This window comes from Oncorhynchus mykiss, chromosome 3, assembly GCF_057628025.1.
Source record: "Oncorhynchus mykiss isolate SJ-2025 chromosome 3, ASM5762802v1, whole genome shotgun sequence".
In the NCBI taxonomy this organism is placed as follows: domain Eukaryota; kingdom Metazoa; phylum Chordata; class Actinopteri; order Salmoniformes; family Salmonidae; genus Oncorhynchus; species Oncorhynchus mykiss.
The window spans coordinates 39,575,431-39,822,500 of NC_143024.1; the positions used below are offsets into that span (position 1 = coordinate 39,575,431).

Below are 247,070 nucleotides of genomic sequence, written 5' to 3' on the forward strand. Positions count from 1 at the left end.
AGCCCAAGCTGAGGATTTAAATTATTTTGAGAAATTGATTTATGCAAGGCTGCTGTACTGCCTGCAGAGCTGCAGAGTTCTGCAAACCCCAAGCCAGAAAAATAACAAACATGTATGAAGTTGATTAAATGTTTATAACCATCTTGCTGCCTACTCATTTCCTCTACATGAACGATAAGGGTTGGATTATTATCCCACATGACAATAACGAGCTCTGGAAAGACAATCAATAAACGTGTCTGTCCCAAGAGATCATTTACCTAAGGACCACAGTCTGTTGTAGGGGTTTTACTGTGATATATTATGTTGGTAATCATCACAATTACGGGTTCTCTCAAATAAACGGGTACCTATACATAATAGTTTTGTATTTTGATGAATTTAGGGATTTCTGCAATGTCTTACATCGTATCAACAGTATCTTACAGTGAAACATTGAACAGTGAAAATCAGGTTTTTCATCAAATTGGATGATATTTGGATGAAACCAGTTCAAAGTAGGGTGACACAAGAGATGTAAAATGACTGTAGTTTGTACATTGACCAAGTTTGATCATAAAGTTACTGGTCCCCTCCCACTTGTCAAACACTTGGATTCAGGAGGCAGTTATTACTAAGGATGTAATTCCGGCTTTATGCAACGTCACATAAAGCTGGAAATGTAATGCACCAATGGCAGCGTCTTTTCATCTTGACTGATCACATTTGCGCTTATGCCTTGCTTTGGCTTTATTTACAAACCGTAAATTAGTACTACAGAAGATATCGGTAACCTTTCATCTGTGGTGTGACTGTTAGCTAGCAAGCTACTAACCAGCATGCCGGCTAGAGCAAACTGTGTTGTGACTGGATGCGAGAGTGTAGATTTAACGTTGCACTATTTTCTGAAGAATGAAGACATCTGACATTTCATTCAGGGTGGACAGGCTGCACCAAAAGTTATGATCATGTCATGCGCATGCAGTGCACATTTCAAGCGAAGTTCCTTTATATATTGGGAAGCACATTTGCTTTGTCTTGCCAGGAAGCTAATCCCGAAGATGGATGCTGTACCATCACTGACAGCGGATCTTGCAAGCGGTGACCATAATGTAAGTATCAGAGTTTGATGAGTCTGACACGGTAGCCAACATTTTGGGGGATCGGGGGGAAGAGGGGGGGGGGGGGGGGGGGGACTTCAGATGATACAGCAGTGGCTGTTTTGACTTGTGAACGGGATATTTTCTGTAACACCCCATCCATCAGCCCCCTACATCGAGTCTGAAAACTGCCAGCACACAGGAACGTTGTCCACACAAGGAGTTGCGGTGTGTATAGTGTTTCAAATGTAACCCGTGGGATTATCATTTCACTCTCCATCTCCTTTTGTCCTTCTACTACCATCAGGCAGTAATGTCTATCCGCACATTCTAAAATGTCTATCTGCACAGCTTCCCAGGCAACCACTGTAGCAGGAATGCTGTGATACAAAATCAGCTTTCCCACAGCCAAGAACGAGGGGTTATGCTGTGAAGCCTGTGAAAACATATATGAGTTATAGTCATTCATTTAAAATCTACTGTACATCAGTTGAGCATTTCAGGCAGACACACATTTCCAAATACAAACATTCAAAAGTTTCACAAAAAAGTGCACAACCAAATATTGCATATTTCAAATTGTCCAGTACATCTGCTTTCTGCTGTTTTAATCTACATCCTGTAGCCCATTGTTTACCTTGCTACCTGGCAACGACCACAAGTGCATTTCAGAGCTGTCAATCAAGGCGAGATCATGAAGATAAGCTCTCCGCCCACTCAGCCTGTTCTTTCAGGCTTCCTGATAGTTAAAGACGAGAGAAAGGGTCAAATGTCTTCAATTCTGAGTGTTTTAATGTTGCACAAATATTATGGGTGACGTTTTGGTCATTCAAAGGCTTGAGAAATAGGATGACTGTGGTGTGAACATAGTAAGAAAGGTATAGGAACAGGGCTGGCCAGAAGGACAAATTATTTTTGCAACTTGTGACCACCAGAGAGTTTTGGAAGCTGAACACGATTCAAAAAAAAAAAAAAAAAAAGTGAAGACAAAAACAAGAATAATTCCAAGAAAAGACCACAGAGCATTATCTCCCCCCAGGCTCTTCTTTCCCCGTCCAGCAATAAAACATGAAGCACTGAGTAGGGCCAATGGGCTCGGTTCACTTGGTATGACGATTCTGGATTTCAAAACTGGTGCAGAGATTTTAGGATCAGACATATTAATAAAATCATTATTTTATTGGAGGCTTTCGGACGGACAAGAACATTATTTACAGTCAGTTGCTAGCTAAAGGTTATTTCTTCCCTTCACCCCTTTCTCTCCATGAATTAAACAAAACAGAACAGAGAAAGAGAGGGAAGGAGAGAGAGAGATAGAGGGGGAGGGAAGGAGAGAAAGGTAAATGGAGCAGCAGAAAAAGACAGCTGAGAGGATGGACAGAGAGAGGAAGAGGGAGAGAGAGTATAAGAACGATGAGCATTCATGATGAGCTCTCCTTTCACTTTTTCTTAATACCAAGATCATACTGCCTTGATAGATTCATACACAATATGGTCGCATAGTTTTCAAACCCAGAGGCACATCATAGCGATACTTCCGTCAACGGGTTGAGAAGTGGACTTGACAGACTCGACAGACCAGTTCTGGGGTTTGGCAAGTCAATGGGAGAAGTGAAAAGTATCCTTAGTTGTTAATTGTCTCAAATTCTAAAGGCAAAACCTAGATTTGTGCCAATGTCTTAAGTAGCTAAACGTGTCTTCACTACAATCAATCAAATCAATCAAAACGTATTCATAAAGCCCGTTTTAATTCAGCAGTTGTTACAAAGAGCTTATACAGAAACCCAGCCTAAAACTCCAAAGAGCAAGCAATGTACATGTAGAAGCACGGTGGCTAGGAAAAACTCCCTAGTAAGGCTAGAACTTAGGAAAGAACCTAGAGAAGAACCAGGCTCTGAGGGGTGGCCAGTCCTCTTCTGGCTGTGCCAGGTGGAGATTATAAGAGTACATGGCCATTAAGGACAGTTCGTTCTTCAAGATGTTCAAATGTTCATAGATGACCAGCAGGGTTAAATAATAGGTCCTCTGAGACGAGAGAGAGATGGGAGAATTAGAGGGAGAACTCCTAAGATCACACAGGATACCAGATAAGACAGGGGAATTGCACCAAATATGACAGACTGGGCCTAGCATCCCGGCACATAGACTATTGCACCATAGATGCTGGAGACTGAGACGGCGGGTTGGTGGAAACCGTGGCCCTGTCCAAAGTTACCCCCGGACAGGGCCAACCGGGCAGGATAAAACCCAACCCACCATACCAAAGTACAGCCCACAAAGATCTTTTCGCTAACCCCAACCTAAACCTTTTCCTAACCTAAACCTAATTCTCCTAACCTTCTACATTAATTCCTGTAACCTGCTGCGTAAGTTCTCCCAAACCTGTAACGAAAAGTACTTTTTGACAAAAGCTGTATCCTTTTCAGACATAACCCCGTTAGGCCCGATGACGTGTTTCTGCGCATGAGCTATGTTAGCTAACGTAGCCATCACATCGTCTTCAAGTGAGATCAAGGATTTCTATTGGAGAAGCAGTTTCTACATATCTTCATACTGTACTATCTATGATATGGTCTTGCTGGGAATTCTACTTCCTCCACGGAACATTTACATATTCTATGGTATTATGGTAATATGGTATTCCATGGTACCATGCTATGTTGGCAGGTTAGTGTTTATTGGGAGGACTCATGTGCTGGAGGCAGCTCTGCAGTGGCCACTAGCTGGCACCGCCACAAATTCCTAAAATCAGATTTGAAACCTAACCCTAACCTTAACCACACTGCTATCCCTAATGCATCACCCTAACCTTAAATCAAGACCTAAAAGCAACAACAACAAAAAACATCATGCATTTGTACAATACCAGACCATTTTGATTTTGCACTTGGCACATCAATCTGATAATCGTTCAGTGCTGCCTCCAGGATTAGTGTTAGGCAAATGCTGTAGGCAAATGGTGTCCTGAGACTACAAAATACCTCAACCTCTCGTTTTTCTCATTATTGCAATAAGGATCCACACTCATATTGGACAAAAATGTCTAAAGGCATGCAAGTGTGCGTCAGAGTGGGCAAGCATCGAGAACCCATAATGTCATTTCTTGTGTGTTTATGATCCATAGGCTAAAACGAATACTTTACTTTCATTATTCTGACGACTTATTTATTTAATCCACTAACTATGTTTAATTGTTACCCGATTAAATGAATCATGTAACAATTAACTCGTTGGGATTTGGGCCACCATGGAAGAGGTTGTTTAAACTCTATAAGGTCTTTACCTATTTCATCGATAAACAGTCATCTTATTAATCATTCATTACCTCTTATCATATCATCATTCTGAACAGTCGTAATGTCATGCATCTGCAAAAAACCCAGCTTTGCACATGATTCAGTACTACACCAATTGGTTTAATTACTTATTTACTAGCTAGCTAAAATTAGAAAACAGGATAACAAACACACTAAATATATGAGAAGAAAGTCCCTAGCGGACTGACAATATGACAGCTTATTTTTAACCCCTTTTTCAATTGATAGTTACAGTCTTGTCTCATTGCTGCAACTCCCGTATGGACTCGAGAGAGAGGTGAAGGTCGAGAGCCGTGTGTCCCCCGAAACACAACCCAACCAAGCTGCTTCTTGACACAATGCTCACTTAACCCAGAAGCCAGCCGCACCAACGTGTCAGAGGAAACACTGTACACCTGGCGACCGTGTCAGCGTGCACTGCGCCCGGCCCGCCACAGGAGTCACTAGTGCACTATGGGACAAGGACATCCCTGCCGGCCCAACCCTCCTCTAACTCAGACAACACTGGGCCAATTGTGCACCGCCCCATGGGTCTCCCGGTCACAGACGGCTGCGACAGAGCCTGGACTCTAACCCAGAATCTCTAATGGAACAGCTAAGACTGCGATGCAGTGCCTTAGACCACTGCGCCACTCGGGAGGCCCATGACGACTGATCGATTTCCCTTCCGAGTTCCAGCAAAGAGATAAACCACTAGAGTTGGATGTGGACTTGTCTGGTAAACTGAGATGTTCTCCCTGCTGTTAGATAGCTGCTCTCGAGTCAGATGAGTCATTAGAATTGGCATCCTAGATGAGGACTGCTCATACTGCGCATCACTCTCACATCATTTACACATTCATTCCACCTAGTTTGTATCCCCTGTGTTTGTTGAAAGGATTAGATATTCTAATTGGAATTTCCCATTGGATTTATCAAAGAGATAATTTCCACTGGGAAGGTAAGAGATGGAAGTTAACATAATGAACACACAGAATAAAGCTGTCAGTTGGGGTGTACTTATTGCCATTGGCATAGTTGGCCTTAACTGCTGTAATCTACATAACAAAGCCATTCACTTTTGTACTGTATATTGAGATTTCTTGCCTTCAAGTTTAACTTCATCTACACACTCAAAGTTGTCAGAGGTCTAATAGACGGAAAGATATACACTGTGTGTACAAAACATTAGGAACACCTTCCTAATATTGAATTGCACCCCATGTTGCCCTCAAAACAGCCTCAATTCGTCAGGGCATGGACGGTACAAGGTGTCGAAAGCGTTCCACAGGGATGCTGGCCCATGTTGACTCCAATGCTTCCTACAGTTGTGTCAAACTGGCTGGATATCCTTTGGGTGGTGGATGTTTCTTGATACACACAGGAAACTGTTTAGTGTGAAAAACGCATCAGCGTTGCACTTCTTGACACACTCAAACCGGTGCACCTGGCACCTACTACCATACCCAGCTCAAAGGCACTTAAACATTCACCCTCCGAATGGCACACATACACAGTCTACGTCGCAATTGTCTCAAGGCTTAAAAGTCCTTCTTTAATAACCTGTCTCCCCTTTATCAACACTGAAGTGGATTTAACAAGTGACATCAATAAGGGATTATACTGTAAGATTCACCTGGTCAGCCTATGTCATGAAAAGAGCAGGTGTTCCTCATGTTTTATACACTCAGTGTACAATGTCCTAACTGATGAAAAGGCAATTGAGAAGTGAAGAAGCTCTGAGAAAACAAAATTCCCAAATTCATCCCTAAATTAACATACTTTTGGGACACATCCTCCAGTAAATAAAATAAATTGCACTTGAGTTAGCCACCTGGCACTTTCATCGACACAGTCTTAGGACCCTACAGCTACTCTTAAGCTATGCCTGCTCTCCTCTTCAGTTGTGTTGTTGTGGTTGGGTGACAACCGGGTTTGTTTATGCTAGGGGGACAGCAAGTCCCCAGTAGCCCAGCTTTCAAACACTATGCTGGGTTTGACATCACTGGAGGCCTCCCTGTTAACAGATCACTGACTCTGTAATTTTAAATTACTCCACCACCACTTTATTTTGCAAAACACATGCCCCAAGCCTGCCTGACTTTGTGTGTAGGTGACTTGTGTGTGTGTGTGTGTGTGTGTGTGTGTGTGTGTGTGTGTGTGTGTGTGTGTGTGTGTGTGTGTGTGTGTGTGTGTGTGTGTGCGTGTGCGTGTGTGTGTTTGTGTGTGCGTGTGTGTGCGTGTGCATCTCTCTCTTGCTCTCGTTCTCTATCCCTATCCCTCTCCCACAGAAAGAAGTAGGGAGTGGAAAATATCAAATGGCTGTTGAGATTTAAATATGGTGGGAAAAATCAGACAGATGGTGCTCTAATTAGGTGTCAGTTGGCTGTACTGTAATAACCCTGACCAAAAGGAACAGGGTGAAAGGTGAAAGCAAAGCACTGTTCAAGTGATTTCATTGTGTGTAAGTATTTTAGGGAACTGACATTTAAATCCAGTTCTCCTATTTTTGGAAAGTACCAGAGGAGTTAATAACGACATGAGAGGGCTTAGCTATACCTTTGCAGTTACCATGTGGAAACTGTTAAGGATGGCTTCCCAGACACCGATTAAGCCCAGTCCAAGACTAAAAGGCATTCTCAGTGGCGATTCTCCATTGAAAGAGCATTTAGTCCAGGATTAGGCTTAATCTCTGCCTGGGAAATAGGCACTTATAGTTTTAAAGAGCATTTGATAGGCTTTCATTTTTATGAGTGTGTATTGGTGTGCCTGGGAGGTTTGGCTATGCATCTTTGAAAGGTTGAAACATTTATTTGGACATCATAGGCAATGTTTAAAACATTGAAACTGGTGTATCTGGCCGATACTGAGATTTATGTCCGTATAGATGTTTTTGGAGCAAAGCATTAAATATTTCAGATCATGTCTGAGATATATGTTTCAGTGCGATCCCCTGGTTTCCCATCAGGTCCTGAAACTGTCAGAGTTCAGTAGCATTACAAGATACAGTTGAAGTCAGAAGTTTACATACACCTAAGCCAAATACATTTAAACTCAGTTTTTCCACAATTCCTGACATTTAATCCTAGTAAAAATTCCCTGTCTTAGGTCAGCTAGGATCACACTTTATTTTAAGAACGTGAAATGTCAGAATAATAGTAGAGATAATGATTAATTTTAGCTTTTATTTCTTTCATCACATTCCCAGTGGGTCAGAAGTTTACATACACTCAATTAGTATTTGGTAGCATTGCCTTTAAATTCTTTAACTTGGGTCAAACGTTTCAGGTAGCCTTCTACAAGTTTCCCAGAATAAGTTGGGTGAATTTTGGCCCATTCCTCCTGACAGAGCTGGTGTAACTGAGTCAGGTTTGTAGGCCACCTTGCTCGCACATGCTTTTTCAGTTCTGCCCACAACTTTTCTATGGGATTGAGGTCAGGGCTTTGTGATGGCCACTCCAATACCTTGACTTTGTTGTCCTTAAGCCATTTTGCCACAACTTTGGAAGTACGCTTGGGGTCATTGTCCATTTGGAAGACCCATTTGCTACCAGGCTTTAACTTCCTGACTGATGTCTTGAGATGTTGCTTCAATATATCCACATACTTTTCCTGCCTCATGATGCCATCTATTTTGTGAAGTGGACCAGTCCGTCCTGCAGCAAAGCACCCCCACAGTATGATGCTTTCACCCCCATGAATCATATTCGGGATGGTGTTCTTTGGCTTGCAAGCCCTCCCCTTTTTCCTCCAAACATAACAATGGTCATTATGGCCAAACAGTTCTATTTTTGTTTCATCAGACCAGAGGACATTTCTCCAAAAAGTACGGTCTTTGTCCCCATGTGTTGGAAGTTGTTGCAGTTGGAAACCATTTTTTTATGCGGTTTTGGAGCAGTGGCTTCTTCCTTGATGAGCGGCCTTTCAGGTTACGTCAAAATAAAACTTGTTTTACTAAGAGTATTGATGCTTTTGTACCTGTTTCCTCCAGCATCTTCACAAGGTCCTTTGCTGTTGTTCTGGGATTGATTTGCACTTTTCGCACCAAAGTATGTTCATCTCTAGGAGACAGAATGCGTCTCCTTCATGAGCGGTATGACCGCTGCGTGGTCCCATGGTGTTTATACTTGCTTACTATTGTTTGTACAGATGAACATGGTACCTTCAGGCATTTGTAAATTGCTCCCAAGGATGAACCAGACTTGTGGATGTCTACAATTTTTTTCTGAAGTCTTGGTTGATTTCTTTTGATTTTCCCATGATGTCAAGCAAAGAAACACTGAGTTTGATGGTAGGCCTTGAACTACATCCACAGGTACACCTCCAATTGACTCAAATTATGTCCATTAGCCTATCAGAAGCTTCTAAAGCCATGACATAATTTTCTGGAATTTTCCAAGCTGTTTAAAGGCACAGTCAACTTACTGTATGTAAACTTCTGACCCACTGGAATTGTGATACAGTGAATTATAAGTGAAATAATCTGAGAGTAAACAATTGTTGGAAAAATGACTTGTGTCACGCACAGAGTAGATGTCTTAACCGACTTGCCAAAACTATAGTTTGTTAACCAGAAATTTGAGAAATTAGTTTTAATGACTCCAACCTAAGTGTATGTAACCTTCCGACTTCAACTGTATATAAGGGACAGATCGAAATGGGGAGGGTTGTGTTTTTTTATTGGGGAAGGGGAAGGTAGGGAGTTTTTTCCCTCCTTTACATTCACTCTTTTGCAGATTTTACTATATAATTTCTTCATTCCAAGCCAAATGTCCTCTTCTGCTTTTCTGCGCGTCAACTTTTGTTATAAACTGGGTGGTTTGAGCCCTGAATGCTGATTGGCTGACAGCTGTGGTATGTCAGACCACATACCATGGATATGACAAAACATTTATTTTACTGCTCTAATTACATTGGTAACCAGTTTGTAATAGCAATAAGGCACCTCAGGGGTTTGTGGTATATGGCCAGTATACCATGGCTAAGGGCTGTGTCCAGGCACTCCGCGTTGCGTCGTGTGTAGGAACAGTCCTTAGCTGTTCCTAAGGCTGTGTAGATGAAAGTGCCAGTTGGCTAACTCAAGTGCAATTGCTGTTATTTACTGGAGGCAGTGTCCCAAAAGTATGTTAATTTAGGGATGAATTTGGAAATTTGGTTATCTCAGAGCTTCTTCACTTCTCAATTGCCTTTTCATCAGTTAGTACATTGTACACTGAGTGTACAAAACATTAGGAACACCTGCTCTTTCCATGACATAGACTGACCAGGTGAATGCTACAGTATGACCCCCTCGGGCCTTATTGCTTAACTATACCACAGATCAATCTAGTCTACCAGTCTAACTGTCTATCCTGCCCTTCATCCACCAATCATAGTGACAATAGTGGTAGGTGAATCATTTGTCCAGATCTACGATAGGCTAACTTGCAATCGTACCACACATAAAAGCATTCAAAGCTGCATCAATTTTCAATATGAATCCTCAAGAACAAATAGGAATAGCTGATAGGCAGTGGAGAGGCCAGGTGCCTCATTTAGCATGAAAGACACGAGACACTCTGCTCAAAAAGCTTTTGATCTTGTTCAGGGACAATACAATTATCCTGCCTAGACTATCCTACAACACCATAACGCAATGAATAAAATTGCATTAGTGTTTTTTAAGTGAGTACAAAATTCTAAAATAGGCTACAGTGAACATGTCATTTGAATAAAAGTGTAAAAGCCCTATGATTTGAATGTTTCATTCCATTTGGATCGGTTGTGGGTCTACTCTCAACAGTTTATAAGGTCTAGAAAGGCACAGTAGCAGGCCAGAAGGGCTGCATTTTTACTTCTGACACTGAGATGAACTGTCTGTTGCAGATCATTATTCTCCCAAGTCGTTCTTTAATAATGTGGACCCCTACGCTCCCGGCAGGCCCCGATATTCAGGAAAGCTTAACTTGAGCTCTGCCTCCCCTCCAAACGGAGTGCCTGTTCCTTGCACATCTAGAACCTAATGCTTCGATGAAGCCTAAATATTTATTATTTCACTTTTAAAATGTATTCTCTTGTATATGTGGCATAAACACAACCAGTCCCAATCTTTGAATCTGATTAGGCTCCTTCAAAAATCGCATGTGCACGTTCATCCAAAATGTAACTCCAGAGTCCTGAGAATGTCTTGACATTAACCAGGTTTCCATCCAACCTTTTTATGCAAGTAAAGTACATGTCGGATAAAAAATGTCACGACATCATGGGAAGGCATGCAGTTTATTGGGCTACAGATGAAATCAATGATGATGAACTTCACAGGGTGGTGACAGTGCAGGGTGATGAGCTTGATGCTCCTTTCAATGAATATGGAGGGTCTTATTCTGGTGATACGATGATCAAAGCTCGGCTGTTGTTCGACAAATAGAAATAATCTCACACTTCTGTCCATAGTAATTGTATTATGTAGTAGGCTATACCTGCACTGTACTGTATAAGCGAGCTGTTGACTACAGCGCATGTACATGGTATTGGCAATATTCAGTACATGGGAATTTAATTGCAAAAGTTATTTTTATGTGAACTACGTATTTACGCACATACTTTACAAGTACATTTGATGGAAACACAACTCTGATGGGAACATTTGTATGTTGCTTATATGATATGCAGATTTTAGAATATTCAGTCGTCAATTGGACGGAAACCTAGCTATAGGCACCTTAAAGACTCTAGTGCGCTAGTCCATGTCTCTTTGATTATGCCTCCACATCATGGTTCACCAACAGCCCCAAAACATCTAAACAATGAGCTACAGACCAGCCAAAATAAGCTTGTGAGAATTGTACTTAAACTCCCCATTGATACTCATCTGGAGGTTTAGGATGTTTTTGTCTGTATCTCTGTAGTGTGTCTATCTATGTAATTGTATACGTAGTTATGTTAAAAAAAATGTGACCACAAAGGAAATAAGTCCCTGACTTTATTGTGCAATCCTGGTCACTTTTTTAAAATCTTTGTATTGTGTACATGTCACAGGTTACTAGGAGTGGTGGGTAGGAGTCAGGCGCAGAGAGCAGAGGGTTCGGTGATTTGTAATATTTATTCTCCAGCACAAAACGGTCACGCCAAATTACAGGGCGCATAACACTGACCGGCCCAAACACAGGACAAACGGTCCGGAGAAAACAACAATGAGAACACATCCACAACCCACAGAGAACAAAAATAATCCCGCACAAACTTAAGCGGGCCTAACAGGCTTAAATAGACAAAAATCAAGAAACACAAAAAGGAACAGGTGCAACTAATAAGACTAAACTAACAGAAAAGGAAAAAGGGATCGGTGGCGGCTAGTAGACCGGCGACGACGACCGCCGAGCGCCGCCCGAACAGGCAGGGGAGCCACCTTCGGTGGGAGTCGTGGCAGTACATTGGTGATTTTAGCATTTAAATCTTTGTGGGGCAACAATAAATTATGTGGGATACATGCCAGCAAAGACACACAACACTAAACAATACATTAATTGCACTATAAAGGTGACAAATGGTGCCCAGAAACTACATAAAGTCCCAACAGCAGTCCCAAAACCTTAATACTGCTACACCTGGCTATGAGCGGAGCCTTGTCTGGCAGCGAAACAGTTCATTCAGCTTCATTTACTGCCTTTAAAAAATATATAGCTGATATGGCTGACTTGCTTAAACAAATATGGTTTCTACTGACAATTGAGATGTACAAACTATGGCATAAAGAGAACGATTAATTAATAAGAGAGCTAGGACGGACGTAGTCAATATAACTATTTGTTCAGCGCTTTTGAAATGTACAGCGACAGAATTCAAAACATGGGCCGTTTTTACAGTGTTCTCCCTGTACACCAAGTCAGAACTGTAGGATAAATAAAGGGGGCATACAAGCAGACAATTGAAAGCTCTTACAATATTTAATGATTACATTTCTCAAAAACAGGTTATAGGCTACATGTGCACCACCAAGTCAGTTGGTGAAAGTAGACCAAATTATTAGGGTGATGCACACAGGCTACTAACAGCTTACTACACAACATGCACTTAGTATTACTTTATTAGCTACTATATACATATCTCCCTGGCATATTACATAATTTATGCAGCAGCATGCAAGACGTTTTTGGACTCACCTTGTTGTGTTGTGCTCACTTGAACAGGAAGTGGTGCGGCGGTCCTTCGTGGGCAAATTTTGTCATGAAGTCTGCCATTCTCTGGATTTATGGTGCTTTCAAGACAACTGGGAACTCAAAGAGAGAAAAAAGGTGATCTTCAGGTTGTAGCTCTAGAAAGAGGCCTGAGAATCCGAGTTGGATGAAAGTTCAACACTTATTTTCCCAGTCGTGGTTTATTTTTCACGAGTTCCCAGTTGAACAGATTTTGCAGTTCCGAGTTAACAATTATTTTGAGTGTGGCACAAATCATGCTTAATTGACACCATGGCCAATTTTGAATGTTTCATAATTTATTATAAATGTTTTAATTAAACTAGGAAAAGAGACCCTTAATCTTAGACTTGGGACCACACAGCCACTCCACTGAATAGCAGGTGAATGATTACTTTTCAATGCTTGCAGTTAGCCATGGATTCTTTCCAAACCACTCATTGTTGAATTTGCGATTTCTAACTTGTTGTGTAATCTTTATGTCCAAGATGTCTAAGATTTTTCAAGTATGATGTTGACATAAGTAAAGTTACTCTAGATATAATGTGTAGATATAACGCCTTCTTGGATGGGCACTTCTAATGTAACTATGGCAGCACCCAAGGGCCTAGAATTTTAGAGTCCCCATAAGTGACAGAACACTGAGCCAATCACGAAGCAACACTCCGTACTTTCGGCTGACTTACCCCAACACCACAGAAAGCACTAAGCTAGGCTGAAACACCTGCATTTTGGAGCTGCCTTACTCAAGAAAACAAAAAAAGAGACCACCTGCCCTGAATGACAGGTCGCCACTGATTGTGTATATATGTATTTTTTTTACTGACAAATAAAATCAGCCAATAAATCAATACAAACTGTGTCTCTTTCCATTGATGAATGTAAAGAGACATCTGTTACACAAAAGGTTTTAAGACTTGGAGATTGTCAAGCCAAGCATTCGATAGCAGCAGCCTACATAAAAAAAAAAAAAACATTTTTGTAATTTAGCAAACGCTCTTATCCAGAGCGATTTACTGTTCGTGCATTCATCTCAAGTATGTACATTTTTTCTCAATGAAGTAGCTGTCAGCAAAGTCAGCGCCAGTAAGGAGGGGACAATTCAAGTGCAATTGTTAGTTCATGAAATGCATTTACTTATAATTATTTTTACTTGTGGGGTCGGGGTGAGGATGTGATGCAAGGGCGGGTGCTGTGGTATTATTTAAGATACATGGCAGAATGCAAACCATGACATGGAGGTGCCCGAAGTCGGTATTAACACTATCGTCGTCAAGGAAATGACCGGACCAAGGTGCAGCGTGGTAAGTGTTCATTCTTTTATTTTAAATGTCGCCAACAAAACAATAAACAACAAAACAAATGAAGTGAAGCTCTGTAAGGCTATACATGCCACTAACAAAGACAACAACCCACAAATGAGAAAAGTAAAAAAGGCTACCGAAGTATGATTCTCAATCAGAGACAATGATAGACAACTGTCCCTGATTGAGAATCATACCCGGCCAAAAACAAAGAACCAGAAAGCATAGACTTTCCCACCCGAGTCACACTCTGACCAAACAAACACAGAGAATAAAGGGATCTCTACGGTCAGGGCGTGACAGGTATGCTTTATTTATTGGCTGTGTGGTGCATTGGCACAGAAAGCTGTTGATGAAAAATGTGTTGCATATATTTATATCATTATAAATATTGCATCAAAATGTTGAAAATCTGATTTCCCCCTAGCTGATCATTGTCTACAGCCGGCTCTGATCGTAGTGTAATGAGTCAGGCAGGGAGAGTGAGCTCGTCCATGGAGGGGGTCAAACCCTCAACATTCTGGCCCGTAGCCCTGCGTGGCATCGTCTGTACCACAAAAGCATGTTGAAGTGGCATTATAAACACAGGGTCGCTACAGTTGTTATTTGTGGTCGGTAACATTATTTTGAGTTTATTCTATGAGGGGGGTGCAATTTATTTTACAGTACAAAGGGAGGGTCAGGTGCATTTCTTTAAATGACCAGCAAAAATGGTGAACTGTCCCTAATTAAAATATCCCACAGCAAAAAAGTGTAATGTCCTCTGGTACAGGCCTTGTCTGACGCTTTGTGGAATGTCCCCAATGTAGGAGAGCGGCACTGCACACTAACGCTGACAGTATGGTCCTGTATGCTGCTGCTGACATGTAAGAAGAGCAAAAAAATGCCGACATTGTGAATTCAGAGTCATCTCAGAGAATCCAATAATCAGAATAAATGGACTCTAGGTTTGAAGGACACAGTCATTCAGTGTTTTTTTTCTCTCACTCCTCTTATTCCCCAAGGTGATGCTTGGATGTGTTGAATGTGTGTGGGTACTCACGTGGCCCAAGGCCAGATCTTTAGTATCTAATATATGTCTTTTGATTGTTAATGTTTCATGCCCAAAGGGTCTCTTTCACTCTTTTATAAATGAAGCGGCCTGTCTTTTATCTGTGCATGGAAAGTCCAACATGGCGGCCACACTCTCCCTCACTTTAGTAACACCGACCATGGCTTTGAAGCTTCAAAATTCGCCATTTTTGTGTTGATTTGCACATCTCGGATGATGTGATCATTCTCCATGTGAATAATTTCCTCATCATTCTGTAGATACACTTGCTTCCAACTTGCTCTAATTTGGCCGACCTGCGAGAAGATGTCTAGAGCAGCATCTCAGCGTTGTATATGGCTGCTGTTTGTGGGCTCTGGCGCCTGGCTGGGTATGCTACTGCTCCTGGCAGAATGAAATATTGAATGTAAAGCTAGTCTGCCTGGCCCTATTCATATTGATGTGGGGATCAGCGATAAGAATGTGGTTGTATTGAATTATTCATTTCCTGGAATAATGCAGGTTAAGTACTTGGATAAAGCTACAACAGCAAAAGCGCCATCAAGGATTGGAGCGTAAGAAAGTCTGGTTGCTTAACTCTCATTAGTCATACTACAGTATTTTTCCGCCCACCTAACAACAAAGCAAGACTGTTGGTGTAACGAACAGTATCCAGTTGTTTGCGAAGTTACACATCTTGGTCGTCCACAAATTAAAATGATGGAGGCAAAATTGATTGGTTTTGATAATGCCACACCATTAGCCCAGCTACGTGCCGCATACTTTAATGATAAAATCAAATGTCTTTGCCTGGAGACAAATAGTACATTATTGTCTCGTTATAATAGTTTCTCATTCATGTCGGAAAAAGGCACCTCTTTTGAGAGGGTTATTTTGAGGCCATTGGTGAATGAATTGACACTGATGAACAATCTGACTCCATCCATACTTGCGTTACTGTGACATAAGACATGGCTCACCTTCTCTTCTCGTCCCTCGCCCCAATCAAATAATAGTTTTTCATTGTCACGTTGGCCCATTGTGCCACACACATGACAGTTTATGACTGTGTCGAGAACAAATTCTTTGAGGACATTTAGGAGGCAGTAATACGGTTTGTAATAGATTGTAAATTAGATTCCTGTGAATTCAGGTTGAAATGTGACCCCTTGCTGTGCATGTTGACCTCTCTGCCTTCTTGCATGCCTGCCTGTTTGTCTGCCTGCCTGCCTGCCCTCATGTTCATGTGTCTGTCTGACTGTCAATGTCTCTGTGTACACTCTCTCAGTCCACAAGTCTCTGTGGATCTGCCTTCTGCCCTTCTCTCTGTCTCTCTCTGCCTGAGAGGGATCTGTCAGAGTTGCTCAGGGTACCTGTGAGCTTTCATTAGATTGAGTGGAGGCTTGTCGTGGCCCCCCTCCCGAGCCTCAAAATACCACCGAGACCTTTTCCAGGGAGGCGGTGGGTGATCACTTCTCCCATTCCCGCAGCGAGCTCGATCTCAGACCTGTTTCCAATGGATACGGCCCTGCAGGGAACTAGGGCCTATCGACCGCTGCCGTCAGCAGCCAGTAATTAGCTCCTTTTCCCCAGCAGAGACAGAACACCTTGGTTCCATGCTCTACACACATTCTAAGACGTATCATTTCAATGGGCCCGCATTCTATTTTGTGTTTCTATTTCTCCCTTATGAATCCATTTGTGGTCTGCTCGTGATGTATTACTCTATATGCGAAGGACGGCTGCGATTCAGTATTCAGTCATCTCTGCTTTCTGCCCAGAAAGACATGTGGGATAGTTACACACAAAGTCAGAGACGTACAGACAATCCTTGGCTATGTATGTCAGTTGATGTAGGCGATACATCTTCTAGCGTGACGAGACGCAGCAATGTAAGGTGATGTATGCTTGAACACCCACTTGTCTCACAGAATCCATGTTAGAAAGTCCCTCAGTTGACAGGAAAAATATCTAATATGGCCGCAGTACCGGCTCCCTCTGTTCCTTCTTGCACTGAGCACTGATTGGTCCTAAAGGGGACAGTGTTATCTCAGACCAACATATGTTTCCAAGGCCAGATCAAAGGTACTGACTCATTCCACTACTTCTGTAGACTAGCTAGCTGCAGGTGAAAGGTGTGAGTCATGTTTGACTGGCTGTGATGGCGAACAGGCAGGAAGAATCAGTGTTGATGATGCTCCTGAAGCACAAGGCTTGGTCTGCTCTCACTCTCTCTCTCTCTCTCTTCACTCAGTCTGTGTCCAACTTCAAAGCTGTTTTCTCTCAAGGGTGCCTTGGCTGTGAATTGATTTGGTGACAAGGAGAAAGGAGATAGATTCTCGTATCGAATCCACTCGAGCACATTGTTACAGCAAAGTAGGAATTGGAAACAGCCAGGGATCACAGGAGCGTATAGATTTCTCTGGTGACATGCTGATCAAAAAAACTTGGCGACAGGATGAACTTTGGGCTTCACAAGGGAGTCAGACGACTTTGAGTAGAAGTTGAGGTCAGCATAGTAACACACTGTCCAATATACAGTATTTAACAGAACATCCCCCTTTCAGTTCATTTGTTCTCTTTTTAAATAATAGTCTCATCTTGTGATTGATTTCTTTGTTACTAGGCCCAATAAATGGAGTCAGTAAAATGGGCAGATGTCTCATCTCATGCCTCATGAAAAGTTCAGAATGAACAGACAGACAATTAAAGTTCCCCCAAAATAATCACATTTTCACAAGTCCTGAGGAAAAGGAATACTGGAAAGAACATTAGGGCCTCTCTGCATTGTTAAATAGAGTAGCCCATAAAGCAGTACCTTAAGATGCTGTGGATTTTGAGCTTGATGTTGCTGGGTTGCCAGATCATTTTGTTGCCAGGTTGAGGTGGCTGTTCCATTATCTTTCTGTTAGAACACAGCGTCTTGTAAGTTGGCCAACTCCTCTATCAGCCTGTGGCCAGCTGTCATATTCAGGTGGCAGTGGCTCTGCCACAGTAGTCAAACAGCAGTTAATTAAACTTGGTAATTGGATCGAAGCGCTATCAGCATGTTTGTGTATATTTTACGAGTTTATAGACCATACAAAAAAAGTAAACCATTGAAAATGTAGCTCATGTAGAGTAGTTTTATTAACTTCCATATGTCTGACCAGTGAGGATAGCAAAGAATCATAAAGGGGAGCCAATTTGAAAGAGAACATCATGATGCCTATTGCAATTATGAGCGACAAGTGATTTGTGCTTGGAGCCCATCGATGATTCATTTGCTGAGCTGAATCTGTTCTTTCACAAAAGCAATTATTGAATTTTTGCACAGTTAACTCTGCAGCTGAAGCAAGGACACTCTTCAGAAAGTTTCAATCCCTCTGTTTGCTTTAAGGCCATCTGTTTTGCTATGATTGATCAGTACATTTGTGGCCATAACAGTTTTTGTTTTATTATGTTTTTATTACCAAGATGCACACAGTGTACTGTGGGACTGCATGGCTGGACTGGCAGCAGTATGGCTATGATTATGAGTCATTATAGCAATTCATTTGACGCCAAACAGTTTTCTTTTTCACACTCATTTTCTGAATGCCAAATAAAGGCAGCAGAAGCACTGTTGCACCATGGGACCTTTCATCCATTTTGTACGGTGTAATTTTCCCCGATCCTCTTTGTCTACCTTTGGCTTTTCTCATTTGCATTTGAACAAGGGTGAGATGCGAGCGTGAGTAGTGGGAGGTAAAACGAGTTAATTGTGGAGAGACTAATGAATTTATCATGTAATGATGAGAGGACTGCCAGCAGTGTACGAAACGCGTCGGCTAGGGAGCAGATAAGGCCATGTTTTTTAATCTCTCCAAGGCCTTCCTTGTTTACTTTTTTTATCATTTGCTTTTGAAGAGAATGGAGGAAGAGGTGCGTGGACTCACATAATGAAATATAAAACCTTGCATTTTATTGTATCTATGTGTGCACTTCTCTCCTGAGAATATGGTGACAACTCTGAGACACTTCTCAAAGATAAACTTAATCTCATATCAAAGTTCTCGGCAAACAGCCTTGGATCAAAAGTTCTAAATAAGAAACTGGTCGGATTTATAAATACAATAAACCTCAATAACTTTTTGATAGAGCAATTTATTGGGTGCACACTACACTCTTAGAGAAAAAAGGTATTTCTAGAACCTAATGGTTATTTGGCTGTCCCTGTAAGGGAACCCTTTGAAGAACCCTTTTTGGTTCCAGTTAGAACCCTGTTGGGTTCCATGAAGAACCCTTTCCACAGAGGGTTCTAAATGGAACCCAAAAGGTTTCGATCTGAAACCAAAAAGGGTTCTACCTGGTTCTACGGAAGGCCGATGGTTCGAGACTCTGATATGTTTTACAATCCAAGGGGCAGGGAAGAGAATGGTCGTGGAAAGGCAAAAGATCATAACAAGGTCAGAGTCCAGGAGGTACAGAGTGGCAGGCAGGCAGGCAGGTTCAAGGTCAGGGCAGGCAGTATGGTCAGGCAGGAGGGTTCAGAGTCAAGACGGGCAAGGGTCAAAACCGGGAGGACTAGCAAAAGAGAGAGAAGAAAAAGCAGGAACACGGGAAACCACGCTGGTTGACTTGATTTGACAAGACAAACCCAGGGACTAATGGGGGAAAACGGGTGGTGGGTGGAGACAATCACAAAGACAGGTGAAATAGATCAGGGCGTGACACTTCCTCCTGTTGTAAACTGCTGAGCAACTCTTCACACCAGTGTAGACAATAGATAATAGACACATCATTCAGTGTGTATTATACCCTCTGGATCGAGAATCAAAATGCTTGATGTTCCATGTTATTACCCTATTAAAACAAAGTCTATGTGATATGGTGGTGGATAGCAGGGACTATGCATAGACTCCCGTGGGCAACAATATGGGTTCCATTATAAAATCAGATTTCCATAATTATCCTACAAAGATCCATTGAAGCAATATTTCTTGGAGTCTCCTTCATTCATTCCGATGCAATAATTCATGTTCTGTACACACCATGGTTGTGCACAGAAAGGTGTTCCATTTCTGTGCACACTACTTGTATGTAACATACCATTGTTTGAAAACCATTAAACACAGAAGTAGAACACTGGTGAAACTGAAAACAGGTTAAACAGTATTCTCATGTGGCGGTGAGATGTGTTGACAGATTGCACATTCTATCGCCTTTGTATTTATTTAGGATACATTTTCAGATAAAACCTGAAAGACAAGAACAGGAGAGAGAGAAATAGAAAGAGAAAGAAAAATAGAAAGAGAGAGAGGGACAGAAAGAGAGAGAGAGAGAGGACAACCAACACAGTAGTCGAGACTTTGTGGGAGGGAGGTTGAGCATAGGGAGACAAAAACAGGAACAAAGTTGATAAGACGGTTCCAAAGTTCACCTGCAGCTCACCTGGGGATGGGTGCTCCTTTCCCTAAACTGGTCAGAGAAGGTTCAGGTCGTGGATAGGATATCCTATGAATCCCAGATCTGCTCTCCGATACCCGGTGGATTGGGACTTGGTCTCTCCTTGTGTCTTCATTGATTTTTTTGGCCTGGACCATTACTGTTTTTTTTGTTGTTGACTGGAGTCGTATTTACTACACATCACATGGTGGGTTCTCCCTGAGGAAATCAGGAGAAAGGAGTACAGACTGTGAGAACGGAATTTTAATCTCACTCTTCTGACTCCTCAAGCCCAATGGATCTGTGGCCTAGGAAGGTCGTGGTGCTTCTCCTGTACTGCCATGGTGAGTTTAACGGAGCACTACGGATCTCCTGTTTGATTTGGATGAGCGCACTCCATGTAGGTATAAACCTAGGTTGCGTCCCAAGTGCCACCCTATTTCCTAAACAGTGCACTGGTGCTCTGGACAAAAGCACTGCGCCATATAGGGAATAGGGGGCCCATTTGGGACGCATCACGACAGTCATTGTTTTAATATGAGGTCGTAATGAATTAGATGATGTGAGTCTCTCGAGATTTCCCCACAGTTCTAATCAAGATCCTGGTGGACAAAGAGTAGTGAACCCTATGTGGACTAAATTATAGCGATCAATGGAAAATGGATCCCCAGGGCAAGTTAATTTGAGTGGTCTATTATATTGACTACATTATTATAGGGCATATCAAAATGCTGATGTGGAAGGGAGTCGAGGCTGTGTATCATATTCTGGTGAATCGCGTAACCTGTATTCTGCACGAGACATGACCAGATGCACTGTGACGTAAGTGCTTCTACATACGTAACTGACATTAAAAAAAGGAAAGGTTAATTAAGTATGAATTCTTCCTAGTGTATCTATATTGTAGTGTAGTGAAAATCCCACCTATATGTAGTTGGATGGAAATGATCCAACCGTTATGTAGTTGGATGGAAATGATCCAAACGTTATGTAGTTGGATGGAAATGATCCAAACGTTATGTAGTTGGATGGAAATTATCCAACCGTTATGTAGTTGGATGGAAATGATCCAACCGTTATGTAGTTGGATGGAAATGATCCAAACGTTATGTAGTTGGATGGAAATGATCCAACCGTTATGTAGTTGGATGTAGTTGGATGGAAATGATCCAAACGTTATGTAGTTGGATGGAAATGATCCAACCGTTATGTAGTTGGATGGAAATGATCCAAACGTTATGTAGTTGGATGGAAATGATCCAACCGTTATGTAGTTGGATGGAAATGATCAAACCGTTATGTAGTTGGATGGAAATGATCCAACCGTTATGTAGTTGGATGGAAATGATCCAAACGTTATGTAGTTGGATGGAAATGATCCAACCGTTATGTAGTTGGATGGAAATGATCCAACCGTTATGTAGTTGGATGGAAATGATCCAAACGTTATGTAGTTGGATGGAAATTATCCAAACGTTATGTAGTTGGATGGAAATTATCCAATCGTTATGTAGAAATGATGTTGAGCATAATAATAAACTGCCTTTATCAATCTGACTCCAACATTATGTAAATAAATGCGACAGGCCCTGTAAGTCTCTAGAGGATCTAGCCAAGGTAGTGAGACTTGCATCACCTCTAAGAATGACTATAATGAACATGTCTAACTTGCACCGTTATTCAATTATTAAGAGATACGAATAGCTAATCCTGGCGTCCAATGTACTAGCATTAATTTACTGAAGCAAGCAGATCAGGGATGTCAAGGTGATACTCAGGCATATGCTATGGGTATTGTGTACAGTGGAGCAAAAAAGTATTTAGTCAGCCACCAATTGTGCAAGTTCTCCCACTTAAAAAGATGAGAGAGGCCTGTAATTTTCATCATAGGTACACTTCAACTATGACAGACAAAATGAGAGAAAAAAAATCCAGAAAATCACATTATAGGATTTTAAATTAATTTATTTGCAAATTATGGTGGAAAATAAGTATTTGGTCAATAACACAAATTTATCTCAATACTTCAATGTTATATACCCTTTGTTGGCAATGACAGAGGTCAAACGTTTTCTGTAAGTCTTCACAAGGTTTTCACTCACTGTTGCTGGTATTTTGGCCCATTCCTCCATGCAGATCTCCTCTAGAACAGTGATGTTTTGGGGCTGTTGCTGGGCAACACAGACTTTCAACTCCCTCCAAAGATTTTCTATGGGGTTGAGATAGGCCACTCCAGGACCTTGAAATGCTTCTTACGAAGCCACTCCTTCGTTGCCCGGGCGGTGTGTTTGGGATCATTGTCATGCTGAAAGACCCAGCCACGTTTCATCTTCAATACCCTTGCTGATGGAAGGAGGTTTTCACTCAAAATCTCACGATACATGGCCCCATTCATTCTTTCCTTTACACGGATCAGTCGTCCTGGTCCCTTTGCAGAATAACAGCCCCAAAGCATGATGTTTCCACCCCCATGCTTCACAGTAGGTGTGGTGTTCTTTGGATGCAACTCAGCATTCTTTGTCCTCCAAACAAAGAATTGAGTTGAGTTTTTACCAAAAAGTTATATTTTTATTTTTACCAAAAAGTTATATTTTGGTTTCATCTGACCATATGACATTCTCCCAATCTTCTGGATCATCCAAATGCTCTCTGGCAAACTTCAGACGGGCCTGGACATGTACTGGCTTAAACAGGGGGACACGTCTGGCACTGCAGGATTGGAGTCCCTGGCGGCGTAGTGTGTTACTGATGGTAGGCTTTGTTACTTTGGTCTCAGCTCATTCACTAGGTCCCCCCCCGTGTGGTTCTAGGATTTTTGCTCACCGTTCTTGTGATCATTTTGACCCCACGGGGTGAGATCTTGCCCAGATCGAGGGAGATTATCAGTGGTCTTGTATGTCTTCCATTTCCTAATAATTGCTCCCACAGTTGATTTCTTCAAACCTATTGCAGATCCAGTCTTCCCAGCCTGGTGCATGTCTACAATTTTGTTTCTGGTGTCCTTTGACAGCTCTTTGGTCTTGGCCATAGTGGAGTTTGGAGTGTGACTGTTTGAGGTTGTGGACAGGTGTCTTTTATACTGATAACAAGTTCAAACAGGTGCCATTAATACAGGTGGAGGACAGAGGAGCCTCTTAAAGAAGAAGTTACAGGTCTGTGAGAGCCAGACATCTTGCTTGTTTGTAGGTGACCAAACTATTTGGTTATAGTGACCAAATATATTTCCACTATAATTTGCAAATAAATTCATTAAAAATCCTACAATGTGATTTTCTGGATTTTTTTTCTCATTTTGTCTGTCATAGTTGAAGTGTACCTATGATGAAAATTACAGGCCTCTATCATCTCTTTAAGTGGTAGAACATGCACAATTGGTGGCTGACTAAATACTATTTTGCCCTACTGTATATAACAACTGCCAATAGACCTGCTAAATTGTAAGAGTAGAGTCAATCAAAGATTTACTCTGTAGAAGGAGGAACGCATTTACTTAATTCAACTAGTAGAATGTCCCAGTCATGAAATAATTAACACTCAAACAATTGCAGTGTACGTGACATACATACATTACAGACTAATCAGCGTAAATGAGACTTAACGTGGTTACACTTGCCTTCAATTCATATGAACAAATTTACTGTCCTTTAAACAAATTCAAGCATGAACACACACTCAAGCTGAATGAACATTTCTTTGCACTTTGCTAGTAAAAACAAAAGACAGAAAAACACACCCAGATTCTAATCTAATCAACTCAATTTAGAATATAGCTCCCTCTTTGAACTATCAGCCGTCCGATTGATAGAATGCCGCATTTTCCCTGTAACAATAAATCCATAGCACTTACAGCACAATGAAACATATCAATATCCATTGCTCTTTATGAATTCTTGAAACAATTCAAACATGATAGTTTAACTCCCAACCACATTCATGTAGTCGATTTCACGTTTTCATCTGTCTTCACACCTCCAATGGTCTCTGTACTCGCAGGGTTCTGTGGGAACGTCCCTCCACAGAGAAGTCCACACATAAGGTGTGTTTAAACCCCGTGGTAGCCCCACAGATGGTCAGCCATCATAAATCATGATTCATGTCATCACGCTGGGCCTCAGCGCCTGCAAGTCGCTCATCGCAATTATCACCTTCTATTATTCTTCCACTACAGTTTCTATCTTATTATAGAGTCCTTTGTGGATGGGCCCTACAGACCCAAACTGTGGCTTTTGTTTCATCCTATTCGCACTCAAATCAAACAATTGGCTTGCTTCCACATGTTCAGTTGCTTATATTCCCTCCTTTGTAGCCCTGGAACAATTACACACTTTAGTTCCTGCTGCCAATGAAACAAAGCCCAGCTTACGTAAGCCCTGTTTGAGTTTGGCCCACAGCTGCTATGAGTGAAAACGGAGCAAGTGTGTCCCGAGGGAGGCAGATCCTTTGACAGAGGCTGTTGCTGTGAGCATGTCACATAGGTCGTGACAATGTTGAATAATAGAGCAATGCTTTTTGTGTACTGACTAGAGAGACGTTATGCTACGAATGCTATTGGTGAATGGACAGTCTCAAGTTCACTTTCCCCACCGTCTTTCTCTTTATCTATAGGTTGTTCCGCCATTGGTGAAGGGAAGCCATACTTCATCTCTAGGAATTTCAACACTGTGCTCCACTGGAACAAGGTCGACAGCCCAGATGAAGGGGTCCTTTACAGTGTCCATTACAAAAGGTGAGAGACAGGAAAACAGTGGTCACCTTTTCACCTTTCAACCCAACAACATATTTATGTGCCCAGGCTAGGGTGACCTAGGGCGACATGTGACTTATGTCAACAACATTTTAAAGCTGTGTGCTGAAAGACGGAACCATGCTCCTTTTCAGCATCATTGTCCCCCATCGTTATCCCCATTGTTGTCCCCATTGTTGTCCCCATTGTTGTCCCCATTGTTGTCCTCATTGTTGTCCCCATCATTATCCCCATCGTTGTCCCCACTGTTGTCCCCATCGTTATCCCCATTGTTGTCCCCATCATTGTCCCCATTGTTGTCTCCGTCGTTATCCCCATTGTTGTCCCCATCGTTATCCCCATTGTTGTCCCCATTGTTGTCCTCATTGTTGTCCCGATCGTTATCCCCATCATTGTCCCCATTGTTGTCTCCATCGTTATCCCCATTGTTGTCCCCATTGATGTCCCCATCATTGTCCCCATTGTTGTCCCCATTGTTTTGGATATGGTGGGTTGCTCAATTTGCTGCTCCACCTACTGCCATCAGCCTTGAAACCGTGGTGCTACTGTACTTCTCCATGCTGCAGGTTGAGCTCCACTGGCTGGGGCAAGCCTTAGCAGACAGGCTGTGGTCTGTGCATCACCACAGGGATAAATCTGTAAAAATAATTGCCTGTAAAAATGTAACATTTAACTTTACAAACGGCACTCAGTTCACCTGTGGCTATGCAAGGCCACGTTTTCGTCTCAATCACTTTGTCTTACTGCCTCGTTGAGATATTGCTACAAAGTGGAAACGTCAGCTCATCTAATTGGTCATGACACGGTCTGACGGGCAAATGCCAAGTGCCACACCAATCGCATTGATTTGTTTCTCCGAGACGGTCACCTGGAATGGCTTGCATGTCCTTATTCAATGCCTCATAGCTCCACCATCAAATCAGTTCAGAAAAAGATTGGCCCTGATCATCCCCGCTGAATATCGGTTCCCTGTTTGACACACTATCCTTCAGTTATTTTTCTATGAGGAAGTAAGGGGTTAAATAACACACCTATTTCAGAACTCTGTTGTGCTATTTATGGTCTAGCAGCTAGGCTGCCGCACGCACACCCTGAAAGGCAATACATTTGCAACATGTGATATGTCATGATAAAGGCTCATAAATGCTCATACATGCTTATAATTTTTTTTAAGCATTGTACCTGCAGACATCAAGTAAAGTGTTACTCAATATTTATTACAAAATGCAACATTCAATTTTGGCTAAGGGTTCCTTACATATGGGGTGGCAGGGTAGCCTAGTGGTTAGAGCTTTGGACTAGTAACCGGAAGGTTGCAAGTTCAAACCCCCGAGCTGACAAGGTACAAATCTGTCGTTCTGCCCCTGAACAGGCAGTTAACCCACTGTTTCTAGGCTGTCATTGAAAATAAGAATTTGTTCTTAACTGACTTGCCTGGTTAAGTAAAGGTAAAAAAACATAGTGTGTTTGATCATGTTTTTTGTGTTCATTATAGATACGGAGAGCCATACCAGCTGAATATGGCGTGCCAGAACATCACAACTCTTTCTTGTGACCTCACTGCAGAGACACCATACATCTATCAACATGTATACTGTGCTCAGGTTTTCGCCAACAGTCACTCGCTAGGCCATACAGCACTGTTTAAACCTCTGAGAGACAGTAAGCAATTTCCTCTCTTTATCATACTTTTTCTAGATTGGGATGTTTTTGGAGTACGTGTTGGCTCAGAGGGCAGAATCCGTAGCTGTGATACATACACATCGCTCCAATTGTCTGTTCATTTTCTCTAATGACATCAGAGTATGTTTCCATGAAAGCTTCTGTTACTCACCAATTCGTCCAGTTAGCATTTGGCCCATACTGAATGGGTTTATCCTGTTCTCTTCAGATTGTCACTAATTCGTTATTTTTCCTTAGTCTTATTCTCACCCTTAATTTGTCTTTTACACGTCAGCTGTCCTTGGGCCAGCCAATGTGTCTGTGACACCCACAACGTCATCTTTAAAAGTGACTGTCACCCTACCGTTAGGACCGGATAATAAGACTTCCATTGAGAAGATTTTCAACAGTACCGGCTTTTCCTACCATGACCCTCCAACCTTCTATACCCTCAACATCACTCGTCCTAGCTGGGCAGCACAGGTGATAACCCCCCCACCCCACACACACACGTACTGCTCACACAATATGCATGCAGACACACGCACACCCACCCACACACACACGTTAGATACACAAAACAAGTTCTGACTGCTGACTCTTTTTTTCACAGGTCCACAAAAACACAAATGGAGAGTTTGTCCTCAACAATCTAAAGAACATCAACGTAGAGTACTGTGGCTATGTAGTGTACATCCCAACTAGAGAAATACACCGAAATCCCAGTGAGAGCCATACATTCTGTGTGGCATTACCAGGTGAGGTCATCTGGTGTCCCTCAAGGCTCTGCATGTATGCACAAGCTGGTCTCAGAGCATTTCGTATTATTTTGTATGTAAATCCGAGACGCTCCATGTTACGTTTCGTATTGTATGTATTCATTTGTGGTTGTCCATCACCCATGTCGTACGATATGTTACGAATTGGAATTTGTATTATATGTTCTGAATTAGGTTAAGGGAAGGGGAAGGGTTAGCTAACATGCTAAGTAGTTGCAAAGTAGCTAAAAAGTAGGAAATAGTTGAAAAGTTGCTAATTAGTTAAAATTCTCAAGTTTTTCGTGATGAGATTTGAACTCGCATCCTTTGGTTATACATCCACCCATCCACCCCGACCAACCACCCAACTTTCGTTTTTGCTTTAAGTAACCATCTGTCTTTTGTAACCATACCAAACGGTACATATCATACTAATTTGACTGTCCCGGATTTACATTTACTATGTTACGTCTAGTCTATGAGACCAGGCTGGTAATGCCTTTCCTTTTTGCCTTTGCTAGTTTTGTTGAATGAATCATCTGTGAATGATTTGAGTAACCATACTGTTACCATAAAGAACTTAAAGGCATACTGCAAATGCATTGTACTGTAGTTTCACAATGTTAAGGGTATTACTGCTGCCTTTTCAAAGATTATATAAAGGCTCACTTTCTGGTGACAAGACTGAATGGAGCCTCTTATTTATGCATCCTTGAAACTACTGTACTGACAGACCTCACAGACACGCCCACGCTTGCTCTATAGCGCTGGCAATTTACAATAGGCTCTGAGAGTGAGGCAGCTGTATTGCCATTACTGAGGTGTAATAGAAACAATCTTCCCCCATCTAGGTGACCCCTGGCTGCTGTTCCCCTGGTTCCTCCTCTTAGGGTGTCTGCTACTTGGTTCTCTCCTGCTACCGGTGGTGGTGTGTCGTCACTATGTGAGAAAGAAGAGTAACATGCCAGACGCCTTGGTAAGAAATGTTGATTGGAGATTTGCCCATATATGAAGGAGTGCCAGTTCCTGTTACTGGAAAAACAGGCCTCCAGGCCAAACTTACAGTAACATGTGTATGAGAGGCCTCAATAGGGTGAAACCGAACCTGAGTTTCATCTGGAGCAACACCTAACTTGGAAGAGGGCACAATGTGTAACAGTAGTTACGATAAAATGTTATCTCTTTGCAATTTACAAACGCACTGATTTATGAGGAAATTATTTAACTTTATCATCATTCATTTTCTCTTTAAAGGTTTACCAATCTTTACCAATCTTCCCAAAGTTGTATCTGTTTTATTCCAACTCCTCTCATATGCTGAGAAATCATTCCTGTTTAATCAGTTGTATCACTGTAATTTGCATTTCATGCCAAGAACTGAAAGCAATTATAAAAGATTACAGCAGTGTTGTTTCAGTTGAGCTCATTTCATTCTTGCCATGAAAGTTGTTCAGAATTATAATTGAACAAGTTCATTTTGGTTTGACATACATTGTAACCACTCAGTGATTCCAAGGGTTTGGTGGAATGTAGAAGGGGTCATAGAGGTGTTTTAGTAAGTTACATAAACTAAATCCTCTTTCTCTTCTACACAGAAACTGACAACAAGCAACATCCCACCTCCATCGTGGTACCCTCCAGAAGCCATCACTATCTCCACTGCCAAGCCGTATCATTACCCTGTGGGGTTCTCCTATGGTAACCTGAAGACTGGTAAACTCCAGATGGGGTCAAAGTTCACCAGCAGTGGGTCTGGGTCCTATTCCCCCCAGGACAGACCCTCCTCCATTGCCCAGCCCAGGCACTGTGACACCTGCATGGGCCAGCAGGGTCCACCCCCAGAGTACTCCAACAACAGCACCCAGTCCTCCATCAACTATAGCATGGTCGTAGTGCAGGTATCCAATGAAGGTGTGAAGGAAGAATGCCATCACCATCCAGACAGCAAAGACAACATCAACTCTCCATGGTCATCTGAATCCAGTGACCACAAACCCAGTTGGGTTCAAGGTGGTCCAGTTTTGTTTTCGTGTGGAGCACCACCTGAGCCGAACCAGTGTGTTGGAGACAGGGACTCAACAGGGCACCCCCTGGTACTGCCCACATTGCGGCATATTGATAACCAACTGCCACTCTGTCCACTCTGCTGCTCCAGCCAGAGACAGAGTGCCATGGCCAGCATGGCACTGCCTACAGACACTAAGGGGCAGCTCCTTTTGTGGGACCTAGACAACACTGGGCAAGGGGCATCACTATTGTCTGATCTGGTCACCACGGGGGAGACAGAGTGGTTGGGCCCTGGTACAGGGAGAGAGGAGGAGAGAACAATATACACCCCGATCTCTCCAATGTGTTTCAATAACTCCAATGACTCACCATCTCACTCCATACCTCCCATCAACCTTGCAGACTGCGATACCTCATCAATGACATTCTTGTCTGGTTACAAACAACACTGGGTACCCCTTGCCCCTCAAGGTCTAACAGCAGAGGATAACTTTGTGATTTCCTCATATGCTCCACAACAGACTTGGATTGATCAGGAAGAAGAGGAAGAAGGAGAGGAAGGGGGGGATGAAAGAGGCAGTGAATTCTTTCTGGGAGGTTGGGTGGTACAAATTCTAGGATGATTGGTTTTCGTTTTTTAGATCCCTAAAATAATCTTAAGGGCCTCTGTGCCTGTTCTTCGCTCTGTTTGTGTCTCCAATGTACGCCAGAGACAAGTTCCGTCTCAGCGAGCCTTCACAAAGTGCAGAGAGAAGATGGAAGGAGCAGAGAGAGGGTTTTGGTGGCAGTGCAGAGTGGGGCTTTCACGGGTCCCTCTCCTGCCTGCCATGGAGCTTATGATTCAGAAACAAGAGCAGTACTCCAGTATCCAGGACACATGCCCCCCTCAATGGAATCCTACTGAATTAATGCTAGAATTTTGGCCCTTTTTTACATTATGACAAATGTTGGATGTAGGATCAAGTGCTGTAAAATGTAGGATCAAGAATATAGGATAAAATGCTGTAAAATAGATTCTGTACATTTGATTGTGACGCTCTCTTTCATTTGCATGTTTTGCAACATTTCCAGAAATAGGCTAGTTACACTAACATGTTCATTTAAACCATGACTGTGAAGTTTCTGTATCATTTGAAGAAATTCAATTTACATCCAGGGTTGAATCTGGGTGGCATAAGGTAGTAAACAGCCTGTCCTCTTGTGTCATAATGCCATAGGCACAAAGCTTTCATTTCAGCATATCTGTACTTTTGTCTCTTTCATTTATTGTTTCTCGTTTGTCATATTATCTGTGTTATCGTGCTCCACATTATATGCATCACAATGCTGGAGAAAAAAAAAATGTATCGCAAACAATTGAAATTCATATTAGCATTGAAGGTGATGCATACATTTCTAAAATAGTATTGTCAGAAATACAAAACATGGCAGCATGAGTTACCCAAGAAACGTGTCAAATAACTTTGTTGTGTGTTTTTTGTCTTCAGAGTACGTGACCTCAATAACGTCCTGTCATTGTTTGTTGCTCTTTTGAGGTGATGAAACTACAGTACGGGAGACAAACGGCTTGGGTAATAAGCTGTTAAAACTGTCAGGTGTGATGTGTATCACATATTCAGCATATATGTACAGTATAATACTGATTGGTTTTTATATGGGTCACTTTTATAACTAATATGACTGTGAATTTAATGTTTTCATTAAAAAGGTAACTACTGTGCTACTGAATTGGTTGATCCATCACTGCTGTCAAAAAGTACTTCAGCAAACATGAGCTTCAGTAGCATTAGTAAGCAGGGGAAGTTGAGGGAAGTCTTGATGGGCTGACATATCAAGTGCTTTTTCTATGAATATTCTTTACTTTTACAAATATTATTGATCAGTCTAGATGAGTGCCCGTGTGAATAACAAGACGTTTCACTGCTGTCTCACTGAAAGGCTCCAGCATGTTATTCCTTGTCATGAGGTCTTAACCAAACACATCAGAATCACCTCCCTCACTGCCATGTCAACCCATGATGGGGTTTATGCAAACAAGCCAAAGGGCACAGAAAGAAATGCAGTGTGTCCTCCTCCATCCATATATATTAGATGACTCAAACAAGAAAGTGTCGGCTGGTGGGATATTGAACAAAGGTACCAAGGTACAGTGTGGCTGCCAGTTGCCAGGTTACGGTTTCTGTACAACCAACTGTCGAACTAGGGAAAAGGTAAGATTAGGAGAAGTTCAGGGCCCATATTCATAAAGCATCTCGAATTAGAAGCACTGATCTAGGATCAGGTCCCTCAGTCCATAATATTGTGTTCAGTCTGATCTAAAAGGCAGATCCTAGATCAGCACTCTTACTCTGAGATGCATTATGAATATGGGCCCTGAACTTGTATGATATCATACAGTAGCTGTGCAGCACGTTCCATTCAAACGTGTCATACTGCTAAGAGATGAATTCGCTGGCTGATCTAGGGGAACTTATTTCCAGGAGTTTCCTAACTAAGCTGGAGTCGGAAATCTAATTTGACACCAGCTTTTCTGCAGTGAGAAACTGGAGAGGTTAAACATCACTGGAATAATTGAATGGATTTAATTGCTCATAAGCATAAAGTTGGTGACCGGACTGGAGGGGAACTTTATTCATGTGGTTCTGCTGTCCAGAAGGGGGTTGTAAACGTTCATTGTTGGAAGGATTGGACCAAGGTGCAGCATGGAAAGCGTTCACCATCTTTATTAATGTGAACCAGCAACAAAACAATAAAGAGTAACAAAACGAACGTGCAACTATAAGTATAGTAAAACGTGTACACACACACACACACGCACACACACACGCACACGCACACATACTATAGGCTATAGACTTAGGCTATACGAAGTGCATGCTCGGAGAAGTACAGGGCAAAGTTATATTTCTGAGAAAATGTACTTTCTTCCTGAGGTTTTGCATTGCTGGGATGGTGTATATAAAACTAGGCTTCACTGCAGTACCAGCCTGGTCACCCGTAACACAAGTCAGTATTCGACGTCCATCCATGTCTGAGGATGTCGGGAGATGATGTGGAAACCGGCCACTAGGGGCAACAATGAGTGCTCTTAACTTCAAGCAGTCATAAGCATCTGCCTCTGATTCCAAAGGTTGCATGTTTGAATCCTTTGGATAGAAAGTTGCTTTCAATTTTTTTAAATTAAGCCTATCCCAAACCTTAACCCTTACCTTAACCATTCAGGGGTTAATGCCGAACCTTAAGAATTTGGAGGTAATGCCTGAACTTAACCCTAACCTTAAAAATTCAGAGTTTGAACTTAACTTTAAAGGTTTAGAATAAATAAAAAATGTGATGTTTGAGAAACATAGATTAATGTCTAATTCTGACGTGAGACTGTGAGAGCAGGTAGCATTACACACTACAATGGATAGGCTATCACAATCATGAGCCCTGGCCTGCCCTGCTCTTGCTGATGTAAACACGTTTTGTGCTGCCTAACCAATGGCTGTGCTGTGTATGGGGACACTTCAGGAAGTCAAAGGCTTCTTCCAAAAATGATGCTTTATTTTCCAAAATATTAAAAATCTGTGTGCGCAGACTAGGCCTGTCGATGTCCAGGTCAGTTTGATAGGGAGAGCAGGAAGATGAGAAGGAGGACAGGAGGTAAGCTTGCTACTGTTATAATTGATGTGAATAGAAACAATATGGTTCATTGCCCATAATGAAGCTATTTATCAGAGTTATAGACCTCACAATAAGCCATATTCAAGTAATTTACATTTTCAATTAATTTACAACTTACATTACCATGAAGTGGGAACCACGGAGATGGAAAGCACATAGGTGCTGAAAGTAGGTTAATTTGAGAAGGCCTAATTAATTTAATAAACAAATTAGGCACGTTTGGGCAGACTTGAAACAACATTTTTAACAGAAATGCAATGGTTCATTGGATCAGAATTAAACTTTGCACATACACTGCTGCCTACTAGTGGCCAAAGTCTAAATTGCACCTGGGCTGGAATAATACATTATGGCCTCTCTCTTGCATTTCAAAGATGATGGTACAAAAAATACAAAAGAACGGTTGTTTTTTTCTTTGTATTATCTATTGTGTTATCCTACATTCCTTTCACAAACTTCAAAGTGTTTCCTTTCAAATGGTACCAAGAATATTCATATCCTTGATTCAGGGCCTGAGCTACAGGCAGTTTTATTTGGGTGTGTCATTTTAGGCGATCCTTAAGATTAACGGTCTTCATTATAATTTGACTTTAGGCAACTAACAACGATAGGGCTTTGTGTTGGAGACTATTTCTTCCTATTCAAAACACAAGAGGTAGCCCTACCTGTTTGACAGACAAAATGATAGTCTACTATCCATAGATTTTGTCAGCCAAATCCATCGGTGTCAGTGAAAGGCTTGGTGTGTTAATTAAGAGTCTAATTAACACATTTAAAAAAAAAACATCAAAATCTGTCAGTTTAAGCTAGAGATATCGTTTTTTTTTTGCATAGGCTGAGTCTCAATCCACCACATCCACATCCACAAGACTTCCTGATAATTGGTCTTGTCACAAAAACGTCTGTAGCGTCCGAACGGTTTGGCCTACTAACTAACATGACCACCCTGTGGAAATATGAGACTCAGGAGCATGATGGTGTTCCCCGTTTTGCTCTACGACTCCCCCCCCCCACCCGGTAACCCGGTACCGGTTGAAAAATGTTATTGAAGTTTCGTAGTATTGTGCCAAAAAAAAAGGTTTAAAAATGTGTCAAAACACAAAAATATTTCCAGAGCTTTCTAAAATCTCCTAGATATAGGACACCTTATTCATTATGATACATTTTTTGACTAACTGTTTTGCCATTGATGAATGTGTTATTCAATGTGTTTCTATGGACTAGTAGTAAATGCCTAATTCAATTTATGTATAGTTTTACGTCTACACTGGCCCTAAAATTCCAAATCAAAATGGTAAATGATCCATGGTATGACCATCCTAAAACAATTCCATATGTTAGCTTAGTAGAACCCCCCCCCCCCCCCTCTTATGTTAAAGAAAATGGCTGAAAGCATAGGCCTACCGCTTGTTACTTTAAGATAAAAAATAAATTATGGACCTGATTATATAAACCGATCTATTACTACGCTTTAGTCCGCAATTCTTAATGCTAGAAACAACGTGTAAAATGCAGGGAAAGACTCCGATGCATATGGGATATCTTTGATTTAGCTCTCTGACATTCAGAGGCTGCGCTACAACCTTCTATTGCCGACCACACAAAACATTTACTTTGCATGGGAAGTAATGTGTGATTCTGTCACTATCAATTGATGTTCAACATTTCAATAGGCTATTAAACAACATACTAACTCCAAATCAGTCAGGAGCAAGCCAGGTAGCCTAACAAGGAACGGACGTGTTATTTAGGCTATATTATTATTATTATTATTATTATTTCAAGGCTATAGCCTGCCATTTAAAATATACATTGTGAAACATTTGTGACACGCTAGAGGCTGGCAGGAGTGTTCAGCATTTCAACAACACATCACCAACAGCACTTCAACAGCATGCCTATAAATGTAGCATTTAGGCTCTACAAAATTAAGGGAAAAAGGTGAAAAATACTTAGAGTTAAATAATAATTAAACATAAAAATGCCTTATACAGTACATTGCCTTTGAATTCACTTTTAGAAACACGAGTTTGGCCAGTATCTGGTTTGAGGATCATGCGGTGTGCATACAAGTACATGCAGGCCTACCTGATGATATGCAGCTGCTGTGTTAAAAAAACAAATGGCTTTTTCTTAAATTCGTTGATGATCAGATACTTCAGTTGTAACTGGTTCTGTTGAGCTACATTTTTTTTTTTACAGTTGTTAGAGACCTTTAGCACGGTTCCAAACTTAGACTATCCTCTTTCTTTAAACCACAGCCTGTATACAAATTAAAAATGTAGTGAAAATGTAGTGAAAGAGACTGCAATCATCCTGACAATGCGAGAGGTGGAGTAAGGATATGGGAAACTGTCCAGCCCCTTGGCGGGTATTGCAGACTTTTATTCTTAATTTGACTGTTTCCCTTTGAACAGATGTCAAGACTATTGAAGCTGTGTTCACTTGCAACAACACTCTGACATTGTCACGTTCTGACCTTAGTTCCTTTTTTATGTCTTTGTGTTAGGTTGGTCAGGGCGTGAGTTGGGGTGGGTGGTCTGTGTCCTTTTTTCTATGTTGTATTTCTATGTGTTTGGCCTAGTATGGTTCTCAACCAGAGGCAGGTGTCGTTCGTTGTCTCTGATTGAGAATCATACTTAGGTAGCCTGTTTTCCCCATTTTGGTTGTGGGTGTTTAATTTCTGTTTAGTGTCTGTTCACCTGGCAGAACTGTTTTGTTTTCGCTTCGTTGTTATTTTGTGTAGTGTTCAGTTTCTTCAATTAAATTATGACCCACACTTACCATGCTGCATATTGGTCCGATCCTTCTTACTCCTCCTCAGATGACGAGGGATATCGTTACAGACATAAACTCCACCTTATCTGTCAGACATTCCCTCTACACATCCTCTCCTGCCTTCTTCTCTCCATACCCAAGAAGAAGAGAGAGAGAATTGCAGTGATGACCCTCTGGTCTCATCTAACATACAGTATTCCCGAATCTCCATGAACTTTCTCAGCGGATCCCAAAATTGTTTTTTGAATAAAGTGCAAATTGCATTTCAAACTGAATTGAAAAGTGTCACCGCCTGCTCTCGATCAATTGACGCAGTGAGAGTTTTACTCACTTAGAAATTATTTTCAGGTATTAATAACCTGATGTTAGCTCGTACTGACCCTATCGAAGGATAATGATTACATCAACCTCTCCTCACAAACGAAACAGCCAGGTGGAAAAGCCAGCATTGTATTTTTCAAAAAGTGCAACAAGGAGACGATGGATGGAAAATAAAGAGTTTATCTAAGAGAAATACAGTTCCTAATACTTTTTTTGCTCTTTGGTGTTTCATAACTTCTTACATATTACATAAAGATTACTTAATAGTTCCTTTGGGAGTTGAACTCAAACCTTTTGTTCCAAATTTTGATGGGCTCACTTAGCATATTCTCTGATCTGAGGCAAAAGGCAGCCTCTCAAAGAAGATACAGCTTGACGGGGTGGGCAAACTCAATTTCCTTTGAAGTAATGAAAATCTTATCAGCTAGCGTTTGAAGACTTTGATGGGCCTAAACAAGGGGAACGGGTACATTTTGGTATCTTTTACAACACACTATCACCCCAATAGTCTCTCTTGGTAGTGGCTATCTTTTTTTCTACTTCCGCACATTAGGTTCCGCTCAGATAAGGTGGACCAATTAAAAAAAAATCAAATCAAATTGTATTAGTCACATGCGCCGAATACGACAGGTGTAGACTTTACAGTGAAATGCTTACTTACGAGCCCCTAACCAACAAAGCAGATTCCCCCCAAAATATGGATAAGAAGAAGAGATAAAAGTAACAAGTAATTAAAAGAGCAGCTGTGAAATAATAACAGCGAGACTACATACAGAGGAGTACCGATACAGAGTCAGTGTGCGGGTACACCGGTTAGTTGAGGTGGTGTGAACATGTAGGTAGAGTTATTTCAAGAGAGCAGTGGTGTAAAGAGGGGGAGGTGGCTAGATGTTCATATTTTCTTTGACTAGATGGCTTGGGGGTAGAAGCTGTTTATAAGCCTCTTGGACCTAGACTATGACTATGAACAGTCTATGACAAGGGTGGCTTTAGTCTTTGACAAATTTTAGGGCCTTCCTCTGACACCGCCTGGTATAGAGGTCCTGGATGGCAGGAAGCTTGGCCCCAGTGATGTACTGGGCCGTCCGCATTACCCTCTAAGTGCCTTGTGGTCGGAGACCGAGCAGTTGCCATGCCAGGCAGTGATGCAACCAGTCAGGATGCTCTCAATGGTGCAGCTGTAGAACCTTTTGAGGATCTGAGGACCCATGCCAAATCTTTTCAGTCTCCTGACGGGGAATAGGTTTTGTTGTGCCCTCTTCACGACTGTCTTGGTGTGCTTGGACCATGTTAGTTTGATGGTGATGTGGACACCAAGGAACTTGAAGCTCTCAACATGCTCCACTGCAATCCCATTGCTGAAAATGGGGGCATGCTCAGTCCTCTTTTCCTGTAGTCCACAATCACCTGGCCTTCTCCCTATTGGCTGTCTCATCGCTGGTGGTGATCAGGCCTATCGCTGTTGTGTCATCGGCAGAAAACTTAATGATGGTGATGGAGTCGTGCATGGCCGTGCTGTCATGAGTGAACAGGGAATACAGGAGGGGACTGAGCACGCACCTCTGAGGGGCCCCTGTGTTGAGGATCAGCGTGGCGGATGTGTTGTTACCTACCCTTACCACCTGAGGGCGGTCCGTCAGGAAGTCCAGGATCCAGTTGCAGAGGGAGGTGTTTAGTCCCTTCGTTTATTGATGAGCTTCAAGGGCACTATGGTGTTGAACGCTGAGCTGTAATCAATGAATAGCATTCTCACATAGGTGTTCATTATGTCCTGGTGGGAAAGGGCAGTGTGGAGTGCAATAGAGATTGCATCATCTGTGGATCTGTTAGGGCGGTATGCAAATTGGAGTGTGTCTAGGGTTTCTGGGATGATGATGTTGATGTGAGCCATGGCCAGCCTTTCAAAGCACTCCATGGCTACAGACGTGAGTGCTACGGGTTCGTAGTCATTTAGGCAGGTTACCTTAGTGTTCTTGGGCACAGGCAGTATGGTGGTCTGCTTGAAACATGTTGGTATTACAGACTCAGACAGGGAGAGGTTGAAAATGTCAGTGAAGACACTTGCCAGTTGGTCAGTGCATGCTCGCAGTACACGTCCTGGTAATCCATCTGGCCCTGCGGCCTTGTGAATGTTGACCTGCTTAAAGGTCTGACCTGTTTAAAGGTTACTCACATTGGCTGCGGAGTGCGTGATCACACAGTCTTCCGGAACAGCTGATGCTCTCATGCATGTCTCAGTGTTATTTGCCTCGAGGCGAGCATAGAAGTAGTTTAGCTCGTCTGGTAGGCTTGTGTCACTGGGTAGCTCTCGGCTGTGCTTCCCTTTGTAGTCAGTAATGGTTTGAAAGCCCTGCCACATCCGATGAGCATCAGAGCCGGTGATGTACGATTTGATCTTAGTCCTGTATTGACGCTTGGTCTTTTTGATGGTTCGTCAGAGGGCATAGTGGCATTTCTTATAAGCTTCCGGGTTAGAGTCCCGCTCATTCAATGCGGTGTTAGTGCCAGCCTCTGACTGTGGTGGTATGTAAACAGCTATGAAGAACACAAATGAAAACTCTCTCGGTAGGTGTGCGGTCTAAAGCTTATCATGAGATACTCTACCTCTGGCGAGCAATAGCTCGAGACTTCCTTAGATATCTTGCACCAGCTGTTATTTACAAAAATACATAGTCCGCCGCCCCTTGTCTTACCAGATGCCGCTGTTCAATTTTGCCGGTAGCGGCAACATTATGTTCAAAATAAGTAAAAAAATAAGTTACAAACAACTAAAATAAACAAACAAAAAAACACAATCAGCTGGGGGCACGTAAAACGTCTGCTTTCTTCTCCGGCGCCATCTTACTTACTTTAGCTTTGCACCATTGAAATACAGTGTCTTGCGAAAGTATTCGGCCCCCTTAAACTTTGCGACCTTTTGACCACATTTCAGGCTTCAAACATAAAGATATAAAACTATTTTTTTGTGAAGAATCAACAACAAGTGGGACACAATCATGAAGTGGAACGACATTTATTGGATATTTCAAACTTTTTTAACAAATCAAAAACTGAAAAATTGGGCGTGCAGAATTATTCAGCCCCCTTAAGTTAATACTTTGTAGCGCTACCTTTTGCTGCAATTACAGCTGTAAGTCGCTTGGGGTATGTCTCTATCAGTTTTGCACATCGAGAGACTGGACTTTGACTTGGCCATTCTAACACCTAGATATGTTTATTTTTGAACCATTCCATTGTAGATTTTGCTTTATGTTTTGGATCATTGTCTTGTTGGAAGACAAATCTCCGTCCCAGTCTCAGGTCTTTTGCAGAATCCATCAGGTTTTCTTCCAGAATGGTCCTGTATTTGGCTCCATCCATCTTCCCATCAATTTGAACCATCTTCCCTGTCCCTGCTGAAGAAAAGCAGGCCCAAACCATGATGCTGCCACCACCATGTTTGACAGTGGGGATGGTGTGTTCAGCTGTGTTGCTTTTACGCCAAACATAACGTTTTGCATTGTTGCCAAAAAGTTCAATTTTGGTTTCATCTGACCAGAGCACCTTCTTCCACATGTTTGGTGTGTCTCCCAGGTGGCTTGTGGCAAACTTTAAACGACACTTTTTATGGATATCTTTAAGAAATGGCTTTCTTCTTGCCACTCTTCCATAAAGGCCAGATTTGTGCAATATACGACTGATTGTTGTCCTATGGACAGAGTCTCCCACCTCAGCTGTAGATCTCTGCAGTTCATCCAGAGTGATCATGGGCCTCTTGGCGGCATCTCTGATCAGTCTTCTCCTTGTATGAGCTGAAAGTTTAGAGGGACGGCCAGGTCTTGGTAGATTTGCAGTGGTCTGATACTCCTTCCATTTCAATATTATCGCTTGAACAGTCTTCCTTGGGATGTTTAAAGCTTGGGAAATCTTTTTGTATCCAAATCCGGCTTTAAACTTCTTCACAACAGTATCTCGGACCTGCCTGGTGTGTTCCTTGTTCTTCATGATGCTCTCTGCGCTTTTAACGGACCTCTGAGACTATTACAGTGCAGGTGCATTCATACAGAGACTTGATTACACACAGGTGGATTGTATTTATCATCATTAGTCATTTAGGTCAACATTGGATCATTCAGAGATCCTCACTGAACTTCTGGAGAGAGTTTGCTGCATTGAAAGTAAAGGGGCTGAATAATTTTGCACGCCCAATTTTTCAGTTTTTGATTTGTTAAAAAAGTTTGAAATATCCAATAAATGTCGTTCCACTTCATGATTGTGTCCAACTTGTTGTTGATTCTTCACAAAAAAATACAGTTTTATATCTTTATGTTTGAAGCCTGAAATGTGGCAAAAGGTCGCAAAGTTCAAGGGGGCCGAATACTTTCGCAAGGCACTGTATATGCATGGCTCGTCGCTAATTAAGTTTTGTTCTGATCTGACAGTTTGATTGAGGAGCAAGCTGGACTCTGTTTCTCACACAGTTGCCTGATATGATGGCAAGATGCCAACTTTGCCCATGAAATATAATGCTAATGCTAAATTGATGTCTTTCAACAACTACAAAAACCAACACACAGGATGAGAAGCTTCATGTCTGGTAGCCCATGTTTGGTAAGTTTATTAGGTTGAAGATACAGAGCAATTTTTGGTTTACAAGCGAAAAAGACATGTTCGAGTAATGTTCGTGCACCCTCTCAACTAAAAGCCCCCAAGCAGATAGCTGTAAACGGATGCCGGGATCTTGACAAACGTAGCAGTGAGTGAGTCATGACCATGAAAACACACAAGACTGATGGCTATAGCTATGCTCAACAAGTATATTATTCTTCTGGTTTAAGTAGCTCCATTTGTGATACTTTACCTTGCCTCGTTGGCTTGTTAGCTTGCGAGGTAATCAACCCTCAAAAGACATCTGCGATGTTGTAATGTTGACAATAACCATCTGATTACCCGTTTTCTGACTTCCATGAACTGCATCTGAATTTGGATGTGATCGTATTTACTGCCATGCAAACAAACCGCTTTCTGATTCGGAACTGTGCTTGCAACTTTTCATGACGTAGCGGGGAAATGGGTCTTTGCACTGACAGTCAGTGCCGTTTACGATGAGGGACGACAATAATGTTTTCCATGAGCATGGCCTTATTTCTATTACAGCATGTTGGATAACTGTCATTCATATTCCATTCACCCAGTTCAACGTAACATCGAGAGGTTTAGGCTACTACATGATACTCTAGTTTTCCCTATACCCATCATGAGGTCGCTACAACCTATCCTATGAATTTACAACGTAGGTTCACACAGGTCGATTGAAACAGTTGAGATGACAGACAGTGACACATGGACAGATAGTGACACGTTCAATACCGTCTTTCACACTCTTACCTGCATCTAGCTTATCTAGGGTGTAATCATTAGTCCAACAGTTGCAAACAAGAGTTTCGATTGGACAAATTCAGGTATTTTTATCGCCGTTTCGATTGCTTCCGTTTAAGAAACGTTTTCAACAGAATCAGTGGAATAAATACACCCCTGATCAAAACAGCCACATTGTATTCCTTCTAACTTCTATGCACTCTCCTCCTCTCACCTTTTCCCTTCGTTTGTAGACTTCAGTGAACAACACATCAGCTGTACGTGACCAGGCGGAAAAAAACTTACACAGCCTACATCGTTACACACAGCCTACGTCGTTGTCCCCATGTTAGCTAAAGTAACGTCCTAGTCAACATAGCTAATATAACTAATGTGTTAGTAAACCCGCTACAATCATGCAGTAACGTTACAGTTTATAGTCAGTAAGCAGTTACACCAGCGGGCTTGAGGATGTGGAGTGCCATGTCGACAGCGGGTGGGTGTCATATTGGAGAGAGTTGTAAAAGAGGGGTCTCATTAGAATGTCCAAATAGTGGCATTTAACCATTGTAGCTATACAGCATGCCACTTTAAGCTGACATGTTAGTTAAGTGTCACCTAAATTGATGTGTCACTTGTATGTCACTACAATGGTGTATTTATAACATTACTGACTGACTGATCACTGATTTGTACGGTAAGTGGAGCTAGATTCTCCATTACAACAGGAACTAATAAAGCTGGTCTCTTCAGCTGCTTTGTTCTGGCAGGGGCAGTCCAGTTATTCTTAGTCAGACTGTCACTGGTGGTATATGATGAGAAGAGGGGGCTGGCAAGTCCAGCTTGCATTGTTTACTGATACACCAGAGGCAGGTGTGGACAGTAAATGCTTTAAATAACCCCCCAACCCGGCACACAAAGAGATGGCCTTGGATGAAGCCTCTTAGTGTCTTTTTAAACCCTGTCACACGGCATTGAACTAACACACACACGCATACACTAAAACACATGCAGACGTGCATGCACGCGCAAACACACACACACTAGAGCTGGGATGATAAACCAAAAAATGATCGACACCGACCATAGCGATCACAGGCATTTTGCTGATATCGTTCAGCAGTCAAATGTTATAGCGAAATAGATTTTTTGTCCATATCACCCAGCTGCCGTCTCTCTCTCTCTCTCTCCGGCCAGTCTGAGCTCCATGTTTAATAGTGTAGAACAGTGTGCAATCTTCAAGGACTAATCAGAGATCACTGTAAAAGGATAAAAGGAGACAGAGAAGGGGGGGGGGGGTGAGGGAGGAGGGGAAGAAAGAGAGGAACTTGGATCAGGGGAGAGACAAAAGTGAGTGAGAGGGGAGGGTGAGTGGAGAGGGGAGGGAGATACAGGCAGGAGAGGGGGGTTGATAGAGAAAGAAATCAAGGACAGAAAAGTAGTCTGCGAGATAAAGGGAGAGGTTTGAAAGGAGGAATGGCATGACTGGATCTCAGGTGCGAATACAAAACACTAATAACCCTTGTTCTTTGAGAGGGTGTTCAAAGCCAGTCTTTCAATAGAAGAGACCCAGGCTGTTTTATCTAGGCTCTGTCTTTACCCATCTCGCCCTTGGTCTCAATTATGAGGCAAGGCCATTATGGGGCCAGATGAAGAGGAACACAGAGAATGGACTAGCCCCCACCCCCCATTTTCTGTGAATGTTCAACTACCAATAGGTTTAAGATGATTTTGTTTTATAGACACGTTCACCACATAAAGTCAACCATATATTCACACTCATGCCAACCTGACAGATACTGATCAGACAGTTGGTGGAATACCTTAGGCATCGTTTCCCCTGTGGTCATTCCAGCTGCTGCTTTCAGCTGCCTAGATCATACAGTCCACTCAACCCTCAACCCTATTGTGTTGTTCTATTGTTGCTACTGTGGCATCCTTGGCCGCAGGTCTGCAGTGCTGACTGTAAGTCTATCTGGCTGGATGGCATTGGCCGGTGTGGGTGTGGGTGTGGGTGGGGGTTCGGGGTTTGGTGGTGGGGGCACCGGAGGGGACGTGTCAGTAGTCTATATTTACCACCTTGAGTGCATTGTGTTTGGCCACATTCTCTTCGTGAAGGACACTTTGTGTCCAGGTTCACCTTCACTGCTCATACAGGGAGAGGCAGAACGAGGAGCACCGGAGAGAAAGAATAGAGGTACTGTAAAGACAGGTGAGGCAGGGAGATTAAGAGAGAGAGAGACAGCAATTGAGAGAGACAGACAGTGAAAGGTGGACAGGGGACAGAGAGAGAGAGAGACGTGTGTCCTTCATGCTCATCTTGAGGGCCTGTGGAGTATAACCCTTTCTTCAAAGACAAACGTAAGTGGCTTTTTAATTCACCCTTACGGTACACCGTGATGTCATGATGTAATCACTTCCTATTTTCTTTCCAACGGAGTCTCATCCACAAGGACGTGTTAAGGATACATTGCAAGGGTCATAAACTTCACATGAATATATAGTGAAAACCAGTACTGGGAAAGTAACCCAATGACAATTAGCGTCTGGTGACTTATTGAGTAAGGGAGAATGATGGACTTTTAAATAAGCCAATGGCAGTGGTGCAAAGTACTTTAGTAAAAATGATTTAGAGAACTACTTAAGTTTCTTTTTGGGGTATCTGTACTTTACTTTACTATTCATATTTTGGACAACTTTTACATTTACTTCACTACATTCCTAAAGAAAAGAATGTAAGTTTTACTCCATACAATTTCCCTGCCGCCCAAAAGTACTCATTACATTTTCAATGCTTAGCAGGACTGGAAAATGGTTCAATTCACGTACTTATCAAGAGAACATCCCTGGTCATCCCTATCTCTGATCTGGCGTACTCACTAAACACACATGCTTCTTTTGTAAATGATGTCTGAGTGTTGGAGTGTGCCCCTGGCTATCCATACATTTTAAACAAAACAAGAAAATGGTGCCATCTGGTTTGTTTATTTGAAGGAATTTGAACTTATTTATACTTTTACTTTTCATGCTTAAGTATTTTTAAGTATATTTAAAACCAAATACTTTTAGACTTTTACTCAAGTATTATTTTACTGGGTGACTTTCACTTTTACTTGAGTCATTTTCTATTAAAGTATCTTTACTTTCACTCAAGTGTACTTTTTCCAACACTGGCCAATGGGATGGCATATGTGTTTACAAAAATGTTTGACTATGTTTCAGTGTTTGTATTATTTCTTAATTTTTCCTCAAATTCAGGTGGTTGAAAGTCATCCTCTTCCTCCATGGAGTAGCCTCAACGGCCTCCATATGCAAATAATTCATGTTACTATTATGCTGAGCTTTGCATAGTCTAGGACATTTCCCTTTGTCTCCACAAGAAGTAAGACAAAAAAAAAACAGAAATTGAGAGTGCATAACTATTCACCCAATTTTAGTCTTCTCTGACCAGAGTACCTTCTACCATATGTTTGGAGAGTCTCCCACACGCCTTTTGGTGAACACCAAACGTGTTTGCTTATTTCTTTCTTTAAGCAATGGCTTTTTTTCTGGCCACACTTCTGTAAAGCCCAGCTCTGTGGAGTGTATGGCTTAAAGTGGTCCTATGGACAGATACTCCAATCATATCTCAAGCTGGTTGAGTGTCAAAAGAGTCTCTACGTTTGGCAGCCTTCATGGATATGAGTTGAAATTACTCTCTCAGGACGATTAGGTAAAGCCCACGTGTTGTTCAGACAATCCATGATCTACCAAATAACAAATAATTCATCCCCATGTTACTTTGTCTTTTCTCATCAGAGAGTTGGACTGTGCAGTCTACTCAAGACATAGGGGCAATTGCATTGTGAGCAGAAAGAACATTACTCTCCACTTTCTCCACAGGGGTCCAGGTATCCAGGCACGCACCAGCTAAGACAGATGCATTTTAATACGCTGGAGGTTGACCTTTTTACCACCTGTGCACAAACAACCCTTTAGTTTTGCACAACAATGAGCTGTGAAGGGAAACCAGTGGGGATGCTATCCTGCTGAAGCGTTTGCCATCAGCCGCTTGCTAACGTCAGACCAGCAGGCTCACTGCAATGTCATTCAAAGCATTAAAGCATTAGACACTAGCCACTCGCTAACGTTAGCCCAGGTCGTCCAATGTAATTTGAACAGACCAGAAGGAAAAACAAATGAGGGTGTTTATAATGCTAACGCGCTAACACTGGTGACAGTTGCTTGTGGGGGTGGGTGAAGGAAGTTATCACTCAGGCTCTGGCCTGGTTCTGTTGGTTGGGCGAGCTGCACTGTCGGCCTCCCCCAGAGCAGGGAGTGATTAATGACTGCTTGGGTGGCAGGCAGCGGCATGGTGGCAGACCTGAACTAATGAATTATAACTCGCTCAATGGCCCACAAAGGGCCAGTTCATTTAACAGAGGCCCGAAGCACACCTTTCATAATGCCAGCTGCACCTGTCTTTACTTCAAACACAAAACAACGCATTGGATATGTGTTGTTGTTGTGCTAATACGATATTACAGGTTTTGGATGCATTTCCATTGACACCTGGCTATTTGAGATCCACCATGAGCATAATTACTATGGTCATAAATGTACATATTCCTCACAATGAAAGTGAAAAGAGATCTCTGTAGCGTTCCTTTGCGAGTCTCCGACATGTCAACTCACAGAGTGGTCCTACTGTTTTTTTTATTTTTTTTATTTCACCTTTATTTAACCAGGTAGGCAAGTTGAGAACAAGTTCTCATTTACAATTGCGACCTGGCCAAGATAAAGCAAAGCAGTTCGACAGATACAACGACACAGAGTTACACATGGAGTAAAACAAACATACAGTCAATAATACAGTATAAACAAGTCTTTGTGAGCAAATGAGGTGAGAAGGGAGGTAAAGGCAAAAAAGGCCATGGTGGCAAAGTAAATACAATATAGCAAGTAAAACACTGGAATGGTAGTTTTGCAATGGAAGAATGTGCAAAGTAGAAATAAAAATAATGGGGTGCAAAGGAGCAAAATAAATAAATAAATAAAATACAGTAGGGAAAGAGGTAGTTGTTTGGGCTAAATTATAGGTGGGCTATGTACAGGTGCAGTAATCTGTGAGCTGCTCTGACAGTTGGTGCTTAAAGCTAGTGAGGGAGATAAGTGTTTCCAGTTTCAGAGATTTTTGTAGTTCGTTCCAGTCATTGGCAGCAGAGAACTGGAAGGAGAGGCGGCCAAAGAAAGAATTGGTTTTGGGGGTGACTAGAGCGATATACCTGCTGGAGCGTGTGCTACAGGTGGGAGATGCTATGGTGACCAGCGAGCTGAGATAAGGGGGGACTTTACCTAGCAGGGTCTTGAGATGACATGGAGCCAGTGGGTTTGGCGACGAGTATGAAGCGAGGGCCAGCCAACGAGAGCGTACAGGTCGCAATGGTGGGTAGTATATGGGGCTTTGGTGACAAAACGGATTGCACTGTGATAGACTGCATCCAATTTGTTGAGTAGGGTATTGGAGGCTATTTTGTAAATGACATCGCCAAAGTCGAGGATTGGTAGGATGGTCAGTTTTACAAGGGTATGTTTGGCAGCATGAGTGAAGGATGCTTTGTTGCGAAATAGGAAGCCAATTCTAGATTTAACTTTGGATTGGAGATGTTTGATATGGGTCTGGAAGGAGAGTTTACAGTCTAACCAGACACCTAAGTATTTGTAGTTGTCCACTTATTCTAAGTCAGAGCCGTCCAGAGTAGTGATGTTGGACAGGCGGGTAGGTGCAGGTAGTGATCGGTTGAAGAGCATGCATTTAGTTTTACTTGTATTTAAGAGCAATTGGAGGCCACGGAAGGAGAGTTGTATGGCATTGAAGCTTGCCTGGAGGGTTGTTAACACAGTGTCCAAAGAAGGGCCAGAAGTATACAGAATGGTGTCGTCTGCGTAGAGGTGGATCAGAGACTCAACAGCAGCAAGAGCGACCTCATTGATGTATACAGAGAAGAGAGTCGGTCCAAGAATTGAACCCTGTAGCACCCCCATAGAGACTGCCAGAGGTCCGGACAGCAGACCCTCCGATTTGACACACTGAACTCTATCAGAGAAGTAGTTGGTGAACCAGGCGAGGCAATCATTTGAGAAACCAAGGCTGTCGAGTCTGCCGATGAGGATGTGGTGATTGACAGAGTCGAAAGCCTTGGCCAGATCAATGAATACGGCTGCACAGTAATGTTTCTTATCGATGGCGGCTAAGATATCGTTTAGGACCTTGAGCGTGGCTACTGTGCAATGTTAGATGATACATCCTCCTCCCTTCATCCCTCTCTCATCTCTCCTACCTCCTACCTCCACAGGTGTTGGTCAGGGGTTCACCATGGCAACCAAGACGCTGATGACACGGGTCCAGGAAGAGCAGTCCCACCAAATGTCCCATAGCATGGCACTGGCCTCGCAGATCAAGAAGAAAACCTTCACCTCCAGGTAAAGGCACCCTGGCACACACACCCTGCTTTGTCATCATACCATAGATCATGTTCATCCAATGCTTTTTATAAAAAATTAGATAGAATAAAGAATTTCCAGAAGATATCTAGTTGAATATGGTGCTCTGTATATACACTATATTTTACAAAAGTATGAGGACACCCCTTCACATTAGTGGATTCGACTTTTTCAGCCACACCCGTTGCTGACAGGTGTATAAAATTGAGCACAAGGCCATGCAATCTCCATAGACAAACAATGGCAGTAGAATGGCCTTACTGAAGAGCTCAGTGACTTTCAACATGGCACCGTCATAGGATGCCACCTTTCCAACGAGTCAGGTCAACTGTAAGTGCTGTTACTGTGAAGTGGAAACGTCTAGGAGCAGCAGAACGGCACCAGTATATTTAAGTGCTGAGTGCTGAAGCGCGTGGTGTGTAAAAATCATCTGTCCTCGGTTGCAACACTCTCTACCGAGTTCCAAACTGCCTCTGGAAGAAATGTCAACACATTAACTGTTTGGCGGGAGCTTCATGAAATACGTTTCCATGGCCAAGCAGTCGCACACAAGCCTAAAATTACCATGCACAATGCCAAACGTTGGCTGGAGTGGTGTAAAGCTCTCTGCCATTGGACTCTGAAGCAGTGGAAACGCGTTCTCTGGAGTAATGAATCATGCTTCACCATCTGGCAGTCCGACAGATGAATCTGGGTTTGGAGAACGCTACCTGCCCCAATGCATAGTGCCAACTGTAAAGTTTGGTGGAGGAAGAATTATGGTCCGGGGCTGTGAAGGTAAATCTTAACTCTACAGCATACAATGACATTCTAAACGATTCCGTGGTTCCAAATTTGTGGCAACAGTTTGGGGAAGGTCCTTTCCTGTTTCAGCATGACAATGCGCAAGTGTACAAAGTAAGGTCCATACAGAAAGGATTTGTCAAGATCGGTGTGGAAGAATTTGACTGGCCTGCACAGAGCCCTGACCTGAACCCAGTCGAATACCTTTGGGATGAATTGGAACACCAACTGCGAGCCAGGCCTAATCGCCCAACATCAGTGCCCGACCTCACTGATGCTCTTGTGGCTGAATGGAAGCATGTCCCCGCAGCAATGTTCCAACATCTAGTGGAAAGCCATCCCAGACAAGTGGAGGCTGTTATAGCAGCAAAGGGGGGACCAACTCCATGATATTGGAATGAGATGTACAAAAAGCAGGTGTCCACATACTTTTGGTCATGTAGTGTATCATACACTTACTTTATGGAAAACGGCTTGCATGGGAGTAAAGTACAGTCAATATTGCACCATCCAAGTATTACTGTATGTTACCGGATATGTGCATAGCTAGACAGATGAAAAGTGCTCTGTATATAATGGAGCCCTGTTTTGTTGTGGGTTGTGGGATGACATTAGAGCTTTTAAATAAGGACATGTAGCCAGTCGGGCAGTTATTGTGAGGTCATTGAGACAGCAGAGCAGTGACGCAGTGTGTGTCCGGGAGTGTGTGTGTGTGTGTGTTCGCTTAAGGGCAGTATTAGAGCTACACTCACGTGCACAAACACGCGGTACACACAAGTCCATGTGGAGAAAGTAGCCTTTGCATTACACTAATATACTGTATGCAGGCATACACATTCACATACACATGTCATTGAGACCCTCTCCAGAAAGAGAGACACGTTGCCGCTTCTATTGATTTACCTACGGATGGGCAGTCAACCTTGTCTGCCTCTCCCTGCCAAAGTCAGCCTTCAATCCCCAGAACAGCCCTAACTCACCACAGAGTCACCCATGCTCATATAAACACACACCAACCAACCAACATTGACTCAAAGGCTGCCCACACAAATTCTGCACACACATGTACAGACAGATGACTCACAGACACACACATGCTTTAAATAACCCCCCAAACCGGCACACAAAGAAATGGCCTTGGATGAAGCCTCTTAGTGTCTTTTTAAACCCTGTCACACGGTATTGAACTATCTTAACACACACACGCATACACTGCATACGTGCATGCACGCGCACACACACACACACACTGCATACGTGCATGCACGCGCACACACACACACACACACACACACCAAACCATTATGTGCATGGCGCCGTTAGGCTACCTTTTTACAGACTCCTAAACAATTGTGCTATTGTGTGTTTTTTTGCGTTAATTTAAATGTATTTTTTTGTACATACTGCTTCTGCCACCGTCTCTTATGACCGAAAAGAGCTTTGGGATATCAGTGCAGCGATTACTCACCTCGTAATGGACGAAGATTTTTTTCTTTAACGAGTCGGCCGCGAAGGATGTACTTCAGACACCGGACAAGGCCCAAATCCCCATCATTCGCATAAAGAAGAGACGGAGATATCGGGGGGGTAAGTCAGGGTGCCTTGTAAGGATCCGACGGTGAGTGGGTATTCCACCTCTGACATCAGTCCTATTAGCCAATGTGCAGTCATTGGATAACAAACTGGATGAGCTCTGATCAACACTATCCTACCAACGGGACATTAAAAACTGTAACATCTTATGTTTCACCGAGTCGTGGCTGAACGATAACATGGCTAACATACAGCTGGCTGGGTTCGAGGCACCAGCTGTTCCGGGAAGACTGTGTGATCACGCTCTCCGCAGCCGATGTGAGTAAGACCTTTAAACAGGTCAACATTCACAAGGCCGCAGGGCCAGACAGATTACCAGGATGTGTACTGCGAGCATGCGCTGACCAACTGGAAAGTGTCTTCACTGACATTTTCAACCTCTCCCTGTCTGAGTCTGTAATACCAACATGTTTCAAGCAGACCACCATACTGCCTGTGCCCAAGAACACTAAGGTAACCCGCCTAAATGACTACGGACCCGTAGCACTCACGTCTGTAGCCATGAAGTGCTTTGAAAGGCTGGTCATGGCTCACATCAACACCATCATCCCAGAAACCCTAGACACACTCCAATTTGCATACCGCCCCAACAGATCCACAGATGACGTAATGTATACTGCACTCCACACTGCCCTTTCCCACCTGGACAAAATGAACACGTGAGAATGCTATTCATTGACTACGGCTCAGCGTTCAACACCATAGTGCCCTCAAAGCTAATCACTAAGCTAAGGACCCTGGGACTAAACGCCTCCCTCTGCAACTGGATCCCGGACTTCCTGACGGGCCGCCCCCAGGTGGTAAGGGTAGGTAACAACACATCTGTCACGCTGATCCTCAACACGGGGGGGGGGGGGGGGCTCAGGGGTGCGTGCTCAGTCCCCCCCTGCACTCCTGGTTCACCCATGACTGCATGGCCAAGCATGACTCCAACACCATCATTAAGTTTTCTGACGATGCAACAGTGATAGGCCTGATCATCGGCAATGATGAGACAGCCTATAGGGAGGAGGTCAGAGACCTGGCAATGTTGTGCCAGGATAACAACCTCTCCCTCAACATGATCAAGACTAAGGAGATGATCATGGACTACAGGAAAAGGAGGACCGAGCATACCTCCATTCTCATGGACAGTGCTGTAGTGGAGTAAGTTTAGTCATGGTCCAAACACACCAAGACAGTCGTGAAGAGGGCACGACAACGCCTATTCCCCTTCAGGAGACTGAAAAGGTTTGCGATGGGTCCTCAGATCCTCAAAAAGTTCTACAGCTGCACCATCGAGAGCATCCGACTGCAAGGCACTACAGAGGGTAATGCGTAAGGCCCAGTACATCACTGGGGCCAAGCTTCCTGCCATCCAGAACCTCTATACCAGCCTGTGTCAGAGGAAGGCCCTAAAAATTGCCGAAGACTGCAGCCACCCTAGTCATAGACTGTTCTCTCTGCTACCACACTGCAAGTGGTACCGGAGCACCAAGTCTTGGTCCAAAAGGCTTCTTAACAGCTTCTACACCAAAGCCATAAGACACATGAACATCTAATCAAATGGCTACCTGGACTATGTGCATTGAGCCCCCCACCCCCATTTTTACGCTGCTGCTACTCTTTGTTTATTATCTACGCATTGTCACTCTACCTCTACCTACATGTACATATTACCTCAATTACCTCGACTAACCTGTGTACCCGCACATTGACTCTGCATCGGTACCCCCTGCATAAGGCTACTGTTAATTTATTGTTGCTCTTTAATTATTTGTTATTTTTCTATTTTCTCTTTTTCTTTTTAAATATTTTCTTAACAGTTGTTTTTCTTAAAACTGCATTGTTAGTTAATAAGGCCTTTAAAGTAAGGATTTCACTGCAAGGTGAAATCCTGTTGTATATGTGATCATACTTCGTAACTATTGTGTGGTGTTTTTAACGAAAGGAATAACCAGCCAGTGGTCCCAGTTGATTGGTGTTTACTCTGATGATAGACACAAGAAAGCACATTAGATATGCAGGACAACAGTGTGTTGCGGTGGCAGGTAGCCTAGTGGTTAGAGTGTTGGGCTCGTAACTGGAAGGTTGCTCGATCTAAATCCCTGAGCTGACAAGGTAAAAATCTGTTGTTCAGGTCCCTGAACAAGGCAGTTAACCCACTGTTCTTAGGTTGTCATTGTAAATAAGAATTCATACTTGCCTAGTTAAATGAAGGTAAATAATAATAATAATAATAATAATGTTGATGGTTGTAGATTTGTGATTCAAAGCATGCATGTCAATATCAGACTGGGTATTTTGTTTTCAAACATCATAACAATGACAACCATTTTACACAATACAATAAAACCTGACGATAAACACAAGGAAGCACATTAGATGTGCAGGACAACAGTCTGTTGATGGTTGTAGATTTGTGATTTGTCTGTTAGCATGGAAATAACTGAGTTAGCAGGGAGCTAATGTGACCAATACAATTAGAGCATGCAAGCTAACTCGTTCTCATAGCAATAATATACAGTGCCTTGCGAAAGTATTCGGCCCCCTTGAACTTTGCGACCTTTTGCCACATTTCAGGCTTCAAACAAAGATATAAAACTGTATTTTTTTGTGAAGAATCAACAACAAATGGGACACAATCATGAAGTGGAACGACATTTATTGGATATTTTAAACTTTTTTAACAAATCAAAAACTGAAAAATTGGGCGTGCAAAATTATTCAGCCCCCTTAAGTTAATACTTTGTAGCGCCACCTTTTGCTGCGATTACAGCTGTAAGCCGCTTGGGGTATGTCTCTATTAGTTTTGCACATCGAGAGACTGACATTTTTTCCCATTCCTCCTTGCAAAACAGCTCGAGCTCAGTGAGGTTGGATGGAGAGCATTTGTGAACAGCAGTTTTCAGTTCTTTCCACAGATTCTCGATTGGATTCAGGTCTGGACTTTGACTTGGCCATTCTAACACCTGGATATGTTTATTTTTGAACCATTCCATTGTAGATTTTGCTTTATGTTTTGGATCATTGTCTTGTTGGAAGACAAATCTCCATCCCAGTCTCAGGTCTTTTGCAGACTCCAACAGGTTTTCTTCCAGAATGGTCCTGTATTTGGCTCCATCCATCTTCCCATCAATTTTAACCATCTTCCCTGTCCCTGCTGAAGAAAAGCAGGCCCAAACCATGATGCTGCCACCACCATGTGACAGTGGGGATGGTGTGTTCAGCTGTGTTGCTTTTACGCCAAACATAACGTTTTGCATTGTTGCCAAAAAGTTCAATTTTGGTTTCATCTGACCAGAGCACATTCTTCCACATGTTTGGTGTCTCCCCCAGGTGGCTTGTGGCAAACTTTAAACAACACTTTTTATGGATATCTTTAAGAAATGGCTTTCTTCTTGCCATTCTTCCATAAAGGCCAGATTTGTGCAATATCCATAGGATTGTTGTCCTATGGACAGAGTCTCCCACCTCAGCTGTAGATCTCTGCAGTTCATCCAGAGTGATCATGGGCCTCTTGGCTGCATCTCTGATCAGTCTTCTCCTTGTATGAGCTGAAAGTTTAGAGGGACGGCCAGGTCTTGGTAGATTTGCAGTGGTCTGATACTCCTTCCATTTCAATATTATCGCTTGCACAGTGCTCCTTGGGATGTTTAAAGCTTGGGAAATCTTTTTGTATCCAAATCCGGCTTTAAACTTCTTCACAACAGTATCTCGAACCTGCCTGGTGTGTTCCTTGTTCTTCATGATGCTCTCTGCGCTTTTAACGGACCTCTGAGACTATCACAGTGCAGGTGCATTTATACGGAGACTTGATTACACACAGGTGGATTGTATTTATCATCATTAGTCATTTAGGTCAACATTGGATCATTCAGAGATCCTCACTGAACTTCTGGAGAGAGTTTGCTGCACTGAAAGTAAAGGGGCTGAATAATTTTGCACGCCCAATTTTTCAGTTTTTGATTTGATAAAAGAGTTTGAAATATCCAATAAATGTCGATCCACTTCATGATTGTGTCCCACTTGTTGTTGATTCTTCACAAAAAAATACAGTTTTATATCTTTATGTTTGAAGCCTGAAATGTGGCAAAAGGTCGCAAAGTTCAAGGGGGCCGAATACTTTCGCAAGGCACTGTAGAAAAGTTCCCACTATCTAACAGATACTGTACACATACACAGTATAGTTGTTACGGGATTTTTCCGTCGAAGGAGAGCAGGACCAAAATGCAGCGTGGTTGAAATTCATGTTTGTTTTTAATAAGAAAACTATACATGAATAAACTACAAAAACGTAAACCCGAAACAGTCCCGTGTGGCACTGACACAGGAGACAATCACCCACAAAACCCAACACCAAACAGGCTACCTAAATATGGTTCCCAATCAGAGACAATGACTAACACCTGCCTCTGATTGAGAACCATATCAGGCCAAACACAGAAACAGACAAACTAGACACACAACATAGAATGCCACTCAGATCACACCCTGACCAAACAAAACATAGAAACATACAAAGCAAACTATGGTCAGGGTGTGACAATAGTGGTTAGTGATTTGGGGATCAAATCCCCGAGCTGACAAGGTAAAAATCTGTCGTTCTACCCCTGAGCAAGGCAGTTAACCCACTGTTCCCCGGGTGCCGAAGACGTGGATGTTGATTATGGAAGCCCACCGCACCTCTCTGATTCAGAGGGGTTGGGTTAAATGCAGAAGACACATTTCAGTTGAAGGCATTCAGTTGTACAACTGACTAGGTATCCCCCTTTCCCTATATACACATCCGGAGATATACACTACTGTTCAAAAGTTTGGGGTCACTTAGAAATGTCCTTGTTTTTGAAAGAAAAGCAAAAAAATGTGTCCATTAAAATAACATCAAATTGATCAGAAATACCGTGTAGACATTGTTAATGTTGTAAATGATTATTGTGGCTGTAAACGGCTGATTTTAATGGAATATCTACATAGGCGTACAGAGGCCCATTATCAGCAACCATCCCTCCTGTGTTCTAATGTCACGTTGTGTTAGCTAATCTAAGTTTATCATTAATCCTAATTGATCCTTAGAAAACTATTTTGCAATTATGTTAGCACAGCTGAAAACTGATGTTCTGATTAAAGAAGCAATAAAACTGTCCTTCTTTAGACTAGTTGAGTATCTGGAGCATCAGCATTTGTGGGTTCGATTACAGGCTCAAAATGTCCCGAAACAAAGAACTTTCTACTGAAACCCATCAGTCTATTCTTGTTCTGAGAAATGAGGGCTATTCCATGCGAGAAATTGTCAAGAAACTGAAGATCTCATACAATGCTGTGTACTACTCCCTTCACAGAACAGCGTAAACTGGCTCTAATCAGAATAGAAAGAGTGGCAGGCCCCGGTGCACAACTGAGCAAGAGGACAAGTACATTAGAGTGTCTCGTTTGAGAAACAGACGCCTCACAAGTCCTCAACTGGCAGCTTCACTAAATAGTACCCGCAAAACACCAGTCTCAACGTCAACAGTGAAGAGGCGACTCCGGGATGCTGACCTTCTAGGCAGAGTTCCTCTGTCCAGTGTCGGTTCTTTTGCCCATCTTAATCTTTTCTTTTTATTGGCCAGTCTGAGATATGGCTTTTTCTTTGCAACTCTGCCTAGAAGGCCAGCATCCCGGAGTCGCCTCTTCACTGTTGACGTTGAGACTGGTGCTTAAAGCTGCAATATGTACATTTAGGGCGACCCGACCCGATCTGTTTCTTTGAAAGCAAGTCTAAGAAGCAGCAGATCTGTTCTATGTGCACTATTTCTATGCTTCCATTATGAAGTTTTGTTTTTGAGGCTTTTATTTTTGTTTTTTTACACCAGCTTCAAACCGTGTAAAATACAATATTTTTGCAGTTGAGACACAACATCATCATCATAATAATAATAATAAATTACAATTGTCGAATGCTTTTCATTAACAGATGTAAATCACAAAGTTCTTTGCATTGAGAGCAACCATTAAAATAAAAAAGCTTTAAAAAAGGACTATAAACTTTCAAAGATGGTTTAGTACTATACAAGATACAGAAAATAATGAAGGAATCGACAAGGACAAAACAACAGAACTCTAAGCTAACATATAAGACCAACAACAGACACCAGACAGTGCTCTTGAATATAGGGTGGGTCATTTCAATCGTAGAAATATAATTCATATATCCTGTCCCTTCAGACCACTGCAGTTTAGCTGGTACACCATTGAAATGTAAATTGAATTGAACATTTCACTTCTAATTACTACCACAAATATGGCATCCGGTCCACCCACCATTAAATGTCCATTTCTGTTCTATTATCTATATTTCTATGATTTCAATAGGTTTCTTGTGGAGGATTGACAGTATAATTTAAAACAACAGACATTCCAATTCAAGTCAACATTCTCTGTTAAGTGCCCTCTTATACCCCTATAAACAGTAAGGAGAACACTTGCTGTTTGGGAGGCAAGTCGAGACAATAAAGTTGTAAGGCATCTTAAAGTAATAGGAGAGGTGCTAACTTTTGCTCAACTTTTATCCACAAGGGTCCATTACACTTTAACAAGAGCAACTACCGCTGCATCCAGGAGATATTCTGAGAGATAATGCTTGTATCAGGTCTTAATGTGGGCTGCTTGGCCTATTTTCGGGGTTTTGAATTGCCCCACGCTACAACACATTTCTGAAAGTCTGAGTTTATTTCCCCCACAAAGTGAATACAGCCAGCTAATTTATGTAGCAATATTGCTTCAGGCACTCCTTTCAGAAAGAAAGACTACTTGTGATGACAATGCAAATTGTTGTGACTTCCCGTTTTATTTTGTTTATTTGCTGGGACAGTTCCCCTTTTTCAAAGAGCTCAGAGAGAGCAACTTCTGCTTTTTCTTTTGTTTGGTTCCTGGACTGTTCCGCAGCGTGCAGAGAGAGAGTGATAGGGTGTTGTTGAATAATGTAGCATGGAGCCTAAGGCTGGACAATATCACTCTGGCTCTGGTCCACTAAGCACACACAGTAAATAGAGGCCTGCTCATTCAGAAAAGTGTGTGGTTTCGATATTGATATCATTACTCCCCAAAATGTTGCTGAAAAACAACACGAGGGGGGAGAAAACACACTAGCAAATCTTTACAGAGTTATAGTGTAAATGCATAGATGATATGCTTTCAAAGGGATCAATATTAATGCATCTCTTTCCAATATAGAACAGGATACATGGGCATCCTATGAGATACACTACATGACCAAAAGTATGTGGACACCTACTTGTCCAACATCTCATTCCAAAATCATGTGGTTAATATGGATTTGGTCCCCCCTTTGCTGCTATAACAGCCTCCACTCTTCTGGGAAGGCTTTCCAACAAGAGCATCAGTGAGGTCGGGCACTGATGTTGGGCGATAGGCCTGGCTCGCAGTTGGTGTTCCAATTCATCCCAAAGGTGTTTGATGGGGTTGAGGTCAGGGCTCCGTGCAGGCCAGTCAAATTCTTCCACATCGATCTCAACAAACAATTTCTGTATGGACCTCGCTCTGTTGCCATAAAGTTGGAAGTACAGAATCATCTAGAATGTCATTGTATGCTTTAGTGTTAAGATTTTCCTTCACTGGAACTAAGGGGTCTAGCCCGAACCATGAAAAACAGCCCCAGACCATTATTCCTCCTCCACCAAATTTTACAGTTAGCACTATGGTAGCTATGGTTTTCCTGGCATCCGCCAAACCCAGATTCGTCCGTCAGACTGCCAGAGTCCAACTGACGGCGAGCTTTACACCACTCCAGCCGAGGCTTGGCATTGTGCACGGTGATCTTAGGCTTGTGTGCAGCTGCTTGGCCATGGAAACCCAATTCTTGAAGCTCCCAAAGAACAGTTCTTGTGCTGACGTTGCTTCCAGAGATAGTTTGAAACTCAGTAGCGAGTGTTGCAACCGAGGATAGATGATTGTACGCGCTACGCGCTTCAGCACTTCAGCTGAGACGTTGTTGCTCCTAGACGTTTACCACTTCACAGTAACAGCACTTACAGTTGACCGTGGCAGCTCTAGCAGAGCAGAAAAGGTTGACGAACTGATTTGTTGGAAAGGTGGCATCCTATGACGGTGCCATGTTGAAAGTCACTGAGCTCTTCAGTAAGGCCATTATACTGTCAATGTTTGTCTATGGAGATTGCATGGCTGTGTGCTTGATTTTATACCCCTGTCAGCAAACGGGTGTGGCTGAAATAGCCGAATCCACTCATTTGAAGCGGTGTCCACATACTTTTCTATAAACATAATCATGTAAAAAATACAAGTAAATAGCTGTAGTCAAGTAAGTCTTTCCAACATAGAACAAGCCACAAGAACATCCTATTACGTAAAATATACCAGTAAAAAGATGTAGGATCTTAATTTGAGCCAGTTTGCTACAGAATGAAAACAATCTTGCAGCAACAGGAAATGTGAATTATTTTGTGGATTATAATTAATTTTAAAAAATTGTAGGGGTTGATACATTTTTTTGTTTGGTCAGATTAAGTCAGATTTTTTTGGGTGGACATTATTAACTTTAGAAGCCTTTGTAAACCTCAAAGTACACTACATGTTTACATTTCCTGCCATGCAGGAAAATTCTCAGCAACAAAAGAGTGATCAAATGACGATCCTACTGTATGGATTCATTAGCTGCCCTGTCTTAGAGATCTACCCAATGGCTTTCACTGTTTTTCCCTTCACGCCTCGGAGACATTTAACAATGTCTTGTTGGCTGTACCGAGACAAATACACCCTCTGCACCTGGTTTCACACCTCCCTGTAACAGGGTGAAAATGAGCTATCCAACCAGCCTAAGGCAAGTCTATGGAATAATAGCTTGTTTACACAAGTACCCCAAGGACAAATTTGATCTCAATCTTTTTGTTCGTCCATCCAGATTGCAGACCTGCAGGTTAGTCTAATTTAATAACTCCAGATGAAACAGGAACAGTAGAAATCGGGCCCTGCTAAATATGAAGGCAGATTTGAATCGAGACAATGAGGGTGGCTGGCTGTGATCCCTACTAAACCCTCATTGGTATCTGCTGGGTATTAAGGGCCTTTGTGTGCTCATGTGGAACTGCTACTCCTCTGCCCACTGTTGTGCCACTGCAGTGTCGAATCAAATCAATTTGTCACACGCCTCGTAGACAACAGGTGTAGACTTACTTATCAGTGAATCAGTGAAACGTATACTTACAGTGAGGGGAAAAGTATTTGATCCCCTGCTGATTTTGTACGTTTGCCCACTGACAAAGAAATGATCAGTCTATAATTTTAATGGTAGGTTTATTTGAACAGTGAGAGAATAATAACAACAAAATCCAGAAAAACGCATGTCAAAAATGTTATAAAATGATTTGCATTTTAATGAGGGAAATAAGTATTTGACCCCTCTGCAAAACATGACTTAGTACTTGGTGGCGAAACCCTTGTTGGCAATCACAGAGGTCAGACGTTTCTTGTAGTTGGCCACCAGGTTTGCACACATCTCAGGAGGGATTTTGTCCCACTCCTCTTTGCAGATCTTCTCCAAGTCATTAAGGTTTCGAAGCTGACGTTTGGCAACTCGAACCTTCAGCTCCCTCCACAGATTTTCTATGGGATTAAGGTCTGGAGACTGGCTATGCCACTTCAGGACCTTGATGTGCTTCTTCTTCAGCCACTCCTTTGTTGCCTTGGCTGTGTGTTTTGGGTCATTGTCATGCTGGAATACCCATCCATGACCCATTTTCAATGACCTGGCTGAGGGAAGGAGGTTCTCAACCAAGATTTGACGGTACAAGGCCCCGTCCATCGTCCCTTTGATGCGGTGAAGTTGTCCTGTCCCCTTAGCAGAAAAATATCCCCAAAGCATAATGTTTCCACCTCCAAGTTTGACGGTGGGGATGGTGTTCTTGGGGTCATGGGCAGCATTCCTCCTCCTCCAAACACGACGAGTTGACTTGATGCTAAAGAGCTCCATTTTGGTCTCATCTGACTACAACACTTTCACCCAGTTGTCCTCTGAATCATTCAGATGTTCATTGGCAAACTTCAGACAGACATGTACAGTGGGGCAAAAAAGTATTTAGTCAGCCACCAATTGTGCAAGTTCTTCCACTTAAAAAGATGAGAGAGGCCTGTAATTTTCATCATAGGTACACTTCAACTGTGCCAGACAAAATGAGGGGGAAAAATACAGAAAATCACATTGTAGGATTTTTATGAATTTATTTTCAAATTATGGTGGAAAATAATTATTTGGTCAATAAAAGTTTATCTCAGCCACGTTTCATCTTCAATGCCCTTGCTGATGGAAGGTTTTCACTCAAAATCTCACGATACATGGCCCCATTCATTCTTTCCTTTACACGGATCAGTCATCCTGGTCCCTCTGCAGAATAACAGCCCCAAAGCATGATGTTTCCACCCCCATGCTTCACAGTAGGTGTGGTGTTCTTTGGATGCAACTCAGCATTCTTTGTCCTCCAAACACGACGAGTTATAAGTTATATTTTGGTTTCATCTGACCATATGACATTCTCCCAATCTTCTTCTGGATCATCCAAATGCTCTCTAGCAAACTTCAGACGGGCCTACACATGTACTGGCTTAAACAGGGGGACACGTCTGGCACTGCAGGATTTGAGTCCCTGGCGGCGTAGTGTGTTACTGATGGTAGGCTTTGTTACTTTGGTCTCAGCTCTCTGCAGGTCATTCACTAGGTCCCCCCATGTGGTTCTGGGATTTTTGCTCACCGTTCTTGTGATCATTTTGACCCCACGGGGTGAGATCTTGCGTGGAGCCCCAGATCGAGGGAGATTATCAGTGGTCTTGTGTGTCTTCCATTTCCTAATAATTGCTCCCACAGTTGATTTCTTCAAACCAAGCTGCTTACCTATTGCAGATTCAGTCTTCCCAGCCTGGTGCAGGTCTACAATTTTGATTCTGGTGTCCTTTGACAGCTCTTTGGTCTTGGCCATAGTGGAGTTTGGAGTGTGACTGTTTGAGGTTGTGCACAGGTGTCTTTTATACTGATAACAGGTTCAAACAGGTGCCATTAATACAGGTAACGAGTGGAGGACAGAGGAGCCTCTTAAAGAAGAAGTTACAGGTCTGTGAGAGCCAGAAATCTTGCTTGTTTGTAGGTGACCAAATACTTATTTTCCACCATAATTTGCAAATAAATTCATAAAAAATCCTACAATGTGATTTTCTGGATTTTCTTTCCTCATTTTGTCTGTCATAGTTGAAGTGTACCTATGATGAAAATTACAGGCCTCTCTCATCTTTTTAAGTGGGAGAACTTGCACAATTGGTGGCTGACTAAATACCTTTTTGCCCCACTGTATATGTGCTTTCTTGAGCAGGGGGACCTTGCGGGCGCTGCAGGATTTCAGTCCTTCACGGCGTAGTGTGTTACCAATTGTTTTCTTGGTGACTATGGTCCCAGCTGCCTTGAGATCATTGACAAGATCGTCCCGTGTAGTTCTGGGCTGATTCCTCACCGTTCTCATGATCATTGCAACTCCACGAGGTGAGATCTTGCATGGAGCCCCAGGCCGAGGGAGATTGACAGTTATTTTGTGTTTCTTCCATTTGCGAATAATCACACCAACTGTTGTCATCGTCTCACCAAGCTGCCTGGCGGTGGTCTTGTAGCCCATTCCAGCCTTGTGTAGGTCTACAATCTTGTCCCTGACATCCTTGGAGAGCTCTTTGTTCTTGGCCATGGTGGAGAGTTTGGAATCTGATTGATTGATTGCTTCTGTGGACAGGTGTCTTTTATACAGGTAACAAACTGAGATTAGGAGCACTCACTTTAAGAGTGTGCTCCTAATCTTAGCTCGTTACCTGTATAAAAGACACCTGGGAGCCAGAAATCTTTAAAATGCAAATCAATTTATAACATTTTTGACATGCGTTTTTCTGGATGTTGTTGTTGTTATTATTCTCTCACTGTTCAAATAAACCTACCATTAAAATTATAGACTGATCATTTCTTTGTCAGTGGGCAAACGTACAAAATCAGGAGGGGATCAAATACTTTTTTCCCTCACTGTATTGGTCCTTGTGTGTGTGTGTTTGTGTGTGTGTGTGAGAATGACATTGGCCTAGCTCGAGATAGCTGAGAGGCACAAGAGATGCACTTTTGAATTAGAACCACTACTGCGTGCTTCTGTCACAAACAGGCACAGAGCCATGGCTACTGGTGCGTCCCCTGAAGGTCCATGACACCATTTGTTTTTTAAAGAAAAAATTGTTACATGGGAAATGATGGCATGTGATCATGCAACAGCAAATGAATACAATGCTGCTGCGTCTTAATTAAGCACATGTCTACACAACATGCACTGGATTCATAGCCAGAGGTCAACAAACAATCCTTATGATTAGTGACCCTGTTGCAATTGTTAAGAGCTGGGTTGTATTCATTAGTCCACACCGTATCAAAGTGTTTTGAAACAGAAAACTAAAAAAAAAAAGCTTTTCCTATTGGACAAGTTCTGGTTGTCCCTTCCTGTTTCATTTTTTTATTTTTTTTGTTAATTGCCAAATGAATATGACCCTGGGGTCAAAACATTGGCCGTTCGTTCCTCCTGGCTCTACAACCTCCCCACAACAAAACAACATGGCTTTATGCACCACTGAAAAAGAGGAACAAAGCCGGTTAGAACTAGCAGAACAGAAGGCAGCAGGTGATTATAACATTACTCTCAGTTGAGAGAAAACAGGTCAGCCACAGCATTGCCTGACTAGATTTCAGCTCGGTTAGGACCCCACATGGGAGCACCTATCTCAACCAGATATCACGTCAGCTGCAGTTACTGGCTGGGTGGGTGTTTTGTGGGACTTTTTTAATTCACGATCCATAAAAACAGGATGAACTCGCAGGGATGTTTAAAGATTCAACATAATGCTCATTTGTCATAACTGAAAAGGCCACAGAGAAGATTTATGCACAATTGCTACAGCTGCCATGCTAAATCAAATCAAATCCAATTGTAAGGTCTACACAACAGGTGTAAACCTTACCATTAAATGCTTACTTACAAGCCCTTAACCAACAATGCAGTTTTAAGAAAAATAAGAGTTAAAAAAATATTTACTAAATTAACTAAAGTAAAAAGAAAGTAACACAATAAAATAACAATAACAAAGCTATATACAGGGGGTACCGGTTAATCGAGGTAATTGAGGTATTATGTAATGCACTGCAGGCAGGGGTAAAGTGACTATTACCCCCCAAGAAAATGGGGGATAATTGCAAAAAACGAATATTGTATAATCTCGTTAGAATGTTAACATGGTAATAATTCATCACACAACTGATTTATTGCTCTTATCTTTACACCCGTTTTACATTGGTTTGGAGGTTCCCAGGTGTTGCACTGCTGTGTTCCCTTAAAATTGATATGACGAAAGGCCTTGTACGTGTTACTTAAAAGCAAGAGATAACGACTTCAAATCTTACATTGAACAGACTTACACAATGCATCCGGAGGTGATATCACAAATTATTTTACAAACCATTCAATAGTGACTGCTGACTAGTGAATACAATGCTGCCTCTTAATTCCCTCTCTACCTTTATCCTGTATCTAGTCGCTGATCCAAATAAAGGCCTGTAGTCCACTCTAAGCTGTAGAGCTAGTCAAGTAGTCTTAGTTTGGACAGCGACATTGACATCGTTATTCACAGAGGTTATCCGTCTCTATTATCATGCTGAACTCCAGCTCTATCTCAGCTGTTAATATTGCCTTTGTTTCTATTCAGTTGTTATTCTCAACAGCTTGTTCTGTTGGTAAGTAAATCAGACTCCAGAGCACTTTGACAATTGCTGAGTGTCACAGGAATTGGAAATAATAAAGGCAAATGTAAGCAATGTTTCCGCATTTCATTTGACATTGTCATTTTAAAAGCCAAAGCCATGTCCCCAGTAAAAATGGTTGAATAAAACACTGTGCTTGTAATTTAGTTTTGTTCTTTAAAGGTCACCTATGAGCGGAACTCCCTCAGGTTGTGTGGCCTCCCCTGGTGGTCAGATTCAGAATAGCAGGACAGTTGTAACTACACTTGACTTGGGGCTGAGATTTCCTGTAGATGTCTGACACCCTCGTAGAAATGACACCATCTAGCTTCAGATACACAAGCCCTGTCCCACAACTCTTGTCGGACAAAACAACCTCCTCATGATTAATTGATCATTTATTGAATTATCTGATTTCTACTTTGATTAAAATACCCAATGAATCTAATATGTTGTTGTTTGTTCTATGTCCCTGTGATGCACCAGTGATGAGGAGGCTTCCTACTCTGAGTTCTATCCCATCATTCCCGGTGATGTGATGTCGGTCAAGGAGATCCTGAACATCGGCAAATTCCCACGGCACAGGACATGGTATGTTGAGAAGAGTTACTCAGGTGTTAGGGTGTCTGATATATACAGTAATACAGTAAGCCTTGTCCGAACCAGAATGGCCCATAGGGCATGGTTCTATGTCCTATTTCTGTAGCGTGAGGTAGCTTCATGTACAAGCACACCCCCCCTGCATAGTCAATACAATACGATTGGTACAATTCGTAACTAAATTATGCTTCTAAAATGCATTCACGCACCAGCAACGGCCCGTTGTAACAGGAGCACCCTGAGGTAAGATCAATGAATGTTATTGTGAAACAATGTGTCAAATTGATGGCAAAGTCAGAGTTGAGGCAACGTTCAAACTGAACTGTCTACAATCTGCAACGCCTCAGCGAAGCACAAAGCAAAGACATCTCTGCTGCATCTTCTCCTGACTAATTCATCCCTGCCTGGTAGTGCTTCCAGGCTTATCTCTCCTGTGTAGAGCACACCCAGAGTGAGGCGTGGGGGTAGTCCAGCAGTTTAGGTCACTGCCTTCAGAATACATGTACCGTTGCTCACATGGGTTTGAATCTGACCCACTGCACACTCTTTCATTCGACTTTTCCTGTTGCAATCACTTCTATATTTAAATCCCAGCCCCCATCCCCGCAGGAGGCCTTTTGCCTTTTGGTAGGCCGTCATTGTAAATAAGAATTTGTTCTTAACAGACTTGCCTAGTTAAATAAAGGTTAAATAAAAAAATATACATCCAATCAAATAGAGAATAGACTCAGAACATGACTCTGCAGTCAGCACAGTCTCTGACTCTCTGTGGAGAGCTATCTGTATGAAACATAGCAACGTCAGCAACGTCAGCTATAAATATCAATGGGGACGACATGAAACGCCAAAGCCAAAGCAATCTCTGCATCCTCCCACTCCACCATCCACGACAAGATGAGATCAAGTTCCACTGGTGCTGGCCCTTAGTTCAAGGGCCATCCTTCTGAAGCATCAGAGATTGACGTTAAAACAAAGATTCCATTCATGTCTCTTTTTGGATTTTCACTCTTCTTTTTCACTGTCATTTAAAACTCCAGCTGCTCTATGACCTCATATACTGGCTCAATAAGTTTATATGTGATGCCAATAAACTAAACAGTAATCATTGATGACACAAGCTTATTAACGAGCAAAGACGTTATAGAGGAGGGAGGGAAGAGAAAAGGGCTGCGGAGGAGGTGAATGTGATGAAGTAGGGTGCATCTTTTGTTTAAAGATTATATCACAAGCTTGGGGATTTCATAACCAGCTGTCATTGTAGAGAGTGTTATACATCTCAAAATAAATAGGGCTCCAGACTGGAAGGTTTAGGTCACAGTAAACATGATGGGAAGGGGGAAAAGTGGCATCTCATAACACCCTTATCCAGGGACACCTTGCCCTGTCCCTATTGTTCATGTGGCTGATAATGTGATTCAATGTAGGCCGTCATTGTAAATAGAATTTGTTCTCAACTATTTTACTTCAGCTTGAAGCTGGGGGTTTTGCTAAGCCAATCCAAAAGGAGTTAGATTTGACATCTCCAAGTATAATGTAACTGGAAAAAAATGGTTGAAACAAAACATCAAGACCTTTTCGGTCATTGAGGCACCTCAACCCTAAAAACCAATCAGGTCATGCCTGTCATGACGTTGGCCTGGGGGTAGGTTTATGACGGTCATAAATACCTCTTCCCCCCTTTTTCCTCTCTCTACCCTACTGATGTGAAATTTGAAAACCCCTTGGTTAACATAGAGAGTCTGGGAACATCAGAAGGTGGGGCGAAAATGAACTATATTCTTGTAATCCGACCAATTAAATAACATATGCGGTGTTACTTAATGAATATGATGTCAGTTTGGTTGTCATCTGAGACATTCTCCTCAATGATTGGATGACATAAACTCTACAGTGGAAAGTCTACACATCAGAGTTATCGGATTCACATGGAATTGTTGTTCAATTTAAATGTTTGAATATAAAATTATTGGTGAAGAGATGAAACGTAAGTTTAGCTTCCAAATTTGAGATTTGGGTTTTCATAATGTTAGGGCTCTGCTCAATCAGTGGCCCGCCCCTGTGAAGAGGCATGGGTTATGAAACTTTTCAGACACACCCTTCTCGCTCCACTATATTTTTATTTATTTTTATTTATCTGTTATTTTACCAGGTAAGTTGACTGAGAACACGTTCTCATTTGCAGCAACGACCTGGGGAATAGTTACAGGGGAGAGGAGGGGGATTAATGAGCCAATTGTAAACTGGGGATTATTAGGTGACCGTGATGGTTTGAGGGCCAGATTGGGAATTTAGTCAGGACACCTGGGTTAACACCCCTACTCTTACGATAAGTCCCTTGGGATCTTTAATGACTTCAGAGAGCCAGGACACTTGTGCCGTCTTTCGGGTGCCATCCGAAAGAGGGCACCCTACACAGGGCAGTGTCCCCAATCACTGCCCTGGGGCATTGGGATATTTTTTTAGACCAGAAGAAAGAGTGCCTCCCACTGGCCCTCCAACACCACTTCCAGCAGCATCTGGTCTCCCATCCAGGAACTGACCAGGACCAACCCTGCTTAGCTTCAGAAGCAAGCCAGCAGTGGTATGCAGGGTGGTATGCTTCTGGAAAAAGCCTATATATAGCCCAAAAGCTATATCAAGCCTTGACGAAAATGTATCTTCCTGTTCCAAGTACGTGAGGTCTGCAGCCTCTGCGTTGAAAGGACTAACATGTCAACTACAGAACTAAGCCAACCTCAGCATGAGCTTTGGTTGCGAATGGTATGAACTTTGAAATCTTATTCACTACAGAAGTGATACCTCCTAGCCGTTGAGTTAGCCACAGCAGCTGCAAACGCGGGCTAGGAAAGAACAGACAGAGTATCCCGTCTACCACACAACGACGTTACTACAACGTATCCAATTGACCACCAGAGACATTCTTCAAAGGACAAAGGACTCGGTTTGGCAACACGGTCTTCCATCTACCACCAACCTACCGAAGCGCAGCTTAGAGTAAATATTTATTGCATTTTTCTTTTCCAAATGGGCGGAAATTTAGAATGCAAAAGATACTGTATTTACGATAGCACAGCTTCTCCCTTTGTCCCTCAGTCTTCCCGCTCTTTCACTCAAACCCAGCCCCTTTTCTTTTGTGTAACCAGCTGTCATATCTGTTCCGCCCGCTAGGGACGTTTTCCTTTATGACATAATATGTAATCAAGGTATAATTAATTCTGTGTATATGTAATTCTGTGTGATTAGTTAGGTATTTAGTAAATAAATAATTAAACCCAATCTTGTATTGCTGATTCAACTTGTTAGCCAGGGTTCGGAAGATAACCAAGAGTTTACAACTTTCAGATGAGACTGAATTAAGGTGACGATTAATATTGACTTCTATTGATGTATAATATTACTAGGTCTTTAAGAGTTTATCCGGAAGATAACAGCTCTATAAATATTATTTCGTGGTGCCCCAACTCTCTAGTTAATTACATTTACATGATTAGCTCAATCAGGTAATATTAATTACGGAGGAAGGATTTTATAGAATAGCATGTCATATCACTTAATCCGGCATAGCCAAAGACACAACATGCAATCACAGTACAAAGTTAAGAGTATGAAATAACTGATCTGTGACAACATAAAAATGCTTGTTTGATCTATTCAAAGCATGTCAAAGCAGTACGAACCATGAAAAGTAAACGCACTGAAATGAACTCTTACAATGTGCTATGAACTCTGGTTCCTCTCTAACAGGAAAGCCAAGAAAGATTAAGAAGCAATCTGCCAGTCACTGGCAGTGATGAATAGAGAGATCGAGTGAAGAGGACCTTTTCTCCTTTAGAAAAGAGGACAAGTGTTTGGCAGCAGGAAGATATGCGGACTGAGAGGAAGAGTTAAAAAGAAAGGAAAGTTGTGGATCACTTGAGAGAAAGCCCATGCATCTGACAGCAGTAATAAGCCTCAGCTGTGCAGACGTGCCTGCATCTCGTTGTCATCTGAGTGGCTCTTTCACGCCCTCTTGTCCTCCCATCAACTGGAGTGCCAACCAGACCTCAGCCTGCTAACGTGCTTAGCTCTAATTCCAAGGCCCGGGCTCACCTTTTTATTTCTCTGCCTAGTAATCCCTTTCGCTCATACATTAACAAGGTCTTTCTCCCTTCCGAAGTATATTTGCTGCATGGAAACCTAAAGCCGTTCCACCCAGGAGAGGAGCCGGATAGAAAGGGGATATTTTTGGGAGGAGAGAGTAGAGACTGATGAAATCCTCCTTGAGTGAATTTGGAAGGATATGTGGGATGGATTCTAAACCCCTTCATGGATTCGTTGAGTCTATTTCTGGGACACCTGAACGAACACCCCGGGGATATGGGATTGGCATGACATTTTGTTTTGATTCGATAACAATGTGAACACGATGCTCTCTCTCTCTATCTCTCAGTCTCTAACCCCCAATTAGAGGTGTGAGATTCTTGTTTATTCTTGTTTCACCTCTCTCTATTTCCCTCGCTCCCTCGCTCTTTCCTACAAATCCCACCCTCCTATCAGGGAGGATAGTGTAAATTCAGGACAGTATGCAAATTCACTGGATGACTCATAGGACTTAGCTCTTTTGTGGGGAGCTCAATACACTTCCAACAGTGTGAAATGATCTTGAAATGTCCATTTGAAGCAGAGTAAGCCCAGCCCTGACTGACAACCACACAAAATCATTCCTGCAGCACTGAGTGTGTATGCCACGTGGGTGTGTGGCACGTGGGTGTGTGTGGCACGTGTGGGTGTGTGGCACGTGGGTGTGTGGCACGTGTGTGCACACCGGTTTGTGTCAAGAACTGCAACGCTGCTGGGTTTTTCGCGCTCAACAGTTTCCCGTGTGTATCAAGAAAAGTCCACCACCCAAAGGACATCCACCCAACTGTGGGAAGTATTGGTGTCAACATGGAACAACATCCCTGTGGAATGCTTTCAACACCTTGTAGAGCCCATGCCCTGACAAATTGAGGCTGTCCTGAGGGCAAAATGGTGAGGGGTGCGGGTGCAACTCAATATTAGGAAGGTGTCCTTAATGTTTTGTACACTCAGTGTATATGCATGCATGCATAAATGACCACTTCTCTAATCATGCATGTGAGAATAAGTGAAGTCTAGCAATGTGTGTGTGTGTGTGTTCACACTACCAATTTCAGAGGACTATCACTGTCAGTCAGTCGGCCAGGCAATGGGACACCGGGATGGAAACCCCTCTATAGATCAGAGAGAGCCTAGGAGTGTAATAAAAGGCAGATGGAGACCATGATTGGGGCATGTGTGGGGCGGGATGGGCCACCAATCAAAGAATATCAACATTGCATAAGAACCAGGGCAATGACACAGCAGTTATACAACTGAATGCCTTCATCTGAAATGTGTCTTCCACATTTAACCCAACCCCTCTGAACCGGGGGGGGGATCCACATCTTCGGTACCTGGGGAACAGTGGGTTCACTGCCTTGCTCAGGGGCAGAGTGGCAGATTTTTACCTTGCCAGCACAGGGATTTGATCCCCAAAGCTCTAACCACTATACTGTGCAAGTGTACGGTATCTGTTAGATATTGGGGGCTTTTATATGTTACTTGTCGTCTTGACTGTACTGCAGCACAGCTCAGTAGTGATTTTCTTGAACTAAAGCTATAGACCTAAAGGCTATACACTGAGTGTACAAAACATTAAGAACACCTTCCTAATATTGAGTTGCACCCCTTTTGCCCTCAGAACAGCCTCAATCCGTCGGGGCATGGACTCTACAAGGTGTCAAAAGCATTCCACTGGGATTCTGGCCAATGTTGACTCGAATGCTTCCCACGGTTGTGTCAAGTTGGCTAGATATCCTTTGGGTGGTGGACCGTTCTTGATACACACGGGAAACTGTTGAGCTTGAAAAACATGGCACCGTTGCAGTTCTTGACACTACCTGGTGCGCCTGGCACCTACTGCTATACCCCGTTCAAAGGCACTTAAATATTTTGTCTTGCCCATTCACCCTCTGAATGGCACACGTACACAATCCATGTCTCAATTGCCTCTAGGCTTAAAATCCTTCTTTAACCTGTCTCCTCCCCTTCAACTACAATTACTGAAGTGGATTTAACAATTGACATTAATAAGGGATCATAGCTTTCAACTGGATTCACCTGGTCAGTCTATGTCAAGGAAAGAGCAGCTGTTCATGATGTTTTGTACACTCAGTGTACATCCAGGACGTTGAGCATAATTTTCTTATTGAGCTTGATTTTTAGAGGCCAATCTCTCGCTGAATCTCCAGGATCTGACATATGCTATCTAAAAAAAAACTGATCATAAGCAGAAATAGAGTTTGTCAGATTTTTTTTTATTCAACCCCAGGATATTTTCCCAGGCTACTGTTGAGTCGAAACATGCTTTTGTAGTACTTCTGCAATGATGCATTTATATATGCATTGCTGCTATTGTTTTTGTTTCATGTGTGTTGTGGTTTTCATTGTTGGTCCGTGGTATGTAATGAGGAGCAAACAGACGCTGCACTTGACACATTTATGAAATGTCTTATTCCAGTTACTAATAAGCACGAACCCATTAAGAAAATGACTGTAAAAACAATTCCATCTGTGTGGATTGATGAGAAATGTAAACTTGTATGGTTGAGAGGGATGAGGCAAAAGGAATGGCAAATAAATCTGGGTTGCACAACCGATTGGCAAACGTATTGCAAATTGAGAAATTACGTGACTAAACTGAATAAAAAGAAGAAGCTACACGATGAAACAAAGATAAATGACATGAAGAATGATAGTAAAAGCTTTGGAGCATCTTAAATTACATTTTGGAGAGAGAAAAAAGGCAAACTCAGCTCCATCATTCATTGAATCAGATGGCTCATTCATCACAAACCTGACTGATATTGCCTACTACCTTCGTGATCTTTTCATTGGCAAGATTAGCAAATTTAGGCATGACATGTCAGCAACAAATGCTGACATCACACATCCAAGTATGCCTGACCAAATTATGAAAGACAAGCATTGCAAGTTTGAATTCCATAAAGTGAGTTTGGAAGAGGTGAAAAAAATATTGTTGTCTATCAACAATGACAAGCCACCGGGGTCTGAGAACATGGATGGAAAATTACTGAGGATAATAGTGGATGATATTGCCACTCCTATTTGCCATATTTTCCATTTAATCCTACTAGAAAGTGTGTGCCCACAGGCCAGGAGGAAAGCAAAAGTCATTCCGCAACCTACAGTAAGAATAGTAAAGCCCCCTTTACTGGCTCAAATAGCCGACCAATTACTAATTGTACATTTTGTTACCAACCCTTAGTAAACTTTTGGAAAAAAATTGTGCTTGACCAGATAGAATGCTTTTTTACAGTAAACAAATTGACAACAGACTATCAGCACGCTAATTGGGAAGGACATTCAACAAGCACAGTGCTTACACAAATGACTGATGATTGGCTGAGAGAAATTGATAATAGAAAGATTGGGGTGGCAGGTATCCTAGTGGTTAGAGCGTTGAACTAGTAACTGAAATGATGCAAGATCGAATCCCTGAGCAGACAAGGTAAACATCTGTTGTTCTGCCCATGAACAAGGCAGTTAACCCACTGTTCATAGGCTGTCATTGAAAATAAGAATTTGTTCTTAACTGACTTGCCTAGTTAAATAAAGGTAAAATTGTGGGGGCTGTTTTGTTACAATTCAGTGCGGCTTTTGACATTATCGATCATAGTCTGCTGCTGAAAGCTATGGCTTTACACCCCCTGCTATATTGTGGATAAATAGTTACTTGTCTAACAGAACACACAGTGTGTTCTTTAATGGAAGCCTCTCCAGCAGGCTGGGGAATCAGGAATCCCCCAGGGCAGCTGTCTAGGCCCCTTACTTTTTTCAATCTTTACTAACTACATGCCTAGGTACATACATAGATTATTTACTTTCAGTAAAGCCAGTGTGTCTATGTATGCGGATGACTCAACACTATACACGTCAGCTACTACAGCGAATGAAATGACTGCAACACTTAACAAAGTTTCAGACTGGGTGGCAAGGAATAAGTTAGTCCTAAGTATTTCTAAAACTAAAATAATTGTATTTGGGACAAATCATTCACTAAACTCTTAACCTCAACTAAACCTTGTAATAAATCATGTGGAAATTGAGCAAGTTGAGGTGACTAAACTGCTTGGAGTAACCCTGAATTGTAAACTGTCATGGTAAAAACATATTGGTACAACAGTAGCTAAGATGGTGAGAAGTCTGTCCATAATAAAGCGCTGTTCTGCCTTCTTAACAGCACTATCAACAAGGCAGGTCCTACAGGCCCTAGTTTTGTCGCACCTGGACTACTGTTCAGTTGTTCAGCCACAAAAAGGGACTTGCAAAAAAATTGCAATTGGCTTAGAACAGGGCAGCGCAGCTGGCCCTTGGACGTACAAAGAGAGCTAACATGAATAATATGCATGTCAATCTCTCCTGGCACAAAGTAAAGGAACAATTGACTTCATCACTACTTGTATTTATGAGAGGTATTGACATGTTAAATGCACCGAGCTGTCTGTTTGAACTACTGACACACATGCATACCCTACAAGACATGCCACAAGAGGTCTCTTCACAGTCTCCAAGTCCAGAACAGACTATGGGGTGCGCACAGTACTACATAGAGCCATGACTACATGAAACTCTATTATACATCAAGTAACTAATGCAAGAAGTACAATTAGATTAAACAACTGTTAAAAATAGACCTTATGGAAGAGCGGAGACTGTGAAGCAACACAAACATAGGCACAGACACATGTATACACACACATGTACACATGGTTTTGTATTGTAGACATGTGGTAGTAGTGGAGTAGTTCTTTCAAAAAATTCAAAAAAATAAAAAACAGAAAAGTGTTGCGTGCATATGTATTCACCCCCTTTGCCATGAAGCCCCTAAATAAGATCTGGTGCAACCGATTACCTTCAGAATTACCTTCAGAAGTCACATAATTAGTTAAACAAAGTCCACCTGTGTGCAATCTAAGTGTAACATTATGTCAGTACATATACACCTGTTCCGACAGGCCCCAGAGTCTGCAACACCACTAAGCAAGGGGCACCACCAAGCAAGTGGCACCATGAAGACCAAGGAGCTCTCCAAACAGGTCAGGGACAAAGTTGTGGAGAAGTACAGATCAGTGTTGGGTTATAACAAAAATATTAAAAACGTTGAACATCCCACAGAGCACCATTAAATACATTATTAAAATAAATGGAAAGAATATGGCACCACAACAAACCTGCGAAGAGAGGGCCGCCCACCAAAACTCACGGACCAGGCAAGGAGGACATTAATCAGAGAGAACACCATCCCCACAGTGAAGCATGGTGGTGGCAGCATCGTGCAGTGGAATGTTTTTCATAGGCAGGGACTGGGAAACTGGTCAGAATTGAAGGAATGGTGGATGGTGCTAAATACAGGGAATTCTTGAGGGGAACCTGTTTCAGTCGTCCAGAGATTTGAGACTGGGACGGAGGTTCACCTTCCAGCAGGACAATGACCCTAAGCATACTGCCAAAGCAACACTTGAGTGGTTTAAGGGGAGACATTTAAATGTCTTGGAATGGCCTAGTCAAAGCCCATACCTCTATCCAATTGAGAATCTGTGGTATGACTTAAAGATTGCTGTACACCAGCGGAACCCATCCAACTTGAAAGAGTTGGAGCAGTTTCGCCTTGAAGAATGGGCAACAGTCCCAGTGGCTAGATGTGCCAAGCTTATAGAGACATACCATAATTGCTGCAAAAGGTGGCTCCACAAAGTATTGATTTCGGGGGGTGAATAGTTATGCACGGTCAGGTTTTTTTTAAATTGTCTTATTTCTTGTTTGTTTCACAATAAAAAATATTTTGCATCTTCAAAGTTGTAGGCATGCTGTGTAAGTAAAATGATACAAAATACCCCAAAAATCTATTTTTAGTCCAGGTTGTAAGTCAACAAAATTGGAAAAATGCCAAGCCATGTTAGGACCATAAAAATATCATTATAAACTGGTTGGTTCGAACACTGAATGCTGATTGGTTGAAAGTCGTGCTATATCAGACCATATACCATTGGTATGACAAACCGTTTATTTTTTCTGTTCTAATTACATTGGTAACCAGTTTAAAATAGCTATAAGGCACCTCGGGGTTTTGTGGTATATGGCCAATATACCACGGCTAAAGGCTGTATCCAGGCACTCCGCGTTGCGTCGCGCTTAAGAACAGCCCTTAGCCGTGGTATATTGGCCATATACCACAAACCCCCGGGCCTTATTGCTTAATTCTATTTCTATGATTAGGACAGCCTCAGTGTCACAAGGAGTTGGTGTATGTACTGTATGCACGTTTTCCAATAGGCCTTTTCTCAGTAGCTTTCTAACAGGGAATCTTTTGGTTCTCTGGTCCAATAGGGATGTCCTGAAGGAGACCATGGCAGCGGATGAACAGGGTCTGAGAACTGGAGAGAAGTGGACCCTGTTTGGAAATGAGGCTGAGAAAGTAGAGGTGGAGGTGCTCAGGGAACAGCGCTATGTCCGCCAACGCTGTGACCGCATGGCCTTGCGTAGGCAGGTAAGAGTCTGCTCTGATCTCATCCCACACGGATACACGGACACTCCGGACACTGAATTATAGGCCTACGGTATTGTGAATTCAGTAGGGCCAAATGTATAAAAACAGTTGCCCAGTTGAAAATCAACATGGTCTCATTTAACCATTGAGGTTTTATGTCGCCAACGCTGACATCCCTACATTTCCCCATGGCTTACTGAGAATTAAGTTTCTTTGCCTTATGTCAGTTGACCAGTAATCAAATCAAATCTAACTTTATTTGTCACATGCACAGAATACAACAAGTGTAGACCTTACCGTGAACTGCTTACTTACAAGCCCTTAACCAACAGTGCAGTTCAAGAAGAGTTAAGAAAATATTTTCCAAATAAACTAAAGTAAGGAAAAAAAATGGAATAAAAAGTAACATAATAAAATAACAGTAACGAGGCTATGTACAGGGGGTACCGGTTCCGAGTCAGTGTACAGGTTAGTTGAGGTAATTAGGGGGGGAAGTGACTATGCATAGATAATGAACAGCAAGTAGCAGCAGTGTACAAAACAAATGGAGGGGGGTGCATTTGAATACCAGCTGTAAGTGTATTTGAATACCAGCTGTGTCTATCCGTGTTCCAGGCTGAGCAGAAGGCTTCCATCCATTTGAAGTATCTGGAGGACCTGAGTCAAAAGGCCCCAGACTTCCCTATCCCACTGAGAGCCCACATGGTGTGGGAGGGCATGGGGGTCAAAATCTCCTGCACCATCCAGGGATGCCCACCTCCTAGGGCCACCTGGTAAGCACTCACACTTAAGGCTAATGACCTCCATTGAAAATCTCTGAAGACGGATAGGTTACAGTATGCTTATTATGTAGCTACACAGGTTTTGCCATGTCAACCTTTGATTCCTGAATTGGAATATCACTCTCATATTTGTGGGTGAAATTACCTAATTTGCCTCGATATTAGCCTTGGCAATGTGTGTAACCGTCACCCTTGATAAGCAGATGCACTAAAAGACTAGCGGATGAAAAGAATATGTGTTCAGTATTCATGCCTGAGCACAGTCAGAGCTGTGGACCAGATGACCAGCGGCTTATGAGTTGAACAATCCCAGATGGGACGCATGCATCCCAATGAGCTCCGAGAGTCTTGACTCGACTGAGACGGAGCTCAAGAAGAAATGTGAGATCAAAAGCCATCTATATGCTAAAGGAGTCATGTTAACTGTTGCGTAGCATAGATTAGCATAATTAGCACCGGGCATGAACATTGAAAGCATAACAGTGGTCATGTTTACATTTAATTGGGATTTTTGTTAGTTTATACCTAGACATTTGGACTGTTATTAACTCTCTCCTTCCCAGGTATAAGGACGGGGTACCCCTGAGTGCCTTTGGCCAGGCTTGGAACCACAGTCTGAAGCAGAAGTTTGGCCTCAACACGCTGGAAATCAGAAGGTAACCGAAAGGATTTTCATATGTGTGCCTTTAGCACCCTGCTGTTCAAGACGTTGTAGTTACTTCCACTCCCCTCTTCCATTTCCTCCTCCTTCCTTCTGAGTGAATATGAGAGTGAACTACAGTGTCCTCAGAAAGTATTCACACCCCTTGACTTAGTCCACATTTTGTTGTGTTACAGCCTGAATTTAACATGGATTAAATATGTTTTTTTTTTCTCACCCATCTACACACAATACCTTGTATTTTAGTGCCTTGCTGCAAACAGGATGCATGTTGTGGAATATTGTTTATTATGTACAGGCTTCCTTATTTTCACTCTGTAAATTAGGTTAGTGTTGTGGAGTAACTACAATGTTGTTGATCCATCCTCAGTTTTCTCCTATCACAGCCATTAAACTCTGTAACTGCTTTAAAGTCACAATTGGCCTCATGGTGAAATTCCTGAGCGGTTTCCTTCCTCTCCAGCAACTGAGTTTGGAAGGACACCTGTATCTTTGTAGTGACTGGGTGTATTGATACACCATTCAAAGTGTAATTAATAACTTCACCATGCTCAAAGGGTTATTCAATGTCTGTTTTTTATTTTTACCCATCTACCAATAGGTGCCCTTCATTGCAAGGCACTGGAAAACCTCCCTGGACTTTGTGGTTGAATCTGTGTTTGAAATGCATTGCTCAACTGAGGGACCGTACAGATAATTGTATGGGTGGTGTACAGAGATGAAGTAGTCAAAAAGAATGTTAAACACTATTGTTGCACACAGAGTAAGTCCATGCAACTTATATGTGACTTGTTAAGCACATATTTTACTACTGAACTTATTTAGGTTTGCCATAACAAAGGGGTTGAGTATTTATTGACTCAAGACGTTTAAGCTTTTCATTTTTAATCAATTTGTACACATTTCTAAAAACATAATTCCACTATGACATTATGGGGTATTGTGTGTTGGCTAGTGACAAAACATTTATGTTTAATCCATTTTAAATTCAGGTTGTAACAATACTTTCTGAAGGCACTGTACATGAGAATGTTGGCATGTCTTGTGATTTAGCTTTGGGCTCAGCCTGGAGCCAAGATGGTGGCACAAACACATGAGTCATCACCCTTCCCCATCCCCAGGTGCTCTGTTGAGGATGCTGGGGAGTACAAGGTGGTTGCCAGGAGTTCTCTGGGTGAAGCTACTACCATTGCCACTCTGGTGGTCAACTGTAAGTAGCTGCTGATTCTGACAACTGTCATGGACATGGTATTCCTAATATGGACACCGTACAGACAGATTGCTCCTCTGCCTCAAATTCAGATAGATCATGTTAAATTGGTAACCATGTCACATTTCCCCCTTTCCTGCTCCATACTAGTCCATACTTGTTTTACTCAAGTGAGACAACCTAAGGGGATGCTCATTCATACTTCTATGGGATATAAATCACCATTCATCCGTACCAATTATTTCCAATTCATCTTGATCCAGTTCCATCTGCTGTGATGGTTTGCACCTAGATGACTGGCGTTCTATACCATATCAATAGCCTACACCTTCAATCTAAACTGATTAGTGCAATACATTACATGCCATTACGAGTGAAAAACCATGTGTAGCTTAGCACTTAGAGCTTTGGGCCAGTAACTGGAAGGTCACTGGTTTGAATACCCTACCAGACAAGGTCAGAAATCTGCCGATGTGCCCTTGAGCAAGGCACTTAACCCTAATTTGCTCCAGGGTCGCTGTACTGCTATGGCTGACACTGTAAAACAACACACTTCACTGCCCCTATAATAGGGGGGCAAGCACTCCTATTCACCTATCGTCCATATTTCACCTGCTCACGTTCTCCTTTCGATTGTTTGAAATAGGCTCAAGGGAATATTAGTTGTGACGTGTATAAAAGTGGCTTTACCAGGATTGATTTGTCTCTCTTTCTCCCTCCATCTCTCTGCACTCTCCACACCCCCCTCGCTCTCCTCCTTGTCCCCCCACTCCACGATTCAGCATATCAAGGAGCTGAGGCCGCAATCAAGCAATCCTGGACCCCAAGTAAGTTTCATGCAGCATCTAATGAAAAAATGTCCTTTTTAATTTCTCTGCCGCCTTTTGAAGTTCACTCTCGTCTCTTCCGCTAAGACTGAGCCTTTGAAGACACTGACAACTCTGAGGCTCTGCTGCATGTGCTCTGAAATGGTTTGGCTGACTGGATACAAGGATGGATTGAATGGCAAGGGGATGCTTATGGTTCATCGGAGTGTGTGTCGTGTGTGTGTGTGTGTGTGTGTGTCGTGTGTGTGTGTCGTTTGTGTGTGTGTGTGTGTGTCGTGTGTGTGTGTGTGTGTGTGTCGTGTGTGTGTGTCGTGTGTGTGTGTGTGTGTGTGTGTGTGTGTGTGTGCCTGTATATGAAGAGGTTGAATGGGAGGGGTAGGTGAACAAATCGCTGCCATTTCAGCGCCAGTCAGAGTCATGTATATTTCAGCACAGAGAGAGAGTGTGCAATTTGTTCACTTTTGCTGGCAGCTTGGCCTATATGTATAATGCTCCTAAGCCATTCTCCAGAGTTTGAGCAAGTAGAGAGGCTGGTTGCACCCACAGGGAGACCATGCAGAGTAGTGATTAGACACTGACTAATAACCAACAGCTTATTTATATAGATTGTTTAGCACTGCTCTGTTGCCTTAGTAAATGACTTGCTCTTCCTAGATCGTGTCAGCATCACACACAACTGGATCAAACTGTTATTGACAATAACAAACTCGCTGTATCACAGACTGTTTAAAGTGGTGTGCAAGTCACAATCAATGGACTCAGACAGTGGTGTCCTCTGCATGTTTGAAACGAAATAGCAATCATTCCAAATGAAGCTTTATCAGCATGTAATGCCATCCATACACACTGGCTGAGGAGAAAATGGGATTTGAATAGCAGAATGACATTAGTGTGGTGCTGAGACCTCATTTTGTCATGTGGAGCAGGGAGACGGATACTATTAGCCGATGTGGATTACTCCCTAGAACAAAGGGCAACCCCAGCACATTTATCATAATCATGACGGAGACATGCAGGGAATGACTGAAACAGAGAGATTGATGGGGAGAGATGGGGAGTTATTAAATTGATGCGCATCCAAGTGACTGTCCTGGTCTGTTATTTAGACAAAGATCATTATGGAAACACGTCGGCAACCTTTCAGATCTGTTGGTGGGAATGGGATCTGACAAGGCCTGGTAGTTTTCAGTCTTATCTGTCGACGGAAAAGGGGAGCTCCGAAAAGGAAGAGTTTCATGTTTGTAAATGAGCTTTTGTTGTTTAAAATACATTGTGAAAGAGATTGGTGTGTTTTTCACTATTTAAGCACGGCATGGGGTTGTTCAGTGACAGACATGTATTTGTTTCAAATCTATCACTTGATTGTTTTGTTTCAAAGAGACAAATAATCATGTTTTTTTTGCTAAATGCTATACATCCGTCTCACTCTCAAGATATGTAATTAGTACTGATAGGTTTTACACAGTCAAATGTAACAAAAAAACTCAATTGTTTCTAAATTACTGTACATATGACACATACAATATTCAAAACATGTTTTTAAAAACATTAATCAATACAGTAATATGAGATCTGTATATAAAACATTTACATTTGACATTTTAGTCATTTAGCATATGCTCGTATCCAGAGTGACTTAGAGTAAGTGCATTTATCTTAAGATAGCTAGGTGAGACAACTACATATCACAGTAAACTATACAGGATACAAACATTCCATTCAAGCTACAAAGTGGATGTATAGCGTTTTGCAAAACAATAAAAACATTCATACTCATCTAAAATCTGAGAACAGTAATATTTTACACACATATGAAGGTACCCATAAGCAATCATTTAGGACGAAAAAACACAAATGTGAAACAATTGTGGATATAGCGTTTTGAAAATAGTTAATAATTCATGTAGTGCATTCGGAAAGTATTCAGACCCCTCAACTTTTTCCACATTTTGATTTGTTATTTAAAATTGATTATAAATAAATAATACCCCACAATAACAAAGCAAAAACATAAAAAAATGGAAATATCACATTTACATACAGTGCCTTGCGAAAGTATTCGGCCCCCTTGAACTTTGCGACCTTTTGCCACATTTCAGGCTTCAAACATAAAGATATAAAATTGTATTTTTTTGTGAAGAATCAACAACAAGTGGGACACAATCATGAAGTGGAACGACATTTATTGGATATTTCAAACTTTTTTAACAAATCAAAAACTGAAAAATTGGGCGTGCAAAATTATTCAGCCCCTTTACTTTCAGTGCAGCAAACTCTCTCCAGAAGTTCAGTGAGGATCTCTGAATGATCCAATGTTGACCTAAATGACTAATGATGATAAATACAATCCACCTGTGTGTAATCAAGTCTCCGTATAAATGCACCTGCACTGTGATAGTCTCAGAGGTCCGTTAAAAGCGCAGAGAGCATCATGAAGAACAAGGAACACACCAGGCAGGTCCGAGATACTGTTGTGAAGAAGTTTAAAGCCGGATTTGGATACAAAAAGATTTCCCAAGCTTTAAACATCCCAAGGAGCACTGTGCAATCGATAATATTGAAATGGAAGGAGTATCAGACCACTGCAAATCTACCAAGACCTGGCCGTCCCTCTAAACGTTCAGCTCATACAAGGAGAAGACTGATCAGAGATGCAGCCAAGAGGCCCATGATCACTCTGGATGAACTGCAGAGATCTACAGCTGAGGTGGGAGACTCTGTCCATAGGACAACAATCAGTCGTATATTGCACAAATCTGGCCTTTATGGAAGAGTGGCAAGAAGAAAGCCATTTCTTAAAGATATCCATAAAAAGTGTTGTTTAAAGTTTGCCACAAGCCACCTGGGAGACACACCAAACATGTGGAAGAAGGTGCTCTGGTCAGATGAAACCAAAATTGAACTTGCAAGACGTTATGTTTGGCGTAAAAGCAACACAGCTCATCACCCTGAACACACCATCACCACTGTCAAACATGGTGGTGGCAGCATCATGGTTTGGGCCTGCTTTTCTTCAGCAGGGACAGGGAAGATGGTTAAAATTGATGGGAAGATGGATGGAGCCAAATACAGGACCATTCTGGAAGAAAACCTGATGGAGTTTGCAAAAGACCTGAGACTGGGACGGAGATTTGTCTTCCAACAAGACAATGATCCAAAACATAAAGCAAAATCTACAATGGAATGGTTCAAAAATAAACATATCCAGGTGTTAGAATGGCCAAGTCAAAGTCCAGACCTGAATCCAATCGAGAATCTGTGGAAAGAACTGAAAACTGCTGTTCACAAATGCTCTCCATCCAACCTCACTGAGCTCGAGCTGTTTTGCAAGGAGGAATGGGAAAACATTTCAGTCTCTCGATGTGCAAAACTGATAGAGACATACCCCAAGCGACTTACAGCTGTAATCGCAGCAAAAGGTGGCGCTACAAAGTATTAACTTAAAGGGGCTGAATAATTTTGCACGCCCAATTTTTCAGTTTTTGATTTGTTAAAAAAGTTTGAAATATCCAATAAATGTCGTTCCACTTCATGATTGTGTCCCACTTGTTGTTGATTCTTCACAAAAAAATACAGTTTTATATCTTTATGTTTGAAGCCTGAAATGTGGCAAAAGGTCGCAAAGTTCAAGGGGGCCGAATACTTTCGCAAGGCACTGTAAGTATTCAGACCCTTTAATCAGTACTTTGTTGAAGCACCTTTGGCAGCGATTACAGCCTTGAGTCTTCTTGGGTATGACGGTATAAGCTTGGCACACATTCTTCTCTTCAGATCCTCTGAACCTCTGTCAGGTGGGATGGGGAGCGTCGCTCCACAGCTACTTTCAGGTCTCTTCAGAGATGTTCGATCGGGTTCAAGACCGGGCTCTGGCTGGGCCACTCAAGGACATTCAGAGACTTGTCCCGAAGCCACTCCTGCGTTGTCTTGGCTGTGTGCTTAGGGTCGTTGACCTGTTGGAAGGTGAACTTTCACCCCAGTCTGAGGTCCTGAGCGTTCTGGAGCAGGTTTTCATCAAGGATCTCTCTGTACTTTGTTCCGTTCATCTTCGTCTCGATCCTGACTAGTTTCCCAGTCCCTACCACTGAAAAACATGCCCACAGCATAATGCTGGCACCACCATGCTTCACCATGGGGAGGGTGCCAGGTTTCTTCCAGATATGAAGCTTGGCATTCAGGCCAATGAGTTCAATCTTGGTTTCATCAGACCAGAGAATCTTGTTTCTCATGGTCTGAGAGTCTTTAGGTGCCTTTTGGTAAACTCCAATCGGGCTGTCATGTGCCTTTTACTGAGGAGTGGCTTCTGTCTGGCCACTCTACCATAAAGGCCTGATTAGTGGAGTGCTGCAGAGATGGTTGTCCTTCTGGAAGGTTCTCCCATTTCCACAGAGGAACTCCAGAGCTCTGTCAGAATGACCATCGCATTCTTGGTCACCTCCCTGACCAAGGCCCTTCTCCCCCGATTGCTCAGTTTGGCTGGGCGGCCAGCTCTAGGAAGGGTCTTGGTGTTTCCAAACTTCTTCCATTTAAGAATGATGGAGGCCACTGTGTTCTTGGGGACCGTCAATGCTGCAGAAATTGTTTGGTAGCCTTCCCCAGATCTGTGCCTTGACACAATTCTGTCTTGGTGCTCTACGGACAATTCTTTCGACCTTGTGGCTTGGTTTTTGCTCTGACATGCACTGCCAACTGTGGGACCTTATATGAACAGGTGTATGCCTTTCCAAATCATGTCCAATCAATTGAATTTGCCACAGGTCGATTCCAGTCTTGTTGTAGGAACATTTCAAGGATGATCAATGGAAACAGGATGCACCTGTGTCTAATAGCAAAGGGTCTGAATACTTGTGTAAATACGTATTTAAAAAAATAAATGTAAACCTGTTTTCATTATGGGGTGTTGTGTGTAGATTGATGAGTAAAACAATGCATTTAATCTATTTTAGAATAAGGCTGTAACATCACAAAATGTGGAAAAAGTCAAGGGGTCTAAATACATATAATGTCTCTCAAAACCTTTTCAGAAATTGTCAAATGTTTCTCTCAATCGCATGTCTCTCATTAATCCCATGTTTACCCCCTTGTGAGGGAGGCCTTTTCAGGAACAAGGGTGCATGTGTGCGAGAGAGGGAGTAAGTCTGTGTGTGTGTCCTTTGTGCTTGTGTGCGTGCGTGCATGCATTCCTGAAGATGAAAAATATCCCCCCTTCCATTACTAATACAGGCCAGTTGGCGTATCTGGGCCTTCGTCCAGTTAATTAAGGTTCCTCTTTGCTTTGTGCATTTTCACTCTGCTGCCACAAGTGAGAGAATCTGAGGGAGAGCAAAGCTTGTTACTTACTCATTGCTTGCTGAGAATAATGGGATCACACTAGTGTCCTCCATAGTACGCTGATGGCAAATCTCAACTTCATCTGACATAACGTCATCATGAGGCTGGAGATGTTGGGAAAACGAGATTATTTCCCCATCTATATGTTTGTTCTTGCTTATTTCTCTTCTTCTTTTTGCCTTCTCCTCCTCTTCTTCGCCCCAACGTTCCCACCTCCACCTCCCTTTCCCTCTTTCTTTTCGTCTTACTCTTCCTCCTCCTCCCCCCACCCATCTTCCTCCTCTTTTCTCTGTAGTTGCAATGATGGAGCGGGAGGCTCTGTTTGAGTTCAGCTTCCCTCCGACCTGGGCGAAAGAGGGGGAGAATCTGACCCTGCAGTGTGCCTTCTCTTCGGCCCTGCTGCCCTTCCAACAGGACGTGGCCTGGTTCAGAGATGGTGAGTGGAAGTGGATATTAGCTTTGTCTGTTACGTTTGTGCGGTCTTGTCAACTCTTATGGACAATGACTACAGGAGTTGGCAAGACACTACAAACAGATCTGGGACCAGGCTAGTATGAATCCTTACCCAATATCAACTGGCATTGGCATTGTTGGTTGTATCATCTGAACTGTATACATGCCATACTTTATACACTGAGTGTACAAAACATTAAGAACACCTTCCTTAAATTTAGTTCCCCTTTCACCCTCAGAACAGCCTTAATTCGTCGTGGCATAAACTCTACAAGGTGTCGAAAGCGTTCCACAGGGACGCTGGCCCATGTTGACTCCAATGTTTCCCACATTTGCGTCAAGTTGGCTGGATGTCCTTTGGGTGGTGGACCATTCTTGCTACACATGGGAAAATGTTGAGCGTGAAAAACCCAGCAGCGTTGCAGTTCTTGACACACTCAAATCGGTGTGCCTGGCAACTACTACCATACCCCTTTCAAAGGCACTTAAATCTTTTGTCTTGCCCATTGACTATCTGAATGGCAAACATACACAATCCATGTTTCAATTGTCTCAAGGGTTAAAAATATTTCTTTAACCTGTCTCCTGCCCTTCATCTACACTGATTGAAGTGTATTTAACAAGTGACACCAATTAGGGATCATAGCTTTCACCTGGATTTACCTCAGTCTATGTCATGGATAGAGCAAGTGTTCCTAATGCTTTGTACACTCAGTGTTAATTCAGGTGAATCTCCAAGAGCCTTCCCACTGGGCACAGATGTCAATTCAACATCTATTCCACGTTCGTTCAACAGAAATGACGTGGAAATGACATTGATTGAACCAATGTGTGCCCAGTGGGCTGTTTTTTGTTGCCTCAGCTTCTTTGTATTATTCTGATGCACGTCACTTGCGAGAGGGTGCTGGGCCCAAGAAAACTGGTATAAATGAAGTAGGACCCGCACACAGGAATGCCACCTCCCTCCCACAGGAGTTCAACTGCGCCAGTCCAGCAGGGTGGAGCTTCAGACCGCCCTTCGCTCCACTTCCCTCACCCTGAAGGGCGTGCACAAGGAGCAGGAGGGCATGTACATGGTGCGTCTGCGTACCTGGGAGGGGGTCAAAGAGCATAAAGCCTACATTTTTGTCAAAGGTAGGTTCTGGGATGTTTTGTGTGTATCTGTGGGTCTGGTGTGAGGTTGCATATTCCCTATAACATTCACAATAGCAGCTCTTGAGTTTGGAGTGTTTCTAGTTTTTCTGGTGAAAATGTGGCCACCATTACTTCGGTGGCAGTGGTGGGATTTTGGTGCCAGCAGGGGCACTATACCAACATTAAGGCAATAATAAGAAAACACAATGCCAAGAGCAAGGCAGCTGCCAGCTGACATGTTATGATCTTCAAGCAACTAGCCAACACTACAATTACAAGTCGCTTCTTCCCAAAGTTGCCTGGAGGCCTTGAGATACGTCTGGGTCCCACAGGTGTCTGTGGTTGGGTTTAGCAGTAGTGTGTTTCGAAACAAACCTAACACTTCCACACTTACTTGAAACCCACCAGATTCACAATCACTTCACAGTCACGTCCACTGAATGTCTCATGACTCCAGTCACCCACACCTCCCCACCCCCTTGTCCCTCCTCTCTCCCTCATCCCCACCACTGCAAACTCCCAGCCAGAGTAAGACCTCAATATAATTAACAACCATTGCACTGCATTGTATTTTCTGTCTTATTAAAAAATCTTGGTCCTTAACTCCTGCTGGAGTTAGAGTCATTAGGGAGTGGAAGTGGAAGTGGATTTTTTCTTTCTGAATTTGCATTACAAATGGGTGGTAAGAGAGAAGAGACAAGGGCCATGTTTGGTTAAGTCTTTTAGCTTATCAGAGGGAGAGATGGAGGGAGGGAGGGAGGGAGGGAGGGCAGAGGGAGAGAGACACACAGAGGGACCTCTTCACCACCGAGTACAGCAAAGTAAAATGACAGACTGAGGGTGTTTACTAGTTCAACATGGTCTCAATAGAATACGTCAAAATAGTGAGATGTCTGACATTTGACCGCAAGGACATTTATGAACAGTCATACTGATACCTAGGCAATTGGTCACGGCCTTAAAGCTGAGATCTAGGAAAAGTGAAATAGCGCCACTGGTCGCCCACGGCACATTTGTTATTGTTTTGTTTAACAAACGGAAGAGATGCCCATCCAGCGGCGTGTTAAAATAAAATCACAGTACCTACTCCGCTGTTCTATGGCACGTGCAATGATGTATTTGGTTGTTGTAATATCGCAAACGGCAGTTTCACCGCAATGGATTCCAACTTCAATGTCTCACACCTGCATGCATAAACTGTAAGAAGGTTGGAAAGACATTTTGCCTGACATTTCCCTACTCTTGTGTTGGTGCCAAAGCAACAGTCTCTCAAGCCTCAGAGAATAGAAAGCGGGTCTAAAACATGTCACATCTTATCTCTTTAATCCTCTTAACATAATTCCCTCGTTCCTTCTCTCTCTCTCCTATCTCTCTGTCTCTATCTCTCTCTCTCTATTTTTCTGAGTCTCTGTTTAGTGCTCTCCTTTGTGCTGTCTTTATAACTAATGCAGATTTGAGGACCTGTTAATCTTACCTCCAGACAACGCACCTTGCTTTCACATGGCTGCCCCAGACAGACATCGTGGGAGGGTTTAATTGAACTGCTGTGGATTACATTACCTTGCTGGCTTTTAATCCTCCCTCTCTCCCTCTCCTTTTTTTCCATCTCTATTTCCCTCTGCGTTTCTCTCCATGTCCCTGTCTCTCTCTCCTTCTCTCCGTGTCCCTCTCTCCCTCTCCTTTTTCCCATCTCTATTTCCCTCTGCGTTTCTCTCCATGTCCCTGTCTCCCTCTCCTTCTCTCCGTGTCCTCTCCCTCTCCAGCCTTTTCATTCAATTTCAATTTAAGGGGCTTTATTTGCATGGGAAACATATGTTTATATTGCCAAACCAAGTGAAATAAATAATAAACTAAAGCGAAATAAACAAAACAGTAAACATTACACACTAGTTCCAAAATAATAAAGACATTTCAAATGTCGTATTATATATATATGCAGTTTTGTAATGATGTTCAAATTGTTAAAGTACAAAAGAGAAAATAGTAAATATAGGTTTGGCTGTTAAATGGTGTTTGTTCTTCACTGGTTGACCTTTTCTTGTGGCAACAGGTCACAAATATTGCTGCTGTGATTGTACACTGTGGTATTTCACCCAATAGATACAGGAATTTATCAAAATTGGAGTCGTTTTTTGCTAAATCTTTGCGGGTCTGTGTAATCTGAGGGAAATGTGTCTCTAATATGGTCATACATTTGGCAGCTCAGTTTCCACCTCATTTTGTGGGCAGTGTACATGGTCTGTCTTCTCTTGAGAGCTAGGTCTGCCTTCGGCGGCCTTTCTCAATAGCAAGGCTATGCTCACTGAGTCTGTACATAGTCAAAGATTTCCTTAATTTTGTGTCAGTCACAGTAGTCAGGTATTCTGTTTAGGGCCAGATAGCATTCTAGTTTGTTCTGTTTTTTAAAATAAATTCTTTCCAATTTCCAAGTAATTATCTTTCTGTTTTCTCATGATTTGGTTTGGTCTAATTGTGTTGCTGTCTCTCTCCCCCTTCCTCCCCTCTTCTCACGCCTTCCCCATTCCCTCCCCTACTCAGATGCGTCTGCAGTAGTGTCCGGTGGTCCAGGCTCTCCTCTGGGCCTGAAGGTTTCTGATGTACAAAAGGACTATGTCTTCCTCACCTGGGAGCCTCCCAGTGCTGATGGAGCCTACCAGGTGGAGGGTTACTTTGTGGAGAGGTACTTTTCGACTGTAACACCAGTGTTTCACTAGTGTATACACCGTTATGTTATACTAGGGAAATTGTGTTTCCATAGCTAGGGCTGACAGGACTTGTGAAGAGCCACTGCATAATCAAAACAATTACTCTGTGAGAAGGTGTTAACGTTCAGTTAGCCATTGTTATTTAAATGTGAAGAGGCCTTTAGGGCTTCGTATGAATACCGTAACAAGGACATAGGTTGAGGACTCGTATAACCTTTTCACACTACTGAGCCAAGCTGTAAGATCAAATAGTCATATGGATGAGTGATGGCCGTGCGGCATAGGCAAGATGCAGTAGATGGTATAGAGCACAGTATATACATATGAGATGAGTAATGTTGGGTATGCAATCAATATATAAAGTGGCATTGTTTAAAGTGACTGGTGATTCATGTATTACATCCAATTATTAATTATTAAAGTGGCTAGAGATTTGAGTCAGTATGTTGGCAGCAGCCACTCAATGTTAGTGATGGCTGTTTAACAGTCTGATGGCCTTGATATAGAAGCTGTTTTCAGTCTCTCGGTCCCAGCTTTGATGCACCTGTACTGACCTCGCCTTCTGGATGATTGCGGGGTGAATAGGCAGTGGCTCGGGTGGTTGTTGTCCTAAATAATATTTTTGGCCTTCCTGTGACATCGGGTGGTGTAGGTGTCATGGAGGGCAGGTAGTTCACCCCCGGTGATGCGTTGTGCAGACCGCACTAACCTCTGGAGAGCCTTATGGTTGTGGGAGGAGCAGTTGCCGTACCAGGTGGTGATACAGCCCAACAGGATGTTCTCAATTGTGCATCTGTAAAAGTTTGCGTGTTTTCGGTGACATGCCAAATTTCTTCAGTCTCCTGAGGTTGAAGAGGCACTGTTGCGTCTTCTTCACCACACTGTCTGTGTGGGTGGACCATTTCAGATTGTCCGTGATGTGTACGCCGAGGAACTTAAAACTTTCCACCTTCTCCACTACTGTCCCGTCGATGTGGATAAGGGGGTGCTCACTCTGCTGTTTCCTGAAGTACACGATCATCTCCTTTGTTTTGTTGACGTTGAGTGTGATGTTATTTTCCTGACACCACACTCTGAGGGCCCTCACCTCCTCCCTGTAGGCTGTCTTGTCGTTGTTGCTAATCAAGCCTATTACTGTAGTGTCGTCTGCAAACTTGATGATTGAGTTGGAGGCATGCATGGCCACGCAGTCGTGGGTGAACAGGGAGCACAGGAGGGGGCTGAGAACGCACCCTTGTGGGGCCCCATTGTTGAGGATCAGCAGGGTGGAGATGTTGCTTCCTACCCTCACCATCTGGGGGCTGCCCGTCAGAATGTCCAGGACCCAGTTGCACAGGGCGGGGTCGAGACCCAGGGTCTCGAGCTTAATGACGCGTTTGGAGGGTACTATGGTGTTAAATGCTGAGCTGTAGTCAATGAACAGCATTCTTACATCGGTATTCCTCTTTTCCAGATGGATTAGGGCAGTATGATTGCGATTGCGTCATCTGTGGACCTATTGGAGCGGTAGGCAAATTGGAGTGGGTCTAGGGTATCAGGTAGGATGGTGGTGATATGATCCTTGACTAGCCTTTCAAAGCACTTCATGATGACAGAAGTGAGTGCTACGGGGTGAGAGTCGTTTAGCTGAGTTACCTTAGCTTTCTTGGAGACAGGAACAATGGTGGCCCTCTTGAAGCATGTGGGCACAGCAGACTGGGATAGGGATTGATTGAATATGTCCGTGAACACACCAGCCAGCTGGTCTACGCATGCTCTGGGGACACGGCTACGGATGCCGTCTGGGCCAGCAGCCTTGCGAGGGTTAACACGTTTTAATGTTTTACTCACGTTGGCCACAGTGAAGGAGAACCCACACGTTTTGGTAGCGGACCGTGTCAGTGGCACTGAATTGTCCTAAAAGCGAGCAAAGAAGCTGTTTAATTTGTCTGGGAGCAAGAAGTTGGTGTCTGCGACTGGGCTGGTTTTCTTTCGTAATCCGTGATTGACTTTAGACCCTGTCACATACGTCTCGTGTTTGAGCCGTTGAATTGCGACTCTACTTTGTCTCTATTCGGATGCTTAGCTTGTTTGATTGCCTTGCGGAGGGAATAGCTACACTGTTTGTATTCGGTTATGTTTCCGGTTGCCTTGCCACGATTAAATACAGTGGTACGCGCTTTCAGTTTTGCGCGAATGCTGCCATCAATCCACGGTTTCTGGTAAGGGACGGTTTTAATAGTCACTCACTCACCGAGTCAGCATATGCGTCAATGTTGTTGTCTGAGGCTATCCGGAGCAAATCCCAGTCCACGTGATCGAAGCAATCTTGAAGCGTGGAATCCGATTGGTCGGACCAGGGTTGAACAGACATGAGTACGGGCGTTTCCTCTTTTAGTTTCTGTCTGACACAGCTGTGATTAGAATCGATTCTCTTGGTAGATTACATGGTTGGCATTTGATTGTAAGGAATTCTAGGTCAGATGAACAAAAGGACTTGAGTTCAAGTATGTTGTTATGATGACACCACGAGTCGTTAATCATAAGGCATATACCCCATGCCCTTCTTCTTACCAGAGAGATGTTTGTTTCTGTTGGTGCGATGCGTGAAGAAACCGGGTGGCTGTACCGACTCTGATAACATATCCCAAGTGAGCCATGTTTCCATGAAACAGAGAATGTTACAATCTGTCTCTCTGGAAGGCAACCCTTGCTCGAATTTCATCTACCTTGTTGTCAAGAGACTGGACATTGGCAAGTAGTATACTCAGGAGCAGTGAGCAATGTGCCCGTCTACGGAGCCTGACCAGAAGACCGCTCCGTCTGCCCCTTATGTGGTGCCGTTGTTTTGGGTCGCCTACTGGGATCAGATCCATTGTCCTGGGTGGTGGTCCGAACAGAGGATCCGCTTCGGGAAAGTTGTATTCCTGGTCGTAATGTTGGTAAGTTGACGTTGCTCTTATATCCAATAGTTATTCCAGGCTGTATGTAATAATACTTCAGATTTCCTGAGGTAACAATGTAAGAAATAATACATAAAAAAACAAATACTGCATAGAAGAACGCGAAGCGAGGCGACCATCTCTGTTGGCGTCATTTTGATGGCATCGGAGAGGAAGGCAGACGTTTAATGCGTCCCGGACCGATTGTGTTTTTTTGTTTGTTTATTTGCGTTGTTTGTAACTTATTGTTTTCTTTATTTTGTACATAATGTTGCCGCTACCGTCTCTTATGACCAAAAATAAGATGTCAGGACTGTGATTACTCACCACGGACTAGCAGAATAGTTTTTTCCTTTCACGACTCTGACGAGCCTGACGCAAAGGATATATTGCTTCCTCGGGAACAGGCCCCGCGATTTGCGTAATGAGGAGGTGGAGAAAAAGGGGCCAAAGTGCGGGCTGCCTTCTGAGAATTCATAGGCGATCGAATAAACCCCCACTTCCCTCTATTCTGCTAGCAAACGTGCAATCTTTGGAGAATAAAATCGACGAGCTACGCAAAAGATTAAACTACCAACAGGACATTAAAAACGGTAACATTTTATGCTTCATGGAGTCGTGGCTGAACGATGACACTGTCAACATACAGCTGGCTGGTTACACGCTATACTGACAGGATAGAACAGCTGCGTCTGGTAAGGCAAAGCGCGGCGTACTATGTATTTTTGTAAATAACGGCTGGTGTACAATATATAAGGAAGTCTCGAGCCATTGCTCAGCTGAGGTAGAGTGTCTCATGATAAACACACTATCTACCTAGAGAGTTTTCATCTGTATTTTTCGTAGCTGTTATTAACATACCACCACAGTCAGAAGCTGGCACTAAGACAGCATTGAATGAGCTGTATTCCACCATAAGCAAACAAGAAAACACTCACCCAGAGGCGGCGCTCCTACTAGCCTGGGACTTTAATGCAGGGAAACTTATATCCGTTTTACCAAATTTCTATCAGCATGTTACATGTGCAACCAGGGGAAGAAAAAAAAAGAAGAAAAAAAAAACTCTGGACAACGTTTACTCCACACACAAAGACGCATACAAAGCTCTCCCTCGCCGTACGTACATACCCCAACCAGAAGTCATGGATTACAGGCAGCATCCGCACTGAGCTAAAGAGTAGAGCTGCAACTTTCAAGGAGTGGGACTCTAACCCAGAAGCTTATAAGAAATCCTGCAATGCCCTCTGACGAACCATCAAATAGTCAAAGCGTCAATATAGGATTAAGATCAAATCATACTGCACCGGCTCTGACACTCGTTGGATGTGGCAGCACTGGATGTGGCAGCGCTTGCAAACCATTACAGACTACAAAGGGAAGCACAGCCGAGAGCTGCCCAGTGACATGAGCCTATCAGACAAGCTAAACTTCTTCTATGCTTGCTTAGAGGCACCAGCTGTTCCGGAGGACTGTGATCACTCTCTCCACAGCCGATGTGAGTAAGACCTTTAAACAGGTCAACATTCACAAGGCCGCAGGGCCAGACAGATTACCAGGACGTGTACTGCGAGCATGAGCTGACCAACTGGCCAGTGTCTTCACTGACATTTTCAACCTCTCCCTGTCTGAGTCTGTAATACCAACATGCAGACCACCATAGTGCCTGTGCCCAAGAACACTAAGGTAACCTGCCTAAATGACTACCGACCCATAGCACTCACGTCTGTAGCCATGAAGTGCTTTGAAAGGCTGGTCATGGCTCACATCAACACCATCATCCCAGAAACCCTAGACCCACTCCAATTTGCATACCGCCCCAACAGATCCACAGATGATGCAATCTCTATTGCACTCCACACTGCCCTTTCCCACCTGGACAAAAGGAACACCTATGTGAGAATGTTATTAATTGACAACAGCTCAGCCTTCAACACCATAGTGTCATCACAGTCTTCTAAAAAGCTTCTACCGCCAAACCATAAGACTCCTGAACATCTAATCAAATGGCTACCCAGACTATTTGCATTGCCCCCCCACCTCCCCCTCTTTACACCTCTGCTACACTCTGTTGTTGTCATCTATGCATAGTCACTTCAATAACTCTACCTACGTGTACATACTACCTCAACTAACCGGTGCCCCCACACATTGACTCTGTACCCCCCTGACTCTGTGCCCCCTGTACCCCCCCTGACTTTTGCTCCCTGTACCCCCCTAACTCTGTACCCCCCTGTATATAGTCTGGCTATTGTTGTTTTACTGCTGCTCTTTAATTACTTGTTACTTTTATCTCTTATTCTTGTCCGTATTTTTTAAAACTGCATTGTTGGTTGGAGGCTCGTAAGTAAGCATTTCACTGTAAAGTCTACACCTGTTGTATTCGGCGCATGTGACTAATAACATTTGATTTGATTTGAACCTGGCCTGCTTACCTGTACGTTCAGTCTAAACGATAAGAGCTATCTTAGACATAAGCTATCTTTGTTGACTCCAAATCAACAACACACAGCAAACCAAACTAAACTGTTGGGCCACAACTTACTCAGATGAGTGTGAGCAAATTGGATCGGGGAGATAAAACCCCTGCCAACTTTGATGTAATATCCATTTGGCAAAGCCCAAAGAAGATGGATGATCTGCGTGATAATAATTCAACATGGAACACAACGTTAACTCAATCAAAGCCCTCCCATGGGTAACAGGTGCTCACTAATCACTGAAGCTGATCGATGCGCGCGTGTGTGTGTGTACTTTCATCATACTTACACATCTTCTCTATTTAGCATGCAGAGGGCACATTAAAATACTAATGTTAGGTCTCACTCTGATGTATTATATGATATATATATTACATGCATCAGAGAAAGACCTAACATCAGAGACACCTAGCCTTCCAGTCGCCTAGCAACACATACACAGCTTAATGTTCCCTCAAGCTATTTGCTTTCTTTGTTTGCTTTCCCAGGTGGCTTCTTGTTCAGTATTGATTTATCAGCATTCAACGGCTGCTTTTCTTCACATTTTCTTATGAATTAGTAGTGAGACTTGTTATTTTGAGGTGATGTACTTGGGTGGAAAAATGATTGTCCTTTGTTGGCCGAAATGTGTTTCTCTTTTATACAATCGAAAATGTATTTTATAGTGACAAAATTATATTCATGGAGAAATAACAAAATTGGGGAATGTTGAGCTAAAAACTATTTTGAAAGTCATAAAGTGAAATCAATTTTTATTTTCCTTTCCCTTCTCATATGGTCTCTTTCTCTCTCGCTCTCCCTCGCTCTCTCTCTCTCCCTAATCCTAGGTGTGACATTGGTAGTGGGCAGTGGGTGCGTTGTAATGACACCATTCAGAAGGCATGTCACTACCCTGTGAGAGGTCTGAGTGACAGCACCATCTACCAGTTCAGGGTGTGTGCCGTCAACCAGGCAGGTGTAGGACGCCCCTCTAAGGCCACCGAGCCTGTCATCACCACCGACCCTTTAGAACACACCAGAACTATGGGTAATCTGCACACTCAGATTTACACACACCGAACACACTCTGGGTAGAGGTCATTAGATAGAGAGAGACATAACATAGGCTAAATAGAATACATTGTGTGTGTGGTGGGGGCTATGAGAGAGAGAGAGAGAGAGAGAGAGAGAGAGAGAGAGGAGCAGAGAGGACAGATGGGTGCGCTGGTCAGATGCTGTGGATCATTAGGCACAGATGAAGTACGGCCAGGAGGTTGGCTTGCCTCTGACTGTTTCCCCCAGCTCTCTCTCTCTCTCTCTCTCTCTGCCGAGCCCTGGCATGCTGGCATCGTATAGACGGTTTCTTCCATGTTATCTACTCATTGTGCTATCATGCATTTCATTTCCTTCTTTCTCTCTCTCTCTTTTTCTTCTCAATCAGTTATCAAGGTGGACAGAGGTAGAGAGATCACCATCACCAAAGACCAGCTGGAAAGTGAGAAACCACATACATCATCGTTGTATTACTATTACTAACAGTGTTCGTAGCTATGGCACTACAGCCTTTTCAATGGTATCCCCCAGCGGCTTACCCTAGACAGAATACTTACGATACAGTGCCACTGCATATTTCTGCTTTTCCCTTTGTATTCTTTTGACATTTGAAGACACATGTTCTGCAATTCTATACAGTTTAACATTACTTTTTTTTTGGGGGGGGGGGGGGTATTTTGGAAACACAGTATAAGTGGAAGTGGAAAGTGATTTTTTTGTTTTGGTAAAAACATTTTTTTTGGTGTGGTGTGGAAACAATTAACTTCAACACTTTAATCATGGGGCAGAAAGAAAACGTTGCAGTTTAACATTTTAAATATTCATCTCCAGCACCACCCCGACATCAACATATATGAAAATGGCGCGTTTCTATGTTTTGTAGTAAAAAAAGATTTGCGTTTCCAATGACATCATCAACCAATTAGCGGACAGGGAATGCCTACTAACAATTGGTCAAAATCACACAGTGGACACTGTTGTCATTGGAAACACTTATCTTTCACTATCTTTTTTTACTACAAAACCCCAGTGGCAATTTTGCCAATGATACTCAATATAACAACGTCATGTTTCTTCATATCTTCCATCATGTAATAGCTTTGTGAAAGCAATGTACTTTGTTCCATTAGGTGGACTATTCTCCATGGTGTCCTAGTAAATGCCTATTATGGCCCAGGGTAGTCAGCGTGCTTCTCTCTGAACAGGGATCATAACATGACCCTGATGTAGCTCAAAGATGGAGGAGGAGGCAAACACCATGGAAACACCAGGGAATGGTGTACTATTATGAAAAATAAAGCACTCTCTCTTTTTCGAGGCACCCTGGTACAACTTTAGGTTTCAATGAATCAATAACTGTGTGTGTGTGTGTGTGTGTGTGTGTGTGTGTCATGACAGTCTGTGCTTTTCTCATAAAAAAAAACATTTTATATCTGACCCTTGCTTGGTCATGTGATACAATGCTCTGGGTCTTGTTTAGCAGGGTACACCGTAGCAAAACTATTTGCAATGGAAAATAGTCCCCGTCTCCCCGTCTCAAAATGTTTTCTCCTTCTGACCATGACCCGGTTGTCTTTACTGTCTACTACACCTATCCTCCCTTCTTCCCTCTGACCTTAGGTCAGATGAAAGTCCCATTCCCTCCCACTGGTGTCCATGCCTGTGAGATGAGTGACAACTACGCCGTGCTTAGCTGGACTGAGCCGGAGCCCAGAGGCAAGGAGCAACTTACCTTCTATGTGGAGCGGGTGAGTTAAGGCCTGTGCTCCTACTCATACACACAATACAGAGAAACACACACACACACCAGCTACCCTCAACCCGGGCCATCTTAGTGTGTGTAGCGTCAGCCCGCCGCTGCCCATTGACCTGTTTTACTGTTGTAGACTCGGAGCCAAATGAATGAAGAGCTCTGACCACTATGATAATTAAAGATTAAAGGGACGGCAGAAAAACACTCATACGGTTGCCGGTGTCAGTTTAGGTGGGCATCGGTGCACTCATTAAAAACTGAGAGACCTGGAAGTTGCTCTCTTGCCGCTAGTTAATTTGCGTTCTCATGAACTAACAACAAACGTTCCTGTGATGTGCAAGGAGTGATTCCAAGAGACCATTCCCTAATGTCAAATAGAACTTACCCAGAACGCGGTTACCATGTTCTCAGAACTTAAGATATTATGTGTACAAAACATTAGGAACACCTGCTCTTTCCCTGACTGACTGACCAGGTGAATCCATGAGAAAGCTATGGTCCCTTATTGATGTCACCTGTTGCATCCACTTCAATCCGTGTAGAGGAAGGGGAGGAGACAGATTAAAGAAGGATTTTTAAGCCTTGAGACGATTGTGTATGTGTGACATTCAGCGGCTGAATGGGCAAGACAAAATATTTGAGTGTCTTTCAACGATGTATGGTAGTAGGTGCAGGGTGCACTTGAGTGTGTCAAGAACTGCAGCGTGGCTGGGTTTTTCACACTCAACAATTTCCTGTGTGTATCAAGAATGGTCCACCACCCAAAGGACATCCAGCCAACTTGACACAACTGTGGGAAGCATTGGAGTCAACGTGGGCCAGCATCCCCGTGGAACGCGTTTGACACCTTGTACAGTCCATGCCCTGACGAAAGGTGTTCCTAATGTTTTGTGTATGTTCTAGACACATTTCATTGGAACGTTGCAAGATATTTAGGTGTCCCGTTGTCTGTGGTGAGGACAATATTCCATCAAAGTCCCACCAAGAATACACAGAACATAAGACGTTCTAGACAAGTTAAATGAGAACGTTGCAGGAACATTTATGTGCCCTCCAAAAAAAAAAAGTATTACACATCACTTATTGATGCCGAGCCAATCAAGGCCCTGATTGGTGAACCACTGACCCATTCATAGCTCTTGTTGGCAATGTTAGAGATACTCACTCACACCAGTGCTTTTAACATTTAGTGTTTTCAACTGACACATTTAACACACATGATTATATTGTGCATGTTCATTTATACAGTAATTATTATTCAACATGTCCTAACCTGGGATTTGAACTCACAACCTTAGTTCACAGTACTTCGATCTTCCCGATGCGCCACCATGTCCGCGTCAGGTGTCAGTTAATCTGATTATTCTCTCATCCTTGAATTTATTGACTTATTTCAGCGATTTAAAGGCTTTCTGTATAGCTGTCTAATATTGGTGGGGCATATTAACCTACTCACATATTAATGGCCTGTTTTAATGATAGCCCTGAATCACTATGATCAATGAAATGTTTTCTTGAGTGTACTTTTAACAGAGCTGAGATTTACTTCAAAGTGTATTCACCAAACCGGTTGTTTGAGATCTACACAAGTGCCTAGGGAGGGGGATTAGGGTTTAGTCTGGCCAGGGCCTCTGGCCCAATAAGCACATGCCCTAAAGATATTGAAACGTTGATGGAATACTCTCCTAACCCTCAAACTGGACACGTTAATGTTCTTGCAATGTCCCATAAAACACGTCTAGAACAGTAATGTTTGACATTAAGGGAATGTTCTCCTAACCTTAACACCAAAACATGTGAAAACGTTTCTCACAAGGTTTTAGCTAACATAGATAGGGGAACATTCTAACTAACTGAAAACTGGACAACTGGACATTACCTGTAATATTACAAAAATGTTCTCTCTCCCCATAATTGTTAGCTGGGTCAAAGCTCTCTCTGGGCTTTGGGGGTGGTTAAAAGCATAACTCTTGGTTTTCTAGGTTCACGGTTGTGAATTAGCCACAGTTTTGTTCTGGTTTAGTTTTAACGTCAATGAGGATTTATAGTACAGGTTGTGGGTGTGTTCGTACATGGCCACCAAACTATAAAGGACACAAGTGTTCCTATTTTGATGAATGTCTTACAATGACTAAAGTTTGTCAAAGTTCTGGTTTATCAAAATCCTGGGGGTGGGGGGGGGATCATTCATTTTACATCTCCCCCAAAGTGCCCCAGTTCTTCAATATCAACCAGGACTCTGCATACTAGATGCCCAACAGCTTGCAATTACAATAATGAGAAGAAAAGCGGCAAACTGCCACAGGAAATTGCTTTATTGGACTTTTATAAGTAACTCTGTAATAAAACTGTCCAATCCATCAAAAGCATCTGCAATTGCCAAGATCTCCCGCTTCTGTTCTGCCCAGGAATATTCAAATATCCTCGGCTCGCCCTTGGGCATGCGCTATATAATCGCTGATCTCCTTTTAAAGACTGGGTTTTATTCAAATGTACATTTTAAAAAGGACTTAAAGATATGGGAGTCAAGTTAATGGAGCAGAAATGAGAAATAATAGTGAGAAACATTTTGATTAATCACTATGTGTATGTCTGTCTTTCTGCCTACTTCTCTTTCCATCTACCTCTGTGTCTCTTTCTGCCTGCCTGTCTCGCTCTCTGTTCGTACTTCCTTCTGTCCATCAGTCCATTGCAGGTAAAAACAGCTGGCAGCTGGCCAGCATGGACATTACGGTGGGCTCTCCCAGGTTCCCCATGTTTAACCTACAGAAGGGGAAGTCCTACTGCTTCCGGGTGCGCTCCGTCAACAAGTTTGGCGTGAGCGAACCGTCAGAGCCGAGCCCGCCAATCTCACTGGGACAACCCCAAGGTGAGGGAGAGGGATAAACGTATTATTTCTTTAATGTTATACTAGTTCCATTGATATGGATTTGTGTTTTCTCTTATAAATAAAAAAAAAACAGTTCTTGGGTTATTCTACGGGGACAGTGGTTCTTCAGTTAACCATTTCCATCCAGGTTGGTTCTTCCTTCAGTACCTTCTCTATGGAAGATTTTTTTTTTAAAACAGTTCTACCTTGAACCATAAAGGGTTCTCCTACAGGGATGGCTTCAGATAGAATGTTTTTATTTTCCTAAGAGTGTGCCATTCAGCTGAGCTCACTGTGTTATCCTGTTAGCTGCTCCTGCTCCAGCCACCTCCGTCTTGGCCATCCGAGACACAGATTCTGCTGTCCTGCTTCAGTGGCAGGAGCCCAAGGAGAAAGAGGGCATTCTGGGATACTACCTGTACTACAGCGAGGCTGGGAAGCAAGAGTGGAGGACGGTCAACAACAAACCAACCACCAACACCAAGTACAGTACTGAACTCACGGTGCCATTTAAATGAACTGAGCTCCTCTTTTTTGAAAGCTGTTTATTTTGTGCATTGGATAAATGTTGTAGTTCTTCTTGCCACTAATTCTACAACAGAACATGATTGGACAGTTTCCAGGACACAGATTAAGCCTAGTCCTGCTCCATTGACATTTCCAGTTAAATTGCTTTTTAGTCCATAGAACCATCCCAATGTAAAAAGAAATGCTTAGGCATTAGGGCTATATGAATAGTCGAATTTGACATTGCAACACCTAGGCCTAAATGTATTGTTTTTTCCTCTCAGGTTTACAGTCCATGGTCTGAAGTCGAAGAAGGAGTATGTGTTCAGAGTGAAGTCTGTGGGGCGAGCTGGGAACAGTATCTACTCCAACGAGTCTCCCCCTATCCTGGTGAAAGCAGCACTCAGTGAGTACCAGACAAAAAACTGCTGACTGGCCCACAATGTTGGACATGCTCCTGGGATATAGTCATTAGGGCAAACTGAAATAATGAAACAAATATAGAACTAGTTCAGATAGTCACTACCTTTTTCCCCCGTCTGTTTTCAACGAATCACAGAATAGTAATTAACTAGGAAGTCAGGGCACCACGGACAAATGTTGTTTTTAGAATGGCAATTTCACGAATATATCATATCTTATCGAGTACAGTCTTCAATGAATGTATTATTACCTTATCAGTCATATTCTGAATGTCGCAAACCCTTGGATATCTGCACGAACTCTAGCATAGATCATGAATCAGCGATATACAAATTGGCTTAATTATTTATTTACTAACTTAATCACAGAATTACATAAACACACACACACACACAATAAGTCCCTAGTGGGCTAAGCCGATATGGCAGCTTGGTAGACAAAGGAAAGGGGTGGGAACAGTTCAAGAGTGGGAAGCTCTGAGATGATTCACTGTTATACAGTTGATAACTACACTCATAGAAATTGCTAATACTTTGAACATGAACAACCACTGATTCAAAATGAAATTGCAAATTTCATATTTACGAGTGTATGCCTTTGCTGTCCCCCTCTGCGATCGCTGGTCCACCTGCTGGATAGTCAGTTGACAAAAAGCCTCTGGTTTGTCCACCAGAGATCAATGGCTGTTGTAGGTTGTTACCATGGATACTTCAGAGTACCATTTGGAAATGTTCTCAGATCAGATGTGTTTACCAGACTAAAGTATTTAAACAGCTGTGCTTGAATAATTGTTCTTTAGTTTGTAGATTTCTTAGCCATTTCAACGTGGGAATGATCTCCATGTTCTCTGGTCTTGTCCTTTGGTAGAGTTGCCAACCGTTTCAACATGAAGCGACAGTTTCCATGGTTTCTGGTCTTGTCCTGGAGTTGTAGTTTAAACCACTTCACACACCCTCAATACTCCATGGCAGCGAAGGGAGTTTCTCCTAGGAATTTATGACCGTTGTAAAACCTGTGGTGGGCTTCATCAATCTATTCCTGATCTCGATTCACCATTAGTTCATAACAGCCTCATGAACCCATTACATGATGACAGGTATTAAATCTAATGGGTAGGCTCCTGATTTATTTTGGTTTGTCCACGAACACAGTGAAATACATAGACTTGTGATGAGGCAGGAACCTGATCAATAACTGCTGACCCCTCTCACTGCTGTCTCACTCTATAATAGCATGTCTGATAATAATAACATGCACTCTGCAGGCTGCTACATTGTAATGACTGCTCATTTTAGCTGCCCCTCAAAGTGATGCCAGATTCCAAATCTGGACTCGGATCAGTTGATGTTATGGCTGAAATCCAGGACTTTGTGTCTGGAACCCTGTGTGGCCTTACATTAACTGACCTGATACATGGAAGTGGCCAGAATAGAATAGAATCGAATGGAATACAGAAGAATAGAAGCTGATTAGCTATTTATTCAAAACACTATCCATCTAAACTATCTAAATGCAATACTTTTTTTGTTGGTCTCTGGGCAGGCTGAGGAAAAGTATAGCATGCCCAAACTTTCTTTTCAAATACATCTCTCCTTCCCAGTCGCCCCATCCCCTTCCTCTGCCATCGCCCTGCTGCTCTGCACTGGCTCGGAGATGATTCTCACCTGGAGAGCCCCTGCTAACAATGGAGGAGACCCTGTACGAGGCTACTACCTGGACCAGAAGGACAAAGAGCTGGATGCCTGGAGAAAGGTCAACACCAAGCCTGCCAAGGAGAGGCAGCACAAGGTGAGGAAGGATCTGGTGCCAGTACCCAGGTGTCAGTGCTGTTAGAATGTTGGGTCACATTTGACATTACAAAGGCCCTCTACCAGAGTAACGTTACGTAAGGGATAAATGCTGATGCTCTGTATATTATCTTGTAGATAACTGACAGAGAAAACAATACAGAAGCAAATATTTACTGGTAGAAATGACATGTTTTCATTGATATTTACATTTTTGATAAGTAAAATCATTATTTTCATCCTCCCACCAAACCTGGTCATTAGTTCTATCAGTTAGGTAGCCAACATAGCAGGCGGAACAAACTTCTGAGCAGAGTTCCCACATCCGGTTTTCAGAACATCTGCTTGTTGGCAACTCCACTAAGGCTAGGTTGCCAAAGACATGACCCAGTTGTCCATTCTTTGCAATTTTGACTGGCATTGAAGAGTAGCTTTGTCCTTAAGGAGACACTGTTCTTTACAGTAGAGGAGATCGCATTGCATATCAAACTCTAGGCTAGAAGCTACTGTGGCTAAATAGTTTGTTGCTAGCAAATCTGCCAATGTGACAAACAAATTCAACAATACCAGTTGCTGAAAACAGCTGGTCAAACTACAAACACGTGGGAGGATTTGAAATCATAGCTTCAACTGCGTCTTGAAGAACAGGAGAAATTCATGTCCATCACTCACCACGTTAGGTCATCAGATGCTGCAAAAGAAATTCTATGCAAAAGCTAATTAATGCTATCTAGCGAGCTAAGTTTTCCCTCGCTGGACCTGCGTTTACACTGTATCCTATTTCGGTTTGCATGGTTGTTGTTTTGGCTCTCTGTAACTTTGTAGCAAGTATGGCCTGCATGGTGCAGTGGTTTAAAATGGGAAAAAGGCGCCTATTGTTGGAACTACTTCAGAGGTGTCCTATATCTTTTCCAACTGTCCTGTATATCTACATGTAATGCCCACTCTTGTAACGGCTCTTGTTGGTGGTAGGAAGAGTGGACCAAAGCGCAGCATGGAAAGTGTTCATGATTCTTTTAGTTCAAAACCACTCAAACAAAAACGAAAGCGCACAGTTCTGTCAGGCAGAAACACTAAACAGAAAACAAGATCCCACAAAACCCAAAAGGAAAATGACACCTTATATGTGATCCCCAATCAGAGACAACGATAGACAGCTGCCTCTGATTGGGAACCACACGCGGCAAAAAGTAAAGAAATAAAAAACATAGACTTTCCCACCCAAGTCACACCCTGACCTAACCAAACATAGAGAATAAAAAGGATCTCTAAGGTCAGGGTGTGACAAGTCTAGAATGCCTTCCTAGCTAATTATTCAACAATGCCGTGGTATAACTAAAATGTAATAACCAACAGGGGCACAACTTGCATTTTTGTCTCCTCTGGAATACACACCATTAGAACTTTGTATCTACGTAGAAAACAGAATTAGCGGTGTTCATTCGGTGGAGGGACACTGGAGGAAAAAAACACATTCCCTCTACTACCTTAGCTGTGTTACTAGGCAACGAGTGGTGGTGCCAATGGAGACTAATGGAAATTGTCACCTGTCTCTTTTTGCAATGGAAATGACAGGTGTCCTGTAATTTTATGGAGTGCAAAAGAGTTATATTTAAGCAAAAAGGCCCGGGGGGGGGGGGATGTGGTATGTGGCCAATATACCACGGCTAAGGGCTGTTCTTAGGAACAACACAAAGCAGAGTGCCTGGTCAAAGCCCTTAGCCATGGTATATTGGCCATATACCACAACCCCCCGAGGTGCCTTATTGCTAATATAAACTGGTTACCAACGTAATTAGAGCAGGAAAAACAATGTTTTGTCATACCCGTGGTATACGGTCTGATATTCCACGGCTGTCAACCAATCAATATTCAGGGTTCAAACCACCCAGTTTATAATGTTGTTTTTAGACTCAACAGAACAAAGCAATTCAAAGTCTGCCATACTGCAAAATAGTTTAGAAGTTTGGAGCAAACCGTGCTTTTCCACTAACCAGGGTCTTGTTCAGGAGGCAGAAGAAAGCAGACCGAAACAGGGATGCAATGTCCATTAAGAAACGCTTGTTTTTGTTTTCTATTGCAAAACATAATGCTACGGTGCGCCCTAATGTCCAAGTTATTTAACATATAAAGCCATTGATCTGCTTTCAGGCATTAATGAAAACAGTGGCCACATGCAGTGCCCTCTGTTGGGCGACTCCAGCCCCTGCCACTGCCCAGTCTCTTCCAGTAATAGTTCCTCCCATCTCTGAGTTCGCTTTTTGCTCTTATTTTTACAAGCTGCTCACTTGCTGCCGTCATGTAAATGAGATAAATTAGAATATTGATCCAACGGAGGCGTCATGCTCGGGACACTTTGGTCTTCCTGCTTGTGTAAGCCAATGTAAATGACTTTACCCCCTGAATCCTTTCCTTCCACCACCACTGGTTTAGCAGTCAGGCAGACATGCCACCTATCCAGCCTCCTTAGAAGAATGTCTGAGATGTGAATCCTTAGGATTTTTAGTTATCTCGCTTAGTTTGGAATTCCACCTCCATTTCGACCGCAGTGCCTTTACTTCCACTGATTCAGAATCAGGTGAACTGATGCCATCTGGTGGCAATAAGTTGAATCGACAGACACTTTGGGACAAACGCCCCTTATCCCCTACCCCCGCTATACTTCACTGCAGAGCTCCAAGCAGCACTGTCTAGGTATTGATTTGATGAAGAGGCTTTTGTTGTACCTAATTAGGGCTAGCCTAGTGACCAATCTATAAAAAAGGAGGCATAGTCTTTCGATGGTGTGATTCCTATCACACTTAAATAAGCCCCTCAGGTTTGTCTATTGATAGCCATTGTCCCATGGCTCAGTCCCCCTAAAGCAGAATAACTTCATAGGCGATAAGGACTTTAAAGGCTAAGTGGCTGTGAATAAAGTGGTTGGGATCAATGATCTGAATCCCCTTCCTAAAGCCATGCAAACGACACTGGCAGAATTTAATCTTTGCTTTACAGTATGTGGCTCAGTTAGGATTAGCCGAGTTGTTCTCAACCTTACAAGTGTACACTACCGGTCAAAAGTTTTAGAACACCTACTCATTCAAGTTTTTTTTTTTTTTCCACTATTTTCTACACTGTAGAATAATAGTGAGGACATCAAAACTATGAAATAACACACATGGAATCATGCAGTAACTAAAACAGTGTTAAACAAATAAAATAAATGTTATATTTGAGATTCTTCAAATAGCCACCCATTGCCTTGATGACAGCTTTGCACAAACTTAGCATTCTCTCAACCAGCTTCATGAGGTAGTCACCTGGAATGCATTTCAATTAACAGGTGTGCCTTCTTAAAAGTTCATTTGTGGAATTTATTTCCTTCTTAATGCGTTTGAGCCAATCAGTTGTGTTGTGACAAGGTATGGGGGTATACAGAATATAGCCCTATTTGGTAAAAGACCAAGTCCATATTATGGCAAGAACAGCTCAAATAAGCAAAGAGAAAACGACAGTCCATCATTACTTTAAGACATGAAGGTCAGTCAATACAGAAAATGTCAAGAACTTTGAGTGTTTCTTCAAGTGCAGTTGCAAAAACCACCAAGCGCTATCATGAAACTGTCTCTCATGAGGACTGCCATAGGAAATGAAGACCCAGAGTTACCTCTGCTGCAGAGGATAAGTTAATTAGAGTTACCAGCCTCAGAAATTGCAGGCCAAATAAATGCTTCACAGAGTTCAAGTAACAGACACATCTCAACATCAGCTGTTCAACTTCAGAATTGCTGCAAAGAAACCACTACTAATGGAAACCACTACTAATGGACACCAATAAGAAGAAGAGACTTGCTTGGGCCAAGAAACACGAGCAATGGACATTAGACCGCTGGAAATTTGTCCTTAGGTCTGGAGTCCAAATTAGAGATTTTTGGTTCCAACCGCTGCGTCTTTGTGAGACGCGGAGTGGGTGAAGGATGATCTCCACATGGGTATTTCCCACCGTAAAGCATGGAGGAGGAGGTGTTATAGTATGGCGGTGGGGCTTTTCTGGTGACCCTGTCTGTGATTTATTTACAATTCAAGGCACATTAAACCAGCATGGATACCACAGCATTCTGTAGCGATACGCCATCCCATCTGGTTTGTGCTTAGTAGGACTATCATTTGTTTTCCAACAGGACAATGACCTAACACACCTCCAGGTTGTGTAAGGGCTTTTTTTTACCAAGAAGGAGAGTGATGGAGTGCTGTATCAGATGACCTGGCCTCCACAATCCCCTGACCTCAACCAAATTGAGATGGTTTGGGTTGAGTTGGACCGCAGAGGGAAGGAAAAGCAGCCAACAAGTGCTCAACATAAGTGGGAACTCCTTCAACACTATTGGAAAAGCATTCCAGGTGAAGCTGGTTGAGAGAATGCCAAGAGTGTGCAAAGCTATCATCAAGGCAACAGGTGGCTACTTTGTTTAATACTTTTTTGGTTACTACATGATTCCATATGTGTTATTTCATAGTGTTGATGTCTTCACTATTATTCTACAATGTAGAAAATAGTACAAATAAATAAAAACCCTTGAATGAGTAGGCGTTCTAAAACGTTTGACCGGTAGTGCACATCAAATCAATGGAGTTGAGTAGAGACGAGAGTGTGCAGAGAGTGTGCGGACTGCGGAATGTAAATACGGAAACCCTTACCGTGTACCTATGTTTGTCCTCTGCACCTCCGTGCCTTTCTTAATTTGCTGAAATCCATCATTTTTTAACAAAACGTTAATCAAATGCAACCACGGACTGTTTCCTCATCTCGACTGACAGCGCCTCGATGTAGTTGGAGGTACACTCCTTCCACAGTCGTCGCAACCCAACTCCACCGTCATGTCCATATGTGTGGAGTTGAGAAACCAAGCTAAATTAGGACGTGAGAACACAACCTCAGATTCAAGATGAATCTCTGTGAATATGCCCGAGGTAATCCAGACCCTGTGTTGCATTATCTTTAAAAGGAACCTTTTTTTGTTTTGTCCACGGTTTGTCCATGCAAGAGCTGACGTACTGAAACTCAAAGCTAGCTGACCCTTGTTTTTTCAATGACCAGAGTATTGTTCAGTAGGCACCAAGCAGAAAACTTGACCAATAAGAAATGCTCATTTCTGTTGCAAAAATGTTTTGAAATGTTTTTCCTGGGTGTGTCCGAATGAACACAACCCTGGTTGTAATTTGTGCAGTAACTGTATTCATTTTATGGTGTCTTGTTTACAGGTCTGTAATCTGGATGGGGGGCATTACTATCAGTTCCGTGTTTTTGCTGCCAACGTGGTTGGTGTTGGTAAACCCTCTGAGCCCAGTGAGGCTTTCCTGTGTGAGGAGTGGACCATGCCTGAGCCAGGTGAGAATGATGCAATCATCATGAAAACACACACATTCACTTACGCATGCACATACACACGGATGCACACACATGGTCACTGTACACACACATGGTCTCTGTACACACACACACACTTTTACTCTCTAAAACACACACACATTCACACGTTTGCTCTCTAAAACACACTCTCTCTCTCTCTTTCTGTCTCTCTCTACTCACTCTGCCATTCGGTAATGGAGCAGTTCAGTGCACAGCCGTGGCCAGCTGTGTTTCTCATATAACGCTGCCTGTTGTGATATTCATATTGGAAATGGAGAGAGCCACACACCATTTATCCCACACAGCCCATTAATCCAGCTGAATCCAGCCGCCTCTCCCCGCGTCGTAAATAATTTAAATGCGACTGAAAAATCGTTAAGCAAATGAACTACCGTGCACTGGCACTAAGAACGAAGGGGTAGATTAAGCAAAATCACTTGACTTGTTTTTTAAACGTTATTATTATTGTTTGTTCATTTCTTTATGATGGCCTGTTCTGTCACGGACAACTTGGCTGTTTATGGGTGATTATAGAACACCGGGAAAAAGATAAATATCAATATTCACCTTGTTTTATCCTGGTTTTAAATCATTTCAAATACTTTATCTCTGCTTGAATAAGCATGCATGTTGCAATGTAACCAATAGAACATTCCAAAAAGTGCAGACCCTGCCCACCTAGCACACCAGTCAGGATGAACCAAACACTGATTTCAAATAGTATTTGCACCCAGGTCTGGTTGGTATTTTTCTAACACAGTAGACACTTATCAATCCATGTACTGTATAGAATGAAAGACTGTATGGCTTGATCCATATTTCTCTCTTTGTGTTATACTAACTATGCTAACCCCACTCATCCCCCCCAGGCTGCCCGTATGACCTGGAATTCAGGGAGGTGAGGCATAACTCTCTGGTCCTCCTATGGGCAGTGCCTCTCTACGAAGGACAGCAAGGACCAATCACAGGGTACCTGGTGGAGCTGAGCGAGGGCGACCAATCACAGAGCTGGACTGCTGTGAATGACGAGCCAATTGCAGATACCTTTTTGAAGGTTGGTGAGATATACTTGGTTTATTGTAATAAGGATATAGATACATTGAAATAGAGTTAATATGTTTTTGTTTTTGATAAAATGATAAAATGTATCAAATATTTCATTTTGGTGTGATTGTGTTCCCAGGTGTCAGGTCTCCAGGCAGGTCGGACCTATCGTCTCAGAGTGTGTGCCTTCAACAAGGCTGGAATGGGCATCCCTTCTCTGCCCTCTGAGCTTATCAGAGCCCAGACTCAACCAGGTGAGTCATTTTAGGGTTTTAGTTAGCCTGGTTCAAGGTCTGTTTGTGTTTGACATAACAATGACCATAGGAGTTGGCCAAAGAGCATGTCTGGGACCAGGCTTGATTTTAGCAATACCAGGTCCCTGATTAACAATATCACCAGAATTACTTTTGATTCATGTTCTTTCTCCATCAGGCACCAGAGACATAGAGATTGGTGTGGACAATGATGGCTTCATCTTCCTGGCCTTTGAGGCCACTGAAATTACGGAGAAGAGCACGTTTGTCTGGCGCAAGAACTACAAAGAGGCTATTGAAGCTGGGAGAGCCAGGGTACTGTGGGAGAACAATAGGTACTGCAATGTTGTATGTGTGTGTGTGTGTGTGTGTGTGTGTCTTTTACAGAGAAAGAAAAAAGTGACCTGTAGAGTTGAGAGAGGGCATGTAACCCATGAAAGACTTGTTTAATGTTAAGAGGTCACCAAAGGGTCAGACTCAGTGGAGATTCTTCCTCACCTCACACTACAATGCTAAATGTACTCCCTTTTCACTGAGCACTATGGTCCCATTCAGGCCTACTGAGTCCCCTGGTCTGTCCTTTAAGCCTACTGTCCTTCTGTCCGTCCCCAGGTCCATCCTAACCTTCACAAACGCCACTAAAGAGGACCTGGGCCTGTACACAGCAGAGATGAGTGACAACCCAGACATCTCTTCCAGTTTCACCTTTACCGCGGAAGGTACTTTATACTCCAAGCTAAAGAAGACCTGCGCAAAAGATAGCTGTTCCCTGTAATTCTCCCTCTCTCTCTTTTCCCATAGATCTGGACAGACTGACTGAGCTCGGCTGGCACATCTGCCACCCATGTAAGACTTAGTCTCTGTAATAATACAAGTCTCTATCGAGCTAAAACAGTCGATAGTACTCCTTTTCAAATAGAAACAGGCATCATACATTGTTCAACATCCCAATTTCAACACGCTATTCCCTCAGATGTTTTCTTGGGTAAGCCCTATTTTTCAATTCCTGCCATTGTTGTTGAGCACCCTTCCGAGATGATTTTGTTTGCGGAAGCTTGGAGGCACACCTGAACCCGTAACCTATTCCCTCTTCATTGTTCTCTCCCCCTACAGTGATAGCCCTGCGCTCCAAGTGGCAGGTGGAGGTGTCAGAGAAAGGGAACGTGCGTCTCTGGATGCAGACTGAGAGCCTGAGCAACGCTGCAGAGCTCCGCCTCATTCTCAACGACAGAGAGATCTCCAGTACTGCAGTAAGGAGCTCTTTAAAAACACAGGCTATGTGTTCTAATCTCAGAACCCAGAACTACATCTTGTGCCTACTGGTCTGTCGGTAGAGTGTGTATGTCTCAAATGAATACTAAAAATAGCTTGCGTGTCAGAATGTTCCTGCTTTAATCGATGGTGCAGTGTTGTATGAATAGGAAGGCGATGACAAGTTGGTTAAAACAGAAATAGACCGAACCAGGCAAGTTATAGCATGTCTACTGGTGGTGTGCATAAAGCATAAGCTACTGCATTTTGCATACACACATTTACTTCTGAATATATGCAGATGGTTATTTGTTCCCGGATGCATTTTCATTTCTAGTGAAAATCTCCATAAATCAACGAAATCTAGATGTGCCACAAAATAGCTAAATGTTTGATAGTTCCCCATTCAAGTTTGCATTAGTAAGAGGTATTGACTGTATAGAAAGAGAAAGTAATCACACAAACAATCACAATAAAACATGTTTACCCTCACCATCATACTTGCAATTTCATTTAAACACAAATCACCTTCATAAAGATTTTCACCAGAATGTGCGTAGCAACATCATAGCAATGTTGATTTGTTATGAAATGTACCTAAAAAATAAATAACCACAGGTTGGAAGACTACTGTCGGCAGAGGTTGTTGCAACAGATGTGGATTTTCCATGGGGTGAAACTAATATTACACAACTTGCATGTTTTTGGACTCCGTGTCTTGCTACTCGGTATGGAATAGCATGATTGCATCCATGCACGTGTGTTCACGTGAACGTCAACACTGCTAAGGGTTTATTACTAAATGACTACAGATGAGGATTTTGTGAATAAACCAAACCCCATTTCCCCCATTTTAGCCCCTTGCCTTGATTAGCTCAAATCAACATGCAAGTCACACTTGTAGAAGTTATTGTAGAAACGTGGTTTCTGTGAGGTGCGCGTGTCTGCGTGCACATGTATGTACATACGTGCACATTCATGTGCTTGTGTGTGTCCTCTCTCTTCTCTCTCCCTAGGCCCACAAGATTAACTTTGACAAGGCCAGTGGGCTGATAGAGATCCTGTTTGACCAGCTGTCTAAGGAGGACGAGGGCTCCTACACAGCTCAGCTCTGCGACGGCCGTGCCAAGAACCAGTTCACCCTGGTGCTCGTGGACGAGAGTGAGTCCATCTGGTCACCCAAACTCATTACCAGGATGTTCATACTACCGAACCGAGCTGAGCTAAACCAAGCTGTGATGAGCTGGCCTGTTTTCACATCCACCATAGTTGCTGGAAGTGCTGAGTTTGCTTCAGATCGGCACAATAGTGTGAAAAGGGCAGCTTACTATTTCTGTGAACTCTAAAGATCAGTAAATGTTTGGCATGGCCTGATATATAGATTTGTTCCAATCGATTTGGTTATTGCAGTCAATGTTACTGTCTTATTGTTGGTAGTTACTACATATCCTCGGTGTGCCAGTAGGGAAGTGACCCTGTGGTTGTGTCTTTGACAGAGTTCCGTCAGACACTGGCTCAGTCCATAGCCAACAGAATGGACTACAAGAGAAAGTCAGGTGAGTGTTCCCCCATTGGCCCCTAGTTCACCCCTGACCTCTGGGCTGGATCCAGTGCTTAATTCTGTAAATCGGGAGGTCCTGGAACACATAGTGAGTGCAGGAGGGGTGGGGGTGGGGGGGCATCCGGGGGGCTCTGAGGTACCGGAACACAATGAGAAAAAAGTGACAAACACAAAGTGTCAGCGCAAACAGAGTGTCACAAAGTAAACAGTCAAGTAGCCTACTGTCTACGGTGGTGAAACGGACAGCACTCTCCAAAGCATTTTAGACGTCAATGCAGTAGGCCCACATACCTGAGTATAGCTGCGGGGCCTACACAAGTCTGAATTTATTATAGCCTCATCTTCCAGACGTCAATGTACAGCAAAATGTTTAGACTACACTGCAGAACACATTGTGCATTGTGCACACATGCTCAGCTGTGGGGCTGACACGACCAGCATTTCATATCATTTTCAACACATCAAATGTAGCAGTTGAACAAATATCACAATATTGGAATATAACTTCAAATAAGATAAATCAGTGTACGCTACAGCAGAACACACATATGACAATATATAGGCCTTCCTGTGTGATAATATGAAGCACCTATTCAGATTACAAACTTGTCCAGTACTGTGAAGGTAAAGGGAAAAAAATGTCCTACCTTAGTTTTCAGAACCTCCCACAATGACTCTCCCCATGTCATGTCCATTGAACCCCTAAGAGTCCATTTCTTGCTCAAAGCCATGAGCGGGCCTGTGGCTGGGACAATTAGCTTCCTTCTAAGGATTTTCTGAAGACTCTGGCTGTAGTGTCTATTACTTCATTTTGAGTGTTAAATATTTGTTTTTTATTTAACTTTGATTTAGCTAGGCAAGTCAGTTAAGAACAAATTCTTATTTACAATGATGGCCTAACCCGGACGACGCTGGGCGAATTGTGCATCGCCCTATGGGGACTCCCAATCACGGCCGGGTGTGGACCAGGGTCTGTAGTGAGACCTCTAGCACTGAGATGGAGTGCCTTAGACCGCTGTGCCACTCGGGAGCCCTAAAAACTATTACCTGGGTATCCTCTTTAGCCTTGTCTATAAGGCTTGCTGCCACCAGATGTGCCTTGGTTCGGGCATGTTCAAAAATATTTTTTTTTAATGTCGGAGGCATAGGATGTTAAATGATTGTACATCCCACCCACTCTTTTGCGAGTTTCATCCCTCCCAGTGATTTCTAGACCCAATTTCCCTACCTTTTTTCATGTTGTACAGCCCAACTTTTAATTCTATGACAAGCCAGGGGTTATATGTTTGATTGTTCTTGAACTGCAAATTGCACCTGCTCTGAGCACTTCGTCGGTGGATGCACTGCCCCCCTCCCCCCCAGCTCCTCGTCTCACTCTCCTGCTGAGTCTGACTCGCTAGTAGGCCTACAAGCTAGTGGAGGTGCCGGTGGTGATGCTGAACTGGCGGGATTAGCAGCGCTGCTAGCTAAGGCATTGACATCAGGAACCGTTTGCCCCTCACTCCTCTCCTCCGGCAACGATAGTTCTCTGGCTCGTTCTGGGTTCGATTCACCATCTTTTTCTGGATTTTTGGACTTGAAAAAATGACGTCAAACTCGATTGCCTTTTCTTTTCCATTTTTTTATGTGGCCTCCCACGATTCAAATTCAGTAGGGAGACGACCAGCCTAGGCTATGTAACGTGATTACCTGTTCACCAGCTGACCACCACTACCAAGACCTGTGTCAAGATCAGTTACTTACCCCACAAGGCCCCTCCCCATGTCTCTACGTACAAATAAGAGAGCAGGTCTGGAATCAGTGTGGCAGGATAAGATGATTACACAGAACCACGCTTTTATGTGATGGTGTTTTTTTGGGGGGGTGGGAGAAATAACAAGAAGGCAACTTGATTTAACGCTGATCGTTTTTATTAGAATGTCTACAGTGCGAACAGCGAAACAATTAATAAATCATGCCGCGAGAGGTACCGGATCCGGGCAAATAGGTGGCGGAACTAACAAAGTCAAATCTGAGAAGTGTCGGATCCGGCTGACCAAAGTCCATGTAGGATGTGTTTTTATTTACTGCCAACAGTGGATAAAGATCCGATTTCTGCGTAAAATGCTCCTGTCAAATAGGCAGCTATAACTTTAGAACATAATATAGAATGCTGACACACCAGAATATGGCGAGCTTCATTGATTGACTGCCAGCAAAGACAGCCGCTGTATCTCCGGTCCAGTGGACGCAGTTAATCATTCGCTCTGTTTTTCAAGGACCCTATTTCCTGGAGTTTTTGTCATGGACCGTGACAGAGGACTGTGAGTTTATAATCAAATGCAAGGTAATTTAGAAATATCCAATATGTTGTTATCTTTGTTATGGAATAATCACATGGATTCTGGATTCTGATATGCATCGTTATGAATGTATTCCGTGCACAGTGTTACTGTATCATTAGAATCCTCTGTCTTTCTGGGTCCAGGTGACCAACGTAAGCAAGGATACGACTCTGAAGTGGTTCAAGGACGGCGTGGAGACTCCAGCTGTGTATGACCAGCAGACTGGAGTCAGCACCATGACTGTGCAACAGGTACACATACCACATCCAGTCCCATAATGTCACATGTCACTTTGATCAACCCCACTATTTAGCGCACAACTGGATATTTGACCTGGTGACCTTCCGGCTACAGATCCGCCCCTCTAACTATTAAGCTCCTAACCACCTAATTTTTGTAGTATAGTAATGTACACTACAGTTCAAAAGGTTTGGGGTCACTTAGAAATGTCCTTGTTTTTGAAAGAAAAGCACGTTTTTTTCTCTATTAAAATAACATCAAATTGATCAGAAATACAGTGTGGACATTGTTAATGTTGTAAATGACTATTGTAGCTGTAAACGGCTGACATGTAATGGAATATCTACATAGGTGTACAGAGGCCCATTATCAGCAACCATCACTCCTGTGTTCCAATGCCACATTGTGTTAGCTAATCTAAGTTTATCATTAAGGCTAATTGATCATTAGAAAACCCTTTTGCAATTATGTTAGCACAGCTGAAAACTGATGTTCTGATTAAAGAAGCAATACAACTGGCCTTCTTTAGACTAGTTGAGTATTTGGAGCATCAGCATTTGTGGGTTTCAATTAGAGGCTCAAAATGGCCAGAAGCAAAGAACTTCTTCTGAAACTCGTCAGTGTCAGAGTCGTGTGTGTATAGGTGGCAGGGAAGTCAGGCGCAGGAGAGTCAAACGGAGTGTAAATGGAGGCTTTTAATAAATGCCCAATTAACATGCTCCAAACACTAATATGTACATACATAAATAAACATGTGTACGAGGACCCGTCGCGCACCTATACAACCAATAAAACAACACTGACATAAAACAATCTCTGACAAAGACATGAAGGGAAACAGAGGGTTAAATACACAACAGGTAATGAATGGAATTTGAAACCAGGTGTGTGGGAAGACGAGACAAAACCAATGGAAAATGAAAAATGGATCAATGATGGCTAGAAGAGCGGTGACATCGACCGCCGAGCACGGCCCGAACAAGGAGAGGCAACGACTTTGGCAGAAGTCGTGACAGTCAGTCTATTCTTGTTCTGAGAAATGAAAGCTATTCCATGCGAGAAATTGCCAAGAAACTGAAGATCTCATACAACGCTGTACGAGATCTACTGTACCTCAATCAGCCAGACTAACCTGTGCCTGTATGTAGCCTCGCTACTGTTATAGTCTCTCTACTGTATGTAGCCTCGCTACTGTTATTTTTCACTGTCTTTTTACTGTTGTATTTATTTCTTTACTTATCTACTGTTCACCTAATACCTTTTTTGTACTGTTGGTTAGAGCCTGAGAGTAAGAATTTCACTGTAAGGTCTACACCTGCTGTATTCGCCGCACGTGACAAATAAACTTTGATTTGATTTGACTACTCCCTTCACAGAACAGCACAAACTGGCTCTAACCAGAATAGAAAGAGGAGTGGGAGGCCCCAGTGCACAACTGAGCAAGAGGACAAGTACATTAGTGTCTAGTTTGAGAAACAGACGCCTCACAAGTCCTCAACTGGCAGGTCCATTAAATAGTACCCGCAAACACCAGTCTCAACGTCAACAGTGAAGAGGCGACTCTGGGATGCTGGCAGTCTAGGCAGAGTTCCTCTGTCCAGTGTCTGTGTTCTTTTACCCATCTTAATATTTTATTTTAATCGGCCAGTCTGAGATATGGCTTTTTCTTTGCAACTCTGCCCAGCATCCCGGAGTCGCCACTTCACTGTTGACGTTGAGACAAGTGTTTTGCAGATATTATTTCATGCTCAGTCCCCTCCTGTACTCCCTGCTCACTCATGACTGCACGGCCAGGCACAACTCCAACACCATCATTAAGTTTGCCGATGACACAACAGTGGTAGGCCTGATCACAGACAACGACGAGACAGCCTATTGGGAGGAGGTTAGAGACCTGGCCGTGTGTGGTGCCAGGACAACAACCACTCCCTCAACGTGATCAAGACAAAGGAGATGATTGTGGACTACAGGAAAAGGAGGACCGAGCACACCCCCATTCTCATCGACGGGCCTGTAGTGGAGCAGGTTGAGAGTGGTGTCCACATCACCAACAAACTAACATGGTCCAAACACACCAAGACAGTCGTGAAGAGGGCACAACAAAACCTATTCCCCCTCAAAAGACTGAAAATATTTGGCATGGGTCCTCCGATCCTCAAAAGGTTCTACAACTGCACCATCGAGAGCATCCTGACAGGTTGCATCAATGCCTGGTATGGCAACTGCTCAGCCTCCGACCACAAGGCACTACAGAGGGTAGTGCGTACGGCCCAGTACATCACTGGGGCCACGCTTCCTGCCATCCAGGAGCTATATACCAGAGGAAGGCCCTAAAAATTGTCAGACTCCAGCCCCCCTAGTCATAGACTGTTCTCTCTGCTACCGCATGACAAGCGGTACCGGAGCGCCAAGTCTAGGTCCAAGAGGCTTCTAAACAGCTTCTACCCCCAATCCATAAGACTCCGGAACATCTAATCAAATGGCTACCCAGACTATTTGCGTCCCCCCCCTCCCCTTTTACGCAGCTGCTGCTCTCTGTTATTATCTATGCATAGTCACTTTAATAACTCTACCTACATTACCTCAATTACCTCGACTAACTGGTTCCCCCACACATTGTCTCTGTACCAGTACCCCCTGTATATAGTCTCGCTATTGTTATTTTACTGCTGCTCTTTAACTACTTGTTATTTTTATTTCTTATTCTTATTTGTATTTTTTTAACTGCATTGTTGGTTAGGGGCTGGTAAGTAAGCATTTCACTGAGGTCTACACCTGTTGTATTCGGCGCATGTGACTAATACAATTGGATTTGATCAGTGATCATCACACACACACAGAGTGTGTCAGAGTGTCTCTACAGTATGAGTGTTTATAGATCATTGCATGATTACCCACCGGGCACACACTGGTTGAATCAACGTTGCTTCCACGTCATTTCAATGAAATTACGGTGAACCAATGTGGAATGGACGTTGAATTGACGTCTGTGCCCTGTGGGTAGGATTGTCTGTGTACAGAAAGTCAAATGTGTTTTGGGTATTCTCAAACCCTGTGTGTATGTGCGTGCTGACGTGCCTGTGTGTGTGTGTCATAATGATTGACTGTTTTCTCTCTGGTGAATCTCAGGTGACTAAGAAGGAGGCAGGCCACTACAAAGCCGTGGCGTCTGATGGTAGAGGACAGGATGTCAGCACACTGGAGTTACTAGATGAAGGTGAGACGTCATGGCACTGTCATGGACAACCACAGACATGGGCCCATGTTTGTAAAGCAATCAGTTTTGCTTCATAGATCCTAATGAATATGATGACTTGGACTGGGGGGGACCTGATCCTAGATCAGCACTAGTACTCTGGGAAGCTTTGTGAGTACGGGCCCCGGTCTAGCCGAAATATCAGGGAAATGTTTAGTCTCTCAAGTTACATTGTTATGAGGCAATTTCAAAGTGCATTATTGTTATGTCTCATGATTATTCTGAAGATGCAGAAACTGAGACTGCACATAGTGTAATATTATGCATAGAGGTTAATGAACATTATAAACTGGGTGTTTGGAGCTCTGAATGCTGATTGGCTGAAAGCCGTAGAATACCAGACCATTTATCACGGGTATGACAAAAAATTACTTCTTACTGTTGGTAACCAGTTTATAATAGCAATAAGGGACCTTGGGTGTTTGTGGTATATGGCCAATATACCACTGCTAATGGCTGCATCCAGGCGTTCATAGAATGTCCTATATGGACTTTGGTCAGCCGGATGGGAGACACTTTTGTTGACTCTTGTTGGCCCCGGCAGGAACACTGTAGACCAATCACAGCGCTTAGAGACCCAGCCCAGAGGTCAGAGGTGAACCAGGGGCCAATAGGGGAACACTCACACGTTGCATCATTGATACGAACAGCCCTTGGCTGTGGGATATTTGCCATGTACCACACCTCCACAGACCTTATCGCTTAAATAGAGCCCAACGTCTGGAGACATAATTATTCTGTCTTTATTTACAGAGTATGACAAGCTCCTACAACTCCTGAGCAAACAGTGTGGTAAGTTCAGCATGGATTTCCTAATACTATTACGGCAACATTTCAGTACCGAAACAGGAGTGACTTCTCAAGCATTCTTATGAACAATTTTTGGATAGGAACAACGAAGTCATTAAATGATGAAGGATCGGACCCTTTTTTTCAATTTTCACCTAAAATGACATACCCAAATCTAACTGCCTGGAACTCAGAAGCAAGGATATGTATTTTCTTGGTACCATTTGAAAGGAAACACTTAGAATTTTGTGGAAATGTGAAAGGAATGTAGGAGAATATAACACATTAGATCTGGTAAAAGATAATAAAGAAAAAAACAACCGTTATTTAGTATTTTTTGTACCGTCTTTCAAATGCAAGAAAAAGGCCATACTGGGCCTGCCCTGTCAACTGTCAATATCCCAACAATGACATTCTGTCACAGAGTATCATCTCTCTGAATTTGACTTTTTCCTCTCTCTGTGGCACAGCGCTGTCTGCAGGCCCAGTGAGGATTCAATGCACTGCTATGGGCTTCAAGCTCTACTGCTCTCTCAAGTACTATATCAGCTACATGAAGACCAGCTGGCACTTCAAGTGAGTTCCCTGGTCTGGCCTCTGTACTCTGCCCTGCCACACGGGCTGTGCTCCAGGCCTACTGTATCCACTTTGTCTACATTATACAGTCAGCCTATGCTATACAGAGTAGGGTGAAGTTGCCCCTAGGCGCTGAGCTTGGGTCAGTTTAGCATTTTCCCCACTAATTGTTAAGGTTGGGATTGGGGGAGGGGAAGTTGATCCTAAATCTGTGTCTATGGGAAACATCATACAGGGAACAGGGACTGGACTTTTATCACCATCTGCTGGCAGCTTTTATGGTTAGCACCAACCACCAACCCTGGTTCTACAGAGTTACGGAGCAGGCAGGCTTTTGTTCTAATCCAGCATTAACACACCTGATTCAAATAATAGACTAATCATTAAGACTTTGATTAGTTGAATCAGCTGTGTTGGTGCCTGTCTGGAGCAAGAGCCTGCACATCCTGTACCTCTCCATTATGAGAGCTGGTGACAACCCAACATGGAAAAAACACATGAATTTCACCTGAACACAGGTGGAGTGTTCCAAAAACACATGTGATCTTATGTGAAGTTAATGTGACAACATGTAACTCGACATGTGATAACACAAAACTACACATGTGAAATCGTGATTTTTCACGTGATTTTTTCTGTAAGGGCACTGCTGTAGCGACATGGTTTGTTGTCTAATTTTAACTCGAGTTGCTTTAGCATTTGTGTTTTTCTTCACATCGCCCCACAGCTTCCTTAGTGAGACAGTCTGAGCCCTTAATCCCAAATCCATCTCATCTCACCACTTTGAAAAAGACCAAACATAGTACAGGCTTTTACAAACAAACTTAGAACTGAACAAGTAAAGCCCTCAGACATAAATAGTCATGGCCTTGAATGGAAGTATCTTTTGTTGGATTTTTAGAAAAACAATATTATATTCTATTGAATTTTATTACCATATTCTATTTCATTGTGTACCAGGGAGAGTAGGATTGACCAGTTGGAGAGGTGTAAGCCTGGCAGCAGTATGCAGAAGCTGTGGGTCGAGGTCTTTGCGCCCACGGAGAACGATAAGGGGAAGTACACTCTGGAGATGTTTGATGGTCAAGAAAAGCACACCCGCTCACTAGACCTATCTGGACAAGGTTAGTCTGACCAGTCTGATTCACTCAAAAAGCACTATCGTCTCAAAGCAGTTAAGCGAAATAGGCTTCATTACAGGGGGTTTTACTGCTTCAGATTCATGTCAATGTCTTCAGAGCTAGAATGTAAACTTCCGAATTGGACTATTATTACTCAGTTATAATTCAATGTGTCTGCAATCTTGATCTACATTCACATCTTCCGAGACAGGCAGTTAATGAATATTACACTCTTCCTAAATACTTTTACAGTAATCTATATTGAATTATCTCTCTCTTTCTCTCTTTAAAAAGCCTTTGCTGATGCTCTGTTGGAATACCAGAGGTTGAAGTAAGTGCAGTACCATATTGATGGTGCGTGCCCAGCATGGCTTGCAGTGGTAAACACTAACACAAACAATTGCAGGTACTATTTGCTATCACTGTTCTCACATGGACAAACAGAAAACGGTTCTTTATTCAATATTGATGAGTTGACATATAGTATGGCAATGGATATGAAACCATTTGCAAATGTATTTACCAGTTTTTACCCTTGCTTTTTGCTACAAAGGCAAGTGGCGGTTGCTGAGAAAAGTGAGTGGCCTACTCTTTCATTGTTTCTTAATAATTGCATTTTCTGTACACTGGAATGATTGAATGAGCTTCCTGTGGATGATTAAAAGGGAGTCAATGTCCTTCTCATTTGCTTTAGATCGGGCCAGGGTGACCAAGGGGCTCCCAGATGTGGTGGCTATCATGGAGAATAAGGTAGGCTAACTTTGGGAAATAATACTGTCCTATTACGTGGTTACCATGTTCACCAGTACTTCATTATCCTTTTACGTCCAATTTGTGTGATTGTACGGTTAGACCAACGAGTAGGAGTGCTGATCTAGGATTAGTTTAGCCTTTTAGATCATAATGAATACAATTAAATGGACAAGGTGGACTGATCTTAGATCAGCATCTTCTCCAATACGTTTTTTTTTTTTAAAATAACCTTACCTGCCCATGTCAACAGTGATAAGTGATATTTGGTAATTTTTCCTATTTACATTAACTGTTGTGAATCATGTCATCTTTATTTCCCTCTCTCCTCCTCAGTCTCTGTGTCTGACCTGCTTCACTGATGGTGACCCTGCCCCAGAGATGTTCTGGCTGAGGAACGACAAAGGCATCGTCTCGGGGGGCCAGTTCAACATCGCCAACGAGAATAAGTGCAGCACTCTGACTGTAAACAACGTGACTAGCGAGGACACGGGCAACTACAGCATCTTTGTGCGCAACCAGTACGGCACTCAGACGGTCAACGTGACCGTGAGCGTGTACAAGCACGGCGAGAAGCCTCCGCCCGATGCAGTGGAGATGTAAGGAAGGAAGGAGTGTTGGTTTTGTTGCCCTAAGAGAGGATTCCAACTGGGCACAGACGTCAATTCAATGTCTTTTCCACGCTGGTTCCACATGATATGGAAACGACGTTGATTCGACCAGTGTGTGCCCAGTGGGTTGTGTTTGTATGGTGGTTCAGCCAGTTAGTTTTCATGGGGTTAAATTAGAGTTACTGAGGAGTGAAATACAAGAAGCAGTTCATTTCTGGCATTAGGATGTAGCAATGACTAAGAAGTTACATGTGCAAGAGGGAATGCGGTCAATTTGTGGCCCAGTCAAAACTGCAACAGCCTGTATTCTTGTGTCATCATACTACCAATAAATATCCCAAGAGTGTCAGCTACAATTTTATGATGTCGCCCCTTTCTTTCTGGAGCAATTAAATAATAGGACCTGTGAGCAGGGACGAGAAAGCTCGGAAGTAGGATTCATTGGCCAAGGCGAACACATTAAATGTTAATTCCATGTCTTGACAGCAGCAGACTTGATCCGAATTCCAATTATCTCCCATGTTGTACTTCACTAGACGTGTCATGTTAGTCATGCACATGGAGCAGATTACAGAGGTGCAACGACACGTGAAGTGCGTTTTTCCACATCAATCTAATTCCTGCTTTGACCTCCGTGTAATGAGGCAACAATCTCGCTCATTCAGAGTCTGCACCTGCAGCTTAAGTAGGTCTATTAGCCTGTTAGCGCTCCACATACAGTATTTGTCATTTCATGCGTCTCTGCAATCGCTTGTGTGCTGCTAATAAAGTCATTTGATCTTGGTGGCTTGACACAGTTTCATTCACCACAACATGCTTCTGATGTTGTTATTGTTTGCACTGTTTGAGACGTCTGCCAGAGGGATTCGTCATTCAATGATTATTAGAAACATCTCGTACAAGTGTGGGCAATTATTATGCGAGCAAATAGTAGCTACAACATGTCTTCTGAACTGATAGAAGAGATTTTGTCCAAGGTGTCATTCACCCATCGCCTGGTTAAACAGTGGAGTAGATTGTTTTTTTAGGAAGATTCCACAGGACATCAGACCTGGGTTCGAATACTATTCAAACAGTTTCAGAGTTTGCTTTAGCCTGCCCGGAGTGCCATATGGTCTGGTTTGCAATTTTGCAACGATTTTAGCGGTTCCATTGTACTAGGCACGCTCGATAAAGCCCAGCTAAAGTATTCAAAATGATTTCATACAGCAATTTAACCCAGGTCTGCATTTAGGACAGTATTGCAAGAAGGGCTCCCCCGAAACAAACTTGAGATCTGTGTGTCAGAAGTTTCAGAATCTATTGGGATGAGTAAAACCCATGCATATGTCATTTTATGACTATATTTTATGGCTATACGATAGCACAGTTCGGACATAACGTACTCTTCCCCATCCCAAGACAACTGGAAGTTGGGGTCATGCCAGACAGAGATGTAAGTGAACTCTGGGTTGTTCAAACAATGAGGAACATTACTTCAGAGGCTGTGTTACTGATTAGACACAGAGGCACAGAGCGGAGCCCCTTCTACCTGCTGATATAAGTAGCTGTGGGGGACACAGTGCCGTTTCTACATTTGTGTTGAGCTTCGCACAGCTGTCTCAGGCTCCTATTGCCCATTTTGGTGAAGGAGGAGAAACCGGACCGGTACAGACACAGACGACATGGCCTTCAGTGGAACGTGGCAGGTGTATGCTCAGGAGAACTACGAGGAGTTCCTCAGGGCCATCTGTGAGTTTCCTAAAGATTCATTACATTGCACCTATAGGGTTGTTTAGGGCTGAATCTGAAATGTATGTGCTTGATTCCTCGTGTCCTCTTTCTCAAAACTCATTGGAGGCTAGAAGATTAATGGTACCTCCCCTCTGACCTTCTCATCTAATGAGTTTTGAAAAGGAGAGAGGATGTAAGGAATCAAGGAAATACAAGAGAGATTCGACTATAGATTCGCAACTATGACCCAAAATGAAAAGGTAGGGTTTGCCTCCATGGGTCCAATCCTAAGCTAATGAGTCAACCTCCTGCCCATCCATCAGCACTCCCAGAAGACGTTATCAAGCTGGCCAAAGACATCAAGCCCGTGACTGAGATCCAGCAGAACGGCAATGACTTCGTCATCACCTCCAAAACTCCTGGCAAGTCCATCACTAACTCCTTCACCATCGGCAAAGAGGCTGACATCACCACCATGGATGGCAAGAAGCTCAAGGTAGGCAATCCCAATTTACCTGTCTGTGGTGAATCTATACATATAAAAGTATTGATTGATTCACTGACATATTGTTAAATCGACAGGTTTCATCTTTGAATTGAAGTCCAGCAATGCTTGGTAGTTTAAAAGTTCTGTCTTATGGATGTTCTGTCTTATGAGGGAGGGGGGTCACTCATTATTGCTACACATTACTGATCGCCTCTCTCTTCTCTGGCCCCTACAGTGCACGGTCAGACTGGCGGGAGGGAAGCTGATGTGCAACACAGACAAATTCACACACATCCAGGAGCTCAAAGGCGGAGAGATGGTTGAGGTAATTTGACCTAATGTTGGTAACACTGAAGAATAACACACTACACATCTGTCAGTACAGTGTGTCAAATATCAGCATATACAGTTGTGACATATGGGGCACAGGTCAAACAAGCTGGCTATTTCTTCCTTAGGTGGTTTTATTTGTATAATAGTGACCTGACCACAGTAACTAAACACTTTTCACTACCTCCCCCATTTCAGACGCTGACAGTGGGCTCTACGTCACTCATCAGGAGGAGCAAAAAGTTGTAAACCTGGAATGGTGGCAGGCAGGGGGGCAGTCCTTGGCTATTTAAATAAACTTGCTTGACGTAAAACGTGTGGTTTATTACGTGTGCTGTGAACATGCTGCTGTGCATCATCTAATACACAGTAAACACTGATTGGATAACAGAAAAGTATTCAATCTACACTACCGGTCAAAAGTCCAACTACCAACTACTCATTGAAGGGTTTTTCTTGCTTTTCACAATTTTCTACATTGTAGAATAATAGTGAAGACATCAAAACTATGAAAAAACACATATAGAATCACGTAGTAACCAAAAAAGTGTTAAACAAATACAAATCTATTTTATATTTGAGATTCTTCAAATAGCCACCCTTTGCGATATTACTGCACGGGTTGGAACTAGAAGCACAAGCATTTCGCTACATTCGCATTAACATCTGCTAACCATGTGTATGAGACCAATACAATGTTATTGTATTTTATTTGCCTTGATGACAGCTTTGCACACTCTTGGCATTCTCTCAACCAGCTTCGACTGGATTGCTTTTCCAATAGTCTTGAAGGAGTTGCTGAGCACTTGTTGGCTGCTTTTCCTTCACTCTACAGCCCAACTCATCCCAAATCACCTCAATTTGGTTGAGTTTTGGGGATTGTGGAGGCCAGGTCATCTGATTCAGCACTTCATCCCTCTCTTTCCTGGTCAATTAGCACTTACACAGCCTGGAGGTGTGTTGGGTCATTGTCCTGTTGAAAACCAAATGATTGTTCCACTAAGCACAAACCAGATGGGATGGTTTATCGCTACAGAATGATGTGGTAGCCATGCTGATTAAGTGTGCCTTTGAATTGTAAATAAATCACAGTGTCACCAGCAAACACCCCCAAGCCACCTCTTCCTCCATGCTTTACAGTGGGAAATACCTATGGGGAGATCATCTGTTCACCCACACCGCATCTCACATAGACACAGCGGTTGGAACCAAAAATCTCTAATTTGGACTCCAGACCAAAGGACAAATTTCCAGCGGTCTAATGTCCATTGCTCGTGTTTCTTGGCCCAAGCAAGTCTCTTCTTCTTATTGGTGTCCTTTAGTAGTGGTTTCTTTGCAGCAATTCGACCATGAAGGTCTGATTCACACAGTCTCCTCTGAACAGTTGATGTTGAGATGTGTCTGTTACATTTATTTGGGCTGCAATTGCTGAGGCTGACTCTAATTCTAATGAACTTTTCAGCAGAGGTAACAGCAGAGGTAACTCTGGTTCTTCCATTCCTGTGGCGGTCCTCATGAGAGCCAGTTTCATCATAGCACTTGATGGTTCTTGATACTGCACTTGAAGAATCTTCAAGAAAATGTTCCGTATTAACTGACCTTCATGTCTTAAAGTAATGATGGACTGTCGTTTCTCTTTGCTTATTTGAGCTGTTCTTGCCATAATATGGACTTGGTCTTTTACCAAATTAGGGATATATTCTGTATACCACCCTACCTTGTCACAACACAAATGATTGGCTCAAACGCATTAAGGAAAGAAATTCCACAAATTAACGTTTAAGAAGGCACACATGTTAATAGATATGCATTCCAGGTGACTACCTCATGAAGCTGGTTGAGAGAATGCCAAGTGTGTCATCAAGGCAAAGCTATCATCAAGGCAAACGGTGGCTATTTGAAGAATATCAAATATAAAGTATATTTACAGTGCCTTGCGAAAGTATTCGGCCCCCTTGAACTTTGCGACCTTTTGCCACATTTCAGGCTTCAAACATAAAGATATAAAACTGTATTTTTTTGTGAAGAATCAACAACAAGTGGGACACAATCATGAAGTGGAACGACATTTATTGGATATTTCAAACTTTTTTAACAAATCAAAAACTGAAAAATTGGGCGTGCAAAATTATTCAGCCCCCTTAAGTTAATACTTTGTAGCGCCACCTTTTGCTGCGATTACAGCTGTAAGTCGCTTGGGGTATGTCTCTATCAGTTTTGCACATCGAGATACTGAAAATTTTTCCCATTCCTCCTTGCAAAACAGCTCGAGCTCAGTGATGTTGGATGAAGAGCATTTGTGAACAGCAGTTTTCAGTTCTTTCCACAGATTCTCGATTGGATTCAGGTCTGGACTTTGACTTGGCCATTCTAACACCTGGATATGTTTATTTTTGAACCATTCCATTGTAGATTTTGCTTTATGTTTTGGATCATTGTCTTGTTGGAAGTCAAATCTCCGTCCCAGTCTCAGGTCTTTTGCAGACTCCATCAGGTTTTCTTCAAGAATGGTCCTGTATTTGGCTCCATCCATCTTCCCATCAATTTTAACCATCTTCCCTGTCCCTGCTGAAGAAAAGCAGGCCCAAACCATGATGATGCCACCACCATGTTTGACAGTGGGGATGGTGTGTTCAGCTGTGTTGCTTTTACGCCAAACATAACGTTTTGCATTGTTGCCAAAAAGTTCAATTTTGGTTTCATCTGACCAGAGCACCTTCTTCCACATGTTTGGTGTGTCTCCCAGGTGGCTTGTGGCAAACTTTAAACAACACTTTTTATGGATATCTTTAAGAAATGGCTTTCTTCTTGCCACTCTTCCATAAAGGACAGATTTGTGCAATATACGACTGATTGTTGTCCTATGGACAGAGTCTCCCACCTCAGCTGTAGATCTCTGCAGTTCATCCAGAGTGATCATGGGCCTCTTGGCTGCATCTCTGATCAGTCTTCTCCTTGTATGAGCTGAAAGTTTAGAGGGACGGCCAGGTCTTGGTAGATTTGCAGTGGTCTGATACTCCTTCCATTTCAATATTATCGCTTGCACAGTGCTCCTTGGGATGTTTAAAGCTTGGGAAATCTTTTTGTATCCAAATCCGGCTTTAAACTTCTTCACAACAGTATCTCGGACCTGCCTGGTGTGTTCCTTGTTCTTCATGATGCTCTCTGCGCTTTTAACGGACCTCTGAGACTATCACAGTGCAGGTGCATTTATACGGAGACTTGATTACACACAGGTGGATTGTATTTATCATCATTAGTCATTTAGGTCAACATTGGATCATTCAGAGATCCTCACTGAACTTCTGGAGAGAGTTTGCTGCACTGAAAGTAAAGGGGCTGAATAATTTTGCACGCCCAATTTTTCAGTTTTTGATTTGTTAAAAAAGTTTGAAATATCCAATAAATGTCGTTCCACTTCATGATTGTGTCCCACTTGTTGTTGATTCTTCACAAAAAAATACAGTTTTATATCTTTATGTTTGAAGCCTGAAATGTGGCAAAAGGTCGCAAAGTTCAAGGGGGCCGAATACTTTCGCAAGGCACTGTATGCCTGCACCATGCCAATGGCCTGGGAGGACGGGACACCATCACTCAACACACCCTGTAACTCTAATTCAAGTAAAATCTGGTATACCCAAATACCTCTCTGCCCCGTTCATGCATCACCAAAGAAGGGTTTTTCTACTCTCTCCAACTAAACAACGTGATTGGTCAATTGGACATGTAATCTACATATTGGTCAAGTTTTTTGTAATTGATTGGGCGTGTTCCTCTGCCCAGACGCATGCCAGATCTTACAACGCCTGGATAGTTGTTTTAAGAATCCGCTAACGACATATGTTATAGCGATCTGTCAGTCGATGACACAGTTGGTGACGTAGTACGCAACCATTGGTTGACGCATGAAACGTCTGAGCAGTAGAACGCGACCATTGACAACTCACATAATTTTTGTATTTGGTTCATACAGTTAGATAGAGGACTGTATCTGTGCGATTAAAGTGTATACCTAATATTGGTTTACCGCCACCTGCAATGCCGGAGAACTGAACCAAATCTTGTGATTTATTTATTGCAGCCAATAGGTGGCGACGATATAGTTTAAAGTAACTTACTAACCATGTGCAACCCAATTTGAAGAAGACAATGCTTTGCTCATTGGCTGATCACTCCCAACCCATAGGAATCCCCACCCAGATGACTAATTTAAAATAGCTGAAGCCCTCAAAGGCAATGTCCATGCTAAAACGTGTTATATACATATAGAGTAGTGTTGTCAACTCTTAATTTATTAGACTAGCACAAAGCGGTTATTTTGAAAGGTGTATATAAATGTTCTTTATCAGCCTTCTGTAATTTGTCTACCCTAAGTGATGTGTTCATAGCTGTGGGAAGTACTGGTGGTGAGGGTGCTGCAGCACCCCCTGATGAATCAAAATTATTATTATTATAATAATAATAATAATAATAATAATAATAATATGTACCAGTCAACAGTTTGGACACCTACTCATTCAAGGGTTTTTCTTTCTTTCTTTTTTTACTATTTTCTACATTGTAGGATAGTGAAGACATCAAAACTATGAAGAAAAAAAACATATGGGATCGGGTAGTAACAAAATATATTTGAGATTCTTCAAAGTAGCCAACCTTTGCCTTTGACAGCTTTGCACATACTTGGCATTCTCTCAACCAGCTTCATGAGGTAGTCACCTGGAATGCTTTTCCAACAGTCTTGGAAGGAGGAGGAGTTCCCACATATGCTGAGCACTTATTGGCTGCTTGTCCTTCACTCTGCGGTCAAACTCATTCCAAACCATCTCAACTGGGTTGAGGTCGGGTGATTGTGGAAGCCAAGTCATCTGATGCAGCACTCCATCACTCTCCTTGGTCAAATAGCCCTTACACAACCTGGAGGTGTGTTTTAGGTCATGTCCTGTTGAAAAACGAATGATAGTCCCACTAAGCGCAAACCAGATGGGATAGCATATCGCTGCAGAATGCTGTGGTAGCCATGCTGGTTTAGTGTGCCTTGAATTCTAAACAAATCACTGACAGTGTCACCATGCTTCAAGGTGGGAACCACACATGGAGAGATCATCCGTTCACCTACTCTGCATCTCACATAGACACGGCGGTTGGAACCAGAAATCTCAAATTTGGACTCAGACCATAGAACAGATTTCCACCAGTCTAATGTCCATTGCTCATGTTTCTTGGCCCAAGCAAGTCTTTTCTTCTTATTGGTGTCCTTTAGTAGTGGTTTCTTTGCAGCAAGTAGACCATAAAGGCCTGATTCACAGTCTCTGAACAGTTATACAATGGCGCCGGAGAAGATGGCTGCCGTTTTACGGTCCCCTAACCAATTGTGCTATTGTGTGTTTAGACAAACTACGATCACGTATGTCATACCAACGGGACATTAAACTGTAATATCTTATGTTTCACCGAGTCGTGGCTGAACGACAACATGAATAAGATGCAGCTGGTGGGTTTTTACGCTGCATCAGCAAGATAGAACAGGGGTGGCGGTCTGTGTATATTTGTTAACAACAGCTGGTGCACGAAATCTAATAGTAAGGAGGTCTCTAGGTTTTGCTCACCTGAGGTAGAGTATCTCATGATAAGCTGTAAACCACACTTTACCAAGAGAGTTTTTCTATGTTCTTCGTAGCTGTCTATTTACCACTACAAACTCAAATCTAAATAGTCCGGTGGTCATTTGATTAATTGTTCAGCAATCTTATGGCTAGGAGGTAGAAGCTGTTAAGGAGCCTTTTGGTCCTAGACTTGGCGCTTCGGTACTGCTTGTAGAGAAAAGTCTATGACTTTGGTGACTGGAGTCTTTGACTATTTTTTGGGGGGACCTTCCTCTGACACATCCTTGTGTAAATACAGTTGAAGTCAGAAGTTTACGTTGGAGTCATTAAAACTCGTTTTTCAACCACTCGACAAATGTCTTGTTAACAAACTATAGTTTTGGCAAGTCGTTTAGGACATCTGCTTTGTGCATGACAAGTAAGTGTTCTAACAATTGTTTACAGACAGATTATTTCACTTAATTCACTGTATCACAATTCCAGTGGGTCAGAAGTTTACCTACACTAAGTTGACTGTGCCTTAACAGCTTGGAAAATTCCAGAAAATTATGTCAAGGCTTTAGAAGCTTCTGATAGGGTAATTTACATCATTTGAGTCAATTGGAGATGTACCTGTGGATGCATTTCAAGGCCTACCTTCAAACTCAGTGCCTCTTTGCTTGACATCATGGGAAAATCAAAAGAAATCAGCCAAGACTTCAGAAAAAAACATTGTAGACCTCCACAAGTCTGGTTCATCCTTGGGAGCAATTTCCAAACGCATGTAGATACCACGTTCATCTGTACAAACAATAGTATGCAAGAATAAACACCATGGGACCACGCAGCCGTCATACCGCTCAGGAAGGAGACGCATTCTGTCCCCAAGAGATGAATATACTTTGGTGCAAAATCTGCAAATCAATCCCAGAACAACAGCAATGGACCTTGTGAAAATGCTAGAGTAAACAGGTACAAAAGCATCTATATCCACAGTAAAACGAGTCCTATATCGACATAACCTGAAAGGCCGCTCAGCAATGAAGCCACTGCTCCAAAACCGCCATAAAAAAGCCAGACTACGGTTTGCAACTACACATGGGGACAAAGATCGTACTTTTTGGAGAAATGTCCTCTGGTCTGTTTGGCCATAATGACCATCGTTATGTTTGGAGGAAAAAGGGGGAGGCTTGCAAGCTGAAGAACACCATTCCAACCGTGAAGCACAGGGGTGGCAGGATCATGTTGTGGGGGTGCTTTGCAGCAGGAGGGACTGGTGCACTTCACAAAACAGATGGCATCACGAGGAGGAAAATTATGTGGATATATTGAAGCAACATCGCAAGACATCAGTCAGGAAGTTAAAGCTTGGTCGTAAATGGGTCTTCTAAATGGACAATGACCCCAAGCATACTTCCAAGGTTGTGGCAAAATGGCTTAAGGACAACAAAGTCAAGGTATTGGAGTGGCCATCACAGAGCCCTGACCTCAATCCCATAGCCAATTAGAGGGCAGAACTGAAAAAGCATATGCGAGCAAGGAGGCCTACAAACCTGACTCAGTTATACCAGCTCTGTCAGGAGGAATGGGCCAAAATTCACCCAACTTATTATGGGAAGCTTTTGGAAGGCCCGCCTTCTGAAACTGTGGACTACAAATCCCATCATTAGGGAGGAGACATAAGTATCTCATTATTATATCCATATCTCTACTGTAACCCTTATTCATGACTCCAATTCCATTGCATTACAATGAGCCATTGGACCTCCCCTTTAACCTTGTGAGGCAAATGACCCGATGCTTCCCAAATGCTCTGTCTAAACGCAAATATGTCTCGCATGCGATACAGTTTTGGAAACACTTGGAACATAATTTTCATACAATGTATTCAGATCCCTTGACTTTTTCCACATTTTGTTACGTTACAGCCTTTGTGTTTAGCAAATGGTAGGCTTACCACATACAGTACCTATTTTTCAACATTCAGAAAATAATCATTTTCAACGTCCTGGGGGGAAAAAAACTTTCATTTTTTTGGTCTCACCTAGGGCGGCAGAACGGCAAGGACCGACCCTGCGAGTAACCAGTTATGTTTAACACATTGCAATACATCAGGGTGTATATATCAAGCACACTGGTAAAACACTGGTGTTGCAGTAATGAACATTTACCAACAGATGGCATCAACGTGCCATTATACACCCATAACAAGGGCGGGTCCATTTTTAGCCCAGTGGGCCTGCCTATCAAATGTAGGTCTTCAGCCTGTCGACATTGCATTATTTGGCTAAAAATAGGTAGCGTCATACGAGTCATCCTGATCTTGCGAGCTTACGTTCTGTTTCACTACACGGATATCAGCATAACAAAACAGAATGATTCGTATGAGGCTAAATAAAATGGGCTGGTGGCTTTGAGAAAAATTCTAAGGTCGATTTCCAGTCCCAGTCTGCCACTGCTGCATACCTCTTCAGATTACTGGATACCAGGGGCTAACACTAGTTAGCACAGGCACAAAGACAACACCCCACCTATTTCTACATTTCGTCTTAAAATCTGATTTGAAACTTAACCCTAAAAAGCATTTTTTTGTTTTCATACATGTTTACGATATAGCCAATTTCAACTTGTTTGGGCTGTGTGATCTAGTGGAAACCTCTCACCTTTGTGCCAAAAATATCCATATTTTCCAGTAATTGTCTTCAAAGCTGATTCCTTCCATCACTCACAGCCGAAGATATGAACACTTAATATTCATCCAATGTCTGCCATGCTTCTGGACGACGTTGTTGATGCTCATGCTTGTTCCAGCGTGCACTAAGGTGTTATTGACTCTGTGAAGCAGATTGCAGCGACCCCGAAACGGAGTATGCGAATGTGAGTAGATTACGTTGAAAACAACGGTCGACCACGTTGGACGCTAAATCCAGTTCAGAAATACCTCAACCCTTCCACACAACTCTCCCAAACCAGGCCTACCACAAACATGCAAAACTCTAATTTTGTCATTTTCCTATATGTTTTTTAGATAGTAGTCTAAATAATTTCAGCAGTGACCTTAGCTCTCGAACCCAAGGGTGCATAAGGTGATTTACAGCCAGTGCCTGTCTTGGGTTCTCAATTGATGGTATGGAGGACAGCTGGATACATGTGAACTATCGACACTGTTTTAACATTTATAAGCATTATTAATTATCCCTAGTGATACGGTTTTGGAAACCTCTGGAACTTAACTTTCATATACAGTGTATTTGAAAGTATTCAGACCCCTTGACTTTTTCCACATTTTGTTACGTTACAGCCTTATTCTGAAATTGACTTAAATCCTTTCCCCCCTCAATCTACACACAATACCCCATAATGACAAAGCAAAAACAGGTTGAGTGGTCAGAACGGCTCGGATCAACCCTACTCCTCGGCCACAGAGTCCAGTGTGCACTCTTAGCGAAATTGTCCATTCATAAATTCGGAGAATCTGACATTACTCTGAATTTACAAATGCCCAGGGCGCACTCTGAGCACCTCTGGCACTCCAGGTTGAATTTACGAACACACCCTATGTGAGGTTGTGTGTTGTTTTTATTATTGAACCTTTTTAACTAAGGAAGTCAGTTAATTAAGAACAAATTCTTATTTAGAATGACGGCCAAACCCGGACGACGCTGGGCCAAGTGTCGCTGCCCTATGGGACTCCCCATCACGGCGGGATGTGATGCAGCCTGGATTCGAACCAGGGACTGCAGTGCCCACTCGCCATAATCTTGCCTAATTAGCGGGCTGGCCGTGGTTACTCATCATTTAACATCTAAACACTCCTTACCCAAAATACCAGATGCCCAGGCCACCCCTGGTGGGCTGGGCTAAAATAATGGTATTTGAGCCTGCGCGCTGGCCTCTGTTTGCCGATTGATGAGACTACCTCGCTGCTTTTTGCTACAGCTAGAACAAGTCCTATAATTTACAGATATTAAATTAGATTAGAAATTTCAACCGTAATAACAATATTTTACAATGGCTAGGTACATGAGACCACCTAACCCATCACTCTTCATTAGAAACATCTCCGACGAATCCAGGTAGCTATGATCGAATCATTCGGGCGTGCGAGGTACAGCTACGTTAGCTAGGTGGCTAAACTGTTGTTTACTGATTTTAGCTAGCTAGCATTTACAATGAAAACGTGTAGCTAAGTGTTGTCTGTTGCTAGTTGCCTTAACGTTTTTCACCATATACAAAATTAAACTAGCTATCCAACTAACGTTATCTGAAAAAGTTCGCTGATCTACTTATAGCTTTGATACAAAGCTTAGCAAGCTAACGTTAGCATGTCTGCTAGGCTGCACATGAGTTTGCACCAAATATAGTGGTGTGCACAAAAACAGGAGAGTTGTTTGAATCAACTGTGAATAACCTAATTTAGCTGGCCATCCATCTACCTGCCAGGTTGCCGGCAATGGTGGAAAAAATGACCCAGTTGTCATAGTAAAAGTAAATATACCTCAATAGAAAACGACTCAAGTCACCCAATAAAATCCTACTTGAGTAAAAGTTTTTTTTTATAAAAAAAAATTGGTAAGTATCAAAAGGAAATGTAATTCCATAAATAGTAAGCATTAAAAGTATAAATATAAATCTTTATATTAAGAAAACCAGACGGCACAATTGTAATATTTAAAAAAATAATTAATTTACAGATAGCAAGGGGGGCACAGAAACTCAGGCGTAATTTACAAAGCATTTGTGTTTAGTGAGTCTGTCAGATCAGATGCAATAAGGGATGACCGGGGATTTTCTCTTTAGGTCCGCGAATTAGACCGTTTTCTTGTCCTGCTTAAGCATTCAAAATGTAACTAGTACTTTTGGGTGTCAGGGGAAAAAGTAAAAAATTAATTTTCAAGAATGTAGTGAAGTAAAAGTCGTAAAAATATAAATACCCCCCAAAACGACTTAAGTAAAAATAAAGTACGACTGTCTGTTTCTGCTCTTTTGCCAACTCCATATCATGGAGAACCAGTACCTGGGCTTAACTTGCATGCATGCCAAACATGACAATGAGTGACAGGAGTTGGCATGATGGCACAGACAGACTGGCACTCAGGCTACCATCTACCTGGCTTGTAGTGCATGAAATACCTCTTGTCCGATGTCACATTTTATACCCAAATTTCTATGGTAAGTATTAAGCCAATTTAGTTGAATCTGAAGGTTATCTTATTGGCCACAGTTGCAGGTTTGAACTTCGAATCACACTGGTTTAATATTTGCCTAAAAGGGTTGTACTTTACTGGCCATTACACTAAATGTCATGTCATTTCATAACACTTTAGGCCAGAGGAACTACGCCGTGAATTTGGTCGTTATGGGCCTATTGTAGATGTCTACATTCCACTTGACTTCTCTACACGGCGACCAAGAGGATTTGCTTACATTCAATATCCTTTATACTGATGTAATGTATTAATGAACCTGTCTTTCATTCGGGGCATTATTATTATCCACACGTGGGGGTCATGTTGACGATGTCACGCGTCTTGAGTTTGCCTACTGTTTTGAAGTAATTATTGTATATTTGTCATAAAAATAGGCTATACTGGTTCATGGGAGGGGAACATTAACATTCAAACATAGTAAAATGTGTACAGACATTAATCAACATCTCCTCTCTTAAATAAATTGCTTCTGTTACCCTAGAAATGTTAGACATACAGTTCTGGAGAAACCCCAACAAAGAATGTAAAGGCTGGTGTAGAGTAGCTTCAAGCCAAAGGGACTACAATGATTTCGGGCGACACGAAATAGTGGGAAAAGAACACCGAGCAAAGTTAAAGCATGAAGATACAAGGAGGAGAAAAGAGGGCACGAAGGCTTCCATTTGTCTACCGAAGAAAATAAAAGGATGTATTGGGCTAAGACAGGCCGGAAATCAAGTTCTTCTGCCAAGCAGTTAGAGCGTTATGGTCAAGGTGAAGCTCAAAGGTCAAGCATGTTAAAGGTAACAAGCTTAATGTTTTGTATCCTACCAAATAGAACCCTTGCTCTTCACCTCCAAATATATTGCTCTGTGTGTTCTCTGTACAAAAGGGCAAGAAAATCACATCTGTATGATACCTTTAAGTGTATATATGTTTACTGAAATAACATTTCAATGTTGTATTTGTATAGCCTTTGTTCTCATTACCTCCCCGAAATTTGAAAAGAAGTTTCAGCTTCATGTTGTTTTTAATCTTTTAGGTTACTATTATCCCATGTTGGCACACAATTGACTGAACAATTAAAGGTCCCAGCCTCTTTACTTAAAGTACATGTCTCCCCATTCCCACACCCCTTTCCACAAGTAAAAGTAAAAAGCCTTAATGGTCTGTAGCACATTCGAGGACGTGCGAGATGCAGAGGATGCCCTCCACAACCTGGACCACAAGTGGGTGTGTGGTCGACAGATCGAGATCCAGTTTGCACAGGGTGACCGAAAAAGTAAGAATGGGTTTTATTTAGGTGCCCTGTATGAGTGCACTATTTACTACCTACCAATCAATTCAACGTGAATTGTAAGTTTCACTGTCTGAACAGTTTACCCAATAATCTAAGGAGAGTCTAACTAAGCCTACATCACTTTTAGCGGTAATATCTTGACTCGAGTCTCAGACTAGTGAAGTCATTGCCAACCTGCATGCAAAATTATAATTAAAACCCTTCTTGCTCAACTCCTTGTGCCCAGTATTTAATTTGAATGACTCTTGTCCCTCCAGCCCCCAACCAGATGAAGACTAAGGAGAGCTCTCCTCGCAGAGGGTCCCGCAGCAGCTCCTTCTCCCGCTACGATGACTACGAACGCGGCGATGGCCGACGCAGACGCAGTCGCAGCTACGAAAGGCACCGGTCGCGCAGCCCTTCCTGCGACCGCCGTCCTCGGAGGTCGGAGAGCCCCAGAGAGTGAGTTCCTCTGACACTGAAACGAAACCACTGTGTTTCACTTGTCAAGTGATCTTCCCAAGGGGCATTCATTGCAGACCGAAATGCCTTCGTATGCAGACTGGTTCTTACTTTCACTTTTCTCTCTACAGCTCTCGGTCAAATGGCAGGCACAGGCGAAGCAGAAGCCATGAAAATAACAGGTAGACCAATGTATACGACTCCGTATTCTGACTTACCTAACACTGCACAGTGCAATAAGATTGCATTTATACTGCATAGTGTTTTTCAGAACACCATTTGTCAAGTCGGTGTATTCAATAGTGTGTTGACTGATTGTCCTGTTCATATCCCACCTTCCTTTTTTCTACCAGGTACAGGGGCCCTCCACGTGAACACCACAGGATGCACCACGCACCCCCGTCTCGTAACCGCTCCGCCTCCCGCTCCCCCTCTCATCCCAGATCCAGGCCCAAAGACACAAAGTCCCAGTCCAAATCCCCCAGCCCCGTCAAGGACTTCCACACCTCTTCTGGCTCCCAGAAACAGGCCTGTCGACGCTCCTACTCCAGATCTGTGTCCCGATCTCGCTCCAGATCCTAGGACCCCACCACCCTCAAACCCTGTTATTCTGTAGCTAAATGTTTTTGAATATGGTATCTAGTGAGTGGTTATTGCACACCCCACCTCGGTTCATTAGTTAAGTTATCATGATATCTCTGGGCTGATACCATTCAACAGAGCTGGTCGTCCCTACAGATGGATAGTCATTTTTGTTAGTTCAGTTGCATTCACCTCTGAAGAAAATTGGCTGTTTTTTTTATTTACCTTCATATCGGTTTATTTCTATTATTTGAGAACCCAATGGAATTAAGTTCAGCGCATAAGAATTGGTCAACTATGAAATGTCAAGGTACTGCTTGTTTTGAGCTAACAAGTATTAACCTCTGGCTACGGAAGTTGAGTGCAAAAACCCATTTATAAGAAAATAAGTTATCCATCTGGAGTTTGCAGTGATATCTAGCCATCAAGTTTACTGCTATTATTTTTGTACATTTGATGTAACTAAAGTCTGCATTTTTTTAAATCCGTTTTTATTTTGTTTGTTCATCTTGCAGCAGTGTTTTCTCTGTGGATTAAACATGTTACGTTTTAACTTTTCTCAATCATTTGGGTTGCACAAAGATATCGCTCCCTTGAAAGTACAGGCGAGACACCGGTCAGTTTGTCAGGTACACTTATCTATTACCAGGGCCGCCTCCAGAACAGCCATTATTCTTCGGGCTTTTCTACATGGTGTCAAGTGTTTCACAACGATAATGGACCATGCTGGTGCAATGGCATCACGCAGATTGGACGGCGGGCGGTATGTTCCTACTGCAAACGGCCGTTCCAAAGATGCTCTTGAGTAAACTGAACTCGCGGTCATTTTTCCAGGTGATGTTTTTCTACTCGGTTGTCCAGTATTGGTGATTGTGTGCTCACTGGAGCCGCTTCTTCTTGTGTTTAACTTATAGGAGTGGAACCCGGTGTGGTTGTCTGCTGCAATAGCCCATCGGTGACAAGCATCATCGAGTTGTGCGTTCTGAAATGCCGTTCTGCGTCGCTTAGGTCACTCTTGTTTTCTTCTAACTTTCAATTGAACAATAACAATGTCTCAATGCCTGCATGCTTTATATAGCAAGCCACAGTTATGTGACTCACGGTCTGTAGGAGAAATAAATTTTAAAAAATGCGTGTGGCCTGATGTACCTAATAAACTGGTATTGTAGACACGTTTAATTCTGTTCAACATCTGACTTTTTACCTTTTAATGTACCTTATTGGTAATAAGACAGTATGTAGACACCTGCTCGTCGATCATCTCATTAGAGAATTATGGAGTTGGTCGCCCTTCCATTGCTGCTATAACAGCCGCCACTGTTATGGGAAGACTTTTCACTAGATTTTGGAAGATTGCTGTGGGGACTTGCTTCCATTCAGCTGCGAGCATTCGTGGTGTTTGGTGATTAGGCCCGGATCGCGGTCAGCGTTGCAATTCATCCCCAGGTTTAATGGTGTTGAGGTCAGGGCTCTGCAGGCCAGTCAAGTTCTTCATCGACACCTCGAAAAAACATTTCTGTATGGATCTTGCTTTGTGCAAGGGAGCATTGTCATGCTGGAATGGGAAAGCGCCTTCCCCAAACTGTTGCCACAAAGTTGGAAGCACAGACTCGTCTAGAATGCCATTGTATGCTGTAGCGTTAAGATTTTCCATCACTGGAGTTAAGGGGACCTAGCCAGAACCATTATTCCTCCACCAAACCTTACAGTTGGCAGTTCGCATCCGACAAATCCAGATTTGTCCGGACTGCCAAATGGTGAAACATGATTCATCACTACAGAGAACGTTACCATTTCAGCAGACACTTGGCATTGCGCATGGTGATCTTAGGCTTGTGTGTGGCTTCTCGGCCTGGAAACCCATTTCAAGAAGCTCCCAACGAACAGTTCTTGTGCTGACGTTGCTTCCAGAGATTTTGGAACATAGGACAGATGTGCTTCAGCACCTCTAGACGTTTCCACTTCACAATAGTGTTTGTCTATGGAGATTGCATGGATGTGTGCTCAATTTTATACACCAGTCAGCAACAGGTGTGGCTGAAATAAACAAATCCACTAATTTGAAGGGGTTTCCACATACTTCTCTATATATATTTACTAGTGATGGGCACCATTATGGAAAATCTATAAGTTGCATTTTTCCATTTGATATTGTTATCGGTTTGTATAAAATACATTGCAATTTGCAACCCAGTGAACGTTAACTTTTCTGTTCACTTCCACGGCTCTGAAGTCCAGATAACTACTTATGGATTGCCTTTTGGGCCAGGTGTGAATGTTCTAGCATAAACCTACCCAACCAGCTTGAATACAATGGGAAATCACATCCAGTTGATGGCCCATCAGCAGGCTGCTAAGAGGTCTGTGAGAGTTTTGTGCCTGCACGAACAGTCGTGTGCTTTACATAGCGATATAGATTAACAGGAAGAATAACCCAATTTAAAAAGCCTTGCTGGCATCAATATCAAACAATATATCATTCCAAATTATTAATTATGATCCCGGCCCACCACGAATTGTTAGTTTGAAAAGTCTAAAACACTGTCCCTGTTAAATTGTTACTGATCATTTACAGTGCCTTGCGAAAGTATTCGGCCCCCTTGAACTTTGCGACCTTTTGCCACATTTCAGGCTTCAAACATAAAGATATAAAACTATTTTTTTTGTGAAGAATCAACAACAAGTGGGACACAATCATGAAGTGGAACGACATTTATTGGATATTTCAAACTTTTTTAACAAATCAAAAACTGAAAAATTGGGCGTGCAAAATTATTCAGCCCCTTTACTTTCAGCGCAGCCAACTCTCTCCAGAAGTTCAGTGAGGATCTCTGAATGATCCAATGTTGACCTAAATGACTAATGATGATAAATACAATCCACCTGTGTGTAATCAAGTCTCCGTATAAATGAAGTTTAAAGCCGGATTTGGATACAAAAAGATTTCGCAAGCTTTAAACATTCCAAGGAGCACTGTGCAAGCGATAATATTGAAATGGAAGGAGTATCAGACCACTGCAAATCTACCAAGACCTGGCCGTCCCTCTAAACTTTCAGCTCATACAAGGAGAAGACTGATCAGAGATGCAGCCAAGAGGCCCATGATCACTCTGGATGAACTGCAGAGATCTACAGCTGAGGTGGGAGACTCTGTCCATAGGACAACAATCGGTCGTATATTGCACAAATCTGGCCTTTATGGAAGAGTGGCAAGAAGAAAGCTATTTCTTAAAGATATCCATAAAAAGTGTCGTTTAAAGTTTGCCACAGGCCACCTGGGAGACACACCAAACATGTGGAAGAAGGTGCTCTGGTCAGATGAAACCAAAATTGAACTTTTTGGCAACAATGCAAAACGTTATGTTTGGCGTAAAAGCAACACAGCTGAACACACCATCCCCACTGTCAAACATGGTGGTGGCAGCATCATGGTTTGGGCCTGCTTTTCTTCAGCAGGGACAGGGAAGATGGTTAAAATTGATGGGAAGATGGATGGAGCCAAATACAGGACCATTCTGGAAGAAAACCTGATGGAGTCTGCAAAAGACCTGAGACTGGGACGGAGATTTGTCTTCCAACAAGACAATGATCCAAAACATAAAGCAAAATCTACAATGGAATGGTTCAAAAATAAACATATCCAGGTGTTAGAATGGCCAAGTCAAAGTCCAGACCGGAATCCAATCGAGAATCTGTGGAAAGAACTGAAAACTGCTGTTCACAAATGCTCTCCATCCAACCTCACTGAGCTCGAGCTGTTTTGCAAGGAGGAATGGGAAAACATTTCAGTCTCTCGATGTGCAAAACTGATCGAGACATACCCCAAGCGACTTACAGCTGTAATCGCAGCAAAAGGTGGCGCTACAACGTATTAACTTAAGGGGGCTGAATAATTTTGCACGCCCAATTTTTCAGTTTTTGATTTGTTAAAAAAGTTTGAAATATCCAATAAATGTCGTTCCACTTCATGATTGTGTCCCACTTGTTGTTGATTCTTCACAAAAAATACAGTTTTATATCTTTGTTTGAAGCCTGAAATGTGGAAAAAGGTCGCAAAGTTCAGGGGGCCGAATACTTTCGCAAGGCACTGTAGGTCGACGCCAGACTGATCCGTGGAGAACGGACACCATATTAGAATGGATAAATGTTGGTCAATGCGCACGGGTGGGTGCTTAAATTAGTCCTATTTCACATATGTACAAGTGTATATTAATACGCATGTGTGAATTGGAAATGAGTTTTTTTGCATATCCTAACTACCTCGAGAGTGTGATGCATAAAATACCCTATTTTCTACCACTAATTTTAACTTTTTGGCTATGCAATGACTACCAGTGGTCATAGTGCATTTCTACACATTTTGCATTGAGACAGAGAACATTTTGTATTTTTAAAGCAAACCACCTGCCACCTCTACATATTTTGCCTTGACTTGTGCTTTTGGGTGTTTTCCCATCGGAAATAATAAATAATATGGGTTGTGGGCCCCCTGTTCAGAATTAAGGCCCTGACTTCCACTGCTGTACAGACAGGCAGGTGCAAAGGATATTTTTATATTGATGGAAAGTTACTAACCATGTTTCCATCCAGCTTTTATGCAAGTAAAGTAGAAACTGGAAGTTTCGTGTGTCATTTTATAAACGCTGACAGCTCATTTGTTTGTTCAACATGATGGGATATTTTTGTGTCGGTAAAATAAATTATACGGGAAACGGGTAGGATAGTAACCAGGTAGACTAGTTGAGAAAAAGTTATCATTTGCAACTGCGACCTGGCCAAGAACAAGCAAAGCAGTTCGACACATACAACAACAGAGTTACACATGGAATAAACAAACATACAATCAATAATACAGTAGAAAAATGTATATACAGCATGTGCAAATGAGGTAGGATAAGAGAGGTAAGTCAAATAGGCCATGGTGGCGAAGTAATTACAATATAGCAATTAAACACTGGAATGGTAGAATGTGCAGAATATGTATGTGCAAGTAGAGATACTGGGGTGCAAAGGAGCAAGATAATAAATACAGTATGGGGATGAGGTAGATTGGATGGGCTAATTTACAGATGAGCTATGTACAGGTGCAGAGATCTGTGAGCTGCTCTGACAGCTGGTGCTTAAAGCTAGTGAGGGAGGTAAGAGTCTCTAGCTTTAGTGATTTTTGCAGTTCATTCCAGTCATTGGCAGCAGAGAACTGGAAGGAGAGGCGGCCAAAGGAAGAATTGGCTTTGGGGGTAACCAGTGAGAGATACCTGCTGGAGCACGTGCTATGGGTGGGTGCTGCTATGGTGACCAGTGAGCTGAGATAAGGCGGGGCTTTACCTAGCAGAGACTTGTAGATGACCTGGAGCCAGTGAGTTTGGCGACGAGTATGAAGCGAGGGCCAGCCAACGAGAGCGTACAGGTTGCAGTGGTGGGTAGTATATGGGGCTTTGGTGACAAAACGGATGGCACTGTGATAGACTGCATCCAATTTGTTGAGTAGAGTGTTGGAGGCTATTTTGTAAATGACATCGCCGAAGGCGAGGATCGGTAGGATGGTCAGTTTTACGAGGGTATGTTTGGCAGCATGAGTGAAGGATGCTTTGTTGCGAAATAGGAAGCTGATTCTAGATTTAATTTTGGATTGGAAATGTTTAATGTGAGTCTGGAAGGAGAGTTTACAGTCTAACCAGACACCTAGGTATTTGTAGTTGTCCACATATTCTAAGTCAGAACCGTCCAGAGTAATGATGCTGGACGGGCGGGCAGGTGCGGGCAGCAATCGGTTGAAGAGCATGCATTTTGTTTGAATTGCATTTAAGAGCAGTTGGAGGCCACGGAAGGAGAGTTGTATGGCATTGAAGCTCATTTGGAGGTTAGTTAACACAGTGTCCAAAGAAGGGCCAGAAGTATACAGAATGGTGTCGTTTGTGTAGAGGTGGATCAAAGAATCACTATATCACTATAATAACTCATATCGAAGTAAATTTGGATTCACGTGATGATCCATGATCCACGTGTGGTCCATATCATTGGGCAACAGATGAAATAAATGATGAACTTCACAGGGTGGTGAAAGTGCACGGTGATGAGCTTGATGCTGCTTTCCAATAAATATGGAGGGTCTTATTCTGGTGACAAGATGATCGGACTTGACTGCCATTTGACAAGTAAAAATATTCTCACTCTCATCCATAAACTCATTATGTAGACTAGACAACGCACAAACCGTGCCAAGCCCAGTGTTGGCGCATTTGCTATTGAACAAAACTATCAGTTGAGTTGAAAATGCGCTGGAAACCCATTGAACTTTAGATTTGCATTCGGTGCATGAAAATTTCAGCGAAACTGACTTTAGCATCACATCTGGAGGAAACCTGGCACCATCCCTACGGTGAAGCATGGTGGTGGCAGCATCAACAGTAAGTTGTACTAAAATGTTGGAAATGATTTGGAATAATGAGTGCATACAGAAAAAGACAAGACACAAAGTAGGGGGGAAAGGGAAGGGATTTTATTTTTTGGGATTTACTTTTTGATTAGACCAATAAAAGCAGTGCTTTGGGTTCTTTTTTTTTTTTAAGTCAAATTCAATCAAGTCTGGACATGTGGCATAATTTCATATTCATTGGTGACAGTAAACAAAATGGGACAAATTAAAAGCCAATTTGTTGAGAAACACTTGAGTTTCAAATTTAGGACAAAGACTTATACATGTATGAATCATTAACAGAAACCAACAGAACACATGTTCTTAAAAAAAAAAAGACAATGCATTTAAACACACAGAACAAAACAAAGGCAGATGAAACCAGGTTGACAATAACATAGGGCCAAATTCAATTATCTTCTGGCAGAAGAACAGCAGATAACTGAAGGTGGTTTTTAGATAAAACATTTTTTGGTCAATGAATCACATTACCTAATCACAAAATATCAATCAATGTCGATCAACAACATAATTTTGTAATGTTGGGTTAAAATGTAGGCACAATCAAGTAGAACAACTCAATTCAGGGCACGTTTTCCAGACAGATCATAAGTAGTCCTGAAAAAACAACATTCAAATGGAGACTATCCATTGAAATAGTTGTTTTAATCCAGGTTTGGGGTCAATCTGTCTGGGAAACCAGTCCCCAGCAGCTGTCTTCAGGCTGTAGCACACCTGGAAACTAAAATAATATAACAATTCATACATATCCAAGTCTCCTCAAAGGGTCAAATGTAAGCCAAGTTTCTTTTGCACAATGCATTTTTTTGCCATCCACTGTGCATAATAAAAATAATAAAAAACATGTGCAAGATTAGACATTACACAGTGAAGGGGTATTGACAAATGCTATAGGCAGATTCTTTTTTACAAAAATATTCCGTATTTGAAGTCAAGACATGTCCTTAGCATGACTTATACATTCAGTGTTATTACTAAAAATACTTTATCAAGCAGGTTTAAAAACACACTGCTAAATGTACATATGCTGCAAGTATTTTTTACACATTTCATTATTTACATGGCTCTTTTTCTTTAACTTATTTCAAGCTTGTGAGCTCCGTTTTGTCGTCTCTAAGATGGCCATTACAGTTCCCATTCTGCAAAGAAAAGAAAAGACTGCCTCCCTTGAAATTAGAACCTAGAGGGAGATAAAAAAATTATTGATTGCAGTGCAAGAAGAGTAGGGTGCCAAAAGCAGTGAGTATCTGGAGATTGCTGCTGGAGACTTTAAATGTAAACAGATCCACACGGGCCTTGCGCCGAACGTCCTCTGTGCCACGCACGTCTCTCAACGTTGCACTTCCTCGTAAGAAACTGCCACACAGCAAACAGGGCCATGGCACAGGAGATTGAGGTTGTGAAACTTAGTTCCACGTTCCTGTTGAATCTGGCCCGCCTCTGCATTGTTTACTGTGTGGGGTTTCGGTAGGGAACGAGATAGTTTGAAAGTGGCTAATAGCAGTACTGATTGCGTTGGGGGAAAAAAAGTGACCCAGAGGACCAAATTCTCTGTGCCACGCAAGCCAACGTGGTTGATATGGCACTGGTAACCACGTCAGACATACAAGGGAGAGATGGTGAAAAAAATGACAGCAAAAGACATTCGTTTGGTTAAGACAAAACTGACTCATTGATTAATAACCACATCACAAATAGACAAAATAATTGTATGATAGAGCTGCAGGCCTTGGACCAGAACAACTGCCATAGTGCAGAGCGCACAGCGCAATAAAAAAGTACAGGAGTTGAACGTCCAAGGCCTGTGTGCCATGGCCTCTACACTTCAGTTTGAGGTTATACTTGTGACCTGTACTCACTACTACAGCGGATTCCCTCCTGAAAGATAGCTCTGGTTTCCCTGCAGAACAGTGGATTTTTACACCCCCCCCCCCCTCCCAAACCAGAGGGAAAACAGTAAGTCAAACGAAAGAAAATGCTACTATTGTAGATTGTGCTTCAGGTAGCACCAGGTTGTCAGAGGTGAAATCCTTAATGATTAACAGAACTTAACGTGCCAAAGAATTACCGGTCCACAAAAATGGACTGTAAATGAGACTGCATTAACATGTTATTACTAACTGTATCCAACCTTACCGTTTGGGAAGAAAAGCCCACAGACTTGCTATAACGGCCAACAAAAAAAACAACAAAACAGAGCACAAATACGAATGATATCCAGTTCATCGTTAGTGACAGAAACAGACTCCAATGAGAGCATTCTCCCCCACCAACAAGGCTGCAGCGCTGTAATACCTGTGTTTCTCAAAAAAGAGAGAAAAAAGGGTGACAAACAGCTGCAGAGACATCCCTACAACATGCCTACCACCCTTCGAACACCTCAACCTAAAATAGCCAAAAGTATATTACAGCGCTGGGGCGTTCAAGGCAGGCAGGAGCCTTCGTTCACACGTTGGCTTTGAAAGGTCAGGTTATGAGAGTCCATCTCTAGGCATGCACCTTGAGGAGGCTCTTCAGCTGGAAGGCCATCATCTCCCTGCTGTCACGCATACCCATGGGGACCCAGTGGCTGGGGGGCTTGGGCAGCACACTGGGGGAGGGTGGCTCGCTGAACTTGGCCCCTGCATAGCTCGGGCCGCCACACTGGGCGGCCAGAAGTGTGTTCAGGTGGGACACAGCGCCCTCCCAATTCTGATCGTAGGCGTTGGCAAAACGGACAGAAGTGTTTATCTTCTCAGCCGACGCGGCCAGCCGCGCCTCTGGGAACCAGGGGTAGGCTGCGCCCTTGCGGTGGCCATGTTGGTGAGGACCTCGCGCCGCCCCCGAGGATGCTACGGTTGTCACTCCATTCTGATCGCGGACAACTCTCTGCTTGGCCCGGCCCAGCTGATGGTTCTTCTTGGGCAATGGGCGCTCTGGGTGGGACACTGGAATGTTGTACCTCTCTCCACCTCCCATACTGTACTTCCTAGACTATGTGTCACCTGAAGGAGGAATACATTTATATTAAGAAACAAATCTAAAAAAGAAATTGAAGCAACTCATTTCTAACATTTACAATGTAGTTATCCAGAACTTACAAGTGGCTTGCTCAAGGGCATAGAGGTGTTTCACCTATTAAACTCAGGCAACTCAGGGATTCGAACCAGCGGCATTCCAACGCTCTTAATGCTAAGTTAACGTTACCTGCTGCCCAACAATTAAACATGACAATTGTCCCCGGTTGACAACACCGCTTTACCAATATGGTTTAAAAAATATATGAGTAGTTTATATTTAAGACGGGCAAAATATAATTAACAGAACTGCTGGAACAAATGTGCATTACTGAAGTTACTTCAATGAGCTCAATTGGGCTACGTGCGAAAGATCAGCCCTTCCCCCACCCGACAGCAAAAAAATACTGTAGCAGCCAATGCCTACCTCTTTGTTATTAGAAAGTTGAATGTGCAGAGATGCTTCCTTCTTAATTTCTCCTTTCCAATTGGGCTCCAGGTCCTCGAAATAGTCTTCGGTCTACTTCTCGCTGCACTTTTAGGTCCAGCAAGATCTGGAGTTGTCATGTGCCAATGAGCGTCGTTTTCCCGTGAAGCCGAGTAGAACATCAATTCACTTCAGCGCACGAATATGCTCAAAGCCGATCTAAACGATACATTATTTTTTTTAGAAATACTTCGAGTAAAATAGAACACTGCTCCAAGTATGTAAACTGTTGGATGTTACAAATTGAGAATGGGCCCAGTTCTCATGTGACAAACATGCATCTTCACAAAGCTAACTACGTTCTACAAACTGTCTGGTAAAATTCATACACTGGTAGCAACATAATACATATTGGTTAACTGGAAAATAAAGCAGGTAGCCAACTAGCGTCCATGTTTAGCTATGTAAAGCCACCACGTAAACAACGAATAATGCTTTCACTGGCGTGGAAGATAACGTTACGTTAGCTTGGTGGAGAAATCGAGCGACTGATGTTCACTTTAACTGAATAATTTTTTTAAATACACCTAGATTAGCCATCATTTGTGCTTGTTAACATTACTAAAGTTAGATGTATTCAGTGTTATCATCATTGTAAGTAAAGGCCGTCTATCTAGGTCACTTCTTTGGCAACAAAACAAAGAACGCCACTCATAAGTCATATGGTGTCACAAAATTCTAGCTAAATTAACTTAGCTAAACACCGGCTCTTACCGACTTCCTCAGGCTTAGTTGGTAAAAACCCTTTGTCAGAGATTGTTGAATTGACGTCTGAACTCTCTGAATGTAGAAATTTCTATATCTAGAAATGTGTGTATATCTCTATTCCCTCTCGACTGTCTGATTTGCAACAAAATGGAAGCTGGGGTAGGTATATGTAGCTGCGCAAGCTGAGCTCTGACCAATCACAACAGCTCTGTGACCGAAGGACCAATCGGAGAGGCGATACACAGACGCATTCACGTCTGTTGCCAGACAGTTGACGCGAAAAGACAAACCTCCCACCCTAGGCTTCCTTTGTTGTTGGAATTTCCATGAAGGAGTGGTAAAGCATCAAGAAAACCACAATTTAGATTCAAATCAAATAAAACTACATGTATTTATCCTTCAAACCTGACAGTCAATAGCAGATGCTTCGGAAAAAGTTAATACTGGTGTTCCAAATGAACAATTGACAAAATATGTCATGATATGTAGACCTACATTACTAAATCATTTGAGTAGCCTACACTAACCAGGTTTCCATACAACATTTGTATGCTAAACTGTTGGCTAGAGTGCACTTGCCACGACCAGAGTGGGCACATTCGCTATGTAATGTAAAATGTGTTGCGACAAAACCATCAGTAGAGTTGGAAATGCGATGGAACCCCATTAAAATATGTTTTATTCGATACATGGGAATTGAACAGCAAATGTAATTTGTGTGCACTACGTCATTACGCACAGCCTTTTATCAACAACAAGTCAATCTGATGGAAACAGGATTCGTGGGGAAATGCGCATATTGTTTATATGGAGGTTTTAGAATATTCGCATGAAATTCTGTTGCCAATTGGACGGAAACCTAGTTTGTGAGAGAATCTGTCAGAGATCAATTCCTACTAAAATGGTTCAGTATTATGTAATCCAACTCAATATCAGCCATGACAATGTATATTCCTGAATATAACATCATTTCTTAATATATTTATAGTGGTTTTGTATTTATATTTTATTACGATATAATAATAATAAAAATAAAACATTTAACCGGATTTCCTGTAGTAGTGGGTGGGTGGTGATTCATGTGAAAGGAAGTGAGCAGCAGCAACAGGCTTTTGCAAGACTGGGCAAATTACTGTCATCAGTTACCTGCTAACAATGGGCCTACGTCACAGTAATTTCTCAGATATTTTCTCAAGATGGTAAAAAAAAGTCCCCATAGCTTATTCCCTTTATATGTTTGTTGTTGTGTATTTAGGGTTCAGGATTATTGACCATAGATCATAAAGTGAAATACATTTTACTTGATTGTGTTAAACAATTTTGCACTCTCAATTAAACCCCACCCCTAACTGCATCACTATGGTGGCCCATATGTATATATCATTTTCTGTTTGTTTTGGGGCTCTGTAGTCAGCCACTGTCAAGATGTAGGTCTGTTATTAACAGTATTTTCTCACTCCGTATCTGTGTGTTCCATTTTGTCTCTGTTGTTTAATAAGATACTCAAATGACATGCCCCTAAACCTGACCTAATTTTACCGTTGCAAATGTTACCTAACGTTAACTTGGCTGGGAACATAGAACAACAATAGTGCAAGTCCTAACATGTTACACTAGAAACCACAAAGCTTGGATTTATAAACCACTAGTTGTCAATGTGCTGCATCCTCTCTGATAATATACTATCCATTTGTACACAGTGTCTGGTTCGTTTGGGGTAATTGCATTTGCCATTGTCATGGAGCGCTCTCCCAGCCGCCCGACAGTGGAGGTTTATTTCAGAACACGTAAGGAGATCTGATCATATTACACAATTATAGGAGGATATCTTCTGTTTTCAGAGACGAGAGCAGCACCTCAGACCAGACCTCAAACAACAAACCTTTATGAGGACAATAAATATGTCTCGCCTGTGTCTGATTTCAGCTTCCATGTTTTACATCAGAGCATGTTTCTAATCTGTGGTAATAGTACAGTGATGACAGTATACACGGAGTCTGTGACTTATTATAGAACCTACTGTTCTAGATTTTGAAGACTGGGTTTACGTGTTAAATATTTATAGCAGGTCCAAGTCTACGGGATAAAACAATTGCATAATGGTTACAATGGATGAATTCCAACTGTGCTCGCCAACGTCTAACACTCATCTGTGTCTCTCACTGTAAAAAGTGTTGTTGCAACATTTTGCCTGTCTATCAACCCGTATACCTTGAGTGAGTACCCAGTATGTACTATACACCCCTGTGACAAGTCCTTGCAAAGGTTGGGCCTCCTCAGGCCAGAAGCTATGTATGGAATCTAGGTCATTGGGAGGCTCTACTAGGTCACACAGGAGTATAGAGGTGGTACACGCAGGATGTCAAATAACCCAAGTTGTCAAACTCTCCTGACATGGGAACACAAGCAATCCCTCTCAACCTATTTTGGGCAAGAGGTTGGGTGTGTTTGTGTAGAATTAATAATGACTACAAATATATTGTTTTGTGATACATACAAAGAGCTGAAAGGAAAACCAACAGGCTGTTGCAATTGCGTTTTACATTAGGTAATCTGTTGTAAGCAAATAACTAACTGTAACACAATGACTTTGACTTTGTTCCATTCATCTGAAAGGAGGGAATAGGACACGGTCAGACTACACTTTAAGTGAGGGGTCATATCAGTGCCTTTTTTTCTCTCTTTAAGAGAGGCGGTGGGAGAGTGGGAGGAAATTTGATCTTGAGACAGCACTCAGCATTATGGCCATAAAAGTATGAAACCTGGCCTGAAGCTATTTCTCATTGAATGTATAAGGAGAGGATACTTTTTGTATTTGGTTCTGGGTTCGGAGACCGATGTTATTTAGCTTATTGTATAACATTTAAAATCATTCAATTAATAACCATAAAATGTATAGTAGGTGCCAAATGCTGAGCTTGTGCACCTGTTGAGACAATGACAGAAATGAAAAAGTGGAGGAGCTTAGCTGCCTGCTTGTAATCAGATTTCCTCCCTCTGCCCAGCCAAATTGGTCAGGTCACCGACAGGGCAGTGAAGAGGAGGATAGTATACTGCCTTTAAATCAGACATGGTCGACTCTAATGAGTGGGTCAATGTCGGACCAGACCATCTTTTTCAATCCAAATGTGTTCAATGTATTGTATAACGTGTGTGTTGTAAAGCTAAAATAGTAAAACATTAATTATTTCAGATTGCATATGGGCAAATTAGCTCTTAGAACCTGATTAGAATATATTAACACGTTATTAATTTAATATGTCCTAAACGACAGTTTCTTAATTTTGATAGGCTAATAAAGTATTGTAATTTCCTCCCCTGTGGGATTTTTAAAATTTATTATTTCTAGGCAACAGTACGCAACAAACTTCTGCTTGCCTCAATCATGCCACTTCCCCCTACAAAACTTTTACCATTCTTGAGTTCCCCCAGTTGGTATAGTAGTTGTTACAGATTGTGAAGAAAAACTAACTGGTTGTTAGTTAGTGTCGCCCCCTCTTGCTTAAAAAAAACATTACATCCTGGCTGTCTCATCGTGCATGACCATCATTTAGATGATGTGGTCATAGTAAAAAAAAAAAATCTGTATTGAGTAATATGCAGGAAATACAACTTTTGCACAACGAGGGAATCTTGACCCAATCATGCCACAAGGGACGAGCATAAAGAACAGATCATATTCAATTGGGGGTTTCGAGCTCTCAGTTGTATAAAAAAAAACAATGGTACCATACTGAATAAAGGCTGCAGTACTTTAGAATCAGTGAAACGTCTATCATTATCAACCCCTGTGGAGTAAACACAATATTTCATTGCACTTAACAGGCCATTTCTGCATCACTATTGGCTGGTTTATGGCTCGCCAGAGGTCACAGTCTCAGTCTTTTCTGTTCTTTAACCTTGTTTCCTCACACATCCTGAAACACAGCTCACTCTCACAGTGAGTGCTCGGTCTCCTCCCGAGGCACCATTTTAACTTTTAATGCGCAAATGGGATTGACAAAAAGGCAGAAAACATGAACGTGTTAGTACTTCAGGGACTGCATAAATGTCTAAATATATTGGAGAAATGGAAAGGTGAGGTTGGAAAGATGGGGGGGGGGGGGGGGGGGGGGGGTAGCCAACCTTTCCATTCATGAGTATTGTATGTGTTAGGAGGACATTATTTAAGACATTACAGAGTGATGGCCTGCCCTGAAATAAATCTCTTATGACCTTTAATCATGGCCTGTATGACTTTAGAACCAGTGGAATTTGTAAATGTAAACATGGATAGTAAAATGTAATGCTCAGCTCCTAAATGTTGAATCTATTTCAGGTATGGCTTCCCTTTTTTTTTTTGACTTCATCCTTCCCCAAGCAGTTCTCATCGTAGACCAGTGTCTCACTCTCACTCACTCATTCACTGACTGTTTCTGGTGAGGGGAGATAGGTGGAACTCACTGGCTGAGGTCATCAGTTTGGTCCATCTTCCACCTACACCACAGCAGAACTGACACCAAAGAACCCACACCTGCCTTTATTCTTTTAGACCATGATGAGTCCATTCCCAACAATATAGCGTTACCGACCCTTTTTTTTTTTTTTTGCCTAAAATGACATACCCAAATCCAACTGCCTGTAGCTCAGGACCTGAAGCAAGGATATGCATATTCTTGATACCATTTGAAATGTAACACTTTGAAGTTTGTGGAAATGTGAAATAAATGTAGGAGAATACAACACATTAGATCTGGTAAAAGATAATACAAAGAAAGAAAAAACTTTTTTTTCATCATCTTTGAAATACATAGAGAAAGGCCACAATGTATTATTCCAGTTTAGGCACAATTTATATTTTGGCCTCTAGATGGCAGCAGTGTATGTGCAAAGTTTTAGACTGATCCAATGAACCATTGCATTTCTGTTCAAAATGTTCAATTATCAAGTCTGCCCAAATGTGACTAATTGGTTTGTGCACTTTCCTCAACCAATAGCATGGTATTTGTTCACTGTAATAGCTACTGAAAATTGGACAGTGCAGTTAGACTAACAAGAATGTAAGCTTTCTGCTCATATCAGATATGTTCATGTCCTGGGAAATGTTCTTGTTACTTCCAACCTCATGCTAATCACATTAGCGCACTTTAGCTCAACCATCCCGCGGGGGGAACACCGATCATGTAGAGTTTAAAAAGTATGAAAAATTTGCTAAATAAAAAAAGGAAATAGTAACACAAAATAATCATAATGAGGCTATATACAAGGAATACCGCTAACGAGTCAATGCGTATGCGTATGAGGTAGTTGAGGTAAATGAGGTGTGCAACCGTACTCAGAAAATATTCTAGTCTTATTCTAAAATGAAAAATAATAATAATAATTCCTCAATCTGCACACAATACCCTACACTGACAAAAACCGGTTTAAAAAAATACCTTATTTACATAAGTATTCAGACCCTTTGCTATGAGACTCGAAATTAAGCTCAGGTGAATCCTGTTTCCATTGATCATCCTTGAGATTTTTCTCCAACTTGACTGGTGTCCACCTGTGATAAATTCAATTGATTGTACATGATTTGGAAAGGCACACACCTGTCTTATTAAGGTCCCACAGTTGACAGTGCATGTCAGATCAAAAACCAAGCCATGAGATCGAAGAAATTGTGCATAGAGCACCGAGACAGGATTGTGTCGAGGCACAGATCTGGGGAAGGGTACCAAAACATTTCTGCAGCATTGAAGGTCCAAGAACACAGTGGCCTCCATCATTCTTAAATGGAAGAAGTTTGGAACAATCAAGACTCTTCCTAGAGCTGGCCACCCAGCCAAACTGAGCAATCGGGGGAGAAGGGCCTTGGTCAGGTAGGTTTCTAAGAACCTGATGGTCACTTGGACAGAGCTCCAGAGTTCCTCTGTGGAGATGGGAGAACCTTCCAGAAGGACAACCATCTCTCAGCACTCCGCCAACCAGGCCTTTATGGTAGAGCGGCCAGACGAAGATACTCCTCAGTAAAGCCCGCATGGAGACTCTCAGACCATGAGAAACAAAATTATCTGGGCTGATGAAACCAAGATTGAACTATTTGGCCTGAATGCCAAGCGTCACATCTGGAGGAAACCTGGCACCATCCCTGCAGTGAAGCATGGTGGTGGCAGCATCATGCCGTGGGGATGTTTTTCAGCGTCAGGGACTGGGAGACTAGACTAGGATTTAGGAAAGATGAACGGAGAAAAGTACAGAGGGATCCTTGATGAAAACCTGCTCCAGAGTGCTTAGGACCTCAGACTGGGGGTGAAGATTCACCTTCTCCAAGCACACAGACAAGATAACACAAGAGTGGCTTCAGGACAAGTCTCTGAATGTCCTTGAGTGACCCAGTCAGAGCCCGGACTTGATCCCGATCAAACATCTCTGGAGAGACCTGAAAATAGCTGTGCAGCGACGCTCCCAATCCAATGAGTTTGAGATTATCTGCAGAGAAGAATGGGAGAAACTCCCCAAATACAGGTGTGCCAAGCTTTTAGGGTCATACCCAAGAAGATTTGAGGCTCTTATCGCTGCCAAAGGTGCTTCAACAAAGTAAAGTGCCTGAATACTTTTGTAAATGTGATATTTCACGTTTTTATTTTTAATACATTTGCAAAAAATGTCTAAGAACCTGTTTTTGCTTTGTCTTTATGGAACATTGTGTGTAGATTGATGGGAAAAAACGAATCAATTTTAGAATAAAGGCTGTAACATAACAAAATGTGGAAAAAGTCAAGGGATGATGCTGTCGGAATTAGTACCTCGTTGCATGTTTAAAGTGATTAAAGTGACTGTTTAGAACGTATATGTCTGTGTAAATTTTGTTGCCTTGTTACAGTGTCACAACTCAGTTGGCACAGTATGTTTCAACATTTGTGCTGACACTTATGCCAATGTCTCTGTGGACCAGTGGAGGCTGGTGGGAGGAGCTACAGGAGGATGGCTGGGATGGAATAAACAGAACGGAGTCAAACATGTGGTTTCCATATGTTTGATCTATTTGATACCGTTCCATTGATTCCATTCCAGCCATTAGAATGAGCCCAAAAAGCATGAACATGTTAGTACTTCAGGGACTGCAAACGGTCAGACATCAGTCTCTCTCACTCTCTTTCCCTCACTCACTCTCATTCAGTCACCGACTGGTTCTGGGGAGTGGAGTTAGATGGAACTCAGTGGCGCTGTAGCCGAGGTCACCAGTTTGGTCTGTCTTCCTCCTACACCACAACATAACTGACAGAAAAGCATCCACACAAGGTAAGCGCCTGCCTTTATTCTTGTATTATTTTATACTACGATACAGTCCACCCCACACAGGGCAAAAACACTACCTTGTGGTTTCTGAGCATCATAGAGCAAATCATTATTTGCACAATATGTTTGAAACCTGAAATGCTGAACGTGAGAGCATGATTGTTAGGTTCTGAAGCACAAAGCATGCTCTTCCTTAGGATTTTGCATGTATACAGATGTTACATGATGCTGTCTGATGTTCAGTCTGTGACCCAGATCAGTCTGTGACCCATGTGTTCTGTTTTTAATAGCATTTATGAATTGGTACCTCATTGCATGTTTTAAAGTGACTGTTTAAAACATCAGTCTGTGAAAGTCTTCTTGCCTTGTTGCAGTGTCACAACTCAGTTGACACACTATATTTCAACATGTGTTGAAATGTCTCTGTGGTCATACTGTAAATCTAAGATATTACCCACTCAGTAACAGGTATTGTGTACTTTGCATTAATTAAGATATGTATGAGTGGTCCAAGTACCTTCGAGGAACAGAAAAGTAGTCTACTGTGAACTGTCAATCAAATAATATTTCAGGTCCACACAGAGAGAGGAAGCCTAAGGTGGTGTAATAAGCAGAGTGCATATATTCCGTCATCTCCCTCAAGCAGATTTAGAAATATTGTCACTAAAGTCAATAAGGGTCTCTGTAAAAAGTAATTTACTTCCTATTTCTCCAGCCCCCATATTGCAAAATGTACTTTCATAAAGCAGATATTTGTGACGGGAAAAAATAGGAATGATGATCATTCAGAACCTCATAAAATGAAAACAAATTGTAAGCAAAAAGTGGGGCACTGGTGCAATGCCGTAAAAAAGTGCTCTATTTGTGTGGTTATGAACGTCCTATTTCTATAGACACAGCAGGGCCGTAAATAGAGTTAGAGTTTTAGCGAGGTTCTTTTTGAAAGTTGAAGCTCATTGACTGCATTTCTGTACAATTTAAAAAACGTTTAAAAAGGCTATTTGGAGAACAGAAAAAAAAACCGAACACAAATTAACCCAGCCATTATCACCTGCTGTAGGTTCATTTACCTAAGTCGATATACAAAAAAACACCAATCCAACATTTACTGAGAGCTAACTCTGCAAATAGCACTGCTGGGTGATTTAATGAGTCATAGTCAATCGATCAATAACATAATAATATTCTTAGCAAAAGGTGATCATTTTGAATGTACAACCTGTAGAAACTATGAGAATAGAAAGGTTCATAACCTTTTGTGAAACATCACAGCACAGAGTAAAAATATATGGCAGCTAGAAATCAACTGGATGGTCTTCAAAGACAGATGGGAGGGTTAGAGGGATGGGATGCTGAAAGCTGGGACGAAAAAAACAAAAAGATAATTAATGTAAAATATACTGTCTGAAATGTATATAGTATGTATTAACTGGAAGTGGAAGCATAAGTATTGTTGTCCATTAGTTTACTCCAAGAAGGGAAGGGGTGGTAGGTTTAGGGGGGAAACATTAATACAGGAAAATATAAAACATATATTTACAATAATATATACAGTTGAAGTCGGAAGTTCACATACAATTAGGGTGGAGTCATTTAAACTTGTTTTTCATCCACTCCACAAATTTCTTGTTAACAAACTATAGTTTTGGCAAGTCGGTTAGGTCATCTACTTTGTGTATGACACAAGTCATTTTCCCAACTATTTTTACAGACAGATTATTTCATTTATAATTCACTGTATCACAATTCCAGTGGGTCAGAAGTTTACATACACTAAGTAGACTGTGCCTTTAAACAGCTTGGAAAATTCCAGAAAATTATGTCATGGCTTGAGAAGCTTCTGATAGGCGAATTGACATAATTTGAGTCAATTGGAGGTGTACCTGTGGATGTATTTTTCTGGAGCTCTGTCTGAGTGACCATTGGGTTCTTCTTTCCAGATTGTTCAGTTTGGCCAGCCGGCCGGCCAGCCAGCTCTAGGAAGAGTCTTGGTGGCCTCCATTATGTAAGAATAATGGAGGCCACTGTGTTCTTGGGGACCTTCAATGCTGCAGAAATGTTTTGGTACAATTCCTCACATCTGTGCCTCGACAAAATCCTGTCTCTGAGCTCTACGGACAATTATTTCAATCTCATAGCTTGGTTTTTGCCCTGACATGCATTGTCAACTGTGGGACCTTATATAGACAGGTGTGTGCCTTTCCAAATCATATCCAATCAATGGAATTTACCACAGGTGGACTCAAATCAAGTTATAGAAACATCTCAAGATCTCAAGGATGATTATTGGAAACAGGATGCACCTGAGCTCAATTTAGAGTCTCATAGCAAAGGGTCTGAATACTTATATAAATAAGGTATCTGTTTTTAATTTTTATACATTTGCTAAAACTGTTTTTGTTTTGTTGTTATGGGGTATTGTGTGTAGATTTGATGAGGGGAAAAAATAATTTAAATACATTCCAGCCTTATTCTAAAAATGTAACAAAATGTGGAAAAAGTGAAGGGGTCTGAATACTTTCCGAATGCACTGTATATAGGGGATTTGAAATGATTCAGACAGTTATATTGATAGAAGTCACAATCTATCTGTAATATTAAAGCTGATCTACCTGGCTAAAATAAAAATAAACAATACAAGAATAACACAGCATATTAGCTATGCAATTGTAATGTTATACCCTTAAAATAGGGAGAAATATGAGAAATGATTCACACTGACACATAGCATCAGTAATGAAACCAAAAAGTATTACATATTTAAAACGGTATTGTTTGCATTTGGCCTGAATGCCAAGCGTCATGTATGGAGGAAACCTGGCCCATATCCCTATGGTGAAGCATGGTGACAGCATCATGTTATGGGGATGTTTTTCAGCGGCAGGGAATGGGAGATTAGTCAGGATTGAGGGAAAGATGAACGGAGCAATGTACAGAGAGATCCTTGATGAAAAACTGCTCCAGAGCGTTCAGGACCTCAGACTGGGGTTAAGGTTCACCTTCCCACAAGTACCACGACCCAAATCACACAGCCAAGACAATGCAGGACTGGCTTCGGGACAAGTGGCCCAGCAGAGCCCGGACTTGAACCTGATCGAACATCTATGGAGAGACCTGAAAATAGCTGTGCAGCGACGCTCCCCATCCAACCTGACAGAGCTTGAGAGGATCTGCAGAGAAGAATGGGAGAAACTCCACAAATACAGATGTTCCAAGCTAGTAGTTTCATACCCAAGACTTGAGGCTGTAATCGCTGCCAAAGGTGCTTAAACAAAGTACCGAGTAAAGGGTCTGAATACTTATGTAAATGTGATATTTCCAGTTTTTTTTTATTATACATTTGCAAAAACCTCTTAACCTGTTTTTGCTTTGTCATTATGGGGTATTGTGTGTAGATTGATGAAGGAAAACAACAACAATTGAATAAATTTTAGAATAAGTCTAACGTAACAAAATATGGTTAAAGTCAGGGGGCCTGAATACTTTCCAAATGAACTGTATAGTTTGTCTGGAAGTGCGTATTTACCAGTTGTGCACTTCTTCTCCAAGAGTCAGTTTTTTGTTTGACACGGCAGGTGTAGCGGGATGGTCAAGTTGACAAAATTGCCTTTCAGCCAGCATCTCGCAAATAGTGTTTTCATCTTTGTGTGGCTATCTGGCAGACTAGATGCTGTGTTTCATATTTCCGTCTTTTCGCAGGTCAGAGTGCAGATTGGACACTTAAAAGACACCACCATCTAACCCTGCACCTTTACACTATCCCCAAAACCCACCACCCCATCCTACTGCTTTCTCCCTAAACGATCGTACACCGGGACATTGACCTGGGAGGATGGAACCCCTTCTCTGAAAACCTCATGTAGATCTTCTGCTCTAAAATCTGCTGCTGCAACTACTCGATCTATCTACATCAGCGCAGCGCAGTTGATCACCATGGCTATAAAACGCAAGAAATCCAACCTTACTCATCCTCTCTGGATCCCTCTCTTCAGGCCTACTCACTGGCGGGCTCCCAGTCGAGTCACTCACCCTCCTCTACTCTCTTCACTGCCACAACATAGGACACTTTCTGCCCCACTATAACTCTGGCCATCTCAACCCGTCGCTCTTACACAGGGCACTTTGGATCACCTGCTGCGTGGGCACCCCCACAGTTGTCACACGATGCCTTCTTTATCCCAACTGTACACTTCCTCTGACTATGTCCTCCTAAACATTTCTCACATCGTGGGAACTCCCTTCTACAACACGTCCAAATTCTTGGCACCTAAATCACTGTAGCGGGTTCGTAACATAGGCCCTCATGGAATAGCAACTATAACTTAACCTATGTGTCAAAGCTCAACAAGACAGACAAGGTATTCTCAGTCTCGCCATTTCCACCGGGTCTACGTCGCACCAAATGACAGGTATCGCAAACACCAGGAATATAATTTTTTCATTTGATCCACCTCTACAATCAACGTTACCCCACTGATCACTCCTTTTAGCGATGCCCTGCTCCAGAGAGCAAAGCACTACACAGGTTGCGCCCGCTTCCTCTGTGCTGAGGATGCACAAAATAATAATATCCACTTCTCACAACTTTCACAGATCTAACCGTTCCCAGTTTGTCCTTTACCCAGCTTGGCACAACAGCCAAAAAGCAGGAATCCACTTTTTCCAAAAATCTCACTCCTGACCGGATCAAAATCATCTCCGGCAGGATTCACAGAGCAAACGCTGGAAGTCTCTACCACACCTGTCGCAGCAGGTAGGCCCACTTCCTCCTGGTCTGGCTCAACTTCAGAGCGCCGACTGACTTCATTTCGAGATCCTAAAGGTTCTCAAGGGAGCATGTAGGTTTGTATTCAGGAGACAAAGTGTGTACACAGGAAACAAATGATATATTCTGCACTTCTGCATTGAGGAGTAGAGGGGTGTGCAGTGAGTTTGCACAATGTCAGCAGAATCTCTAGACTAGTTGCCTATTGAGCCGACTGCGAGCTGGGGTAGTTTGTTTCACTTCAGGGAGGCAAATCCAGGGTGACGCAGGCAAACATTATTCCACTTGTTCCCATAAACGCAAGCGCGATTAGAACTCAGTCAGATCAAGAATATAAGCATTCTGAGCTTTGATTAACGCTGCAATATTTCCACTTTGACCCGTAAAATCCCTAGGAAATCAGCTCGAAGTTATTTTCATTTTGGAAATATGTTCCTAAGTATTCCCACGCATATATAGAGACCTTCCTAATATTGAGTTTCACCCACTTCTGCCCTCAGAACAGCCTCAATTCGTCGGGGCAAGGACTCTACAAGGTGCCAAATGTGTTCCACAGGGATGCTGGCCAAATGTGTCCCACAGTTGTGTCAAGTTGGCTGGATGTCCTCTGGGGGAACATTCTTGATACACACGGGAAACTGTTGAGCTCGAAAAACCCTGGAGCGTTGCAGTTCTTGACACACTCAAACCGGTGCGCCTGGCACCTTACCCCCATACTCAGTTCAAAGGCACTTAGAAATGTTCTCTTGCCCACTCACACTCTGAATGGCACTCAGTCTAAGTCATGGAACGAGCAGGGGTTCCTAATGTTTTGTACACTCAGTGTATGCGATCATATCCCAATGTTATCAAGGTTTGAAATGATTTTATTTTTGTCAAATACTGTATCTATTTGGGCTACTTGAGGTCAATTTGCAGAGTACAAATGAATTATAATTGTGTTTCGGGACCCCCGACCATCCGCTCATGAAGAAATTCAGCCCATGGCTTAATGTAATTGGGGACCCTTGCTATAGTGCATAGAGAGGATGAGGATATGCTTTCCAAGCTCAGTCTGACTGTACTAGACCTTAATGACCATGGCCTGGTGAGGCCCAACTCAACACTGTCTTTCTAACCTAATGTACTTCCATCAACAGCTGGAAATGATGACCAGAAGCCATCTGCACGGCTCTTTCCACCAAGCCCACTCATGCGGTTTACTATGAATCACATCGTTGTCTCCATTAATGATAAAAATATGTATTTGTTTTTCTCAGGAAGTCACCACCCAATTCATTCACTTCAAGTGAGAGCCTCAAGGTCTGTTTATGTCTACTGATAAATGCGTTTGTTTTTACCGTGCCTCTTGAGGTGGGCTAGAAGGGATGGATTTTTCTCTGCTGTAAATAGACAGAGTATTGTTTTGAGGTGATCAAACAGGTCCCCCTGTTTAAATGGTTGTTTCCACAGAATGTCTGAAGCTTGTTTTTGGTGGATTTCAATTTCTAATAGGAATATATTTGAACACACTGACCTGTTTCATCACCTCAAAACAATACTCTGTCAATTTACAGCAGAGAAAAAAAATATCAATGATAATAAATAAAAAAATAGGACAATAATTGGTTTTCAATAAACACATTCACAAGCCATTTATTAGCACATTTTCGCCATAAAGAGACCAGATAATCAGATCAGATAATGTCTCCATCAAGTGGTCATATGTGGTACTGTCTGATGACTTGTGACCCATCTGAATTTCTATGGGTAAATACAGTATGATAACAATGTTCATACATTTCCCCTCTGCACCTCTAAGTAGATCTCAGAGCTAACCCCTGACCTATAAGAGATGGATGGATGGGACAAGCCTGTAGGGGCCATGATGTCCGAAGACAATGGCAGCACCCCCACATCACCTCTGGGTATGTATATTAGAATATTGTCATCATATTTTAAATAGGATAACTTATAATACAATAACTGCGGCTCCTTAAATATTCTTTGATATTAAAAATAAATATGACATATTATGATGATTGGTAATGTGAGTTCACATTGGCTGCCATACAACATAAGCCAATCACTGATGTCTGAATTGTATTCCTGTGTCAACAGTCAACCAGTCCTGTGCGGACCGGAAGTGCTATATGGTTCTGCATGAGGCGGAGAAGACAGCCATCGGCTCCATCTGTTTCCTGGCCGGACCCTTCACTTTCCTGGAGAATGCGTTGGTCCTGGGTGTGATCGCCGCCACCGCCACCCTGCGCCAGCGTCCCTCCTACCTTTTCATTGGCAGCCTGGCCCTGGCCGACGTCTTTGCCAGCTGCTTCTTCACCACCAGCTTCCTGGACTTCCACCTGTTCCACCGCCTTGACGGCCACAACGCCTACCTCTTCAAGCTGGGCGGGGTGACGATGGCTTTCACCGGCTCGGTGGGTAGTCTTCTGTTGACTGCTCTGGACCGCTATCTGTGTATACATCAGGCGTCGAGTTATAAAGTGGTGTTGACGCGCCGCAGGGCCCTGTTGGCTCTCCTTGCCCTGTGGAGCGCCACCATCCTCATCTCCTTCCTCCCTCTGATGGGCTGGAGGTGCCCCACAGGGCTCTGCCCGCCCTGCTCGCGCCTCTTCCCATACATCGACCACCGCTACCTGGCCTGCTGGGTCAGCTTCATCCTGGTGCTGCTGTCACTCATCCTGGGCGCCTACGCCCTGATCCTGTGGAGGGCCAATCGGCATGAGGCATCCATGACGGGCCACCAGGGGGCGCCTACCCGTGGTCAGGCCCGCATGCGGCTGGACATTCGGTTGGCACGTACCCTGGGCCTGATTCTGCTCATCATGGTGGGCTGTTGGCTGCCGACCCTCTCCTTCATGCTGGCAGACGTCTCGGTGCAGCTCACGCGCATCCAGCAGAGGGCCTTTGCTTTCTGCAGCACCATGTGCCTGGTCAACTCAGCCGTCAACCCACTGCTGTATGCCCTGCGCTGCCGGGAGCTGAGGTTGGCACTGATGCGGCTATTGGGGGGCCTGAGTGACAGGCTGGGGTGCTGCCAGAGGCACGTAGGGGGAGACACGACCACTACCCTTCCCTTAGGCGAGAGCAACAGCTGTAGCGCTCACTCCGAGAGTGAGGTGCCCAGACTCGTTAGCTGCCGACCGAACACAGTCTCAGAAATGGTTGGCAAGCAGCAGCTGGACATGACTGGAATATGAGAAGGGTTGAGAGGCTTACCATATATCAGGGTTATAGCAGTGTTGTGAACTTGTGTTTCTTCTGTTGTGTTCATAGCGATAAGGAGGTAATGTCTCTAAAATGAACTGTGATAACAGGGACTAAAACAAAGATATCGACCATGTTACCATGAATTGTGCTGACCCACCTACAAGCCAAGTCAATCAGAGATAATATTATTTTATTATTTGTCCAAGGTACATGATAGATTTTTTTTTTAACAATGTGAAATATCCCAAATGAACACCTTTGGGAAAACAACAGCATTGTTGGGGATGGCAGTGTAAATGTAGATAGCTATGTGTATCCTATGCTTGTTTTCGCTTGAGTGTCTGTCCTTTAGCGTCCAGAAGAGGATCCTGACGGGTTCCCATCTGCACATAAATACCTGTCCTGAATAGAGGCCCTGTGGGTTGTAAACAATGTCCTCCACATGTGACTGCAAGCAGTGTTGAGATCAGAGGTGTAAGAAAGGCTGAGCCTGGGTGGGTCCAATCAGAAAAAAAGAAGTCCACTCAGATTTTGTATTATTTACTTCTCAGTGTTCCAAATGGAACATAGTGTTTGCATATTTAGGTAAAAAGACAATCAGAATTCATAGCAAGCAGTACACTGGGTTAGTCAGATTTGATTAAATATAACGGAACAGATGACATGGAATGACATCACATGCCAAAAAGAACTGAAAGCCACACCCCCAATGAGCAACGAATATGACTGCATTGAGGCATATGTCACTGTGCTTTTATGGCTACGTGCACCATGCCACTACCTACAGTGCCTTGCGAAAGTATTCGGCCCCCTTGAACTTTGCGACCTTTTGCCACATTTAAGGCTTCAAACATAAAGATATAAAACTGTATTTTTTTGTGAAGAATCAACAACAAGTGGGACACAATCATGAAGTGGAACTACATTTATTGGATATTTCAAACTTTTTTAACAAATCAAAAACGGAAAAATTGGGTGTGCAAAATTATTCAGCCCCTTTACTTTCAGTGCAGCAAACTCTCTCCAGAAGTTCAGTGAGGATCTCTGAATGATCCAATGTTGACCTAAATGACTAATGATGATAAATACAAACCACCTGTGTGTAATCAAGTCTCCGTATAAATGCACCTGCACTGTGATAGTCTCAGAGGTCCATTAAAAGCGCAGAGAGCATCATGAAGAACAAGGAACACACCAGGCAGGTCCGAGATACTGTTGTGAAGAAGTTTAAAGCCGGATTTGGATACAAAAATATTTCCCAAGCTTTAAACATCCTAAGGAGCACTGTGCAAGCGATAATATTGAAATGGAAGGAGTATCAGACCACTGCAAATCTACCAAGACCTGGCCGTCCCTCTAAACTTTCAGCTCATACAAGGAGAAGACTGATCAGAGATGCAGCCAAGAGGCCCATGATCACTCTGGATGAACTGCAGAGATCTACAGCTGAGGTGGGAGACTCTGTCCATAGGACAACAATCAGTCGTATATTGCACAAATCTGGCCTTTATGGAAGAGTGGCAAGAAGAAAGCCATTTCTTAAAGATATCCATAAAAAGTGTTGTTTAAAGTTTGCCACAAGCCACCTGGGAGACACACCAAACATGTGGAAGAAGGTGCTCTGGTCAGATGAAACCAAAATGGAACTTTTTGGCAACAATGCAAAACGTTATGTTTGGCGTAAAACCCTGAACACACCATCCCCACTGTCACCATCCCCACTGTCAAACATGGTGGTGGCAGCATCATGTTTGGGCCTGCTTTTCTTCAGCAGGGACAGGGAAGATGGTTAAAATTGATGGGAAGATGGATGGAGCCAAATACAGGACCATTCTGGAAGAACCTGATGGAGTCTGCAAAAGACATGAGACTGGGACGGAGATTTGTCTTCCAACAAGACAATGATCCAAAACATAAAGCAAAATCTACAATGGAATCGTTAAAAAATAAACATATCCAGGTGTTAGAATGGCCAAGTCAAAGTCCAGACCTGAATCCAATCGAGAATCTGTGGAAAGAACTGAAAACTGCTGTTCACAAATGCTCTCCATCCAACCTCACTGAGCTCGAGCTGTTTTGCAAGGAGGAATGGGAAAACATTTCAGTCTCTCGATGTGCAAAACTGATAGACATACCCCAAGCGACTTACAGCTGTAATCGCAGCAAAAGGTGGCGCTACAAAGTATTAACTTAAGGGGGCTGAATAATTTTGCACGCCCAATTTTTCAGTTTTTGATTTGTTAAAAAAGTTTGAAATATCCAATAAATGTCGTTCCACTTCATGATTGTGTCCCACTTGTTGTTGATTCTTCACAAAAAAATACAGTTTTATATCTTTATGTTTGAAGCCTGAAATGTGGCAAAAGGTCGCAAAGTTCAAGGGGGCCGAATACTTTCGCAAGGCACTGTATTTCATTTGTTCATTTAGCAAACAAGACAGCTCATAATCCAGTGCCTTTATCACAGTCAACACACCTATATGTTAGCTTTAAAAATCCTACATTTTCTCTCAGCTTCATGGCAAAATGTGTAGAATAGCATGAGATGAGCTAAAAAAAACTGCACATGTTCCTCTCTATCCTATGGCAAAATGTGTAGAATTGCAGGAAATTTTCTTTAAAACAGCAACATGCCAAAATGTGTAGAATAGCATGAGATTAGCTATAAACTGCACATTTGTCTCTGTTCCATTGCAAAATGTATCAAATAAAATTGGGGGCCAGACAAATTTCTGCAGGCCCACCCAACAACAAATTTCTGGCTACGCCACTGGTTGAGATAAGTGGGGCACAGGTCAGAAAGATAGATTTACACAACACAGAGACTAGAACACTTTTTTCTATAGAACACTACAAATGGCAACTACAGTTCACAAGTCATTTCAGTAGATCGATCACAAAACAATCAAACACAAATGTAGATGTTTTGTCTTGTAGATAGTCTAAGTAAAATAAAATCCAAAATAACATTTTAACGTTTTTTGCTTACTTACGGGTCCTTTTCCAACAATGCAGTTTCTTTCTTTTCTTTTTTTATTTGTATTTATTTTATTGATACGAGAAATAAATACGCAGTGAATAACAATAACGAGTTACAATGAGTCAATGTGCATGGGTACTAGTCTAAGTTCTAAGCCATTTAAAGTAATGCCTGGGTATACATATACACTGCTCAAAAACATAAGGGAACACTTAAACAACACAATGCAACTCCAAGTCAATCACACTTCTGTGAAATCAAACTGTCCACTTAGGAAGCAACACTGATTGACAATGTCACATGCTGTTGTGCAAATAGAATAGACAACAGGTGGAAATTATAGGCAATTAGCAAGACACCCCCAATAAAGGAGTGGTTCTGCAGGTGGTGACCATAGACCACTTCTCAGTTCCTATGCTTCCTGGCTGATGTTTTGGTCACTTTTGAATGCTGGCGGTGCTTTCACTCTAGTGGTAGCATGAGATGGAGTCTACAACCCAAACAAATGGCTCGGGTAGTGCAGCTCATCCAGGATGGCACATCAATGCGAGCTGTGGCAAGAAGGTTTGCTGTGTCTGTCAGTGTAGTGTCCAGAGCATGGAGGCGCTACCAGGAGACAGGCCAGTACATCAGGAGACGTGGAGGAGGCCGTAGGAGGGCAACAACCCAGCAGCAGGGCTGCTACCTCCGCCTTTGTGCAAGGAGGAGCACTGCCAGAGCCCTGCAAAATGACCTCCAGCAGGCCACAAATGTGCATGTGTCTGCTCAAACGGTCAGAAACAGACTCCATGAGGGTGGTATGAGGGCCCAACGTCCACAGGTGGGGGTTGTGCTTACAGCCCAAAACCGTGCAGGACGTTTGGCATTTGCCAGAGAACACCAAGATTGGCAAATTCGCCACTGGCGCCCTGTGCTCTTCACAGATGAAAGCAGGTTCACACTGAGCACCTGACAGACGTGACAGAGTCTGGAGATGGCGTGGAGAACGTTCTGCTGCCTGCAACATCCTCCAGCATGACCGGTTTGGCGGTGGGTCAGTCATGGTGTGTGGTGGCATTTATTTGGGGGGCCGCACAGCCCTACCAACCAGCAAGAATTCCAGCTCTCACAGACCTGTTAGTTTTTCTTTAAGAAGCTCTCCTGTTCTCCACTCATTACCTGTATTAACTGCACCTGTTTGAACTCGTTACCTGTATAAAAGACACCTGTCCACACACTCAATCAAACAGACTCCAACCTCTCCACAAAGGCCAAGACCAGAGAGCTGTGTAAGGACATCAGGGATAAAATTGTAGACCTGCACAAGGCTGGGATGGGCTACAGGACAATAAGGCAAGCAGCTTGGTGAGAAGGCAACCACTGTTGGCGCAATTATTAGAAAATGGAAGAAGTTCAAGATGACTGTCAATCACCCTCGGTCTGGGGCTCCATGCAAGATCTCACCTCGTGGGGCATCAATGATCATGAGGAAGGTGAGGGATCAGCCCAGAACTACACGGCAGGACCTGGTCAATGACCTGAAGAGAGCTGGGACAACAGCCTCAAAGAAAACCATTAGTAACACACTACGCCATCATGGATTAAAATGCTGCAGCGCACGCAAGGTCCCCCTGGTCAAGCCAGCGCATGTCCAGGCCCGTCTGAAGTTTGCCAATGACCATCTGGATGATCCAAAGAAGGAATGGGAGAAGGTCATATAGTCTGATGAGACGAAAATAGAGCTTTTTGGTCTAAACTCCACTCGCCGTGTTTGTAGGAAGAAGAAGGATGAGTACAACTCCAAGAACACCATACCAACTGTGAAGCATGGAGGTGGAAACATTCTTTGGGGATGCTTTTCTGCAAAGGGGACAGGGCGAGTGCACCGTATTGAGGGGAGGATGGTTGGGGCCATATATCAACCTCCTTCCCTCAGTAAGAGCATTGAAGATGGGTCGTGGCTGGTTCTTCCAGCATGACAATGACCCGAAACACACAGCCAGGGCAACTAAGGAGTGGCTCCGTAAGAAGCATCTCAAGGTCCTGAAGTGGCCTAGCCAGTCTCCAGACCTGAACCCAATAGAAAATCTTTAGAGGGAGCTGAAAGTCCGTATTGCCCAGCGACAGCCCCGAAACCTGAAGGATCTGGAGAAGGTCTGTATGGAGGAGTGGGCCAAAATCCCTGCTGCAGTGTGTGCAAACCTGGTCAAGAACTACAGGAAACGTATGATCTCTGTAATTGCAAACAAAGGTTTCTGTACCAAATATTAAGTTCTGCTTTTCTGATGTATCAAATACTTATGTCATGCAATAAAATGCTAATTAATGACTTAAAAATCATACAATGTAATTTTCTGGATTTTTGTTTTAGATTCCGTCTCTCACAGTTGAAATGTACCTATGATAAAAAAATGACAGACCTCTACATGCTTTGTAAGTAGGAAAACCTGCAAAATCGGCAGTCTATCAAATACTTGTTCTCCCCGCTGTATATATATACACGTATATATATTTTTTCTTCATATCCCTTAAATAGTCAATCGATTTCTTCTCTTCAGCTCCCAGTCTCCTGTTAAAGTGACAAACTGCACTGCTGCCAAGACAATTGTGTTTACTTTGCAGCCTTTGAAACAAAGTGTTGTGTGTTTATAGTCCCACCTCCCTCAAGAGGACAATCCTTCTGAACACAGATGACAGCCTGGAGACAGGGAGTCTGCCATTTCAGGTCAGAGAACAGTGGAAAAAAAGGACAGACAGCATGGTTTATGTGAGGGGGTGAGATGGCAGAGACTAGATTGAGAGATACTGAGTCATTTCTGGGAAACAATTAAGTACCTTACTGTGATTATTTTCGACCATTTTAATTGAAAATAAACAAATGGCTTCTTACCAAAGAACAATTTCTCAAGCAAGACTTTTGCAACGACTGTCTGGGTGGGAAGGGGAAAACTGAAAACTAGCTCTTATTGGCAGAGAGGTTTCAAACTCTCTTTCTTATAGATGGGTTGTCTGACAATGTCACAAATTATGCGCAGGCATTGATGTGGCCAGAACGACTGGAAGATATTGCTCTCCATAGCAGAAACGACTGGGTGATCTCGCTCTGTAGCAGAAACGACTGGGTGATCTCGCACTGCTTGTTTCAAGCAGACCACAATAGTCCTCTTGCCCATGAACACCAAGAAAACCTACCTAAATGACTACTGCCCACATAGCACTCACAGCTATAGCCACGTCGAAAGGCTGGTTTGACACACATCAACATCATCTTCCCAGACACCTCCAATTTCCATACCACCCCAACAGATCCACAGATGATGCAATCTCTATTGCACTCCACACAACCTTCACCCACCTGGACAAAAGGAATACCTACTGTATGTAAGAATGCTGTTCATTGATTACAACTCAGCATTCAACACCATAGTCCCCTCCAAGCTCAAACATTTCACTGTTAGTCTACCCCTGTTGTTTACAAAGAACATTTGAGTTGAAGCACTGTTTTGTTATGATTATGAACGGTCTGATAGCTAGCAACAATGACAAGAAGCTGCCATGTGGGGAATCGTAGGTGGCTCATTTCAGCAAGTTCTATCTTGTTCTTGATACCATGTCTTGCGTTGCAGTGTTTTGACTCATTTCATGTCAATGTTAATATGGCTCAAATTCGCCAGCTAGCTAACCAACAACTGTAACAATGTATTTGAGAGAGAATAAGTGCTCATTGTGCAAATATAATTATGTTTTCAATAAACATTTGGTGACGAAATATAGTTTACCCCGTCTGTTTTGCCCCATAGTTGCACGTTGCTAAACAACCAACCCATTTAATGGTCTATTAACTAATTTACTGCCTGGTGATGTCACCATGCAGGCAGGCCAAAACTATATATTTCAAACAGCTCTTACACTAAAAGGGCATTATCATAATTATAACAATTCCAACCTCATAGTGTGGAAATATATATATATGAAATACCCAGGGAAATCAAGTTTTTGACTGCACTGGGCCTTTAAGGCAAGGTGGCAGAAAAGATGACCACGGATAACAAACCCATGTCAATACATAAAGCACGACCCTCTCAGGTACTAGGGACCAGAAACACAATGGATAACTCGCTAATGATTTGACTTCAATGTTTATGTGCAACCACACATTTGATTTTACACTGAATAAAAATATGAGGATATATGAATCTAAAAAGGACAGAGTCAATTGCTCTGCAGAAAAAGAACACAAAGCCTGTAGATCTACATTGTGCCAGGCCCAACTAACACTTTGTGGAGGGTGAAGTGCTAAAATGTCAACTTGATTAATTTAGCTGAGAGCCTCCTCAACTGTGCATCACATGAATAAATGTGTCTGGTTTGAGCTGCAGTATCACCCCTTCTATCCACACACAGTAAGCTTTTTAAAAATGTGATTTATTTCACCTTTATTTAACCAGGTAGGCAAGTTGAGAACAAGTTCTCATTTACAACTGTGACCTGGCCAAGATAAAGAAAAGCAGTTCGACACATAACAACAGAGTTACACATGGTGTAAAACAAACATACAGTCAATAATACCGTAGAAAAATAAGTCTAAAATACAATGTGAGTAAATGAGGTGAGATAACAGACGTAAAGGCAATAAATAGACTATGGTGGTGAAGTAAATTCAATATAGCAATTAAAACACTGGAATGGTAGATTTGACAGTAGATGAGTGTGCAAAGTATAAATACTGGGGTGCAAAGGAGCATAAATAAATAAATACAGTAGGGGAAGAGGTAGTTGTTTGGGCTATTTATAGATGGGCTATGTACAGGTGCAGTGATATGTGAGCTGCTCTGACAGCTGGTGCTTAAAGCTAGTGAGGGAGATAAGCGTTTCCAGTTTCAGAGAGTTTTGTAGTTCGTTTCAGTCATTGGCAGCAGAGAACTGGAAGGAGAGGCGGCCAAAGGAGGAATTGGCTTTGGGGGTGACAAGTGAGATATACCTGCTGGAACGCGTGCTACGGGTGGGTGTAGCTATGGTGACCAGCGAGCAGAAATAAGGCGGGACTTTACCTAGCAGGGTCTTGTAGATGACCTGGAGACAGTGGGTTTGGCGACAAGTATGAAGCTTGCAGCTACTACATATTGCCTCAGTGTCAGTGACCATTGAGGATCACTTAGACTGTGTGAACTTCTAATAGACAATGGTAGAGAGAAAAGTCATGGGGAGAGACCTATAATGACATGACATGCTAACGTCCATCATGCAAAAAGAAGCCTCCCCTGTGCAGTGGGCTCTAGGCTACATTGTACACAACGCATTTCACCTGTAGTGTCACAAAGGACTCACAGTGTCTAATTAAATGCATCACAATTAGCAAATGTTTAGGCTGTATTCTTGCAGACAGTGGCATATGAGGAGCCTTAGCCAAATCTATTAATTTGTGGTTCAAAGGTTTCCCCTGTGATATTCTTTGCAATATTGAAAAAAACATGGATGAAATAATATGAGGGCAAAAAGCAAGAAGGGAGGTGAGACTGCAAAGTAACCAGAACTAATTAAATTGAGCATCTAGAGACAGCAAAAACAGACCGGCACTCAGGCTATCATGCTTAACCGTCACTCATTGTCATGTTTGGCTTGGCAATAAACAATGTAGTTGGAAAGAGCACCAACAGATGCTGGTGCTCTTGCATGAGTTGCTCAACATTAATTTAAAAAGACATCATTGATGGGAAGTGAAGGGACATTTGAAATGACTTTGGTTTTCATTGATGTCTGTAAAGAGGGAATATAGTGTTTTTACATGATAGACAACAGATACAAACTGGCCTACCTGATAAAAGGAGCAGAAAAGCCACTCTCGTCAACCGATTAAAAAACAATCCGGTGCTCTCGTTAACCTCAAATTTGAGTTAAACTGAAAATACTCGTCATAAAAGAAAAGGGGCGGATGACAACAATAAACGTGTAAAGTAGTACATCATTAACCAAATTTACCACCCATGTATGGTGAATGGATACAATCTAAAATAAAATCTAAATATCACAATTATGCTCTATACGAAACATTTTACGGGAGTAATTTATTTTCCGAAATCTAAGTTCTCCCTATTTTTGTAGAATGGTACGGTCGGCCCTTGTGACGTTTTAGAAATTCAGTCGATAGGCACCGCAGTTGGTTGGCTCACTATCCCGGTTTCGGCAAACCGTTGTTGTGAAGAGAAGGAAACAGAAAAGAGAAAATCGACTAAAGCATTTTTAGAATATATTTTTCTTCGTTGTCTCTTTTGAGCAGGCACCATGGCGTGTGGAGCTACGTTAAAGCGCTCGATGGAGTTTGAGGCCCTACTCAGTCCTCAGTCTCCTAAGCGAAGAAGGTGCAATGCACTACCGGGGGCTCCAAGCACCCCGTCCCCTCAAAGGTGCAACCTCCGTCCGCCAGTTGACTGCCCATCATCACACTCGATGTCTCCCCCGGCTATGGGAGGAGAGCACAGGCTAACTCCAGGTAAGTAATTGTCAAGTTGGATTTAGATGCATTTCAGGGGGAGGGGGGGGGGGGGGGTGATATGGGGAGGGGGTTAGGGTGGAGTGGAATGGGTGGTTCTCGAGAATGGGGGTTGGTGTATAAGCTAACGTTAGCTAGTTAGGTACCTAACGTTACAGTAGCTAGCTTAACATTTGCTCTGTAACGTTAACTAAACTCAGTCAGATAGCTAACCTAACGTCATAGCTGGCTAACTAATATATTAAGGAATGAATTTGAATTGCCTGGCATGTTAGCTAGCTAGCACTATCTATGACACAAAGCAAAAAAAAGGCATGTTTTGTAGTCAGCTTGCTAAGCTAGCTGCATAACAACCCCAACCCAGCTAGTTAGCTAACGTAACATTACATGCCTTCTTTGCATTGTCCACAATCAAAGATTATTTTCGTGTGACTAAAATAAAACATGCGACGTTAGCAATGGCCAGTTGAGGTTAGCTAACTAGGTACTTAGTGCTGTAAATTTAACCCACTTTATTCTATGAGCAGACTTCATTTTTATGCAGTAGAACGCTGCATTGAAACGTCCAAGCCTTTTCGTTTAGAAGTGTGGGAACGCAGGTAATTTTTTTTGTACCTTCTCGCTTTTCCCTGGGCTGAGAGGGCATTGTTCTACTCCTTTATGCTCGCACCTATCCTGCCCACCCGACTGAAAAGGTTATCCCCTGTGAGAATTGAGCCAGTGTGGGGGCTGCAGGGGTGGCAAGATAATTACCTGGATATCTCGACTGCAATCCAACAAAGCTCATTGAATGTGCCGTCACCGGGGTAGAGGCCAGCTATTTGACAGCATCTAATCTTCACAGCTGTCTAAACCCTAATTAAAACCCTGCTCCCACTTGGCACAATTTGATAGTATTTCTTTGTTGAGGTGTGTGTATAATATGTTAACTGGAGGATTACAATCCCCCCCCATCTTTAATTTTGAACCCCATGTTTGTTTCATGCAGAATTTCTTTTAAATTTAGTTTGGTGCACACCAGTATGTCTTTTAAATTTTGTTTTATTTGTCTTTTCCTAGACTCAAATTTAGCTGAGTGTAACCCTAATTCAAGCCCTGCATCCTGCTGCAGTTTCAATGGCTGGGCAGCTCCTCCTGTCACAAAGATAATTTCAATGACTCAAAAACCTAAGAGTGTAGGGTGGACTGGGCACTGGTTAACCCCCCTGGTTTGTCTTTGTCTGGCCTGTCTCTTTAAATTGTTGACTGCTTTTCCTTCAGCCCCTAACCAAGGCAGTTGGTGGTTGCACCTTTTTTTTTTACATATTTGCATGGATACCAACTTATTCATTGTTTTGATCTCTTCACCATTATACCCTGATGAAGATGGCTATTTCTGTCAAAATGTTGTTTATAAAATCATTGCATTGGAGTTCCTGTTGTGCAGCTCTCCTTTTTTATTTTTCAAGTGTTCTACTCCGCTAGCCAGCACCTTGCCTAAACGGGTGTTTCTTTCACCTCCAGATTGATCTCAATATAGGTAATCCATGTGAATCGTTTAGATCCGTAGGGGGGGTTGACCATGTTTGCAGACTCAGTATATTACCCACTGCGCAATAAAAGAGCAGTTCAAACAGACCTTCCCCTGGTGTGATCACTACCTCTCTGTCTGCCTGCCTGCAAAATGCATCCCTACGTGTCCTACAACTAGAATATCAGAGTTCAGAGTACGATGCCAGATATGGCATATCAGAATGAGAGCTTCATCCAATATCACGTGTGGCAGCTGTAAGCAGCCAGCCGCAATCCTTAACCAGCCATTACTCTACTCAGCTGCTTTTCTCCATCTGTTCTTTCTGTGCATCTCTGTTTTTAAAATGTTATTTAGCTGGGGTGTGCAGGCAGTACTTTATTTTGTTACATTTGTTTAATTATTGGTGTGGCTCGCATTTAATGTTTTTCATTTTGCCTGTAACAAGCAGGCCCGTCTGACTAGGCATCGCTGTCACGCAGCGTCAGAGTGCCACAGCCATAGAGGAAAAGCGGACCACAGTAACAGTCATGCCTTTATATCACTGAAAACCACTCAAAAGTTATCCCCCATGTTACCGAAGTTACCACATCCCGCAACAAACTGTCTTGTTTTGTCATGTTACCTGGCTGGCTAGCTAACAACATACACTGGCTATGCAAAAATGTGGATGGCACTGGAAAAAGGGATAAATAGCATTTAATGTGTTGGATAGAGTAGAGGTGTGAATGTCAGGGACAAGTTTTTGTGCAGCACACGTGCTGAACATATAGAATGGGAACAGGTGTCCTTAGTATCGTAATGGCGGGGGGGGGGGGGGGCGCAAACTCTGTGGTATCATGATACTACTTGGTATTGTGATACAAGGCCAAGTATCACATTATTAGTAATATGTTGGCATTGTGACAACCTCACTCTGAAAATGGGCACACACTGAACTGGGCACACACTGAACTCCCATGGCCACCGGCTTCCTGCGCCCCACCTGTGGTTTTTATTTGTATTTTATTTAACCTTTATTTAACTAGGCAAGTCAGTTAAGAACAATCTTATTTACGATGACGGCCAAACCCGGACGACGCTGGGCCAATTGTGTGCTGCCCTCATAGCCGGATGTGGTACAGCATGGATTCGAACCAGGGGACTGTAGTGATGCCTCTTGCACTGAGATGCAGTGCTTTAGAACGCTGTACCACTCGGGAATTGGTTTTCTTCATGGCACCCATTGACCTTTTGAAAGGGGTGAGCGCTCCTCTGGAATGTACCTAATTGAATGCCCACAGAGTGAATACCTTAACATTCCCCAACCACTTTTGTCCTCTGACAATGTTACTCCAAAATGACTGATATCAAAAATGGTGAGCGGATATTAGGCAGTAGCTTTGAAATGTTCTGTCCTTGAGATATTTGTGCTTGGCATGAACTGTGGGTTCCTACATAAGCTATGACTTGCTGATAGTGGAAGTGAAATGGGAACTGTGTGACTGGCTTCCCAGTTCTGGACAAAGCCAAACAAAGACAGTTGGCCTGGTCCTGTCTAGTCTAGCCCCTCGCACCAAATCAGATTGCGCAACTGACATGTAGGCTAGTCCTAAGCCTGTTTGTTTGGACAAGGACTTGTTTCATAGCTACATTTGTATTTTTTCTCTCTTTTGAAAAGGAGAAGCTGTGTATCCAGGGTTTATCTGCCAGTGAAATCATTAGGGGCTCCACCTAAGCATTTTTTCGAGACGCTTAAGTCCAAACGCTGTATTCATTTTCTGGATGGGGAATAGCGCTTTGTGTAAAATTAAACAACTGAAACCAGATATAAAGTATGTAGATATCTTGTCTTTTGTGAACTAACAATCACTGAAATAAAGTCTAGGCGTGAATTGAAAATTCTAAAACAATACCTTTTATTCATGTTATTATGTTTGGCAAAATGCAGGAATGGCAAAATGCAGGAAAAAATCAAAATAAAATTTTATTTGTCACATACACATGGTTAGCAGATGTTAATGCGAGTGTAGCGAAATGCTTGTGCTTCTAGTTCCGACAATGCAGTAATAACCAACAAGTAATCTAACTAACAATTCCAAAACTACTGTCTTGTACACAGTGTGAGGGGATAAAGAATATGTACATAAGGATATATGAATGAGTGATGGTACAGAGCAGCATAGGCAGATACAGTAGATGGTATCGAGTACAGTATATACATATGAGATGAGTATGTAAACAAAGTGGCATAGTTAAAGTGGCTAGTGATACATGTATTACATAAGGATACAGTCGATGATATAGAGTACAGTATATACGTATGCATATGAGATGAATAATGTAGGGTAAGTAACATTATATAAGGTAGCATTGTTTAAAGTGGCTAGTGATATATTTACATCATTTCCCATCAATTCCCATTATTAAAGTGGCTGGAGTTGAGTCCGTGTCAGTGTGTTGGCAGCAGCCACTCAATGTTAGTGGTGGCTGTTTAACAGTCTGATGGCCTTGAGATAGAAGCTGTTTTTCAGTCTCTCGGTCCCAGCTTTGATGCACCTGTACTGAAAATAGCATCTCAATGGCAGAATGTGTGGAATCACAGGACATTTGCTTTAAACTGCCCAAAAATATTCTCCACTCAATTGCAAAATGTTTTAGAATTTTTTTGAAATTAGCTTTAAATTTGTCCAGTTTATCTCAGCTCCATGGAGACATTTTGTAGAATTGCAAGAAATTGGCTTAAAAATGCAACCCTTTTAAGGGGGCCTCTAGAATTCTCATTCGGCTGTGCCAACGGACCCACCACAGCCCCCACCTAAGCCCCTCTTTGATCCAGAAAAAAACCTGATCCATCACAAGATAAGGCTGATGGCACTTTTGATGCACGAAGCAGAAAATCTAGCAACGTCACAAGGGTGTTGGCAGGTTTACACGCATGCAGGTTTCAACAGCTGAAGAAGCTCGTGTAACGGGCAGATGGAAGAAGAGGTGTTTGTCTCCCTTGTGTGCAGTGCACACAATCTCCTTCTGAAATTTAGCCCCTTTCTCTTGATTAGTTGGGTTTTCTTTCACCACTTTAATGGCTTTTGTGTATGTACAGGCCAGCTATCCTCAATGTACACTGGCATTTTACTCAGTATCCGCCTCGCTTGCTGAATTACATACTGCAGAGGGGAAAGGAATGTAAGATGTTGGTGTGTCTGCAGACATTGGTTTGCCAGTGAAGGCAGTTTCTTCTGTCCAGCCCCCCCCCCCCCCCCCCGCGCATATTTATTGGCATTCCCTACAAACCAGTCGGGTTTCCTTTGTTGTAGTTCCCAGGGCACATGGACGGGTTCTCCTCCTTCTCCCTCTTCAGCCCACTTGATTGGAATAATTAACTGATCTACGGGGATTTTAATGAGGACCAGACAACCTTTTTCAATCAGGATGCGGAGGTAGGTGCTATGGTAGAAGGCATCCAAAGGTTTAAGAGTAGTGGCTGCTGCAATCTGGTAAATAGTGTCAACAACTGGCAGGGAATTTGTCTGTACAATCTGTTTTCTGCTATTTAGGGAGATCTATATCCAAAAGAGAGGCCTGCTTTAAATTTTGAATTTTTAACTAGCTCATCCATGTATTTTAAACATGAAGTCTTTGTCAATCCAATGCCGTATTGGTTGAGAGTGAATTCCTTGACCTTTACAACTTTGACTCCCATTTCTTTGCCCAAATATTGTTTTTATTGAACCCGCATAAGAATGGTGTATATGGAAGGTTTAGCAGTTCCAGATGTAGGAAGATGTTCTATAACTTGGCCTCTATTCTGTAGGTATCTGAAAAATATACTTTTGGGTAGATTACAGGTTTCCCTCAGCAAATCAAATGAAGCAAAGGTCCCTTCTATATATAGATTCCCTATGCTATTGATCCCTAGCTCTCCCCATTGCTCAGTTGTTATCAAGGTAAGCGGGCACTATAGGTAGGCCAATATCATTCCTATGAAGGTAAAAAAAAAAAATAATAATAATTGCTTCCAGATATGGACTGTGGTATGTATAATATGATTATTACTACAAATTGACAGGACATAACCACAGCACCAATAAAGGGGTGGCAATCCTCACGATCCATACTAAGGGAGCAGCCAAAACGTAACAGCACAGAGGTTAGCGGCCCAATAGGAAAATATAACATTTGGAAGAGTCAGTCAGTAGGCCGTCATTGTAAATAGGATTTTGTTCTTAGCTGACTTGGCTAGTTATATAAAGGTAAAAAAAAAAAAGAAACTAATCTTAGACTTACTAAGGTGTTTAAAAAAAACAACCTCTGTTTTTTATAATCGAGTCCAGTTGTTCGTTAAAGGACTTGGGTATGAATACCATGATGTTTTGGATTAGGTAAAGCATTTGCCGGAGGAAGACCATCTTGCTGGCATTCATTCTTCTGAGCAGGGAAATTGGGAGAGTTCTCTAAAATTTATGTTTTGCCTTGAATTTTTGCATCATAGGTGGGAAATTCTATTTTAAATACAGAGGAGTGTTGTTTGGTAACTACAATTACTAGATAGGAAAACATTTCTGAAGAGTGCACTTAAATGGAAGATGTTCTAACCAAGAGGGGTTTTGCAACTGACTGGGCATTAGTTTGCTCTTGTTCCAATTGGTTCTATGTCACAAGACGGTACCAAACAGGTTAATAAAAAAACTGGAATACTGGATTGTGGTTCTGTTACATAGAGAACGTCATCTGCGTATAGAGATCTTATTTACAACGTCTTTAGTATTATAGCCTTGTATTGTTGTGAGATCTGACCTCTTGAGCAGGGTTCAATGGCTAGAGCAAAAAGCAGAGGCGACAGCGCACAACCTTGTTTTGTCCCTCTAAAGGTTAAATCAGGGTGACTGATTGGTTTGTTGATTATTCTTGCACATGGGGTTCCTATATAGAAGCTGGCTCCATTTTTTTTTTTTTTTTTTATGAACGTGTCTCCAATATTAGATTTCTGTAGAACCACAAATAGGACGACTCAACTTGGTCAAAGGCTTTTTCAGCGTTGAGATGTAAAGGCAAGGTCAATGTTGGGTAACCTGAGAATACATAATGTTGAAGAGGCGCCTGAGATTGAAGAATTTGTTTCTGTCGGGCATGATACCGGTCTGGTCCTGCTGGACCAATTTGCCCACTAAAGTGCTAAGCCTGTTAGCCAGAGTTTTTGCAAAGATCTTCTGGTCTGTATTGCGGTGAGATATTGGACTGGATGACCCTGCTTCTTCCGGATCTTTACCCTTCTTATGTATAACTGTAATAACTACCACATTCAAGTAGGTGGGAGAGCTCCATCCTCATTGGCCTGTACAGGTAGGGAGAGAATGTTGCTTAATGTTTTATAGAATTCACCAGGGAATCCATCTGGGCCTGGTCTTGTCGCTTTTTACAGATGTAATTGTTACTCGAATTTCTCAGATTTCTTATTCTGGAAGTTAGAATATTCCTGGTTCAGGGCAGGGAGATCAGTCTTTCCAAAAGTTTTGCATGATTAAAGGGTTCGGATCTGCTTTAGATGTGCCTATATAGTCTCTCGTAAAACTTACTGAATCTGTCATTGATGTCCTTGGGAGAAGAGCTTAATTCCCTAGTTATACATTTTTACTTTGAATTCAGTCATTCTGTTTTTCAAAGTTGTCTGGCCAGTAATTATATGGTTTGTCACAACTCAAAATATGTTTTCTTGGTATAGAAAAAAGATTAAACAACTTCAGCTGAGAGACCAATTTTGTATATTCAAATTGTAAAGTGCTTATTTTTTTGTTTTTCCATAGATGGATGACTTGTATTCTCCCTGTTGTCATGACTGGCCTGTGAGGATAAGGTTACAATGGATCACAGTTCTACGGAGATCTCTCCCTCCCTCAGAGGGGGAGAGGTATAGAGGGGATTGTTGTTGTGTGGGGGGGTTTACTGATGCCCCACGCCCATTGTGAATCTTAAGGCATTTGTCCTGTTAGTGTTTGGGACTGGAATGTCTGTGTGGGCCTTATGGAGAATCTACCTCAGAACTGTAACATGCAATAAATGGACTTTTATATTTCATCAACCAAAATGGTGTTAACAATGATAGATGTTATCTGAAAATGAATGTCGTTTTATGTTAAATGATGACATTATAACGTAAACATTGTAACTTGAAGAAGAGTTTTCTTAATACAGTTGAAGTCGGAAATTTGCATACACTTAGGTTGAAGTCATTAAAACTAGTTTTTCAGCCACTCCACAAATTTCTCGTTAACAAACTATAGTTTTGGCAAGTCGGTTAGGACATCTACTTTGTGCATGACACAAGTCATTTTTCAACAACTGTTTACAGACAGATTATTTCACTTATAATTCACTATCACAATTCCAGTGGGTCAGAAGTTTACATACACTAAGTTGACTCTGCCTTTAAACAGCTTGGGAAATTCTAGAAAATTATGTCATGGCTTTAGAAGCTTCTGATAGGCTTCTTGGCATCATTGGAGTCAATTTGAGGTGTACCTGTGGATGTATTTCAAGGCCTACCTTCAAACTCAGTGATTTTCATGGGAAAATCAAAATAAATCAGCCAAGACCTCAAAAGAATTGTAGGCCTCCACAAGTCTGGTTCATCCTTGGGAGCAATTTCCAAACGTCTGAAGGTACCACATTCATCTGTACAAACAATTGTACGCAAGTATAAACACCATGCGACCACGCAGCCGTCATAGGGAGTGGTGCACTTCACAAAACGGATGGCATCATGAGACAGGAAAAGTACGTGGATATATTGAAACAACATCTCAAGACATCAGTCAGGAAGTTATAGCCTGGTCGCAAATGGGTCTTCCAAATGGACAATGACCCCAAGCATACTTCCAAAGTTGTGGCAAAATGGCTTAAGGACAACAAAGTCAAGGTATTGAATTGGCCATCACAAAGCCCTGACCTCAATCCTATAGAAAATTTGTGGGCAGAACTGAAAAGGCGTGTGCGAGCAAGGAGGCCTACAAACCTGACTCAGTTACACCAGCTCTGTCAGGAGGAATGGGCCAAAATTCACCCAACTTATTGTAGAAGGCTACCCGAAACGTTTGACCCAAGTTGAACAATTTAAAAGCAATGCTACCAAATACTAATTGAGAGTATGTAAACTTCTGACCCACTGGGAATTAAAGCTGAAATAAATCATTCTCTCTACTATCATTCTGACATTTCACTTTCTTAAAATAAAGTGGTGATCCTAACTGACCAAAGACAGGGAATTTTTACTAGGATTAAATGTCAGGAATTGTGAAACTGAGTTTAAATGTGTTTGGTTAAGGTGTACCGATTTAGATTAGCCGTGACTCCAAAACGCATGAGGAGGACGACCAAAGAAACCTCTTAACAATCAAGGCCATTGTTGGTTACTTTATCTAAGACAGTGAATTCAAGAAGAACCAACCGGTTATTTCTCTTCAAGTCATCCGTTCTCTCCACAGCCCTCCAACCCAAGCTGGGTGCGTCGACACTGCTGATTAGCCTCCTCAGAAACCCACTCTCACAGTCCGAGCGCAAGGAAGCAGACGACTAAGAGAAAGAAATTAGCCACAAGATCTCACAATCAGATAATTCAACCGGCTAACGAAGGAGACGCGGCCATCGAAAGAAAAGGGTGTTGGCCAAGCCTATCCCACTAAGCGGAACTCGGTTACATAAGTAGATACCCAACGGAGACCTTCAAGTAAATACGTTCATTATAATTCTGACCCATAAAAGTGGCAGTTCATGGTAAGGTGTTAAGGTTAAACTAAACAGTCTACAAATGTATCGAAGTGTGTTTTTCTCATGCACTTATTCATTCTTTAAATCTCCATCTTGTGTAACGTGTTATATTGTGCTGGTCCGCTAGGGACCTGTTGCCATTTGTATTAAGTTCGAACCAATAACCTAGACTTTCTTTATATTATCGTTTAGCTTGTTAGTAAGTAAATGATAAACTCAATTTGTGCGGTACAGAATGATTTAGTGAGACCTGGATTTGTGCAGATTTACAAATTATGCAATGTTCAGATTGAGACTTATTAGGAAATGAATTAGTGACTGCTATGAAATTGATATTCTCATTCTTTGAGGTAATTTGGGAAACGGTAACATTAAACTTTTCCCATGTTGCCACATTTTACTGAGTTAATGGTTACCTGTTTAATTTAATCACTGAATTATAAATTGTTAATAATTCAACAAATAGCAATCATTGCATTAATAATACCAATCTCACGACACCGTCCAATAAGTTCACTCCCATTTCTGAGTGTCAAGATTCGGAATCGACTCCTAAGAATCAGTATTTTTGGAATGGAGGAGACTGATCTAGTTGCCGTAGTTCTGCGAACACACACACACACACACACACACACGTCTTTCCTAGCGAGGGACGGAGTGGGACACAGTATAGGCAGGTCGACCACCAGACAGGCTGTGGCTCGTAACTTCAGTAAAGTAGGGCCTACCATCAATGAATTGGCTAGAATATTCTACACACGACTGAACACGTTCACATCCCTACTTGTGTGTGCTGTATTGTCATGACGGACTGCATCAGCTCAGATGTCTTCAGTGGGTCACTGATTTGGGGTATGTTGGATTGAAATCTATGTGCAGAATTTCTTAATACCTTCCAGGTTTTTACCTTGTGCAATATATTAAGCTGGTTTGTGTTTTGAAGAATACTGCAACCTGACCTACTTCTCTGTGCTAATGTTCAGCACAGCGTGAGCCTAGCTAGCCTGGTACTTGTCGCCAGAATTTTCCTTCAATTCATTATACCCCAACTTCCCGGCAGTTAGTAAGCCCTGTGGCCAGTTCCCACCCATAGTCATGCTCTAGTAGCAACCAATGATGTCTCTATACTTTAACAGGGTCTTTGCTACATCAACTTGGCCTGACCCACAATACAGCCTGCTTCCTGGCGGCTTTGCAGTCCGTAAGTCCCCCCACTATACTTCAGCAATGGAGGGTGAAATGAGTCGGACTGACTTTTTTTTCTCTTTTTTTCCTTTTTTTTTCCACCGCCAACCGTTGTCCCCCACGTCCAACTTATCTGGCCAATCTCTTTCCTTATACACTGTTTTTGTTTGTTCTCCCTAAGCCTTTTAGCTGAGGCTTTTCCCTCTCGCAGGAAGTCTCCGTGATTGATTGCTTTGGCCTGGCCGTGACAGGGTCATTGTTGCTAGGCAACACCCTAAGATTGGTATTCTGGTGGTTGGCAGTGCTGGCCTGGCTGGCAGTGACTGGCAGCAGGGGAGGGATTTCACTTGTCACTCAAAATGTTACCCTGGAGCTCTGAGATCATTCAGCACAGACACCCAAGTCCAGATGTGCCCTGATTTGGAAAAGGATGTCTCTTGTCAACTTAATGCGTTTGATCAAATCAGGCGGTGAAATTAAGGAGGTCCAGTATGGCGTCCCAGCCAAATAAATAGTGGCGGTATGCCATACGGGTAAAACATTGCCTATTACAATAATTAAAACAATGTCAAGAACACGAGGCTATTACACCATTATTTAACATTAGCCATCTGCATGTCAGAGGCATGAAAAATGAGAACGTCCTTTAAAATGGGTGGTATAGCCTACGCTCAAATTCAATGTGGTTCGATGAGAACACTGACATTTTGCCACGGCAGAGATGAATGGCTGACGCTCGGACAGCAGTGGATGCTTGAGTTCTGGCCTAATGACAATCGACAAAATGTCATTACACTCTGTTTTTTTCCTAACAGATGTCTATTTCCATTCACCACTGTTTGGATGCTGGAAATATGTTGTGTGTGTGTGTAGCCTAGTAAAGGAGCCCTTTTTGAAGTGGTTTGTTTGACAATCAGATGACAATATCACAACATGTTTATGCTACAATAAAAGGTCTTGCATCTCAAAAGTTAAATGAATCTTTACGTCGAGGCCTGCAGAGATCCGTTAGTTACATAGAATCCCAATATTAATTCAATTATTTAATTTCGTGCACTCATAGAAAGTCCCGTACTGGGAAGAAACCCATGTATCAAATGGTGTGTCTCAATGTAGCCTACGGGAATGGAGATTGAGATGCTGGTGACTTTTGCTGTCATAGCACCGACATAAAGAATCAAACCTTTTGACTACTTAATGTTAGGGAGTGACTTATGATTTGGGCTTCAGCCTCATTGTAGTTAAGCTATTTAGATAAACAATTAGACGCTCAAGCTAATAGCTCATTGCACCAATCTGTTTGGGGTAGCATTTGGCAGACACTCTGACACAGTGGCCTTTCAACTAGTCCGTTCATGCAGCATCGTGAAACATTTTGAGTCACGCCTCAACTGAACTTTTCAAGGAGGAAGCCATCCAGGTCTAGTCTAGCCCCCTTCATATACTCCTGTCTCTGGGATAAGTACAGCTTTTTATTAAGTTAGGAAAGTTTAGCAGTGGCTAAATAAACAAAGCCTGTCATATTAGAGCTGCATTAACACAAGAAGGCTTCAGCTCATCAACCCCTCTGCTGCTTTTGTCATGTACTCTGCTAATTTGAAGCTTGATAATACAGAGCTAGCCATGTGACTGACTGGCAATCTCACTCTCAAAATGACATCTGAAAAAGGCTAGTTTTCAATTGATCTTGCCTAGATTCAGTTCTCTTGTTGCCTCTACAGAGTGCATTGGACGCAAATATTTCATATGTCCCTCCCCGCGGACTACTGCTGCTTATGATGCATTTTGTGAAGGTGAGGAAGTCTGAATTGAGAACGTGCCCATCTAGGCTGGCAAGCTAGCTTCCCCCGCAGAACAGCTCATGGAGACGTGCATGTTTTTAATTTTATTTAACTTGGCAAGTCAGTTAAGAACAACTTTGTATTTACAAAGACTGCCTAGGAACAGTGAGTCCATATGCCACTGGAAACCTTTTCAAATCAGATCCACTAAGACCTGGCACCTCACTTGCAAGGTTTCTGACTAGGCCATGTTCAATAAGAGTATTAGCAAACATACAAAGACAGCTGTTCCTAGGCAGTCTTTGTAAATACAAAGTTGTTCTTAACTGACTTGCCAAGTTAAATAAAATGTAAAACATGCATGTCTCCATGAGCTGCCTTGTTCAGGGGCAGAAAGACAGCTTGTCAGCTCGGGGATTCGATCTAGCAACCTTTCGGTTACTGGCCCAACGCTCTAACCACTAGGTTACCTGCCGCCCCCACACCCCATGTTTGCTCTTACCTGGATATGGCTGTTGCTCTCTCAACCCAAGATAAATGAGGCAGGCCTCCCTAGAATGGTGCACACAAGCCCTTCACCCTTCGAGGCAGAATAAGGATAAGTCCTCCTTTCACACTCTGGCTATCAACACTGGCTCCCAATATATATTTTTAACTTTACACCCAATCTGTGAATTTTCAATTTAGTACCAGGTTGATGGGTTTAGCTGTCTTTTGTATGTTTGCTAATGCTCTTATTGAACATGGCCTAGTCAGAAACCTTGCAAGTGAGGTGCCAGGTCTTAGTGGCTCTGATTTGAAAAGGTTTCCAGTGGCATATGGACTCCTTGCCAAGAAAAGTCTTTACCAATTAGGGGCTAGCAATTTCCTCCAGGATTGCTTGCTGAATACTGGAATAGGCCCTGAACTGAAGTCAAAAGGCTTTAGGTGCAGTCCCACTGCTTAGGCTAAGAAGAGTGGGTACCACCACTGCCTGAGCACATGTAGGGCCTAGCTCTGCCCACAGGTCTCTAGGCTCGTCCCAAGGCTTAGCGGTGTTGCCAACAACCGGATGCATCCGGTTTTCAGGGCTGACGCTAATTCTACCTAGCTTCCTTTTCCGTTGAGAACCGGATGTGGGAACTCCGCTCGGGTGTTTTTGTCTTTTACGCTTGCTACGTTAGATTACCTCATCCCAAATGGCACCATAATCCCTTTTTAAAGCCTAGTGCCCTACCTTTTGACCAGGGCTCTACATGGAGAATAGGGTGCCATTAGGGATGCAGCCTGGCTGAAGCCCAGCTCTGCAGTGATCAAAGACCTTGGAGGATGAAACCCAACCCAGTTTTTCTGGAAAGGAGGCTGTAGCATGTCAGACCGGTGCCCTGTTTCACACTCCTTCCCGCCCTCTGCATTGCAGTCAGATGTCACCCAGATCTATCTAAATAAATCACTGCTATTCAGGTAGTTTTCTTGCTGTGTTATTGCCAGACATGCTGGTACAAGACAACCAATCTACCATTTTTGTCTTGGCTTAGTTGGCCTCTCACAGACATGAAGACCTGTTAAGCCTGACTGTCTCCTAGTCAGCTATGGATGAATCACAATTCCTGAAAGATTTGAAGGAAGAAGTGAAACGAACTCCTTCGCCCCTTCTCGCCATTCACGGGATCTCAGAAGGGGTGGTTTCTTTCTGAGGAAGTGTATGTGTGTGCACGCAAGTGTGCTGTGGGGGTTGACACAGCTGGTGTGTGTTTGTCGCTGACGTTAGTCTCGCCCAGCTTTAAAGCGCTCCTTCCTGTTAGTGCGTTTTATTTGTTTTGTTTTGAAAACCACATCAGCTGAACACTGCAGCTCACAGGTTGTGTGCATAGCTGTGGGCCTTCATTGAGGCTTGAGGAAAACATTCTATCATTGAACACTACACCTACTAGGCCTATAGCATGACTAGCTTGTAGTGATCAACAACATGCAATTTTGGAACACATTCAGCTTCTGAAAATGCCTATGTTCTTAGCTATCTGACATGGCTGGTTTGCGATGATCAGAGACCATCTAAAAATAAACTGGTCACCTTTTTCTAATGTTTGGGTAATCAAGGCAGGCTGTGGCTAGTTGTCTTCTAAAATCAACTAGACGGGCACCATCTTCATATTGGTGCGCCAGGCTTTATTTGTCCTCTGAGTGCTGGTTGTTCCAGCCCTGTTTATGACCATGTCCCCTGTGTTCTGTCCCCTCTACAGAGCAGATCTTCCAGAACATCCGTCAGGAGTACAGCCGCTACCAGAGGCGGCGGCAGCTGGAGGGGGCCTTCAACCAGAGTGAGGCTGCCTGTAGCTCCACCGATGCCCCTAGCTCCTCCCTCACCGCCCCCAGCTCCCCACCAGGTGAGGTGTGTGTGTGTGTGTGCGCACACGGGGGGGGGGGGTGTTGTTGATGTTGTGCAAGGTGGGCCAACTAAGTCACCTGCCAAACCCCGTCACCACTCATATGGTGTTCAGTGTGAGCATGCAGTGGTAATACAAACCCCAAACATTTCAGCCTCCATAGACGTTACATAAGGATGCTTGGAGTCGGTATATGTTTTTATAGCTCCCATTGGCTCAAGTATAGCTAGTCAGTGCCCTCTCCTTAAGAACAAGTTCTTATTTACATGACTGCCTACCCCAGCCAAACCCTCCCCTAACCCGGACGACGCTGGGCCAATTGTGCGCCACCCTATGGGACTCCCGATCACAGCCAGTTGTGATACAGCCCAGGATCAGTTGTGACGCCTCTAGCACTGCGATGCAGTGCCTTAAACTGTTGCGCCACTCGGGAGACCATTGACTTGAATGTGAATATCTGTCACTTCTTTCTAGTAATTATACTTCTCGTCTAGTTCTGAGACTATTGCCTGGAATTTAGCTTTTAAAAGCTTTGGTCAGAAATTCAGAATGGGTCAAAGTACACTTAAAATCTCAGGGCATGAATCATTCAGCCTTCCCCTGGATCCAGCTCCAAGCTCAGGAGACTTGGCGACCGGGCCTCGTTAGTGCCACTTTTGTGCCTTTTTTCTAACCGTGGCACATCTTGATGGGATATTAAATTCTGCGGCACACCTAAAATGGCCCTAATTTATTTAGTGGTAATGACCTCGCATATCATCTGATTAATTCCGCAAACCATACATTTTCTGTGACAATAAAAATAAAATAAAAATAAATTACATCTGGCTTCTCAGCTGCGCGATCATCTGAGACCAGCCATCTGGACAGCTGATGAAACTCAAGAGTATTTCTCTCTGTAGTAAAGCCCTTTTGTGGGTAAAAACTCTATCTGATTGGCAGGTCCTGGCTCCCCAGTGGGTGTGCCTATGCCCACCCATAGCTGCACCCCTGCCCAGTCATGTGAACACCTGAGTTCTAGGCACGCAGCACATCGGTTGGGAACCATTGGTCTAGGCTGCTGCTAAGGCGACAAACGGAAATGAATAAATTATTGCGCAGACATTTATTCCTAGAGAGGACATTGTGAACTCTGACCTGTAGTGTATGTATAGATTGCATGGGCAGTGTCAGTCTACATAACATTTTACTGTGTGTCTCAGGTGCCTCGAGGAAGGACCAGCCGTCGTTCACACTGAGGCAGGTGAGCTACCTGTGCGAGCGCTTGCTCAAAGACCACGAGGAGAAGATCCGGGAGGAGTATGAACAGATCCTCAACACAAAACTTGCAGGTACGGACAGTAAACCTCAGTCAAATGGGCTTTTCACATTACTGAGCCACGCTGAAACAAGCTGAGCTGGCATAGTTATGCATCCACTGTAGATGATGGGAACCATGTAAAAAGTTGGAAAATGTCAGCTTGCACAGTGGTTCGGGTCAGCACGATCGTGTGAAAATGGCTTTAGTTTGTTTGGTCTCAAGAAAATCTTAAATGTTTTCACACCCTTTAGCACCAGCAATGAAGAAATACTTCTACAAATGGCACCCTGTGTGCAATAGGAGAGGCCTATTTGCTGCTCTCCCCCCCCCCCCCCCCCCCCCCCCCCCCGAACACCTTTTTAATGACTTACCTAATGTCCTGCTGATTGTTCTTGTTTATTTAGGGGCTGCTCTTGGCAGATATGGATTTATGTACTAGACACTACTAGCCAGGACTGCTAATGTTTCTAGAATATACATCTGCTCTGACTGGAATGATTAATATGATCAACCTTTTAGCTGATGTTTAGTAAAGGCTGAAGCACAAAGTGTCATTTTTTTTTTGCATCAAATGTATCAACACATGTTGGGGTCTTATCTGGTACGTGAATCTGCACATTCACAGTTTTGTACTAATCCATTGGCTTTTTAATCGTCTGTTGCAGAACAATACGAATCTTTTGTGAAATTCACACAAGACCAGATCATGCGAAGATACGGCGCCAGGCCTGCTAGTTGTAAGTATTCGTTTCAGTTTTCACATTCTGTTCATACACCATTTTGCTTTTGAAGAGTAAACAAAGCAATCCCTACAGCCACATAAAATAATAGATTTTTATCTCTGTTCAGAGTTTTAATGCATTACCTTGGCATCTCATTTCTGTCTTCATGCTGTTTTCATCCATTATTCAATCCATCTGTTTCAGATGTCTCTTGAATTCCCCCATGGATGAGGTACCAGCTTTTCTCACAAGATGGCTGCTCTTCTACTGCCCCTTCCTCCACTAGAATTTGATTTTTATTTCTCTTTTTTTCATGCTATTTGGGTACCATGGTTTATCCACATTTTTAATCTAAAACTGATTTCTATAAAATGCTAATGGATCGGAATGAAATGTAAAGATTCGATTATATGCTTGCTCTCTGGATTTTTTTGTTGTTGACGAAAGCAGTTATTTCGTTCTCCCCAGCGCTGTAGTGGCTATTCTCTGATCCTTGTGTATTATAACCTGCCAGCACTGCCCCTCTGCAGCAGCTGTATTACTAAAGCTCCCTGGCCTCTCATCCACCCAGTGTATTTGTATCTTTTCCAACTCGAACTGAGGATGTGGATTTCTTTTGAAATTAAAAGTTCTGTGATTTAAAATGGTTTCCCTCAATTACTTTTTTGTTATGCATTCAGTTGAACAAACTGTTATAACCAACTGTTTTGGTAAATGCATGACAAAGTTAGTCTTTTGTCAAAGGAAGGTTCATTTGTGCAGTACATGTGCTTTAAGGTTGCATAACCCCCTTGAATTCAGTAAATTTAAGACTGTTATAGTGCATTCCGTAAATAATTCAGACCCCTTTTCCCACATTTCGTTACTTTGCAGCCTTATTCTGAAATGGATGACATTTGCATTTTTGAAGCATGGTTGTGGCAGCATCATGCTGTGGGGATGTTTTTCAGCGAATGGGAGACCTGTCTGGATCGAGGGGACGGCTCCCTTAATGAAGTTCCTTGATTGAAAACCTGCTCCAGTGTGCTCAGGACCTCAGACTGGGGTGAAGGTTCGCCTTCCAACAGGACAATGACCCTAAGCACACAGCCAAGACAATGCAGGAGTGACTTCAGGACAAGTCTCTGAATGTCCTTGAGTGGCCCAGCCAGAGCCCGGACTTGAACCCGATCGAACATGGCTGGAGAGACCAGAAAATCGCTGTGCAGCTCACCATCCAACCTTACAGCGCTTGAGAAGAATGAGAGATTCCCCAATTATAGGTGTGCCAAGCTTGTAATGTCATCCCAAGAAGACTTGAGGCTATAATCACTGCCAAAGGTGCTTCAACAAAGTACTAAGTAAATGGTTTGAATACTTATGTAAATGTGATTTTACCTGTTTATTTTCTTTGTCATTACTATTACATTATTATTATTGTGTGTAGCTGGGGGGGGGCAATTTAATCAATTTGATTAAATTGTATGTAACAGTGGAAAAAGTCTAGGTCTGAATTCTTTCTGAATGACTAGTTAACTCTTGTAACAATGTCTAATTTAACACTACTTCCCCCCCATGGGCACTTATGAAGATCTGAGAGGATTGTTGTATATGTGAAAATCAACAAGCAGACCAATAAATTCAGTACATGTAAAACGTGTTTTTTGAGGCGAGTCATTATTATGGGTATTCTTTTGTAATGGTCTCTTACACCCTCTACTGGTACAACTCGTATTGTGCAGAAATGGGATGCTTGGCAGTACAGCAGTCTTTTCCTTCGGAATAATTGAAATATGTTGACACCAGAGTCGTTGATTGTCTGTGGTTCACGAAACAACGATGCATATCACTATTTTTATGACCAGTTGTTGATGGACATTATGCAGGTAAAATGCCTAGTTAAATAAGGGTATTTTATATATATATATATATATATATATATATAAATGGGGACCTCCAGCCAAAGCCCATGACGACATCACCTATATCAGGTGTTACCGGAAGCGCAGGTAAGTTGTTGCAAAATGCCTGCCAAGTTTGCGCTACATTCAATTTTTTAGATTTGCTTTTCAAGTAGTGCCGCTTCAGAGGTTTGCTTGGAAAAAGGAAGTTCCGCTGCAGGAAAAGCTAAGCCAGGTCTATAATTATCTCAAGTCATTTATCAGAATAGACCGTCATTTTCCCAAATGTGCAGTTGTGAGGATTTTACACGCCTTGGAATGTCCGGACTGTTTTAGAATTGCGTGAAAATATAAAAACAAAAGTATTTGAGAACTTCCACAATTTATGTATTTTAAGATGCTAGTGGAAACGTTGAGTTGAATAATTTTTCACGGCAGCGCTTTCAGTCCGTACGTAAGTTACTTCTAAACTTTATAAATACCATTGCATTCTATATAGGCCTACAGAGTAAAGCCGCTGTTATTATGGAAAATGTGCAGACCAACTTCTGTACTGAATGGGACATGAGTGTGTGTGGGTTAAGTTTACATAGGCTCATGGTTCATATATAGGTAAACTGAAAAAAATCCAGGTAATCGAAAAGGGGTTTAGGGAAATTCACGTGTATTGCCCGCGCTTCTATTTATTTCATTCATATTGACCCTACAGTGGCAGACTCCAAAGTAGCCCAATATATCAGCCATTGATGTGTTTGGCCAGGGTTACCTAATGAGCCGTCCGAATTTATTTCCCCGCTTAAGTTTTCGGAGAAAATAAACATATATATTAGTAAAACCTTTTTTTGGGGAAAACCCAAGTATTCCCACACATATAGATGCATATGTGATTGTATCTCAATGTAATCAAGGTTTCAAATTGTTTTTGCCAAATTCTATATCTGTTTGGGATTCATGCGGTAAGTTTTCTGGCCCCCGAAAGCATCCGCTCTGTGTTGCGTAACTGCTCTAATTGTCCCCAGAGACAACAATTTTACACATCAAAGCCGAACTTTACATGTTTATCACAGTATCAAATACCTCACTAATGTGTCGTTAACCCTTTTATCTACTCAACCCGTAATTCAGAAGCCAATATCTCACCCTTAGTTTTGTTAATCTGACGTAAACCCAACCCATTTAACACAACATACACTCTAACAAATCAATTACGGTTCCTTTGAAAGGCGAAACCCTGACCTTTATGGTTTTAGTCCAAATAAATCCTCCGCCTATGGTGTAGTTTTCCAGACACCGATTAAGTAAAATCTAATCAGTGTCTAGGAAACCAGCCCTCATTGTATGTCTATCGACACATACTAAAAAGACATTGACATACTTTCATAGGGAATGCATGATCTAAAATGGAGAAATGTAGCATGTTCTTCCTGTCAATTCATTTGATTCATCCACTTTATTTGTCTAGGCTACAATCTGAGGAGTGATGGACAGAGACATTGAAGAGCAGGACCCCCTCGCCGTAGACCCTGTTGACCGAGATGGGAGACGGATGGGGGATACGGGAGGTGATGATGACGGGAATAGGAAGGTTGGATGCTGTGAGAGGTTCCATCGCTCCATCTCCAAGTGGATGCTTCCGGAAGAACTCCACGAACAGTACCTGGAGCGAGCCAACTGCTGCCCCCCTCCCATCTTCATCATCCTCATCAGCATCGGAGAGGTGAGGGTTGATACGCATCATACTAATGGCAGCACAGCACTGACAACAAGTAGTCTCTAATGCATCTGCATACGTTATGATGATTGTGTTATACCTGGGTGAATTTTCAATTTTAGGAAATGCTCTGGACGTAGTATTTAAAGAGAGAGGTGCAGCTGATATTGTACCTCCACCATGGTTCATTTTAAAATAAATGCTGAAAATAAGGTCTGGGTAAACACAGGCTTAGGAGATCTTATACGTTTTGCTCTATGAGATAATCTTTATCCGCTAACGCCACTTTTGTCTGAATTTTGAAGCCTATAAAGCACAAAGGCTTTATAAGTAATAAAGGTCATGTTAACTGACTGATATCTCATTAGAACAAAAAGTATAAACTCTCCTAAGCCTGTGTTAACCTCCGACCTTATTTTCGATGTTTATGTCCAAAACCCTATTCTTTCCCCATTAATTTTCCCCATAGGAATGGCTGAACAAACCAGAGGTAACAGATTTCTGTTTTTTTAGGACTACAAGCTGGCGAGCTCTATTAAAATGGCTCAACATTGGTATTTGTGTATTCAAACACTGAGTTTGGATGCGGCTACGGTCTGAACTGTAGAGCTCTTGTACCTGACATTCCTCTCTCTCCTTCTGCTGTGGGAGGTCTCGGCCAGCTTCTCCATCTCAATGTCTGAATTCATCCAAGGTTCTTAGAGCACTCCATAGACCTATGCGTTGGCTCAATGAAAATAGAGTGAGCACAATTGACATTGGGACCAGGGTTTAAGGAATGTGTTTTTACAGTTTTTTTTGATTGCTAAACGACAGTGGGCACAACTGGAGTCACATGTGCAAAACTCTAACTACAGTCTGCACTACCAACAGTCACCTGAGCTAAACAGTTCACATCACCTGCAAAACTCATTCCAAGCAACACAACTCTTAACACATGGCTCAAAACACGCTCAGTGCAGCCAAACACTATGCACAACCCTCACTGAGATAACACACACTGTCACTCAGAACACACTGAGAGTAAAAACACTAGCATCAAACACCAATACAGAAAATACAAACTTTTCATCATTACAGTTTGAACAATTTCAGTGACTTCATACAAAGTACTATTTTCTTCAAAGAAAAGAGTGACATTCTTTCACATGATTTATAATTTTTTTTAGAACATAACAATTATTTAAGGTAAATGAAAATTAGCAGTTTGCTTCAATAATTTACGAAATTACAGTAATGAGAAAAAAAAGGTAGAAACTAAAAGTACATACTGTAATTCAAACAAATAATTGAGGGGCTAATCCTGCCTCTCTCTAGCATCAATCAGGCCACAGGTTTTCTTCAACATCACATCTAATGTTTTCTCTTGCCATGCACCTGGGGAAGAACCTTCTGGAGTGCCTTATCCATCCCTGGCAGTCCTCTGGACTCGTGTCCTCACATCCGGCACGCATGGCTTCCAAAAGAGACATTTGGTCATGTGGGTGGTGACCAAACACTTTCCACCTCCAGGCAGAGAAAAACTCCTCTATTGGGTTGAGGAAGGGTGAATATGCAGGCAGGTACAAAACCATACATCTGTGATGTGCTGCAAACCAATCTGTGACAGCTGCAGAGTGGTGAAAAGCAACGTTATCGCAAACTATGACAAAAACTTGGGGGTTTCTTACTGGCTCCCCCTGTTCTGCTGGCACTAGCTGAGCATAGAGCTGTTCTAGGAAAGCTATAAGCCTTTCTGTGTTGTATGGGCCAATGAGTGGTGTGTTGAGAAGCAAACCATCATTGGCCATTGCAGCACACATGGTGATATTTCCCCCCCTTTGGCCTGGAACCTCCACAGTGGCCCTTTGACCTATAACATTCCTTCCTCTGCGCTGTGTTTTGGCAAGGTTAAATCCAGCTTCATCGATAAATACAAATGAATGTGGTCTTTCCAGTGCTTCCACCTCCATTACTCTCTGTAAAACAGTAAGTGCACAGTTTTACTGTAGAAATGCTAGTGTTTTTTTTTACTGTAAATATTTTGTATAGCTGTGTACGTAACCTCAGTCGTCTTACCTGGACATATTGGTATCTTTGCTCTTTTACCCGTTCACTGTTTCTCTCGAACGGTACAGTGTATAACTGTTTCATTGTAACTTGGTGTTTCTTTAGGACTCGAGCAATAGTTGTTGTGCTGACAGAATTAACATTTTCAAATATATCATTATCAGCCAGCACTCTATCTTGAATCTCCCGCAGTTTTATTGCATTGTCGACAACAACCATGTCAACAATAGCATTTTCCTGCGCATCTGAAAATATTTTTCCTCTTCCCCCTGTTGGGGGCAGCCTTTGGGTCCTGTTGTAAAAATACATTTTCGGGTCAAACTTACTGTAATATATATCTGTGTAAATATTCTATAATTGCAATACAAAATAGATTCCTGTAATGTTTTCATTTACTGTAAGGATGTAACTCTCAACTGTTTGCATGATGGAAAATTCGCATTACAGATGCCACTGTGGATCTTTGCAGATTGGGTTGCACCCTCAACCCTGCCTCTCTCAATGAGAGACCATGGTTCACGACATGGTCTATAAGTGTAGCCCTTATTTCATCTGAAATAACAGCTCTTTGTCTTCCTCCACGCACCCATCTTCCTTGTTCCATTTCCAAAATGAGTCTTTCTGAGCTCTACCTATATATACTGTAATATGTGTGTGTTCACTAACAAGTCTAAAACAAGACACCTGCTTAGCCTTTCAGCTGAAATTGCAATCAGCAGTGTTTGAAAGGCACAAGGCTGAAATCTATTCCGTTTTGAATGTGTGGTTCACAGTTTTGACAGCAGTGTGTTAGCATTTGAACAAAGTGCTGTAAATCCACAGTGTTGTGCAGGTTGTGGTTAAAGTCATGGGATAAGTGTGTAGAGTTTTGAAAACTGTGTTCAAGCAATGAAAAACGAACTAGAGTTTGGTCCACGTGAACTGCTGCTGTGCAGACTGTAGTTAGAGTTTTGCACATGTGACTCCAGTTGTGTCCACTGTCGTTTAGCAATCGAAAAAAACTGTAATCATACACAACTGTACACTTTGTCCATGACATTTCACTGATATTGTAGTAGTATGGTGAGCTTGTTATGGCAGAATCCTTGAGATGTGGGTTTTTATGTTAAAGGTGAAGTGAGTGGAAAAATGTGCCTTGTTTCCATTGTGTTTTATCAGTTTGAAACATGTTTGTATGCTGCTGTAATGGTCTGCTCTGCCCATACTGCAAACCCTTTATGAAAGGCTGACGAATGGCTACATTTTTAAAGCAACTGTTTTAGCCTTTCAGGACCCCTCCTGTCATTATGTAACTAGTCACTGATCTACCCTGTGTCTGTCTGGACAGTTAGCAGTGTTTATCTACTATGCGGTGTGGAAGCCCCAGAAGCAGTGGGTCACCCTGGGCGAGGGCATCTGGAACAGCCCTCTCTCCTACAAGTCTGACCGGCGGGAGGAGGCGTGGCGCTTTGTCTCCTACATGTTTGTCCACGCTGGGTAAGGGTCACCTCACCTCACACAGATGCCCAAGCCCACTGGAGATTCTCCATTGGCCAAACTTTTTAGTCAATCAAATTGATTTATAAAGCCCTTCTTACATTAGCTGATGTCACAAAGTGCTGCACAGAAACCCAGCCTAAAATCCCAAACTGCAAGCAATGCAGGTGAAGAAGCACGGTGGCTAGGAAAAACTCCCTAGAAAGGCTAGAACCTAGGAAGAATCCTAGAGAGGAACCAGGCTATGAGGGGTGGCCAGTCCTCTTCTGGCTGTGCCAGGTGGAGATTAAAACAGAACATGGCCAAGATGTTCAAATGTTCATAGATGACCAGCAGGGTCAAATAATAATAATCACAGTGGTTGTCAAGGGTGCAACAGGTCAGCACCTCAGGAGTAAATGTCAATTGCCTTTTCATCATTCAGAGTATCTCTACCGCTCCTGCTGTCTCTAGAGAGTTGAAAACAGCAGGTCTGGGACAAGTAGCACGTCCGGTGAACAGGTCAGGGTTCCATAGCCGAAGGCAGGACAGTTGAAACTGGAGCAGCAGCACGACCAGGTGGACTGGGGACAGCAAAGAGTCATCAGGCCAGGTAGTCCTGAGGCATGGTCCTAGGGCTCAGGTCCTCCGAGAGAGAGATAATTAGAGAGAGCATACTTAAATTCACCCAGGACACCGAATAAGAAAGGAGAAATACTCCAAATATAACAGACTGACCCTAGCCCCCCCAACACAAACTACTGCAGCATAAATATTGGATGCTGAGACAGGAGGTGTCGAGGGACACTGTGACCCCGTCCGACGATATCCGCGGACAGGGCCAAACAGGCAGGATATAACCCCACCCACTTTGCCAAAGCACAGCCCCCACACCACTAGAGGGATATCTTCAACCACCAACTTACCATCCTGAGACCAGGCTGAGTATAAAGATCTTCGCCACAAAGATCTTCGCCACGGCACAACCCAAGGGGGGAGGGGGCGCCAACCCGGATAGGAGGATCACGTCAGTGACTCAACCCACTCAAGTGACACACCCCTCCATGGAAGAGCACCAGTAAGCCAGTGACTCATCCCCTGTAATAGGTTTAGAGGCAGAGAATCCCAGTGAAGAGAGGGTAACCGGCCAGACAGAGACAGCAAGGGCGGTTCCTTGCTCCAGTGCCTTTCCGTTCACATTCACACTCCTGGGCCAGACTACACTCAATCATAATACCTACTGAGGAGATGAGTCTTCAATAAAGACTTAAAGGTTGAGACCGCGTCTGTGTCTCTCACATGGGTAGGCAGACCATTCCATAAAAACGGAGCTCTATAGGAGAAAGCCCTGCCTCCAGCTGTTTGCTTAGGAATTCTAGGGACAGTAAGGAGGCCTGCATCTTGTGACCGTAGCTTACATGTAGGTACGGCAGGGTCAAATCAAAAAGATAGGTAGGAGAAAGCCCATGTAATGCTTTGTAGGTTAGCAGTAAAACCTTGTAATCAGCCCTTGCCTTAACAGGAAGCCAGTGTAGAGAGGCTAGCACTGGAGTAATATGATTTTTTTGGTTCTAGTCAAGATTCTAGCAGCCGTGTTTAGCACTAACTGAAGATTATTTAGTGCTTTATCCAGGTCGCCGGAAAGTAGAGCATTGCAGTAGTCTAACCTAGAAGTGACAAAAGCCTGGATACATTTTTCTGCATCGTTTTTGGACCGAAAGTTTCTGATTTTTGCAATGTTACGTAGATGGAAAAAAGCTGTCCTTGAAACAGTCTTGATATGTTCATCAAAAGAGAGATCACGGTCCAGAGTAACTCGGAGGTCCTTCACAGTTTTATTTGAGATGACTGTACAACCATCAAGCTTAATTGTCAGATTCAACAGAAGAACTTTCTTTCTTGGGACCTAGAACAAGCATTTCTGTTTTGTCTGAGTTTAAAAGTAGAACATTTGCAGCCATCCACTTCCTTATGTCTGAAACACAGGCTTCCAGGGAGGACAATTTTGGGGCTTCACCATGTTTCATCGAAATGCACAGCTGTGTGTTATCCGCATTGCAGTGTAAGTTAAAATTATTTTTCTGAATGACATCACCAAGAGGTAAAATATATAGTGAAAACAATAGTGGTCCTAAAACGGAGCCTTGAGGAACACCGAAATTTACAGTTGATTTGTCGGAGGACAAACCATCCACAGAGACAAACTGATATCTTTCCCACAGAAAAGATCTCAACCAGGCCAGAACTTGTCCGTGTAGACCAATTTGGATTTCCAATCTCTCCAAAAGAATGTGGTGATCGATGGTATCAAAAGCAGCACTGAGGTCTTGGAGCACGAGGACAGATGCAGAGCCTCGGTCTGACGCCATTAAAAAATAATTTACCACCTTCACAAGTGCAGTCTCAGTGCTATGAGGGGGTCTAAAACCAGACTGAAGCATTTTGTATACATTGTTTGTCTTCAGGAAGGCAGTAAGTTGCAGTGCAACAGCTTTTTCATTTTTTTTTGTTGAGAAGAATGGAAGATTCGATATAGGCCGATAGTTTTTAATATTTTCTGGGTCAACTAATTATGTGACTTCTGAAGGTAAGTTGCTAAATTATATTAGGAGATACAATGATACAAACCCCCAAGAAATCAATTTTAATTCCATGTTATAAGGCAATAAAATAGACAAATTGCAAAGGGGGTGAATCCTTTCGCAAGCCACTGTACTTCTGGTGCATGACCTGTACTGTATTTGAATGGGCTTCAAGCTTATTTGATCAAATTCATGAAAATGTGGTAATTTAAGATATGTACAATTATATTCTTATTCATGGCTTAATTTACTTCAACCTGATGCCTTTTAATTAAGGTTTTGGATTGCATTTTTTCTCATATTTGGAAACCTTTATAAAAGGCATTGGGTAAAGGTTAATACAGTAAATCTACTAATATAATTTAGCAACTTAAAAGGACCCCATTTTCATGAATTTGACGACATTAGCTTGATGTCCATTCAAAATCGTTGCCCTTGAGTTGAATATGTTAGCTAGTTAGCTTGCCAGTGGGCTAAATTATGCTGTGGAATTTACCCCATAAGGAGTTTTTACCAGAAATAATTTGAGTATCTTCTCAGGTAAAATAATATTTTTAGGATGTGTTGAAATGTACTTTGCTTGCAAACATGGGAACAGGACGGGACCAAAGTTGTGGAAAGCTGAACTTTATCCATATACTCCACGATTTCGCGTCAATTTCGACCAATAAAAGCTGACTATAGCTTCTAGCCCCTGCTGGATTGGCTGTTGATGCTTGCTTTCTAGTTTTTCTAGCAGCCACATGAGGGCGACGCTAGCGTGGCTATCTGATTTAACGCTGATAGTGGAAATCCGCCTTGAGGCTATTAGCTACTACTAGCTTGAAAATATTGAATGCTAGAATGCACAGTTGTTTTCACTTTGGTTGGCAAGTTTACCAGCTGACACTAATGCTTCTGATATAATTTCTGTGGCTTCAATGATTTATGAACTTCTCTGACACTGGCCCCAGTGTACAAGTATCCTGGGGCAAAGAGGCTACTATTGTCGAAATAGTATCTAACTAGCTTGGATTTTAGCTAGTGTGTGCGTGCGTACTTCATAGATTGCAAGAACCCCTTTGCAATGACCAAGCTACCCCAGTGAAAAATTCCTGGCGCCACCAAAGTACTCCCAAGTCCCAACTCCCATGTCTCCATCTCCCCTCTGTCATCCTCCCCCACAGCGTGGAGCACATCCTGGGCAACCTGGTGATGCAGCTACTGCTGGGCATCCCGCTGGAGCTGGTCCACAAAGGCTTTGAAGTGGGCATGGTCTACATGGCAGGCGTCCTAGCAGGTGGGCATCCACATACACCCACCTTTTCCATTGACGTACAGTCAATTAGACACAGTTGTCTTCAAAGGTTTGTTATGACTGAATAAAGTTGCTTTTTAAGTTGACTCTGTTTTGGTTAGTGACATGAATAGTATAGCATTAGATTGGTTAACCAACACAATGTGCGCGACAGGTTGCCTTAGTTAATATTAGCTTGCTTGTTTACATACCACCTCCGGATTTTTCCTGATCATGACTGCACAATGCTAGCAACTCACAGCCACAGAGCTGTGTAGATGGTATTCACGTTTCACACTTAAGTCTGAAATTCTTTCGCTTCTCAAAAGTTAGTTTTCCTGTTTGGGTTTCATAGCTGAAATGTCTGTAATGCTATAGATGACCTTCTCATGCATGTTTTCTTCAGGCTCCCTGGCCAGCTCCATATTTGATCCTCTCAGTGCTCTGGTAGGGGCCTCTGGGGGGGTATATGCCCTCATAGGGGGATACTTCATGAATGCTGTTGTGGTGAGTTCTGGCTAACTGCTGATTCTACTATTTTAGCAGATTGTTTTTCTCTCTCTCATTATTTCCTTTTTCCTTCCTCTTGTGTTACACCCTGGCCTACAGAACTTCAGAGAGATGATTCCTGTCCTTGGAGTGTTTCGTATTGGAGTGATTGTAATTATTGGTAGGTCTCTTCTCAGATCCACTCTTCTTGTTTGCCCACCAGTGCCTCAAGGTTTACTGTTCCAGCAGCGCCCACGCCTCTGTGGTTGTATTTCAGTAGCTAAACGTTCAATGTTTTCTTTCTCAAGTCGGGACAGATGTCGGATTCGCCCTTTACAGAAGATTTCTAACTCACGACGTTGGCTTGAAGGTAAGACATTTTTTTTTTTTTTTTCGCATGCCCTTTCTCTTCTTAAAATGCTTGGCATTGAAATATTTCCCACAAACAGATAAGTATTGTTTCAGCAGAGAGCAATGCTTTTTTTTTAGAACAGTCTTTAGTTCACAGCTGGAGAGGCTCTTATGCGAAGTCCCTTAGACCAATATAACTGTGAATAGATCTGGCTTTTATCAGTGTATGCAAATAGAAAACTAGAGACAAAACAGTACCACCCAGCTGCATTATACAGGTTACAGTTACACAGGACTGACTAATATCTAAACCAGATTGCCCTCTACACACACTGTGTCACACACACAACCTGTCTGTTCCCCCTGAATTATTGCACCCAAACCATTCCTGTCACTAGAACTGAGTGTGATCCTTGATTCTGTTCTCTCTGCTTTAGAAGCTGAGAGCATGATAAGGGTTGCAGCTGTTTGTCTTTCCAGCAGCCTAACTGACTGGCCTATAGACTACTAATCTATCACCTGCTTCCCCTCTCTCATCTTGCATTTATTTCCTGTTTTCTTGGTCTTTGTGAGAAGTGCAGTTTCACATTCACTGGCTGCTTTCAAACTGGTCCTGCTAGTTTTACTGGCTGTCCACCCTTTGCATACTAACCACAGTGACAGGGCAGAGGGCACAGTGAGAGGGCAGAGGGCAGAGGGTAAGGCTGCAGCACAGCATGTCTTTGTTGGTTTGAAGGGAAAACGCGACTGAAATGAGACTCCACCCTGGTCTCCCTCAGGTCTCGTTTGTGGCGCACATCGGAGGAGGGGTGGCTGGGATGACCATTGGCTACGTGTTCTTCAGCGCCTACAACCAGAAGCTCCTGAAGGACCCGCGTTTCTGGCTCTGCATAGTCGGCTATGTAGTCTTCCTCTTGTTCGCTGTGCTCTTCAACATCTTCCTTTCCCCTGCATAATTCCACACTACACGAATGAATGCGTTTTGAATAACGGAAATAGGGCATTTCAGGGACTTGGAAGGTTATCCAAAAAATGTAAATCTCTACTGCAGGAGAGAAGAGATTTAAATGGAAAGAGGGACGCCCTGTTGCTGAAGTGTAGTATTACACACAGCACAAATTCTCTTTGTTACATGTTTATTTTAGTGATGTTGATAATGATCTGAACTCAATATATCTGTTTGTTGGTGTTACAGGTCTTTTTTTTTCATGATGTTTGTCCTGATTGGTCAGTGAGGTAGGACATTATTTCCCCAAGCAGGTCCTTTCCTCCAAGTTTTAGATTGGCCTACAAGTGAGTATTTTCAAGCCATCAGGAGCAGTGTAACATCTGTTGGTGACTGGAGTGTCAATTCATAAACAAGCCATGACAATGGCCCAATGCCAGGTTATTGTTTCACTTCCCTGTTGACAGGATGAGACGCTGTCTGCCAATAGTACATATCAATGTAAATCTGCTCACACATCCTTGGCTAAGCCTCTTTCAATGATAATTTATTGAACACATATTTTTAATTTGTTTTCCTCTTTCCTCTTCTACTTGCCAGCAGTTTGTAATTTGTCTGTTAGTCCTTTGGGTGTTTTAGGATGTTTGTGTACAGTGGAACAGTAGAGGGCAGCACTTTCCATTGTATATTAGGCATTTTCTATATCATTTCAATTGTACCAGTGTGTATTAGTCTACATAATCTTTTTAGTAAAATGAAAAGGCCTCAATTTAAGGCCATCTGGGTGGCACATTTTTATTGAAGATATCTTCAAATGTTTCTCCTAAACTTATTTGTGGTGATATTTGTTAGTTGGTATCTGAAACCAAATGGTGGTTAAAAAAAACAATACATACTTTAGGTATTTATGTAATTACAACTTTACCATGTACTTTCCAAGTAAATCTTAGGTAGATAGCATAACATTCCAAATGTAAATTACTTGTTTTTTATTTGAAGCTTTTTTTTTCTGCTTTTTAAAAAAAAAATCACCAGACTTGATACTGTATCTTCATCACTTTTACATTAAATAAATATTTTACATACATTTCCAAAATCCCTTCAGATCGTGTGTGTTGACAAAGCCATGCATAATCCAATCTCTGAAAATTATTAGATTGAGTTTTTGTTGTTTAAACTCTATTTGGTGTTATATGACTAATACGTTAATCTTGGCAAAACTATTTTAATTCATCTGGCCTTCAGCAAGCCAGACATGGGGGTTAGTGAATGGGTATGGAGCAGGATATTTGCTTGGCAGATGTCTGACCTGAACCAGGGTGCCAAGCAGCCTCGCTTCTATGGCTCTCATTAGCCGACAGTGGCTTTAAAAAAAAAAGACAATTGATCGTACCCCAATGACAGCCACCACTCTAGCCAGTTTATGTGGAACATTCCATAGATCCAGACTCGGAACATCAATACAGTGCCATTTATTTCATTGTGTGCTAGTTAGTGCTTGTTTGCTTTGTGGACACTTAAGCTATTGGGTAAGAGGGGTAATGAACTTCAGAAATACTGATGAATTAGTAATGGCCAAGTTGTCATTGCAAATAAGTATTACATTCACCAAACTGATTGAATCTAGGCTAAATAAAATCCTTAAACAAGGTTCACCTAATGTGAACCCCTGACTATAAATGTGTTTGAATCAGACTAATTTGGAAAGTGACTCAATCCCTCTAGTGTTGCCAAATGATTAGACTTGTATTCTAAAGAGAGACCATCTCAGGTGAATGGTATAGTCCGTCTATATTGGGTACCAGACTGTTCAATCCTAAACAATGTTAGCTCCTGTATTAAAGTAGAGTAAAGCAGAACCAGACTGGCACACCGTCTACCCAGCAATAATCCACCCAGGATTTGGGGTTAAGGTTTCGTACTGAGAACCAATATTTCCACATTTTCCCTTAGTTAGAGAATGACAATCTGGTTTACTCATCGTGGGGAGATACTAGTAGAAAATAATTGAATTTGGGTCAGTGGGTAAATGTAATTGATTATTCTGCCAAATTTAACATGAATGAGTGGCAGGTGCTTTGGAAAGCTAGAAAGTGTTTGAGAGAGACATTAGGGATAGCATTTGAAAGAATGTCTGTGTTCGAGTACTCTGATAAATGATTTTGAGTACTTCATATTAGTTTTAAGTTAAACAAGTTTGAAGGGGGAAAAATCCTGTATGCTATTGGTTGTTCCAATTACTGGTTGTTCTGAAAACAAAACATAATGTATTTTCACTGCACTTGATACACCACAAACTATAAACAGAGTTTGAAATTGTGGCAGTGCGCATACATTTAACCTGCTAAATATACTGAACAAAAATGGGAGGCAGGCCCACCCACTGGGGAGCCAGGACCTGCCAATCAGAATGGGTTTTTCCCCACAAATGGGCTTTATTACAAATGTAAATACTCCTCAGTTTCATCAGCTTTCTGGGTGGCTGGTATCAGACAATCCCTTAGGTGAAGAAGCCGGATGGGGGGTCCTAGGCTGGCCTGGTTACAAGTGGTCTGCGGTTGTGAGGCTGGTTGGACGTAATACCAAATTCTCTAAAGCGAAGTTGAGGCGGCTTATTTTAGGGAAAGGAACATCAAATTCTCTGGCAACAGCTCTGGTGGACAGTCCTGCTGTCAGCATGCCAAAACTTGAGACATCTGTAGCATTGTGTTGTGTGACAAAACTGCACATTTTAGAGCTGACTTTTATTGTCCCCAGCACAAGGTGCACCTCATGCTGTTTAATCAGTTTCTTGATATGCCACACCTGTCAGGTGGATGGATTATCTTGGCAAAGGAAAAATGCTCACAAACAAGGATGTAAAAAAAAATGTGTGCACAAAATGTGAGAGAAATGAGCTTTTTGTGCGTACGGAAACTTTGAGATCTGTTATTTCAGCTCATGAAAGATGGGACCAACACTTTACATGTTGCATTTATATTTTTGTTCAGTATAGTTACATTTTGTAAATTTAGTGTACAGGAATTTGATTATTAGTAATAGAATATAAACCTTTTATCGAGTACTCAAGCCCATCCCTAATAGACATCAATTGCACATCACACAGATTGGCCAACTCCAATTGGTGTTAGTCTACTTGTTGATAGACCAAATAACAGACCCATGTAACTGCACTGTGCATTGACCAGTCGATTATCAAAATCTCATTGACATATATTCTTTGGAAATAATGATAGTATGATCTGGTGAAAGGAAAACCACAAAGAAAGTTGTGTTTTCTGATCATGACATGAGACTATATGTAGGCTAATACGTACAATGATCATAACTGCATTTCAATTTGTAACTGCTTTATAAACACTGCTTTCGGGTCGAGTTACAGGACCCAGATTATGCCAACTCCTGGACAAAAAAACAGATTGCAAGTTTTGAATATACAGTTAAGTCGGAAGTTGACATACACCATAGCCAAATACATTTAAACTCAGTTTTTCACAATTCCTGACATTTAATCCTAGTAAAAATTCCCTGTCTTGATTCAGTTAGGATCACCACGTTATTTTAATAATGTAAAATGTCAGAATAATAGTAGAGAGAATGATTTATTTCAGCTTTAATTTCCTTCATCACATTCCCAGTGGGTCAGAAGTTTACATACACTCAATTAGTATTTTCCTTTAAATTGTTTAACTTGGGTCAAACGTTTCGGGTAGCCTTCTACAAGCTTCCCACAATAAATTGGGTGAATTTTGGCCCATTCCTCCTGACAGAGCTGGTGTAACTGAGTCAGGTTTGTAGGCCTCCTTGCTCGCACATGCTTTTTCAGTTCTGCCCACAAATGTTCTATAGGATTGAGGTCAGGACTTTGTGATAGCCACTCCCATACCTTGACTTTGTTGTCCTTAATCAAATCACATTAATTTATATAGCCCTTTGTACATCAGCTGATATCTCAAAGTGCTGTACAGAAACCCTAAAACCCCAAACAGCAAGCAATGCTGTTGTAGAAGCACGGTGGCTAGGAAAAACTCCCTAGAAAGGCCAAAACCTAGGAAGAAACCTAGAGAGGAACCAGGCTATGTGGGGTGGCCAGTCCTCTTCTGGCTGTGCTGGGTGGAGATTATAACAGAACATGGCCAAGATGTTCATATGTTCATAAATGACCAGCATGGTCAAATAATAATTAATCACAGACAGAACAGTTGAAACTGGAGCAGCAGCACGGCCAGGTGGACTGGGGACAGCAAGGAATCATCATGTCAGGTAGTCTTGAGGCATGGTCCTAGGGCTCAGGTCCTCCGAGAGAGAGAAAGAAAGAGAGAATTAGAGAGAGCATAATTAAATTCACACAGGACACCGGATAGAACAGGAGAAGTACTCCAGATATAACAAATTGACCCTAGCCCCCCGACACAAACTGCTGCAGCATAAATACTGGAGGCTGAGACAGGAGGGGTCAGGAGTCACTGTGGCCCCATCCGAGGACACCCCCGGACAGGGCCAAACAGGAAGGATATAACCCCACCCACTTTGCCAAGACATTTTGCCACAACTTTGGAAGTATGCTTGGGGTCATTGTCCATTTGGATGACCCATTTGCGACCAAGCTTTAACTTCCTGACTGATGAACTTGTTGCTTCAAAATATCCACATAATTTTCCATCCTCATGATGCCATCAATTTTTTGAAGTTCACCAGTCCCTCCTGCAGCAAAGCACCCCCACAACATGATGCTGCCACCCCTGTGCTTCACAGTTGGAATGGTGTTCTTCGGCTTGCAAGTCTACCCCTTTTTCCTCCAAACATAACAATGGTCATTATGGCCAACAGTTTTATTTTCGTTTCATCAGACCAGAGGACATTTCTTCAAAAAGTACGATCTTTGTCCCCATGTGTAGTTGCAAACCGTAGTCTGGCTTTTTTATGGCGGTTTTGGAGCAGTGGCTTCTTCCTTGCTGAGCGGCCTTTCAGGTTATGTTGATATAGGACTCGTTTTACTGTGGATATACTTTTGAACCTGTTTCCTCCAGCATCTTCACAAGGGCCTTTGCTGTTGTTGTGGGATTTATTTGCACTTTTCATTCCAAAGTATGTTCATATCTAGGAGACAGAACACGTCTCCTTCCTGAGCGGTATGATGGCTGCGTGGTCCCATGGTGTTTATACTTGCGTACTATTGTTTGTACAGATGAACGTGGTACCTTCATGCCTTTGGAAATTGCTCACAATGATGAACCAGACTTCTGGAGGTTTACAATGTTTTTTCTGAGGTCTTGGCTGATTTCTTTGATTTTCCCATAATGTCAAGCAAAGAGGCACTGAGTTTGAAGGTAGGCCTTGAAATACATCCACAGGTACACCTCCAATTCACTCAAATAATCTCAATTAGCCTATCAGAAGCTTCTAAAGCCATGACATCATTTTCTGGAATTTTTCAAGCTGTTTAAAGGCACAGTCAATTTAGTGTATGTAAACTTCTGACCCATTGGACTTGTGATACAGTGAATTATACTGCAAGTGAAATAATTCTGTAAACAATTGTTGAAATAAGTACTTGTGTCATGCACAAAGTAGATGTCCTAACCGACTTGCCAAAACTATAGTTTGTCAACAAGAAACATGTGGAGTGGTTGAAAAACAAGTTTTAATGACTCCAACCTAAGTTTATGTAAACTTCCGACTTCAACTGTACCCTTAACATCTGTGGTAATCAGGTTTGAGCTCATTTCAAATTGAGGCAGTCAATTTAGAAGTTAACTGAAATTCCAATTGAATGATTGAAAAAAGGGAATCTATTTTCTGAAAAGGAGACGCTATTTATGTGACAAGTTTGGATTTTAAAAATTCATATCACTTCCTGAATTGACTGACTTCAATTGCCACAAGCCAGAGTAATTGATTTCTTGTAAATGGATACAAATGTTGTCAACTGCCAGAGATAACTTAATTACAGAGGGGAAGCACCAGAGTATGAAATCGGACATGACCCATTGATTGCATTACAAGAGTAAAAAAAAAACATAGATCTGAAAGAGTTGTGTGCCATGGCGTTATGTTGTTTGGGGGATACCAGAACCAGTAACTGATTTCAAAATAAACTCCCATCACATTGCCTATATATAACACGATCATCAAAAATCAGATTAACTGCACCAAACATCTCTCATGGGGGCTATGGAGTCTCCAACAACAGCCTATAGTATCTTCAGACGGTAGACAAGCGGGAACCTAGTAAGTAAGCCATCTGTCCAGTACAGCAACTTCCCATGCTTCACTCTTAGATTCCTGGCTATACATTCAAGCCATACTAGACTGTTCAAATTTAAGTTCAGCTAGTCCTTTAGGAGAAGCCAAATATGTTTTTAACAAAGTCATTTTTTGAGGACTAATTCTACTGTTTCTTTTTAATTAAGGACATATTACTTAACTAACCTATAACCCTGAATCAATAAATGGCAAGCATGAATAGGCTGAAACAATTGCTGTGTGGCTATGATTTATCTTGTACTGTATTGGAACTCTGATTATTGATTTTATCATCTCGCTGACTGACCAGAATCTGGCACTGGCAGCTGTCTCAACTGTTCAGTCGTACGTAGTGTACTGTCCCTATTGCTGACACTGGCAACCCTGGTAACATTCGGGTCACAGAAGTTCAGGTGATGCGCATCAACAGATGTGGAGGGGGCACAAACAATTTTTTTTAAAGCTTTTTGGTGGCCTCATCACGGCTGGATGACCCAAGGGGATTTAAATCACAGACAGTCTGCCCATGCTGCTGCAAGGTAAATGGAAATGACTCTCATTGATTTCTCTCATTGCTTATAAGTTAAATCACCGAGGGGAATGCCTTTACTTTTGGTAAAACAGGACTACCGAAAGGAGCAAGAGAGGAAAATAATAAACATGATGCTAACCGACTGCTTGCTTATTCGTACATTTTGATATGCTTTACAAATATGTGATGCTCCATATTCATGATACATTTAAAATCTGTCTTCGATGTACATTTCCTTTTTTTTCTGATAAAGGTATGTTGCAATTCATTATTTGTATGTCAATGACTTAACCATGTTTAGTTTTAATTATATGTATTGATTTGAAAGGACTGATGCATTATTTTAATTGGTAAATCAACCTTTGTGGGATTAAAATAGTCTGTGGAATAATATTTTTAAAACAAACTGCATAGAAAATAACATTTACATATTTTAAGATGTATTGTTAAATACTAATGTAAGGAATTTAGTTGCTAATTGTTAAACATCAAATTGTGGCTTGAAAGTTGGCTGTATGTCTTATTTCACAACAACAAAAAATCCTTGGTTTTAGGTAAACCCTAAATGCTTTTGCTCATTATTGGAGAGGAATGTCCCTTTATGTCCAATTAGAATTTCTGAGCAATATTTCTGTCCAATGAGGGGCCTTAGGCTCAAGAGCCATCCCAAAAGGCAAGAGTTCCATATAGCCTCTTTAACATGATAAAATTGCCTCCATCCTCTCTCCGCCCCTGCCTTGCCTCCTACTGACAGACAGAACGATTTCCGTGTAAAGATGGGGGATTGGAATTTCCTAGGGGGGATATTGGAGGAGGTGCATATCCACTCCACTATGGTGGGAAAGATCTGGCTCACCATCCTATTCATCTTCCGCATGCTGGTGTTGGGTGTGGCGGCCGAGGACGTGTGGAACGATGAGCAGGCCGACTTCATCTGCAACACGGAGCAGCCCGGGTGCCGGAACGTCTGCTACGACCTGGCTTTCCCCATCTCCCTCATCCGCTTCTGGGTCCTTCAGGTCATCTTTGTCTCATCACCCTCGCTGGTGTACATGGGCCATGCTCTCTACCGCCTCCGAGCCCTGGAGAAGGAGCGGCAGAAAAAGAAGGTCCTGCTGCGTCGCGAGCTGGAGCTGGTAGACGTGGAGATGGTGGCAGCTCGGAAAACGATAGAGCGAGAGGTGAGGCAACTGGAGCAAGGCAAGCTCAACAAGGCTCCGCTGTCGGGGTCCCTGCTGCGCACCTACGTGGCCCACATCATTACCCGCTCCGCCGTGGAGGTAGGCTTTATAACGGGCCAGTACATCCTCTATGGCTTCCAGCTCTCCCCTCTCTTCAAGTGCGAGCGTGAGCCTTGCCCCAACGCGGTGGACTGCTTCGTCTCCCGGCCCACAGAGAAGAGTGTCTTCATGGTCTTTATGCAATGCATCGCAGTAGTCTCCCTCTTCCTAAACATCTTGGAGATCATGCATCTGGGCTACAAGAAGGTCAAGAAGGGCATCCTGGATTACTATCCACACCTGCAAGACGAGCTTGACGACTTCTACTCAAGCAAAACCAAGAAAGACTCCGTGGTGCATCAGACAGGCATTGCTTCCTCCGGCTGCAAGCCCACCATGGCCTCCGCGCCCAGTGGCTACAACCTCCTACTGGAGCGGGCCCAGGACGGTCACACCTACCCCTCCCTTATCAACCCCTCTGCCTTCCTCCCTGTTCAGGGTGAACTGGCTGGTAAACAGAGTGTGGAAGAACTAAAAAATGCTGCACATAGCCTGACAGAGCACAACTCCAACTCCAATAACACCTGCAGTGACAGCCGCTCACCGCCCTGCGACTCACTGACCCCGCCAAAGCAGGAGGAGCCAGAGGAGTCTGCAGACTCTCCCATGCGCCCAAGGAGCGCATCTCACGCTTCCTCCTGCCCGACATTGCTAGTAGGTGCCGGAAGGAAAACATGGAGGGTCAATGCTCCCTCAAATTGTTCCACAGTGGTGGAAAGCAAAAGCTCAGACACAGATTCTTATGGGGGTGCTAAGGCCAGTGGTGGGTACCAAGCCCGGACTACATCGGAACCCAAAATGCATCCCTCCACCCCAGACTCACTAGAGGAATCAAGTTCAGGGTCACAGCATAGTCCAAGACCACCCTCTTCCAATCGCAGACCATCATCCACAAGCAACGCAAGCAGTAGGCGAGCCCCCACAGATTTACAAGTTTGAATGCTAAGAGTAAAACCTTAACTTTTGTCCCTTATCAGACAAGAAAACTTCAGTTCAAACACAAGATCAGAAGAACTTTACATGAGTTGTGACATTGTGCGAACTGCTTTGGAGGTGGATCTGTTGCAGTAGCCCAGTAAAATGGATTGAACTGTTTTATAAAATGGCACCTCTTTGTTTCTGTACTGTTGAACTCCTCTACTTGGTAGTTTATTTTTGTATTCACCAGCTTCAAAGCCTCTGTCATACTTTGTGATGACGCAAGACATCGACCAAACATTGGGTGTGGGGATTTGCTATTGGGAATATTGACCTGCTTTTAAAAGTGTTAAGCTAAGACAGCAAAAAACAACAGTACAGATCACACAGCAGTGACACAGTTGAATGGTTTCTGTGTGTTCCGGTCCATTTTAAACACCATTGTTTAGAGAGAAACCATGAAAATATGTCTTAGTGCTAGCTATGGCTACGTTTAGACAGGCAGTCCAATTCAGAATTTTGATTCATTAATTGGTCTTTTGAACAATCAAATCAGCTCTGAAAAAGATCTGATTGGTCAAAAGACCAATTAGTGGAAAAGTATCAGAATTGGGTTGCCTGTCTAAAACTCAGCCAAAGCAGCTTATTGACCACTGAAAATAGAGTATGTAGTCTAAATAATGTATATTGCATGAAAGACCTAATTTCATATTTATAAAAGCTTAGATCTAGATTTTTATTTTGCATTAACTATGTCCATACTATCATCGTAAAACCATGTATGACGGTTACAATGGCTCTGTTGATGAACTTGTCTCCACGTTCTTTTAGGCACAGCTTTTCTGTTAAGGGTTGTGGGGCATTTCAATTAACGCCAGCAGAGCCTCTGGGCACACAGTACAAAAGTGATATCATGATGTAAGATTTCTATATTGTAACAAATATGTTAATGTGATTAAAAAAAGGAAAAGACCATTATGTTACCGTTTGTTTACTAGAGACAAAGCATTGGTATGCAGTAGGCTGAAGTACACTGAAAGCAGAAAAGGGGGGTTTGCTTTTATGAGAGGGAGGAGACAATCATAAAGGGACAAAAGCTATTATATTTCAATATATCAAATATACAAAATAAGTTAAATATTTAAACAGAGTATAAAGAAAATAAAAAAGAACAGAGGTGCATAAACTCTCTTGCCTCCCGTTGTTGGTTTTGGCTTGCCATAAAAATCGTAGTTTCTAACAAACTGACTTCAATAAAGCAGAGTCACTTTTTATTCGGCAGCTCCATCCTCTTGCGTAGGCTCATAGCGTTGAAGCTACGGAAATGTGTAAAAACAGAGATTCGATTAATTCATTAGTTATGAAAAGTTCAAGCCTACCATGTATAGATCAACATACTCGATGAAAAATAATCATAGGCTGGTCTACCCTGTTCTTGAGGTCTTTGTTCTCCTCGGCCAGCAGCTCACACCTCTGCCTCATGTCTCTTAGCTCCTGCTGGAGTGCCTCAGTGTCTGCAGACTCCTGGCCAGCCACACCCAAGTGCTGCTTGAGGAAACTGGATCTTGTTAAAGAAATGACAGTGTGCTGAGGAGGAATTGAATTCATTCTCAACCTCGTTGTCATTGAAAATGTGTTATTTTAATATTTTAGAAAAGCATCCCATCCCGATCTGTGACAGTCGACACTTGTTCTGTCTGTGTGAGCACTTCAGGTCGCTACGCTAAAAGGCAACATTTCTGTCAGATTCTGAATGGGGGGGGTCTCTGTTTCATCGCCTTCCAAAAACATAGTTCTGCATGTCTACATTATGTAGGAAATATAATTTGCAAAATTTTTTTTTAAAGGATACTCAAGTGCATTGTTGGGTTTCTCCGTCTCTTCATACAATGCCACCAGCACTGCAATAAGGCACAAGCCGTTTTAGTAATTTGCATAGGTCAAATAAGATTAACTATAAAAGTTAATGAAATATTCTAAATAGACACACCACTGGTGAGGCTGTCAAGGACACCAGCCTTCTCCAGGTATCTCCGAAACTGCTCTCGTTTGGACTCTGAAGCCTGTGGACACATTGGGATTGAGACAAATGATACTTCCAATTTATTCAGGGTTCAGTAATTAGCTAGTTCATCCATGATGCTGCTGGCACCATTTTGCCCAAGAAAGGGAAGGAACAATGCCCTGTGCATTCATACCTCCCTTGATGTAATAATCACTGTTAATAATATATAATTGGACAGGTGGATGCAAGGGCTCCAACCACGTGGCTTTCACCTGTCCAGTCATTTCTAATCAATGATTCCATCAAGGAATCTAATGATATCTAAATGGGACTAGAACAATTGCATGAAAGATTATAGCCTTCCTTACAGTGTATTGAGAAGAAAAAACAAATCCAAATTGAGTATTGTACCGTGGTAATAAACAAACTAGCTACAGGTTTAGCTAGCCAGCTAGTAACGGACTAAACTCCTCCACGGTGAAGTTGGTTTCTGATGAACTTCACCTGAGTGTAGCCGAGGACAGGCTCTGTGGAAACTAGCTCAGACGATAGCGATTCGCCCAAGGTCAATACATTAAATGATAAAACTTGTACCCATGTTTGCGTGCCTTTGTTTGCTGAAATCCATACTTTTTCAATAGACGTTAATCAAATACAACATCCGACTTTGCTCACTGCTCTAAGATGGCAACTAATCGCAAATGCGCATGTGCCAATTGAATCTCAACAAGGAAACAGTCGGTGGTGGTATCAATGAAGAGAAGCTTTTTTACATTTTTTATTTTATTAACAACAAATCAATACAGAAAGTACACGAGGGAACAAGTATACATAGATTATATACAATGGACAATCGAGCTAGGGGGTACAATATCACATTACAATTACACAAGGACCTTAAGGGACATACATACACTTAGAATTCTAACAGCTTTTATGTTAGTAGAGTGTTCAATATCTTTTTGTAGGGTAAGAAAGTGTTTTTTTTTTGTTTGTAAATTTACATTTCTGTATATGAAATTAATTACGTAAAAATGTTTCAGCTTATTTCTATCCTAGGTAAAGAATCCAAGCAGTACACCTCTCCACAAGTGTAAAATGTTCATAAATGTGTTAAATTATAAATCTACTGATGTCTTGCCAGTTTCCTTAGATGAATACAATGCCAAAAAAGATCCAACACTTTCTGGGTGGTCATTACAAAAGGAGCAATTTGAGTTGATGTTTTCTTTAAACTTCTTCATATAGTGGTTGGCAGGATAATATTTATGAATAATTTTAAAGGAAACTTCCTTCATTTTGTTAACAAGTAGGTAATGTGTGTGGCAACATCCAAACTTTTTTCCAACAGATATCAATAAATCCATTCCAATAAGGCATGACATAAGGTATAGATAGATACTTCCTGCTGAAACAAGGTTCGTATTGCTCTGTATTTAAATGGACTTGACACGTTCCTGAATAACACCTGAGGGAATGGCATCTAAAACAATTGCAAAATCTTTAGGTGTTACAGGGACCTTGTAGTGATAAGAATTCTTTATAACTGAGTAAAATACCCTCTGCATTTACCAGTTGGCTCACCAACAGGATATTATTTCGGAACCAATTCTAAAAACAAAAGTATTTTTATACAATATATTGCGATTATTCCATATATAATATCCGTGTGGAGAAAAATTGTGTTTATAAATTAAGGACCATGACAAGAAAACCTGCCGATGAAAAGCAGAAAGTTTCATTGGAACTTCGTCAATATTGTAATTGCAAAACAACATGAAGTTAAGGCCACCAAAAGTAGAGAAGACATGATGAGAAATACATTTCCAGATAGAAGTGGGTCTTCTTAGGAATTGTTTTATCCAATTGATCTTAAAAGTATTAGTCCAGAAAATTCAGCCCACCATTCTCATAAGTGTTCATTACAACAGTTTTCCTAATGAAATGGGTACGGTTTCCCCAAAGAAAGTTGAAAAGCATCTGGTCTATCTCCTTGCTTACTTTACTGTCAAGATATAAAGATAGAGCGCCATATGTTAGTCTAGAAATTAGAGGTCGACCGATTGATTTTTCAACGCCGATACCGATTATTGGAGGACCAAAAAAGCCAATACCGATTAATCTGACGATTTTTAAAAATTAATTTGTAATAATGACAATTACAACAATACTGAATGAACACTTATTTTAACTTAATATAATACATAAATAAAATCAATTTAGCCTCAAGTAAATAATGAAACATGTTCAATTTGGTTTAAATAATGCAAAAACAAAGTGTTGGAGAAGAAAGTAAAAGTGCAATATATGCTATGTAAGAAAGATAACGTTTCAGTTCCTTGCTCAGAACATGAGAACATAGGAAAGCTGGGGGTTCCTTTTAACATGAGTCTTCAATATTCCCAGGTAAGAAGTTTTAGGTTGTAGTTATTATAGGAATTATAGGACTATTTCCCTCTATACCATTTGTATTTCATTAACCTTTTGACTATTAGATGTTCTTATAGGCACTTTATTGTCAGTGTAAGAGTATAGCTTCCGTCCCTCTCCTCGCTCCTCCCTGGACTCGAACCAGCAACACAAAAGCCACCATCGAAGCAGCGTTACCCATGCAGAGCAAGGGGAACAACTACTAGAAGGCTCAGAGCGAGTGATGTTTGAAACGCTATTAGTGCGCGCTAACTAGCTAGCCATTTCACTTCGGTTACACCTCATCTCGGGAGTTGATAGGCTTGAAGTCATAAACAGAGCAATGCTTGAAGCACAACGAAGAGCTACTGGCAAAACGCACGAAAGTGCTGTTTGAATTCATGTTTACTCGCCTGCTTCTGCCTATCACCGCTCAGTCAGATACTTAGATACATGTATGATTGTATGCCCAGTCAGATTATATGTTGCATATCTAGCAGGACACGCTAGACAATATCTAGTAATATCCTCAACCATGTGTAGTTAGTTAACTAGTGATTATGATTGATTGTTTTTTTATAAGATAAGTTTAATGCAAGCTAGCAACTTACCTTGGCTTACTGCATTCGCATAGCAGGCAGTCTCCTTGTGGAGTGCAACAAGAGAGAGGCAGGTCGTTATTGCGTTGGACGAGTTAACTGTAAGGTTCCAAAATTGTATCCCCCGAGCTGACAAGGTGAAAATCTGTCATTCTGCCCCTGAACGAGGCAGTTAACCCACCGTTCCTAGGCCGTCATTGAAAATAAGAATGTGTTCTTAACTGACTTGCTAGTTAAATAAAGGTACATATTAAAAAATAAAAATAAATCGGTGCCCAAAAATACAGATTTCCAATTGTTATGAAAACTTGAAATCGTCCCTAATTAATCGTCCATTCCGATTAATCGGTCGACCTCTACTAGAGATACCTTCGGCCTTGGTTATTAGGACTCTACCTTTTAAAGATAAGTCACTCTGTAGCCATTGATTTAGCTTCTTCTGGGGTTTTTTAATAAGAGGGTTCAAATTTAGTAAGCCCCTAGACTTCTGAGCCTTTGTAATGGTTATGCCTAAATATGTAAGTTCTTCTTTTACTGGAATACCATAATATGAAGGTGTCACAATCTTTGACAGCTATGAGTTCACATTTATTAATGTTAAGACGCTTTGGAAAATGATTGTATTACATTGATCGATATGGGAATTTGGTTAGCGTCTTATAATTTCTTTACCAGCTATGGAAATACCTTGTATAGGACTATTATTTAAAGAATTTGCAAGAAGTTGGGTGATTAATGAAAACAGGTATGGAGAGATAAGACAACCTTGCCTAATTCCTCTCTTTAACTCAAATCTAGGTGAGGTGACATATTTCAATTTGATAGAGCGGTTACCATTTGCATAGAGAGTCTTAATAGCCTTACAGAAAAAATCTCTACTGTGTCAAATACTTTATAAAAATCTAAAAATAATATGAAGCTATCCTCAGTTATTAGGTCTCAGTAGTCAAGTATGTCTCAGTATGTCTAATACTAGTCTGACATTGTTAGAAATATGTCTGTTCCTCATGAAGCCAGACTGTGTTTCATCAATGATTGCATCCAGGACTTCTTTAATTATTTTTGCAAGTAGGAAGGCTAATATCTTATAGTCATTATTAAGAAGACAAATTGGATGCCAGCTATCGATGAGCAGCACTTATTTTTTAGGCTTAGGTATCAGTGTTATTAACCCCTGACTCATTGTAGGAGGGGGAACATTGTTTTTAATACTCTTTAAAAATACTTCAAATAGGAAGGGAGCTACTTGTTCAGAAAATAATTTGTAAAATTCTGATGTAATTCCATCAACACCTGGTGACTTATTGTTCTTTAGATGTTTGATAGACTAATTTCTTCAACTTTGATGGGTTCATCACACTGTTTAGATTCTATATCATTGATTATTCAGTGAGTTAAAAAACATGTGGATTCCTGACAGTATGTAGAGCTATACAATTTTCTGTAAAAATTGCTACAGTATTTAGCGATTAATTTTTGGTAATCTGTAATAACACCATCAATGTTTAACTTATGGATAGTGTTATTTTTAGAGTGAAATTTCTCAAGTCTAAAGAAATAGGATGAATTATGTTCTCCACCCTCAATCCATTTTTCCCTAGATCTAATAAAGGCTCCTTCTGCTTTTAATCTATATATATTATCCAGTTTATTTTGTAACTCAATTAGTTCCATCTTTTCCTCCCCCGAGAGGCCGGCTGGGGACCTCTGATCACCTTTTCCTCCTCAGCTCTTCTGGTCTTAGCAAGATTACAACCATATATTCTAAGGTATTTGGACACCTCAAATTTAAAGAGCTCCCAGTTCTTGCAAAAATATTTTTCTTCACAAGCCCTTTCCCAAAAGTGTGAGAGCAGACCTCAAATTTAACTATATCACTATTTAATAATGAGCTATTTAGCTTCCAGTAGGATGCTCTACCAAGGTTAGTATTTGGGTTAAATATTTTGATATCAATGTAAATGGCCCTATGGTCTGTGAGGGGTGTAGTACAAATATTTGTAGTAACACATTCACCATCAATACATTTGGATATAAGCCAAAAATCTATTCTGGATTGTCTGGAACCTGTTTTGTTACTCCAAGTGAATGATCTTTCAGCCGGAAACCTCTCTCTCCATATATCAGTAAGATCAAACTTTTCCATAAAAAGTATTAAACCCAAATTCTGATTGGTTGACCTACCTGGGGGCCATCTATCAGTTGAATTATCTATAGTAATGTTAAAGTCCCCACCTATCAATAATAACGAATTGGGAAATTTAGATAACCAATGAAGTATATATTTCTCTATAGATTCAAGTAACTCATCATTCTCATGTTTGGTGTTGTACCCGTAGAAGTTTACAGTAATGAGTGTAATGTCATTGTAACTGATCACAAGACAAATAAAGTGACCAAAGGGGTCACATTCCGAGTGTAGAATATTACCATCAAATGTATTTTTCAATGTAGTGACACCAGCGGAGCGTTCAGATCCACGGGAAAGCCAAATATCATTGCCCCATTGTGACCTCCAGAAGTTGGCATCAGCCGAAATTGAGTGAGACTCTTTAAAAAAGCAAAAATCTGTTCGAAATTGTTTAGCAAATAAAAAAAGTCCTTGCGCTTCACATTGTTTCGTAATCGCCTAGCATTAAGAGAAACTATAGACAAAGACAAAACAACAAAGATTATATAAAGTATAAACTATAGTAGGATGAGTCAAAGACATTCGAGCAGTGAACGTAAACGATAAGGAACCGAGATCTGCAGCATTTAAGTCAATTTAAAGTGAAAATAGCTTATTCCATAAACTTTGAGCTGGACGTTATCCGGCTTTGAAATTCAACTCAATTGAAAATTATGTTCAAGACCAAACCAAGGGTTATTGTGGTAAGAGAGACTAAAAACTAAAAACCCTCTTTAGTGTAATCAGGAACTACTCAGAAATAAAATAAAAATGAATAATAATAATAAAAAGGGTACCTAATATTTTAAGTGCATAATGAAAACTGATCATAAACAAAATGAATAAAAAATGTTTTACATATACACGTTCCTAAGACCTTTTTTGGGAAATTAGTATTAATAACTAAATAGAACAATAACTGTGTAAAGTCAGAGCAGACCTGTATGCCCTTTAAAACAGTATCTTAGTTACGGTATACATTTAAAAAATACAGCTTTCAATCTTCTTCGTAAGTTTGTAAACAAAATAGGTCTTCTGGTCATACAAGAGCAAACTAATAAATTGAAGTACCTGAGTGTTCCTGAAAAATAGTCACCTGATGCTTGTTAGGTGAACATAAGGAATATCAGAACGGAGTTCGGTAAAAAAAAAAGCGCCTGTTCAAGCCGCCATCTTGGCACCTTTTTCATACGAAGAGAAGCTAATACTGCTTCGTCAATAGAAAAACCCGTCACACGGTAAGCGACTTCATGGAGACGTCGGCTAGCAAAGCGCATTCTACAAAGTTGTTTTTGACAAATTCAAACAGGTCATTGGGTCGAAAGGTCCTCTCGCGCTGAGCATGTACAATCCGTCAAAACCAAAGGTACTCCTTCGACAAAGTTGTTTTTGACAAATTCAAAACGTGTCAGTTTGTTACTTTCACGAGATTGGAGTAATAACATGTTCAACTACTTACGATATTGTCTCGAATCTAGGTTGTACCTTCAGATTAAGAAAGGAAACTACTAAGGAAAACCTTTTCACTTATCTCATTGACTTATCAAACACCATACCCCGGCCTGGTCTGTTTCGCAAGCTTTCTCGGAAGTTTCGCCTCTGGGTTTGGAAACTGACTATAACCGTAGTATTAGATTACAGTTGATTGAAAAAGTATTATTTCAACAAACAATGGGCACGCAACTACAGAGGACAAACATTAGGTACAATGTGGGCGTTTCATAATTTACATTTTTTTTAAAGTAATTGACCTTGAGCGAATCGATGTAGTTGGGACTACATTCCACAAAGCCTGGTCTCGGCTCCACTCAGTTGGTGAAGTTCATCAGAAAATTCCTTCACCATATAGTTGACTCCTCTACCTATCCATCAAATGTGTAACACGCTACATTAGCTCGCTAACGCGTTATAACGTTACATCTGGGAAAACTAAGCTCTCCTGGTTGTGGAAACCTTGCCATTTTTCTATCGTTACTCACGCCAATGTAAAACATGATACGCAGTCCACTTACTCTGTAGTGTGCCATTATGAAATTAACGTTAAACCTTGGCTTTACTGCTAACTGACGTTCTGACGACTCTCACCGCCTGCAACAACAAGCAAGTTTCCCTGGTAGCCTTGAAGTCAATACAAGCACGCTCGTGCTTAGAGCATGCGCAGTGTAGTTTATTGAAATACTTTCTGTACGGTCTTTTTCTGCCCTCTGCTGGTGATTTTGTAGGCTTCACACAGACTGTTTTACACTTTATATTTTGATTGAATGTGGATTCATTCCACAGATGGAAAACAATACTGGAAGGACATTGATTGTACAATGAATCAAAGGGATACATCCATCGTGAGTTGACCCCCCCCCCCCAGTCAAAACTATACATTTTCAGCCTAAATATCTCCAGTTGAAAGGTCACAAAACAAGCATGTGCCCTAGCAGAGATACTGTATATAATGACGAGATGCTCTTGTCTCCGCACTAACTAGCGGGAAGGCATACGGTCTGTTTATCGGTCTCATTTGAGGTATACATTAAGTTCGGTCTGCTTATCGCTGTATTCCCACAGGGACAGATTTTGATGGGAGTGGACCCTCTCGCTTCGTTTCGTCCTCTCTGGCAGTAGCCTACTTGGTCAGCTGACTGCAAAACATCTGACAAGGGTAGAACCAGTCTCGACAGATTGACACCCTGGTTAACCAACTATTATTCGCATCCTATGTACATCGTCCAATTAGATTCGGAGGTGATTGAAGAGCAGGGAAAGGGAAACATAGGGGACCCGAAGATCTGAAGGAGAATATTACAACACACTGGATTTGCAAGTAACATTGGCATTATTGATGCATTTAAACTGTATTTTACGTTTTATTGGCGGTGTGGAAGGATTTTTCGGTAAAAGCAGGATTGCGTAAAACTAATAGGGTGAGGGGGGATTGGGGGAAGCGAGCGTCGTCGGGTCAAAATGTCGATTCAGTACGAAGTGGAACCGCTGGCAGACAGCTACGGGGTAGCGGACTCGTTTCCCAAAGATTTTGGCTATGGAGAAGAGGAGGCCGACATCGAGGATAGCCCAACTCCATCTGACAGCAAACCTAGAATTCTGTTGATGGGTTTACGAAGAAGTGGCAAGTCGTCAATACAGAAGGTAGGAACGATCTCGGCGGACATGATTCATCTGTCTTTACATAACGCCTTATTTTGGTTCAATCAGCAACTATAGCTATCATCATCAGTTATTGAAATGGCTTGCTAACATTGCCACAACTTCTAAACATTCATGAGGTTAATATAGTAACATGCATCCACTCTGAACGTCAAAGCTTACTTCTATGTCAAAGACCAGTTGTCACCCTGGTCTGGGTAGCAAGTTACTGCTACATGACAAGCAAGCCAACACGTTAGTATAGCTAGCATCTACAGAGATGGTCTGGTTTTAAAAACTCAGGTGTTGCATTCTTTCTAGGCAGTGGTGGAAAAATACTTGGTTTCTAAAGTAGGTTTTTGTGCTTTACTATTTATAGTTTGGATTACTTTTACTTCACTACATTCATAAAAAACATTAAATCTACTTTTTACTCTATACATTTTTCCCTGACACCCAAAAGTACTCGTTACATTTTGCATGGCTAGCAGGACAGGAAAATGATCAAATTCACGCACTTACCAAGTGAACATCCCTGGTCATACCTTATTGCATCTGATCTGGCGGACTCACTAAACACAAATGCTTCGTTTGTAAATGTTGTCTGAGTGTTGGCGTGTGCCCCTTTCTATCCGAAAATAAAAAATGGTGCCGTCTGGTTTGTTTAATATAGGGAGTTTTAAATTAGTTTTACTTTCAATACTTAAGTATAATTTAGCAATTGCATTTTCTTTTTATACATACGTATATTTAAAACAAAATACTTTCTAATTTTACTGGGTGACTTTCACTTTTTAACGTCAGTTGAGTCATTTTCTATTAAGGTATCTTTACTTTTACTCAAGTATGACAATTGGGTACTTTTTCCACCACTGTTTCTAGGGAGGTTCAGCCAACTATTTAAATTGATGTTAGCCACCGAGCTAGCAAGTTGGTTCAGCTAACGAGTGCAAATAATATGCAATTAATTCAGACGTATTTATGTAAAATAAACTTTTGCTAGGTAACTTGTTAATCATTTATCAGGTGAAAGCGTGTTTCTTGCTCAGCACTCGTGTGCGGTGTGATCACCTGTATGGATTGGGCACGTGACTGTTTGCCTGTCGAAAATCTATTCTCTGGCGTCCCAAATCTTGGCAGACACTTTCAATCAACATTATATTGCTAAACCACCACCCTCACGACAGCACAGATAAAGTCACATTTTGCAAGTCATATCATTACTAATATGGTTCAATAAGTATGCTCTTTCCAGGAAAATGCTATTAATTCTAGATGCACCATATAACTTGACTCATCCCTGTTTGCCAGTTTTAGATGATTTATCACAGATGTAGTTGTTTTGTAGCAGACATTTTGGGTTCTTATTAAGATATTGGGGGCAATGCCTTCACCCATTTTGATACAGGTAGGAAGAAATCCTGTAACCTGGAATTAATCTGAAAGTATTTCTGCTTCAGTAGTAGAAGATACAAGTCACAACACATAACGTATTAAACAGACTTTCCGGTACTTTTGAATACTTTTTAGCCAGCAGTTGTGAAAGTAGCCCACATGGGGGAGAAATGGCAAGACACCGCTTCAATAAAACACTTTCAAACTAAGGATTTTGTGGCTAATTGAGGTAAATAAGTAATTCTGCTCATAGATTATGCATGTGTGAGCTACACATTGACACATCCAGCCCAAGGTGGGAGGTTTAAATGAAATACTTTTAGTCGTCAAAGTACTGGAGCATGTCTTTTTAACGGCGCCAAACTATTTAGTTCCATGGCTTATTTGTGTTCTTCTCGTATATTCTAATTCATAGACGATAGTTGTGCAGTGCTACACTGTTGAAGGCACATCTAAATCCATGACCCTAAGTGTTGAGCCGAAGAGTACTTTCTTCCCTTAAAACCTCTTGCTAGTCCAGGAACATGTGCTTTGGCTTCTTCCTCTGGTAGTAGTGACCCTAGGTACGTGACGGAATAACAAACTCTCAAACTGGAGTGTCTCTCTTTGGTATTTTGAGAAGGAAGCAGTAGGTCTAGGTGTGGTCATTTTGTCTTAACAGCACTATGTCTAATTTCCTGTTTCAGGTGGTATTCCACAAAATGTCTCCCAACGAGACGTTGTTCCTGGAGAGCACTAACAAGATCTACAAGGACGACATCTCCAGTAGCTCGTTTGTCAACTTCCAGATCTGGGACTTCCCGGGTCAAGTGGACTTCTTCGACCCCACCTTTGACTACGAGATGATTTTCAGAGGCACGGGGGCTTTGATATTCGTCATTGACGCACAGGTGAAAAGCTTGAGTTTAAACGTGTATTAAAAACCACAATGGTTGACTTACTTACTGACATGTTGAACACCATAATTGACAAATGTCGGATCTCCTAGAATTACTAGAAAGTGAAAAAGCCCTTCAGACCACAGCATTTTAACATTTTAACATTTTAACAGAATACTCATGTCATGGGTAAGGGTATTTGTGTTTATAGAGAAGGGGATGATATAAGCGTATTCTAGATGACTTCTACCCTGCAGCACAGACTAAACTTCTAATGTTGAAACGTTAAGTGACCCACCGCTTCAAAGACAATTGATTGTCACAGACGTTTTCCCAAGACGGTGCACAGCACTAACTGCTGGAACAAAGTGATCTTAACCATTATCTAAATCAAAGCTAATTTAATCAGGTAGGCCACAGTAGTTTATCTCAATGTAATGATCACGTTGAAAGGAGTTCTCAGAGTCACTACATTTCTATCATTTCAACAGAATACGAAATTGAGCGTTTCTCATTGGACGTGTCCAGGTAGTCCCTCCCTGTTTCACTCCGTTCTTCCGTTTTGGTGCCTAATGAACTAGGGGTGTGAAAGTTACAACGTTTTAAACGAAATTGGGATCCTTAACGTTAAGAAAAATCCCTAACCGAAAAATAATATATTTTATTTTTTACTTGGGTGCAGAAAGTAAACAGCATAGTAGGTCAGTTTCTGCAACAACTAGGAGGGTTGAAGTGCAAGGATCAACTTCTCAGCGGTTTTGGTGCCCTTGCTACCTCGCTGTAAACAGCATGCGAAGTGAACCCGTGCATGTACTGTGTGTGACTGTGAGAGCGAAGTGTTGCATCTCGCTCAATATTCTAGCCTATTCATTGATGGTAGGCCCTGCTTTACTGAAGTTGCGAGACATTGCAAGCTCAGAAATTGTGAGATACAGCATTCCATTGCGAGAGACCGCTTTTAATTGCCGATAGATAGGCCAAGTGCACGGTTCTGACTGTCTCTGTTGGCTGACCTGCCTATATTATGCCCTTCACTCCGTCCCTCACTAGCACGCTATGAAAGATGCAAGTGTTTTGTATTTTCGGAAGTACGGCAACTAATCAGCCTCCTCCGTTCCAAAAATACTGAATCTTAGGAGTGGATTCGTAGCTGAATCGAATCTTGACACTCAGAAATGAGAGTCGACGTGGAAGGAGTCAAGGAATAAGTTATTTTGGAGTCGACTATCCACCACTACGTCATCCCTTTAACAGTTCATAAAAAGGCAAGCAACAGCAGTGAAGTCCAGTATGGCAACACTTTGAGAGGGAAATGCAAAGTTTGCATGGTGGAATTGAGGTATAGTTATATATATATATATATTTTTGCAGTTGAAATATTAAGAGACATTGTCCATTTGTCACATCCCTATAACCTGGAACAGGACACCGTGTCCTCATTGCTGGTGTTTTTTTCTCAACCTTAAAGGGATAATCCACCCTAAACCACTAATTCCTATGATTATCAGTCTTGAATAACAATATTTTTTGTGAACAAATGTTTAATTTTGTTGTTGTAAGGTTGGTAGCAATGTGACATTTTTTGTGGAAATCTGCAGCGCAAGTCAACTACAAAACCCACAATGCAATACTCTCTCTGGGCATGGCTAGCTAACATAGCTACACGCAATAATACCAAAGTCAATATCAGCATGTGAAGTAGTTTGCTGTCAAATTGCCTAAACGGCACTATCAATTTAGGAGTCTCTCCCAAGAACGAGTACAGAATACGTTGCTATAGCAATAACGGCCTTTTCCCACATTTCCAACAGGCACACAGGGCGCATTGCAATATAGTACTTGAAGGAGAAACTGACTTGAATAAATTTGGTTCACTGTTTAGATTGAGCACATCTAAGCGAAAAACAGTATATACTTTATGACGATTTAAATGGATGTATGTGTTCTAGACAAGTATGCCCATACCATCTATTGGCTGATTTGGTGATCTGGAGTGCAGGTAGGCCTAATTGTTTTAAAAGCGTTGTGAAATGTCATAGTGTGTTATCCCATATCTCCAGTGACGAGAACCATGTAGCTATGACGCGTTCCTACAGGATTTCCTGGTTTCAGACAAACCACTTAGAAGTTAAATCACTGGGGGGAATTGTTATTTTACCCACTGATAGAACATAGGCTTTCACCAAATTGAAAGGAGTTTCATGATTCTTATTTCTGGGGGTGGATTATCCCATTAATGCTGTCAATTGTCTGAGGTGTAACTAGGTTGTAACTACGTAACGTGTCCTACGTGTTGTATGTCCAACAAAACCTACTGTATCATTTTGCCAGTTTATTTCGATTTTCCAGCTGAGTTAATTTGAGGAAGTGTTTGTACAAGCCAGTGTACTTAGGCAGAGTGGCACTCCATATCTCACTAACGTTCAGTATCTCTGTGCAGAATTCGCAGGGAAATAAATTGGCAGGCTTGCTCAACACGTCATTTTTGCAGTGGGACTTTGAGATTTTGCAATCTGAAGCATTATGATGGTTGCTAATCTTCGATTGCTTTAATCTCAAAAGTAGCCTAATTCTCCAGGAATTCTGTCTTAACTCCCCCCACCGGGGACTGTAACAAGTAGGATGTCGAGGATTGCAATTTGGCATAGGGGATTGCGTTATGCATGTTGGATAGTATGGACATGGAAATGTGCATGCAGGCAGCAAGATGCATGTAGTCTCTACTTTTTAGGCACACTAGTACACTACTTTTGTTCTAAGCCACCTTTTCTAAGGCTCTATGTCTCTCTGTGTGTCTCTGTCTGTCTGTCTCTGTTTGTGTGTGTTCTTCTTTTGATCTTCTTTCTGCCCAGGATGACTATGTGGAGGCGTTGGGCAGACTCCACCTCACCGTGTCGCGGGCCTACAGGGTCAACCCTGAGATTAACTTTGAGGTGTTCATCCACAAAGTGGACGGCCTCTCCGACGACCACAAGATCGAGACCCAGAGGGACATCCACCAGAGAGCCAACGACGACCTGGCAGACGCCAGCCTAGAGAAGCTTCACCTCAGGTAGGTCCACCACACTCACCCTTTTAAAGGGTTAGTTAAAAAAACAAATCTAACCATCCCTTTTACAGTATGCCTAGGGAAACGCATTGAAAACCTACAGAAAGAGCAGCTACGCTAAATTAATTAGCCTTCTCAGCTTATTGCCTTGCTATTGTTGGTTAGTATTCTATTGTTGGCCAGATTCTCATTTTCTACTGTTCAAACCAGCAATGACCTCATGGGAGTTCAGTTGATGTGCATTTGACTAAAATGCTAGCAGTTTTAGCATTGGTCAGCCATATTTTTTTTTCACAGCAAGCTAGTCGTCTGTGCTGCCAAGTCATTTCTTGTAACCTCTGTCACTTTATTTTATAGGTTTTGGAATCTGACTAAATCAGATCGCACTTGCGATTCCACTGATATTGATATAGTGAAAATAGCTTCAGGTAGTTTCATGTTAGTGTCAGCCTAGCTGTTATAACACAACTCTCTATTTGCACAAAGAAAGTTGGCCAGTTTATTTTTTTTTACCTTTATTTAACTAGGCAAGTCAGTTAAGAACAAATTCTTATTTTCAATGACGGCCTAGGAACAGTGGGTTAACTGCCTGTTCAGGGGCAGAACGACAGATTTGTACCTAGTCAGCTCGGGGATTTGAACTTGCAACCTTCCGGTTACTAGTCCAACACTCTAACCTCTAACACCATGCCGCCCCAGGCGGGCTTGTAAGGCTTGTAAGATTGGGTTCTCAGAAAGAAATGACTTGCCTTACACAGCACATGGATGAAAATATTTGCCGCGATGTTGGTGCAAAACAAATCCCTTGTTTTGGTCCAACATTTGACTGAGTTGGGGCAATAACATGTGTATGACAAGCACACTTGTCAGTGTGTGGGCCTGGAACATAGCGTTTGCTTGTTTACTTCCAGCTTGTATACTTCCAGCGCACGGTTGTCATGCTCCACCCCGGCCTCTTAACGAACAAACACCACAGCAAGTGTTCATGGTGCAATCTGTCTATGTTAAAGGATCAGAAGGATTCCATGTACCCTATATATCATGTACCGTTATGTTCATACTGCCTTCAGTGTTTGCTATTTTCTCTTTTGAAGTTGAAACTTTAGCCTCAGATTTGAACTCTGCCTATACATGGTTGCTTTTCGATAGGGATATCATCACATGCCCCGATGATCATTTCCCAGATACAGGCCTTTATACACTAATGATACTGAGCATAGCAAGTCGTTTTGTGAACCGACAAACTGGTTCAAACGCGCTCCTGCAGATTTTCAGTACATGGTTTTTCAATCGGCTGTGTGCTTTTCCATTCTTGTGATGTAGACCTACTTTATGAAAGGTGAGATTTGCTGTTGGTGCACGCCAGACAGTTGGATCAATGGTGGATTTATAGTGACGCTGGGAGGAGGGATGTCATGTTGAGTTGTGATGTGTTCTGTTCTCTGCACTGCAAAGACATCGCTGTGCGAAGTCTGTAGTCACATCCGCTGGCCTCTTCTCTAGGACCTTTGGTTCTGTTGGTTAGAACTGCAGTCCTTAAAGTTTCCCAATGTTCTATTTGGAACAATGAAGTTACTATCACTACAATTATTTATAGAATTCCTTAAAATGCTATGCTACCTTAATGCTTTTTAATACATTGCTGATATTTTCGTTTCGGCAGTTGGACTGTCCCAAAATGTAGAATCATGGTCATTATTAAGTGATCGCTTATCTTTGTGTGTTTTTAAAGCTGAGAAATGCTTTCAGTTTGTAATGTTCCCTACTGTTTTGTGACATGATCCAGTCTCACTTTGTGTTTTTACCTGAACTACAGAGCACGAGGAACTAAGTCATCAAATTAGTCCTAACCTGTGCAAACCTATAGCTAACTTCCCTTTCTTTTCTATATCTTTCAGTTTCTATTTGACAAGTATCTATGACCACTCAATATTCGAGGCCTTCAGTAAAGTGGTCCAGAAGCTTATCCCACAGCTGCCAACACTGGAAAACCTTCTAAACATCTTTATATCTGTAAGTACCTAATTCCCTCTTGATTTACTTCTTGCTGTTTGATTTGAAGGCATTTTTTTGCATTTCTTTCATTCATGTGACCTGGGTCGGATTCATTAGTGCACACCATAACAAAACATTTTGCAACGGAAAACGGAAACTAATGTTTGTCATTGGACACGTTCAGCAAGTCCCTCCCTGCTAGTTGGCTGTACCTGTACCAAAACTCTGTTGTTTTTTTCTCCAGCACTTTTATTTCTATGGCTGATCAAAACTTGTTTCCTCATGGCTCCCTCTCGTCCCTCTGCAGCAATATGTGTGGAACATCGAGTCGCAATAAAATCCCAGTATTGAACCGCAATCCATATAGAATCGTGAGAATTGCAATACATATTGTATCGGCACCAAAGTATTGTGATAATATTGTATAATGAGTAGGGCTGTTGCGGTGACCGTATTACCGCCACACCGGCAGTCATGAGTCCTGACCGCAGTCAAATTCCACGTGGCGGCTGAGTCAAGGTAATCTGCTCTTACGCACTGTGGACATGCGTTGGTAGTACCCAACTCGCTAACTACCATCAGGTCCTAATGGCCTGGTACTCAGTGCTCCATTTTTTCCCCTCTAACTAACCGCTCTGACATCAATGCAAATACCATTTGAAAATCACATCAAACACTTTTCATCAAAACGGTATCAGACTCACCTCACTGTGATTGATCAATTTGAAGAAAGACGTCCAACAACCGGGTTGAAACTGAGTGGGGAAACATGGTCGTTGTGGATGTCGTTTCAAAGCCTCAACACCACGAAGTGGACAGCGCTTTCTAAGGTGATGATTCATTCAAAACACCCGTACTATATGTCAACCCGAGGAAAACAATCAGAAATAAAATAATGATTGCCGTTATACAATACATAGTCTACCGCATATTACGCATGGCAGAAAAACATGGAGGGAGGGGGGGACGATTTTAAGATGTCTTTGGTACATAATTGGTCTAGCCGACACTCTAGTAATGACCTTTTTGAGTGTGGAACTGTATAATGATGCATACTGGATGGACTGGTTACCTTATGCAGCGCTCCAAACCTTCTATCCGTGAGTCTGGGAAGAGAAGGTGTAGGTCTAGGCCACGCTGTTGGTTCGTTTGATTGTGCAGGGCGGCTTACAGAGTTAGCCTACAATTCATAGTGCATTTGTATAGCCTAGCGATAGGGAATTGTTTTATATTTTCCAAGTCAATAAGGCTGACACATCACCTTTTTCAGCGACAGAATATCTCACCGCTGTCCGTTTCCATCTCTCCTCTCACTCGGTTTCCCAAATGTAAGCCCTGGGTAGCTGCAGTAACAAGGTTGGAGAGCCCATGGCATACAGAGGCTGCATGCTTCTCAAACAGGGGTTGATGCATGGTGTGAAATAACCAGAGTTGCCTACCCGGCATAATTGGAAAAACTAACTGGCGGGAAATTGGCCTCCATTTGGCTATTCAAGTGCATCCCCTGTTCCTGCCCATTTGATAATGAGACATCACGCAGCCTATATATCTTTTTGATTTCTAAGGTTTGTATACATTCACCACTAAAGTTGCAAAATAACTCTGAATTGCATGACAATAACCGTCTGACAAAATTTCATGACGGCCACAGCTCTTACCATGAGGTCCCTGGAAATTCCCAGCCCTGCCTTTGCAGAAATGGTCTCTGGTGTGTGACTCGTCGTCATCATCATCATCATCAGCCCTGATGACTCTTTCATGCAATGCTTTTATGGTTGTTGTATAATACCAACCTTCCAGACCCCAAAGCCTCTTCAATCCCGATCAAAATACATGTACGCTAAAAGCCACCGCAGTTTTGCATTGGTAAATAAATGATGTCCCTTTTTTAACTTAGGAGTTCAATAATTCACTTGGAAACCCTTGAAACTGTTGCTGTTGACATGACCTGAAAGATGGCTCAGAGATTTCTGCCACGCTAGCTTTTAGGAGTACCAAATGGCCACTGATGCCGTTTCTCTGCCCCTCCTCCTTCCCCATCTCCCTTCCTCCCCTATACCCCTCATCCTCTCATCTCCCTTCCTGCCCTATACCCCTCATCCTCTCATCTCCCTTCCTGCCCTATACCCCTAATCCTCTCATCTCCCTTCCTCCCCTATACCCCTCATCTCCCTTCCTCCCCTATACCCCTCATCTCCCTTCCTCCCCTATACCCCTCATCTCCCTTCCTCCCCTATACCCCTCATCTCCCTTCCTCCCCTATACCCCTCATCTCCCTTCCTCCCCTATACCCCTCATCTCCCTTCCTCCCCTATACCCCTCATCTCCCTTCCTCCCCTATACCCCTCATCTCCCTTCCTCCCCTATACCCCTCATCTCCCTTCCTCCCCTATACCCCTCATCTCCCTTCCTCCCCTATACCCCTCATCTCCCTTCCTCCCCTATACCCCTCATCTCCCTTCCTCCCCTATACCCCTCATCTCCCTTCCTCCCCTATACCCCTCATCTCCCTTCCTCCCCTATACCCCTCATCTCCCTTCCTCCCCTATACCCCTCATCTCCCTTCCTCCCCTATACCCCTCATCTCCCTTCCTCCCCTATACCCCTCATCTCCCTTCCTCCCCTATACCCCTCATCTCCCTTCCTCCCCTATACCCCTCATCTCCCTTCCTCCCCTATACCCCTCATCTCCCTTCCTCCCCTATACCCCTCATCTCCCTTCCTCAGAACTCGGGCATAGAGAAGGCCTTTCTGTTTGACGTGGTCAGCAAGATCTACATCGCCACAGACAGCAGTCCGGTGGACATGCAGTCTTATGAGCTGTGCTGCGACATGATCGACGTGGTTATAGATGTCTCCTGCATCTATGGGTTAGTCCCCTTTTTTTTATCTGAATTCCTGTCAGATATGTGTAGTTCACAGCTGTGTGTTTTGAGGTAATTTTCTTTTGACAACCCTTTACAAGCTGACAAGTATAAAATCATACTTTTACAACTTGTTACGAGCATTTGTGAGGCATTTAATGCCTTATTTATAAAGTCCGATATGTTAGGTCTCTGTATCAAACACGTTTTCAAATTTTGAACAAGTTCCTTACACTGACCGTTCTATATTGTGTGTGTTGTTCCAGTCTGAAGGAGAACGGCAGTGGTAGTGCCTACGACAAGGAGTCCATGGCCATCATCAAGCTGAACAACACCACAGTCCTCTACCTGAAAGAGGTCACCAAGTTCCTGGCGTTGGTCTGCATCCTCCGGGAGGAGAGCTTTGAGCGCAAAGGCAAGCCATCCACCCCAGCACTTCCTCGTTACTGCATTAAGCTGTCTCTCAATAGCTGCTTACCCATTATCGTTCAATCCAGTGTGACTTCACTCCCACAAGCGCAAAATGCAGACAGATGTCAGTGGAAGAGTGGCACCGTCTTATTTAAGGAAGTAGTCATGTCTGGAGTCAGTTGAATTTCAAGCTTCTCAGGCGAGAGCACGCACTTGATCTGGTTGAGTTATTGTTTTTGTAAATGTTGTTCGCACTGGGCGTTATTGGTTTATCTTGATAGGGTGATACTTTATTCACGTTTTCTTCTTTGTTTCAACAATGCATGACTTATGGAGTAATCGGCTGAGTGATATTCAAAGTCTCTTAAGGTCACGGAATTGAAAAATGGAGTCATACCTTTCTCTTATTGACACGTATCTCTCCCCAGGCTTGATAGACTACAACTTCCACTGTTTCCGGAAGGCCATCCACGAGGTGTTTGAGGTGGGCGTTTCCACACCGTGGACGGGCTCCCAGGCGGCCGGCACGCCCTGCACCAAGGCTGTGACACTCAACGGCATGCCCCGGAGCACTGTCTAAACACAGACAGACAGACTGACGGAGAGATGATAGGAAAGGACAGAAAGATCTCAAATAAATAGCTGAGGAGGGATCGTGCGGAGAAGACTAATGGATTGGGGTTTTCAGTAAACCAATCATAACTCTTGCACACAGATCCTAAAAATCACAGGAAGAGGACTAGAGCTAAAAATTCAAATGAGTCAGGGCTGAACCCGAAGCTCAGAGGGGAAGGAGGACCGCGAGCTGACAAAGCTAGGATGGAAGGGAAACTAAATGCAGAGATACCAGGAACATTCATACATTTCGTGGGAATGCAAGGCATTGTTTTCCGCTGATCGGCACGAAAACAGCTAAATGAAAGTCCAACTGGACTGGTATACACAAGCAAAAGCGTATTTGGCATTTGGGAACTTTCAGTGAGATAGGCCTCACGTGCTGCAAGTCCCAAGAGCCCTGAGGAAGCTTGGTAATATCGTTGTCTGTTTTAGCTGCTGGTTCATCCATGTGAAGAAGTACTTATAAAATAAAAAAATGAAACATTGATGTAACCCTCGATAAGGACAAGAAACTGTAAAGGCTGTGTGGGGATCAGTATAGTTGTGTAACCCTGTGCAGACTTATGGGTCGAAGTCTCTAAGAAATGCTTGGTGTTTATCCAAAATGCACATAGTATGCCACTTTCTCAAGGCCTTACTTAGATTGAGCTTGCCTGTTGCAAAGTTTCTCTCACTACTCACTTGCCTGTGTGCTGCCCAAGACTTTGCTTCTGGCTTCACTCATTCTGAAGAAAACAGGGTTCCTCAGAGTGCAAAAGGGATTGTAGTGTCTACATTTTTCTGCTTCTGTTCTGCGCGTGTGTGTGTCTGGAAAAGAGGATAGTTGGCGTTTATGGATTCACGACTGCCCCATCATGTTGATTTGCCAGTGTCGGCCCTATGCTCCAAGTTGCTGAAGTGTCATACTGTATAATGAATGATATGCCATGTTGGAAAACTGAGCAAAAAAAAAAAAAACCTGTTACCAGCGGTTTGATCAGTGATGCTTATAGAATCTAGAATGTTGTTTCAGAATCTATCTACAATTTGTTGCAGTTGGATATCGGATTCATTAGAATCTTGCACAGACAAAATATTCTAAATATAGTCTTCTGGAAACACCCCATTGCACTGGCTTATTCTCTTGGCTATCAAATGATGTATGGAGTACAAGCACATTCTAGATATATCTATCTCCCTTATGCATAAAGTAGTCAGTTTAGCCATATTTTCTGACACTCAATCGTAATACTGCCCCGCATGGATGCTTGCCATAGACCAAATGCTACTAACAGCCAATCAACTATGCCAATCTTCAACTAATGTGGGCAAACTCCTACATGTATAACGTCACACGTTCTTTGAGCGTGACCCTTTACCCGAGCAGGTGGAGTCCGATGCCATTAGGAATGAGCTAGTCTGGTCCCAGATCTGTTTGTGCCGTCTTGCAAAGGCGTGACCATGAATAAAATAGTTGGCAAGACGGCACAAACAGCTCTAGGACCAGTCTAACCAGGAAAGGTCTCTGATGGGATCTGTACATTCCGGTTGTGTGGCATATAGCGACATATCATTTTAATGATGGCTATGATAATGATAAACAGAATGGTGGCAATTAAATGCCGGTCACCACGTCTTCAAACCCTGCCTTACGCGATTAGTCGATTTCATTCACTCATCCGCCATCGACGCCGTCCTGCGCATATAGGACAGAAGCAACGACTTTGGAAATGTTCTCCACTGTGCTTTAGCTCCACTGATGTTGGTCATCATTTCGGTGTCTATACTATATCTATATTAGGTCAGTCTCAAGAGTCACAAGGAGTTGGGCCTTTGCTTCTTGTTTGTCTGAGGAGGTTGGGGTTTAATGCATTGGGCCAACAGATGTGGAGTGTTCTTCGCAGACGAGTTGTGTGGAAGGTGAATTGTTTGTTCAGGTCCAGTTCAGTCACTTTCCAGCACTCAGTGCCATATAGAACAACACTGGTGGATTTAGAATTTGGCCTTTGTGCTGTTGTCTTCACTTACACATTTGTTGGAACTTTGAAGGTTTCGCTTTCGCTGAGGGTTCTGTTCAAGGACTTTGTCAGTTTTATCACAGCAATCCACACGCAAAACAAGAACCGCAGCATGAAGCCAATATGAAAACCCATTCCAAGCATGTATGCAATGATGTGTCGTCAAGCTAAATTATTCTCAACATAACATTGCTCATTGTATTTCACTGTGGGTAAGGGAGACCAGGTCTAACAATGAAAAATGAATCCTGGGAAAAAAATGACCAAACTGTATTATTCTGCCCTGGATGGAAGAAAGAAAGGTGTTGTTTTTTTGGCTGTTTGTTTTGTTCATTAGATTTTTTGCAAATAGTAGACATTTGGGACTATAGTAAATCCACTGTTGTCAGTTCTGCCAAAGTTTTTATCATTCACATGAAATAAACACTTGCACATCAAAAGCAAATGTTTCTGGTTTTACTTACTGTTTTAGGACATTAGGTACACTATCATTCAAAAGTTTGGGGTCACTTAGAAATGTCCTTGTTTTTGAAAGAAAAGTAACTAGTTTTGTCCATTAAAACGACATCAAATTGATCAGAAATGCAGTGTAGACTTTAATGTTGTAAATTACTATTGTAGCTGAAAATGGCAGATTTCTTAAAAAAAAAAAGTTTTAAGTTTTTTTTAATGGAATATCTACATAGGCGTAGAGGCCCATTATCAGCAACCATCACTCCTGTGTTCACAGTTTAAAATGATAAACTTGGATTTGCTAATTGATCATTAGAAAACCCTTTTGCAATTATGTTAGCACAGCTAACACAATGTCAACGTTGTGCTGATTTAAAAGAAGTAATAAAACTGGCCTTTAGAATAGCTGAGTTATCTGGAGCATCAACGTTTGGGTTCGATTATAGGCTCAAAATGGCCATAAATAAATAACTTTCTAATGAAACTCGTCAGTCTATTCTTGTTCTGAGAAATGAAGGCTATTCCGTGCGAGAAATTGCCAAGTATCTGAAGATCTCGTACAACGCTGTGTACTACTCCCTTCACAGAACAGCACAAACTGGCTCTAACCAGAATAGAAAGAGGAGTGGGAGGCCCCGGTGCACAACGGAGCAAGAGGTCCACTACGTTAGTGTCTAGTTTGATAAACAGACGCCTCAAAAGTCCTCAACTGGCAGCTTCATTAAATAGTACCTGCAAAACACTAGTCTCAACGTCAACAGTGAAGAGGTGACACTGGGAGACTGGCCTTTTACGCAGAATTGCAAAGAAAAAGCCATATCTCAGACTGGCCAATAAAAGATTAAGATGGGCCAAACACAGACACTGAACAGAGGAAGATTGGGAAAAAAATGTGTTATGGACAGATGAAGTGTGAGGTGTTCAGATCACAAATAAGAACATTTGGGGGACGCAGAAAAAATGAAAAGATGCTGGAGTGCTTGGCGCCATCTGTCAAGCATGGTGGAGGCAATGTGATGGTCTGGGGGTGCTTTGGTGGTGGGAGATTTGTACAGGGTAAAAGGGATCTTGAAGAAGAAGGATGTCACTCCATTTTGCAATGCCATGCCATACCCTGTGGACGTCGCTTAATTGGAGACAATTTCCTCCTACAACAGGACAATGACCCAAAGCACAGCTCCAAACGATGCAAGAACTATTTAGAGAAGAAGCAGTCAGCTGGTAATCTGTCTATAATGGAGTGGCCAGCACAGTCACCAGATCTCAACCCTATTGAGTTGTTGTGGGAGCAGCTTGACTGTATGGTACGTAGGAAGTGCCCATTTTGCCAATCCAACTTGTGGGAGGTGATTCAGGAAGCATGTTGTGAAATCTCTTCAGATTACCACAACAAATTGAGAACTAGAATGCCAAAGGTCTGCAATGCTGTAATTGCTGCAATAGGAGGATTCTTTGATGAATGCAAAGTTTGAAGGGCAATTATTATTTCAATTAAAAATCATTATTTATAACCTTGTCAACGTCTTGACTATATTTCCTATTCATTTTGCAAATCATTTCATGTATGTTTTCATGGAAAACAAGGACATTTCTATGTGACCCCAAACTTTTGAATGGTAGTTTATTTGGCAGACTAGGACACAATGATGTATCATGAAATCTGGTGCAGTATCATAGGCTCTTGTGCTTGCCAAATCTCCAGGCTCTTTTGACACACTTGGAAATGAACACTAGATGGTGCCAAGTGACTGTTCTCCTTTTTTTCATTGTGTATTGCAATTCACAGTTGTTTGTCAAACTACATGAATCATTTCACTTTGCATTTCAGGGATGACCACATTGGCTATGATCAACTCGATGCAAATGTTTTTAACCCTAGCCACAACCACAGGGATCGAACCAGAAAACACTTGGAGGAGAGATGCCCAGGCATAGATGACAAAGAGATGACTGAGAGCGATCTCAACTGGTTCACCGTGGAAGAACTTGCTCCGAACCGAGAGAGATGGAGAACAATGGCCTTCGTCAATGGCCTATGCTGAAGGTAAAGTATATAAATCCGACAACCACGTTTTTCAAAAAACAACACAACACCATAACATGCCAAAAAACATCTGTATTTGATGTATATATTTTCCATATGTAATAACATAGGCTAATCAAATCATAGGCTAAACACGTAGGCCTACATTTTCAACAATGCTATCATTTGAAACCTTAGCCCAAAAAATGGCACATTTAGTTGAGTTTGCTGTGGCTCAACATTGTGTGGTCTTTTTTAATAAATGTACCAAACCATAAACCCCCACTGCTTTACTGTGTAAAAATGTCAGTTGAATGGTTCCGCTACGAAAGTGCCTTGCCAGTTAAAATAAGCCTCACAGCCACTGACGACCCATTATGTGCAGAGGTAGGCGAGGCAACTAAACACCACTTCCCCACAATTTAGATGCAATAATACACTGACAGCTTTTTTTATCCACTTCATTAAGCCTCTAATTTCTTATAAAAATCCTGCATTCATCTTGGCGACGGCTTCCCCGCGGTTCTTTAAACTCTCCTCCAACCTCCCCGCGTTGGTTTGATGGCTCCTCAAATAGGCTCTAATTTAAGATAAATAATGCATTCCCACTGTCGTAACAATGCCAAGGATTCTAAAATGTCACTGTGACATACTGGAATCGTACATTAACAATCAAAGTATAAGGTCTCTCAAACCCTACATCCCAAACCGAGTACACCATTCTGCCACCCCGACGGAAGGGCAGCTCCCGCTCAGCTAGTTAAAGCTCTTTTCTGTCCTGGCACCACAATGGTGGAACCAGCTTTTCCCTGAAGGTAGGAGAGCAGAGTCCCTACCCATCTTCAGAAAACATCTGAAACCCTCTCTCGTCAAAGCGTGCCCTAAATAATCCCACAACACCCCCTGACTTTGCTGATAGCAAATTCATTGAGGAAAAATGTACTTACTATGACTGAGATATGTGGATGTCCCTCCTAGCTATCTTAATATGAGGGCATTAACTGTAAGTCGCTCTGGATAAGAGGGTCTGCTAAATTATTAAAATGTAAATGTCTCAACTTCTAGACTAATCACATTCGCTGATAGGCCGCCTGTCAGCCTGATGTTATGTGAACACTTAAGGTAGTGCTCTGCATTTTTAAGATGTATTTATTATAATTTTTTTTAAATTCATAGGGTGAATTTTCCACAGTTTTTCCCCCTCATCAATCTACATGCAATACCCCATAATGACAAAGCAAAAACAGGTTTACATTTTTTTTTGCAAATGTATATAAATAAATATCACACTTACATTAATAATCAGACCCTTTACTCACTACTTTGTTGAAGCGCCTTTGGCAGCAATTACAGCCTCGAGTCTTCTTGGGTATGACACTACAAGTTTGGCACAGCTGTATTTGGGGAGTTTCTCCCATTCTTCTCTGCAGATCCTCTCAAGCTATGTCAGGTTTGATGGGTAGCATCCCTGCACAGCTATTTTCAGGTCTCTCTAGAGATGTTTGATCAGGTTCAAGTCTGGGCTCTGGCTGGGCCAGGACATTCTTGTCCTTAAGTCTTGTCCTTAAGCCACTCCTGCGTTGTCTTGGTGCTTAGGTGCTTAGGGTCGTTGTCCGGTTGGAAGGTGAACCTTCACCCCAGTCTGGAGCAGGTTTTCATCAGTGATCTCTCTGTACTTTGGTCTCCCAGTCCCTGCCGCTGAAAACATCCCCACAGCATGATGCTGCAACCACAATGCTTCACTGTAGGGATGGTGCCGGGTTCCCTCCAAACGTGACACTTGGCTTTCAGGCCAAAGAGTTCAATCTTGGTTTCAGCAGACCAGATAATATTATTTCTCATGGTCAGTCTTTTCGGTGACTTTTGGCAAACTCCAAAAGGGCTGTCCATATATATGCCTTTTACTGAGGAGTGACTTCTGTCTGGCCACTCTAACATAAAGGCCTGATTGGTGGAGTGCTGCAGAGATGGTTGTCCTTCTGGAAGTTTCTACCATCTCCACAGAGGAACTCTGGAGCTCTGTCAGAGAGACCATTAAATACCACCTTCCTGACCAAGGCCCTTCTCCCCCGATTTCTCAGTTTGGACTGGCAGACCGCTCTAGGACGAGTCTTGGTGATTCCAAACTTCTTCCATTTAAGAATAATGGAGGCCATTGTGTTCTTCAATGCTACAGAAATGTTTTGGTACCCTTCCAGAGATCTGTGCCTGGACACAATCCTGTCTCGGAGCTCTACTGACAATTCCTTTGACCTCAGGGCTTGGTTTTTGCTCTGACATGCACTGTCAACTGTGGGACCTTATATAGACAGGTGTGTGCCTTTCCAAATCATATCCAATCAATTGAATTTAACACAGGTGGACTCCAATCAAGTTGTAGAAACATCAAGGATGATCAATGGAAACAGGATTCACCTGAGCCCAATTTGAAATCTCATAGCAAAGGGTCTGAGTACTTATGTAAGGTATTTCTGTCATAATAAAAAATAAAAAAATGAGCAAAAAAATATTCTAAAAACCTTTTTTCGCTTTGTCATTATGGGGTATTGTGTATACATTGATTTTAAATCCATTTTAGAATAAGGCTGTAACGTAACAAAATGTGGAAAAAGTCAAGGGGTCTGAATACTTCCTGAATGCACTGTAAGTACATTGGCCTATGTATGATGCTGGCCTATGTATGATGCTGGCCTATGTTGCTATGTACCAGCTAAGCTCCAGTCTATTAGCAAAACAAAATATAGTGACGAAAGGCACAGCAACAGATCTTTATTAATGACAAACTTTTACTGTCCAACAAAATGTGCATTATATTCAAATCAATCACATTTGAAACAATTTCAGGCAGGCTGACATGACTGCCGTAAACATCGACATGTTTCACACTCCAGAATATCCGTAGCACTTTCATTCAGTCTCTAGATGGCAGTAGTGTCTACGTTTTCATCTTCCTGAGTCACTAATATCCCATCCTCACCCACACTCTCACAGTGGTGGGCAACATGCAAATCAAATGTTAACATCACAGACTTGCACAATGAGAGAGAGAGAGCAGCTTTGATGTACGGCTGTAATTTGGCACTATAGCAGCTTCTGAAATTGCCTTGTTTTATCAAAACCGACGCTTTGTCTTCTCCTCACCATCTAATAAGGAAACTCACCCAATAATGAAATTAAACCAGCAGAACATACTTTTGCCTGTCTGTGATGTCACACACTCGTGCGTTCGCTCGCAATGTAATGGAACGTCGAGTTGAACCTTTATCTTATGTGTGTGTGCTGTCGTTGTAGCGACGATACAGTCAGTGAGACCCTTAACAAAGCGCAAACTCCGGTGAACTCTCTTTTTTGATCTGTGTGTTAGTATTAGACGTGGCGAGGAGGAAAGGAAGTCACCTCTGGTAGGCACGTTGGAATTTCTGACAAATGTGAAAGTAGTTAATTGATTTCTTCCCATGGTAAGGCAACACATCCTCGCAGTGTGTACTGTGGTATTCAAGCAAATTAGGATGAATTCATTAGGACTGTATGGTTTTAAAATCAGGAGTCACTTTTTTATATTAGATCAGCCTGTATCAGAGTAATTACAATTCAATAACATTATGTAACAAAACTAGTAAGTATATGGAATAACATTTGTACTCATTTGAAAGTAGAAATCGGCTTGGTACATGATTCCCCTGTCCTCCTATATAGATACCCTGAAAGGATGCCACTGCAACTCAGTGTTGTCATGTTCAGTAGCCTTGAAACGTGGGTCTCAGTGGAGGGGCAGGAGCACCTAGAGTGGGGCAAAAAAGTATTTAGTCAGCCACCAATTGTGCAAGTTATCCCACTTAAAAAAATGAGAGGCCTGTAATTTTCCTCATAGGTACACTTCAACTATGACAGACAAAATGAGAAAAAAATATATCCAGAAAATCACATTGTAGGATTTTTATGGTGGAAAATAAGTATTTGGTCACCTACATACAAGCAAGATTTCTGGCTCTCACAGACCTGTAACTTCTTCTTTAAGAGGCTCCTCTGTCCTTCACTCGTTACCTGTATTAATGGCACCTGTTTGAACTTGTTATCAGTATAAAAGACACCTGTCCACAACCTCAAACAGTCACACTCCAAACTCCACTATGGCCAAGACCAAAGAGCTGTCAAAAGACACCAGAAACAAAATTGTAGACCTCCACCAGGCTGGGAAGACTGAATCTGCAATAGGTAAGCAGCTTGGTTTGAAGAAATCAACTGTGGGAGCAATTATTAGGAAATGGAAGACATACAAGACCACTGATAATCTCCCTCGATCTAGGGCTCCACGCAAGATCTCACCCCGTGGGATCAAAATGATCACAAGAACGGTGAGCAAAAATCCCAGAACCACACGGGGGGACCTAGTGAATGACCAGCAGAGAGCTGGGACCAAAGTAACAAAGCCTACCATCAGTAACACACTACGCCGCCAGGGACTCCAATCCTGCAGTGCCAGACGTGTCCCCCTGCTTAAGCTAGTACATGTCCAGGCCCATCTGAAGTTTGCTAGAGAGCATTTGGATGATCCAGAAGATTGGGAGAATGTCATATGGTCAGATGAAACCAAAATATAACTTTTTGGTAAAAACTCAACTCGTCGTGTTTGGAGGACAAAGAATGCTGAGTTGCATCCAAAGAACACCATACCTATTGTGAAGCACGGGGGTGGAAACATCATGCTTTGGGGCTGTTTTTCTGCAAAGGGACCAGGACGACTGATCCGTGTAAAGGAAAGAATGAATGGGGCCATGTATCGTGAGATTTTGAGTGAAAACCTCCTTCCATCAGCAAGGGCATTGAAGATGAAACGTGGCTGGGTCTTTCAGCATGACAATGATCCCAAACACACCGCTCGGGCAACGAAGGAGTGGCTTCGTAAGAAGCATTTCAAGATCCTGGAGTGGCCTAGCCAGTCTCCAGATCTCAACCCCATAGAAAATCTTTGGAGGGAGTTGAAAGTCCGTGTTGCCCAGCAACAGCCCCAAAACATCACTGCTCTAGAGGAGATCTGCATGGAGGAATGGGCCAAAATACCAGCAAAAGTGTGTGAAAACCTTGTGAAGACTTACAGAAAACGTTTGAACTCTGTCATTGCCAACAAAGGGTATATAACAAAGTATTGAGATAAACTTTTGTTATTGACCAATACTTATTTTCCACCATAATTTGCAAATAAATTCAGAAAAAATCCTACAATGTGATTTTCAGGATTTTTTTCTTCTCATTTTGTCTGTCATAGTTGAAGTGTACTTATGATGAAAATTACAGGCCTCTCTCATCTTTTTAAGTGGGAGAACTTGCACAATTTTGCCCCACTGTATATCTGGGCTCTGACTGTCAAACCCCCTTGCCCTATTTCCTCTCCCCTTCCACTCTCTGACCCTGCCCTGGAGGGGGAGAAGAGGAAGAGGAGAGACAGAGGGAGGTAGAGGCAGTCTCCTGTATTTCCATGGCTGGTCAGCCAGTAGACCATGTAGTTGCATGGCCAGTCAGACAACAGCCAGCTAATGGGCAGTAGCAGAGCAGCAGCAGCCACAGTGACAAAAGGAGTGGTGACAGATGCCATTATCTCAGCCTCATGCAGATACAACTGGATGCAGGCACAGGCCGGGAGACAGACAGACAGACAGCCCTGTGTTTGTGTGTGTGTGTGTGGAGGGGGTAAAGTGGTGTCTGTGTGTGTGTGGAGGGAGTGAAGTGAAGGGGTGTGCGTGTGTGTGTAAGTGTGGAGGGGATATGCACTTGCGCGTGTGTGTGAGCGAGTACGTGGGTGGATGAATGTCTGCGTGTGCAAAGTTAATGAAACACGCTAGAGAAGCACTAGATTATCACTGGGACTAGACTTGCCTGTTCACACTCGTCTGAGCACCTCCATACTCCTCTGTGTGTGTGTGTGCGTGCGTGTGTGCGCGCACGCACGACTGACTGTGAGTGTGTGTGCTTGAGTATGCATGACCAGTGTAGCTACCGCTAGACATTTGGATCACTCACCCAGTTCTCGCTCAGTATTCAGGGGGATCATGAAAACTATATTGCATCCTCTCCGAGTTTCATCTGGTGTTGGGTTCATAACATATGCAGTTTCCACTTCACCAAGGATGTCCTGGTCATTTGGAGAACCAAAATGGGGCCGTACGGGGGATGTAGCAGCATATTTAACAGGCTTGGCAGAGGGAGAGAGTCGTTATGCAGCGTTTTTGGGGTATAACAAATGTGTGCTTGCTCTGCTCAGTGTGGTGTGGTGATATGGGACAGTGATATAGATTGTGGAGATGGATGTTGACAGTGGAATGTCAGCCCTCCAGTCATTTGCTAGACTGAGACTGAACACATTTGGATTGGAGTTTCCGGACCTTAGCAGGAGAGAGGGAAAGATGGAGGGAAAGAGAGGGTGAGAAAGGGAAAGAGAGACAGACAGATTGTGGTCTATGATGGAGGAGTGAAGGTGTCTCTGCGGTGATACTTTTCCTCCCATGGTGTTTGAATCTCCACAGTTGGATGACAAATCCAGTTCCCTGTGAGGAGGCAGATCTTTGCAGTAGGCCCCTCTGTACTCATTACTGTCACTACGGTATCTCAGCCTCAACCACCACTGACGCTTGCGCACACACTACACACACATATGCACACAAACACACACACAGCCTCTAAGCCCCCCCCGCTGAGTGTCTGACACCGTTGCTGCCAGACTAATCAGGGCACTACTGTACCCCCTCCAGCCCTGCATTCTAAATTCTCTCTCTCTCTCTCTCTCTCTCTCTCTCTCTCTCTCTCTCTCTCTCTCTCTCTAATCAGTGTGACTGGAAACAGACCTTCAGTATGACGTCATGCCTTGCTTAGATGTCAGTGATCAGCCTCACTGGAGATGTATGTGGCTGTGTGTTTTTGTGTTTCGTTAAAGGAGGACAAACTATCACGTCAGACTAATGTACCTGCCTTCTGTCGTGGAACCTTCTGTTGGGAATACTGGTGTCTAAAGTCAAGGTTAAAAATGAGGGGAAACTCTATGGTCTAACTATCTTACACAGAAAACGCAGAAAAACCATGTTCAAATCCAGATTAAGAAGGCAATATCTATTAAAGGATGTAGTCAGGGCAGTCATGGTGAGGCCTTCTTCTCAGACAGGCCAGTATGTGAGCGTATGAGACATAGGAGTCGTATGCTGCTGGGTCTTCTCAGGAAGAGGAGCGCATTACAGGGAAACCGTAATGAGAACCATGGAGCCCTGATGCATGCACGCACGCACGCGCGCACGCACGCACGCGCGCACGCACGCACGCACGCACGCACGCACGCACGCACGCACGCACGCACGCACGCACGCACGCACACACACACACACACACACACACACACACACACACACACACACACACACACACACACACACACACACACACACACACACACACACACACACACACACACACACACACACTTACTTACTTCTATGGCACTGTGAAGCAGCAGCATGGACATCCAGCAGAGCGATGTCCTGATGCTGTGTGAAGTGCAGTCTCTCCATGGTAACTACTGGAGCTGTGTGTTCAAATGGCACTGCAAGACACCACCACATCCCATACTTAGTCTCTATCCCTGGGTCTCTGCCTTCTCTATTTTGCTCTAAAGCTAACTCTCGTGTTGAACTGATTAGCTTCTTATAGTCTGGTAGTAGTAGACTTAGTGGTCTCCTCTGAAGCGATCTGTCTTCTTTATTCTTCTTTATTTAAGAGAGAGAGAGAGTGTGTGTGTGTGTTTGCCCCTCAGAGCCTACCAGGGGCAACACACTGAGAGAGTGCAAGTGAGAAGTGAGTGTGACGGATTGCATCCTGCCGCCGTGCGTGCATGCGTGCGTGCGTGCGCATGAAAACGAGAGCAGCTACATTTAACCAGCCGTGGGACAGAGGAAGATGACGGTAGAGGAATGGAGCCGGACATGAATGTGGATGGAGATGTGCTGAGAGAGACCAATAGGAAGCAAGGCTGAGAGAGGAGGTCTAGGGCAGCCTGCATACATTGCATCCACCGGTCCAGTCTCAGCCTCCAGCTCCTGCTCCTTATACAGTATCTGGGGCCAGGCAAGCAACCCACAGGAACACATTAACACAAGATCCACCTGCACATGCTAATGGTATGGCCCTGAAATGTGTGCAGAGCATTGGAGTATAGGCCCTTTGAGCTGTGCACCCACTCTTACTCAATGCACACACATATGCATGCACCAACCCCGACACGCACGTACGTACACACACACGGATGGATTCACATGTGTGCGCACTCTTGGACGCGCGCATGCGCACACAGACACAGAGACAGTGGGAGATAGGGCTGGAGTGTTTTGGGTGTTTTGCAGCTTGGATCCACACCAGTGGTTTCCCCTCACTGCAGTATTGTTATTTAAATGTGGGAGAGCGATCAGCGAGCTTTAATGGCATCCTCAACACTGCAGAGGCAATTCTCCTCCAGTTCCTTCCTCTCCCTTCTCTCACACATGGCTGGTGGGCACACCTTGAGGGGCATATGAATACCAAATATCACCGGCATTCGCAATACAACACATTTCCTCGTTTTTCTGCACATTTTGGCATATTAGTCAGCAATACTCCAGTTTGAGGTTTAGTAACAGCAAATAGTGTATTTGTCATCACTGCACGTTAGCAATATTTTGGGCATGGAGGTAGAACCCATACTTACATTGTGTCGATGTATTTGGGCTTGTTGTTGTTAGAAGTAGGTTGGTTTTTAGGTTGTTTTCAAAGCTCTGTGTTATTTGATGGAACTTTAGTGTCAGGCCTGCCCCCGACCTTGTCTGTCTTTCAGAGTTTGACGTTCCTGAAGCCCTCGTGATGTTTATTCTGTCACGGACAATCAGAGCCCGGCTTTAACACCTGTGGTGATGGGATCGTTTTAGCTGCGTATGAAGAAAAAAAATCCCCAGCTCAACAGTGAATAGAATGAGACTGGACAAGCACCCCTGGCAATCGCCCCTTCGTCTTTACCTGTTTTTTTTTTGTTGTTTTTTTTCTCTTTTTTTTCCGTAAACCAGGTAGGACGATTGGCACAAAATTCAACACATTCTTCCCCTATTCTAGTTCCCAGGTGTGTCCTAATGCTTTATTTTGAGAAGGCGTAAATAGTTATTTTTTTCATCCCTAATTTAGATATTTCATGTTTTGATGTTTGATATGGTATAGAGGCTTCCTGTTGTTAGTGGTCTAGCAATTAATAACATGTCTTGTGTGCTCAGTATTGGAACACATAACACCAGCTATATTCAAGTCAAAAATTGGATGTAAGAAGGACAAGTTAAGCCGCACAGAGGACAGGCAATGGGGACATTTCATTGCATACCCGGAAGTGTTGTGTATTTGGTGAGCAACTTACATATCCGTTTTGTCCCACAATTAGCTAGACAATGAAATCCTCTGTCGCATTTTCATTTTAAACAAGAGAATGAAAGCACATCATATTCACGTCTGTTAGTAAACTTGCGGAAGACATGTTAAATAGACTAGGGGCACAATGCACGTTTTAAACAGTCCACCTTCTTCGGACCGACTGACATCTTATTTAGACCCCGGATGGGGCCGCAGTGTCTCCTGACCCCTCCTGACTCAGCCTCCAGTATTTATGCTGCAGTAGTTTATGTGTCGGGGGGCTAGGGTCAGTTTGTTATATCTGGAGTACTTCTCCTGTCTTATCCGGTGTCCTGTGTGAATTTAAGTATGCTCTCTAATTCTCTCTTTCTTTCTTTCTCTCGGAGGACCTGAGCCTTAGGACCATGCCTCAGGACTACCTGGCATGATGACTCCTTGCTGTCCCCAGCCCACCTGGCCGTGCTGCTGCTCCAGTTTCAACTGTTCTGCCTACGGCTATGGAATCTTGACCTGTTCACCGGACGTGCTACCTGTCCCAGACCTATTATTTGACCATGCTGGTCATTTATGAACATTTGAACATCTTGGCCATGTTCTGTTATAATCTCCACCCGGCACATCCAGAAGAGGACTGGCCACCCCTCATAGCCTGGTTTCTTCCTAGGTTTTGGCCTTTCTAGGGAGTTTTTCCTAGCCACCGTGCTTCTACACCTGCATTGCTTGCTGTTTGGGGTTTTAGGCTGGGTTTCTGTGCAGCACTTTGAGATATCAGCTGATATACGAAGGGCTATGTAACTACATTTGATTTGATTGATTTAGCACAAGATATTTCCTTACAATATAAGATTGATATATGTAACCAAATTGCAGAGCAACCTTTTTTTTCTTCTTTAAAATGCAATTTAAATTGAATGAATGTGTTACTCTGCAGATGTATTT

The 247,070-nt window shown here is 42.4% G+C and overlaps 11 protein-coding genes across 20 annotated transcripts; 9 read left to right on the forward strand and 2 right to left on the reverse strand.

The window, feature by feature from the left end:
* Positions 1-20,117: 20,117 nt before the first annotated feature.
* On the forward strand, positions 20,118-31,188 carry LOC110517041 (uncharacterized). The gene is made up of 7 exons (XM_021595273.3): positions 20,118-20,633; positions 24,895-25,015; positions 26,529-26,695; positions 26,991-27,178; positions 27,309-27,453; positions 28,305-28,429; positions 29,049-31,188. The coding sequence occupies exons 1-7, from the start codon at positions 20,585-20,587 to the stop codon at positions 30,081-30,083; spliced, it is 1,830 nt and encodes a 609-aa protein (XP_021450948.2). The 5' UTR covers positions 20,118-20,584; the 3' UTR covers positions 30,084-31,188.
* Positions 31,189-43,561: 12,373 nt separating this feature from the next.
* myom3 (myomesin 3) lies at positions 43,562-121,819 on the forward strand. 2 transcript variants are annotated; one of them, XR_005042478.2, is made up of 37 exons: positions 43,562-43,923; positions 47,898-48,024; positions 64,703-64,807; positions 75,266-75,425; positions 76,041-76,198; positions 76,771-76,863; positions 77,990-78,078; positions 78,861-78,905; positions 84,529-84,669; positions 85,659-85,820; positions 88,359-88,500; positions 94,751-94,950; positions 95,344-95,397; positions 96,576-96,703; positions 99,394-99,577; positions 99,887-100,061; positions 100,369-100,490; positions 102,108-102,295; positions 107,539-107,665; positions 108,556-108,740; positions 108,870-108,984; positions 109,163-109,319; positions 109,597-109,703; positions 109,786-109,830; positions 110,098-110,234; positions 111,252-111,396; positions 111,732-111,791; positions 114,055-114,122; positions 114,264-114,371; positions 117,490-117,577; positions 118,370-118,408; positions 118,876-118,981; positions 119,942-120,105; positions 120,397-120,508; positions 120,656-120,678; positions 120,797-120,852; positions 121,189-121,819. XR_005042478.2 is itself a non-coding variant. In XM_021595286.3 (37 exons), exons 2-37 carry the CDS (start codon positions 47,918-47,920, stop codon positions 121,453-121,455), a joined length of 4,287 nt encoding a protein of 1,428 aa, XP_021450961.2. In that variant the 5' UTR covers positions 43,637-43,923; positions 47,898-47,917; the 3' UTR covers positions 121,456-121,819. The 2 variants fall into 2 exon arrangements, 1 of the variants encoding a protein (XP_021450961.2); XM_021595286.3 differs by having other exon boundaries at positions 43,637-43,923; positions 120,397-120,433.
* A 1,234-nt stretch (positions 121,820-123,053) lies between these two features.
* LOC110517089 (fatty acid-binding protein 10-A, liver basic) lies at positions 123,054-124,307 on the forward strand. Its single transcript, XM_021595306.2, has 4 exons — positions 123,054-123,194; positions 123,500-123,672; positions 123,899-123,988; positions 124,192-124,307. The coding sequence occupies exons 1-4, from the start codon at positions 123,128-123,130 to the stop codon at positions 124,240-124,242; spliced, it is 381 nt and encodes a 126-aa protein (XP_021450981.1). The 5' UTR covers positions 123,054-123,127; the 3' UTR covers positions 124,243-124,307.
* A 9,135-nt stretch (positions 124,308-133,442) lies between these two features.
* On the forward strand, positions 133,443-137,640 carry LOC110517101 (uncharacterized). Its single transcript, XM_021595314.3, has 6 exons — positions 133,443-133,651; positions 134,903-135,007; positions 135,943-136,046; positions 136,322-136,505; positions 136,637-136,687; positions 136,859-137,640. Exons 1-6 carry the CDS (start codon positions 133,587-133,589, stop codon positions 137,085-137,087), a joined length of 738 nt encoding a protein of 245 aa, XP_021450989.1. The 5' UTR covers positions 133,443-133,586; the 3' UTR covers positions 137,088-137,640.
* A 5,924-nt stretch (positions 137,641-143,564) lies between these two features.
* On the reverse strand, positions 143,565-147,064 carry LOC110517114 (proline-rich nuclear receptor coactivator 2). The gene is made up of 2 exons (XM_021595321.3): positions 146,947-147,064; positions 143,565-146,507 (listed from the first exon to the last, which is right to left on the reverse strand). The coding sequence occupies exon 2, from the start codon at positions 146,479-146,481 to the stop codon at positions 146,011-146,013; it is 471 nt and encodes a 156-aa protein (XP_021450996.1). The 5' UTR covers positions 146,482-146,507; positions 146,947-147,064; the 3' UTR covers positions 143,565-146,010.
* A 7,554-nt stretch (positions 147,065-154,618) lies between these two features.
* On the forward strand, positions 154,619-166,039 carry LOC110517126 (cannabinoid receptor 2). 4 transcript variants are annotated; one of them, XM_021595327.3, is made up of 4 exons: positions 154,619-154,983; positions 161,005-161,047; positions 161,550-161,652; positions 161,846-166,039. In XM_021595327.3, exons 3-4 carry the CDS (start codon positions 161,580-161,582, stop codon positions 162,943-162,945), a joined length of 1,173 nt encoding a protein of 390 aa, XP_021451002.1. In that variant the 5' UTR covers positions 154,619-154,983; positions 161,005-161,047; positions 161,550-161,579; the 3' UTR covers positions 162,946-166,039. The 4 variants fall into 4 exon arrangements, with proteins under 4 accessions (XP_021451002.1, XP_090085391.1, XP_021451011.1 ...); XM_090229265.1 differs by having other exon boundaries at positions 154,661-154,983; positions 161,547-161,652; XM_090229267.1 differs by having other exon boundaries at positions 154,822-154,983; positions 161,009-161,047.
* Positions 166,040-172,175: 6,136 nt separating this feature from the next.
* Positions 172,176-189,279, forward strand: akirin1 (akirin 1). The gene is given in 5 exon segments (NM_001195161.2): positions 172,176-172,403; positions 186,845-186,988; positions 188,191-188,319; positions 188,954-189,025; positions 189,215-189,279. Coding segments are annotated over 5 exon segments (564 nt in total). The 5' UTR covers positions 172,176-172,195; the 3' UTR covers positions 189,226-189,279.
* Positions 189,280-190,806: 1,527 nt separating this feature from the next.
* On the forward strand, positions 190,807-202,845 carry rhbdl2 (rhomboid, veinlet-like 2 (Drosophila)). Of its 4 annotated transcripts, none has more exons than XM_021595363.3 (8): positions 190,807-190,998; positions 192,353-192,607; positions 195,978-196,126; positions 199,854-199,966; positions 200,370-200,470; positions 200,573-200,633; positions 200,761-200,822; positions 201,583-202,845. In XM_021595363.3, the coding sequence occupies exons 2-8, from the start codon at positions 192,371-192,373 to the stop codon at positions 201,757-201,759; spliced, it is 900 nt and encodes a 299-aa protein (XP_021451038.1). In that variant the 5' UTR covers positions 190,807-190,998; positions 192,353-192,370; the 3' UTR covers positions 201,760-202,845. The 4 variants fall into 4 exon arrangements, with proteins under 4 accessions (XP_021451038.1, XP_021451021.1, XP_021451027.1 ...); XM_021595346.3 differs by having other exon boundaries at positions 190,979-191,125; XM_021595352.3 differs by having other exon boundaries at positions 190,986-191,344.
* Positions 202,846-209,303: 6,458 nt separating this feature from the next.
* gja9a (gap junction protein alpha 9a) lies at positions 209,304-212,042 on the forward strand. Its single transcript, XM_021595364.3, has one exon. The coding sequence runs from the start codon at positions 209,304-209,306 to the stop codon at positions 210,744-210,746; it is 1,443 nt and encodes a 480-aa protein (XP_021451039.1). The 3' UTR covers positions 210,747-212,042.
* On the reverse strand, positions 211,701-221,649 carry LOC110517198 (c-Myc-binding protein). Of its 2 annotated transcripts, none has more exons than XM_036973742.2 (5): positions 221,566-221,649; positions 212,716-212,788; positions 212,578-212,626; positions 212,154-212,283; positions 211,701-212,041 (listed from the first exon to the last, which is right to left on the reverse strand). In XM_036973742.2, the coding sequence occupies exons 1-5, from the start codon at positions 221,584-221,586 to the stop codon at positions 211,997-211,999; spliced, it is 318 nt and encodes a 105-aa protein (XP_036829637.1). In that variant the 5' UTR covers positions 221,587-221,649; the 3' UTR covers positions 211,701-211,996. The 2 variants fall into 2 exon arrangements, with proteins under 2 accessions (XP_036829637.1, XP_021451044.1); XM_021595369.3 differs by lacking the exon at positions 221,566-221,649 and adding an exon at positions 219,921-220,053.
* On the forward strand, positions 218,840-234,690 carry LOC110504005 (ras-related GTP-binding protein C). Of its 2 annotated transcripts, none has more exons than XM_090229268.1 (7): positions 218,840-219,146; positions 223,125-223,328; positions 226,169-226,368; positions 228,264-228,378; positions 231,088-231,230; positions 231,491-231,639; positions 232,064-234,690. In XM_090229268.1, the coding sequence occupies exons 2-7, from the start codon at positions 223,140-223,142 to the stop codon at positions 232,213-232,215; spliced, it is 948 nt and encodes a 315-aa protein (XP_090085394.1). In that variant the 5' UTR covers positions 218,840-219,146; positions 223,125-223,139; the 3' UTR covers positions 232,216-234,690. The 2 variants fall into 2 exon arrangements, with proteins under 2 accessions (XP_090085394.1, XP_036829636.1); XM_036973741.2 differs by lacking the exon at positions 218,840-219,146 and adding an exon at positions 220,030-221,046.
* The last annotated feature ends 12,380 nt before the right edge of the window (positions 234,691-247,070 follow it).

Bases quoted from the DNA above. Each gene is read 5' to 3' on its own strand.
- LOC110517041 (XM_021595273.3), top strand. From the start codon at position 20,585: ATGGATCTGTGGCCTAGGAAGGTCGTGGTGCTTCTCCTGTACTGCCAT. The intron at 27,179-27,308 runs GTGATAACCCCC...TTTTTTTCACAG, and splicing joins GTCCTAGCTGGGCAGCACAG to GTCCACAAAAACACAAATGG. The intron at 28,430-29,048 runs GTAAGAAATGTT...TCTTCTACACAG, and splicing joins GTAACATGCCAGACGCCTTG to AAACTGACAACAAGCAACAT.
- myom3 (XM_021595286.3), top strand. From the start codon at position 47,918: ATGGCAACCAAGACGCTGATGACACGGGTCCAGGAAGAGCAGTCCCAC. The intron at 88,501-94,750 runs GTACTTTTCGAC...CCCTAATCCTAG, and splicing joins GAGGGTTACTTTGTGGAGAG to GTGTGACATTGGTAGTGGGC. The intron at 94,951-95,343 runs GTAATCTGCACA...CTTCTCAATCAG, and splicing joins AGAACACACCAGAACTATGG to TTATCAAGGTGGACAGAGGT.
- LOC110517089 (XM_021595306.2), top strand. From the start codon at position 123,128: ATGGCCTTCAGTGGAACGTGGCAGGTGTATGCTCAGGAGAACTACGAG. The intron at 123,673-123,898 runs GTAGGCAATCCC...TGGCCCCTACAG, and splicing joins TGGATGGCAAGAAGCTCAAG to TGCACGGTCAGACTGGCGGG. The intron at 123,989-124,191 runs GTAATTTGACCT...CCCCCATTTCAG, and splicing joins AAGGCGGAGAGATGGTTGAG to ACGCTGACAGTGGGCTCTAC.
- LOC110517101 (XM_021595314.3), top strand. From the start codon at position 133,587: ATGGCTAGGTACATGAGACCACCTAACCCATCACTCTTCATTAGAAAC. The intron at 133,652-134,902 runs GTAGCTATGATC...ATAACACTTTAG, and splicing joins AACATCTCCGACGAATCCAG to GCCAGAGGAACTACGCCGTG. The intron at 136,688-136,858 runs GTAGACCAATGT...TTTTTCTACCAG, and splicing joins AGAAGCCATGAAAATAACAG to GTACAGGGGCCCTCCACGTG.
- LOC110517114 (XM_021595321.3), bottom strand. From the start codon at position 146,481: ATGGGAGGTGGAGAGAGGTACAACATTCCAGTGTCCCACCCAGAGCGC.
- LOC110517126 (XM_021595327.3), top strand. From the start codon at position 161,580: ATGGATGGATGGGACAAGCCTGTAGGGGCCATGATGTCCGAAGACAAT. The intron at 161,653-161,845 runs GTATGTATATTA...CTGTGTCAACAG, and splicing joins CACCCCCACATCACCTCTGG to TCAACCAGTCCTGTGCGGAC.
- rhbdl2 (XM_021595363.3), top strand. From the start codon at position 192,371: ATGGACAGAGACATTGAAGAGCAGGACCCCCTCGCCGTAGACCCTGTT. The intron at 199,967-200,369 runs GTGGGCATCCAC...TGTTTTCTTCAG, and splicing joins CATGGCAGGCGTCCTAGCAG to GCTCCCTGGCCAGCTCCATA. The intron at 200,471-200,572 runs GTGAGTTCTGGC...CCTGGCCTACAG, and splicing joins ACTTCATGAATGCTGTTGTG to AACTTCAGAGAGATGATTCC.
- gja9a (XM_021595364.3), top strand. From the start codon at position 209,304: ATGGGGGATTGGAATTTCCTAGGGGGGATATTGGAGGAGGTGCATATC.
- LOC110504005 (XM_036973741.2), top strand. From the start codon at position 220,864: ATGTCGATTCAGTACGAAGTGGAACCGCTGGCAGACAGCTACGGGGTA. The intron at 221,047-223,124 runs GTAGGAACGATC...TTCCTGTTTCAG, and splicing joins GCAAGTCGTCAATACAGAAG to GTGGTATTCCACAAAATGTC. The intron at 231,231-231,490 runs GTTAGTCCCCTT...GTGTTGTTCCAG, and splicing joins GATGTCTCCTGCATCTATGG to TCTGAAGGAGAACGGCAGTG.
- LOC110517198 (XM_036973742.2), bottom strand. From the start codon at position 221,586: ATGACCAGGGATGTTCACTTG. The intron at 212,789-221,565 runs GTAAGTGCGTGA...ATGTGTCCACAG, and splicing joins TGACCAGGGATGTTCACTTG to GCTTCAGAGTCCAAACGAGA. The intron at 212,284-212,577 runs GTATCCTTTAAA...AACAAGATCCAG, and splicing joins AAACCCAACAATGCACTTGA to TTTCCTCAAGCAGCACTTGG.